Raw genomic sequence first — 270523 nt, forward strand, 5'->3', positions numbered from 1 at the left:
CTCTGGACGCTGTGGACTAACGTAACTCGAATTTCCAAGGCTGCTGCTGCTTTTCGCTGACATTTCCTGTTCGAGGGCTCCACCCAGACCCGGAAGTCACGCCCAAGAGGAATCGCCACATTTGGCCAACAAGCCATACTGCGCATGCGTGAATCTTGGACTCATTTTGTTGAATGAAAATGTTTTTAAAAAATACCCTTAATTCCAAACATTAAAAAAACAGCAAAAAAAAACAAAAAACTGACAATTGTCAGGTAATTTAAAATCACTATAAACGACTGATTTCTTAAGCACAGTACAGTAGCCATTTTTTGTTTCTTCTTCTGTGCTCACATCCTTATGATTATTAACGCAAAAATAATGATGAAATGTTTACTAATCTGTTTTTGTTATTGCCTCTTTCCTGCAATACATTACATAAATAAATAAAAATACATTTTTGTTTTTCATATTGGTTTCTAATTGTTCATACTTTCATATATTATTGGAAAAAATATGAAGTCAAATCTGTTTAATTTTAAATGAAACAGCATGTTTACAACAATACAGCAAGTTTTTTTATTTTCATTAAAAAAACAACAACATTCCTTCTGCATACATTCTTGTCCTTGTGGTTAATACAAAAACAATTCTAAACTGCTGCTTGAACATTTTCAAAAAAATAACCTCTTATTTGTGCATAAAGACGTAATTTGGTGAGGAAAATACATTCAGTGTGTCTATTGCACCACACAAACACACTAGCCACAGGTTTCCAAAACACAAGGTTTATATCACCCTTCTGTGTACCCTACTCACAAAAAAGGATATCCGGCTTTGGAGTGGCATTTCTGAATGAAACTTAAAAGCACCGAAAGTCACGGCATAACATCAGAAGGGTTGCAACAGAAATCACAAAAAGGCATAACAAATATGAACATTTTCATGGCTCAAACTGCTGCTCTTAATTTTGCCGTGGTGAAAAATATACTGAAAGATTGAACAATTTGACATGCGCATCAAAAGTTTTAGAGTTAAGTCCACCTTTTTAAGTTATATACTAGTCCCTTGTTTATATCCGTAGACAAAACTTTGCAAAGTAGCGCATGTGTTTATATTTCCAGTGAGATTGAAATGATTCATCCACTGCAAACGATGTATCGATTTATATTGCTATGATCCAACTACATCAATCGGCGCTCGGCAAGTTAGCCTTCCGGTCAAAATATATATATCGATCCGAAATCATTTTAAAGGGTAATAAATCGATTCACGTGGCTCGATTCGGTGCACTTTGAAGCCTTTCAAGTGAGCTTACCGTAGCTCGCTAGCTGCTAACATAGCGATGCGTTTGTGATCAGCATCAGCAGAGGTCAAGAAAAGTGTCGTTCTTATCACGTGAAATTTGGTAAAGTGGAAATGCTGAAAGCAACCACAGAAGCAAGATTTGCAGCTTTTGAAAGAACAATAGCAGACCTTGCTGAAAAAACAAAAAAACACTCCAGCATAGATTTGCAAATCGTTATCTTGCCCAAGGCACTAGCAGGCTGTAAAATCCAGCAATATATATTTTAAAAAAAACGTGATATAAAATTAGACATGTACACTTATCTTAGGCTCATTTTGTGGGTGATTTACTTGTTTTCCTACTTGAAGTGCTAAAAGGGAAATAAATACTTTTGTATAAACACAAAGAATATCCCAACATGTAAACAATCCCACCATCTAATTAATTCATGTAAATTGCACATGGCTTCTTCCTTTCATGGGCTAAAGTTTTAGCTCGGGCACACAAAAACCACATTGGCATACAATTATATATTTTTTTAAATCAATTTTGAGATAAAATACTCCTCACCTTTTGTGCGTTGTCATTCTGTCTAATATTGTGCAGGATTTGAATCAAATTGTTCATCGCGTCCTTGCCCTGCTCCTGCACAAACAGCCTCAGTAGCTGGAGCGTCTGCTCCCGGCTGTCATGCGGGTGGTTTAGTTTGCAACTGTCAACCGTGACAGGGTTCATCCCGCTCCGTATTGCCACGTTGGACATAGTCGTCCACCCCAGCTGTTCTGCGATAGCGGGCAGGTGTCGTGAAGGGTCCGTATATGGTACTAAAGTCAAAGATGAGGAAAATTACAATGGTTGAAGTACGCGATTGGTAGATTGGAGCAAATTTAATGTTACTTACTTGGCTCCATCTTCTGGGAGAGAAAAGGACAAAAAAAAAAAAAGAGTCAATGAAGTTGCTCCTTATCTCATTCACTGCCAGCCAGCAAAAATGAATCTTTGACGTCTATAGTCGTCAATGGCAGTGAATGTGTTATTGTGGAAATTATACATCAAAATGGTTAAAAACAATCAAAAAAAAAATCATGCAGACGAGCATAGTGACGGTTTGAGACAGCCAACCAACCTGCGCCTCCTATCAAAAGGGGAGCTAGCAGCAGTAAAAGACAAATCAGAACAATGCGTGAATGCTGCACATTGATTGAAATAGTCTTTGTTGCAGCTTGCTACAATGATCAAAGCAATAGCCTGACAAGACACAGAGATCCTTATTTTTGTTGAAATGCCGGAGTTCCCCAGGGATCCGTTTTAGCGCCACTACTACTATCTTGACACAAATACAAAAACATAATTGACAGTTCCAGAAGTACTTACTATATCAAATGTCGCCGGATTGTTCAAGCTCTGTTGGTTGCTCCGTCCTGATAAGTCAAATCATTCAAAAAACAAGACGCCATTATCAAGACGAGCAAACACAAACCTAGCTGTACACTACTAGGAATACTCACGCTGTTTCCTGTTCCTTCGGATGCATAAACAAATTACAATTGCTGCGGCAACTGCACAAACTACAACGACTACTGCACAGACGTGAGTTCTCTCTAAAGCAAATGCATTAAAAGATTTTATGTGACAATATCAACACACAAATTCATGACAGTGAAAATGTTTCAAACCATACCTTTTAAGTTGTCATTGCACACAGTGTCATTGGTGGATGTGCAGGCTACTTTGACGCCTTCTATTCCGCACCTGTTGCCAAAAAAAAACCAAAAGCAAATTTTAGACAGGGGATACAAACGTTATCTGATATACTGTATGTGATGATCAATTTACTCTGTACAAGAACTGCACAGTTTACAGTCTTGAGCCTTGGCACTAATGCAATAGTGATGCGCTTTGCACCGACACGTGGCGTCGCGGGCTCGGGTACACGCCGTCTCCTCCTCCAGATTGGCTACAAAGAAAGCAGGTTAAAAACTTCACATGAACTGAAGTAATATTTTTTTGCTGAATCATAAATACTATATATATATAAAAATATATAAAAAAATGTTAAGTATACCATTGCGGTGCGAGCAGGATGTGCAACCTTGGCAGTTCCTGTTCTGGTTTGGGTAGTTGTTGAACGTGCCTGGCTCACACAGCTCACATTGCGTATCTTGTGGATTGGAAGCAGTGCAGTGCTCCTTCAAGTGCTGACCTACGGGGAGAAACCATTTGTTGGCCATCAATTGACATTTTACAACAAGTAAAGGGAGTTCAAGTTGTCAGGGCCAACCAGTAATCCCTCACACTATCTACTTATTATTGTGGTTGAGAACTTCCACTCAAAGTTGTCAAATTTGGAATATGTCCGAAGATTTCAAACCCTTCGCAAAGTAAAATTAGAAATTGTGAAACTTGTAAAGAGCGTGTGGTACAAGTTTGCTGACCTATAGCACAGAAGCAACAGGTTATTGTGCCATGTTGGTACACTCCATCAGCACACTGGACATCTCTTTTCTTTCGCGGCTGCAATGACTCGTCGCCGCCCCTGTTGTGGGAAAAGTCTTTAAGTGAAACTAAGCAATGGACGTTTCCTGTGTTAAATACAACATAACACACGAAGGCGTGCTTCATAAAAACGTTTTTTTCCAATGCCTTAGCCACTCATGTCACCCGCTTAAACCGTAGTTTTAATACATATGTGGTTTTAATTTAACTAGCATTAGCGCAGGTCAAATCCGTGATCGCGTGCCTGGCACGTACAGCCACTAAATTAGCGCATTTCAAGCTTGTTAAAATATTTTACTTACAGCGACGAATAGGAACCGAACAAGACGAAGATGACAAAATACGTAAGAAAAAAAGAGGAGAAAGAATAAGTCGCCTTCATGTTTAAGTAATTAAAAGTGAAACTAGTATGACGGCTTCCGCGCATGCGCATAACTCCGACGATTTGGTTGCCTGATTCGTCACATTCGGACAATTTCTAGACAAAAATATTACAAAAAAAGTTATAATAAATTGTATGGGAAACCGTTGGGTGTCAAATCATGTCATGGAAAACCTCCAAAGAACCCAACACAATTTAAATGGTACGTGAAGTAAATTAAACTACATTAAACAAACTCATGAGAAAAACACATAACACAAATAAGTATATTTCTTAAGTGATATGTGGCTGTATTATTTATTTATCAATGCCATTCACAGTTTTATAATGTCTATTTATTCAAATAATCGTTGAAAAGTCTATATACATGTTATTCCACGTTCATACACTAGAGGGCGTAATTATACTTTGTACGGAGCGTAAGAATATGCAGCAAGGTCACAAAAAAAAAGTCATTTTTCTAAACCAATGTATCAGTTAAATGTTGCTAGACCAGCCTCAAGACGAGATAGGGGTAAAAAGTATTCACACTTTTCAAAATAGCAAATCAAAACGTAAATTGTTTTTCATGCATACCCACCCACACTCAGGCAAAAACAAAACTAAGCAAAACTGATTGTTCTTTCACCTAGAAAAAGTCACTCTTTTACATAAACACACACACTTCTCAAAAACTCACAGGAAAAAACTTTTATTCATCTTTTTTTTCATTTATAAGTTTGCTCACATTATTCAAAAATGCAAGAAAAGACCATGAGTGTCCTTATTGTAACATTTGAAGTCGTCATGACTTTTCCGGACAACACTTTTAAAAAAAGGCATACAAATCAAAAGAAAATTTTAAAAAACTAACTAATGAATTTTTTTTATTTTTTATAAACCTGCTCTGCAGTTGCCTATTTCTTAAAATTTTAATTTTTAGCATTCCAGCTCTTCTGTTGAGCCACATTCCCAACAGAAGCTCACATTTTTCAGCAATGCTCACCCTGCGAATGCAAAACTGTGACTGAGGCTTGATCGCGCACACAGAACAGGAAGTCAGGATTCGGGCCGCTCCTGCGCTACAGGAAATAACCTCAGCGCTCATGACGCGGGTCTCTGGGGGAAAGCTTAGCAACTTCCACTGATCCAACGCGGTTTTATGTTTGCTGCGGTCAAAGGCACTCTTAAGTCCTCGCTTGTACACATGCAGTAAATCTGTAAAGCTGCCACTAGGCCATGTGTATGGTAAGCATTTTTATTTATTTATTTATTTTGATATCCAGCTTAAGGTCCACGTACTAGTTTGCCCTTTGTCCTCACTAGTCACTAGTATGCTGACGTCTTACTTGTGAGAGTGTATTATGAACCTTAAGCTGGCTATCCAAACGGCTTTCCATAAATGTTTTTGAGCATTTGTGTAATGTCCTTGATGCACTAGTACGCTCTTTTTTTCTCACTAGTAGCACAATTTTTTTATACTAGCAGGACAACTAACAATCTTATGACCAGAGGTGGCAAATCCAGGTCCAGAAAGCTAATACACCGTCACAGTTTGGCCTTAGCCCCTGGTGCTTGCTTGCTAGCTAGCTAGCTTGTGGTGTGCGGGTAATAGTGAGTGAGTCTTTAACGTAAATTGATTTAAAGGAAAAACAAAAAGCAAACAACGTAAAAAAAACCATAATACAAAGTACATACCAAAAGTGAGAATAAACTTACGAGTATCAAACTAGCACAGGAGCTGGAAACCAAGTGCGACACAGACAATGACTCAACATTACTAGCAGGTAAACGAGCGCCATGGGAGCTAGCTAGCTAGCACCTGAGGCTAAAGCCAAACTGCGGCAGGGTTTTTACTTTCTGGACTTGGATTTGCCACCTCTGCTCATGACGGGAACATGTTTAGTATTACATGCTGCAATGCATCCTGGGAATCGAAGAGCATGCTGAAAAGTAAAAACAAAACAAAAACATATTGCTCTCAATAAATGAATTAATTGAATTGCCCTAGTCTACCACTAGTGTATATTTATTTCAAGTGAATTTCATAGAACAGTGGGCTCTTGCTAAAGGCCTAGCATGGTTTGTACCCTTCCACGTAAACAAGAAGATACTAGGGAAAGACCGATTATCGGCCGGGCAGATTATCGGCGCCGATATTCAGCATTTTGACCAATATCGGCATCGGCCATTTTGAAGAATCATATGGCCGATAATACATCCATTTGAAAAGTGTAAACTTCAGGGAACTGATTATTTCAATTTTCAGAGATGCCGATGACCCTGGGAATTCTCTGCACCTTCTGTTTTTGTTTGAAATTTAAACTAAGTAAAAATGTTATACTTCAGATATTTTGAAAATGTGAAATACTTTCACTGTAGAAAACAAATGTTTAAGTTTTTATTTAACTTTTGAAAACATGCTACTGCCTCAGGGAGATCCTGGAACTTTTTGTTAGATTTTTAAAACAAAGATGTCTATTGATTAAGACCATTCATGAATCTTTTCTAGCAATAAAGAGAATTTATTTGCACACATAAAAAGTTGTACCTTGGAAAACAAAAATAGCTCAAGCATAAGCTGTAAATCAAGGCTACGGAATAAACGCTTTCCGTCCGTCTGCGCGGAGAGATTCCCCCCTGCAGCAACACGTCCAGCGGTTTGCTTAATTGGAGCTTAGTGTATCTGCGTCCTGTACACGCAAATGGGATTTGAGGATGGCGGCGGGGGCATCCATTGGCAAGATAATGGAGAGGAGCGCCCATTGGCTGCAGGAAAGACAAGAATAAGGCCGGCCGGAATATCCCGTCGTGATGGATCTGTCGAGACTATTGATATTGGGGGGGGGGGGAATCCCGAGCGGGATTTAAAAGGCTAAGCCGAGCCTGTAGGCTGGGCCACGCTCGCTTAAACCCTGCTTGTCCCGTCCTTTACCTCTCCTCTGAGTGGCTCACTTTATTAGGTACACATGCCCATTGTGTAGGACGGCGGCATCATACCGAGAGCTGGTTAGAATGGTTTGGTCTAAAGAGAGGAAAATTACAATCACAGTAATATAAACTTACATTATCATATTGAATAATGAAAAATTAGCATTTCCGGCATTTCACAACAAAGTAATAAATTGAGTTTACGGAACCTTGCATTGAAGTCAAAACAGCTCTGCAAATTGATTTGGAGCTAACAACTTGCTAGCTTTGTTATGCTAACTTACATTATTGCCATAAATATCAATAATTTGTTAATAATTTAAAATCTTTCTAACCTAATTTACCTGAACTGTTTTATGCCAAGAGTTAATAGAAGTTGTTATTGTTTTTGTTTTTTTTACTGTATTGCCTGATAGTTTAGTTGCCTAAATCACATTAATTTACTGTGTGCTTACTAAAAATGTTTTTTTTCCCCCCGTTTTCTGAAAAGGTTCAAATATGACTTTAGCAACTATGCTATGTGGCTAAAAAAATATTGCTATATTCTGTTTATGTAGAGAATATCAATATATATGTAGCATTATCAACATGTTCATTTAAAAATATATATTTTGATTAATTATTGTACATATTGAGATCCTGGGTGATCAATTAGACAATGATGTCCAATATTTTTCAAGTTAATCATTAGTGACTGACTGCATGCTTTATTAGAGAAAATGTTTTACAATATGACTAACATTTTTCTCAATGATTTCAAAAAATATATATTTTAAATAAATTCTCTGTTGGAAAGAATGGGAGCTTTGCTGCTTTTTAACACACCCCCAAAAAAAATTAAAATTTTTATGCATTTACAAAATATGAGCGATTTTCTCGCTCTCAAAATAAATACATAAAATCCAAAATAAATAAATAAATACAAATAATTTTAAAAAATTGATGAATGGGAGCGTTGCAATTTTTTTTTTAATTACAGTATAATGTTTAATTTACAAAGCAGTATATGAGCAATATATTTACCTCCAGTATGACTTATACATTTAAAGATTTTAAGTGAGTTTCCTCACTAAGAGTAAAAAAAAAAAAAAAAAGTTAAATAAATACTAGATGAAATGTAATGTACAAATGAATTAACTGGACTGAAAGGAAGCTTTGCTGCCACTTAAATTTACCCCATTATGAAAAAAATGCATCTAAAAAGAAAATATTCACATGTCATGGCTTCCTTTCTAAACATTCTTTAATATATAAGCTAAACAAAACAATTAATTTGTATTTTATCATGACAAGTTTATGTGAAATGCTCTCAATTCACCCACACATATACTGTTTATCGCCCACCCCTTTTCCCCCCCTGCAATTAAAACACACATGCACGCACACACCACTCACACGCATGAACACACACACACCGAGCTATCACCTCCCACCCACCAGCCTGGAAAATATTAACCTCATGTCACCTTTTCATCTAATTTCATGCATCATCATGCTTGCAGGGCTCCGCACGCACGCCACATGTGCCCCCCCCCCCCCCCCCCCCACCAATTTTCTTTTTTGGTACTGCTCCTCCTGGTTCACACACACAAGAGAGTCACAAGGGACCTCTCGGCCAGAGGAAGGCCAGAGAATTCGGGGAGTGGAGGAGGAGGTTTGGTTGGAGAGGACCAAACGGCAGGAAATGAGAACGCTCCCCCGTGACTGGGCTGCATGTGCAATCGGAGGCCCAGATCAGTCGGAGGATTAAAAGGAAAAAACAGAGAAAGTTAGCAGTTAGGAGGAGGAGGAAATGTTTGAGCGGCCTATAAATAGACGACTCATGTCGGCGATGATTGCGAGAGGCATGCGAGCGAGCGTTCATTATTCAGCCTCGTTTTTGCCGACAGCTTTAAAAAAAAAGGGGCATTTTGTTTGTTTGCTACGATGCCAACTTTGCAGTCACGATATGAAATGTGTAACATTTTGTTGACATCAAAGAACGCAACTGCAGAGAAACTCCAGACTCAATAAACATTTAGAGTTGCTTGCCTTTGGTGTAGTACCACGTTGGGCCACAACATGCCAGGCAGCACTGAGGTCTACTGGGGAAAAAAAAATGCTGCGTAATTAAAAGCAAGAAGAAGCAACTATTAGCTTAAGTAAAAGTCGTCGTTCCCAAAGAGAGGAGAAAAAAAAAGTATGCCCGTGAGAATTGTTGTCATCTCTGCTTGTATGTGTTGCTATGTTATGGAGGACAAAAAGTGCTAAAATTAAAAATATACAAATAAATAAATGTCGACATAAATATGAAAATAAATATATAAATAGAAATAACTATCAATCAAAAAAATAAAAACACTGCTCTCACATTTATTTATTTCATGCTGCAGACGCTCTGTCAGGTCGAAATGTTCTTCAAATGAGGGGGCGGTCCTAAGCGTGTTTTGGGTTAGACTCCGCCATTGCAAACTGCCTTTCATCGGAGAGGTCCAGCAATGAACGACTATCTTGTCCAGTTTGCAGTTTGCATGGCAAAGCCCAACCCAAGACATGCTTAGGAACGCCCCCTCATTTGAATAACAATTTGACCTGACAGAGATAAGAAATAATAGACAATATATTTTATTTCCATTTATATGTAATTTTTGAATTGTATTTTTTTATATCCGTTTTTGTTTTCCCTTTTATTCATTCATTTATTTATTTAGTCATTTCTTTATTTTAAATTTTGGCAGTTTTGGTCCTCCATACTCTGTGTGTTAAAAGTAGCAGTTGTTTGACGGTTATGCTAACTATGTTGTTTTTGACATTATGCGGTTTGTTGGCTAAGTGGTATGTTAGCTATAGGTGGCCTTTGTTCGACGGCGTTACATTGTCTGGTTGAACATTTTGATTTTTGATTTTATTTGTCCTTTGTTTTATGTGTCAGGTTTATGGTAAAGTTCAAGTGGGCGTGACAAATACACACTTTGATATTAGCTTATCAAGCTAGCTGCCATGATTGCCATTTGTAATGTTACTGGTTTTATTTGAGTAGTTTTCTACTTCCTGTCGTTCCCTGTGAAGAAGAACCATTAAGTGAAGAACTCAGCCATTAGCATCTTATGCTAGCTGCCATGCATTTATCACTTAGGCAAGTGTTTTGTATTTTTATTGGTTTTATTTTTAGTATATTTCTACTTATTTAAGTTTAAGTGCCGTTTGACAAGGAGGAGCACCAAGTGAAGATGTACACTCCGATGTTAGCATCTCACGCTAGCTGGCCAGTTGCCATTATGTTAACAGACGAAAGAGTGTGTGGTTTTACCCCTCTCACGAGTTTATTTGAACACAGAATTGTTCAACCAAACCATAAAATGTAAGTTAGCTAATAGTAGCTAATACTAGCTAATAAAGTTAGCAAGTAAGTTAGACAGTTAGCTTAACAAAAACATAATGCGAAATGCTAAGATACCGTAAATTAGCATTAATGTTACAGTAGTCATCTTTTTATAACAATGTAGCTGAGGTCCAGTTTCATCCAATAGAACGTTTACCGAAACATATTGTGTTCGACCTTGGAGGTTCCGCTGTAGCCTACTAACTGACCACAAAGCACTTTAAAGCTGCCTTGGTGGTCTGGAGACGCCGCAGTAATTGTCTTCCACGCACACTCAAGAGCCATCTGCTTTGTTTGAGCATGTCCGCAGACACAAAGGGGATTTACGAAGGGCCCTCCAATAAGCCTCAAAGATGTTTTGGGAGCGAGGCGCGAGACCACCGCCGCCATCGCCCTTCCTACGAGTACAAGAAGAAGACGAAGGCTTTTTTTTTTTTTTTTACACATTGAGGGAGGCGCAGGAGGCCTCATTCATAATTCAGAGGTGTCGTCGCAGCGATACGAGAGAGCAGGACGCATCTGTCTGCATTATGCCAGCGTTGCCTCGCCGTTGCATCACCCAGTCGGCTCTCGTTTGCCTTCTTTTTTTTTTTTTCGAAAGAGTTTTAATGCGCCGCCTATCTGCGTCTGTCTAATTTCGGCCTCGGATAAGAGCCTTTATTTGTCACGCCGCCTCCGTTTTTTTTTGGGGCCGTTTCCTGAGCTCGGCTTGCCAAAACATGGACTGTACACGAGCTAGCGATAAAGAACACAGAGGCCAAGAAATGATGGGACTGATCATCTAATGGATGTTATGAGCCCGAACTGGAAGCCCATCCCCCCCCTTTCTCTATGCACACATGTATAGCCGTTCCCCCACACAAAGAGAGGCGCGTGTGCCTTATTACACACACGTACACGCACACAGCTGGCTGCTGGTCCGTCTGACCTAGTTTATTTCTGTAGGCCGCTCTTAATGGAGAGCCCGGCGTATTATTGTGCCGCTATTTGCATTTCTGCCCCGTCACGGACAGATGGCACCAGAGGTCGAGCTGCTCTGAGGCCCTCATGCGCACACGCTGGCAACACAATAAATCTACTCAAGCGCCTCACTATACACACACACACACACACACACACACACACACACACACACACACACACACACACACACACACACACACACACACACACACACACACACACACACACACACACACACACACACACACACACACAAATCGTACGTACACAAATCGGCGACATCAGAAAGGAGGCGCTCGTATCAGTGGCAAGCGTATTCAGCGTATACACTTTTAGACTGATCGATAATCAAATTAATTGATAATTATCTTTGATGATTGATGAGTCGTTTTGATATTTTTTCTTAACTCATTCACTGCCATTGACGGCTATAGACGTCAAAAATTAATTTGAACTATTTCTATTAGTTTAACATTTTTTTCCACTTTTTTTAACAAGAGTATGAAAACCTAGAAAAAAATATTTATTGTACATTTAGAACAGATATAAAAATTGTGATTAATCATGAGTTAACTTGAGAAGTCATGCGATTGACGCCCCTAATTTTTAATAATCTTTTGGGGGTTTAAAAAAAAAGAAGAAAAGATTAACAATAACAAAACATAATTCAAATTATAAAAAGGAGAAATTATTTTAAAAATATATAGTAATTTTTTTAAATAAAAGATTAAGAAATTAAAAAAATATATTCAAATTACATTTTTATTTAAAAAAAAAAAAGAAGATTATTAAAAATTAGGGACGTCAGGCGATTATTATTATTTTTTATCGTAATTGATCGCATGACTTTACTAGTTAACTCACGATTAATCACAAATTTTATCTGTTCTAAATGTACAATCATTTTTTTTCTAGGTTTTCATAAAAAAATGTTATATGAAATAGTTAAAAAAATATTTTTTTACGTTTATAGCCGTCAATAGCAGTGAATAATTTAATATAAAATGGTCTAAATGCTCAGAATTTCAGCTCCTCAAGAGTAGTAAATATTCTCCAACTTCTGTCGTGCTCCAGGATTATTTTTTTGATAAATGTTTTGCTATTTTCCTCACGTTATAGACCAAACCAATAACTGAATCCTAATTAACTCATTCACTCGGAGCCATTTTCACTCAAGCAACCCCCTTTGCTCCTGGCTGTTTTACTGGAGTTTGATTGGAAGTCGGAAGTCCCGCCTCCTTCGTGGCATACACCCCATTAGCAAGTTATTAACAGCCACGCTAGCAGTTAGCTATCAAATACTGATAACAAAGTGCAAACATCAGCCAAAAACGAACATATAAGAGACATTAACACTAATAGTTTCTTACTAAGGACAGATAAGAACGCATCAGCATGAATTTGAAATGGAACGAATCAGAATGGACACGAGCCGAAAGACTAACGGAGAACTGAAAACGGAAATTAAAAGCATACGTTGCAAACAAAACAACTTGAAGAATTCTTAAAGACTATTTTTGTAATAAATAAATAAAAATTACACCAATATCCACAGTTGATACTTGTAACTACGTCCCACTAGTGATGTTGTGCATCTTCTCCTGTGTTTGTGACCTGCCATGGATGTTTGTTTGGAGGTGGAAAGCATCGCCCCCCCCCCCCCCCCCCCCCCCCCCCGTCTCGCACGGGGTGTTAGCGAGCGGGGGTCATCTAAACCGGATCTGCGGCAGAGTCGCTTGAGAGGCAGCGGGCGTAATCTGGAGCTGGCTTTGTGCTGGCCAGATTAAAGTCATCATGTTTTAAAGCGTTCTCACGGCCACAATATGCCTCCCATTGCAGCTCTGATACTTCTCACTGTGTGTGTGTGTGAGTGTGGATCTCCTGTCACACACACACACACCGTGGCGGGTTCAAGAAAAGGACACCTTCCTCGCTATTTCAGAAAGCGGGATCTTGAGCACATTATCTGAGACGACTGGCGCATGTTCTATTCATCTATTAATTTGCCATCAGAGCTGATGTATCGTCGCCGCCGTTTGAGGGGAAACAGCTGCTAATCCTAATCCCGACGCCCCCCGCGCCCCCTCCAATCCTCATGCTATATGATGTCAAATCAGACACACAAAAAAAAGATCCACGAGGGCTGCGCTTTGAGTGGCGGGCTCCAAATGAGGATGGACTCGCTTACTGTACTGTATATGCGACATGCACTCTCGCATTCAAAATCGGAATTAGTTATTTTCCTAGACAGTCATATTACAAGCACATTTGTAATTTTATTTTATATAAAAACATAAAATATTACAAAAAGAAAGTGATACTTTTGTATATTTTTTAAAAAAGTATTTTTTGTATTTTAGATTTAAAATGACATTACAAAAATAATATGTTTAAAAAAATGTGTAATAAGGAATAAATCAGTTTGTTTTCAAGACAAACCCATTTTACAAGATGAAAGGCATTTTCTTTCGAATAAGGTCAAACAAAACTTGTGATTTATCGCCGCCCAAGTTTGTAATGAAACACACTAAACGCTCATTAATTTGACACTGGAAGCGCTTCCCTCCACAACAAAAGCTTTTTTCGTACACTACGATTCCATTTTGTCAGCGCATAGTTATTCATTTTGCCTGCGGGGGGCCTGGCGAACAACTGACATCACTGTCTGGTGAAAAAAAGAAATAATGCAAACAAGCTTCCTCTTGCTAAACACTGATGAAGTCACGACAGCCACCTATGAAAAAGGGCAGACCTCCGCCAAGGAATCCATTGAAGCCACTGAGAACTACACTGGGCTAACGCCTTTTTAAGTGAAATCCGCAAAACAGAAATATCCCCTCGGCACGTTTTTATAGCATTTACATACTTTTAGAATAAAATAAAACACATAATAAATTGAGAGAGCAAGAGCAATAGATGACAAAAAATATTGCACAGTGTACAGATTCATCTACATATTTAACTCATTTGCTCCCAAAAACGTATAAATACATTCTATTTTAAATATTACCATGGTCCCAAAAACGTATTTATAAATTGTTTTTAAATGTTTTTTTTTGCCAGCTAGAGCTAGCATAAGACTGATGCAGCCTCTGAACTGAAGAGAATGCTTAAAGCAAAGGTAGTTATTATAAAAACGGTCAGCAGGCGGCAGCAGAGTATAAGTGATCAACCAGCAAAAAAAAACTGCTTTCCCCTCTGTTTTAAACAGATTTGTGAATAATGATGAAACTATATTCTAATGCTAATTGCTGCAAAACGGAAACAGATAGAAATATATATTTTTTCCTGATGAAAGAAGAAACAAATCATTTTTTTGGTAGGGTCCATGTTTTTATAGCAAGAGAACACAATATTCTGTGGGCCTTGCAAAATCTGTCAAAATCCAGTAAAACAGCCGGGAGCAAAGGGGGTTGCTTCAGTGAAAATGGCTGAGAGTGAATGAGTTAAAATAAACAAATTCTGTCCCCACCCCACGGCCCCAAACTAGCAAATTTAACAGCAAAAACTTGGCTGAGCTTGAAATAAACCTACTTCCTGTTTTCATTTTTCTTTCAAATGTAGTGCTAAAGAAAATTGTGTTCCGCCATCTAGTGGTAGATAGTGGAATTACAGCAAAAATAAAGACGATGAAGAAGAACAAAACCGGGTTATCACAAGGAAAAATAAACAACCTGCAAACCCAGAATGGAGGGGTGATGATTGATAGTTTCAAAAGTTTTTCATTATAAAGAAATATTAGAATAATATAATAGAGACATTATTAAATTTGATTAATTGTTACTATCAAACTCATTTTGTTTAACTCAAAATTTTGGGGCAAAATTTGCAAATTTCCTGTAAAAACAATTATTCAAATAAAATTGTATTTTCTGTATAAATCACAAAAGGTACAAACGTCAACACGTCTTGTCATGTGATAAATGGCTGTCAGCTGGTTGGGGGGGGGGGTCACGGGGGTCATGTTTGTGGTGGGCACGAGGGTGTACGGCGTGGGTATCAGTTAGCGGCGTTGGGATTAGGGAGTGCCATCGTCATCATACGACTGAAGACTGATTCACATTAGCCTCCCGATGACACGAGAGAGGGGGGGTGGGGGATTACGCTCTCTCACTTCTGGATGGGAATCAGGTAGACAACAAAGCCTGCCAAAGTAACACTTTACTACCCAGGATAGAAGGGAGAGGGTGCATAGGAGTGGAAATTAAAAGTACACACCCCATACATGGTACCATCTGGCATTTGAAAAAGGGTGTGTAGACTTTTTATATATGCAGTGTTTATTCAATCTATCATTTGCAGTTGTTGTTATCATTTATCCAATTATGCCCATTGATTGATTTAAAATTAAAATAGTACCCTGCAAATGATATTAATGAAGCATTTCAGATGACCAAAATGAACATTAGTGTATTTAGATATACATTATAATTGACAAAAAATGTAGATTTACAAGGAATAGAGACGGACCGCGAATAGCTTAAATAATTGACTTTCATTAAAATCGCCATGTTAATAACTAAATATCTTTTTTCCCCCCCCTCACAATATATATGTATGCATGTATATCAGCTTCATGACACATTATAACGCCAGTTTATTTCTTTACAGTAATCTTTTGTTTTTATATTTATATTTGACAATAACCGTGCTACATTTCCTTCTACAAACGTCTGCGGTGCAATGGAGACCACCTGCAACGTACGGCGGGTGGTTACCGTGGCAACCAGGATGACCTTCAGCGTGATGCTAAAGTTTACCTTCATGTATGCTTAAAAGACACTTACAGTAAATGTCACGCTACATGTTAATACAGTAAGTGTACACTTTTGTATTATTTGGAAGGACAGATGGACGCACGTCATCACATTCGGATTAGAGGACACAGCTAACTTTCTATTTCTAAAACTTTTCATTGTATTTCATTTGAATGCTGCAGTACTTGATATTCAATAAAAAAAAACAGAGAAATACATTTGAGTGTGAACGTTTAAATTTGGCCCAAGAAACAAATAATAGTAATAAAATGAAATAAAAATCCCCAAGAACATTTCTAGATGACTCAAGTTTAACTGAAAATGAAAATTTTGTTTTGTTTTTAACACACACAAAAAATATGTTTTAAGTTTAATATTTTGGAGTTAACAAATAAAATGCATCTATTCAAATTAATGGTGTTGCTAGCATTGACTAAAATTAATACTTCATGTTTTGTATTTTTAAAAGTTGTATTAAAGACAATGCACGTGTACATTTTATTATTTTGAATTTAATCATACATTTTTTAAATCATTTTTAAATCTAAAAGGTTATAGATAGACCACTATTTTTTGTATTTATTTTAAAACCTGCTTCCTATATTATTTTTACTATATAGCGTACTATATTTTTTTTTACAATGTCAGTGTTATACAATATACTTAGTGAAAAAAATACTCAGACAAAAATATATTTAGATATATGTATGTAATATATGTATATCTAATTTATGTTACATAATTAGCAAATATAAAATGACATACTTTATATCAAATGGTGAATATTAAACGTAGTACAAGTACAAACTGCACAATAAAGAAGTATACACAAATGACAGAAAAATGCATTAAATATGAACTCATTTGCTGCCAATAAACGTATGAATACGTTCTATTTTAAATATTACCATGGTCCCAAAAACATTATTTATATGTTTTTATGTTGTTGTTTTTTAATGCTAGAGCGCACAGAAGGCTTTGATGCAGCCTCTGAATTGAAGAGAACGCTTGAAGCAATGGTAGTTATTACAAAACGGCCAGCAGGTGACAGTAGAGTATAAGAGAGCAACCAGGGCCATGTTGGAAAAAAAGCTATTTTCCTCACTGGTTTCAACAGATTTGTGAATAATGATGAAATTTAGCTATACTCTAATGCTAACTGCTGCAAAACGGAAACAGAACAGATAGAAATATACTTTTTTTTCCCGATGAAAGAAGAGACTCTAATCTTTCTTTTGATAGGTTCCATGTTTTTATAGCAATAGAACACAATATTCTGTGTGCCTTTGAAAAATCAGTCAAAATCCAGCAAAACAGCCGGGATCAAAGGGGGTTGCTTCAATGAAAATGGCAAAGTTAAGTAGACTTATTTAGAATTATACATCATTATATAATATTTACATATTGTTGCATTATTATTCCCATTTTCCATCAAATGTAAGTAAAATATTAAAGATTTCCTATATGGTAACATTTACCCAAGCAAATTTACAGAATATCTCTCAGATTTGGGTTAGGTATCAAATTTAAAACAAAAAATCTGTATTCATAAGCAATATATGCTGTGTTACCAAAAATGGCGCCGAGTGCAACATCAGTGCAGTGCGTTATGAAACTAAGCTGCGCTGCATTGTACACGGTGTGCTACATGTGGTCCATCTGTCCTCTAGTGTGCACATACACTTACATATATGTACAAGTATATACCGTACCATACAGTACTATGCGCACACCCTGCAGCAGCAGGACTTGCCATTGCTTTGAGTTCCAACCACTGAAAGCCAAGCTGAACATAACGCCAAGTTCCTGTTGCGGAGAGTGTGTGTGTATAAGTGTGTGTGTGTGTATCGTATGGTAATGCTGTGTTCTTTTGCTTCCGGCTATGCATAGGGATGAGTATCCAGCACAATGGATGCTATATATGCACCACATTGATCATACGTTACATGTGTGTGTGTGTGTGTGTGCGCGGAGAAGTGGAGGGGTCAGTGGCATTGACAGCAAAAAGTGCTTCCATGTGTTTCCGACGCTCACACATAAACTTCGATGAGAATATACACACGTGCGCACGGACAGAGCGAGTCATAAGGTGAGTGAGGTTTTGACAGTCAAGTGAAAGCACTCACAGTTTATCCATCAACATTCAGTCCAGCTTATAAAACCACAAATGTGCTTTAATTCACATGATTTCTTATCATTACATTAGTTAATTTGTTTTATTGTTCAGGCAAGTTTGAATTTTTAATTGCGCACCTTCAGTGTAGTACCACGTTGTGCCACAATATGCCAGGCAGCGCTGAGCTCTACGGAAAGTGATGCAGCATAAATTAAGAGAAAGAAGAAGAGGCCGATTTTCTGTTTTGCTGCGCTGTGTGTGTTAAAGTAGCATTTGTTTGAAGGTAAATAATTACTGTGACTTCTATGCTCATTTCCGTGAGCCTGTCTATGGTGTTTTACAATTATGTTAGCATTTAGCAAGCAGACTTATTGGAACATATACGCTTCCCACTTCTACTTCCTCTTTCGTATTTCCTGTGTGCCGTCGTTTTATCGTTTAGAGGAACTAATTGGCCTCTAACATTCAGTCAAGTGTATTGCGACTTGTTACTGGCTACTATAACACATACAAACAAGGTATATAGCAAATGAGAATCAAATGTATTTACACAGCAAATTGTTCAACCAAATCATGTAATTTTGTAACAAAAGTCCACTAGCTTAATGCTAACATAACTTAAAACACCATAGTTAAGGTAACAGATATTAGCAAGGATGTTAAGATAATTATCAACCTTCAAGTAAGTGTTCTTTAACCCACAGGAAGCAGAAATGCCTACAAATGAGAGAATACAACAGAATATTAACAAAATATTGTCTTAATACTAACATAATGCGAAACGCCATAGTCGAGCTAATGAAAATGAGCAAAGATGTTGAGGGAAATAACTTAAACCCACATGGAGCAGCGACGCATACAGAGCATAAAATTCTGCTAGCTTAATGCTAGCATATACCGCAAAACATTATAGTCGAGCTAATCAAAAGTAGCAAAGATCTTGCAGTAAAAAAAGCATTAAAATAACGGCTACTTTAACATACATTGAGCAGCAACACATACAAAGCATAAAACCGCTAGTTTAAGCTAACAATGCCAAACGCTATAGTCTAACTAATGGAAATTAGCATTGATGTAATCCTAATCAACAGTTTTCAAACAACTGCTACTTTAACACATGGAGCAGCAACACATAGCCTACAAGCAGAGCATACAACATAAGAGACTTTGGTTGAAAAGTTGACCAGAAGCCTGCTAGTCTAATGCTAACTACTACATGTGAAAAACCATCTTAAGATGCTACGGTAACTCTAAACCTTCAAACAACTGCTACTTCAACACATGGAGCAGCAACAATTACGACAAAAATTATACTAGCTAATTTATAACACAAAACACCATAGTCGTGCTAATAGGAATTAGCATCGTTTTGTTTAGCATTAATACAATGAGCATGAATAGGACTTTTTGCTTTGCATGCTTATTGGTTCCTGCCCTCTCTCCTCCTCCGCAGACCACCGTGAAGAAGAGGAGGAATGCATGTACACACACACACACACACCATATGTGAGAGCACCAGTGTGGGCACACTGCACTGATCCAATATTACGCCTGTGGTCCTCGCTGGCTTTATGGGGAGACAGTGGGAGGCTGGCTAGGACTTTGTACATTCTCCAGCATATTTATTATGTGTGTGCGCGTGTGTACTTTCCACAGGCCCCCTTCGCTGCACGGAGGGCCTGCGTGAGTGTGTGCGCGGCGCTCCATGTGTGTTTAAGCTTTTTTGTTTAATTTCTACTTCCTGTTTTATTCTCGGCCTAATCCAAACGCAACACAGCTGTGCGTGGAGAGAAACTGAGGGATGGGGAGATGGAGACGGAGGGAAAGGGGGTGAGGGGTTGGGTTGCCAGGTCCTGGCGAGTGCAGCCGTGCTACCAACAGATGGAAGGCAAATGGGGTTACCAGCTTGGGTTTATCTTCTTTGTAGGCCAGACTATAACAGACACCGCCCACCCCCTCGTTTGGGTCATAATACGACGTGCAAATCTGCATATTTGGATGTCAGCACCCAGTCAACCCTGCCTCCATGACCCACAAGACTTTTGGGTCTATGACAATTAAGCCACTGAGAACTAGAGTGGGTTAACGACATTTCTGAGGTTGGGTTAGAAATTAAGACGAAATGTAGACTGGTAGAAATAAATGTTCTGTTCCAATTTTGACATATAGGGGGAAGTCCATTATTGAGTTAAGCACATTTCATCTGTGCCAATGCTCATCAGAGGTGGCAAATCCAGGTCCAGAAAGTAAAAACCCTTCCACAGTTTGGCTTTAGCCATTGATGCTAGCTAGCTAGCTCCCCAGCAGGTAAACAAGCACCATGGGAGCTCGCCAGGGAGCTAGCTAGCTAGCACCAGGGGCTAAAGCCAAACTGTGGCAGGGTTTTTACTTTCAGGACCTGCATTTGCCACCAAAATACAAAAAACACAATATAACAGCATGCACTGGCAGAGGTGGCAAATCCAGGTTCTGAAAGTAAAAACCCTGTCACAGTTTGTCTTTAGCCCTTATCGCTAATTGTTTCAGTTGTCGTGCTAGCTAGCTAGCTCCCTAGCTAGCTCCCATGGTGCTTGTTTACCTGCTAGGGAGCTAGCTAGCTAGCACCAGGGGCTAAAGACAAACTGTGGCAGGGTCTTTACTTTCTGGACCTGGATTTGCCACCTCTGATGCTCATAAAATCAGGTTTGAAATTATGTTTCGAGCTGTGTTCAGAATTACGTTAAATTGAAATTTTGCTTTTTAGCAGAAGCCTGAAGGTTTTGTGCTAACTCTAACGCTACCCATGGTCTGATAATTTTATCGCAGTTTGAGACCCCCGTTTGCTAATCCCACCTCAACATGACCCAAATAAGAGGCCTCGCCCAGCATGGCGTTGTGACACGACCCCCTTTACCAGGTGGGCTTTCCCCAATCTGACAGATTATGTAAAACAGGATTTCCCAATCAGAAACCAACCCTGGGACCGGAATGTACTAAAATATATATTTTTTAAAATCTATGAGGCTGAAATTCTTGTGCCGACACTGATTGCAATTTTGAACTGTTTATAAATCCTTTGATGTAGAATCATTGGCATGGCGACCCCAGCTACAACCAGCCCTAGATTAAGAATGATCTCATCTCATTTACCGCATTTAGTTAAATAAAAAAGTAAACTACCTGAGTCTCACAGTGTGGCTTCTTTGCGGTCCAGCGTTACATTCACCCACTTGAAATGTGCCATCGAATTGGCGAGCTTTGATGTCTCAATCAAGCGTGTTGGAGCCGGGGGAACATCTTAATAGAGCAGAGGGGGGATTATGCGGATATATATGTTCATATAATCAGAAATTCATAGGTTATTATCAGGAGACTGGAGGGGGGTGCGCTTTAGTCGGGGTCTCGCCACTCTCTGCTATCACGAGAGACACGGACGCTAATCCTGTTACTCTTTCATCGCGGAGACGCCAAAGTGGAGCAGGCCTCTTCCTCCTCCTCTTATTTCAATGCGGACGATGGAAAACATTTACTTAACATCCTTGATATCTATGGCGGACCAAAACTGCCAAAATTCAAAATAAATAAATGTCTAAATAAATAAATAAATGACTAAAAGTGAAAATAAAAACGGATAAAAAATACATATAATTTGAAAATTAAATCCAAAAAAATAAATACAAATGGAAATAAAAACATGACACAAATATATATACATAAATACATGTGTATTAAATGTTTTAATTCTTTTTTTATATCCGTTTTTATTTTCACTTTTAGTCATTTATTTATTTAGAAATTGACCCCAGTCTCCACAAATATTGCATTATTATTAAATGTATTACTGCAAAATTTTGAGGTGGACGTGTGTCTGCTGAGTTGCGACTGGAATTCCCCCAGTACAGGCTTTCCAAGCAAGGTGCAGTCATTAATCGCGTGTTAAAAAAAATTGTGGCGTTAAAAGAACTACAAATTAACACACTAATTTTGACAGCCCTAGTAAAAAAAAAAAAAAAAAAAAAAAAAAATTTTTAATGCATGTATCAAACTAATGCATACGATAAACTACCACGTGTCAAAGAGATCACATGTCAAGGAAATGTAAACTTACCTGAAATTCAGAAAACTTGGGACAAGTCATAATAACCTTATCAAACAAATACAAACATATCAGAAATGAACGTGTCACAATTACGGACATTCCACATTCAGGTAACTATCCCGAATCAATGGCGCGATTAGTTAATAACCATGTGTCAAACAAATGCAAACATACCATGTGTCAATGACAAACAAATAGACATTCCCACGTGCCATCAAATTCATCTTTAACAGAAATTACCATGTGTCAAATTTACCATGTGTAAAGTGAAAAAAAAACAAAAAAGTAAACTTACCCAAAACTGAGATTCAGGTAATTTTATATCCCTGTGGGGCAATTAATGAGCATGATTCAAATAGCACTTACCAAAAATGATGATGTGTTTAACAAACGCAAAAGAACATCAATTGGTGGTAGGTCGAAAGAGGCACTACTAGTAGACAGTTATATTATTTTATCATGTGTCAAAGAAACAATGGTTTACCAGAATTTAGCATGTGTCAAACCTACCATAATCCGTTAACATATTTATTCCCACAGGGAAATTAATGACCACGTGTCAAACTAATGGAATGGATGGCTGACTTCAGCAGGCATTCACTCCATTGATATTTATTACCCGGTACATGAAATGCAACCATTGTTTTTAGTCCACTTTTGTTCATTTTCATTGCACACAAGAAACTTTTTTGTACGTACAACACGCATGCCTGTGGGGATTACCATGATAAGATGCGGTGTCTCAATTCACGTTTGTAGTTGAAATTTGACAAATAATAAAACTTCCGTTTCCCCCCACCCACGCCCACCATTTGTAGCTTTGACCTTTAAGCGCAGGAAGCTACATTAGAGCCACAAATACTGCTCTGCTGTACTTCTTAGAGGGAGTGCTGAGCTCGGGTACCTTTCACACACGACAACGAATAAAAATTACAAGTCACAATAACTTCAATTTGCAATTATTCTATGGTTATTGTTTGAGATTTTTCTAAAACATGGAACATTTCACTTGAAATTAAAAAAATCAGCATTTTTAAGAATGCCCATACATTATAACCAGTCTTTTGACCCTTACTGTTAATTTTCCATTCAGCCAAGAACACCCTATTTTTGTATCAAATTATTAAATACAGATCATTTTCAAATGTGTAAGTACCTGTCTGACAATAAAAAAATGATTATTAATACTTAATATTTTAGAGAGGTAGGAAAGTGTATTTCATAGGTGCCCTAGTTACTATCCCATAAAAATACATACATTTACAAATATGGATACAAAATTTCCATGATTTTCCTTGATTAAACACACACTTGTAAATCTGAAATTTATTTTGGACAAACTTTCAGGGCGAAAGAATGACTTCACAGTATTTATATATGGAGGACAAAAACTGCCAAAATTTAAAAATAAATAAATGACTAAAAGTGAAAATAAAAACGCATATAAAAAATATAATAAAAAATATTATAACAATAAAAAAATATTAATGAAAAAAAAAAACAGAACATACATACTCTGCTCTCACATTTATTTCATGCTGCACACGCTGTCAGGACGAAATGTTATTCAAATGAGGGGGCGGGGCGGACAAGATAGTCGTTCATTGCTGGACCTCTCCATGCAAGTTGGCGAGACTTCCTTGTTGTCTACCCGCTCACTCAACCAATGAATGGCAGTTTGCAATGGCTGAGTCTAACCCAAGATACGCTTAGGACCGCCCCTCATTTGAATAACATTTCGACCTGACAAGAGCGTCTGCAGCATAAAATTAATGTGAGAGCAGAGCGTTTTTATTTATTCATTTATAATTATATATTTATTTTGACATTTATTCAGTTTTTTTATGTCATTTTTTATTTCTGTATTTATTTTAACTTTTATTTATTTATGAATACGTATGTATTTTGTTGTTTTTATTTCCATTTATATTTATTTTTCGTATTACATTTTTGAATTATATTTTTTTATATCCATTTTTATTTTCACTTCTAGTCATTTTTAATTTTAGCAGTTTTGGTCCTCCATATTTATAATGTCATCAATTTGGACCCCAACAGCATGCAAGTGCGGACATGACTGCAAACACTGGTCTCCCCTGCTGTTTTTTGTGTATTATATTTTTATTATCTTAGGATAAAAAAAACATTAACAATTACATGGGATGCCTTGTTCTGCATAATTTAAACGTATACACAGTGGGAACAGGAATGGCAATGCTTTTAGACATCATCACAGCCTCTTCATAAACCCCACCCACACCCACCCCGGCCCTTGAACCCACCCTTGCCCACCCCGCCCCCCCCCCCCCCCCCCAAACCCGCGGCCCGCATGCAGTTTGCACTGCACAAAGGCCAAAAAAAGTCACGTGAGACAGCCTGCAAAGAGCACAAGAAGCATTCACAGTAAAGGAGGAGGAGGAGGAGTAAAAGATGAGGAGGAGGAAGGAGGGAGTGAAACAAAGTGACTGCAGCACTGGCCTTGGTTTGGACAGGAGAAGGAGCAGCATTGTCCCGAGTAGATCGTCCATGACTTCAACTCCCGTCTCTCCTGATTGTGGTACTCTCTTTCTTTCCATTGTCTTTGACACACACACACACAAAATCCTTTATATATGAATGTATATATATGTATATACATATACGAATGTATATAGATATAAACACATTTTTTCTTTTTTTCTTTTTTTAATAGCTACAGCACCTTTTTTCCATTGGGCAACAGTGTCAATACTTTGCACGTAGTTGATGGCCGTGCCAAAAGGGGAAAAAAACAAAAGAAAAGAAAAAAGAAAAAAAACAATATATTGGTCAGGATATTTATCTTTTTTCCCCCCTAAAATTGGCATTTGACATGATATTCTATTGCCATCTGGGTTGGGGGGGGGGGGGGGGGATACGGGACAAAAAGGTTCTTCTGTTAAGTTTATATTCAAGTTTTCTCCTTTTTTCTCTCTGCTGTATAATTTCATCTCTTGCTGTTTTTTATTTATTTTTTTATTTAAAAAGAGTTCACACTTTTGTGATTTGCGTGTGCTGCTCTTCGTCAAAAGGTTCATTTTCCGGATCAGAGTCAGTGGTGTCAGAGTATCGATAATGGTCTGGCTCATTGTCGCTGACGTCCGGCGTGACGGATGTCGAAGTGCTCGCTTCGGAATTCGAAGGCTCCTCCACGGTTTTAGTGAAATACAACTTCACCTAAGGGAAGGGGAAACAAAACAGACGATTCATCGATGAATCAGATTTCAACAAAAATGTGGTGCTTGCAAATGCCTTATTTTAATTGAACATAAATATAAACAGTCTGCATTCATGGAGAACTACAGAAAACTGAGAATAATTATTGTTGACAGGCTGAAATTCTCAAGATTTGTTTAAAGTTAAACTGTCTCCAAGTGATTAACCGATTATCAAAATAGTTGTTGATACATTTTACCATTAACTAAAAATTTACACCGGTTACCTTGAAGTTTGGCGAGAAATAACGGTTGGCTTTGTCCTTGTTCGCCTTGTCCAGGTCGTTTTTGGTCAGCGTCAGGATGAGGTAGTCCCTGTCGCCGCCGTCCCTGCAGCCGCCACCGCCACCGCCGCCACTTCCGTCCCTGCACTCGGCACTGTTCGGCGGCTGCAGCTGTTGTTGTTGTTGTTGTTGTTGTTGTTGTTGGACCTGGCCGCCGCTCCCGCCGCCCTGCTGGCTATCGGCGTTGTTCACCGCGCCATTCTCCAGCTTTTCCACGCCTTCCTCCGGCCCGGGGATGAAGAAGGTGTTCACCCAGAAGTGAAACATTTTGTCCTGGAACGGACAGGAGGAAATTCAGTCGTTCAAGCAAAGATGATACCACGAATCTGCTGAGATTTAAAAGAAGTGTTGAATAAAAACTATAGACCATATTGACAATATGGAGATAGACAAGACATTTTGAGATAAAAGATTAACTAGCTTGTGTAATTTCACACTTGATGGGTGGGCAGGCATTTCAGAGACCCTCCTCTTTGTACACAAGCCGTTAAAAAAGTCAATTTTCCATCAAATGCTCCCTTTATGTCTGTGTGAATAATAGCATCTATAAAACGATATCATTACTACCTGACAACATTTTCCTAACAGGAAAAAGGAGACATCTATTTGAGGGGGCCATTTATTTGTCTTCAAGGGGACATATAATGGAATATTGACTTTTTGATTGCTTTGTTTACAAATAGGTCTCTGGGTCTCCATGTTAACAAAAGGAGCACTCTGCATTGGCCCCACAGAAGTGGGGACGAGGGCTTTTCCAATCAGGCGCTCGAAAATGACCACTCCAGCCCCAAGTACGTTTTTTTTTTATGCTCCTCCTCGTTCTTCGGTCTTTCTCTGTGTGAGGTACGCGCAACTCACAGCTGACAAAACAGCTGGGACGGCATGGCTCAGTGGTAGAGTGGTCGTCTCCCGTCCGCGAGGTTGTGGGTACGATCCTCACCCATAGTGACCATGTCGACGTGTCCTTGAGCAAGACACTGAACCCTAGCGGTGCAACGGATTATCATTGATTCGTGGTCGGTTCGGATCAGGCCCCACGGTTCGGATCACGCCCGATCCACGGATTGGTTGGTGGCCATGTCAAGGACCAAGGCTACTTTGTAATTTACTCTCCGTGTTTAAAGGAAGGGAATGTGCCTTAAATTGCATGTTGAGGTCTTTTATTATAGAAAACAAACAAACAAACAGATAAATAGGACTATCTTCATTTATTTTAGAAATCACTTTTATAAAATAAATGAAGCTGAACCCTGATTTGCTCCCAGTGGACCTGGCAGCGCCCCGCATGGCAGAAGTTGACCACTATTGTGTGAATGTGTGCGTAAATGTAAGGCATTGTAAAGTGCTTTGAGCACCATTTGGTGTAGATACCATTTACCAACAAGGCACTCAGTGCCTTGCTCAAGGGCACCCAATATAATTTAAAAGGTGGAATTGTCTTACTGTTGTTCATTGACCAGTCTTGTGTGTAAATTTAAAAAAATAAAAATAAAAATAAAAAGTACCCAAGCATCCACTGACCTTTTTCATCATCTTGTTCTGCTTGTGGAAGAACTCCACCTTGATGTCGCCGCACACGGGCAGTGGCTGCGGGAACTCGAAGAACATGTGCTTGTCCTCGCGCCGGGTGTGGGTGGGGTTGGACGTGTGGATCTTCACTTTGAGCTGGTACACGACGAACTGGGGATCTGCAAGAGGCGGCGCGGCCAGGACACCACACATACGAGGCGTGATCGTGAGGAAGGAACTTTTAGCGCCCGAGACGAGCAAGGATGCCGATGTGTTATTACGTAAGTGAATGCATGCAAATGCACCGACATTCAAAAGGGAGAAAGCAACATGCTACACATGAAGAGACCCAAAACCAGAGATGCAGGACCCTATTCTGATAGCTTGGTCTCATCCTACCAGGCATATACATCTGCTACCTAAAGACTGGTCCTGCCTACGGATGCTGGATCTCTGGGGCCTGGTAAAAGAAAATGAATGGAATGGAAAAATGGATGAAAGGCTCATTTACCCCAATGCCAATTCCCTTTCTTGAAGCCCTGAGGGGTCGGCTCGCTCCTGTTTTTAACGGTACTGTCTCCTTAAGAGAGGGAAAAGAGGTAGATGGTGGTCACAAACGGCGCCCGACTGCATGGGGGGGGGGGGTGTTTCTCGAGAGCACAGCAGGGACAAACACAAGAGAGGTGGACACAAATATTTACAGATATATTTACACGGGGCGAGGGAACTCGCTTTCGACCAAAACACTTAAGGCAGGGGTGGGGAACCTGCAGCCTGTGGGCCATATACGGCCCACAAGAGCACACAAATAAAACTTCAAAAGAAACTGTTACAAAAAGTTGAAGGAAAAAAACAATATAAATGTTTGTATGGCAATATATAACAAAAATAATAATAATAATAATCAACATCAGATTCTTTTATCTCCGTGGACTTGGAACCTGGGGTGTGTATATCACTCAGAATAGGTCCTTTTATTTAAAGCTGGAAAAGGGAGGATTAGGAATCAAAAAGCAGAATCCATCCAGTTAAGAGTAAGGAAGGAAGCCACAGAAATCCTTCATAGACCATTTTTTGGACCACGGCATTCACATACAAGACAGAATTGGGTGAGTTACACATGTGCGAGTTAACAATAAAGGGTTATTTGTTTCCTTTTGCCACCATAAGCACGGCAGACAAATGCATGTACAGTTAAGCCCAAAATGTATAACTGTTAGGTGGAAATGACACAAATGTGTTTCTTCCTGTTACGTTTTTTAGTCACTCTCGTGTCAGAAGACAACCATTCAAGCAAATGGGGCACTTTCATTTAAAATTGAGCCAGAGTATATGACAATCTTGAGCTTAACTGTATATAGACTGCACAAAGACACAGCAACAATGTTGATTAATAAAACATATATTTTTCAAATTGAGTCTGTTCAGGAAATCAAAGCAACTGAATTAACAGTAAAGTAAAAGTGTTGTGTTACATTTGTGTGAACGTAAACTAGGGTTAGACCAATTATCGGCTGGGCCGATTATCGACACCGATATTCAGCATTTTGACGAATATCGGCATCGGTCATTTTGAAGAATCACATGGCCGATAATAGATCAACTAAAAAATATATATATTTAAATTGTCAGAGATGCTGATGTGCCTTGGAACTCTGCACCTTCTGTTTATTTAAAAAAATTAAAACTAAGAAATAAAATGTTAATAATTTAGATATTTTGAAAAACTTTATTTATTGTAAAAAACAATAGGGAGCTATCTACTTAAATTGTTATTGAACTTTTGAAGACATGCTACTGCCCCTGGGAGAACCCTGAACTTTTTGTTCGATTTTTAAAACAAAGATGTCTATTGACTAAGATTATTATTATTATTTTTTTTTTTAACTGTAATATTTAAAAAATCCCCCCCACCCCCCAAAATAAGAGTTGGAGTTTCTCTTTTTTATTTTTATTTTTCAATTATTGATGTCAATATTTCTCCTTTTCGGCCCTGACTATATTGGTCTATCTCTAACGTAAACCAATAAGTTAGTATTCCTGACGGTGTATTACAGTCTTTATAATATGTTAAGACAGCTCCTGTGAGCATGATTAATATTACGGGTCTGTCTACGATTTGGGAGCCTCCTGAGGTAGCCGCTTCTTCAGCGAGGGCTAATAATATCTAAAAAGCTTCATTATTTAAAGGTCAAGTCGACCTTGAAGAGGAGTAAAACCTCATCAATAAAAAGCAGACCGCGAATGCAGTGCTCCAATTCGCTTGCAAAAAGGACAAGAAGCTCCACTCCGGACCGAGCATGGCCTGCGGCTCTAAAAACGCAGCGTGGGTGAGCCTTACTATGCGAAATGTGTGTGCGCGCGCCTTCAAAAAGTTCAACATGAGCATATGTGCGCGTGTGACTCACTGCAGGTGCCCCCGCTGAACATGGGCAGCGTCTCGAACACCATTTTGTGGAAGAGCAGCGCCACCGGCTTGTACTCCAGCTGGTTCTTCAGTAGGTAGCTGTAGTAGTAGACGTAGCGGCGCTGGCTCGGGATGGTCACTCCCTGGCAAAAGCACAGCGACGACAGGTTCAGAGAGGACAAACACGCCAGGCACCTGTCGGCCACTTTGCTCTTTGTTATTGCACTGCAAATATTTACTGCTGAAAAAAGGAGGGGAGTAAGTGAAATGTACCTTGAATGTGTTTAAGCACCAGTCTTTTCCGTTTTAACCTGTATGTATTGAACGGACTGTGATCATGGGGGAAATGTTGCAGACCCGGTAGGGCTGTGCAATTAATTGAAATTATTACACTCCACAATTACAAAAATCTGCATAATTTTTTTTAAAAAATTAACCATTATTAATGCTAATTTTGAGTTGTTAAAATTTATATATTTGCACCTTTTTTATTTTTAAATAACAAATTTCATAAATCTTGTTTGGTCAAAAAAAGTTACTTGCATAATTATAATAGTGTTTCAAAGAAATTTATTTGACTTAATATTTTTTTACACATTTAAACATTTTCTTGTTTTGTACCAAAAAACAATGACAATTGTCCAAATTGATTGCAATTATTACAAAATTAATCATGGTTAATTAATTTGTTCCCAAAAACGTATAAGTATGTTCTATTTTAAATGTTTTGAGTGTCCCAAAGACGCATTTATACTTTTTTGTTTATGCTAGTGCATACAGAAGGAATTAATTACCCCTCCCACATATAAACACACAATTAAAATAGATACAATTAGAAAATATATACTTTTAAAACACATTGTGAACAAAGTGAGTGCTTAGCAGTGTGTGTGTGTTTGCTGTGTTTACTGCTGAAAAGCGTATCGGCAGCTCAAGAAAGACAAATAATTAAATTGACATCAGCAACAATGTTACGATGTATAACTTTTTTAGATTGTGTTGTCTGTGCTACACTCTCTGCCCGAGTGCCTCCTTGCCTCTCCTCCCTCACACACAAACACTAGCTAAGTGTGGCACACTTCTCCCACACTCACATTCACTCATCTGAGAGACCCAACAAGATGCATCTTTTTTTCTTTTTCTTTTTTTACTCATGGTAAGTTGTGACTTTGTAAAACAATGTAACACTACATTTTAGCCCCCTACGGCAATAATGTCCTTGAAGAAACACGTTAAGGCACGTCAGCGAGAGCATTTTTCCAAGCAAGTTTTAGAGAGGGTATGACATCATAATGGTTGCATGTTTGTGAAATAAACAAAACAGATTGGGGAAAATCGTAAAGTTGAATACTAAAGGACAAATTATTATAAAACAGTCAAATGTGTTCTGCCTGTAAATAATATATTTATTATTCTAAGTGTTAATGAACCCCCAAAAAATTATTTATTATATATTTTTTTAAATAATCTGCGAATTAATCTGTTATCTGAAGTTTTATTCTGACAAATATTGCAATCGGCTTTAAAAAAAAAAGTATCAGTTTGGTCCCATTTAAAACTTTGCATGTACAGTTAAAATCTTTTTGAAGGTCACAATTTGAGTGTGGAACAAATTTTTGCTTTTCGGAAACATGATTTTGACCAATGACTTCAAAGTCAACCAGCGTCAGTGAACCAACAGTGTTTGACTTTGGCGCTATTCCACATTTACAGTATCAAACTACTTTGTGGATCACACTTCAACTGGTGAAAATGCATTGCCAACCAGCAGAAATCGAAGCTAGAAGTGCGTTCTTGACTTGAATGTTTGAGTTCAGCCGGCCTACTGCGGTCAGGGCACTTGTTTGTGAAAGCGGACCTCACCTTCTTGTCCCTTGTCCTGACTTCGCCGTAAAAGTCGAGCGCCTCTTGGGCTTCCAGGAACTTGCCGCGGTGGAGGAGATAGGCGCAGATCATCACCCCGGTGCGGCCCTTGCCGGCCTTACAGTGGATGGCCGCCACGTGATTGTCGTCCTCGCTGAGCCACTGGTCCAGGTCTTCGCAGAACGGCTTGATCAGCTCCAGCTGAGGGGGGTTGTGATCTTCGAAGGGGTACTGTGCAACTGCGGGAGGCAGGGCGGACATTTTGGTGAGATTTTAACAAGCCTGAGTCATAGCATTGCAAACGGGTGGAACATTTTTTGTACATTTCCAAGGCATGTTAAGATGGGGAGTTTTGGTCATATTCAAAATTAAAAGCTTTCCAGATTTGCTGCATCCGACCGACAACTACTACTAAATTTTTGTCAAATTTATGTCCATATGCTGTTTTAAGATGATTCAGAAGTTACTCACCACTTACTCGGCACTCTAGCAATATATGGAGGACTACAGTTTCACTTTTTCTTAAATCCTATTCTGAAGTGTGCTTGAGAAATTCAGAATTAAAAATTCATTATTACTGCTGGATGTAATTATTATTATTTATTTTTTTAAGGGGAAGTCAACACCCTTGCAGCCCTACTAGTTTAAATACGATATTCTGGTTAATAATGCGTTGCAAGCTGCAGTTTTTATCAATATCACGGGGCGGCCATTTTGCCACTTGCTGTCGCGTGAAAAGGACATCACAGCTGCTCAGGTCTCAAGTAACAACCAATCACAGCTCAGCTTCAGATAACAGGTGAGCTGTGATTGGTCATTGCCTGAGCAACTGTGATGGCATCTTCAGCCAACAGCAAGTGGCAAAATGGCCGCCCCCTGAGATGGATAAAAACGGCTGGATTTTGCTTCATAACTCATATTTCACAAATGTAATATTAATCAGAATGTGATGTTTAGATTAGTAGGGTCACATAGAACATATTACTGTCGACATTTTCTACAACTCTACTTACATTCCTTATTAACTCTCATTCACTGCAATCGACGGCTATAGACGTAAAAAATTCATTAGAACAATTTCTATTAGTTTAACATTTTTCCTACTTTTGTTAACAAGAGTATGAATACCTAGATTTTTTTTTTGTATTAGAACAGATATAAAATTTGTGATTAATCATGAGTTAACTAGTGCAGTCATGCGATTAATTACGATTAAAAAAATTGTAATTGCCTGACGACCCTAATTTTTACTAATCTTTTCTTTTAAAAAAAAGAAAAGATTATTACAAATAAAAATTAAGAAAAGATTAGTAAAAAATTAGGGGCATCAGGTGATTAAAATTTGTAATCATAATTAATCGCATGACTTCACTCGTTAACTCACAATTAATCACAAATTGTATATCTGTTCTAAATGTACAAAAAAACACTAGGCTTTCATACTCTTGTTAACAAAAAATAAATAAAAATTACGAATAAAAATTGTTCAAATAAATTTTTGACGTCTATTGCGGTCAATGGCAGTGAATGAGTTAAGTAGCCTGCCTTTATTTTGGTTTATTCACATAAATTCCTGTTAATTCCCATGGAACGTTTCCTTCAAAAATTCCCATTATTTTGCAATCTGAGTTCATCATTAAGTGTTGTGGAAAGTGTAGGAAAATGGAATAAAATGGCGTGCGTACCTCTGCAGTTAAATTTGGCAGCGTCGTAGTGTCTTTCTGCGCAGCTGAAATGGGAACATCCAGTCAGAAATCAGGAATGAGTAAACTTAAGAAAGTGGAAATAAACTCTGAGGAACACTTACAGGTTGTAGATTTTGTAATGGTTTTTATGCTTTGAATCCAAAAACCTGTTTACAAAAGAGAGCAGGAAAGGAATACACAGTTAGGAAAGGAGATCAAGTCAGAGCAAACATTTTCCAGCAAGATTTCAGAAACTCACCGTACTACGTCGTCTATATTGTTTCTGTACACGCCTTCGAGTCGCTCTGCTGGAAAGCCCATGGCAATGATGTTTGGGTAGATATCTGTCCAGGGAAGGGTGGGGGGGTCAAGGAACAGTGCAGTCTCAGTGGGTATGAAGCCTTTTGAATGGCGCTTTTGGCCAGCGACGTAACACAATGAATTACTTGTTTCGCTATTTAACGAGACATTGCCATTGCTAGGAATTAGAGCACACGAGTACACCAACGCTGGCACGGGCAGCAGACCGTGACAAAGTTTTGAGCCGACGTCAATACCGCCGTGTCATTACAGTCGCGGCTAGATGAGAGCGCAGGAGCAACGCTGATCTGTGTGTGTGTGTGTGTGTTGCCGTGTTGTGACAGATGGCCTTGACGGTGAGGAGAAAGGACACGAAGAACTGCGCTCCTGCCCGAGCCCGGGCCAGGACCACATGTGGGCGCACGAGAGGAGAGTCTCCGCTCCGTGACCTGCGTGTATTTTTAGAGCGCAAACGTTATATCAGCAGGCCTGCAAAGCGAGAGTATCTCTCGCTGGAGTTCAGTTTGCACACATTTGGAACGCTTTACTAGGTACACCGGGTTCCTTGGGGCAAGTATCACATGCTAGACAGTTGAAGCAGTTAAGGTATGGTCGAGACGAGCCACTTGAAGTTCAAACTGAGTATAAGGAATGAGGACAGGTGACTTTAGGATGTTTTCACACCAATAGTTTCCTTCCGAATCGGTTGCACTTGGTCCCATTTTCCTTCTTTTGAAGCGAACCCAAATAATATGAGGTGTGGAGCATGGATGAGTAAAATGGCACTAATAAACTAGACAAAGTGCAATTTCTGCAGAAATTGCGTGGGAATGCTGAAAAGCTGAATGCTAAGATTTGAATGCATGTGCTTATGAAGATAAATTAACAAAGTACTAAAATGTGGTCCAAGCGGGGTTTGAACCCAGGTGGAAGGCAATTGCTCTAACCATTAAGTTGACTTATTTGAAATCATGGCTAATAGTGTATTTATTTTTGAAAAGTGTCATGTGATGTTGAAAGCTAACATGCATTTAATCATTTGGGTGAAATCATAATCTATTTCCTGATCTGATAGTCAGTTGGTATCGAACCATCGAATGTACTAAAATGTGGTCCAAGCGGGGTTTGAACCCAGGGTCTAACCACTGAGCTATTGTGACTTTTGAAATCATAGCTAATGGCATATTTATTTTGAAAACTCTCATCTGATGCTGAAAACGAACATGCATTTAATCATTTCAGTGAAATTATAATGCATTTCTTGATATGGTAGTCAGTTGGTATATGCATGCATTCTGCCATTACAACATCAAGCGTTGAGGATTTGGATTTTTTTGGGGGTGAAATTTCAGGAAGAACTGAAAATGTGCTATAACCTTTACAAGTGAACTTTATTTGACTTTTTCTAAACTTTCAAAAGCACTTGTCTAATGTTATTCCCCCAACTTGCTGTTCTTAACAGAAAGCAACAACAAAGGGACCACTTCCCTCTGACATGATCTTATTTGAAGTGTTGTTTAGAGTTGTCCTTTACTATAACTAGAAGGATAGATGACAAGACTAGAGTACAACAGCAGGAAAGTCTGCTGCAAGCTACCCCCGATGTGGTAAAAAGACGATTCCAAAACAATACACTAAGCCCCCCCCCCCACAAAAAGTCACCTGGTCAGGTCCAGATTAGGACATCTACTGTATGGTCAAATTGGACTATTTGTAACCCTCTTTCACCACAATTAAACCATAAGACATGAATGAAATTACTTATTCTATCGATTCCCATGTCAGAAAATGCACAAAAAGAATCCAATCAAAACATGCTAAAGGGTGACTTTGAATCTGGTACGTTTGATACGGTCTTGAGTATTTCCGTCGGTGCGTCTCTATTGGGACTTTGATGCACGACCGTCTCTGGGGTTTTACTGAAAATGGCGCTGGAAAAAAAAAATTCTAGTAAGAGGCTTGAGAGAAAATGGCTCGTTGGTGGCAGAGGTCAAAGAATTTCCTTTGAAATGACAGAAATAACCAGTCTTGATAAACGAGCTTTGGAGAAGAGCACCTCTGCAAAGTAAAAGCATGAAGAGAATGGACGTTGGCATCAGAGGGTCATTACCAGGTGCTTTTGTCATCAGCGTAAAACGAGAACAAAACACATAAAAATAAGTCTAAAATTTGATCAGGCCCACAAAAAATAGGGGACGATAACAATTGATGCTGGAAATTCAGGTTGAGCATGCAGCTATCCTACCTGCTATCTGGTCTGGTGGTTCGTTAAACCATAAGTAAATGTTCACCACCACAGCATACCGAGTAGTAAGTAGTAAAAGGGAAATTAAAAGAAATTCTGACACAGCTGGTCTTCGGTTTTAACTTGGTTTCCTTAACTAAGGTGGCGACGTCAGAACGTGCAGTACCACCCCACGCCAACGCAGTCGTTGAGTCATTATTTGAATGAAAAACACAGAAACGCAGAACAAAGAACAACCCTAAGTATGGCAAAAACTGAGCTTTTAGCACATGACAGTGAGTCTCCATCCAATAAAGAAAGCCAGTGTAATGGGACGCACATCTAACAAATACGTATCAATCAAATGTATGACACTATCACGTCCATTCATCTTCTGACAGCAATCTTGGGCTAGCAAGGTATACCTAATGCAGTGGCCAGAGTTAGATGAAGAAAGGGGCCCTGCCTGAGTGCGCATCTCCACTGCCTTTTTCCGAATGGCATGATGTCATCGAACAGGGCTGCAGCACAAGGAAAATAAATAAATAAAAAATTGCCGGGAAGCGTCAGGGCCAATTATACAGTGACACACATACGCTCTTAAAAGAGGAGCACATCAGTGTCAGGTTGCCGTGAAGAGAGAATAATCGAGTTGGCGTGAGCAACCGCCGCCGCCTACCTGAAAGTGAAGTCTGCTCACCGCAGTAAAGCCGAGGGATTTCACACTTTTAACCAGTGACTAAAGGGCAACCTTTTCTCACACTTCCTGTGTCCAAAATAGGGAAAGCGCAGTGTTTCTAATTGGATACGTCGTTTTGATGTTTAACTGCTTTTGATTCTTTTTTCCCCCCTCCTACCTGTATCGTTGTTGAGCCATGTTAGTGAATGTCAAGACCTTTGCTATGAAAGTAAAGCTGGAAACGCACGCTTCCATCTTTGCAAATTGTGCGCACAAACACAACTGGCTTAGCTTAACTGTAAGACATTTAAAGTGTTGTGAGGAGAAAAGAATACAATGCAGAGCATCTTGAGTGCCGTTTCTGCAACATAACCTGAATTTAACTCAAAGTCAAAGATGTTAAAACTACAATACTTGTATGCAAACCATCCATCCATCCACTTGAAGCCCATATATATATATATATAAATATATATATAAATTTAAAAAAATAAGTACGACGCTAACAGACCATTACGACAAAGTCTGACGTTGCCGCACAAACTACAACATTGCGCACCGTTCACAACCTGAAAACACAGGAAGCTGCGTGAAGGGTGTCCTAATGGAGTAGCGTTAGCATGACGACGAATCGCAAGGAAGAAAACCAGGCAGTGCTGTTAGCTGCTAGCGTTAGCCAACAGCAGACTAGGAGCTACTTGTTTTTTTTAACTCATTCACTCGCAGCCATTTTCACTGAAGCAACCCCCTTCACTCCCAGCTGTTTTATTGGATTTTGACTGATTTTGCAAGGCCCGGAATATTGTGCTATGTTCCTATAAAAACATGGAATCTACCAAATGAAAGATTATAGTCTCTTCTTTCATCAGAAAAAAGAAAAAAAAAAGAAAAAATAAAGAGTTGTTTCTATCTGTTTCCGTTTTGCAGCAATTAGCATTAGAATATAGCTAAATTTCATCATTAACAAATCTGTTTAAACCACTGGGGGAAAGAGCTTTTTGCAACATGGCCCTGGTTGATCTCTTATACTTGGCTGGCCGTTTTTGTAATAACTACCATTGCATATATATTATTATATTGCAATATTTAAAATACAAGTATTTATACGTTTTTGGGAGCAAATCAGGAGCAAATTATAATCCACTTTTAGATTCAACAGTGCCAGGAAACCTTACACATGAGCTGCTTGGGCCAGAACCGGTGGTCCAGGTGGTCGTTTTCTGCCAAATCAACTACTCATGATAATTTATAACACAGACAAGTGAAGCGCCAAGAAAACTTTCACACCACAATGAAGGGCACACATTCAGCCATGGAAACAAACAGATAAAATGTTAATTTTTATTTATTTATTTCCTGTGAGAAAATTGTCGACAATTGTCTTCACACTAAATAAGATGACCTAAATGTTTCAAGCAGCTTCAGTGGGCCACGACTGCATGGCCCCACCCCCCCGTAACAGTAGCTAGCATACATACGGCGCAATAATCTCAGCCATGCATCAACGCATTTATTAGAAGTCAAACACAGCGTTTCATAGCCTTCTATAACCCTTGGACCTACTGACAAAGTGATCCCAGTCGGACTATTTAAAGTGGTTTTTTTTCTTTTTTAAAGCTCCACAGCTCCTAGGAGAGCCTCAGCACAGGGCATGGTGGGAGGGAGGGGAGGTGGACTAGTGGATGGGGGGGGGGGGCTTGGGTTCTGAAGCTGGGAGGAAACGCACATGCAAGACCCACTGACGGAAGCTCGAAATAGGAGGGAAAAATGAAAGAAAAAAAAAATCTGCCATTTCAGGAACGCCTTCTTTTTTTAAAGCCAGTCCTCGCCTGGGTTCTATGCATACGCCAAATGTACAACAGAGCGAGGGAGAGTGGGAACTGGTGAGCGAGGAGGGGGAGGGAGGTGTGTCGGGGGGGAGGCAGGAAAGGAGGAGAGCAGAGGAAAAGGGGCAAGCTGAGAGGGAAATTACAGTGGGAGTAGTTATAAAAAAAAATAAAAAAACAAGAGCAAAGAGGAGTGAGGCGGTGGGCCGATACAAGATCACTGCTTAACTCCACTTTAACTGTGGATTACATAACTGCATATTGTTTCGGACGCCGCGCCAAAAAGCGATAACAGGGCCTGCATTGTAAAAACCAGAAATGCAGAAGCCCCCCAACCCCATTTTGAGGGACGTGCCTCCCTTCACCACAAGCTATATACAGACAACAATCACTTTAGCATGGAGTCATGATACATTTCATCAGATAACATCTGACTGAACTCTGCAAGGTACACGGTTCCGCAACAAAAAACACAGCCAACACATCAGATCGACTTCAGTTGTTCTTGCAACCATGTGAGCACACGATTGAGGCGTCTGACGATTTTTTTTCTTTCTGTTGTAAAGATAAACACATACAGGCCAAATCGTTGTAAAATAATTAAATGTTCTGCCTGCAATTCATATCTTTATAGCTGTAAGTGTTAAGACACCAAAAAAAGCCACTTTGTTGATCAAATATTTTCAAAAATTAATCCGTTATTGTCATTTTATTCTGCCAAATATTGGCATGGGACCTCCCCCCAAAAAATCAATATCTGCCGGGCCCTAGTAGCAAGGCTGCATACATCACACACTTTGCAAATTTAATATTCTATCTACTAGCCCATTGATAAACCCAGTAATTGGATTTAAAAAAAAATGGAACTACAATGACATAATGCATGTGGGGCACAGGTATTATTTTTGTCAACCAGGGTTTGCCATCTCAAGATACGATGCACTGCGTATAGTTCTAAAAGGTGGGGCCTCGCTTGGTGGTGAGTGATGTGGGCGTCAGCAAAGAAGCATGTAGCTTTGGCTGGCTATTAACTAGGTAACCCGTTAGCCAGTCTGTGTATTAAGTGACTCTGTGTGATTTACATGTTTGTCTCCTTACCGTCTCGTCTGTTCAACTGAATGCTGTTCAACGGAATTGTAGACATGCTGTAATGACACAAAAGTTAGTTATGCACACTGCACTCTATCTTCTTTTCAAACTAGTGTGAAGTGATACCACACTTTGGATATTGTGTTTTACGCACTCTTTCCTCATGGCTCGTCACCGTCGCACCAGCTTAACCCTACACGGAGTCGAGCTTCAACATTATAGGTAATCGAATTAGTTGCACTATTCAAATAATCATTTTAGCCCTACAAAATGACCAATCAAAAGCATATTTTTACCTTTGTTCAAACAAGTCAAATAGGGACATTCGACTACAGTTTAACTTTAACTCATTTGCTCCCAAATACGTATAAATAAGTTCTATTTTAAATATTACCATGCTCACAAAGACATATTTATATGTTTATGCTAGAGCATACAGAATGCTTTGATGCAGCCTCTGAACTGAAGAAAATGCTTGAAGCAATGGCAGTTATTAAAAAAACGGCCAGTAGGTGGGAGCAGAGTATAAGAGATCAACCAGGGCCATATTGCAAAAAACCCTTTTCCCCACTGTTTTAAACAGATTTGTGAATAATGATGAAACTTATCAATATTCTAATGCTAATTGCTGCAAAATGGAAACAGATTAAAGAAGAGACTCGAATATTTCTTTTGGTAGGTTTCATGTTTTTGTAGCAATACAACACAATATTCTGTGAGCCTTGTAAAATCAGTCAAAATCCAGTACAACAGCCGGGAGCAAAGGGGGTTGCTTCAGTGAAAATGGCTGGGAGTGAATGAGTGAAAAGTGTAGGGAGAAATGGGATGAGAGAATGCCTCTGAATGTAATGAACTCATGCTTTAATACCACTGTTCTCTAATACTGTTAGCCCCAGCCTATATGTAGCTCGTGTCATCTGTCATGTTTAACTTTTTAAGACAGAAAACTAGTTAAATATTCTGCGAGATGCATTTTAGTAGTCCAATCCAAATATCACAAGAGACCATTAATCAACAATACAATATCAATTAATCAATTGGTATGCCAAGCCTAGTCAGGACAACTATCCGAAAGTTTCCATTAAAATGTTCTAGCTAGCTCAGTATTATATGTACACCTTTGTCCAAAATGGACAAACTCAATTATCACGAGAAAACAATTACATTTAAAAATTCAAAAAAGAAAGTACTTAAGTTAGGATTTTGAATTCCTGCACCAAGTCACTTGGCAAAACCAAAGGGCCAAAACTGAGTATTTTCAGGCTTTTTAGGGACTAACACACCAATAGCACAAGTAAGACATCACAACTCGTTGATCATGGACTCTGTCACTCAACTTGACTTCATGACAACAACAAAATAAGTGAGAGTTGGAGGTTGGAACTACTGTGCCAAGTCACTGACAACCACCCATCCATTTTCTCTAGCTAGCGCTTGTCCTCATTAGACTTGTGGGTGAGCTGAGATATATCCCAGCTAACTTGGATTTGGAAGCAGAGTACACCCCGGAATTGGTCCCGGTCAATCACAACGCTTTGAACAACTGGGACATAAATGTGCCAATGCATGAATGTACAATTTACCTGGCGGCCATAACAAGGTATCTTCAGGCTTAAGGTAGTCGGATTTCAAGAGATTTCAGGGCCATATTAAGGCCACTTTGAAGGGATTTAAGACATTGCTTGTAATTGAACAAAAAAGATAACCACATTACAACTACTGGCAAAAAGCTCCCTTTTCAGCACAACTGAATGATATCGGATGGTTCCACCAATTCTGACCAAACAATAATGAGAAACTTGTCACGTTTGCCTACAAGGGAACAAATGCATGTGCAATTTCCTAGAACCCCGATACACAAGAACTCTGGAGTTTTAGCAAGACAAAAAAAAAAAGTTAGAAATTAATACAAATATTACTTGATGGCCAAATCAGGCCTAAATTTGACAATTTTAAGACTTCCAAGACAATTGTAAGGCCACTTTGAGGGATTTAAGACACTAGATTAACAATATAGTAAGCACGTTCAAATATCTGGCAAATATCTATTTTCTCGACACAACCAACAAAATGATTAGGTCAATTTTAATATTCACTACAAAGAAAATGGCAATTTTTGCAACCCTGACATTTTTTTTAGGCCCTTGTATGATGGATTTAAATTCCAAGTATCACCGTTAAGGATAAGCAAGGCCTTAATAAAGGGAAAACCAAAGCAATCAAATCAAATTTTAAGTGTAAGCTTACAAAAACCACATTGTCAATTTCCACTTGGCGTAGCATGTCTACAAGGTAACACGCATGGAAAATGATCCAGAACGCTAACATACTTATAGTCAAGACCAGTAAGACTCAAAAGAAATGCTAGAGGTAAGCGCAGCCTGGAGCCTATCCCAGCTGACTTTGGGTGAGAGGCGGGCACACACCTTGGATTGATTGGTCACCAGCCAATCAAAGCACTTGAAACCAGAGGTTTAAAAAAATGTGACATTGTGTTAATGGAGAAACTATTTTGCAGCCACTTTGAAGGAATTTAACCGTTGACCACTGTCGGGGATGACCAAAACCTCAATGTTCATTAGCACAAAAACATGCTAATAAAAATAGAAATTAGCTGGTCAAAACAGGCGAAAGGTAGTCCAATGAAAGACATTTGCAAAGATTTAAGCCCTTACACTGAAAGAGAAGCGACCGCGTTGAAAATAACTGCTAAATGTCTCCTTTCCCAACACAACTGAATGATTACGGATGATCCACCAAGTCTAAACAATTGCAAATGATAAATTAGTCACATTTGTGACAAACATTACATAAAAAGGTTTGAGTCTTGGGCAGTTTTGAGACCTTTGAAAGATTAAGGATTGTTGAGGATAACCAAGGCCTCAATATTGAAATCACCTGAAAACAAGATGGAAAAAAATAGCAAAAACACAATGTTACTTTTCCCTCATGTTACCATATCTACATGGGAACACATGCATGTATAACCCAGATATAGTTCCAGTATGGTTCTCAGACGACAAAATGCTCAAACGAGAAGCAGAGTCAGCCAGTTGCACAAAAATGTGCTAATGAATGTGGTAATTGCCAGATGGTCAAAACAGGGTATCTTCAGGATTAAGGTAGTCCAATTTAAGACTTTCTAGGACCACTTTGAAGGAATTTAAGGTCTTACATTAATAAAAGGGACCCCGAAACAAATTATCTCCTTATGGATAGTTCCACCACCTATTCAAATCAGTTGTAAATGAAAATGTCCCATTTTCACAGAAAACGGTCAGTTTCAGATGATTGAACAACTGATTTTAGACGTCAGTGTTCAAGATGACTATGCCTCAAATGAGGAAACATCTCATATAATTTGAAACCAATGAAAACCACATTGTTACTTGTGAATTCAATCAATTTCCACTCACTTTACCAGGACTACTAGAGAAAACATGCAAATACAAACCAGATACGGTTCTACTTCTCTCACATGGAACTAAAACTACGAATGCTCAAGCTAGAAGCAGAATCAGCCACTTACACAAAGATGTGTTAATGAATGTCACAACTATCAGACGGCCAGTTGAAAACATTTGAATTAAGACCAAAAATCTTCATAATGCAAATGTTTCTCTTTCTAGCCCACAACTGAATGATTATAGATGGCTCCACCGATTCTCATGTAACGTAAACAACAAATTGCTATTTGTAAGAGAGAGAAAAAAAATGGCCAGTTGGCAACTATTGACAATTTCTGGCACTTTTAAGGCATTTGAACGATAGACGCGAGGACCAAGAGTCAAGGAACCACTGGTAAAAAATTATGGAGATGTTTGCACATTCTGCATTTTTAAGCTGTTTATACAAACAGATATAAAAGGACCAAGCGTCTTCATTAAGATGCCCAAATAAGCGTACAAAGGGTTCAATATTCTGTGTGTTTTCTGATTCACAGCACCAGAACACCTCGGTTTACAAAAAAAAAAGAATTTATGAGCAACTTTTTAAAAGAAAATATGTCCTCGTTAAACATTATGTTCGGTTTATGAACAGTCAATGACATTGATCGTATCTGCGAAATAAAACATTACAGCACACACAATCATGCTCACTCCAGGGACATTCTGTGCTGCTATTGTTAATCCACAATTTCTCAATTGCAGCAGATATTCTGACCCCCCCCCCCCAATTATTTCCCAATATTTTACTATTATTATTATAATTGTATTGAATGTTTATCAGTGTTTTGGGGACATTTTTCAGCGGTTAATCATTGTTATTTATTTTCCCAATGCATTACAATGGTGTCAATTATGCGCAAATTCTGACTATTTGTGAATAGTGGAGGTTAATTTAAAGTAAAATATACAAGTTGTTCAAATAGATATATTGGGCCATCTTCTGATCTGATTGGGATCGGTATTGTGCTTTTTTTTTAAGGGGGGGTTGGCGGTTAGTTGCTGATTATCTCAACTTGAGGCAAGTCATTTGCCGATTGGAATTAATTATTTGCATTAATTTCAATGGGAAGCATTATCTTGGTTTTCAAACAAGTTCACATAAATTGAATTCTGAATCAGTGTTCCACTGTAATAGAATATTTATACAGGTAATGCGTTTCATGATCAGTAATTGCTAATAATAATCGTGATTACAATACTGGTTCAAAAATAATCGCGATTACCGTTTTGGCCATAATGGCGCATCATTTATGTGATAAATCTATGACTACAATAGTGCTGCTAAATTCAATTTCCACTCATTTTATGATGTCTGTTATGGATCACATGCATGTATAAACCAAATGTGGTTCTGATACTGTAAGAAAAAAAAACTAGTGCGCCTCCAAAATGCTAAAAGCTCGAGGCAGCACCAGCCGGTTAGTTACCTTGCATTTCATTACTTACACACACACACACAAGCACACTCGGTGTCCAGTAGGACGGGAATTTCCTGCTGCGATACGACGGTGACATGAGTGCACGCCGCTTTGACAGATCCACCATCTTTCAAACACGCTTGCTGACAGCCCGAGCTAGCCCCCCTGCTAGCTCCCCTCACATTTCTCATCATAAGATTAATCATAATCATCGATGCAGCCTTACGGATGAGTACAATAACCCAGTGGAGGAAAGGATACATGTTAAGTCCAGGTCGAAGCCGTCCTCCTGGTATCTCCTTTTGTTCCGGCTGACAATTTCTTTAATAATGGCAGTCATTGCAGCGGCTGACAGGAGTCTATTATGGGGAAATGATGAAAGCAGGCTTTTCGGAGGTTCGGTGGGACACGGCGGTTCCGCTCGGTAGGTCGCGGTTAGGGGGTGGGGGGGGTGGTCCTCCTCGGGGCTAGCCAGCCGAGCTCGTTGGGATTAGACAGGCTTCCTCTGGAACATAAAGACGGGCCTTGCTCGGCTTCTCCTCCGCGAAGGCCCGACTTTTCCAATCCCGCGGTCGCTCTTCCAAATACTCCCCAGCGAAATGCATGCAGTTGTCCACAAAATAAGACCCGGGTTCGGTCCGAAGTGAGAAGAACACTCACCGGTTACCCCCGAAGGGAGGAAGAGAGAAAAAAAAAAGCCCGTATCCAGTCAGTCGGACGGGGGGGTTGGAGCTAAGCTAGCTCGCTACGATCCAAAAAAGACCTCCTTAGCGATTCAACATTGTCACCGAGCGCTCGTCGAGAACATCGCGGGGAAGGAAAAAAAGTGACAGGCTCCACCTCAGATGTATACAGACTATACAAAAATCAGCAATATGCACAGATTGCTTTGACAGCTCCGTCCCGGAGAATCATCTTTCTTTTTTACTCGCTACAGCTGAACTCAGGCTCTCATCATGGCCTCCGCCGAGGAAAAAAGAAGGTAGAGCAGGCTGGGCTTTTAGTACACGTATCCCGCCGCCTTCGCCGTGTAGTCCCTTGGTTCAATTCAAACGGACCATTACAAGACTTTTCAACTAAACCTAAATCGTATAATTGGTTATTTGATCTTAACTGCGATATTACATTTTATTTGAAGAAAAAAGATGGGCACAATCTGTTAATATTTGATCGCGGCGGAAGGATACGAGAGGTACGCACGCGACGGCTCCCTTCTGTCAAAGTGATCACGTGTGACTATAATTAGGGAAGTTTCTCACATAAAATGTCACTTTTTTTTCGCGCTTTTTTCCTCGCTCACAACCGAGTTCCTTTATTTATTAAAATATGTGAAATTGTTAACTTTAATAATGAACTAATGGTCCATTCTCATGTAATATCATTGTTATTATTGTATTATTAATTATTAATTACATTAAATTATACCTAGAAATATTCGCTGGATGTCAATGCACCGCAGCATGTTTATGACAAGCAGATTCATCATTAAAAAGCTGCATTTTGACATCCGGAATTATCTTCATATTTGATGTCAACAGCGCCTTTTTGAGTACAGTAGTCATGATGAATTACTGTACAATGTTTATTTTAGTTGGAATTTTATTAAAGGTATATGTGACGTCATTGTTTCAAAACGACAGACAAAGAGCTGCAACGTCACTTCGACCATACAACAATGACGTCACTTTTGCCATGTATGTGTATGGGGATTCCATTTCATAACTCTATTTCGCCTTTTAAGACTGACTTTTTGCCATTCATTGACACGTACCTTAAAAATGACAAGCGAGAGCTAGCCCACTTTAGCTCTCAGTGGTTTAATTGACCTTAGGTGTACAACAAATAAATCAATTAGAAAATACTGCAACATAGGTTTTTTAACTAACTTTATTGATTGAATGATTGGAAAAAAGGGTTGATACGTCGATAAATAATAATGTTTCTAACCTACAAAAATATAACAATAATTTGCATAGTCTTGATTCAAATGATCGTATCAGGCCTCGGTTGATGACAAAAATGTGAAATATTTTGTTAAAATAATTGTCACTAAACTTTTAATGGCAACCATTGGGCTGCAGTCATAAAACTTTAAATCACTCTCGTGCAAATTGACAACATGGAGTTAGCCCATAGTTCCCTTTATGCTTTTTTTGCCAACTCAAACCCTTTTGGAACAGTATGATTCAAGCATCTTTGATGAAATATTGATAGACTGTATTGGATGGATGTTGGTTTTAAGACCACTACTGTACTAAACCTTTTACTATTCACCAGTTTGCTTCTTTTCTTTCAGGCAAACAAAGAAGACTGTCAACGTGTGATGTTCTACTATTTGTGTTCAAATATCCGTTCAGTAAAGCGTTGTAACACTTAAATCTATTGTACTGAATTTATAATCCTCCGAGGTTCAAAGAATTTCATGGCGGGCTAAAATTTCTCATCCACAATCTACCCAAAGAAGCATTTGATGATCAATCATAAACGCATGTAGAATCCACCAATCACATCTGGACACCGCCTGCATCTGGAACAATGAAAGCATCACAATACACACACACCATTTTTTTTTTATTATATAACTGTCATTATGGCTTATTTAACAGTCATCATTAGTGATCCTCAACATTCATGTTGAAAAACGTGAATGTGGATTGAATTAGGCTAAACTCAAGAATCTCACCTACAGGAAGTGTGTGCCATATTTGGAGAGATTTACTCCCAACAGCTGTCCTTGTCGTTCCTTTATAACACGACATGTCGTAGTTGGGAGATTTTATTAAGTCCCAGGTAGTGCAGCTCAGCAGATTTGAAAATTGGGTTGCCTGGCACATCACAGATTAAATGATCTGATCCCATGTAAAGCTAATTAAAAATGTGCTTCTTGCAGGAGAAGATGGTTGTGCTCATTAGGAGAATGCTCATCCTGCTTTAAGCCTGGCACGAGGCTTAATGACTGGCTGAATTAATCGTCAGTCATACAAATGTATCCAAACACCTCCTAAGTATCACTTGGAAGTAGCTCTTTAACCTATTAAGATGCCAGGGTGGCTGAGTGTGTTCAATGTGTGTGTTCAAACTTTTTCCTGCACTAAAGAAAATAGTTAGCTCTCCAAGTACCACCGACATGACTGTTCATCAAAAGCGAAAACCTGAAAATATTTGTAATATTATTGCAAGCCAAGCCAGTTCAACATTTACAATATATATATATATATATATATATATATATATATATATATATATATATATATAACTGCACATTAATTTTGAATAAAAATGGTGACAAATTAATTTGTTAAAACAAATGAAAATCTATTGAAACTAAACATGAAATACAACAGAATTGTACTAAAACAGATTATTTTGCATGCCACTAGAGGAAGCACTTTGAGAATCACTGTTTGAATGATTTAAAAAAATATACATTTAAAAAATGTATAATTTAAGACAATCCTTTAAATGACTAATGTATGTTGAACTGTTGTTGCGATTTATTTCTACTTTATAATTCTTGAAATACTTTCTGATAGCATATTTACTATAAAATTAATACAGTACACCTAAACAGTGAGGTTGTACTGTTTACAAGTAAGCATTTTACAATGATGACACACGAACTCGACATAAGAAAGGCTGAGTTGGAATTCGAAACCAGAACCTCATGTCGTGAGGCAGATGGTCAAACCACTAGTGCGCTGTGCTGCCTCTAATAGAGAAACATTTCCTTCTTTTTAAGGTATGTTAAGGTAAATTAATTCCACCTACTCCCGTAAAAAACCTGTCCTCGTGTTACGACGGCGGAGAACCGTACGTAAGTAGGAATGCAGCGTGTCTATCACTAGTCATACTTATAGTAAATATTTGGATTAAAAACAAACACTTCTTACCATTAACAGTGATGTATTTGTCGTGTGACAACATTTTGTTATGCCACTTGCTGTTCGTAACCACATCTTAAACGGAGGACCCCCTAAAGTCTCGATTTAACAGCATTTTTTTTTTTGCTGCGCCTGTAGCAGTTTGGGCCAACAGGGGGCGGTGTTGTGCTTCTACTTCTTTTTTTTCCCCAGTGAAATAAAACTCATATCTGATGCCAACATTCAAAAGCGACATTCATGCAGTATATTAGAAAGCACAATAGATTAGAAGTATGAAAGAATGATTCATAATAACAAATAGGTTTATTTTATTGATTTATTTTACTCCATTTTACATTCACGTGACATCTTCCTCCTCATATTGCAAGCGTTTGAATGCCCACTTTTAGCAAATCCCCAAAGACATTCTTAGTAATAGGATAGACCTTTTCATAATGTTTATAAACAATAGGTGCCAGGGTACTCCCAGCCAGGTGGCAGAGAAGCGAGTGCCTACCGCAAACAATTGACAAAAATGTGTTTTGGATGAATATTGAGTATATATCCTACATTATTGTATAGAGAAGATTGCAAGACTGACTTCAAGTGTTTTGTTTGTGCCATTAATCCAAACAACAGAAACAATTTTACAATTTAACAATTTTAACTACGCTTTGTCTGACTTTTCACCGCCTGTTACCTGTTGAAATGTAAATTACAGCCAGTGCTAATGACTTAACATCTTTTTGACTGACATGTCACACATCCAAATTATGGTGGAAGAAAAGAAGGTATAAAATCCTCATTTAAGCCATTTAGCCAGTTAACTCAAATCGCTTTGGGCTCGTTTACGCTGAGAATGCGTGACGACATTGTGAAAAGGCCTGTACACATAAAGTTGAGGGAAGAGGCACTTTCAAGCTGTATGCACGCTGTATTGTACTGAGACAGGAGACATTAGTGCTCGTGTAATATAAACTTTTGGCACTTTAGGTAGTGATGGTATTTCGTTGAATTAATACAAATAAACACGAGTCTTAAAAATGTGTTAAAATATGGAATCATGACATGAAGTTTTCCCATGCATCCTTCACTACATGACATATCATAGTGCTCAAAGTTAAAAATAGATTAGATTCTTACGTTATTTCTTCTGTATAAAAATACATAGCAATGAATTCATGACCACTTGCCACTCTATTAGGCTGACTAAATAATCTTCCGAGTGTGCTGAACCACTTCCAAATATTTTATCTTGAAAGAGTTGGGCTCAAGCGTAATAAATTGGCAAGGGAGTGAGCGCAATTGCACAATGGAATGATTAAGTCGGACAAGTTTAAAAGGAATGCGAGCCAACTTCTTAGAAAGTACTTTGATTTGGCAAAGAGATCCCCCAACACCCACGTGAGTTAAAATGTCTCAAGTTCTTATACTGGCCCTAAAAATTCAGCACACCATCTGAGAATAACCGTCATTGTCTTGCAGTAGTGCAACAGCGTCGTGCTGTTTACTGGTCCTTTTGCAACGAGTTGTAGTAGTCCACCAGCACCTTCCAGGCCTTGGGGGCCATGAAGCCGTCCGGTGGGTTCTCTCCACGGCGTGCCAAGTTTCTCATCTTGGTTCCGGAGATGAACTCAAAGTCGGCGTGACTAACAGGAAGAGAAACACGGAGGGGGGAGAGAGGCAAGGTCAGGTTACGGCGAGATTGGAGAGGAGATATGACGGTTATAAGTAGGAGTACGTCTGTAAAAATAACATGGTGCTACATAAGCAAAGTCGATCTATACACGGATCGTGTGTCCGTTGGTGGGCTAAGGAAAACAGTGGCTGAAATTGAGGACGTGTATGCGATTCAAAAATTAAAACATAAGCTCAAGTCAACAGGACATGACAGTATATACATTATAGCCACAGGGTTGGCCATGCAGTGGACAGATATTGAAATAGCAAGTAAAGTAAAAAAAAAGTGCCACAGTTTGGCTGTAGCCATTGATGCTTGATAGCTATCTAGCTAGCTAGCTCCCTAGCAGGTACACAAGCACCATGGGAGCTAGCCAGGGAGCTAGCTAGCTAGCATCTGGGGCTAAAGCCAAACTGTGGCAGGGTTTTTACTTTCTGGACCTGGATTTGCCGCCTCTGCGAAATACAAAAACACAATATAATAGCATGCATCGGCAGAAGTGGCAAATCCAGGTCCAGAAATTAAAATAACCTGCCACAGTTTCTCTTTAGCTCTTATAGCTAATTGTTTCAGTTGTCGTGCTAGCTCCCATGCTGCTCGTTTATCTAGCTAGCTATCTAGCTAGCTCCCTAGCAGATAAACGAGCAGCATGGGAGCTATCTAGCTAGCACCATGGGCTAAAGTCAAACTGTGGCAAGGTTTTTACTTTCTGGACCTGGATTTGCCACTTCTGTACCAGTACCACATATTGTACATCATCTGGAGAAAAACAATTCTGCTGTGATCGTGGGCCAGCTAGCTGACTCTGTCAGGCGAAACTGAAATCGAACTGGTCACGTTACTAATAGTTTAAGTTTATGATATCTTCCAGCATGACTAATTCTGAAGGCCCAGGGCGGATTAGATTAACATGGCAACACGTGGAGGATGAAATCTGATTGGACAAAAAATAAATAAATCTATCATCCATAAACTCTACTAGTACGACTAGATGTTAACTAGTAGATTTTTGTTGCCAAAGTTGTCCTACTAGTGAGGACAAAGTGTGCACTAGTACACGGATATATTGAATAGATGCTCTAACTGCTTTCCACACTCGACAGGTCATTTCTTGGCTCACCGCTCTGGGTCGAAAAAGTCCATGGCCTTCTTGGACTTGTTGTAAGCAGCCACCCTGAAGGGGATGATCTCCACCGAGGTGAGGCCCGGCGCCATGGTGAGCACCTTGCCGCCGTGCGTGGGTTCGTAAAGGTCCTTCTTGGTCTCTGGGTGGGGCATCCCCGCGGGGTCCCGGCCGACGATGTAGAAGTTGGCTCCTGCGATCATGCGGGCCCTGCAGTGCCACTGCACCTAATATTCACGTTAATATTCAGTGACATTTTGACAGTAATATGGCCTTAAAATGTGAAAATTAGAGAGTTAAATTTTTTGAAAAACAGTCACAAAAAGGTTGGAAAAGTCATTAATTATGGAGCTGTCATTAATGAATCATTTTAGAAGCAGTTAACCATTAATAATTGAGTAATCAGATGGATTTGCACTCCCCACCACTAGAGGGTGCTAATATTCAGTGAAACAGTCACAAGTACAGTAGTTTGACTACAGTACAAAGGAGTTGTATACAAGTTGACATTTCCTTGCCTCTGTAGGTCCGGCATACATCATAGGCGAGGGGAAGATAGCCACAACGGTGCTGGCCGGGTCCAGGATGCCGTCCTCCAACACGGCGGCGTGCTGCTTCATGCGCCAGGGCAGGGGCACGTCGTCGTCTTTGGTCCAGCCGCCGAGCGGGTGCAGCAGGAGGACGGGGTTCTTGTAGCCGCGCTCCAGCAGACGCCGCTTGGTGTCCTGCATCAGCAGAGCGTGGCCGTTGTGGACTGGGTTGCGCAGCTGAAATGCAAATACCGCGTCTGAAGGGAGACAAAACAACAACATGTGGTTGGTGATTGAGGGCTCGATTATGCTGTACTAGAGAGTGTATGGAAAGCAGTTTGAGAATTTATTTAAGATCCTTGAAATACGTCTATAGGTTAATGTGCTTGTAGGTAGGACATTCCAGCGTGCTTGTAGAATACTAGTACAATGACTTCCACTAATTTATGACATTTCTGCACATTCGTAGGACAAATTTGGCTTACTAGCAGGACAGCTACATGCTACTAGTGAGGCAAAACTACTAGTGGGCATTTGGGTGCCACTAGTTGGTTTCAGGAGGCTACTAGTGCATAAAACATGCCTACTAGTTTGGCCTTATGGTTTAATTGAAGACTAGTATTATTATTATTTTTTGTCTTTAGCCCCAGGTGCTAGCTAGCTAGCTCCCACTGTGCTCGTTTTCCTGCTAGGGAGCTAGCTAGCTAGCTAGCTATCATCAATGGCTAAAGCCAAACTGTGGCAGGGTTTTTACTTTCCGGACCTGGATTTGCCACCTCTGACTAGTACACATTTTTGCATCACTAGTAACATGTAGTTGTAAAGTGTGCATACTAGTACATTGAACAAGGAAATGAGTAATTGCTAAATAAAGCCTTTTTAAGTGGAAGTCAACCTTAAGCATTTCTTAACAGTAATATATGTGACTTCACTAGTCTAAACATGACATTCTGATTAATATTACATTTGTGGGATGATAGTTATAAAGCAAAATCCAGCTATTTTTAGCCATCTCAGTGGGCGGCCATTTCGCCACATTATCTCAACTAAAGATGATGTCACAGTTACTCAGAGCTCAAGCAATGACCAATTACAGCTTGCCTGTTTTCGGAAGATGAGCTGTGATTGGTTGTTACCTGAGACCTGAGCAACTGTGGCAAAATGGCCGCCCCCTGAGATGGATAAAAACGGCTGGATTTTGCTGCTTAACTCATATTAACCAGAATACCATATTTAGACCAGTGGGGCTGCATAGAACATATTGTAATTATTTGGGGGGGGGGGGGGGTGACTCTTTCAAAATTCTACAAGTGCACTTAATTTTCTTACTTGTGAGGACAAAGATAGTACTAGCACATGAGACCTTAAGCTGGATATGAAGGATATCGAATAAATATTCAAATGGTTTTCCATATTGTGCTTACGCATGGATTTGATTTGAACCAATCACGCTTGCACTGCAAACATCTTAAACAGTCGAAGTGAGTGACAGCTGGTGATCATTAGCTAGTTCAAACACAGCCACGTTCTCAATTGACCAATTCATATTCTCATCTGCTCCATTGCTACAGTATGTTCTTCTGAAAGAAAAACGGCTTGTTCGAAAATGCCTCAGAGTTGACTTCTTCAATGACAACAAGTCATATGTTGTATATTGGACCTGCTTTCATATCTTTGAACTTCTGCTTGAGCTGCCTCGGAGTAAAGCGGTACTGGTCCAGTCCGTCATTCCATTTGATGGGTTCGAGTAGCTCCAGGTCACCGCCGGCCAGCCAGTCGCCGCCCTCCATAACCATCTGCACACAAGTTAGTTTGCTGTAAGTAATCATCGGGTCCTCTTCATTTTTTTTTCATGGGAAATGTGGAATTGTGGTGAAAATTGAAATTGCGTATGTGTATAAAAATATCTCTTAAGAGAAGACACCTTGATGTAAGGGTGTTGTGGACACGTGGTTCCCCACTGTCGAGCGCAGCGCTCCTCCTTGCGGTGTTCATAGAACTCCGGGTTCCGCAAAATGGCCACCCGGGTGCCCCCGTACTCCAGCGCGATGGCCGCGCAGCCGTCCAGGTCCTGCTTGGTCTCGGTGCTGACTGGCAACGCGATGGGGATGGACATGTTGATGGCGCCACCTGAGATGGAATGCGGATTAAGTGATATCAAACCTTCAAGGAAATGCAACTCGAATCTGCTACTACAGATATTAGTGAACAATTATTGTTGCTATGCTGAAATCAGAAAATTCTCCAGAACAAAAAAAAGGGGGAAAAAAAAGAAGAAAAAAAGGAAGAAAAAAGGAAGAAAAAAAGAAAATTTTGACTATTTTAAATAAAAAATGGCTCTAAACGATTACTCGATTATTAACTCATTCAAACCCAAAAATGGTGAAATATTTTTTTAATACTTTGTCCTGCACTCCCAAAATCGTATTTATACGTTTTTTAATGTTTTTTTTATTTTATGTTAGAGCATACAGAAAGCTTTGATGTAGCTCCTGAACTGAAGAGATCACTTAAGGCCATGGGAGTTAATACAAAAAAACGGCCAGCAGGTGGCAGTATACGAGATCAGCCAGGGCCATGTTGCAACAAGTTCTTTTTGCCAGTGTTTTCAAAAGGTTTGTAAATAATGATGAAACTTAGCTATATTCTAATTATAATTGCTGCAAAACGGAAACAGATACAAATATACTTTTTTTCCCTGATGAAAGAAGAGACTCTAATCTTTCTTTTGGTAGCTTCCATGTTTTGATTGCAATCGAACACAATATTCTGTGGGCCTTGCAAAATCAGTCAAACAGCCGGGAGCAAAGGGGGTTGCTTCAGTGAAAATGGCTGGGAGTGAATGAGTTAAAATAGTTGTCGATTAATTTGATCATCGATAAATTTTCGATTAATCAATTAATTTTGACTGCTCTCGTTACGAGCAAAAGAGTCATTCTAAGAGTAGAGTACGGCCAAGTTTTACCACTACTGAGAACAAAGTCTATTCGTACCTGGACCTTAAGCTGGATATTACGGATATCGAATAAATGATCCAACCTTTTGCCACATGTAATGTCCCAACAGGATCCAAATAGAGAGGACATGACAGTGTAGATTCTCACCATCCAAGAGGCTGCCAAAGTGCAAGACCTGAAGGAACTCTCGCTCTCTCATGAAGCCCTTTAGGGGACTGGCCCAGCCCTCGGCCAAAACCTGAACCCACTGCAAGTCCAACTGTCATCAAAGATTAAAAAAAAAAAGGAAAATGATAAAGATGAAATCAGATTACACTCACCATATTGTCATATAATTGTCCCAACATTTAGATTGTTATCATTTTGTAACTAGCAGATTGTTAGGCAAGTCATAACTCAAAGACCATTTGAAATCGCTACAAACATTCTGCCCCAAATGACCAGCGATTCCTCTTGCGTTGGGAGGCCTTGTGGAAAAAAAACACGACACGACCACATTTCATCCATAGAAAACCTTGACTGAGCGTGAGAAAGCCCGTCAGAACGAGACTGTCTGGAAAGGAATGTCCCGGCCTCCGAACATCGTGTAGCCTTAATTTGAATTTCAAGCAACGGTGAACGCTTCAGGGACCGTCAAAACATGTCCGCTATCACGACCCTGTGTCCCTCTGCTGTGCGGCGCGATGAATAAGGCCAAAAGAGACGGCGGGTTACCTTGGTGATGCTTATGGTAGGCAGCGTGCTTGCATCGGCCACAGCCATATTCAGCTTGTTCTCCGGAACAAATAGTTCATTGGCCTCCTCCATGATCTCGCCCGGCACGATGTTCTACACGAAAGGACGGGGATAAATGTTAAGAGACATTGAATGGATCATAATTTTCTTTTTAAAACTCAGTAAACATTCCGTTTTGAACAAAATAAGCATCCGTTCAGAGTTCGTCGCCATGGCTACCGCGGTCTTATTATTATGTATCCTGAGAGACGCTTTCAGGTTGAACCTAAAATGCATTTAATTTGACCTTCTCTAACATGCAGCTGAGCGGCAAAAGGTGTTGGATCCATCAATCGGCCATTACATTTTCTAGTTCAATTAGAATTGGTATTTGAACAACATCACGATGTTCACATTTTGACACCGTGCTGCCGTTAGCAGGTTGCAACAAAGATAGAGTGACTGGAAGAGTCACTGAAAGGTATCTAAATGGACCTATTCGGAAACTTTCGCCTGAAGTAAATGATTATTTTCCTTCTGTTCAGCACCTTGTTAGAGAAGGTTAAACTTCTATCGCCTAAAAAAATATATATTATATTTTCAGTTAATGCCCAAAAAGCCAAATATCCCAAACATTTCATAAACAATATATATTGGGACGATGAATGCACCGTAATTTGTGTTCACCATTGTAAAAGAATGTCAGAGCCTGATTCTTCGAATGGCCAGCAGGTGTCTCTCTAACAGTTTTTTTTTTTTTTGCTCATCATGGAACAGTGTAACTTGTATAAATAATACCGTTCTTGAGCTTTTGGACATGTGACAGATATGACAAAGCAAACTGGAAACTGTATTATTATGTGGGGGAAAAAATGCATAGAATAGAAAAAAAAGTGACATTTGGCCTTTTGTATGACTCCTTAAAATTTTCAGACTCAGGATAATGCTACCATGGGCTGAACGATTTTGAAAACTAATCTAATTAGGAGACTTCTTTATGTTTGTGTGTGTGTGTGTTCTTTTTTTTTTTTTTTAAACAAACACAAATTATAAATAAACCTGTATTACCGGTACAATACCGGTACACAGCTTAAAAAAAAAATCTATCTATTTTAAGCTTTCATTACAACTTCACAAAATTCTATTAACTCATTTACTCCCAGCCATTTTCACTGAAGCAACTCCCTTTGCTGTTATACTAGATTTTGACTGATTTTGCAAGGCCCTCAGAATATTGTGTTCTATTGCTATAAAAACAGGGAACCTACCAAAAGAAAGATTAGAGTCTCCTCTTCCATTAGGAAAAAAAAAAAGTTAAAAAGTATATTTCTATCTGTTTCCGTTATGCAGCAATTAGCATTAGAATATAGCTAAGTTTCATCATTATTCACAAATCTGTTGAAAACATGGCCCTGGTTGATCTCTTATACTCTGCTGCCACCTGCTGGACATTCTCTTCAGTTCAGAGGCTGCATCAAAGCCTTCTGTATGTTCTAGCATTTAAAAACAAACAAACATGGAAAACGTATAAATACGTCTTTGGGAGTAGGGTAATATTTAAAATAGACCGCATTTATGCGTTTTGGGGAGCAAATGAGTTAAACATGTAGACTGCGCTGAACTTATCTAGACACTATATACATAAATTAAAGAACCCATACATAAAAAAACCAACCAATCGCAATGAAGTAGAGGATCCCTCCCAAACCACCCCACAAAAAAATTGGAGCCGATGTGGTTTAAAATTGCACTCTTACTTCAAATTTGATTTGAATTGTTCAGCCCTCCAACCAAATAACGTGTTATAATTCAAACTCCCCACTGGTGGACAACAAAAGCAGTTAGAAACATTACAAGCAACTTAAAAAGGCCTCTTTTCTTTTTTCATGCGTTAACATTGAAAAGGACACCAAAATATCCACAGAGATGCATTGGCATGTGAGCGGATGATTTACTGTGAAGATGTATAATTGCACAGTAAGCCACAAAACCACATCAGATATGTTGCAACAACTTCTTGGAAACTGGCCTGTGACACGCGATGGATGATGTAGTCCTGGGGGGGGAGGTTTATTTACGCAATAATGTCGCTTAGTCCGTATGGCTCTGTGCGTTTACCGCAGTCGGATGCAGGATATTTGCACACGCATGACATATTTGTCAAACCATTGCGCTACAGCTGTTCCATTGCTACAGTGGACAGATGCATCCTCGTAAATGTACCGTGACAAATATGAGAGCGTGAAGACCGGGTCACACCCACCCGCTCGCGAAGCATCTCCAGCACTTGTTCGAGGCACTCGTTGACTGACAGCTCTCCGGTTTTCAGCACCAACTCGGACGCCTCGGGGCGCTCGTAGTCAGAGTCGATCCCTGTGAAGCCTGCCAATAAAGTAGCGGAAAACAAAATACTGTTTGCGCTCGTTTATTCGTCTTGAATGACGATTGAGAACAGGGTGGGGACATGTGCAGCGCAAGTAGTTAAACAGCTTCAAACAAAACCTTTAATCTCGCCAGCTCGGGCCTTCTTGTAGAGTCCTTTCACGTCTCGGCTCTCGCACACTTCCAAGGGAGCGTGGATGAACACCTCGAAAAAGGGGAGCCCGGCGCTTGCGTGGATTTTTCTGGCCTCGTTACGATCCTGTGGGGTTGATAGCGACGCGTTTGCTTAAGGAAATGATGCTAGGTCAAAAAACGTGTCATACTGGATTGGCTCTTTTAGTGGCACGGGGTGAGAGAATGTGTCTGTATAAGGGGGTAAGGCCTTTATTTGGAAACATGACTTTTTAGAACACGGAATGAATTATGCACATACACGATAATATTCAATATTGTATGACAAGCTTCTTTTAATTACTGAATTCATCAGGTTAGTAATCTTAGCTCCAGCATGCTCTCTTTAAATTCCATCGTTAATGTTAGCTTTACGGATATCCAAAACCGGGACACGGATGTCATGACACTGCTCAAAACTATTAAATAATATTTATTCCTGATTTTCCTAAGTAGTCCATGCAAATGACAGTCGGTGTAATTTTTAATCCTCAACCAATAGAGTATAATTTAGGGATGTAACAATAACGGCAATATCATGATCTTGCGATATTAAAACTGCCTCTGTACATCATCGTCGTCATGTCCCGATATTAAAAGCAGCACATCTGCTCAAAAAGTCAGGTTGACTTCCATTGGTGCAGTTCTAGCACCCTCTGGTGGCTACTTTTTTTTTTTTTTTAGTGCCGTTTAATTTTCACAAGGCATGTTTTGGCCCTTCTATGTTTAAAATCCACGCTAATGGTCAGATGAAGGGGAACAATATTGTGACCTTTTTTTGTATCGCCAACCTCCCCACAATATCGTGATAATTAACGTACTGTGACCTTCATATTGTGGTAATATTGTATCGTGATGTTTGGATATCGTTACATCCATAGTATAATTCAAGTTTTTTTTTAAACAAACTTACCAATGATGATAACAGTAATCAAAAACAAAATCAGTAAACATTAACACTAAATACAACAAACGCCTATTTTCATTTTTTTTTTTACATTTGTAGTTATAAGGTATAGTTATTTGGATCAGTCTTTATTTTTTTTTATTTGTTGGGGAAAAAAACACTTATTATTGGGAGGTTTGTTCAAAAACATTCAAATTATACTCAAATTGTTGGTAATTTAAAAATAATTTACATTGATAACTTAGGAAAATCAGAAGAATATAATTTGCAAAATAATTTGGAATGCAGTGTATTTAGGTGTGGTGTTTATTTAGTCAAAAATATATATAATTAAATTCAATTAGAGCAGAAAATATTATTTAAGGATATGATAATTTGAGAGGGATAGACCACCGATATTGGGCATTTTGACGAATATCGGTATCGGCCTTTTTTTAAAATCTGACGGCCAATAAAAGGTCAATCTAAAACCATTTTAATCTCAGGGTACTATTTATTTACATTTTCAGTCAACTTTATAAGAGATGCTGCTGACCCTGTGAACCTTCTGAACCTTTTGTTTTCGTTCAACATTAAAACAAAGTCATGTGAAAGTTTAACATTTCAGGCATTTTTACATTTTGAGGGGAACATATTTACTGTATGAAACTATAGAGATATGGATTTACTTGTTTAAGTTTCCATTTAACTTTTTAAGACGTACTGATTACCTGGGGAGCTTTTGTTAGAAATTTAAAAGGATTGTCTATGTTCTAAGATAAAAAAAAAAAAATCAATATTTTGAAAAGTCTGAAAGTTTGTTTTTATTTTATTGTATTTAAAACAAATTTTGACGCCAATACTTTGCCCCCTTTTTACTGAAAATGAATATCGCCTCCAAATATCGGTTATCGGCCTTCTTGACTACTAATAATCGGCATCGGTATCGGCCATGAGAAAACTATATCGGCCTATGTATAACATTTGATGTCACAAATAGTTGATAGGAGAATTTATATACTGAGCTACGGGTAAAAAACAAACAGGTATCAAGATAACCTCGCACATACCGATTAACTGAGCACAATGATTATTATTAGAATAGAAGCCACTATCGGAGAAAATGGCGTCCAACATTATCTGACCTTGGCAAAAGGGGAGATGAAACTGGTGATGCAAACAAGTCCGGCGTCGGCAAACAGTCGGGCCACCTCAGCGATGCGACGGATGTTCTCCTCGCGGTCCACGACTGAAAAGCCCAAATTCTTGTTCAGGCCGTGACGAATGTTATCGCCGTCCAGGGAGTAGCAAGGGATGGCATGCGATACCAGGAACTCTTCCAGGGCAAAACTGATGGTAGTTTTTCCGGCCCCAGACAAACCTGGGAGGAGGAAGATGAAATGTCAAATAATGGATCCCACAACTTTGGATGTTATGTTTTTCCCTAGATCTTTTTACCATGACGTCACACGTTGGTGCTGGTGTTTTGGTGACTCGTTTTGGGTACCAGAACTCTTAAATGCCCTACTCATGAAAATTAGAATAGCTAATTCTGTAAAAAAAAAAATGTTTCAATCTTGACTTAACATTTATTTCTATATTCTTGCAGTTGATTAACCTACAACTAGTATGCAAATCATCTCTTGTCCCACCTCACCTCCTGACATCTGTATTTTTGCCTGTTTTACTGCTGCTTCTCTCATTGCTCTCTACAAAAAGTGCGGGTAATTCCAAGCGAGATGGAACGCTGGCTGTTGAACTGGTAAGTAGAATAAAAATGTACACGGTGAAAATTCAGACACATTGATTATTGAGAAACTAAATAACTTTTCACTTGATCGGATTAATGGCATGGACGTGCTGTTTTGACGGTGAAATGGATAGTGCCCTCTAGAGCTGACGTTACCTAGCAGGCAGAGGTGGCAAATCCAGGTCCAGAAAGCAAAAACCCTGCTACAGTTTGTCTTTAGCCCCTGATGCTAGCTGGCGAGCTTTCTAGCAGGTAAACGAGCACTATGGGAGCTAGCTAGGGAGCTAGCTAACTAGCACCTGAAAGTAAAAACCCTGCCACAATTTGGCTTTAGCCCCTGATGCTAGCTAGCTAGCTAGCTCCCTCGCAGGTAAGCGAGCACCATGGGAGCTAGCTAGCTAGCTAGCACCTGGGGCTAAAGCCAATCTGTGGCAGATTTTTTGCTTCCTGGACTTAGATTGGCTATTTCTGCTAACAGGCTAGCCATTATGTTTTGCTAAATTACTCAAAGGGTATGTGACGAAACATTTTGTATATACTTCAGGGAAAATGTCTTCCACAAACCAAATGATGGGGGTAAAGCTGGGGTACAACCTTAAACACAACATTGTTTTCATTTCAAGTCAGCGGCAGTCCATCACATTCTGCCACCCAGCTAGCTAGCCTATTGTTTACAACCGTTAAAAAAACGATACGGTATGATTTACCTGTGAGCCAGATGGTGCACCCTCTGAACCCTCCTCTGGTGCCCACAACCTGCCCCCTCTTGCTGCGGCTGACATGGTGGGCCTGGTAGACCACATTGGTAGACCTGTTGAGGTTCTGTAACAGAAGACGAGAAAATGCAAGTCACCTCAAGTCGTTTTTACTTCCTGTCCAAGATAGAATTGCGCAATTTGACTGAGGCATTTCATGTATCTTGATACATCTTGATAGCATCTAATCCTCAGTGAATTCCACGCAAGGACATTGACATACAGGCAGACAACGTTGACGGCAAAAAAGACTATGCAAACTATCATGTCCTGGTCCACCTTCTTTGCATTGTCATAATTCTGTTGACATAACATGTGGCTTTACATTGATTGATGGATGTCTCATGAGGTATCTTTGGTTTGTCCAGCGCACACAGTCGGGTTGAACATACAGTAGCAGAGACATTAAAATATAATAGAGCAGATCACGTCAAATGAAACCATGTGTGATGAATATGTAGCTTGACTTTAATGCTGTCAGTATCGAAGATTTTTAGAATCGATTTATCGGATTCGTTTACATTTTTTATTAAAGTGTATTACAAAAGCATTTTTTGCCATGATTATTGTTTATAACTAGTAATTGGTGTTTATTTTGTATTTATATAGTGATTTTTTTTAAGGGGGGGGGCAGTAAAAAACGACTGTTGATATGCTGAAATCAGAGGATTTGGACAATTTTAAATAAAAAAAATGGCTCCAAATGATTACTCGATTATCAAAATACTTGTCGATTAATTTTGAAATCTCTACTTGACTTTATAATGCAGGCGAGGAACCTTTTTTTATATTTGACCTCCTAAAAGGCTCATTATAAATATGCAAACTAAAACATGACATAACAATTGAACAAATATTGAGAAATTGGGGGTTGGCTGTTCTGGGACGTTTTTGAAAAGTTCATTTGATTAATTCTATTATTTGAGTTATCCTCAGGCACTCCCTAATGTTTGGCCTTGGAGTAGCTGCACTTGGCTGTTGCATCATTTCTTCTTCTTTCTTTTTTTTTTTTTTTTAAGAGAACGGATTTGACTCAAATGTGTCATTCCCAAGACATGATGCAAAGGTTTTTTCCCTCCCCAATACCTACGGAAAACAACCAATCACAGTCTTAAACGGCAGCTCATTCGAACCGCATCGCTCTGACTCATGTCATATCTTCCACTCTTGGATATCCAGTCACAATTTCATCATGGTCAAATTGATACTTTGCTTTTTGGTTCTCCCTGCACTCAAATACGTGGATCCGCCCATCCCAACGTTGTAATATTCTAAACCTTTTTTTTCCCACTCTGCAATAGCTTTGAAAAATGCATCACTTTTTTTTTTTTTTTCTCCCCCAGTTGAGATGACAGAGTGGGTCAAAGTAGCGCGCTCGGGTCCCAAGTGCCCACACGGACCGACCAGGATATTTTATGAAAGGAGCTGTATTGACTTGCTGAGGGGAGGTGGTGAGTGCGAGAGGCATGGAAGGAATGGTGGCGGTGGAGGTGGGTAGACAGACTTGTACAATGTGTCCAGTGTGCTGCCTTGCAAGGCCACAGATGATGTGGCGGCAATCGGGTCCACATGTCGCCTTCTTGTAGCCACTCTTAACCAATCCTAACCTTCCGCCCCTCCCCTGGATTCTGTAAATGTGCACTAGTGTACGGAACGCTTGACTGTGGCGCTCTTTGTCGCTTCTCAAGGTGCTCCGTAATTACATCAACCGAGTAGACTGCCAGTGTTACTGTGGTCTCTACTAGATCCTTGAAAAGCAGAATTTTATCTCCATGTCGAGTTACGCGAGGGAAGTATTGCTTCTGGTGTGCTGTTAAAAAGCGCGGATCAAATAAACTCATAAAGATAATTGTAATTGCATTTTGGGTCACAGTTAAATAAAATAAAAAACATCTTCCCTTTTTCCTCATAACAAAAACATTTTGTCATTTTGGAGACAGTACATTCGATTTACAGTCGGGCCTCAGTTTACGACGGTCCCCGCATACAATGTTTTGAATTTCCATTGAATTCAATTCCAAATTTTCAATTTTATTCTTTAAAAAATAAAATAAATGAAAGGGGACAGAAAGAAGTCAAACTTATGATCTGCTGCTAATCGACACACAAAAATAATCAACACGAAATAAATGACAGCAAGCAGTCAAGACGCTTTCAATGTAACAATTAAACAAAAAGAGTTCAACAGCATGACCTTGTGTGATATATATTTTTCCAGTAATTGTGATTTTATACATTTTTTGAAAATACAAATTGATGGAGATGATCTCCACAAACTGACACCTTGAGTTGAAATACATCGTTCTTTTTGTTTTGTTCTGTATTTGGGTTTGGGAAAAATGATCTGTTCCTCTTAATTTGTGCTCACTTTCCCTTTCTTTCTTTTTTTTTGATTTGCATGTTAATTACTAAAAGTTCATGATGGGCTTTTTACATTATTTTAAGGCGGTTAAACTCCATCAATTCATTAAATTTTAAAGTTCTTAGTTGTATATTTGATTAGTCTGATCATTGTGTCCACATCCGAAAACGACACGGGTAGCATGTTTCTGTAAAAGTAAGATGCTAGCTAAAATGAGCTAAAACATGTTATGGGTATTCATCAGAATATTTGTATTCTGACTTTTTCTAATATGTTTGTTATTCAAAAATCAACCAAATACAATTCAAACACAATTTGCTGATTTTTGGATACAAAAACTAAGATAACTTTTACTTTATTTCTATCTAAAAAGAGAAAAATACTTACATAGATGACATTTAATATTTCTTTACATCTTTTAAGATCTTTAAACACTACTGATTTTAATTTTTCTCATAATCGTTAATTGACATGTCTGCTTTTGACTTGTGAAATTAAATCCATCTAGCTGTCAAATTTATTACAGCATAGTCGTCTTTGGTGATATCTTCCACCGTTTTCTCCGAAACTGTCAGGAGCAGCGTCTGATGCCCGGGTGTGCTCAACAGTGGCCTCTTTCTCATCCCATCTTATGAATAGGGCATATTGACATGAATTCATGGCAGCAACAACTAGCCCATTCAGAGACCACATAGGCGCTCAACATCACACCTGATAGTACAGAGGATGACAGTGTTCAATAAAATATGACTTTAATGTACTTAGATCAAATTAAATGACACTTTTTTTTTCACTGTCTTTAGTTGGGGTTTACTTACTAGTCACATAGGTGCACTTGGCAAATGTAATGAGAGCAAAAAAAAAAAAGGTTTTATTTAGCTTTAATGGTTCAACTGTGATATAATAATATGCTCATATTGTCGTTGTGTTATATTTATTACACTGCATCAAACATGTAGAGGTTTCTCATCGTCAACTATAACCACAATAATGAATAGACTGCTATATTAAGACATCAATGGAGCCATCATCATAAATCTCTTATACTGTATCTCGTTTGCAGGTGTACCTAATGAAGTGTCTGGTGGGTGTTTATAAGAATAAACTTTGAACAAAGTTATACCGCTTTAAAGTCAAGTCGACGTGCTTTTTCTTTTTTCTTTTTTAAACCTCCTCGGCGAATTGGATGACAACTTGCGGGTGACTCGCTCTGTCTCTTACCGTACGGGGCTTCTTCACTCCGGACATTTCTGACGAGGGCGACGCCGCCGATGGGCTGCTGGACACCGGGCTGGCTGCGCTTGGCTCACGGGGTCTGGGATGGTGCTGCAGTCGGTCGTCGTGAACCTTTTTTTTTTTTTTTTTTTTGGCTCCGGTCACCAAAGGCGACGAAGGGGGCTTTAAAAAGGGCCTCCAAGACACGTAGCATTCCGCTGGCTGGCCCAGCCTCCAGCCTGCCTTCCTCCTCCTCCTCCTCCTCTCGCATCCACACATAAATTAGCCCAAGTTAGTTGGCCAATGCCAGAGCGTAACGACACAACTGGGCCGGCGAAACCCCCTTGAACCCGGCAGAATCCCAGCCGGCCACTACGGTGTCCACAATGTTGGGGTAGAACATTTTTTTAAACGCCTCTTTCGGTACTCAAGATGGTTTAACGTCTCATGGCGGAACTTTAACTCGCTCCCGAGCGAGTATTTTAGAAAGAGCTTTTTTTTTTTTTTAGTAGTTCGCCGCCACGGGCAGTAACATTTACTTCCATGCTTGCTTGGTTAGCTTGATTATTAGCATCTATATCTAGCTAACTTTGGAGTCTCAGTGGTTATCTTCTCAAAAGCCACTTGTTAAATCTGCCTCAGTATTAAATATCTTGTGTGTGCATTTTATTAACTTTTCCAGTCTTGTGTTTGTATCTTTATATGGTGATTCCAGTGATGTACTGTAGCAATATGTCTACATTTTATTGGATTTTCTACTCTTGCGCTCATCAGAAAATTTCAAAATTTTATTCGTCGATCTAACAGTCTTTTTGTATTTATACGTAAATTAAAAAAATGAATACTACATACACTTTGACTGGCTCACTTTCTCTCATCACACATTTGAGCTTATATGTTGCTGACATGTGAAGTACTGTATCATCTCCACGGTTGTCTTGAAAGCACCAAGATCATTTTGCATCGGTTCATTTATTTATTTATTTATAATAAAACACTAATACACAATTCACATAAACCCTAGCACACGTTATACAGTACATACTTCCAATTTTGTGTTGTGAAATGTCTCAGAACATATTTAAAAACATCATCCCTGCATAATAATGGAAACATGTAGACACAAGCAATGATAATTCTAGGGTAGGGTAATGTTTTCTCTTGTATCCCCTTTTGGAAACTCTTGTTTATTCTTCATAAACTAAAACTACAGTGACGCTTTAAGATATGAGTGATCACACTTTCAAGGTTTTCGAGACTCGTCATTTGGCAATTTATAATTTTTTTGCTTTGACTTGTGAGCGGAAACTGACCTACCAGTAAATTGAATTCACCTCATGATTAGTGGCACTCTGGCCATTTGATAAATATTGAACAATTTATCAAAAAATAGGCTTCAGGCTGTTGGATGCCATTACCAATTCAAAGTTACAGTTAAAACTAAATATAGTAGATAATTTGTTACACATTATGTATTTAAAACAACCACACCTTCCATTGCTTTAGGAAAGTCTGCTTAGCTTAATGATTACAACACAAAACACCCGTGACATGCTCGTAGTTAGCATCGATAGTTGTGGTTTTACAGGCATACGTGAACACAAACAGTTGAGTGACATGAGATAATATAACAATACAGGCATCTATTCTTTATCCACTCTGAAAAAAAATAATATTACAGTATCTTATTCTTCATTTTTGTCTGTGTGACTGTAGTATTATACTGCCTTCCAGTGGCAGCGGCAGGCACAGCAGGAGCAGCGCAATGAATTGTTTGCAGCATTAAATCATGATACACAAATTATTCACATAATACATAGCCTACCTTCACATTCTATTAATTTATGTCACTACTGTGTGTTTTTATCAAGTACATGACAGAGTGATATGGAACGAATTAAACTCATATCTCAAGGCACAACTGCATTGGTAGAGGTAATAAGATTTGCTCCCTTGGGATGTATATAATGTGATTCCCATTACTGTTCAGTTATTTTATACATATATTTTTTAAATTACAACTTCTTTCAAAAACATTTGTGTTGACACACTTGTTACTTTAATGTTCTTTTCTTTTCTTGTCTCTGTACTTGTTTTATTTCCATACATGTTGCTATCTTCGCTAGGTTTTAGCATCTACAAGGCCTCCTTAATTGAAAATTGATTAGGCCTACTGAACAGTTCACACTCCGCCTCAAAGTCACAGCCTTGGATCAGTTCCTTGTAGTGTTCTTTGACGTCCTTATACAGAGGCACGGATGCCTGCTGACTCGCAGTCAAACCAGGAAAGCTCGCTGGCTTCTCGTTTATGAGCGGCTGCAACCTCAAGCCTCCTTCCCCGCAGTCGTACAACGCCAGTAGCAGGTTAGCCGTGTATGGTAGCACAAAGCTGGGGCGGAAAGAGCGTTGCTGATGCGAGGCGTAGTTTGACGACGTCAGGGGTTCGTTGTCCTTGAAGAAGCCCAGGAGGGTGTACAGCGGAAGGAGGGTCTCTCCGTGGCCAACTTGGATCGTCACTGCTTCGGACACCTGCCGACCGAACCTAAATTGTTTGAAAGACGTTGCATCTGTAAATCGAGGCATCGCTGTACAGCGAAGAGACTCGTGTCGACTTTGACATTTTACTTACTTGATTTCGCTAGCCGCTTTGTCCAGACGACTAAAGACATCATGGAAAAGAATACAGCTGGACTTCCTGTTAATATCGTGACCGTAGCTTCTCTTCCAGAATTGCCTCAAGTCATTGGCATACTCCACTATCTGTTGACCCCCCAAAAATATGTAAGGCAAGGTGGTCTTCGCGTCAAGTCTTCTACTACGCTAGGTAACGTTTCAGGCTACCTGAGATGGAGGTCAGCTCGGAAACAAAACGTCTTTTGTGATGTGAATAATGGCGGCCTGTTTGTAAAGGACTAACCACTTTGACAAAGCTGATAATGAAATGCATTGTGGGTTTGGTGGGCCAATGACTTAACCGTGTACAGTTAAACGCTCATCAGTCGTACAACTCTAATCTCACAAATGACTGCCATTTCGTCTAGCATCATTTTTATGCCTACACATTCTGACATGTTTGAGCAGTGAAAATACAGTATACATACTTAAAGTCTATGGTGCCTGGAATATACTGTATTTCACACCTTCAACAAACAGATCCCGACAAAGTTGCGTTAGCCGCTAGCTAGCTAGCTTTCATGCGAATAGCTTTCTCAGACTCCTTTTGTCCAGTGGATGGGACAGACACCAAGCTGTTTAGTAAATTGTGACATCCAGGGAAGATGACTTTTCAGGTTGTAGGCATAGTTAGCTAGTTAGCTAGCGAGCTAACTGCACACTGCAGTGGTAGAAATGAAGAGTCGAGGTAACTTGGAATTGTGAGAACAATGCTGTAAGCAGCCCCTGACAGATGCCCAAGTGTGTCACTGGGTCGCATTTTAGCCATGACCAAAAAACAAACAAACAGGAAAACTGAAGTGTGGAACTGACACCATAGGGATAAGGGTTGGAGTCACGCGTCATAGCACAATTGAGTACTGCACACAGTAGTTCTCACGCTTTCCACATTTTCAGCAATTATCTTCAGTTCAAACATGTAGAATGCAATTAGAAACACATATCTGAATTATTATTACAGGGTCTTTTTAAAAGACCATAAGAATATATGTCGACAGATGGCTAACTCACATAGAATCTCAAAGCCTTATTTAAGCCATTGCTTGGACAGGTAATAGATGTTTCCAGTTTGGCCCTGGACTACATTATTTATTTACATTAGTTCCTAGGGAAAATTTGTGTTGCATTAAAGGACTCCAACCTCTAAAATGGTGCAACTGTAAAGTAATCACAAGGTCACCTTATCAACACGTTCTTGTTTCTTGCCCAAATTTCAACATTTTTGCTTTATCTGAGAGCACCGGAGACCGATAGTGACGCCATGACATAGTGTTTTAGCTGCTTATCTGTTTCCTTGCAGACTTGCCGAAAATCTCTTTTGCAAAGATGCACTTTGGAATAGCAAATAAGTACTCTGATTTTGATTGACTTTGTGTTATAAGACCGCCGTGACGTGAAAACCTAAAACGGTGGCCCCCCCCGTACCTTAGCGTCAACCTCATCCAGGCTCTGACACCAAGGAGAGTTAACACTCTTGATGGCCAACTCGTAAGCACATAAGTTCATTGCAGCGTCAGCCATGTCTGTGGAGAAATGAGAAAGAAAAAAAAAACATTGTGTGAACTAACTGAATTGGTTTGTAAAAAATTCAAACGCCCTGGCTTGAAGTTTGATTACATTATCCCCTTCTGGCCTGTGGCACAAATTGTGCTTTTCGTGAGTACTAAAAATCTCTCCAAAGGAAATGATCTGTTATGTAAAAAAGAGCTCAGTGTGCATACTTCCAAGACATTGTGATCACTGTTTTGAATAGAAACGTCAGAGTCTAAGAACATTCGAACATCTTCTAAATGTAATCAAACCACTGACCGGCTGTGATGTTCTTGTTGGTGACTCCTAGTTGGTTTGCTATCTTCTCACGTACCCCTCTCATCTCTGGTCCCTCTTTGAACTTGTCCACCTCCGACAGGGCTGAGGGGTTCCTGACAACGTCTTCCAAAAACTTGGTGCAGTAGACAAAATACTTCATGAGAGCGTCGTTCACCTCGTAGTCAAATGTCTGATCTAGTTTGGTTACAGGGAAGCGAGCAGTTACTGCGTTAGCATAAACTTGCTGGTCATAGCATCAGAAGGGATCAATGAAAGAGTTGATCACAAATCACATTAAAAAAAATTTTTTTTGCACTTTTTCTTTCACTTTTTTTGTGACATTCATTCCAAAAGGATTACTGGATACATTTTTATTTTTATTAATTTTTTTTTTTTATCATGCGGGTGCTCACTTGCTATTCATTAATGTTCCGGTTAGTTTTCTTGTTTTTATGATTTACAGTGGAAAATGAATTTTTACACTTGTGTGTCTGAGAATGTTGTATGCATAGCTAGCTAGCTAACTGCACACTGTCGACATAGCTTTTTCTTCCCCCCACCCCTGTTTTTATATTTAAATTGCTTGCGACCATTTCTTACTACCGAGTTTCTTTATATATTTGTACGATATTTTCGGTTCCATGAATTTATGACAAAGCTCCATTCCTATGGTGATAATAAACCTAAATTTATGCATACATCGGAAGGCGTACTCTCATAGATGTAGTAAGTCATTATTAAAGTCAATATTTGTATGAAAACACTTCTAGGCCATACATTTGTAGTAATCAAATAAAAAATATAAGCATGTCAGTTATCTTAATTTGGAATTTCCCACCCTTTTTTTCCAAGAAATAAAGCTGAGTTGAGTACCTTGAATGTCCCACATCTCTGTCAGTCCCGCCATGAAGGACAAAGTGCTGTTGATGCACCTGTGCTTGGAGCTGCTTATAAACTTCACAAATCCTCCTCGAAGGTTCTCCTCAGAAAGCAGCGTTGGGAAGAGCTTGGACAGCCTGACCGCCAGATGTTTGTTATCGTCCACGCCTTTCCCGACTAACCGACCGTCCGTGTCCTCGGGATACCACATCTTCCACTGGGTCTGGATTTCACATACCCAGCTCTCTTTGCCGGGTGTGGCATTTTTTACCGCTTGGTACAGCTTTTGCATGTGTTTAAAAATGCCGCTCGTCGGGTATCTCGTGCCGTGTCTTATAATAGCGGTCAGATGAATGGGACGGCATTGTGGAGACGGAGGCCGCAGGATGGATGTGTTGACAGCCAGGATGTCCTCTAAAAGATAGGGGTTCACTTCCTCATAGCGTCCTTTTGTGCCAAAGTATTTGGCAATCCTTGGTATACTTGGCCTGGCTTTGATGAGAAAACAGCTGGAATAGCCAAGAGTGCCTAACAAGTAAACAATGAGGATCCTCCAAATGTTGATCTGCATGATTCGGCCTTGTTCAAAAACAGCGCTGTCCTGTTCAAGAGTTTGTTTAAAAAGACAAAAAAAAAAAGGTTACCCTGAAGAGTTGCGCAATATCCTGATGTGAACTTTGGATACCTTATAGGTCACGCCCTAGTAACAGAGGCTTTATCTGTGGTGCAAGTACTCTGTCATGTGACCATGTGGTCCAGTGGTCACGTCAAAATGTTTAATCTGTAAAAAAAAGAAAGAAAAGTATTTCAAGTTGAACATTAATTTGTTTTTTATTACACAGTGTGAGGCTAAATTAGATTATAATTTCAAATTCTCATTAGCTTCAATAGTTTTTATATGGATTTCATTATATATATATTAACTCATTCATTGCCAAAAATTCATCTGAACTATTTTTATTAGTTTTACATTTTTTTCCACTTTTGTTAACAAGAGTAAGACAATCTAGATTTTTTTTAATTGTACATTTAGAACAGATGTAAAATTTGTGATTAATCGTGAGTTAACTAGTAAAGTCATGCGATTAATTACAATAAAAAAAATCGCCTGACGTGATTAAAAAAAAAGATTATTAAAAATTAGGGGCGTCAGTCAAATAAAATTTGTAATCGTAATTAATCACACAACTTTACTAGTTAACTCACGATTAATCACAAATTTTATATCTGTTCTAAATGTACAATAAAAAAATCTAGGTTTTCATTCTCTTGTTAACAAAAATAGAAAAAATGTTAAACGAATAGAAATAGTTCAAATGAATTTCTGGCAGTGAATGAGTTAAAAAAAAACTCCACAAAATTTCTGCTAGATAATGTACATTTTTGTTGTTTTCTTCAAGCTATATAGGTTCTTTTTTTTTTGGTCAAATCTTGTGACACCAATGTACAGTACATTTTTGGCCAACAGATGGCTGCAAGAATCCTCAAAGCTGACAACTACAGCTCTGCATTCCCTGCGTGGTTCGCACTATTGCTGTGTTCACTTGCGTCATACGGGATCCGAATTTTGAGAATTCCTGTGCCAAATGCCTCGTGGCGCTGTCAATTTTATCAAAACAAACACTGATCTCTATTAAAGTTCTCATTTAAGAAGCCGCGCGTGTTTAAAACACTTGAAATAGCAGGGAATACCATGTTATTCATTGAGGAGCGGAGTGGGTTACAAAAAACACCCACTCTCCGAGATCACGCGAATGCAGCACGTGTGACGACACGTTAAGGACTCCCTACTTCTTCTCCGTACTGTTGTTAAGCGCCTACTCAGGAGTACTAACCAACGCCAGCCCAGTCGGATTTAACGGTGTGACGGGCACCGTTATCAGTAGTCAACGCGACACCTTGAAGAGGACTATTTCAAAGGTGAAACGGCAAGGTAATAACACGTTTATTATGTAGAATTACGACGTTTTTAAACGTCGAAACCCAGTTTTGAGGAAATCGTCTCACCCATGTGTGGTCTCGTCGGTGGGTCAACAGCGAGCCAATGTGGCTCCGGTGTAATTGTTCCCCCCCACCACACAAACTCTTTGGCAAATCTGCGCCGCTGTCGTTAATGTGTCATCCACGCGTTCGCCCCCGGGGACTGTCCAGATGCGGCTAACTAATGTTGCTCCCTGGCCTAGTGAAGTAACCTAACATTGTTGTAGTCACTTGGCGCCGCGTACAGACGATGCCGCCGACGTCGAGTGACCCTGTGCCGTATTCCGTTTTAATGTTCAACCGTAGAAATACTTCGCCAGTAAGCGTTTTAAATGGTAGTTTAGCACTTTCGCCAATGTAGTCTAGTGCGGGTTCGAGCCAGCTAACAGTTCCGAGGCGAGTGTCTCGTGTGTTTTTTGGCTAACTCAGCGAGCTAGCTAAAATAGCCAAGCTTTTGCTAATCTATTTTAGGGTTTCTAAGCTCTTAAACCCAACAGCACATCGTCACCGTTTGCTCCAAACCTTTGCCGCGTGTCTTTTTTTTATTAGCTTGTTTAAATTAACCTACCGTGTGGACGAATGCCTATTGTCACAGGTGTGTCGGCCACACCGAGCCTCGCCTCTTGGTAAATATTAACGTCAAAGAGTAATACTAATAGTAACACCAAGCCGTATTTTCACTGTGGTAGGGGGTTTATGCAGTACTAGTAATGGTGGAACAGGGCGGGATCAACGGAACGTTTCCTCCCCATTGACTTGTATTGCTAGGTTCCATCCAATTTTGGACAATTATTATGGGTCACGCGTGATTCGCAATGGACTGACAATATGTAGGTATGCGTATTGCATTCATCAGGGGGAAAATAAAATGATATTCTAAAAACAAGAGATTAAAAAAAAAAAAGCTCAGAAAAACAGAAAAAAATATTGAGAAAAACGGGGTAAAAATATTCAGGAAAAACTGAGCACCAGGGGGGGGGGTATTTCAAGTTATCATATGAAATATTCAAAATGTGGTCACCAAGATCAGATGACTGGGACATTATGCAAATATGACCACAATGTCCTTGTTTATCCTTCTAAATGGTAACCAGTCTAAAGTTGATGTGGGTGCCCGTATGGCAACATTTATTTTGCAGCATATGTGTACAGTTCAGAATATAAAGCATATCTTCTTGGTCGATGTTCTAGATAGGACTGACCTGACTGGTTCCATTTCGTCGAGCAGCAAGATAAAAAACAAACAAACCACTAACTCAGGATAGTTGATGACGGATGGTGCATCGTGGCTCTGTTAGTTTATTTTCTTTTGTTTTTATTGCATTTTGTTTAGGGAAATCCTGTGTGGTCCTTTTTTCCCACTCTGTAAAATCATCTGTTAAACTAACGATCACATGAAACTACTGTTATTCGAATAGTCCAAATGTACATTAATTTGTTTTTTTTTTATTACACAGTGTGAGGCTAAATTAGATTATAATTTCAAATTGTCATTAGCTTCAATAGTTTTTATATGGATTTCATTATTTTATATATATATATATATATATATATATATATATATATATATATATAAAAACTCCACAACATTTTCTTTTCAAATGAATGCAATATGCTTCCATAGAATCCCACTCTCTACGTTAGATTCTTTTAATAACTACAAATTCTTAGCAACAACCTATATGCTCTGATGGTTATGGTTAGAGCTAGGAATGCCGATAGCACCCCATCTTCGGTGGCAAAACAAAATTAAAACTTTGTGAAAAGACACAGAAAGGGTGAAGCGAGGCGGGAAACGCGCCCAATGCATGACTCGGTCCAGCGATTAACCAGTCGGAGCCAAAATAGCGCTGGCAGGAGAGTTGCCGGTCACGGCAAAATCTTTATCACTCAAAATGCAGAGGAAAAAAAACGAGTCAAGAATGAACAATCATTCCAGTTGTTAAAATACATAGTAAGAAATATATTGGTGAAATTATCGTAGGAAGCGGCAGAAAATTTGAGCCATCACGGCAGGTTGCAGTAACATCACTAGAGGACTTGGTCAGTGGTGGGCCCAAAAGCACGTCTGACAATCGAGCAGTTTACATCCAAATTGGTAGTCACAGAAAAATATGTAATACGGATTATTGTATGTATTTGGCTGATATGTAAGAATTTGCTCGCATATAAACTCAGGTGACATTCCCATACTAATTCGTACATTGGTCCACCCTTTGCAGCTATGAGGTGTGTCACTAAAGATATATTTCAAATCCAAGCTATGACTTTTCCCTTCACTATGGGCAAGGCGATTTAACCAGCGCGTCTACAAGACAGAGATCTTGTGCAGTTTGCTTCATTCCGTGCATCAAACAAATAATCAATGATTAAAGGGATTTTTTATTTTATTTTTAGGTGAGAATTGAGAAAGAAGCTTTTCTCAGACACTCTCTAACAGTGCCCTGCAGTCAGTGTTAAGTTTGGGGGCAAAACGTGGAAGTTGAGTCAAAGGGGTTTATTGTTGCCAGGATGTGTCACTGCCAAAGCAAAGAATATCCGACTGTCCGCAATGCACACTGTTTCCTCCCCACTCTGGTGGAAACAATGACTTTTCTGTCGGGATGTTTGATGATTCAGCAGCGTGTATACAAATCTTAACTTGCATCACTGGCAAACAGTCATTGGCATACTTCATCAACGCCCTTTGGCATGGAAGAATATTTTCTGTCCGAGATAATCTGTGTTTTGTTTCCTGATAATGTCCAGTGCTGTGTTTCACGCTCAAATAGTCTCTGCATCAGTCAGTACAACGAGTGAGCGAGACGAATCTCTGCTGTAAATTGGCCGATTGTAAAACAAGATGCCCAAAAAATATACGATTAGTCGACTTAAAGCTTTTAAACTCGGTGTAGAATATTGTGTAAATTGACTTGTCGACTATTCGGTTCGACCCCTCATGTGTATCTCGCTTTAGAAGAAGTCATGCGACACTATCAGAAAAGTCTCAAATGTATCCCCCCCCCTTTTTTTTTTATTACCTTGAATTTGAATGCATTCAAATGCCGTCCCTTCCAATGTTTTCCTTTCTAGGTTGGTTCCACTTGACTCAACTGTCATAACAGAAAAAACGTCTTCTAAATTCAGAGGAGAGAGTTGTCGTATTGTATCAACCATACATTTCAGGTGGTTGGGAAAGTAGACTAGTCAATAAAATATTGCTATTGACTAGAATTTCTGTGGTCAAACATCATTCATCCTGGGAGTCTGTTTGACTTCTGATTTGTTTGTTTTCATAGAAAATAGTTTTGACGGGCCAAGATTGTGAGATTTGCTAACGTCTTGTGACGGTAGCACGTCTCTTGTCATGCAAGGTAGGACGATGGTTTTCTGTTCTTTTCCAAATTGAGACTTTCTGTTCTGCTTTTAATGCAAATACTTGGCAGTTCAGTTTACTTTATTGGATGCTCGTGGATTCGGGGGTTTACAATGTTGGCTATTTGATATTTTCGTGACGGTGGCGTAAAAGTCAACTATGAATAGCCTTTGCTTATCTCAGTGGCGACTTCCTCTTCCTTTTGTGTGTTATTGTTTATCTTCTAACTGACAGCTTTAGACGCAAAAAAATGGCGGCAAAGTTGAAACCACCCCAAACGGTCACGCACAACTTGTGTGCAAACGCAGATTAAAAAAAATGCCGGTGATGTTACGATTAGTGCGACGTGACCTCGCGCTGACAATTTTGCTTTTCACATAGATTGATTTCATCTCTAAAGCCGAACCTTTGCACAATCTTTTTCTCAAACTGCATTTTTGAATAACCAATGGGAAAAAACCAGTGCACACATTGCAGCCTTGACTTGAAAGACGTTACATGCTTGTATCTTCTCAACTCCGGCACGTTATCGGAAGACATCAACCACAGCCTCTGTAGAGTGCGGTTAACAGGATCGCTTTTGGCCTGTCATTGATCACACTAAATGATCCTACTTAGGATTTGTTGTTAGAGATTGATAATTGTTTTCCGTCATAGCTTTCCCAACACAAACCGGCCTTTTATTTTTTTATTTTGCCATAATTAGAAACACATGAAGTTTTACTCCCACTCACATGATGTCCTAGTTTCCTGTGGCCTACAACTGCATTTTGGAATTCTGGGTTAGTACTGCTGGCTGGAATCTACTTTTTTGTACTTGAGGAAAAACACAAGACCACGATGGAATAATGTCAGTCGACACGGAGACGCGGTTGCCGAGTGGATTTCACGAAAGAAATTGCGAGCAACACTGCTGTCCTGAGCTGAGGGATCCTCCTGTTCCGACTTGTTGTCGTATGTTTACAGTGTTCTTTCTTCTCTCCTTTTGTCACCCCTACATTCCACCGCGTCTCAAATTTCCCCCAGTTTGTTTGATTTGTGCTGAATTTATTGTCAGGCCGTAATTACTGTTTGTCTAAGTGTAGTGTCTCATCGCCGCCTTTCTCGCATTGTCCCACTTTTGAAATTGAACACAATCCAAAATGTGAGTAGATGAAAATCATACTGGTGTGCTGTTCTTTTTCTCTCCCTCTCCTACAATTGTCCAACATTGTGCACCCATCTGTTACACGTTAGCCCAAGAACATCTTGATGCCAGTTGTTTATACCTTTTCCATGCAAACATAGGCACTTTCTAAAATCGGGATTAGACCATTTGTCGGTCCCATCCATAAAACGCCATCAGGTTTTGTTTTATGATCTACTGTAAAAGACCTTCGCTTGCCCTTAAGTGCTTTTGGCTTATCAGGCTGAGTTTCACAAACTACAAATCTGCTTCTTCTACGGGACCTAAACTTGTACATGTATTGCTGTTTTCATCAACAACAACAACAAAAATAAGTATATAAATGGACATTGCGTGTGTTTAGCGTGTATCAATGTAAGACATGGAAAGGTAGGCCTTTTCTGATGTTCATCATTTGAAAAGCTATCAACATTCTATTTCCTTGTTAATATGAATAATTCAAGAGTGTAAAGTGTTGATAATAAGTATAATTGCCTACTTTTAAGCAGCCACACAGTCATTCCCAGTGTAAATACAAAGATGGGCTAAATGCACTCTAATGGCTTCCTGTTGACAACAAGTCCCACAGTGTGGTGTGTGCAGGACATGCAATCGAACGGAGACAATATGCATCTTGTGCTGCTTCCCCAAGGCCATACGGGCCTGACATCCTAATCAGGGGCTTATAAAAAAACCCACAGGAGGCTTTTTCATTAGCAGATAGCAACTAGCACTGGTTGCTTCTCTGCTCCCCAGAGGCTTCCGCTGGAGTCGCTGTCACTGTCTCTCGTCTTTATGGCCTTTTCATTTAAGTTGTTGCTGTCATGGTACGGTTGCTAAGCTCTGGAAGATGACGTGTATTTGCCTATTTGTTAGGGATGATTGGACCCAGGCCTAGTTAGCAAATATTCAAGTTTAGACTCCCAGTTAGTGCTGGTAGTAGTCATTGTACATGGTAGGGGCGTGCCCAACAAAAAAAATCGATTTTCATTTAGTATGAGTCAGAATCCATTTTAAATGTTCAAAAATCAAATTTTATTACAATTATTTTATCCTGTCTTGCCTTTGTCTGTGTGTGCCTTTTTATTGGGAGCATTAGCGAGTCAGACTGGAGTAGATCATTACAATTCCTTGCACATCTATAGATTGAAGCAAAAATCATTGTCAATCAAATCATTTTGAATAAAAAAATCAGTCTTAATCGATTCTGAATCGAATCGCAGCACCAAAAATCGGAATTGACTAGAATCGTGAGACATTAAAGAATTCCCACCCCTAGTACATAGTGATATGATATCTAGTGAATCCGTTTAGCGCGGGGCTTCAAGACCCGGCCTTGTATTTTGCACCTCCCGCACACTTTAAATACATTTTTAAACTCATGATCATTCATTAAAACACACTTTTAAAGTATTCCTGAGCACCTGTTCTCACTTTCTCGCCATCGACAAATGGGTGACTTGACCATCACAGTTCTCCAAATAAGAGGTCAAGTGTGTTTGCTTCAAGCAGTTTGTTCGTCACTCGCTGTTTAAGTTTATTGGAAACATGGGAGGTGGTTAGGTTGCTGCTTTTAATAACAAATGATTGTTGTACTAAACCGCTCATAAATCATGCCCAGACACTTGTCTGCCCATCGTAAGTTCGCAACATATGCTATGTTGTTGTTTAGAATGGCTACAACCAAATGCTTAAAGATTTCTGCGGACTTTAATCAGGCGGCAGTGATCGCTTATTTTCTTTATTGAGTTTGGGCAGTCATTTGCCCACAAGCATCAATAGAAAGGGCCTCGTGTGGCTAAATATAGCATCCTGGAGAGCACCTTGTCCTCCTTTAACAGCAGGGTTGGGAGCAATGTTGTCAGCAACATCACATTGGCTACTAAATCTTTGCCCACTTCTGTCGTCACACTTTGTTTAAATGCCATGCTCCAAATATAAGCAATCGACCTGCTGACATTACTGGAAGTAAGATTGCTAATGAATGTGTGGTAATATTTCGATTAGGTACGGTTTAAAATCAATTGTTTACTAAAACATCCCATCGTCAGTGATGTGAATTTGATACCTTGTTTGATTGGTCATGTTGTAGGCCACTATATTGACCGTTTGATAACCCATTATAGAAAAAAAAAATCTCAAGAAAAACTGCAGAATTTCACAGCCCTGAGAGTCCTACATCACAGTATTAAAATTATAGCTCTAAAATGACTTGAAAAATATTTAGGTCAATAAGAATTTTTTTCTCCCCTATTTAATATTTTTTTCTTTTTATTCAACCAGGTATATTTAAAAAAAGCATGCATCACATTTCTTACTAATAAGTAACTCAAGCCCTAAGTCATGAAGGGACGTCCAAGTATGAAAATGAACACTATTGTATCTATCTATTTTCTTTTCCTTAGTAGCTCAAAACTGAAATCTCCAACGTCACACACAGTTGCATATTACCAGGTATAGTTGCCATTGTGTGATATTGAACGAGTTGAGTATCTGCGCCAAGTGTAAAGGGATACAGGTGAGAGTCAACATTTATCCCGCAAGGTAAATAGCCTGTAACAGGATACCATTCTTTAGAGGAAAAACATTTCCAATCACAGATCCACACCCTTTGTACAGTGAATAACAAAACACTCCATTTTAAAGTGGTCTCTCTCTCTCTCTCTCTCTCTCTCTCTCTCTCTCTCTCTCTCTCTCTCTCTCTCTCTCTCTCTCTCTCTCTCTCTCTCTCTCTCTCTCTCTCTCTCTCTCTCTCTCTCTCTCTCTCTTTTAAACAGCGTTTGCTGTAACTAATTTTCAATACAAACATTCAGAGATTTTTAGGTAAAGAAAAGTAATTATATTTGTTCCCCCCTCCTTGCTGCCCATTGACATAATTTTGCTCTATGTGACATACTAGCATTGAACAATCTTGAAGCATTCTACACTGACGGGACACCATTTAGCTGTCAAATCCCAAAATCCGGTGGTTTTTGTCTTTACTGGCTCCCATATCACAACATGCTTTTTTTTTTTTTTTAAGACAGGAAGAGAAACAAAACGGACTGTGACGTGCGATGGGAAGCAACTGTTGAGCCCCAAAGTGGGAGCGGCTACAAGCATCGGTGCTGGCTCCTGATCACACGAGCTAGGAGGAGGAGACAAGAGGAAAAAGCGGAAAAAGGCAAGGAAAAAAAAAAGCATTTACAAGTTTGTGACACAGTTGGCGAAGCCTTCGAGGCCAATGCCGTTGAGCTGTCGAGAGCAGAAAGGATAAAAGGGGTTGTTTTCAAAACAATGTCACATCGAACATGATCCTTACGGGGATGTTTTGTTCAGTTTTCTGAAGAATTCCCTCATGGGAAGTAATGGAAATTGTTACATCACGTACCACCTAAAATTAAAATACTTAGCTCTTTAAGTACCAGATCCTTTATGCTCTCAGAACTTGCTTGCTAATGTGCGACTACTGCTCTTATCTTTAAAACAAAAAAAACAAAAAAAAACTCGTAAGTATGGTCACTCTTAAGTTGAGAGAACTTTTGTGTGACTTTCTTTTTCTGAACATGTCTGATTTAGGCATTTTGCCATTTTGCTTTCCACTCGCCCATCAGTAAATAAATCAAAACCAGGGCACGTCATTACATAGCATATCCAAAGTACACAATGCGCGAGTAGCAAACCATACTTGGCGGTCACAAAGTATCCATAATTCGAGCTCAACAAATTTCTATCAGACAAAAACACAAAAGATGCTCAATGTGTGTTTGGACTCTGCCGTATTTTATTTCCATGACACAAAAGACGAGTCTCCTCTCCCCTGCCAAGACCTTTTCAAAGCAGCCCCCAAATGACTTATTTGCTTCCACTCCGGGCTTCATAAAGATGAGCCGCGGATGGCGTGTTTATGTTTGTGTCAGCTTGATGTATTGTCCTCCTGGGTGGGATCTTTTCTGGTCGCGTCACGTGGACTGCCCTGTGATTCCCCCGTCAGCCTCTCTCTCTCTCTCTCTCTCTCAACTCGGCCCCGCTGCGTTTTCAAAGTGGAAAAATGTAACACATGCAGGGCAAGTGCTCTTTTTTTGTTTTTGAGTCGCAGATGTTCGGTAAATACCACAGCTGGTGTTCGCCTACATCCTTGCCAATGTTTTTGAAAAACTGATGCCACTTTTAATCTGAGCAGTGCATACATGTAGATTAATTAATTAGTCATTTTTAAATGTTATAATCTCTTGGTGAGAGAAAATTGATCTTAAAGTACAAAATGACAATGCCAAATGAAAGCGAAAGTAGAATTACTGTTGGTTTGCTTTGGTCACTATTATTGTGCTGTGGGGGAATCTGGCAAAAACCGAATCCTGAATGAAATCGGATTGACCCATCTAAATGTAGGATTATGAAATAAAGAGCAGGTAAACCTTGCCAAACCATGTTTTCTATCACGTTTCCTTTTATCATGTCCAGTCGCCGATAACAATGTGTTGCTCTGTGAGCTCTATTACGACTCAAAGTTCACCTTGTTGTAACTGTTGCTCTTTATAAACACTGTTTGTTCATGAGCTGTCACCGGTTTAATGCTTTGTGGCCAGAAATATTAATAACAATACAAGAACAGGCTGAAAACGTTCTCTAGACACTTGACCTGAGGTGACTGAAACTGAATGTTGTCAGTGGTGGATGGCTTGCCTTGAGTAAACATACAGTAACTGCATGAACAGTGTCATATTTGAGAAATGTTCAATCTACCGTTTTCAGTTTGTGTCAGGGTGGAACATTTCTTGGTTTTTGGTTCTTTGCAATTGAATGATATTTGATTTGGAGTCTTAGTACCTATTGTTTGAAAATTAATTAGTGTGTTAATTTAAAGTTCCTTTTAATGCCTACATTTTTATTAATGACCACCGGCCCTTACTTGGAAAGGCTGTATTGGGGGAATTCCAGTCGCAATTTAGCAGTAATGAATTTAATAATAATGCATATATTTGTGGAGACTGGGGTCAAGTTGTATTTCACAATTTAAAAAATGTGCAGAATTTCACAAGTTACGTCATGTCAAAGATTAGATAGCACTGAGCTGTCACCAATGTCTTACAAATGCAATGATGCCATCTAGTGGCAGAAAAATGACCAACACAAATCAATATCAGACTTTTTTTTTCACAGTTCAGTACATCTTTTTAATTTTAACTCAATTTTATGAATTATTACGAAATCACTGTATCAATGATTAAAAGATGCAGACATATTTCTATTAGATTAACATTTTTTCTAATTTTATGTTAAGAGTATGAAACTTAGAAAAAAATATTTTATTAAACAATTAGAACACATACAAATTTTCAATTAATCATTGAAGTCATGCGATAAATTACGATTTAAAAAATAAATAAATAATCGCCTGACACCCCTAGTTTTGATGCAATGATATACTCACTTTTTGCACACACAGCGCAAAGTCAAGCAGTTCGAAGCCGATCGGGCAATGTGAACTGTGTTTGCAGGACGGCTTACCTTAAAAGTATCTCCACATGGCTGACGTGGTTCCTTGCTTGGCACTTTTACGAGTATGTGTATTATAGACATCGCTAGTTTTTCGAATCCACACATTGACTCGTTCGTACATGTGCAGCTCCAGTGAGGTTCTTCTTTAGCTTTGTGGCACCGTCTTGGATAATCAGTGTCATGGTGCGTTTGTTTTCCATTTGGGCTCAAGTGTTTTCATTCCCATTCCTTATTGTTACTGTGAAAGTAAGGTCAAATGTGCCACCTTTTTTGTGGCACTCCAAAAAGGTGTTCAAGTGCTTGTCACTTTTGTGTTCTCGTTAAGATTCTGCAACCAACGAAAATGACTTCACTTTCACAGTAATGCTTGATGTGACTGCACAAACATGTTTCAGATTTCTGGACCAGACCCCCCCATCCGTTAAGGATTATAGTGCATTTCCTGTCGCCAGTACAGTTGAGGTGAGCTTATTTTCTCAACTCGCGAGCTGTAAGCCGATTCACAGACCAAAGGTCCTCGGCACACCGCTGAGTCATTGACAGCTAATCTCAGATTGGTCTAAGTGCTCTATGTCTCCCGTTCTTTATCTCTGCAAAGTAATGTTCTCCCGCGCGGCCTGCTACAAAGCTGGCTTGTCACACGGCCAGGTCGTTTGTATGCGATCCATATGTTGTTTAGACCTTGCCTCCTTTAGGAGATTTAACTACGCATCTAAGTCACGCACATAGTTTTGTTTTGTTTCTCGGTTGAAGTGTGATGACAGGCGTCCCCTTCCACCTGTCGCTTGTTCAGTTCTGCAGCCACCGAGGTTGTGTTGTGTTGGGCCGACACTCGTCATGAGGTACTAACTGATCCCTCAGTGGCCGCTGTCTGCTCTGAGCTGAGCTAAAGCAGCCTCTACAAGGGGTGGGGCTGCCTCAGCGTCGACCTTCCCTTTTGATTTATGGGTTCCTCCCTCTCCCCTACCCGTCCTCTCATTTCCCTCCTGTCTGACCAGCCGCCATCTCTACCCCCGCGGCCTCTAGCAGAACCGCCCTGTGTCCATCACGGATGTCTGGCCCTGTAAACAAACGCTTGCTATCATGAAAATGCAAGGTTACGTTCATTTCAGTACTCTGTGTAGCCCACAGTATTTTATAATCAGATTTATCATGGGGGGTCATTTAAAAATGTTTTTGGGAGTTTTGAAATATTTGATGTTTGTTTGTCACATGTTTTCCTGCCAGCCCTGCATTTTTTTTGGGGGGGGGGGGGGGGGTACAGAGGATTATATTATTTTCCCCATAAGAAACAATGGAAATAAAGTGTAATGTATGCATGTGCCACTTTTGTGATGTCATGTCAGTATACAATTCTAAAAATATTAGATGCAACCTGATGCATATGGCATTGTACATCCCTTGGGTTAGTCTAAACAAATGGAAAACAAAAAAGACTTCCATGACGCCATAGCGTCATAATTTCCCCTAATTCTTGCCCCTCAGGGACCTTCGAAAGGAGCAGTTCCGCTGTTCATGTTTTCCTCTTCCCATCATAACATCTGTGGCATGTAGTTAACCTCGCATCAGCTGACAATTTTTTATGACTCTTTAGACAACATACCCGTTGCTGAGCGTATTTGTTTGTTTTCTTCATGGTTACTATATCGACTTAGCCACGTGGATATGCAACAACAACAAAAAGTAACGGGTGGAATAGCAGTAATACATGAGGCATTGTACTCTTGTGGTCAGGAGTTTTCTAAAACTCGAAAAAGAAGAAAAGAAGTTGCAGATTAAAAGTGGTTGCGTGCCAAGTGATCAAAGGAAGAGATTACAAATAAATGTAGTAAAAAAGAGGATGGCCAAGGGCTGCTTTTGTTTAAAAGGCTACTTTGCTGTAACCTTGCGAGCAAGATGAAATGTCTCGTTATTTGTGAGTTCACAAACTCCGGAGAATACATCTTGCACCGTTCCAGCTGATACGTTTGCAGCCGACCTTTTTTAGGTCAGACCAATCAGGCGTTGTTTAGGCAGGACGAAACCAATAAGCGCTGATGGCAAACAAACCCAACGTAGGCGTTTTGTGCATTTTTATCTGCTGAGACGTTTTCATCCGTTGCCTTGATTGGTCAAAACAAATGTGCAAAGATGCCGCATAGTCCAATCAGCTCGAAGTATTGTACAGCAAGTCCCGCCTTTCCCGAACGGGTCTGCCCAGTGAAGTCCCAGATTGATAATGTGAAGAACTCCCTTGGAGTGAATCACAATTATCAATCTGGCTTGCGAGGTTAACTTTGCTGATGCATGAATGTTTTTTTTCTACAGTTAGAATCTAAATGCTATGTGATATATTGATCAAATGTATTTTCTTCTACAGGTGTGCGGCAAGAAAAATAACCTACAAAGGACTTGTACCTGCTGTCAACAAGGGGTCCCTCCGGGTGCCCCCCCCCCACCACCTACCATTCGATGCTCCATAAACACAATGCACCGGAGCTGGTGTGGACTTAGAACTGCCCTTTAAGACCGCCAAACCTCTCGCGCCCCTTCAGCCGCCATTGGAGCAACGCGCCCACCGGCCGAGATGACCAAGGTAGCGGCGTGGTCCGCCGAGGACGTCGCCGACTGGCTGAGCAAAGAGGGCATGCCGGAGTACATCGACGCCCTCCGCCGGACAGACGGCGCCGCCTTGCTGCGGCTCACCCGGGCCGACTTCCGCACGCCGCCACTCCTGCTGGTGTCGTCGGACGGCGGGCAGCAGCTGCTGGAGCGTCTGGAGACGCTGCGCATCGAGACCCACATCGAGGCGCACAAGAACGGCCACGCCAACGGGCACGCCGGCGGGCTGCCCAACGGAACGGTTAAGCCGCAGAGGAACGGCATGTTGCGGACGGCGGACATGGTGCACATTCCCATCCCTCCGATGGAGGCCTTGCGCACCTCCTTCCCGCCCGAGTGGGGCAAGACGGGCGTGGCGTTCTTCTACGCGGTGGTGTGCTTCGTCACCACCACCATCGTCATATCGGTGGTCCACGAGAGGGTGCCGCCCAAAGAGCACACCCCGCCGCTGCCCGACAAGTTTTTTGACCTGTTCAACAGGAGAGAATGGGCCTTCTCCATCTGCGAGATTAACGGCATGCTGCTGGTGGCGCTTTGGCTCGTACAGTGGGCTGTCCTCAAGCACAGGTACTCATTTTACTATTCCATAGCGGAGAGGGACAAAGCCATTATTGATCTTTTTAGCTAATAGGGGTCAATGTAGATAAAACAACGCAGAGGTAACAGGTCATTTTGCAGGATTCAATATGTAATTTAGCGCAATGTTTTGTTTTTTATTTCATCAGTTAATTTGCGTTTTTTTTCCCTTCTAACCAAATACTTATTTAAGTTTTTTTTTTTTCTTGCAGCTTCTGTAGTTTTTTTTTAAATTGTATTTGCGTCTTGGCAGCAAGACAATTCTTCCAAGAGGAAACACTTATTTTCACATTGAACATTTATTTCTAAATGCAAAAAAAACCAAAAAACTTCCCAGCTTGTTCGGCATCGGGAGAAATCTATCCCCAAAGCAAAACTTTGGATTTCATAAGCGGGAAAAATTATTAACATTGGATATTGGATTTTTGGGATTGAATACTTGGCATTGTCCAGACTAGGGGTGCAAATGACCTAGTACCTGACGATTCATAGGTCACGATTCCATTCAATACCGATACGAATCTGTCAGTCGATTTTTACTCAAATTTAGACAATACTAATCAGTAAACTTACTGTACACTTTAAGATTTGTATGAAAATGTATTTATTTATCTGAAACTGTGAGCCACTGTATTTAACAAACGGGTTGCAATCTATTTCATATTTGAACAGCATTGAGGCTTATAGCAACACCAAGGAACTTTCAGTTGATGTTGATTTTGGCAACGCCATAAGGACAAAAGCGGTATTGTTATGTCTGAAGGAAGACCAGATTTTCTAGCGAGTAAAATCCGGGCCAGTGTTGATCCTTGACCGTTCTTTCATCCGGGGTAGCTTTTGACGAATGCCATAAAGCAGTCAGCACATTTGTAGTTTTTTGTGTGGCAGTGTTCCTACCAATGTTGCTTAGTGCCAGTAAAAATTATACTGACCCCCTCAGGCCATGGCAAAGGTACCATTCAACTAGTTTTAAGTCGATGTTTCATCAGAAGAGTTATGAAAATATGTTATAAAAGTTGAAAAATTCCTTAGTGCTACTTTAATGTTCCATTACTATAACATTCTTTCATGCTTAAAGTGTGAACCCTAAGGAAGACGCTTTGTTGAATATTTCCATAAATTATTTATGTTTAAACATCGATTCGGCCGCATATTGAATCGATACGAAAATTTAGATTTTTTTTTTTTTTAACACCCTGAATCCACACTGAATTTATTTACTCAAACAATTACCATCCCTGTAATATACAGATTAAATGCCATGCCCCAATTAATCACCTGGTATGCCATCTACTTAAATCAAACTCCTCCCAAAATGGCGAGTGACTAATTGTATTTATTTATTTATTTTATTGAACCAGGCAAAACAGATTAAGAACAAATTCTTATTTGCAACTGTGGCCTGACAAGAGGCAAAACGTCCCGACGGGGAGGAAAAAATTTAAATGACAAATAAAAACAGACAAGCAAATGGATAGACTATACAAATTGTTTCTATAGTCTTTTAATGTTTATCATCTCATTTAATAAATAAGATAATAAACATTCCAAGATGGCTCAAAACATACACACGCGAATCATGTCGAGGAGTGAAGAAACCAATTTTGCTAACCTCGGAAAACATCTGCACTTTTCCTCGAGCCAAGTCCACGGTCGGGCTTTAAAGGCCGACTTGCAGAGCAGGTATTGTAGTTTTAATGATTTCTGCAATTCATTCCAGGTTGTGGCTAGATCAGCATGAAATGCAGACAGACCCAGTGCAGAGGATGTTTTAGGGCCATCCAAAACAATCCGGTTAGCTGAGCAAGTGTTGTAAGCAGGTGATGAGCTATGCAGCAATTGACACAGGTAGGGTGGCGATAGACTAAGGCGTGATTTAGAGATTAACATAAAGCAGTGAGTGTTTCGACGCGTCAATGAAGGGCAATTTATAGATGAAGCCGTATTGACCAAACTACTGTGTGGTGACGTTAAAGTTCCAGTAACCTCTGACGTGAATGCTCCAGTGTTGTCTGTTTATGTTCTGTGGTGAAATTCAACATATTTTTTTTCCAGCCAGTTTGAATCGGATCTTGCTGCATTTTGTTTTCATCTCCAAGAAATAAAGGCTTTCCCGGCTAACAGATACAAATAATGTACTATTTTGTGCAAATATTTCATTTAGGAAGAATGTCTAACCACAAATATAAATTGCTAAAGGTGTCGTGATCACAATTTGGAATGAACCTTGGTTTTAAGGTCATGGTTTGTTTCAGTAAGGGAACCTATTGGAACAAACGGCTCCTATTTTTGACATTTGAAAATGTCATGTCAGCTTAGTTTGGCAACTGGCTGTGACGTCTGTTAGCGCAGCAGCTGAGCTGCACTGTGTTTGTTGTGCGGAACAGATGTGTGGCTAGAATGTGAGGCAGTTCCATTTCTTGTCCTTCACCTCTTATAGAATATGATTGACCCGGCATTTGATTATTGTCATTTTTAAAGGGTGAACTTTGGCAAACTTTCACCGGCCACATAAAAAGTTATATAAAAATCTGACCCATGGACCTTTGGTTTAACACTTATCATATATAGTAGGGATGTAACGATAACGGCAATATCGGGATCTCGCGATATTAAAACTGCCACTATATATTGTCATTGTCATATTAAAAGCAGCACACCTGTTAAAAAAAGTCGGGTTGATTTTTATTTGTGCAGTTCTAGCACCCTCTGATGATAAGTTGGTTTTTTTTTTTTGGTGCAGTTTAATTTTCACAAGGTATGTTTTGGCCCTTTTATGTTTCAATATACAGGCATGTGATTTTTCCGCTAATTCGCGGAATTCCGCTTTTTTTTATCTCCCCCCAAAAAAAAAATCCGATTTCGTCTCTCGACAGCATTCCGTTTTAGTGTTTCCGCAACTGAAATGAAACCGATCTTGCGATTGCCGGAAGTCTCCGTGTTGACCAATAAGAGCGCTTGTTATAAAGGCATAGGCGTATGCCATTGTTTGTTGACCAATAAACGCGCTTGTTATAAAGGCATTGGAGTATGCCATTGTTCATTTCTCAGACGTTTTTGCCGGGTGTTTAAAGAAAGATGTCCGTGATCGAACGCAAAGATGCTCCGCGAGTTAAGGAAATTGACAAGATCGTAAAAAACAAGTTTCGATGGGACTGGTTAGAGAAGGATATATCTACAAATGTTGGAAAGAAGACTGTGACGAATTTGTTCAGTGACTTTATTCGGAAGATCGATCGTGCCGGGAAAGCGCTTTGCATTTGGTGCCGTGATACCGTTGACTATGGTGGGAGAGGTTTCAAAGCTCTTGAAAGTCACGCAAAGAGCAAAAAACACGTGAAAGAACTCCAGTCAAGAACAACAAATTATTCCATCGCTGGAAGTTTCGGTGCCCAAACGAAAACTCCAAAACTTTACGGCCTCCATCCCTTATTGACATCACAATCGGAAGCGGTAATAGAGAGACGTGATCCACCCCAACAACCTGTACCAGTTGCTGACAGAGTCGTGAATTTTGAGGTCGGTGGTAAACGTTTCAAATTAATCGAAATCAAATTTTCGAAAATATTATAACGTAATAAAAATGGCCATAAATATTTAACATGGTTAATCATTGACACAAACTCAAATGAATGCTGCATTGTTTGCACTTTTCAGGTTTCAATATGTTGACTGTCTTGATGTATGCAGTTACAGAGATGGTCTTAGTCAATCCGAATGCATGATTGTGTTTTTACCAGAGCTTGCTGCATGAGGTATTTTATGTTTTTGTTATGCATTATGTATTAAATTAAGAATGATTGATTAAATGATTTATTGCATGGTAAATATATATGATGATATTCTCAGTGATAGTTTTTAAAAGCAAAGGCAGTCACTCAATGTTTTGAATGTGACTGATTTTGAGTTGACTAAAACTGCAATTTTATATGGGATAGTTCAATATACATTGAAAATTTATGCTGTTGTTTTGTCTATTTCTTTGTCATCTGAGTGCATTGAAAGTACTCAAAAACACGGAAAACCCATGAGCTCTGGACCTAGCTGAGTGCCCGCGGCCCTCAGACCCCCGGCTAAATTTTCAGATAATTTCACTTTGGTCAAATCACATGCCTGAATATATTTGCATATCGTTTTTGGGGGGAGGTGAATGGCCGCCGTACCCGTGAGAAGCCTTTTTATTTTCCCACTCTTAAGCGCGGTGTTAATGTTTAAACGAATCAAAATGTTATACTGTAGTGGATTACAAAAATAACAACTTTTTTAGGAACTGAACGTCTGCCTTGTTTTTTTTACGAAGCCTACTACTATCATTATGCTGTTAATTGCATAGCTAAGAATTCCTATAGGTCCTACTTGTTTTGAAATACTTGAGAACCACTGTTATATGTCGTTTTATTTTAATATATATTTTAACAAAACAACTATTGCTTTGTTTTGTTTTTCCCAGATCAATCGTAGGCCGGCGCTTCTTTTTCATTGTGGGTACACTGTATTTGTATCGGTGTATCACCATGTACATCACCACTCTGCCTGTCCCCGGGATGCACTTCAAATGCTCGCCGAAGGTACGATACACACCAACTACATCCTTAATTGACCTTACGGGATTAATAAAGCCTCTCCGTCTGTCTGCAAAATCATGCCCGAATATCTGTTGCGACGATTAAGTGTGCGCGCACCCGCGCTGCTTTCAGCTTCTCGGCGACTGGGAAGCGCAGATGAGGAGAGTGATGAAGATGATTGCCGGCGGGGGCCTCTCCATCACGGGCGCCCACACCATGTGCGGAGATTACCTGTACAGCGGCCACACGGTCATGCTTACGCTAACATACCTCTTCATCAAGGAGTGTAAGTCAAGATGCTCGAGCTTAAAAAATGGTCAATGGTGAAATTCAAATGGGTGACTGAAAGTCAAAAAAGAAACACTTCTCTAAAGTGAGTCATAAACGGAGCCGCACAGGAAACTGACTGCACATATTTGAGTAACTGCGAACATGCCACATGTTAGTTTCATATCAAGGCTGCACTGTTGCGCAACACTGTTGGCCCTCTTCGATTTGGAATGCTAGTCTCAGCAGGCATTTTGAGAGCAACAAGGTCTACTTGTGCAAGTTTTTATGAGCTGATATTTTTGTTATCTTCCTGGCCAGTTGAGGGAGATTTCCTGACTGATGCGATAGTGACCTCTGGTGGCGAAAATAAGTACTGGATCTTTTCACGCTATCTTGGCTTGTAAAAATTGTTCTGGAACCAAACTAATTTTATAGGCATGGCAAATCACTCGTTTCCATTGAAATGAAGTGAAATATCATTCAAAAACCAATTTTTTTTAATATATATTTTTTTAAATATTAAAAGTTGAAAGAAAAAACTGGCTAAAGTGTAATTTCTGTTGGCGTAAGAGCATCTCTGTGCGAGTTGTGGGTACAAAAGCAACTTTGCCTACCATAGCTGATTATTTCACAAGTGGGGAATTATTTTTGGCTGTTTGTTTTTAGTTATGAGGGGCGGAAGTGCAGAACAGCTCATTCAGACACTTTCGAAAATAGGGCGCGAATAAAAGTTTTAATTTCACACTTCATGGGTGGCCTACAAATTTTGTTAACAACATGTTTGCTGTGCAGATTCCCCCAGACGGTTCTGGTGGTACCACTGGTTCTGCTGGACCTTGAGCGCCGTGGGAGTCTTCTGCATCCTGCTGGCGCACGACCACTACACTGTGGATGTGGTGGTGGCCTACTTTATCACTACACGCCTCTTTTGGTGGTACCACACGATGGCCAACCAGCAGGTACCCGGCGGGATTTCCGGTCCCATTTCTGAAAAAATTTTGTCATGAGGCAATATTATGCTTGCTTCTGCCTTAAAGTGGAAGTCAACCTTCAACATTTCTTGACATTAACTCATTCATTGCCATTGAAAAATTCATTTGAACTATTTCTATGAAAACCTAGACATTTTTAAAAACAATTTTTTTATTTTTTAAGAAAAGAATATTCAAAATTAGGCGCATCAGGTGATTACAATTTGTAATTGTAATTAATCGCATGACTTCAATAGTTAACTCCCGATTAATCACAAATTTTATATCGTTCTAAATGTACAATAATTTTCTTTTAAGTTTTCATACTCTTGTTATCAAAAGGGATTTTTTTTTTTTAACTAATAGAAATAGTTCTAATGATTTTTTTACGTCTATAGCCGTCAATGGCAGTGAATGAGTTAATGTTATAGGTGACCTCCCCAGTTCCATCTCATCTTATCCATCTCGGGGGGCGGCCATTTTGCCACTTGATGTCGACTGAAGATGACATCATTGGTGCTCAGGCAACGACCAATCACAGCTCACCTGTTTTCTGAAGCTGAGCTGTGATTGGTTGTCACCTGAGACCTGAGCACCAATGATGTCCTCTTCAGGCGACAGCAAGTGGCAAAATGGCCGCCCCTTGAGATGGATAAAAATGGCTGGATTTTTCTGCTTAACTCATATTCCACTCATGCAATATTAACCAGAATACCATATTATTGTAAAAAAATAAATACAAATCTTAACTTGTACCTGTACACTAACTTGCAACATGTCTTGCGTGTTTCGTGGTGGCCAGTCGTTGAAAGAGACGTCGCAGAGTAACCCTTTCTCGCGGGTGTGGTGGTACCGGCCCTTCCAGTACTTGGAGGAGAACGTCTGCGGCATCGTGCCCCGCGCCTACCAGCTGCCGCCGTGGGTGCGAACCGTGCAGTGGAACCGCGGCGTCATGTACAGCCGACTGGACGTCCAGTGACGCTTGACGGCAGACAGGACTGTCAATTCCAAAAGTGCTGTTTTGTTTTTTTAAAAGGAAGAAGGCACTGTTTTGATGTAGCGCTGTCCTTTCCCTCCTTCTAAAAGCAGGTGATCCCTTTATCTCTCATTTCCCCTCCTTTGTTTGTATTTTTGTTCTCTGTCTTTGCAGGTAGTATCTAATATTTCTTTATTTGTATCGGTATGTCGTTCTCTTTGTGTGTCATTTTAGAGTTTTAAGCATCTAAAAAAAAAAAATAGCCTCCTTAATGTTAATTTGTCTAACGAGCAGATTTTCCCCTTAGCACAAAGTCATACTTTACGTCTTCATGCTTTTCCCTCTCCCAATCATATCTGTCCAAAAAACAAACAAAACACATCCATCTCTTCATTTTTAATACAAAGAAACATTTTTGTTTCTGATTGATAAATTTGCGAATATTTTTTGTTGGACAGCGACCATATTTTATTTAAAAAATCTCACCTGCATTTTCTTTTCCCTCAAAGTAATTTACGTTTTTGTAATCTAAACTTTCTCAAATGAGTCAAAGGTGCAAATAACTATTTTTTTAAGCATGTTTATTTTTCAAGAAAAACAAAAAACAAAGTCCGCCAAAAGTAAAAAAAAAAAAAAAAAGAAGGAAAGATTTTTACCTTTTTCAAGAAATTGTAAGAATCTATAAGAAAATATCACAGTGCCTTCTCTTGCTTGATTGTGAAACAACTTCAAGTACTGCGTGTCTTGCTTCCTTCGGGCTACCGTGCAGTCCCAAGAGTCCGGTTTTGTCTCCATGAATGTAAACTCCCATCCCACTACCAAAAAAAAAAAACCCCCCCAACAAAACTAAAAACAAATGCCAGCTTTACTGCAAGATAGGTCTTCCCCAAATTAGTGTGAAATATGTCCCGCTTGTGTATTTATTGATGCTTTATGACGTCCTTTTATGATTGAATGACAGGAAATATGACTGTTAATTATGTTTTTTTTTTTTGTTTTTTTTTCTGTCCGTTTCATTTCATTCATAGTTAAGTCGTGAAGCAGCGCTAAAGCGGGGTACACGCTTACCGGTTTTGAACATCTTAACCTTTTTTTATTTAAATATACCATAGCATAAAAAGTGTAGTCGGTCACATTATTATTTTTTTTCTTTTTTCTTTTATGCAGTAATACCTACTAGTAACTATATTTTCATACATACCCGAGTTGCTTTTGCTTGCGTCAGTCTGCGTGCGGCGGGCTTTACTAGTAACTAGTACAATTTTAAAAAGTTACTAGTAGCACGTAGCTTTCTACTCGTGCAGTCTGCCTCATGAATAATAATAATACAAGGACCTAAAGTATTGAGAAGTGCTCAAACGGTGAAAGGTCAATTGAGTACATTTGACTCTTAACAGTCTATTTGGTCCCACTCTAAACAGTCAAAATTACCCTAGGAAGAGAGTAAAAAATTCAGAGTCAAATTTTGTAAAAAACAAAAAAAAAACTATTTTTCACTTAAGTAAATTTTGCAAGGAGAGATTTTGACTGAATTTAACTCCCGGCAGTTTATTAAAAGAAAACAAAGTTATACAAGAGTTGAAGAATGAACTCATGACCTTCAACATGGGGGACCTGAGTTATGCCACTCCTACTGTTTGCTTTTATCCAAAAGGTTGTGAGTTTGTTCCTGCGTGGAGTGACTTAGAAAAAATATTTTACTCTTCCAAGTGTACATTTTACTCTGTTTAGAGTGGGAGCACATAGACTCTGTTTCGAGGAAAATTTACTTAACATTATTTACTGTTTAGTAGGACAAAAGTGTTCTAGTACGTGAACCTCAAAGATATTTGATTCATGATTTCCATAAACGGGGTCAACAATCACCAAAGTCCGAATAATCTTTCCGATATCAGACCTTCCTCATGCCATGCTCAAATTTGGCCTAAGAATCGGTCTGCGTGTACCCCTCGATAAGCATCACTTCCTGGTTAGAGAATGTTCATTGAAGGTTCTAGTCGGGTGTTGAAATAGTTTACAGAGTGAAACGGTAGTTTAAGGCGTGACTGAAATGATTCTGAATGTGCTCGCATGGCTGGGAAAATGACAGAAGAGCATCTCCTAGAAAATACTCACAAAAAGTTAGGGCTCTTTGGCTTTTTAGGTTCATCCTGAAATTGCATCAGCAGACACTTTTCCCTGAATTTTTGTGAGCAGTATAGTTCCCCACACCTGTCCTCCACATTTCAATTTGGGGACGATGTATCGTTTCTTCACTGGTCTTCCCAAAAAAAATACTGACAAAACAATCCATGCGTGAAAGGGGCACCAAGATGGTGGTGCGAAAGTGGGAATGGCCTCGTTTTTCCATGAATGTTGAAAAATGTCCTGGGTTAATGATCCCTTGACAGTCACAGGCTGAAAACCTGACATTTTAATTTCAAGTTCAAAACCTTTGTTCTAGGGTTTTCTTCCTCTGTCGAGCATTTCAAAGGGAGAAGGTTAGGGACTTTTTTTTTTGTGACTTTGCACACAGTTCAAAAAGCTTAGCAGTGTTTTTATAGACGTTGTCCAATCATTTCTTTATTTTCCACCAGAGCACAGCAACATGTTCCTCATGTGCAGCCATGTAGTGATTAGGTTGAACTAATTGTCCAAATTGGACTGTAATAATGTTTGATGAAAGGCAAAGAAGACATTTGTCTCTTTGGTTTGCCAATCAAACTGTTTTATTTGTTCTTCGTGTTTTTTTTTGTTTTGTTTTTTAATGATCCTGTATGTATGTTCAGCTGTACACACCGTTTGTCCCATTTTGTGCATATACCATATGTTTGTAAGATATGATAAAGGAATCTTCATGGGACACCCTTGAATAAAAAGATTTTACTATACAGCATCAGATTCTCCGTGGAGTCTTTTTTTTTAAAAAATTTATTATATTTGTTGAACATAGAAGAATACGAATATCAGACAATCCAATTTACATGAATCTCACAATAAAATTAAATGCAAATTAGACATAGCGAAAAAAATAACATTCACGTATTTTCAAGAGTTTTTTTTTTTTTTTAAATAACCCTGCATGGATATTAATTATCAAATAACATTTCTTGTTCACTACAAATTCAAGAGACTTAAAATAGTCAATTTCAATCAAAAATAATTTAAATAAAGGTTTCAAGTTTAGAAATTTACATTTATGAATATATAATTTTCACAATAAAACACAAATTAACCAACGTGGACATTTTTTTGTTCTTAGATTTAAAAAAAGGGTAAAAATGTTTTGTTTTTTTACTATCCAATATAATCTTGTGTTTTGTTTCACACAATAATTTTCAATATCCTTCCAAAAACGGCACTAATGGGACAACTTTCCAGTACAAATTTACTAAAAGAACATTTGTCATCAATATTTACTAAACGCGAAACATACATGTTTGTTAGGTAAATATTGTGCAATATTTTTAAATGTCGTTTTCTCCGTGGAGTCATTCCGGAGTTGGAGTTGAGAGAATGACGTCATGGCAGTTCCACAAGTAGCCAGCAAGTGGACACATTGAGTCGCAGCAGGTCAGGTTAAGCTACAATTTGTTGTCTGCATTTATTTTTAGTTATTGAAATGTTGCTCTGGTAATTCAGCTGGCACATCTGAAGTCATGTTTGTATGGTAAAATAGAAAGTGCGTGGGTGTGGGGCCAAAGACGGTGGCTTAGCAACAGGAGCAAACACGCCAGGAAACTTGATGACGTGTTTAAGTTTGTTGTGATTTAACTCGTTTTGCTTCTATGTTTTGTTTTAGGTGGATGTTCAAATAATGATTTTTTTTTTTGCACTTTAGCAAGATCTGTGAGGCAAACCGATGTTTATCTTCAAATATATATTTTTTATATATATATTTTTACAGCGCTTATCATTAAGAATAAGATAAGGGGTGCTTGAGCTGGTGTCGACCCCATCTGAGGTGGTGAGAACAGCGTGGTCCAACCTGATGACGCATTCACACCGCTGGATAATTTAGTCTGCACGGGCCTCGCATGTTGTTGGAATGTGGGAGAAAGAGCGTGTAAACTTCAGCTTCCCTCATGTATGCGGAATATTCCCACAGTGAGAGAGGCAAGAATGATTCCATCAAATTGCTTCCTGTCTGGCATTTTGTCATTCAAAACTCCAGCCAACTTACTTTGCTAGTTTACATGCGTAATAAAAGTTTTATTTTTTTTCCGGCGGGAACACATGAATGTTTCAATGAATTTTGATGGTGTAAAATACTTTGATACAGAATGGCCACCACTATTTGCGTGATAGAGACCAACGTATAATCAACGACGGTCATTATAAATGCAAAATGATCCCCAAAAATTCTGGAATAAGCAAGGATAAAGTAAACCTCCAAAAAGCGATTTTTGTCAAAAACGGGACAGCTTCTAAAATAATTACATTAAATACAATAACAAAAATAAATCAACTAAAAAATAATCTGTGAACAGTAAACCCGCAAATGTAATCCGTCCTGTATGTGTCATGGTTTTGGTTGGGTCTTCCATTTCCTTCTGTTATGTTTTGGGTTTCGTTTGAGTTTATTTTCGCTTAGTTTCAGTCATGATCTGTGTTTTATGTTGTCCTTGTCTTCCTCCCTCGTCTCGTCATGTCCACCTGTGTTTGCCTGTCCTTCCTCATGTGTCAACCAATCAGCACCCTCTGCCACTTGTATCCTGCCCAGGTGTATCGAGTTGTGTCAATTAGTGTGTGTGTGTGTGTGTGTGTGTATTTAGTCTCTTGTCTCCCTTAATCTGTGTCGATTCATTGTTGTTTTCCTCCCGTCATGCTGCCAGTTATTTTTTTTTTTAAATTTGCCTTGTTGTCCGCTCCACTGTGTTTCGCATTTAATAATTTCACACTTAACAAGCTTCCCCCCCCCACAGTGCCATCTGGTGGCTGTGGTGAAGTACAACAACGACTGAGGTACCGTACCACTACTGATTACTTCCATGTTGCATGCCCACACACGTCTCACTCAGATATGTTTACGAAGAACATGACACACTTTCTTTTCTTTTCTCTCTCTCTCTCTCTCTCGCATCAACACGCTTAACACTAATAGAGGAACCCCCCCCTCTCCCTCTCTCCCCCCCTCTCTCTCGGCCCCCTCCTTAAGGATGCTGGGCCAAGACAAACGGCAATCTTGATTCATGGCTTCACAAGCAAATTCTATTCTCAGCGGCACGGCGGCCTCTCGCTGTAATACCATACTTAGTTCGTGGAGATAATATTGTTGTTGTAGAGCAAATTGACTTTTCTTTTAATGGATGGCTCAGGAAAACAGGGCGGGCGGGGGAGGGGGGGGGGTTGATTTGGCAATAAAACAGCTACACTGTATACAAGCACAAACAGCGTATGCGGTTATCTGACGTCTACAAAGACACATTTACATATCAGCACTAACGCCGTCTGCTTGGATTTATGTGCGATAGGGAGGAAAAGCAGACAAGAAGAGATCTGGAACAAGTGACTGAACCCTCACTTCGAGCTTTTTCTGCTATCGTTCATCACATTACAGTTGTGAACACAGGACGACATCAAAGACTTGATTTGCAAGTTGAAAGCTAATCGGTGAGGAGTTATGATCCGTGTGGAGTGTGGAAAAGCAGCCTGGACAGATGTGGCGGCACTGGGGCCAAATCCGACGTGGTGCCAATGTCATCAAATAATTTTGTATTTATTTTTTGGCTGAATTCTTTCCACACTCACACACTTTATGTGACGGAGCATGTGTTTTTCAATATTCACCCTCCTAGTGAGCCGATTATAATAACATACTCCTCATGCACTTTATTCAATCTAATAAGATCCAAAATAAACATGATCAATATTTCCTGCCTCTGTGATAAAATGTAGAATAATAAAAAACATATTTATCATAAAAAATAATTAAATTAAATTAAATTAAATTAAACAAATAAAATAAAATAAAATGATAATAATAAATAAATAAATTGTATACATTGTTTAAAAAATATAATTCTCATATTGATACTCCAAAATGATATACAAAACATATGGTACTCGTAATATTTAATAACAAATTTATCTGTATATATTAAATTTGTTTATATTACTATTATTAGTAAAAGTTACAATTATACAATTATTAATTTTTAATAAATATAAATAATAAAATTACAAAATTCTATAATTCAAATATAATGTATTATTGTAAATAATAATATTGCAAAATTTTATATTTGTTTGGTAGCATTTTTAATTAATAATGTTAATATTATTTCTATTTGAAATGGCTTTGAAGCAAGAATGGCCTAAAATAAAATTAATAAAAAAAAGACAAAGATCTGCTGTTTTAGGCCAAAGCCCTGTATAATGGAAAAAGTAGTGCTTTGGCACAATTTTACAGCAACTACAGCTGCAGCTACTAATAGTCTGCGTATTCTACTTTGCGGTTTAAAACTTACACATTATTTTGTGTAAGTGCTAAAGGTAGGTTCAATGACTTGTATTGTTCGTGTGAAATGCTCGTGCGCATATTTTTTTTGCCCATCGGTGATGTCATGATATGTTATTTAGGCTACTATGCTAGCTAATACTATTGATTGTTCTGAATAACGTAACCACCGAATACAATCATTCATGTACAATGCGTTCATGATTGTGCGCATGCTCGCTGTATGGCGTTGATGCTTTACGATCCGCTCAGTTTTAAGTGCTTTGCTGCCATCTTGTGGCGTCCATACATAATTACAAATCCACAATGATGACGCTCATGAACGTTACTGCCGAAAAATGTAATGTCAGCCCCTCGGTTTATGCGCGCGCGTCCCAAGAGGACATGAAATGAGTTGCCCACGCACGCTAACTCGCTCAACTTCATCCGGTCCAACATTCGCCTGCCGCCTCTCTGACCGTTTGCAATGTGAGTGCAGTTTGGGTCCATTTGGAACGCGCCGCTGCTGATGCGCCTCACTCGGCGCCCGTCAACGGCCGACGTGACACTGCGACCCTTTCTCGCTCGAGTGCAAGATGCTGATGATGAGTGACACTCGTCAAGAGAGGACACTTGGGACACTTGTGTCCTTTTGGCGTCTGTTTCTTGTGAAAACTCCGGCCAGGACACTAATTGGCTTGGTGATGAAGTGCTGCATCCACCAGGGAAAATGGAATCGATGCTTTCCCGTCTTGGTGAGGGATTAGTTGCTTTTTAGACTCGGTGGCTCAACAAGTCCTAGTCGTCATAGCAACGATTGTCATTGATTGGGTGGCATGAGCACTAAGCAGTGGCTGAAACTGTTGCTAGTGAAGCAAAATTGTGCGCTAGGTGACAACTGTGTGCTACTAGTGACATAATGTTAACATCTAGCAGGTCACTAGTCGTACTAGTAGTGCAAGGATGTCAACTAGTGCACAGTTTAGCCTCACTAGTAACATGTAGCTGTCTTACCAGTGAGGACAAAAAGCATACTAGTATATGTACACTGTAAACAAAAAAAAATGATAATAATAATAAAAAAAATTAAAAGTAATTAATAAATACATAATAATAAAACATAGAATAAAAATATTTTTTTGTCATTACAATTTCCTCCCCCATTCCAAACGTGTACGTTTGGTTAATTGAGGACCTTAGATTGTTTTTAAAAGCAAGATTATTGTAATTAATGAAAATTAACAAACGAAAAAACAAAACAGTCATTTTTGTGAACAAAATAAAAATGCTTTAAAAAATGTCAAAAAATACATCTCATGTTTATAAAACTCTAACGATAGCGAAAATGTAAAATAAAAATAAATAAATAAAAGTGTGTTTTTCTCACTCAGAAATTCAAAGTAAATTTTACAAGGATAGTTTTGAGTACAGTTTACCAGTATCAAAAATAAACAACTCGAGCGTTGAGGAACCAACTCGTGACCTTCAACTTGGGAGACAACCACTCTACCACCTCAGCCATGCCACTCTTGCTGTTTGCCATTATGCTGCATTGCTGGTGTCCAAAATGAGACCAAAAAGTGGTCGCTTGGAGGACGGGTACAAGGTTTATGCCTGACACCATCAATAAGCACAACACACTGCAGGAGCGGCAAGGCTCCTGTAGGTTGGGGGTTTGTTCCTCAACCCTTGTATAGCTTTAAAAATAATAATAATAATAAATAATTAGAAATTTAAAAAACTGGTAAAATGTAGTCAAAACTCTCCTTGTAAAATGTACTTAGAATTTTTAAGTGGAAAAAAAAACGTCCTTTTTATTTTTAATTTTTAAGTACAGTTTACTAGTACATTATTTAGGTTTCATTGTGTACTGGTAGATATAAAAAAATTGTTTTTATGTCAAGAGCCCCTAATTATATATTTTTTTAAAGAATTGATGGCAGTGAATGAGTTAATCAAATATCAAATAAATGCTCAAATGGCTTTCTATAGAACTTAATGATAAAGTGATTGTCAAATATAAGCACATGAAAAAAAACCTAGTTTTTGTTTTGTTTTTTGGCCTATGCATTTATCCTTCCATAATTAAGACTGTCAGAGTCAAGGAATGTCCAGAGGAGACTTTCGAGATCATGTCATGGTATAGCGAGTGCTGGCGGCCGCCCAGCATGCATAACAAAAACCTCCGAGCCTCGCACGATACTCCTCCATGAAGACGACATACAAACCGTAATATCACACGCTTAAAATGGTCTCAAACGTCCAACCGGAGAGGCTAATTTCTCCTGTCGAATTGTACAATAGCAGAGTAGTGATTGCTTGTTGTCACAGCGTTCTCGTAATGGAGGCTCGCACGGCTGAATTTAGTGCACCAACAAGCCAAATGAAGAGCCATCACGCCGCCAGCACGCAACGCTCGCTGGACTGTTTCCCGGCAGCCGTGCCGGACTTTGCTTCCAAATATCTGCAAGCGTTCCCTGAGGCTGATTCATGCACCAGTTGGACAGTTTTAGACGGACGGTATATATATATATATATATATATATATATATATATATATATGTATATATATATACTGTATAATAGCCGTCCATCCGGAAAGTATACCGCCACAGTTTCACAGTGTGGATCAAGCCATGCAGGCAATGGATTTAACATTCAGAATTAGAAATGATCATCTTTCTCATTCACTCGCAGCCATTTTCACCGAAGCAACCCCCTTCGCTCCTGTCTGTTTTACTAGATTTTGACTCATTTCATCATGCAAGGTCCACAGAATATTGTGTTCTATTGCTATAATAACATGGGACCTACCAAAAGAAAGATTAGAATCTCTTCTTTCATCAGGAAAAAATAATAATATAAATATAATATATTCTTATATATTTCTGTTTTGCAGCAGTTAGCATTAGAATATAGCTAAGTTTCATCATTATTCACAAACCTGTTCAAAACACTGGCAAAAAGAGTTTGTTGCAACATGGCCCTGGTTGAGCTCTTATACTCTGCTGCCACCTGCTGGCTGTTTTTTTTTGTGTGGTATTAACTACCATTGCGTTACGCGACATTTTCAAATCACAAGCTGCATTAAAGCCTTCTGTATGCTCTAGCATAAAAAAAAACATTAAAATGTGTAAATACATTTTTGGGGAGTGGAGGACAAACTATTAAAAACATATTTATACGTTTTTTGGTTTGAATGAGATAAAAACAAAAAAAAGTAAATAATTTTTATTTTTTATTTTTACTTGAAGTCTAAAGATAGCATTCCGATTTCTGATTCCACTAATGTGGAACTGTAGAATATGAATTAAGCAGCAAAATGTACCTGTTTTTGTCCATCTCAGGGTGCGGCCATTTTGTCTTGTACTGCCACTTGTTGTCTATTGAAAATGACATCACAGTGGCTCAGGCAACGACCAATCACGGCTCACTGGTTTTCTGGGTTTGGTCATGTGATGTTTGCAAGCTGAAAATGACATAGTTAAAAAATGATAAGTTAACAACTCTAATTGGAGAAAGTAAGCTAGCTGTCTTTTATTAACATTTTGTTAGCATCCTTTTACGAGAATGATCATAGTAAATTGACTAAAACGTTCATAATTTGCAAGACAGTCAAAATATTTATTCGAATAAAGTTTTGATTACCAGAAGTGTCAAATTCATGTGAAACAATGTCATCATTTTATTTTATATAAATGTATTTGCCTTCATTTTAGCATAAGTAAGTCTACTGTAAAAAGCAACGTAGGCCTATAATTATGTATAATAAATCTGGTATTTGTTCAGTTATTGCGTAGTTGTAAAAACAATACAAATAAAAATTCGCATATGAATTGCAATCACAATATCGAGAGGAAAAAAAAATCACAATTACAATATTTTTCCAAATTGTTGGGCCCAACTTTTAACAGGTTTTATTGCTGCAGTCGTATTGCATCATACTACGGTTATCAAGCGAAATCGTCCAAACGCCTCTGACGCAACATCATCACTACATTTTGGACACGTCTCCAGATTGTGCAAGTCTACCTAATATTTTGCACAGCAGATTTATTATGGATGCAATATTGCAGTCTCTCACGCTCCATCACGAAGACACGTCCGCGATATTACATTAGTGAGCTCTTGCCCTCCGGAGTACAGTCTTATTCCCGCCGAGCCCCTCCGGCGGATTAGATGCGAACAACGCGTCGTTGGCTACCAGGCAACTGCATCCCGTTATAATATAGCGGCGGCGGCGGCCATGCAAAAAAGGGGGCCGCCCATGATGACAACTCGCAATATCGGCCGGCGTTGTCTTTGTCATGCAAATGTACAAAATTGCATTTGCGTGTCACAAACTCCTTGGCTGAAGGACGCTGTTTCTTGAATGGAACATCAAAGCCGCACGGGTACTTAAAGGACGATAATGAATCCATCAGAGGACAACATTCTTAATGGCGTCTACTCAAGAGGAGGATACACAAATAAGAGCAACAATGGTGGGGGCGGGGGGGGGGGGGGGGGTCGAGGCTGAGAGATGTTGTGTGCTCCTTTTTAGGGCCTGACTGATATAAAATTTTTATTATGATTATTTTTGGCTGATTACGATATTTGGCAGCGTAATATTCCGATAACCGATGAATTGGCAGAATTTCACAAGTTACTCCATGTTAAAGATGAGATGGCTCTTAATATGAAAAGAAAAATGCACTTATGCCATCCAGTGGCAGAAAAATGACCACAAAACAAATCAATATCACACTCGTATTTCAACAGTTAAGTACAGCTTTTTAATTTGAATGCAATTTAATGAATTATTATGAAATTACTGTATCAATGACTAAAAGATGCACATTTCTATTAGATTAACATTTTTTCCACTTTTATGTTAACAAGAGTATGAAAACCTAGAAAAAAAATATTTTATTGTACATTTTCTCGTTTTTCTTATAACTTAACTGATTCTAAAGGCTTTGGGCAGATTAGATTGACATGGCAACATACAAAGGCTTAACCTGATTGGACCACCAAAATTAAAAAAAATAAAATAAAAATCAAATACGCACTGGAAGCAGCGTTGGGAATAAATGATTACACTTTCATGGAAGAAATATTAGAAGTCAGGTTGTAAATATAGGTCAGCATGGCCCAACACTGACAGGTTGAGACTTGACAATTGAGACGAGACACCCCCACGGTTAGGACACCCCACCACGAATCAATGTCAATCAAAGATGGCAGCCTTCCGCTTTGTCCTCTGTGTCTTTTTTCAATCATCTTTTCAAAGTGACAAAACACTCATTTGGAGTTGCCAAGCCATCATGTCGGACTTCATTTTAACATGGATCAACTTGTGACATCTCATTTCTCACTCTTTTAAGACTTTGGTATATAGCTAGTCTCACTTAATAATTTTTTTTCCTCCAGCGTCTTATTGTGGTAATTTATTATTCTCATGGTCTTTGTTTTTGTATGAGTTTTTACTATTAAGCAAAAAATAAAATAAAAAATCTCTCTTGATCTCATTTATTGATTTATTTTTCCCTTTATAACCCCATTTGAACCCATAGATGATTGCAATGGACATGACATATTGTCTAAAAAAAAAAAAAAAAACATAATTTGGATGACGTCAACATGATGTGTGGAAAAAGTCAAAATCAGTAAAAATAAGTAAATAAATAATTGGCCAGCAAAAAAAATGTGCGTCTGAAGGGGTGTGTAGACTTTTTATAGCCACTTCCGGACATTTTCTGGTAAACCGATTTTATTTATTTTTGTTTTTCATTTTTGGCCATTCCCCTTAGGCCTACTGTCTGCCAATGTTATCTGACCCTTGTTGGCTGATGTCGTTAAGCTCAGGACACGTTGTCCCGTGTGACGTTGTTCTAGTTTTATCTGCGGCCGTCCAGTAGGAAAGTCCTCTTCTGGGACACTTTTACTAGCACTCCCAGCCCGAGTGACGGGAACTGAACCTGGCGCGCAAGTGGGGTGGGGGTTTTACAGTGCGTAGTGGCGGTCTGCGCCTGTTGACATCCTGCAGGTGGCGGCCTGTTGAACGTCCAGCCCGGCCGGGCAGGAATGCGACGGGGCCTTTGGGGGCGCTTGTATTTTTAGCAAAAGATAACTCAAAAATGTGCGGTCATTGTTTGGCAACAAGTCGTTTTTATAATGAGAGGGGCCGGCTTGGGTTCCACGTGGAAGATCGGCTTAATGACAGCGGGTCAGGCCTTTCTAGTCGGAACCCCGGGGTTCCTCCCGCCGATTTATGACCGTCAGTCGTGTCTATCTTTAGCGGCGGCGGCTTTTTTTTATGTGGTGCTTGCTGTGCCACTGTTATCAGAGCCGGCTGCCGACTGTCGGGTCTTCCACTCGCCTCTGCGTGCTCACATGTTCAGATAGGTATGCGGCAGAGTTTTTTGTTTTTGTTTTAAGCCAACAGCAACTGCCACACCAGATTAAACCAAACAATGCAGTTAGCTCATGATGCAATGATTAGCATCACTTGTCATAAAAAATCTATTTGAGGATCGTCTCTCGCCGTCGAGTCGGTCGGCTGTGATTTTATATTTTAATATATTGAGAGAGAGCAATAGCAATGGATAAAACAAAACTACTGTATAAATAGTGTAACATTGAATTTCTTTACAGTCAATGCACTTTAAGGCTGAAGGGTGATTATTGGAAAAAATAGTCATGATTAATCTTGATTGATGGTGAAATCACGGTTAAGAAACACATTCATTGATTACAAAACGTTGTATTAATTCATTACTAAAACTCAACATGAAATATAATTTGTAGCAAACTAAACTAATAAAAATAAAATTAAATACTGTTCCTGCTGTGCACACTTTGGCCTCTTGGGGCAGTATGTACACACTTTTATTGAGTAAAGAAGAATAAAAGAAGTTTGCAATTGAGCTTTATTAAAATGATTAAATTGAGTATAATTTCATTATGTACTCTTATAGTGTTTATGTAAATATTTAAATTCCCAGATCTTGCTGCTAATTTTCTATTAACTTGTCAATAGGATTTTACATTGACTGTTAGCATTTGTACTAGCGTGGTTTCTAAAATCAAGTATGTCATATTTAAATATACAATGTATGTAATTATTTTTGTTGTACATTTAGTTCTGCCATCAGTTTTTCTCGGGTTGTTTTTTATGCTCATGAGAAGCCCGAATTAAAACCATGATTAAATGTCGATTGCTGAGCCCTAATGTACATTACATATCGAACCTCGGGCCGTTGCTTTCTGTAGGTGTAAAAATCAGGTTGGCAAAACTTGTAATCTCTTCAGCAAAAATGAGGCTGATCTTGAAATACTTCCTGTTTTCACTCTTCTTTCAAATGTACACAGAATTAAAAAACAATAGTGTGCCTCCACCTAGTGTTGAAAAGTGGACGTACACCGGATGCCAACAACCAAAACGTATCACATAAATAACATTATATTAGCATTATAAAGGTAGAATTTTTGATCCGTGGATAACAAATGTAGTTTCCATTACAATTCAAATGAAGTGCAAATAAGTGCATGCCTTTTAAACAATGAGATCTTACCAAAGCGCTGGTGTTAAATTCAAATTCCTTCCATAATTATTCTGCGTTGAATGAAGCGGAATGCGCTTCATTGCGCTCATTTGTAGTCAACCACAAACTCCAGCGGCCTTCGTTCTTTTGTTTACTTTCTGCATACTTTCCCTTCTCATAACAGTCACCCCACAAGCTGAATGGTGTCTTGTAAAATAGCTGAACTGCCACTTCTTGGAACGCGCCCTTATTTGGGGAGTCAGCCAGTGTACCCCACATTTGTATGGCTTCCATATGGTACGCTTTTTGTCGGGAAGGCTGCGCCGTAGAGGCATTCGTGTCCCCGGTGGCCCGACTGCCCGCCCGCTCCACTCGCCTCCTCTCTCGTCACGTACGAGTGTTTACGTGTTTTTGTCTTAACGGTATGTGTGGACAGAACTTGACAGATTTCACACACCTACGAGACCGGAGGGAGATAACCACACACAAACTCTCACTTATACTCTCACTCTCTCACGCACGCGCACGCGCACGCGCACGCACAAACATGCTCTCGCACTCTCGCTCTCTCACACTTTAACACAGTCTCTCTCTCTCTCACTCACTCACTCACTGTCTCACTCTCTCACTCTCACTCACTAACTCACTCACACTCACTCACACTTTAACACCGTCTCTCTCTTGCTCTCTCTCTTGCTCTCTCTCTTGCTCTCTCTCTTGCTCTCTCTCTTGCTCTCTCTCTTGCTCTCTCTCTTGCTCTCTCACGCACGCACTCACACTTTAACACAGTCTCTCTCTCTCTTTCTCTCTCTCTCTCTCTCTCTCTCTATATATATATATATATATATATATATATATATATATATATATATATATATATATATATGTACACACTCACACAATTAGGAATTGTCGCTCACACAACCACAACACACTCTCACGTGCACGCACACTGAAATATTCTCACACGTAGACTCAGACACATGCACACACTCATCGGCTCACACACTCAAGGACTCACATGCGCACACAAACGCACACAGACACATGCACTCTCTCACGCACCTAATCTCACAGGGCACACACGCACACACTCATACATGAACTATGCCCTCCATCATTATTGGCATCTCTGGAGAAGATATTTTTTAGCTTATAATAAATTTGAAAGTTAAAATAAGTTTCCTAAATAATATAGGACTTTCTTTAAGAGGAACATTTAATTCAAGTGCATTTATTGCAGTACAAATGGAATTTATTTAAAGTCTTTTAACACATCTTTACCTGGGGTGCCAATAGTCGCGGAGGGCAATGTAACGCCACGGTCGCACGTGTCATACAGTAGGCGTCGACCTCCTCCAGCGCACAGACGTGAGACAGAGGCGGAGGTGACAAGAACACTTGTATGAGGCTCCAAGGCTGCAGACACCGGCCTACAAATAAGCAGTAACAGTTGGAGGTCGAGGCAAACTCTGCGCTACCACCGCACCAGGTGGCTAGCTAGCTAGCTAGCTAGCAACGAGCTCCTCCTGGTTAATTGGTGTGGCTAAACTCATTGACTGCTCGCCAAGGCAGTTATCATCACCCCCATGGAAGCGACTAAGACACTTCTGGCAAAATTCATTCTCACAAAGAAACGACATGGAAGGATGAGAGAAGTCAGGCTAATTGCTAAGCTAACCTAAAACTGACTCATAGTGGAACAGTGTAGTCAAAAGAAACACTATAAAATGAGGAGAATAGACTGTTGGCAATAATTTTATACTATTTCATGGGACAAATATTACAATTTAGATCGTTAATGTTGGTCAGTGCTTTTGATCGTGGTTATATCTCCAGACGATTAACCCCTCCCACCTGGAATACGACAGGAACGGCGCATTCCAGATGCTGAACCTTGACCTCTTCACCACATCTGATGCATGTTGTTCTCTCGGTAAACGCTCGGGGCCAATTTAATAACAAAAAAACAAAATTATTATTCCCCACCCAAAAAAAAATCAAAGTCCGCGACGTCCATGCGAGCCACGCAGGAAGGAAGTATCATTACTGCATTTGCTAAGTCAATTTCCTGCGCTCTGCCTCAATCCGTCTCCAGTGCCACGCTGCCGATCAATCAGCAGGCCACGATGTGATATCATGTTACGGCGTGAGACCTGCTCGTGTCGAATCACCCCCCCCCCCCCCTCCCCCAACCCTCCCTCCCTCGGCTCGCAAACTGAAAAGAAGGAAAAGTTCCCAAAGGCTCCCGAACGAAAGATGTCTCCCATGTTTCAGTCTCACCTCTCCTGGGAAGGCAGGTCCAGACAGGCAAGCCATCTGGTGCGGTCTCAGCGGGACCAGCTGGAAACAGTGAAAAAGACGCACCGCACCACATTTATCGAGACACATGGACGTGGAAATGGAAGAAAAATAACAAGAGTCCTTATGAAGCTGGAGTTTTTGCCCGGCCAACTTCGAGGTCACAAATACTGGATTCAAGTAGAACTTTGAGATTCAGTTTTGGGTCAACCCAGGACCTTCGACTGAAGTTTTTTTTACACCGGGCATCGCATTTCTCTCTAGATTACCTTTTGATAGTCTTGAGATTTCGTTGTATCCTGCGCAGATTCAAAACATCCTGTGCCAGATGTAGCAAAGCGACCCCAGAATATAACTGAGCCTCTTCCATATTTCACGGGAGGGACAGTGTTCTTTTTTTGGTATTTTTCAAAAGTTGTACTTTTATTTCGTCTCATTCTCCCAGAAGCTTTGCGGCTCATCTATGGACAAACGGGACAAAACTGGAACGTTTTGGAAAGACAAACGCTATAAAAATGACGAGCCTATTTGAATAAACTAACGAGTAGAGAGTAAGTTTATCTGTATTCTGATTACAAATGTAGACAGCAAAAGTTAAAAACCTGTCATCAAAATAAATACTCAAGCACAGATAGCGGAAAATTCTACTTTGGTAAATTTCTGTAGTCAATTTCTGAAGTATTTGTATAACGGATTACTTTCCATCACTGCAACTCAGTGACTCACCGGTTGTAAGTGGTGCCACAATGGGTCATAGGTTTGAATCCCCGGTGGCGCCCGGGTACTCCGGTTTCACCTACAATAAAAAAAAAATTCAAAAAGTCTGTTACAATCGTTTCATTGACTAAAGTCCTCGCCCACTGCTCTATGGAAACACATTAAATGCAAAAAGAGCACATTTCACTTCACAGTAATTTGCACATGGGGTCGGGCCTCAGTCATTTAAATTGTATAAAAAAAATAATAATAAAAAAGACAGAGTAGTGTGCAAGTATAACTTACCAGTAATACATTCAGATATTTTGGTGAGGTATTTTCTTTTGTCTAATAAAAATTACATAAATGTAAATATGTGATTTTGTGTATTGAAAAATTATATTGATTTATTTTCTCAGTTTAATATATCAGGTACACCTGTTCTCGTCATTTTATTTGACCATAAAATACACTCATTTTATTCATATTTTTTTGGGGTGTATTAAAAATTTAAATAAAATGATTACAATTAATTTACAAAATGAGAATGATTTGTAGTTGATCTGTTTGTCCGTCTGTCCGTCTATCATCCATCCATCCATCCATATATATATATATATATATAGTGTATTAAAAAATGTAATTGTTGTTGAAAATGTTCCTAGATTAAATGTATTTATTTTTTCTTGACATCTTTTTTGTTGTTGATTTTTTTGGTTAAAAAAAAATATGAATACAATTAGTGTATTTTATGGTAAAATAAAATGACTAGAACAGGTGTACCTGATATATTAAATTATTTGACCTTTATTTTTAATTGATATATAAAAATAAAATAGGTTCCTAGATTTTAATGTATTTTTCTTTTATTAAAATTTTATATTAAAAATACTATACGTATACAGTATATTTATTTATATTTTTTGCATTAAATATATAAATAAACTATAAATATAACTTGTATTTTATGAACGATGCTGGTTTTTCATGAATGCTTCTGATATTGCTCCAGTGTGGCCGATGAACCAACCGCCCATCTCCCCTCCCACTTTGTGTCTTTACAGGAAAACGGTGACTTCATGTCTGCCCTCTCGCTTTCCGTAAGATGATCCTTTGAGGACGTCGGAAGGGCCTTCGCGTGAACTCTGTGAGACCCGCGGGTGCAGAAAGAGTGAACGAGGTCAACGCCCTTTCCTATGTTTGCGACGTGACCCGTGTACCGCTCAAACTGGCGGTGCGGCATTTCTAGCCTCGTGCAAATAAACTCACTTGGCGGACACAGATATGGTCAAAACCACTGCTCGTCTTTTTGTCCCCATGCATGGATGAATGGCCTTTTCTTGAATAGGATGGCGCCTTCTTATGCATGTGGTGGACACACTCAGAGGTCAAGCAAGGTGACTCATAATTTACCACCGTCATTAGGAGCACAGACGCATGCATAATTCATCGATTATTTGTTTTTTCTCGTCTTTGAATGGTGGAATATCTGGGACCAAAAAAGAAAATGCACATCCTTTTTTGCGGCAACTGGCCATGAGACTAGCAAACGGAAAACAGGGACGTCTGGAGTTTCTGCTTGACTTTTTGATTTCCAATCGTACATTACAAAAAATAAAACTTCAAACTGATAACATTTAAGTGCTATATTTACAAACAACGCAAGCTGCAAACGCAGTAGCCGTGCCAACTGTCAGCTTGTTCACAGTGCTAATGCTAGCTTACTATTGCTATACTATAGCGCTGCTATTTTGTTGAAGCAGTCAGTGTGAGTTCTCTGTGACTATTTACTGTATCACGACTACGCACTTTCATAATCGCATGCCATATTACAGTAAATAGCCATCGTTGAAAATTGTTTATTAGTTAGAAGCGTGGCTTTAGTTTTTATCCTGCTAGCAGTTTTAACACTTCAAATTCCTCAAGATCAATAAGCAACAAGTTTATTTCGTTTATTTAAAAAAAAAAAAAAAAAGTGTGTTCAATCAGTTATCTGGCTCCGCCGACATAAATAGTTCCACAAACAGTGACTTTAGCTGTTAGCGCAACATGCTAGCTAGCTAGCTAGCATACAATGACCTCCAGTTCTCTGTCTTATTATTCTCTTTATGTTATTTGTATATGTATATTTGACCATAAAGTGCTATCTGAACTAAAATGTTTGCCAAAAAATGGTGATGTACATTTATGCATTCTTCAGTCATAAACCTCTGAGTAAAGACAAAGACAGTGGCCTGTGATGAAAATGAGTTTGACCCCCTTGACCTCTCAAACCTTCCGCTAAGTACCACTTAAAAACATACTTGGCTTCCCAAGTAACACCATTATAACCAACGTTAATTACTATATTTAATATTAATGTAATCATTATGCACAATTAAAACATCCACACCGCACTTAAATATAGGGGAGGGGGGGGGGGTAAAAAATAATTTTATATATATCACTCAAATGTTAAACAAATTATTCTCAAAGGTTATAAGCAAGCGAAAGACAAGGCAGCTACGATGGTAGCATGGCTCATTCATGTTTGAAAGTTGCTAAACATGAAATGTTACCGGTTTGTCGTATTGTTTGGAATGTACAGTCACTTAAAAAGAGAGGTGATCAATTTACCTGATGATGATCGCAATTAGGGGGAAACTGTCCAAATATGGTTTTACTTTCAGTATGAGTGTATCCTACTTTACTGATTTATTTTCCTCATCAACATATCAGTTAAGATGTTAAAAATGACTTTGTGTGTACCCGACTTCAGCTAAGCACTCTAATGCCCGCAGAGGCCTAAAAAAAAAGGTAAGCCGGGAGATGTGGAGGGGCAAGTGGCAAACTTCAGGGCGAGACACGATAAATTACAGCAGCTAACAGGAAAACGTGCATTCTATTTTTAACCCTGAATCCTAATGAACACCCCCCCCCAATCCCCCTTCCCCTCCCCTCCATTTCCACACACTCCACCATCACCCCTCAAACAGATTTAGACAGTGAAGTGAAATAAAAAATGAAGCCCAGAAATGACTCTTTCCGGTCGTGGAGATTAATCAGCGCCAGCAAGACGAGTGAGACGTGGTCGGTAGTGAACTCTGCGCGCTGATGCGAGTGATGCTTGGCAAACGAAATAATTACTGCTTATGCTAATCAGACAGATAAAACTGTGCAAATCCGTTGGCTCGTTAGTGTGGCGCTCTGGTGGGTGACACTGAATCATAAATGATGTCATCCATGCATTGACAATATACAGTATGTACAGCACACCACATGCTCGCTTATGTCAGATGGTAAAACCTTCGGATATTGCATTTCAGTTTTCGCCGACCCGCTATATATCGTCTTTACTTTTTCACTTGTTACTCTATTTTTTTTGTTTTTGAAATACTGCTTGCGTCCAAAATTATCACTTTTCAGGAGAACCACAAAACAGCATGTTTCTTCAACCATGCATCATCACAGAACGGAAGCCATTTTCGACACTTTAGACTGACCAATAGTATAGACTTGTGAAAAAATATTAAATTTACCAAATTGTGACATAGGAGGTTTTGGTCTGACGCCTGTGATATGTACAGTACGTATCTATATGCAGGGGGAGACTAGGGCTAGTTGTATTATGGGTAAGTTGTCACATTGCAATTTTCTTCGCCACCAGGGGGCGTAATGAAAAAGTGGGGGAAAAAAATAAAAAACAGGAGTTGCAAAATTTCTTGCAAAATCCAGTGTGACATCTTACCCCATATAGTGTGACAACTTACCCAGCTAGCGTGCACTGCACGCACAGGCAAAAACAATGGTTTGTGCCTGTTTATTTCAGCCTGAAGACATCGAATGAATATTGCAGCAACCAGAAGACTGCATTCAATAATGTTAAAAAGATTTGCAACTGCTCAAAAAGTCCAAGCATTAACCTGTTTGGAAGCCATTGTTGTCCTCTTTTCATCGATAATGGCAGCTGTTTTCCCAGGGTGGCGGTTTGCGCAGCTGCACATTGATGACAACGATTTGTTGGTGGAGACGGGGGCTTTTGTAGAGTAGAGTAGAGTAGAGTAGAGTAGAGTAGAGTAGAGTAGAGTAGAGTAGAGTAGAGTAGAGTAGAGTAGAGTAGATAAATACCGGTGATGGAAACAAGGCTATGTAATCTTTGGCGGCCCTGTTTAAACTGCAACGATTCATTTTGCTTTGATTTAATGCAGTCTTATCTTTTAAATTGAAAAAAAAATGTTTTTGGTCACACCCCTAATATATATGTATATGTATATAAATAAAATAAATACTCATTTCAAGTGTATTTATTTACACAATTTATTGTTATTTTAATAATTTTATTTGCTTAAAAAAAAAAATATATATATATATTCTGGTGAAGGCTACTCAAAATGCTTGATTTATTATTTGTATTTTTCCCCATTTGATTTCCATCAAGTCAGATGACTCTTGCTTTGAAATAGTAAAAGAATGTTCACATTATGAAACATTTCTAACCGTGCAAAGCAAACAAAACCGACTTGTAAATGCACTGCATTGAAGTGCAACATGTTATCTCCGCGTGCGTGTGCTGTTTAAAGAAGCGCAAATATTTGTTTACGTCCTCTTTTTTTTTTTTTTTTTTTTTCAGGGCGAATGAGGAAGGGGAGGGGGGGGGGGCTAGTGCGTGGCCGCGAGTCCACGAAGAGCTGCTGTCATTGGTTTTCTCAATGAGAAATCAGCCCCCTCCCTCCCAAGAAAAGAAGAGAAGCCCAGCGAAGAGAGGCTTCCGCGGGCTAACGTCGCTCCATCCGGCCGCTTCACGCCACGCTTTTGCTCGGCTCATCCCAACAAGTGGAGCCGGAGGTGGGAGGGAGGGAGGGGGCGAGGAATCGAGAAACGGACGTTTGTTCACGGAGTCGACTTATTTTTCTTTCTTTCTTTCTTTCTTTTTTTGGCGGCGGCGGCAGGGGTGGTAAAACTTGTCGCCGCAAGCATGAGCGACCTGGACGAGGACTTTGCCAAGATCCTGCTGCTGAAGGAGGAGAGGATCCGCGAGCTGGAGCGGCGTCTGCTGGACCGCGAGGACGAGGTGCAAGAGCTGAAGAGGAAGCTGCACAAGTGCCAGTCGGTTCTGCCCAGCGCGCAACTTCTGGGCCCGAGGACCCGGCGCGCGCAGGGCATCTCGGCCGAGCCGCAGACCCATCAGGACGTGTCCAGGCACGCCTTCCGCAAATACGCCAAAACCGACTGGTAAGTAAGCATTCGCACCTCCAACTTTCTCATGAATGGGGTGAGGTTGTCGGGTTGCTTGGGGTGGGGGGTGGTGGGGGGTGGGGGGTCGGTGGGGGATGACGCAGCCTCTGTAAAAGAGCTCCTAATTGATCAGATCCATCACGCGCGGTCCCCCGAGGGGGCGTCCGGAGGAAGTGTGATGCATTATTGGCTTTTAGTAGCCGAAGTGCATGTCTGAGGATATTTAATACTCCATTAGAAGAAGACACGGAGCACCGCGCTGGACCATATGCTTCCTGTCCTACTGGGAAAGACGCTCGAACATTTTTGTCCATATTTCGCACATCCAGTTTAAGGCGCATGTACTTGTCATAAGCTACTAGTGTCACTGTTGGTCTCCGGCATTGAGATGGAAACCAAGCATGTCGAAAAAGCTTTGTAATCTGTTTGAGCATTTACTTGACTTGACACTTTTGGCATATAGTTTATATATCCAGTTTAAGGTCCATGTACTAGTACGCTCTTTGTTCTCACTAGTAAGATGATTCAGCGCACTAGTGGAATGACCAGGGCACCACCGTGTTTTACTAGTAACGTTATTTCCTCTAGTCGTTCCACGTCTGGCCTACTAGTATGACTTTCACAGCCATATATCCTTTATATCCAGTTTAAGGTCCATGTACTAGTATGACTATTCAGCGCACTAGTAGAATGACTATAATCAATACAGTGATGGAGCGTACTAGTAATGTCATTCTTGTCCTTCCACTCTTAGACTACTAGTACAACTCTTGAAATCCATTAAGGCATTTATTTGATGTCCTCGATCCAGCTTAAGGTTTATGTACTAGTATGCTGTTTGTACTCACTTGTAAGGCAGTACTAGTAGAATAATGGCCTCACTAGCAACATTTCCCGCTACTAGCAGTGCCACTAGTACGACTACATAAATCTCCTTGAACATTTAATCAATATCCATAGTCTATAGATAGTCCATGATGTACTAGTATGCTCTTTGTTCTCACTAGTCACTAGTAAGACAATTCCACTCATGACTTTGTCCTATTAATAGCATTTACTTTTGGCCGACGAGTATGACTATGAAAATCCAGCTATACCCAGCTGAAGGTCCAAACACTAGTACCCCTCACTAGTAAGACAACTCAGTGCACTAGTAGCACGGCTGCGTCGTCTCGTAGGACAACTTTGACATACTAGTAGACAACGACATGCTACTCGTGAGGCAAAACTTCTAGTGGATATTTTTGTGCTAATAATAGGCTCCAGAAAGCTACTAGTGTGTGACACATGCCTACTAGTACTAGACTAGTGTTTCTAGTGCAGTACAGTATTTTACTAGTTAGGTCCAATTACAAACTCGTTGATCAAAAGTGGCACTAGTAGTGAAAACCCCCCCCAAGACTACTGAATTGTGCTACTAGTGAGGACAGATCATACTAGGAGCTATAGTATGCCAAAGTTGGTTCACTAGTGTGCAAAAATGTCATGTCATGGTGGGAGACAGAAATAAAAAACAGACAAACATCCACATTCATAAGAAAGTCGTTCTACTAGTGTGCTGAATTGTCATACTAAATCACCTCTGCATACATTCCATAGTGGCCAGACCCCCCGCCTGCATTTCATGTGGCCTTACGGCTTGTTTGCCCCCCCCCCCCCCCCCCATGGGTGGCTTGACTCGTCACTTATCACCCACTAAGCATCAGAAATGGGCTTTAAATAGACCCAGTGCAGGATTTGCAGCCCATTAAGTTTGGACAAATCATTAGGTACACCCAAACAATCCAATGCAGCGTTTCTCCTTTGAGCCGAGGCACACATTTGATGTTCTAAAAAAAATCAAATCAAATCTTATGGCGCACTACTAAAGTGGCAGCACAGTTTAATTGTGTACCTTCTGCCATCTAGTGGAAGAGCACTACATTGCTCTGCTCGTCACTATACATCACCAGCATAGATAGTTGAATGAAGATATTTATAGTAAATAAATAAATTTCTTGAATGAACGCATTTCAGAAGTTGAAATGACCTCCACCAAGGTTTTGCTTAGAGCTATATTAGAGGTGAGACGAAATATCGTCAAAAATAACCCAATTTGGGGTAAAAATGGACCGATCCACTACTTGGGCCAAATTCAGCCAACTAGGACTATTTTTGATCCAACTGTTTTTGGAATGAACTTGCATTATGGGTTGTAGTGTGTGATTCTCATCTCTACTTCACACTAGGACTCGGTGAAAATATCAATATTACAATATATCGTTTCTTTTTATGATACAGAATCGATTACCCAAGAAAAGATACAGATACGCTCACTGTGAGAAACATTATGAACTCCTCCTCACATCTAGTTGTAATTTTTTTTGTATATATGAATTATTCACTGCTAAATTCTAGTTTTATAAATTATTTTAAAAATACATAATAGACGTTAACATTTAAATAAGTTCAAATATATTGTTAACAATATTTTAGGACAAATAGTGAAATCCAACTAACTAACTAACTAGAACAGGAGCTAGTCCATGTTTTTGTTTAAATTTGGAGTGAACCTTTTTATGAACTAACCAACTAACTAACTAACTAACGATACCTAGTAGTCTGCAACATTTTGTAGAAATGGGAAGTAAACCTGTTTATGAACTAACTAACTAACTAACTAACTAAGATGAAAACATTATCTCCTTAGTAGAATAAATTTTGCTAAAACAATAACTCAAAATTTTAGCTTAACGCTAACGCACAATGCAAAAACCCATAGACAGGCTAACAAGAACGAGCAATGACGTTACAGTTTATAAACCTTTAAACAACCTCTATTTTTCTTCTAAATTCTAGTTTTATAAATGATTAAAACATATATAGATTGTTAACATTGAAAGACGTTAAAATATATTGTTGAAAATATTTTAGGACAAGTAGCGAAATCCGACGAATTAATAATTAACTGAGATGAAATCATAATCACCTTGGTGGAACTGATTTCGCTAAAACAAAACTCAAATTTTTTTCGAAAGTCCACTAGCTTAATGCTAATTCACGATGCAACCCCTCCAACCCCCAACTACCATTAATGTCACAGTTTATAAACTGTTAAACAACTTCTTTTTGAACGCATGCAATAGCAACACACGCAGACAATGCATACAACAATACTCACGGGTATATATTATTTATCCTCTGCAAAGAATGACCAAGGGAACTTGGTTACAACATCTTTGTTTTTTGTTAAAAAATTTTTTTTTAAGGGTGCTGACAATCAACTTTTAAATGCCTACCTCTCTGATATTGTTTAAAAAAAAAAGTGCGCACTTATTGTTTCATCCAGCTCTCTAATGTACGTCATGAAGACTGAGCAGGTGTACCTAATATTGCGACCGCTGTGTGTGCCTGAGCCACATTTGCGCCGCCAACTGGCAGACAGCGCGCCTTGAATGTGTCACATGAATGAATTTCAATCGAGACAAAAAGGGACGTGCGGGGCAGGTCCTCATTTGCAAACTTTAATTGACGCTTGGACTGCGAGCAGCGGCAGAAAAAAAAAAAAAAAACTCCCCGGAGGCTTCTGGAAGCACACGAACGTGCTGGTTTGCACACCAGGACAAAATGTCTTGCGCGCCTCGAAAACATGTCACGAGGCCCCCGCGTGTAATCCTACGTGTCCATATGCCGCGGAAGCACAAACAAGCGCCGGTGACGTCACGTGTTTTCTCACTGCGGGCACCTGTGACATACATGTTTAACATGATGTGACCCCCCCCCCCCCACCCCCTTCCCCATCTTCCCATATTCTAACCTCGGAGCATTGGAGTCAGGCGGTGGCACCAGCCGTCATCGGATTACCGCGGATCCTCTTTCTATTGATCTTGCATAGGAAAAAGGGCTGAGCCGGGATGGTTGCGGAGGTGAAATTGAAAGCTCAGAGGTGCTTTGAAGGACAGTGAGTGGGCTTCTCTTTTTCTTTTTTTTTCATCGTGCCAGGAGGTGCCGAGTGTGCGTGCGCGCGCGCGCGCCGAGAGTAGGGAGGGTCACAGTTTGAGTCTATTGAGTACCTGCTGAGTTCAACTTTTGTTTAATCGTTGTGCTGCCCTCTGTTAGGAAGTAGTTGCTTCATTTCAAAGTGACTGCGAGTGTAGTGGTTCACATGGTCGGGTGAGGTTAATTGGGCACTGGCGGTGGGGGCCGAGGTTGTTAGAGTTAACAAAAAGTAAAATTACCGAATGAACAATACGGAGCTCTTTAAAGAAAATTAAAAAAAATAGTTTTTTTTAGTCACAAAACTGCTACAATTGAAAAATAAACTAGGGATGTCAGGCGATTATTATTTTTTATTGTTACTCTTGTTAACATAAATGTGGAAAAAAATGTTAAACTAATAGAAATATGGCTGCAACTTTTAATCATTGATGCAGTGATTTTGTAATAATTCATAAAATTGAGTTAAAATTAAAAAGATGTACTGAACTATAAAAAAAAGTGTGATATTGATTTGTGTTAGTCATTTTTCTGCCACTAGATGGCATAATTGCATTTGTAAGACATTGGTGACAGCTCAGTGCATTGATACACTATTTTCATAATCATTCATAAAAATTTGTTAAAATTAAAATGATGTATTGTACTGTAAAAAAAACCAAGTGTGATATTGATTTTTGTTGAAGTCATTTTTTTTGCATTGAAGGAACTTTAAATCAACTTAAAATTAACGCACTAATTTTGACACCCCTAAAAAAATATATATATTAATGAAATCAAATAAAAATGAAAACAATAAAAAAAAACGGATTCTATATCTTACGGTTGTCAAACTAACTATTAATAAATACTGTATTTCATCGCTGCTATGTGAAACACACCTATTTCCTTTATTTTATGTTTTTATCTGTACATTTTTATGTTTTTGGAATGACACTGGATGCAGACAACCCACATTTTTTTAGATACATAGATATCAATATTTGAGCCGATATTAATTTTCAGTAAATGGAAAACTTTTTTTTTTAAATACAAATTCCAACAACTTTGTTAAAAAGTCTTAAAGCATTACTGAACAAGTTTCACATTTGCAAAATGTCTTTTAAAAAAAATAAAATCTTAGACAATAGACACCTTTGTTTTTAAATTCTAAAAAAAAAAAAAAAAGTTCAGGGAGCTCCGAGGGTCATCAGCTGTTTAATGAAAACTAAAACAAGTAAATAGCTTCCTATAGTTTTCGACAGTAAATATTTTTCCACATTTTTTTTAAAATTTCAAACATTATCAAAAGTAAGCTCCAGCGACCCTTGTGAGGACAAGCGGTTAAGAAAATTTATGGATGGATGATCAAAAGTTGCAGAGAGTTCCAAAGAGTTCCAAGTTAACATAACAAACATTAGCCAGATGCTACGTAGCAAGTATACCACAGACTTCATTTTCTCACTGCCATCTGTTTGGCCAAAATTTGGTCTCCCGACGGAGAAGAAAATTCTGGAGTTTGTTGTTGTTTTTGTGTTCACTGTGGAGTGGTTTTCACAGTCCAATATAGTTTAGAAGTGAAAAAACAAAACTAAAGGTATATTTCGATGTCATAATTTTTACAAAGGTGAAAGTATGTATGGTTCAATTTCAATATCCAGACATGGTCAACCATTTGTGCGGCAACAAAAGACAAGCCGTTTTTCTGTACTCGTAATCACTTCAGAAATATTTTGTCTCCAATTTTTCGTTTCTTAGTGTCCCCATTCTTACTGATGCATTCATGCCTGCGTGGTTTTTGTAGTTTTTCTACCATTTTGAAGAACCAACCAAGCAAGGTTTTACTTTTTGTCCGACGTGTAAAGTTCTGGCCTATTTCATTTTTTTTTTTTTCTTTTTTTTTCTTTTTTTTATAGAGCTCAGTATTGTTCATTCGGAAATGTCATCATCATTGCTCTTTTTTTTTTTTTTTTTAAATATATATATATATATATATATACACATATATACATACATATATACATATATACATACATACATACATACTTTTTTTTTTTTTTTTTTTTGTGTGGGTGAGTATGTGTGTGTGCGTGCGTGCGTGCGTGCGTGCGTGTGTTTGTTAGCTCACCAGAAAACCTATTAGAAAAAAAAAAACTCATACCGTTCACCTAAATCGAACACCAGGAGACCCGAGGGGACCGAAGAAAACCAAGGAAGGTGAAATCCAGCACCGACCAGACACCCCCCACCAGAACTCCTCCCCAGCCCAAGAAACATCCAGACCCCAACAAATCCAAAAAACATAAAATCAGGGAGGCCTCAAGAGACCAACGGAGAGACCGAGAAAAGGAAGGAAGGACAGACGAAGCCGCGTGAGATCCGAGACACCAGCCTCCACCGATTCAATAACCTGAGGAGGAAACAGATTGTGTCTGAGTTTCGGTAGATGCTGGTGTGGTGGATCTGGCATGCATGAAAATCTCCACCAAAGAGGGGAGCCGTCGACCCCCGCCGGAACAGAGCAAGCGCAACACCTCAGGGCCCCTCAGGCCGCGGCAGCGCCAAAGGACGACCCCCGGGCCCCACCAGGGCCACCGGCCGGAGAGCAAACCCAGGAGCAGGAGCGCCCCCCGCCCCAACCCGGCCCGCGCCCCCGGCCCAACGCAGCAGGACGGGGCACTGCAGGCCCACCAGGCACCCCACCGGCCCCCAACCCCCGCCCCCCCCACAACCCCCCGCCCCCCATCCACCCCCGCCACCCACCCCAACCCAGCCCCAGCCGCCCCCATGCCCCCAATCCCCCAGACACCCCCCACCCCCAGCACCCCCCCACCCCGCAACCCCCACCACCGCCCCCCCCCCCAACAAAGCCGCCCCCCCCCGACCCCACCCCGACCAACCGGCAGCCCCCCAACCCCCGACCCCCAGCCCCCGGGGACCACCCGCACCCAGGCACCGGCGCCGAAGAGGGGCCGGGCAGCGGAGCGGAGAGGGCAGCCGCGCCCACCCCACCCCCCGCCGTGTGGAAGGACGGAACACCGGGGGCAGAAGGGGGAGATGGGGGCACCGGAGGGCGGCCGACACCCCCGAACCCCAGGCCCAGCGGGGGAAGGCCCCGGTCGTCACCCCAGCGTTCTTTGTGAAAATTAACCCCTGTTACTGAGTCCGCCAGCTCGCGGACTGGCGAACTCTACCCCTAAACCGTGAATGTGACCCCACCCAGTGTATATACAAGTGTGTGTGTGTGGTGCATTAAAATTAGGAGCAGGTGAACCGGAGCCGATGGAAATGATATTCCCACGCTCCGATCCACCCGCCACCCAAGCATGTTGCTGAGTGTATGTGGTGCATTAAAAAAAAATAGATAGGGCGGGGGGGGGGGGGGGCGGGTGGCGACACGGACAGGGGACCGCAGCACTGCTCTATACTGCGGCCCCCAACCGATGGCACCCCCACAAGCCCCCCCCCCCCCCACCCACAAGTTGTGTGGTGTATTAAAATTGGAGGGGAGTTGTAGGGTGAAGACGGTGTTTCCACCCTACCCCACCCCCCAAAGTGTGTTATGTGCCCTATATGTCTATAAAAGTGTATTGTGCAAACCTAGTGTAGTGAGTTAAGAGGTGTGACCAGCGGGGCCCCCCCCAACCGGGCGGGGGCAGGAGGCGCACCGGCCCACCAAGCCCCCACCCACCCCACCAGGACCCCGGCGGGCATATGGGACCCGTCCGGCGGGGCGATAGGGCTCGCCCCCCGGATACTGGGTCCCGCCCGAGGTGTCAGGACGCCCACCGGAGCGGGGCGGGCACGACACCAAACCCCAGCCACCCCCGCCGGCCCCCATAGCACCGAGACCCGGGCCATGGATGGAGCCCCCGGCCCAGGGGAGGGGAAGGAAGGCGTACCGGGGAAGGGGAAGGGAGGAGGGAAGGGGACGACAAGAAGGGCAGGGGGCAGCGGCAGGGACGCAAGGAGAGGGGGAGAGGAGGAGGAAGGGCGACGAGGGAGAGGGGACAGGGAGGCGGAGGACGGGCGGGGAGAGGCGAGGAGGGAGAGGCAGCAAGGGGGAGGAAGGGGGAGGGGAGAGGGAACCACCGGGCACCCCGGCGGCCCACAGGCCCCGAACCGCGTCGCCGGGCCCAGAGCGACGGACCGCGCCGGAACGGCGCCGCCCCCGACACCAGGGAAAGCCCCGCAACGCAGCACCCCCCAAGAGACCCAGGGAACGGCCAAGACGCAGCCGCCACCCAGCAGCCAACAGAGGGGCAGACCCGCCCACTCCCCGCCAGGGGGGACAGCACCCACAGAATTAACCCACTGGCATGCCGTGAATCCGAATATCAACCCCTGGTGCCCATCGGAGGTGAATCCGCTCGATCCCGCTGGCAGCAGCCGGGTTCCTGACTATGGAAACACAACCATTAGTTACAAATTGCCTAATACAGAAACATCAATGCCAGTTATAACGCTGCTGTGGCTCTCGCTAACAGGCAGAATTAAAATCCAAGTTTAGGTTAAAAAGTTCTGGCCTATTTCAGATTCTAGTCGGATTGCAGTGACCATTGGACATCACATATGTCCATTGTATGAATTATTATTATTATTTTTTAAATAAAAACAGTTTGGTCAAAAGTAGGCCAAATATGGATAAAAAATGGACCGACCCACTTTATGGGTCAATTTGACCCAACTTTCTGGGTTTTATACAAAATGACCCAATTTTTCGACCCAAGTAAAGGATCTGACCAATATTTATGAGTTGTTTTACACTAAAAGCTCCATTTCTTGACTCAAAGTTGGATCAAATTGACCCAAGTAGAAGATAGGTTTGCTGTTTTTTAGAGTGTACAGTCACAATTTAAATGAATAAACACGATAGATATAGCTCATTATGTCAATTTTATTGATCTCAATGGCCTCCACATTTAAAATAAAATAGCTAAATGATCAGTGGTTGCTCTCTGAACATTTTCCAGATGCAGAAATTTATTATTTTTCAGATTGTACCTGTATACAGTTTAAGTTATATGAGGTGGCAAGTACAGATATTTGTATTAAAAAAAAGGAGGACTGATCTGTTATATACTCAAGTAAAGTACAGATAGTGGAAAATCTGTAATTTATACACTCACTTAAACTAGTTACCCCCAAAGTGTGTATAACAAAAATGGTTGCTGAGGAGAAAGTTTCCCCAAATGTGTTGCAAATGAATTCAAAGTCAAGGACATTTTGTTGGCAAATAGTTGCATTCCAGTTGCTTTTGTGCAAATGAGGTCTGCTTTTTTTTGTTTTTTTCATATTTGCTTGGATCAAATCCCTCCCACTTTTTTTTTGCATCTTTTGTGTTTGCTCACACAACCTACTTCCCAAATTGTCCTCCTAAGCCATCACGTGGTGCTTGCATGACAAGAGGCATGCCATCATCTCCTATTGTTGTCGCTGGGATGAGCCAACATTTTTTTTTTTTAATCCTTTAATCCAACACTAGAGGGCAGCTGTGCTCTTCACTTAGCCCCATCTTAATAGTTCATCTTGTCTTTGGACATGTTTCACCCTGCTTTTCCTTTTAGCAACAAAAACAAACAAACAGTTTATCCTCCTCGCCGGCCGGCATGTTGCCTCCCGTTCTCGCCTGTGTAATTGCGATTTTATTTTAAACCCCGCTAAGTCTCCATCTCGTCTGATTGGCCTTGACAGTTTATTCCTCGGCGGCATTTGCACGGGAGATGACTTTGGAGATGTGCACATGAGGCTCAAGATGAGGCCAGGGGATGTTTTCTGCTGCCGTAGATGATTGTTGTTGTTTATCTGAAAGGCCTCGATGAGAACGAGATGCTCTTTGTTAGTGTTAGACGTCGGCTTGATGCAAATTCTGAGATTTTTACAAAGATAAAAATTAAAATTTTTAATGTCTTTCACTCATTCATCCTTCTTTTTTTTAAACTCCCTTTTGCTGTCTGTTGTCTTTGGGTACACCCTGGACTGGTTGCAGGACACATACAGTGGGAATAAAAAGTCTACACACCCCTGTTCAAATGCCAGCTTTTGTGATCTAAAGAAATGAGACCAACGTAAATCATGTCAAAACTTTTTCCATTATTAATCGGACCTACAATCTGTACACTATTGATATATATATATATATATATATATATATATATATATATATATTTTTTTTACTTTTCAAGAGGAGAATTCAAAACAATTAACTGACAACTTTTCCTACATGAAATGGGAAATTTTGTTTCGGTCTGATGAGACAAAGGTTGAGCTTTTTGGCTGTAATTCCTTGAACAGTTCAAAATAGAAACTTGCGAGAAAGCAAACACGAAAATGTCAGGAAAAGCCTACTAGAACAACTGAAAGGGTGTGTGTTTATGCAGAGGCACTTTACAAGAGTTTGATTGTGATTGATTACTTTTGAACATAACCACATCCCCCATTTATGAGAGGGTGTGCACACTTATGCAACCCAGTGTTTTAGTTGTTTATTTTTACTTCTCTTTAAAATACTCCCCCTCCAATTGAGTCGTACAGGTTTTACGTGAAAAACATTTAGAAAGATATTTGGTCAATTTTTTTTCTGATATGTCATGGCATTTGGCCAAAGTACCCGGAAATGCAAAACTCACATAAAGAGATCATACAAACTCCACATAGGAAGATCAGAGCCAAGATTCGAACCCAGAACCATGGAACATGTCTAAAATCCCTTTTGCTCATTTCCAGCCGCCCGTGATATCACTAAGGTCGCGAATGTTCGAAGTGGCTTTCAATATGATTCAGTGCAGTTCTAAGCACTTTTAATAAACATATGATTAAATACTTCTCTGACAGTAAACAATATGACCTTGTGAGTTGTTGCATTATGTCACTGGATTGTAGGACAGCAGCGAGATCGGTCAGCACGTCTGCCTCACTGTGGCTTTGAATCAGTGTTCAGACTGCATAATGTTGCAGTGGCTTACAGTCAAATGAAAAATACATTTCATGACTCTGAATCTTCGGATTGTTGTTGTTGTTGTTGCACTTATCTGCATCCTTAATTTCTTAAAAAAAGAAGACAAACCATTGATGTTGCGCTTTTAGCCCGTTTGTTTTTGTTTTAATTGGTTGGTTAATATGACAGTTGGTTGATTAGTTTGCTATTTGGTCTGTTCATATGTTAGATCGTCTGGTTAAAATATGCAGTGGCTCAGGTCACATTAGTTAGATTGTTGGCTGGTTAGTTGGTAAGGTCATATGTTGATTCATCGACTGGTTAGCAGGTTGGTTTCTCTGATAATTGCAAGTTGAATGTGTCTGTAGTTAGGTTGGTATTTGTTCTGTGTTGGTTAGTTGATTACCGGTCCTTACTAAGTTAAGTATTTAATTTCTTGGTTAAGATGCTGTTTTTGCTTGATTGATATGTCACCTGGTTAGCCAGTTAACTAGTTAGTTAGTTGGTTGTTACTAGTAGTTGGTAGTTACTTTTAGTTGATTTGTTGGTTGTCACTGAAGTTATTTAGCAGGTTAGTTAAATAGTAAACTGGGTTATTGTCTAGCCGTTGAATACTGGAATACTTAATTTGGAATATTTCTTGGTTAATTTGTCAGTTGGTTGTCTGGTTAGTTAGCTGGTTGGTTGGTTATATTGACAGCTGATGTAGTAATTGGTTGGTTGTCACCAAAGCTATTTAAACGGTTGCTAGTTTTTAACTGGTTAGTCGTCTGTTAAGGTAGTTTGTTGACTGATTGCCTATTAAGTTAGGTAGTTTATATTATTGTTAATTGATTCATGTTTTGTTTGTTTCAGGGATTAAGGTTGGGACATAGTTTGTTTAATAATGAATTAGTTGTTTGGTGGGTAAGTCAGGTAGGTTTTTAGAGTTAGTTACTGTTGATTGCTTGATTAGATTGTTTGTTGACATGATGATTTATTTGTCTGGTTAGTTACTAGATTTGATGTTTTGTTGTCATCGATTTGTTAATTAGCTGGTTGGTGGGTTGGTCAGTTGCTATGTGGTCAGTTGTCTGATTGGTTCCTTTATTGTTGAGGTAGGTTATTCCTTGGTGAGATGTTCGGTACATTTGTTGCTTGATTGAAAATTTAGCAAAGCCGTTCCGCCATGGTCCGTGCTATTAAAAAAAACATGGACGGATGGATCTCTTGTTTTGGTTTTCTTGTATTGGCTTGTGCAGGTGAATTCGGCAATGGCGTCTTGGCACTGTAATTGAAATCAGCAGCGTCTTCATCTGCATTCATTGACAATGACAAACCAATGCTGCACCGCCCCTCCGGTTCCTGTAGGCGCCCTTCTCCCCATGCGGCTGTCAGCCTGACGTGCACCGAAGACGACGAGGAGGCAGAGGAGGAGGGAGAGAAAGAGGAAAGAGAGAGAGAGAGAGCGTGAGGGAGGGAGGGAGGGAGAGACCGGAGCAAACTTTGCGCGGTTGGGACCAAGCCCAGCATGTCAGCCGCGGGATCCAGCGCGCGTAGCAGCACCGCGTAAACGGACTTTCGGAGGGGTGTTCGGGAAAAAAAAGAAGACGAAAAAGAGGGACGGGAGGCGCAGGCTGTTGATGCCGGATAAAGTTTGCGCGCGGCTTGGCAGAGCAGAGGAGCGAGGACACCCGCGCGAGTGCAAACTTGACGCCGTCATGGGCACCCTGCGCGATCTGCAGTACGCGCTCCAGGAGAAGATCGAGGAGCTGCGCCAGCGGGACGCGCTGATCGACGAGCTGGAGCTGGAGCTCGACCAGAAGGACGAGCTGATCCAGAAGCTGCAGAACGAGCTGGATAAGTACCGCTCGGTCATCAAGCCGGCGACGCAGCAGGTCCACAAGCAGAGCGAGCTGCACTCGGAGCATCAGCGCACCAAGAGGCAGGCCATCTCGGCCGAGCCCACCGCCTTCGACATCCACGATCTCAGCCACGTCACGCTGCCTTTCTACCCCAAGAGCCCACAGTAGGTACCCCCCCCCCCCCCACACCCGCCCCCCGCCCTTCCCTTCTTCCCACGCGCACTACCTGTTGTCTGACTTTGCGCTGGCTGTTGCACTCGACGTGCTTGGTGCGTAATGCTGCGGGAGGCGCAGCAGGTGGAGCACCTGTAGGACGAGCATGCCTTTAAAAGTCTCCTTTGATAAAAAAATAAATAAAAAAAAAATACATATTTTTAGAGCAGCCATGTTACAAAGCAATTTTATTTCACATCACGTGCCAACAATAAGACGGCTCATTCTTTATGGCTGTCATGAGTAATTAAGGCACAAATCATTGTTGAATGGTTGGTTTGTTTGACGAGTTAAAAGGTTGGGGAATTGGTTGATTGAGAGTGTAGACTGTGATGGAATCCATCCATCCATCCATCCATCCATCCATCCATCCATCCATCCATCCATCCATCATCCGTCCATCACAGGTGACTTTTTGGGCAAACGGCATACTACACCCCGGACTTGTCACCAGTCACTCCCAGGGTGCAAATAGAGACAGACAGACAGTCACGCTCACATTCACACACTGAACCCGCGGTGTCTGCACCAAAGTCAGGTGAACGTACCATGCCGCCAGTAGGAAGTGAGAAAGTACAAATACTTTATTATTGCACTTTCCTAAAAGGAAGACAATTGATGTTGCACTTTCCTAAAACGTTGGCAAATCATTTTTGCACTTTTTTCAAACAAGAAAAAACATGGCCATTGCACTTTTCTAAAAAGAAAACAAAGACACATTGTTGCACTTTCCTTAAAAGAAGACAGACCATGTATGTTGTGTTTTTCTAAGAATAAGTCAAATCTGTTGCACTTCCCAAAAAAGAAGAAAAAGGATGGATGGGACTTTTGTTCGTACAAAAAGAAGACAAACCAGACACATTGCACTTTACTAAGAAGAAGACAAACACGGTTTCTGCCCTTTCCTAAAAAGAAGACAAACATTGATGTTATTCTTTCCCCAAAAGACAAAATTCAGACATGATCCGCTTTCCTAAAAAAACAAACAAAAAAACATGTATGCTGGACTTTTCTAATAAGACAAACCATGCATGTTGTTCTTTCCCAAAAAGAAGACAACCAGAAAATTGATCTTTTCCTAAGAAATCTTGTCCTTTCCTAAAAAGAGGACACGCCATTGATGTTATTCTTTCGAAAAAGAAGACAAATCATGCATGTCACACTTTTTTAAAAAGAAGACAAACCATGGATGTTGACCTTTACTACAAAGACGGCAAACCAGATATGTTGCTTTTTCCTAAAAAGAAAACAAACCATGGATGCTGCACACAAGAAGACAAACCACACATCTTCCACTTTCCTAAAAAGAAGACAAGTAAAAACAAAACAAAACATGTATCTTGTCCCCCCCACCCCCCAAAAGCTGAAAACCAGACATGTTGCATTTTTCTAAAAAGAAGATAAACCAGAAATGTTCCAAAAAAGAAAACAAATAATAGATGCTGTTATATATGTTGCCCTTTCCTGAAAAGAAAACTCAAATGTATGTTGTTTCTCCAAAAGATGACAGCTAGGGATGTTGCACTTTCATTTCATCCAGGCAAGTTGTTCAAGGGTCATTCAGTGGGAATCGAACCAGGGATCTGTGGGTGACAGGTCACATAATTGACCACTCAACCACATCTGTCCAAAAATATGTCTATTTTGGTAGCGCGTGGCGGCGTAAGGTGAAAGGTGAAAGAGGAATCTTACGGGAAGCAGACAAAGGCAGTCTGATTCAGCGCGGGAGAATTTTCCACATGCTGGCAGCAGATTTAGTGGAGAGCTTTTTTGGAAGGGCTCAAGTGTGCCAAAGCGCGTTTAAACAAACTGCCAGTACGTTGACGAAGAGTTCTCGCAGGCCCCGTGCGTGTTTACCTTGAGATTTGACTATCTCTCCTCCTTTTAGACTCACTCCTTTTTTTATGCTCATTCACTTTGGCTTCTTGAATCAGCAAAACATTCAAAAGGTTTGGGTTTTCCTTGCGTTGGTATACTGGTGAAAAGAAAATCCCATTTACCAAATTGATTAATTACCCAGTTCAACTGGTGAATTCATTTGTTAGTTGGTCAGTTCATTAATTGGTTCGCTGTTTGCAAAAATGTTTTTGTTACACTGTCAATTGATCGATTAATTGTTGCACCAACTAGTTAGTTGGTTGATCAAGTGAATTAGTTGGTAACTATTTACTTTGTGCTGCTTAGTTAATTGTGTGGTTAAAGGGTTGTCTGGTTAGTTGTCTAGTTTTTGTAGACCATTACTTTATTGGTTAATTTGTTGGCTAGTTGGTTGTTGATTGGTTGGTTGTATGATTTGTAATCTAGTAAATTACTTTGCCTCTTAGTTTACTGATCGGGTAATTCATTGGTTGATGGGTTGTTACTTAATTGTTTGTTGTCCTCTTAGTTTATTGTTTCGTTAGGTATTTGCCAACTGCTTCATTGATTGATTGTTTAGTTGGTTTATGAAGTAGTTAGTTGGTTGTCTGGTTAATGAGTTGGTTGGTTGGTTAGTTTGTTGGTTGGCTTATTGGTTAGTTAATTGTGTGGTTAGATGTTTGTCTGGTTAGTTTTTTGGGTTGGTAGGTTAATAATTGGGTTGTTTTTGTTTATTGGTTAAATAATTGGTTGTTTAGCTGATTAATCAACTGAGCTGTTAAGTGTTTGTTTGATGGGTTAACAAGTAGAATGTTACATTGCTCATTAGTTAGCTGTTTATTGAATACTTTTTTTCTTGACAAGTTGGACGATCAATTAGTTGATTGAGTGTCTTGATCTTTTTAGTTATGTTGTTCTTTGATTTGTTAGTTGGTAGTTACTTTGTTTATTAATCAACTGGTTAATCAATATGTTGGTTGAGTACTCAACTGACTGGTTAGTCGGTCAATTTGTTAATGAGTTGCTTGTTAATGTCTGCTTAATTTGTTATTTGGTGGCTTCCTAATTTAGGTATTTTGTCTGCCCAGTGGTTCATTGAATGATTGGTAGTTGGCTGATGAAGTAGTAATTAGTTGGTTGCCTTGTTAACTAGTTAGCTGGTAACTGGTTAGATAATTGCTTGGATAGCTGGTTGATTGTTTGGCTAAATGGATGGTAGTCTGGTTATTTAGTTTGCTGTTTGGTTGGATTGTGGGTTAGATAACTGCTTGTTTAGCTAGTTGACAGTTTGGTTGCTATGTGGTTAGTTAATGAGTTGGTTGGTGGTCCAAGTTGGAGAGTTTTGATTCACCGAATGAATTTTAAACGTTTAAAGAAGCCTAAAGAGGTTCTATTTAAAGAAGTGACAGGAAGTCCCCCCATAGACACTTAACATAGGAGCGCTTACACAACCGCTCTCCACTGTTAACCGTGCTAGTGCATCAATAGCAGGACAGTCGCTAAGAGACACATCCTTGCAGAGGTTTGAATAATTTTTACAAGCGAATACAAAAGTAAAGTAGATCTGCTGTACTCCCCAAAATTGAATGTTTTTCTTCCTTCCTGCTACTTCGGCGCGGAGCAAAAGAATAGAACACAAACACTAAGAGGAGATGCCTCATCTAAAAACATGGCAACAGGCAAAAAAGCAAAGCAAGCTTCAAGAACGTCATTAAAAGTGAAGTTGCTCATTGTGTCGAGCAACTAAAAGGTCACTAGTGAGTCTGCGTTGGAACTCTTTACCCCTCCCGTTTATCTTTAAGCGCTTTATTTGGCTTTAAACTTTTATAAATAAATGCAAGAGTTTGGACGCGGCCTCAGAATGTGAGATAAGGACAACTCGCTCCAATGAAAATTTCATTACAATAATCATTGCCGCACTAAACCTTTTATCATGTGTGCCTTTACTATTAAGAGACGTCCCACTCAGGCTTTTAGTGGCGTCCTGATGGAATATTTCTCAATATTAATGATTCCCTCTCTCTTCTAAATTCTGGATTGTTTTGTGGGGGTGAAGTCTTAGTTGAGCTGTGGCATTTTTGCAACAGTCTTCATTGAGCAGCTTCCCTTGGAAGCCCTTTAAGGCGAGGAGCCATATTTGGTAACTTAAGTGGAAAATGGTTGCCACTCATGATAAGGCAGAAGAAACATGGGATGTCTTGCAGCCAATCAGCAAAGAGGATTAAATTAGATATAAGGACTGATATGTCATTGTTAATTTCCCCAAAACAACATTGTCTTCCCTAGGTGGCGAATTTTTATCAAATCATAAAACTTTTACATACTTCACAGATACATTTTAATCATAGTTTATTGTAGTGCAGGTGGAAAAAAAATTCTCATCAGGCTTTTGCCGCCACCGGTAAAAAAAAAAGAAGAAAAATGAAAAGGCAATTTTGGGATCAGTCCTTCATAATAATAAAATTAAAATAATTAATAATCTGTATTTAAAAAAAATCAAAAAGCTAAATTGTAAAAACATACTCTAACTGTTAAAACCTATTATTTATTATTTATTTTAATAGTTAGCTAAAAATATAAATAATAAAATAAACGTAATTATTAAAATAAAATAAAAGTAAAAATATTATACCAAGTGTGTGCTTTTTAAATAAAGAAAACAGTTTTTTAATAATGCTATACTTTATAAAAAACATTATTGACATTAGGGATGGGCAAATCAGCCTTATTTTAAGGTATCGATACTCGCGTCGATGGCCGATACCAGTATCAGCCGCCTTCTTGTTGCAGTTTTACAATCAAGAACTAGGAATGCCAAATTGTAAGGATATGAAATTGCCATCATTTCATGCAATTTAAAGGAAACATTCTCTATTGGGATATATAGATCTTTAAAATATATCTTTCATTGTTTTAGGAGATAATTTTACGGACTGGTGGTATCAGTGTTTGGTATTGGTGACTACTCAAGAGTTGAGTATTCATACTATAGTATCGGCCTAAAAAAAGTGGTATCGAACATCTTTGATTAACATAAAAGAGAATGTTTGAACATTTTTTTGCCCCATTTTCTGCTTCAATTCAATTTAATGGTGGCAAAGCTACAGATATACATGGAGACGGTCACAACGGCTCAGTAAGCTGCAGCAATAAGAATCATCCATTCATCTTCGTTTGCTTATTAGGGGTCTGGTTTGGGGGTGGGGGGGTTGTTAGTTATTTGCTAAACATGCTCTTATTCACTAAGAAGTATTCAATTTGTCTCCAACCATGTTTATTTTAAGCATTTATATAAAAACCATCACCATTGTTGCATTTGGCTGAGTGTTGCTGTTTTGCTTTTATTGGCTTCACACCCACTCCATCTTTGTTACAAGGCCCACAGAGATGAGAGCGGCTCATGCATCCGTCGTCTGCCTTCGACTGGCGCTTTATTCCTCCGAGCCTCCCCCACTTTTAACACCAACCCTCTAATGCCCCCCCCCCCCTTTTAAAATAGCATAGTTTGCCCTTTTAAGGAAAGCCACTCTTGCTCGGCCCTAAACATTACCGTGCAGTGGACTACATCACCCTCCCTCAAAAAGCGAAAGGCTGCTTTAAAAAAAATTTTGGGAGTCTGCTCGGTGTCGCCCCAAGAGGCTAAGCATATAAATGTGAAGAGGCGACAAAGCTCCCGAGTGTAACAAGGGTAATGAGGCACATTTCCACAGGCTCTTGAAGCAGAAAATAATAGATTTCCAATGTTTTCCCTGTTAGTCTTTCACATTCCGCCTTCCCTCACCATGTCCTCTTTAATAAGCTTGTCAGCATCAAATCCTTTCAACGAGTCCCCGTGCCCTGCTGAGAAAAAAAAAAAAAAAAAAAAAGCTACTTTAAAATAAAAATAGAAGCAACGCCCGCTTGTGCAGAAATCTCCCAGGAGGAGCTTCGGTATCGTTCTCAGGAGCCTTAAACGCCCACCACGAGGACATTAGTAAGCTTTTAGAGCGTTGGCGAGGGTGTCAAAAGCTTTGCAGGTGACAACGCGCCAAACATGATCTATAGACTGATACATCTCGCCTGCCCGTTCACTCGCTAACATGACGCGGCCAGACGAGGCCAGACGAGACATGAGATAAGCTGGAGTGAAATGAAATGAAATGAGATGAAACAAAGTTAAGATCAAATGGAGGGGACATAAAATGTGGGGTCAAATGAAATCAGTTAAGATACGAGGAAGAAGATACCGTGTCGCATCGGGTGAGTTTGGGAATGGCAAAAAGAGACGCGGGGAGAGAGAGAGGTGAGATCATGTCCGAGATGAGCTTGTGCACTCGAGGATGGGGCCAAGGCCTGAAAGTAGTAATTGGTGTCAAGGAAGTCTGTTCAAGTGATACATCTTGACTGAGGCTATGAAAGAAAATAGATGAATGTGATCTAATCTCATTTCTTTTCATCCTTTGAGAATGGCTTGAGATTGAGTAGGATATGAGGGGGATTAAAAAAATATTGTCAGAGCTTCATTAAGACAAAAATAGTGCCGTTGTCTCCTTCTTATTGGTGCCAATAAACTATGTTGAAGTGAGTTGAGGAGCTTCATTTAGACAAAATACTGCCTTATCAACAACACCTTGTAGCATGCTGATGTCAAGAAACGATGCTAAAGTGAGTTGAAGAACTCCAATTAGACAAAAGTAGTGCTTTGTCACCACCTTGTAGCATGCTAATGCTGAGGGAGTGTGCTAAAGTGAATTGAGGAGCTATATTTAGAGAAAAGTTGTGCTTTGGTGCCATCCTGTGGCATATTTGGTGCCAAGGAACTCTGTTGAAGTGAGTTGAGGAGCTTCATTTGGACAAAAGTAGTACTTTGTCACCACCCTGTAGCATGCTAATGCGAAGGGACTATGCTAAAGTGAATTGAGGAGCTTTATTTAGAGAAAAGTTGTGCTTTGGTGCCATCTTGTGGCATCTTGGTGCCAAGGAACTCTGTTGACGTGAGTTGAGGAGCTTTATTTAGACAAAAGTAGTGCTTCTTCATCCTATTATGACATCTTGGTGTCAAGGAGCTATGTTGAAGTGAATTAAGGATCTTCAATTGGACAAAAGCTGTTCTTTGGTGCCATCTTGTGGCATCTTGGTGCCAAGGAAATCTGTTGAAGTGAGTTGATGAGCTTCATTTAAACAAAAGTAGTACTCTGCTGTGATCCTGTGACATTTACAGGCAGTGAACAGGGAACACGTGTCGTGGTATTCAATAAAAGTAGCTTAATCCTCACGTGTACATTTGCATGAAAACATTTGCATTGATTGTGTCACAGTGAGAAAAGTATTGCTAAGACGATGCACGTAATACATTAATCTGTGCAAGTTATTCGTAATGTTTGAATCAAACCCCTATTTACAAGTTCTAATATTTTGTCAGTGCTTTTTAAAATCGGTACTGCAAGAGGGCGTGTGTCGGAGCGCTACAGGCTTGTACTTTGGCAGAGGTGTTTGTATATACAGTTTTTTTTTTTTGGGGGGGGGCAAGAAAAATACAAATCTATTTGTGCTGTTGTATTTAAGCGCCTGCGGTGATCCACGTCCTCAACGCTGAAAGAAATGTGCTGCTACAAAGGCCAATGAGAACAAAGCAAGTCGGAGGAAGGTCATGAATAAATGTATCAAAGGCTCGCTTCTTCTTGGCGGAGGTGGACTACTTTTCTTTTTTTTTTTTTTGGTCGCTAGATTAACCTCGATGCATATCATTAACCCGGCCGGTCCCGCGGAAAACAAAGCTGACACGCTCCAACGAACGAGCGCCTTTGATGACTATTCAGGATGTGGTCAAACTTCTCCGCTTCTTGTTTGGGGAAAGATCAAGTCGCCCCTGCGCGGCGCTCAAATGACTTGACGGGCTTCTCGTTCGTGCTGTCCGACTCCATCTTGGCATTGGGCGCTTTCATTGTCCGCACAGCTGCACCTTGACAACGCCTTGCAATTGATTGTTTGGTACGCACTTGCAGCAGCGTGTCCTCGTTTCGCGCTTCGGTGCACCCTTGAATGGAAGCAATTAGCTTGCGTTCGATATTTTGCCGTTGATTGACTTTTTTCGCATGCTGCATTCGGGAGCGGCACAAGCGAATCACCGGGAGGATACCGTTTAGCTCAATGCTAACAATCGACGTAAAATGCCATAGAGTGGCTAACGGATAGCATAGGAGTGCGTAGCATGAGAGAGTGCTATTTTTTATTTTATGGTCAGATTTACAAATGCCATGTCTGCTGTGCAGGGCGAGTGTATTGTGGTAATGACGTCACAACAGCCACTGCCTGTTATTGGTAGCGTCAAAAATAAGCCAACTATGGGTCAAAAATGGACCGATCGATCCTCTACTTGGGTCAATTTGACCCAACTTTGAGTCAAGACCATTTCAGAGTGGGTCTTTCAGCGTAAAACAACCCTATAAATATTAGTCAGATCCTTTACGTGGGTCAAAATTTTTTGGATCATTTTGTATAAAACAATCCAGAAAGTTGGGTCAAAATGACCCATAAAGTGGATGGGTCCATTTTTGATCCATAATTGGGTTGCTTTTGACCCAACTGTTTTTAGACTGAATTGTTTTGTTCTTGTAGGGTAAAAAAAAAGTTAGGTTTTATTTGAGGCGAGACGTTTATTTTTTCAAGTTGGTGATATTAAAAAATACTTTTGCTCTGGAATGCTGGCCAAAATTTGTGATTTACAGACGCCACATCCAAGTAAATTAGTCACAAAGTTTCCTTGTTCTTTCGCTAGGCGTCTATTTGCAGTGAGGCGTTTATTGAAGTCAATGACAAATGCTTTGCAGCTTTTGATTGGGAATTTTTTTTTTAAACTTCAGTTTGACAGACGCTGACACATGGCGGGGGATCAATGATTGTAAAGCTAATCACAGCCGTTGTCTATGACGTGTATTTGAGGTGAGGCATTTATTTATTTTTTTATTCCATGATCGGACATCTGCCGTATTAGAGTAGCGGCCACTATTTGAGGAAATACAATCAAATCTCTGTTTTAAAGAATTCTTTTGCTGGTCAACACCCAACCCCGTAGATCTTCCACAGCTGACATTTGCGCTGGGCCACTCTTGCACTCTATTTCAACCCGTAACACACGAGCGGTGACATTTCTAAGTCTGATCTCGTCACCTTCTGTTTCCTCCCCTTTCGACTGCAAGGTCTAAAGATCTGATCAAAGAGGCCATCCTGGACAACGACTTCATGAAGAACCTGGAGCTGTCGCAGATCCAAGAGATCGTGGACTGCATGTATCCGGTGGAGTACGGAAAGGACAGTTGCATCATCAAGGAGGGCGACGTGGGTTCGCTGGTGTACGTCATGGAAGGTACGAGCGCACGGAAAACAGAAAAGTGCATGCAAATTGCGAGTCTCCGTGTTTGTTTGTTTTGAAACGATAATGACTGCTGCTCCTGCAGTCATGTGAAAGTCTGCTGCACTGCTCGTCTGGATCTACGAACAATTATTTTGCTACAATAAAATATGATCAAGTGCTCCGATAAATCCTTTTATGAATCACTGTAGAGAAGAGCACACAGAATATACTGCGGCAATATCTGTGGCACATTCAATGTAATAATTCATTGCTGACTACGAGCGGGTATACTTATATTTATGTATTTTTTAACTGCTAAAAATGTAGTTAATCAAATATGATTGTACAGTGAACTACTGTTTACTGCAGGGATACGTTTCAGACCAACCTGCAATGTAGAGAACTTTTATTAGTGTTTAGTTTGTCCCAAAATGCTTTGTTTCACTTTAAATTAGTTAAAAAAATAATAATTTTGGACAATAATATGTGCTTTGCAGCCCGCTAGTTTTGTTTCTGGTTATTATTGTGTTTGTGGAATATGAGTTAAGCAGGAAAATCCATCAGTTCCATCAGAAGGCGGCCATTTTGCCACTTGCTGTCAAGTGAAAATGACATCACAGTTGCCCAGGTTTTAGGTAACAACCAATCACAGCGCAGCTCTAGAAAACAGGTGAGCTGTGATTGGTCGTTGCCTGAGCCCTGAGCAACTGTGATGTCATCCTCAGTCGACAGCAAGTGGCAAAATGGCCGCCCCTGGGCTGGATAAAAACAGCAGTTTTTTTGCTTCATAACTCATATTCCACAAGTAATATTAATCAGAATGTCATATTTAGACTAGTGAGGTCACTTACATATCACATATTATTGTCAAGAAATGTTTAAGGTTGACTTCCTCTTTAAGTATAGGGTATTTCTTGGGTGCGCGATTAAAACTCAATAAAAGATAACCAGCGTCAGTACGTCTGTAAACAGGGGTGGCAAATCCAGGTCCAGAAAGTAAAAACACTGCCACAGTTGGTGCTAGCTAGCTAGCTAGCTCCCTAGCAGGCAAATGAGCACCATGGGAGTTAGCTAGGGAGCTAGTTAGCTTGCATGACAACTGAAACAATTAGCGATTAGGGCTAGCTAGCATCAATTGCTAAAGTCAAACTGTGGCATGGTTTTTACTTTCTGGAACTGGATTTGCCACCTCTATCTGTAAAGTACAGTTGTTGTAAAACCGGCAGAGCAGATATAAATACATTTAAAATGAAAAACATTAATTGACAAAGATTTTAGTTTTGTCAGCGTAAAATGTAGTTCCAGTTGGTCACCGTTTTTTCTTTTTTAATACACTTTCTTTATTTTGTCAACAAAAATGCTTTATCAATTTTAGTTGTAGTTATTTTGTTTCTTTCCGTTAACGATAATAACCTTTGTCTGAGTACATGCATTGGCCTGGTGGAAAAGAAAAGAATCTTTAAGGCTCATCAATTAGAGATGTCCGATAGTCGGGCTCAAACTCGGCCCGTTTGTCGGTATGCGTCTCGTCCGCTTCAGCGTCTTTCATTGCTGACTTAATGTCTCAGCTAAAGATTTACAATCGACCCTCGTGGACAGTCTTTTGCTCACAAGTTTCAAAGCAAGATGCAAGAAGCCGGCATCTTGTGAAATGATATTACACTGAAAGGTCAATGACATACTTTGGAGAATGCCGATATTGATCTTTTCATCTCACCCACATTTCCTGGAGGTTCGATTTGTCCTGGCGGTGGGTTGAGCGGATCTATTGGAAAAGAGAATCAGATACAGCTATTTGAACTTTTTTATTTTTTTTTTTCATTTTTTTTTAATACCTACACAGCGCTTTATTTGTGTGCATGTCCTGCGTAACTGCGTAATGGGGAGCCAGCAGATAACGAGCATTGTGATGACAGCAGGAATGTTAAATGCTGCTTTTGTTCTTCATCTAATCTCCTGAGTCATTGAGGGGCGACTTCCAAAAACGTTTTGTGAAGGGCAAAGTCAATTTGGCTTCAAAACAGGATTACATTAGGGATGCCAATCCTTCATATCCGACAAAGTTGTAGCATTTGCATTAGCGTCATTGAGAACTTTTCTTTGAGCTCAGACTGGTTGTGATGCTTTTGTGTTCCTTGTTAGCAACCAAGTACATTTTTTTTCAATAAGCTTTACTTCAATTTTTGAAGGATTGTTGCTATGATAGCCATCGCTAGCTTTTCAATAGGTTGATGCAGCGCCTTCTGTTGTTTCCTTCTTATTCAATCTTCATTTTGAGTGAAGATGAAACGAAAATTGTTCGGTTGAACAGCTCATGGCTAAAATATGCAATGTTTAATTGTCTTTAGTTTTATTTGTCAGTTTTACAGTGCAACTGGAAGTAATAAAAAAAACAGCTTGAGGGAGGCACGTTTGGCCAATTTCTTGGAGAACTGTGCGAGAGAGAGAGAGAGAGAGAGAGAGAGAGAGAGAGAGAGAGAGAGAGAGAGAGAGAGAGAGAGAGAGAGAGAGAGAGAGAGAGAGAGAGAGAGAGAGAGAGAGAGAGAGAACAGGCAGGATTCTCAGGATTTTTTAAATATATATACTTTTTATAAATTTTTACAAGTTAAATGTACGATGGCGTATTAGGGCCACGTATAAATATTGTTTTAGAGGGTAGTGGCAATAATCCGAGAAAAAAAATCGGAAATTTGCGAGTTTATAAAGTGGCAAATTTGCGAGAAAAAAACTCAGAAACTTACGAGAAATACACGTAGCGTAGCTATAGTCTAATGTGAAGGATTCGTTGGTGGTTTAACGGGACACCGTTTATAAATTGAAAAGGCAGGATGGAGATCATTCGTAATTTAAACTTTATTCGTCATACACGGCAGCTATAGTCACAACACTTCCTGATTCCCTGTCAGCTGACTTAACACTAACCAATCAGAAGCTAGCATACTTTAGGTAAATGCAAGTGAATAACAAAGAGCAGCAGATTCGACACATCAACTTAGATACTTGTACAAAAAAATACCTAAATGTGTAAATAATAATTCTGGAAACATAAATGTACAAGTAAATATTTATTTTAACAATATAACTTTAAATGCTTGATCCTCAGGGTGTGGACCTTCGCAAAGCGAGGCGTCTTTGTCGCTGTGCCGTACCCAACGCTTCAAAGTACGAATGCCTAACCTATTTGAAAACCCGACCGGAAAGTATTGGCACAAGCATGCGAGTAGTACGCTACGTGTATCTTTCGTAGGTTTCAGAGGTTTTTTTTTCTCGCAAATTTGCCACTTTATAAACTAGCAAATTCTCCACTTCATAAAGTGGCAAATTTACGAGTTCTTTTTCTATGATGATTGCCCCCGCCCTCTAAAAAAATCTATATTTATACGTGGCCCTAATACGCCGTCGTATAAATGTGCTTAAATCATGTGGCAGGGGTCGAACTCCATTGAGCAAAAGTAAGGCAACGCATTTGAAGAGACCGGTCATTGTGCTGTGCAGATGTTTGGCCTCTTATCAGAACTCAGCGATTTTACTATTCTGCTCCATTTTCGTGATGACTGAGTGATTTTGATGATCACACCAAAGGCGCTTTATAGTGACTTTGACCCATTCCAAAAATTAATGTTCCTGACAAATGTGGCACCATTTAAAAGGGTAATAAACAGACTTTCCAACGGTAAGATATTTTGCCAAGAAGCGTTGTTATAAGGAAAAATGTCTTTACTTTTTGTCCTTCATTATTTAAAAAAAGGTTCTTTATTATCTTACCCCGCAATAGCCTATAATGCAGATTTTGAAGTACTGCAGGTAGGTCACTGTATTTACTTTACAAATTGGCATCAATGTTGACCCGAGTTCAATACGGTTCCTTACCATATAAAGAGGCTACAGCGACACCGAGGTGCCGATTAAACACTCAAGCAACGCGGCGCCACTGCAAAAATGCTCGAATGACGACCGTAAACATCGCCTTCGTGTGTTCTGCATTGTCCCGGCGTCGCAAGAATGACATCACTCGCTTATCTGCAACACGCAGACGTGGATGCGAGCCATCGAACGTGTCATCATCAAGCAGATAAAATGCAAAATATGCGCCCACCGCTGATGAGACGCTACAAGCAAATCGGGGATTATATCTTTGATTATAATTACGGAACGCATTTGCTTATGGCGAGCATTGTGATGACAGAAACAATACGCCTGTAGATGTTGAGCTGGAAAACTAAATCTGGTGTCTATTGTATATATATATATATATATATTTTTTTTTTTTTTATCCCCATAGTGTTTTGGTAATGAGGGTTGATCGTGGCTGTAAGAAGATGAACATCTCGTCACTTTTGGGGTCTCCAATGAGCCAATGGTGTCACGATGTGATGTGAAGAAAAGACACATCTGCACAAGACTTAATTGTGAAGGGACTTTGCGATTTGAAGCGTATTGGAAATGTGTCAACTCGACTGCTATATTACTTTTTTTGTGGGACCCTTTGAGTGAGTTCGTGTAGATTTACATTTCACTCACTTATGATTTAGTGCACTTGTGAGAGATGCTCTGTGAATGTTTATAGCTAGCTTCCATTGTTAGCTGCCTCGCTGTTGGTCGGCTAACACCGTGCTAGCAACAAACAAAATGGATTTTTAAACTTGGATGCTGGACTTGAGAGATTAACTATTTTAGCGCTAGCTAGGATGGGGCTAGTAGCAACCAGGGTTATTATTAACTTTCATTTTAGTTAGTTTATATATATATTTTTTTTTTCAGGGTTCTGTTAGTTTTGATTAGTTTTAGTTAATTCAAATGCTTAGTTTGAGTTCAGTTTGAGTTAGTTTACGTATTAGTTTTAGTTGTTTTTTTAAAGTGTATTACTTGTGCGCAATGTTGAATACACACCATGGTAAAGTAAAAAAGGTAACTAATTTCTTACCTAGTAAGTAGGCGAGCCAAGCCATTGGAGCCGAAAGTCAAGCATGCAAAATGGTTGCCTAAAAGCTACGTCATCTGAAGGTGCTTTTCTATTGGCTGTTGCTAGATGACGTCACTTCTGCGTGACACACTTTCAAACATCCTGATTCCGGTTCAATAAATATACTTAAAATCACATTTAAAATCACCCCCAAAAGCTCATGCATTAAATTAATTAAAGATTAAAATGAAGGACATTTCCGCTATAATTATAGTTAGCTTTGTAAATGATTTTAATTTCGTTAACGAAATTGCTTTTTGAATTTTAGTTTTAGTTTTTTGTTGTTAGTTATCGTTAAAATAACCTTGGTAGCAAAGTAGTAACAAAGTCCAACTCTGTCCCAGGCCTCACCTTTGTTTACATAAAAACAACAAAAAAAAGGTGTCAGACCACAGGCTGCACACTACGCTTTGTCAAAAGGTCTGTTTTGGAGCTGCGTGACTTTTGAACCCACGCTGACTGCTGGGTCGTCTGTCGCGCGATGTCAGATGCTGTCATCATTGTCGCAGCAAATGAAGTGCCGCTCGCTCGCTCATCGTTAGCTATCGGGCGGTGAGAGGATGTCTGTCACGCATGGCGTCGCGAGGCAACGGTGAACAAATTGTGTTTGTCGAGCGGTGTTAGTGTGTTTTCATGACAATTTAGTGGGATTTTATAGGAAAAAATACATCTGCAGTCTGGCCAGCATTATTTTTTTTTTAATTGTTTTATTTTTATGCAGCGTCATGAGGGTGCCTATTCATTGAATTAATTTAAAGTTCTTTTAATGCCACCATTTTTTTTTAATGATCGCCGCTTAGTTGGAAAGTTTGTACTGGGGTAATTCCAATCGCTATGCGGCAGACACGCCCACGTCAAAATTTACCAGCAATAAATGTAATCATAATGCATACATTTGTTGAGACTGGGGTCAAGTTGTATTTTATGATTTTAAAAATGTGCAGAATTTCACAAGTTATTTCATGTTTAAGATTAGCTCGTTCTTAAGGTGAATAGAAAAATGCACTGAGCTGTCCAACGTCTTACAAATGCAATTATGCCATCTAGTGGCAGAAAAATGACTTCAACATAAATCAATATCACTCTCATTTTTTGTAGTACAGTAAATCTTAATTAATCTTAATTTTAACTCAATTTTATTAGTCATTATGAAATTATTGTATCAATGATTAAAAGATACAGCCATATTTCTATTAGTTTAACTTTAATGTTAACAAGATAATGAAACTTAGAAAACATTTTTTTTTATTGTATATTTAGAACAGATTTAAAATTTGCGATTAATCCTGAGTTAAAAGTCATGCAATTAATTACGACTAAAAAATGTTGTTGCCTGACACCCCTAATAAGAATATATGAATATATGAAATATATATTATAATAATAAAATATCTGCGATTGGCTGGCAACCAGTTCAGGGTGTACCCCGCCTCCTGCCCGAAGCCAGCTGGGATAGGCTCCAGCGCCCCCTATGACCCTTGTGAGGACAAGTGGTTAAGAAAATGGATGGATGGAAAATAAATGAAGGATAATCAATAAAATGTAATATATAATTCCATTTTTATAATCATTTGAATCCAGTCAGAATTATGCAATTGAGAATTCTCATAAGTACAGAACTGACATTCTTTGGAATTTCATTTGGGAAATTTTCGGAGGCACATGTTGATGAAAAATATTCCAGTTCTACCTTTTAGTGCCTAACCTTTTGTACAATTTCCGACTTAATTCTCCTGAGAAAAGCGTGATCTTTTTCCTCCCTGATTGCCTCGGTAGTTTGCATGAATCATCGTGCGAGATCAGACGAGCCAGAAAGGGACGCTGGCTCGCCGCTTTGATGAGGCGCGCCATAATGAACTTTTGTTGTATCATTATTTTGTTTGCCCACATGGATCCTGTTTGAAAAACAGACCCTAACTCAACACAAAAAGTGTTTCTATGGCGACGGGAGCCACAAGCAAGCCGGGACAGGTGGCTAATGATGATAAGTAATAGAGTACTGTATTGACAATAAAACAGCCAGACCGTCACCATTAAACATAATCAAATGCAAGCGCGTAGTATGCAAATAGACCCGAAAACCAAATTACACCTGTACTCCGGTACCATGTCGCAGCTGACAGTGCGAACAGTAACGCGTGAACTGGCGGACGCTAATCCAGAGCACTGGGAAAAGAGATTTAAGGATTTGTTTGGATGGCGTAAATACAGCGCAAGGCTGGGCACGGGCCAAACATTTGCAAAGTGAACACGATGGGTTCAATTGCTGCAGCTGGGGATTTTGTTTGGCAAAGGACTCGTCGAGAAAAAAAAAAGAAAAAAGGGCAGAATAATGAGCTTCCATGGCAAGTTGAAACTAAGCAAAGAGACAAATTGTAAACACACAGAAATGTTCTCATAAACAGCGACTATAACGAGGCATTGTAGCGAAAAAAACTTTGCTCATTTGTTGTCTGCGTGAATGAAAGTTTTCTCAAATGGACACGACAACTTAAATCTAATGTTTGTTTTGTGTAACTGTAAACAGATTTGTTATATTATTTTATATTTATGGCCTAGAAATGTTTTTTTTTTTTTTAAATATTAATATTATCTGTAGATGAAAACCATGACACGTTCCAACTTGTGTAAAACTTCTGGGTATGTAGCCACACATAATTGTAACCTGCCTCTAAAAATACAAACGAGTATTTAAGAAATCTTAGAATTGAGAATACGTTTGTAATTCTGCAAGTAAATAATCATATTTTGCTTGCTTAAAAATCACTTTGACTGCACTGATCCCTTTATTGTGAAACGTCAATTTGGGGTAAAAGTCGCATGGAAATATGATTATTGTATGTATGACATCAGTGGTAATAAACTATTATTATGTTTGATTTATTGATGAGTCTAAAATAATTCTGGGGACGGGGATCAATAAGCCATGGCTTCAAGCCGTCAGCCCTTCTTTCGGATGTTGTTGTTGTTGCAAATGTTGTGATTGGTGAAATCTGTTGTAATAATATCCGAATGGAAAAAATAAAAACAAAACAAACAAACACATTCATTTTTACGATTGTTCAACTACTAAGCATGTTTATTAAAATGTTACAGTTTTTAAAGGTTTTATGATGACAACAGATTACAGTTTGGGCTGGATTTTGATTCTAATTTCTTCAATTGATTCGATTTCGATTCACTTTACTTCAATCCGATATTGATTCATTGTGGAACATCAAGTCTTAAATATCAAGGACGTGACAAAAATGCCACAAACATTAAATTCCAAATTTAATTTTGTGGTGGAAGTAACAGGTTGAATGATTCAAATTTAATAATTGTAAATATAAATTAAAAATAGTCTGAATTGTCTTTAACTCGCTTGCTCCCAAGAACGTATAAATATGTTCTATTTTAAATGTTCCAAAGACGTATTTATCCGTTTTTTAAAATGTTTTTTTTTTTTATGCTAAAGCATACAGAATTATTTGATGCAGCCTCTCAACTCCAGAGAACGGTATAAGAAATGGTAGTTATTACACAAACGGCCAGCAGGTGGCAGCAGAGCATAGGAAATGAACCAGGGCCATGTTGAAAAAACCCTCAATTAATCAGAATTCTGAATAGATTTGTGAATAATGATGAAACTTAGCTATATTCTAATGCTAATTGCTACATAACGGAAACGGATAGAAATATACTATTTTTTCTTGATGAAAGAAGAGACTTTAACCTTTCTTTTGATAGGTTCTATTTTTTTTTTATTGTTTATAGCAATAGAACACAATATTCTGTGGACCTTGCAAAATTAGCCAAAATCCAGTAAAACAGCCGGGAGTGAAGGGGATTGTTTTAGTGAAAATGGCTGGAAGTGAATGAGTTAAGTACAATAAGTCAGGTCTGTCATAATTTTATGTTTTTTTTATTCATTTGAACAGTAAAAATAAAAATAAAAATAAATATGGGAAAAAGAGATATTAAAATAATCGATTTTTGTTTTTATGAATCGATATCAGGCTTGAAAAGGAAAATCGATTCGATATCGATTATTTGATTATTATTTTTTTAAACCCAGCCCTAATTTACAGTATTTCCAAAAAATAGTGGCTGCCTGTGAAAATAAATGCCTTCCCCAAATATCTTTTTTTGTTTTTCATATTACAAAGAAAACAAACGCACAGACGCTATTGTTCACACATTGACGTTTGGGACCTATTGGAACTCATTTGCTAACCAAATCAGCAGCACCAAAGCATGCTGTTCATATGAGGTTTGGAGTCTTAGCTACTGCATGTCGTAAATGAGTATTATGAATCATCTTTTGTAATGTGGAGACAAATGACGTCATCCCTCCACATTCTATAAACGTCCCCGTTCATTGAAGATTCTTCAATTGTTAGTCTATACGTCTCCTGTGATTGACTGGCAACCGGTCCAGGGTTTACGCTGCCTCTCACCCAAAGTCATCTGGGATAGGCTTTAGTTCACACCCGTGACCGAATGAAGACAAGTGCTATAGAAAATAGATCATTGAAATAACCATTCCAATCAGAGGCGATTCAAATCTTAGACCAAGCTAATCCTTTTATCTCCACAGGCACAAAGAACTGATTTACAACTTCACTTTGTGTTTTAGTTTTAGTTACTCACCCTTAAAAAGTTTTCAAGCTAAAGAGTAGTATTAGTTTTGGGGATTTATGTTGCACCGTAAGAATAAAACAAATACATTCCATTGTCAAAGGTGTCTGCAGTCATACCGCCGATACTGAATTATGCATGTTGTCTTTTAGAGAGCTGGCTGGCGGCTTGCCCTCGCGCGCATCTTACTAGCTGGAGTAAGTGAGGAGGCGGGGGGGGGGGGGGGGGGGATTGCAGAGAGCCGAGTGTGTACAATTGGAGAGCCGGAGTGCTCACTGTACATTGACAGTTTCTATGCCGAGCTTCCATATTCAATGCGGTCATTGATGCTCAGAGCACTTTCTTATTCAGCAACAAGTGTTTCGGGGATTTGGGAAAACCTTCCGAGTTTGACAGGTTTTCACTACAAATTACCAATTATTTTTATTTCTTTGACATACCTTCTGTAAAGGTAGCAATCTGACAGACTGCTAGAAGTGTGGGTTGACTTGAAAAGTTGCAAGGGTATCATTTAGAGGTGTCAGTTGAATTTTTTTTTTAATGGTAATTAATCACATGACTTTGCACATTTTATATCGCAATTTATATCTAAATTTACAATAATTTAAATATTGTTGCATTTTTTAAAGTCATTGATACAGTAATTTCATAACAATTTTTTAAATGTTAAATATGTACTGTCAAAAAACGAGTGTGACTGATTTGTGTTGGTCATTTTTCTGTCACGACATATCATAATTGCATTTGTAACTTGTGAAATTATGCACATTTTGAAAAACTTCAAAATACAACTTGACCCCAGTACACAAATATATGCATTGTTATTTAATTTATTACTGTTAAATTGTGTTACACTGTACTCCTTTGCACAACGTTGAATGCTTTTATTTTGTTAAGTTCAATACGGATGCAAATTTGTAAATAAATGACACAACTTTACTACAAAGGGGCCAGGAACGATAGACGTGTTTTTTTCCATATTAAGAGCAATCTAATTTACACAAGAAGTAACGTGCAAAATTCTGCATATTTTAAAATTTTAAATACGACTTGATGCCAGTCCCCACAAATATATGCAGTATAATTTTATTTATTATAGCTAAATTGTGTTATAGTGACTCCGGGATAAGTATTTTCATTTTTACATTAATTAATAATTTTTTACGTCTTAGTTTTGGATCAAATTGAATTCAAAAGCAGCACTGTAAATATTCTCAAATCTTAGTAGACTAATTGTACTTTGACTGTTCTCGGTTTCAAAGTGTAAAGTTTCAGGTGGGTTTAAAAATCAAAATATTTCATTTGGACCAGTAAGAGTGGAACTCACAGTTTCATAAGGTATTTTGAAATCTTGTAAGCAAAAACGGCATCAAACTTGAATGAGTCCTCTATTTTACATATTGTGTCCAAAGTTTCAGATTTGAAAGATTTAAAGTAAACAAACACATTCGTATAATTTCCTCCCCTCACCCGACGAGAATGGGTAGGAGAATCGATAAGGAATCGCTAAATTATCGTCAATTCCCATCCAGCGCATTGATGTTCTTTTCAGTCAGGCACTGTCAGATGCTCAGGGCATTTTTAGCAGGTGTCATAGTAAAGCAGCCATGAGTTGTCCTGCCGCAACTCTCCCGTCTTCTTGCGCGCTAAATGAAGGCAGGATCTCTTTGTAAACGGACTGGTATGATTGTTTGGCTCATGGGAAGTCTCGTTGGTTTGGGTTTGAAATCAATCTTTTGTGACAGGACTTTCAGGATTTTCTGACACAGCTCTTACAAAACAGATGAATGGATGATTGAATGCGTGCGGTTTCCTGGGATGTGCCGGTGAATAACAATGAGTTTAATACCTCTTTATATCGCGACACTCAAACAGCTGGTCGACATTATTGTGTGCATCTTTAACTCATTCACTGCCATTGACGGCTATAGACGTCCAAAATTCATTTGAACTATTTCAATTAGTTTAAATTCCACCCCCCCACACACTTTTGTTAACAAGAGTATGAAAACCTAGTGTTTTTTTTATATTGTATTAGAACAGATATAAAAAATTATGATTAATCGTGAAGTCATGCGATTAATTACGATTAAAAATAGTACTCGCCTGACGCCCCTAATTTTTAATAATCTTTCCTTAAAAAAAAGATTATTATAAAATAAAAATAAAAATAAAAATCAGGCGATTACAATTTGTAATCGTAATTATTCGCATGACTTCACTAATTAACTCTTGATTAATCACAAATTTGATCTGTTCTAAATGTACCAAAAAAAAATCTAGGTTTTCATACTCTTGTTAACAAAAATGAAAAAAATTAACTAATAGAAATAGATCAAATGAAATGTTGACGTCTAAAGCTGTCAATGGCAGTGAATGAATTAATCAGGTTCAAACAACATCTGGCAATTGAAAATCCCGAGTGTGTGTCGGCATTTTTCCTCATCTGTATATTTTGTCATAGGATCGTTCCTTTTGGCTTCCTCCCGCACCTTATCACATCTGTCACCTTGCACTCCAGCCTACGGGCTGAAAAGCAGACGTGGAAATTTATCTGTAATGACTTTAAGCGCTCATCATTTGCTGCGCTTGTAAACGTCTTTGTGTCTACGAGTCTTAACAATCGTGATCATAATTCGAGGCAGGGAAAGGATGGCTGCCTTTGAACTTGTTGTCATTTCAGGGATTTTGCTCTCGGGCTTACTTTTTAGATTTGTGGTAGAGTTTGACCGGAAACGCTGACCCAAAAGCTGAGGACAAATATCCGTTTTGTGTTGGCATCAAATAATAGATTTTTTTGAAAAATGAATAATTTTTTTAACACACGATTAATGACCGTCCCTTACTTGGAAAGTCTGTACTGTGGGAATTCCAGTCGCAACGCAGCAGACACGTCCACGTAAAAATTTAGCAGTAATACATTTAATAATAATGCATATATTTGTGGAGACTGGGGTCAAGTTGGAATTTACAATTTTAAAAATGTGCAGAATTTCACAAGTTACTTCATGTTAACGATTAGATAGCTCTTAATATGAAAAGAAAAAAGTACTGAGCTGTCACCAATGTCTTACAAATGCAATTATGCCATCTAGTGACAGAAAAATGGCATAAACACAAATCAATGTCACACTTGTTTTTTTATTTGAACTCGATTGTATGAATTATTATGAAATTACTGCATCAATGAGTACAAGATGCAGCAATATTTCTATTAAAAAATTTTTTCCCCACTTTTATGTGAACAAGAGTATGAAAAAAAAAAAAAGAGAGAACATATAAAATTTACGATTAATCGTGAGTTAACTTTTGGAGTCATGCGATTAATTACGATTAAAAGTTTTAATCGCCTGACACCCCTAATACATATACAAAATGGATGAATTGATGGCTTGGTCAAATTTGATTGAGATGGTCGTAAAAAAAAAAAGAAGTCTTAAGTTGGACTTCCTTAAACCTTCTTAAATGTCTCCGAAAAGATTTCTTCCAAGGCTTCAGATGGGTCCTCTGTAATCTGTTACAAACCTTAGACGCAATCAGCGGCGCCACTCGAGTGCGACTTGCGTGTCACGCAAGTGTGAAAAGGACACAATCTGTGAAGCAAATTAGAAGGATCACCTTTGGTTACCCCAACTACCGGCACTCTGCCGTTATTATCACTCTGTTCACGCACTAATGATAAGGATCCCCCACCTCCGGATCCCCCATCTCTTCGCGCGCTGATAAGCAGTATGAAAATAGCAAATGCTTGGGATTGCAGAAAGACAAGTGCACACGCACACAAAGCCCATTGCACTGTCACGGTTGCCTGGCAACTTAAGCGAAGCAGACCTTAAAAGTGTTGCGAGTGTTGCCTGCGCATTTTGGGGAAAGCTTCTCAAAGCCAAGTAAGACTGACACACTTTGCTTTGATGGTCACCACGGAACGCCACTTCAAGTATTTGACTGTCAAAACCATTGGAGTGTCGTGTCCTGACATTACTTTATATATATATATAAAAAAAATTTTTTGGGGTGTGCGATTCGATTCAGAATCGATTTTCAATTAAGAACGATTTTTGCTTCAGAATGATTTGATTGACAATGATTTTTGCTTCAATTTATAGATGTTCAAGGAATCGTAATGATCTACTCCAGTCTGAGTCGCTAATGCTTATTAGTGCTCTACTCGCGGCACTTTTATCACTCAAAAGAACGGCTCCACGCTGCAAAAAAACAACTTTTATTAGGATAACTTGATCGTGACTTTTTCCTTCTACTCTCTAATGTGGCTGCAACTTAGCAGTGTATCGGACCGCGTGGAACCACACTGCCCCTAAGTGGCCAAATCGGGTACAGCATGAACAGCGCTCCCAATAAAGGCACACACAAACAGAGAGGGAAGACAGTATAAAATGATTTAAAGAAAATCGATTTTGGGATATTTAAAATAGATTCTGAATCGCACTAAATGAGAATCGCGATTCTTATGAGAATTAAAAAAATTGGCACACCCCTAATATATATATATATATATATATATATATATATATGTGTATATATATATATATATATATATATATATATATATATATATATATATATATATATATATATATATATATAGGTTTATCAGGATTCCATCATGGAAAAGGGGGATGGGTGTGGAGGGTCTGGAATTGGAATGACACTCACCTGGTTATATTGGCTTTGGGGTTTAACCCCCCCCCAAAAAAAAAAAACACGCCATGCTGACTGCTGTGCATGTCCACTTCAATTGCTGGCAAAAGCCAAGGCACATTCTGGCAAAGAAACAAGAGCCGCGTGTTATTAAATCCCAAGTTTGTTATTAAATAAAGCACACGTGGAATTAGACTTCACTTCCAGTTCTGCGTGAACTGAACTGATTGTGTTTTGCTTCTCCGCTTGACCGACTGTTGATGCAATATTCTGCCTTTAAGAATGTATGTACTTTACTGCAGTGTTTGCTAACCTTAAAGATATAACGCTGATCTATTATCAATTTAGTCACAAATGTGTTTACGTAATGTGGCACGTGGGCCTCATTAGAGCAACACAAAGCTGTTACAGGTGGATTCATAGGTTAATTGTACCTGCGGCCATTAAGAGGAAGAACATTTAACTGACTGTCACTATATACTGCTGACATAGATAGATGACCAAATATGCATGATTTGATTTTTGCAGTAACTAAATAATCACTTCCACTTTCAATTAAGTGAAATTGGATAATCTACCCCACAGCGCTCCCGATGATCACTCACAGCACACAAATGTGCCGCAACACAGTGGTAGGGAATCACTAAAATGCTACTACAAAAAAAGGATCACATCAATTAATATTATAGTGACATTAAGCACTTTTTCAATGGCGCCCAATCTCATTATTTTCCATTCCAAAGGCAACCTGCCCCACCCTAATCATTTCAATTGCTTTGGTGATCCATTCTTTATGGGTCGCTGGCTTTTCAGCAATCCAGTTATTCATGAGCATCTCTTGTGCGACCAAGAGAGAAAGATATTTTTTGCTTCTGGGAGGTACACTGCAATTAGGCGGATCTCCCGGGATACATGTTTGTGGCGTGAATGGAATGGCCGTATTAGCGCTAATCATTACTTGCTTTGTTATGCCCAACGTCTTCTATCTTTGATTTTATTGCAGCTCCACAAAATGGAAGTATAGTTCCTTCACCAGTACCTCATTTAATTTATTTATCGCTATCCGGCTAGCTCATTTTGATGAGCTTTGATAGTGTAACACAATCTGTTAAGGATCTTAAATTGCCCACGTTTTTTTTGTACAATGGTGGGCCCGCTTTGCATTTTTCCATATTTATTTCTAAGAAATATCTTCCTCTTGCTTATGTAGGTCGCGAAAATTTCACGCACAAATTTTTAATGAATCATTGTCGCTTTTATTCATTTAGGTGTAGAAGTTATTTGAAGAACATTTTAACTCATTCACTGCCATTGACGGCTATAGACGTCAAAAATTCATTTGAACTATTTCAATTAGTATGAAAACCTTTTTTTTTTTTTATTGTATTATAACAGATATAAAATCTGTGATTAATCATGAGATAACTAGTAAAGTCATGCGATTAATTACGATTAAAAATTGTAATCGCCTGAAGCCCCTAATTTTTAATGATATTTTCCTTATATATAAAAAAAAGATTATTAAAAATTTTAAAAAAATATTTAAAATTGTATTTATTATTATCATTATTATTTATTTATTTTGGTATGTGGGTGAGTATGTGTATGTGTGTGTGCATGCATGCGAGTGTGTGTGTATTCGTTAGTTCACCAAAAACCTATAAAAAAAAATCCCATACCGTTCACCTAAACCGAACACCGCCGTCAGGAGACCCGAGGAAGGACCAAAGAAAACAAAGGAAAGTGAAATCCAGCACCGACCAGACACCACCCACCGGGCCACCAACCAGAGTTCTTCACCAACCCCAGAAACATCTAAATTCCAACAAATCCCCCCAATTTTTTTTATTTAAATATATATATATATATATATATTTTTTTTTTTTTAAGAAAAATTAGGGGCATTAGGCAATTAAAATTTGTAATCGTAATTAATCGCATGATTTCACTAGTTAACTCACGATTAATCACAAATTGTATATCTGTTCTAAATGTACAAAAAAAATCTAGGTTTTCATACTCTTGTTAACAAAAATGGAAAAATATGTTAAACTAATAAGAAATAGTTCAAATGAATTTTTGACCTCTATAGCTGTCAATGGCAGTGAATGAGTTAACAGTTTTTTTTCAACACTAGTAGTTAAATAGCAGATTTTTAAATGTGTGTATTATTAATTTTATTTTATAGTAAAAACATTTTTAAATGATTGTCAACTCATTCAAAGGTTTAAAACGGCTACTGAAGGAAGTATGGCTGAGCTTTGTCATTCAATTTATATCCATTAATTCCAGTTTATGTCTTTCTATATTTGTTTCATTTTAATCTTACCATAGCAAGTGATTTATTGAAGCATAAATTAGGATTAAACATAGCAAAAAACTAAAAACAACAACAGGAGGAGCTAAATTAACAATATAATCAAAATCAATCAGACACATTTCCAAAAAATGAAAAATCGAATCATCATTGTGGCAAAGATTATTGTTTATGTTGCCATAGCAACAGTTGTTGACAGTTAGCGTTCTAGTCTCCTTCACTTTAGCCAGTATGTTGTCTCTAGCGTCCTACAGTATATAATTCAATAAAGGGTTTTTCTATGGATATTCAAGAATTTTTTTGGGGGGGTTACTTTTTGGTTGAGTCAAGTAGCCTCCATCTTCTCAGGATGTCAGATGGAAACTGCTCACTTATGGCGAAGTTGGATTTTATTAGTTTCTGGACCTTGAATATCTTCCACCTCATGCTACTCCGTCTTCAGGGTGTCTTTCATGATGGTAAGTTTCCTTCTTTCTGTATTGCATATCTACAATGTCTTCTTCCATTTCATAATTTTTTTTCTTGGAATTTTGAGAAGATCGTGAACGATGCATTGTCTTCCTTTAAGACTTGAACTGAGTTTTGACAGCTATACTTTTCTGGTTGTTATTGACTTACAGTTCATATTTCTTGGTTTTGTGTGGCATTTTATAGTAATACGACTCTGGCTATTTTTCTGTAGCTGGAACTAGGATCTTAGTCAAGCCAGTCATTGTTCACGCTTTTACACATCCTTTCTTAAAAATATAGAATTTTAAAAATTGGGTTGCACAGGTTGTAAAAGGTGTAAAAGGGTTTGAATTTGTTATTTATTTATAAAAGACAAAAACTTGTCATGTGACCAGGGTTATGTAAACCTTTTATATCCACTGGAGGTGTCGATAAAAGACTCCAGCTCTTCTATAGATTCATCCACAGACTATTTACAGTCAACATATACTGACTGTACTTACATGTTCACAGACCATCTTGCTAGGAGCTAATGTTAGCAAGCAACATGACATGGTAAAAAAAAGAAAAGAGCATTCTTTCAAGTTCTAACAAGTGGTATGTGTGAGTTTTTGTTAGCCTCCCAGATAGCAAGAATATTGCTAGCCTGCTAGGTTAACTAGCACTCTGCTTTCTGAACTTCAAATAATGAAATGTTAGTTTTGGGGGGAGTATAATGTCAAAAACTGGCTTAAGTACTCACTCACTCACTCACTCACTCACTCACTCACTCACTCACTCACTCACTCACTCACTCACTCACTCACTCACTCACTCACTCACTCACTCACTCACTTCCTTGCTTGACAGTTGTTGATGCAAGCTTGAATGATGAAAAAGGCATGTAAGTGTAGTTTCGGAACTGTAGTTCCTTGTGTATGTGTTTACAAGGCACTTAGAAAGTATGAAAAGTCATTGTTTAAAATAGGGATGAACACATTTTCATGTGAGCGTGTGAAAATTACCGTAAGGGTATTAAAAATGTTTTGTAGCAATGTTTTGGTGAATCTGGTGTTGCTGCTAGCGTGTAAAAAAGCAACAATATTGACTCAGGACAAGCTAGCCACCTAGGATAACTAACCCAATGCTTTCTGAACTTGAAATAATATCAAAATGCCTATTTTCTTGTTCAATAAATGCAAAATTAGCTTGAATACTTACGTATAGTATGGCCTTGCTTGACTGCGTGGTGAATCTGCTGTTGGTGTTAGCTTCTAAGCTAGCAACAATATTGAGCCAAGTAGTAACTTGGAGAAAGTAGCTCTGCTTTCTAAACTTGAAACAATTAATTCCTTCGAAAAACATATAAAAGCATGTAAAAGAAAATAATGAATTATTTTCCACATTGATGCAGATTTTTCAGATACTTTAGCCCCATGCTAATATTTGAATGCTGAACTAGCAGGCCAAAACTGGACGTCAACAAGCTGCTTTTTCATTTTGCCTCGTCATGTTCTTGTCACTTTACTCTCACAAACTCAAACAGGTACTTTGTTTTTTAAATTCCAACTTCTCAAACGCCGTGAGACAGACACATTTCCCTCCATTTCACTCCGCCTTACATTTTCTACCCGCGTTGACCTCAATCTGTCCTCCTGTCACTCGCGTCCTCCACTCGCTCATCGCCCTGTCTTCTATTTTTTTTTTTCCTTCCCGTCCTCCGTCCAGCAATCTCGGGCTCATTTCCATCCTACTGTCCTCCGTCTTTGTTTGTCTCTCATTTTCTCCCGTCAGATAAAGGCCGAGGTGGCCTTTGTGTCAGCCGGGATGCCCATTTTTAGCTCCTGAGAGGCCGATGAATGGACCTCAGTGAAAGACGTAATTAGTAATGATCCCCGTGCTCTGATACGCTTTGAGAGTTCTTCAACTTCACACAGGGTAAATGTTTGCAGTTTTAGCATGCTTGAAGGGGACATGTGATGGATTTTTTTCACATATCAAAAGGTGTCCTCGTAGCATTTTTTTTGACATGCTTTCAATTCGTTTGAAGTCTTACAATTAGATTTTTGTTATCCTGGCCCTCGCATTGTATATTAGCATCAAGTTAGCTGACTTTTGTTTGACGAATTGATATTGTTTGGTTGAACATTTTGGTGTAGGTGTAGGCTGCTTTTATTTTATGTGTGAATTTTCATTATCCTGATAACTGATCTCTCACTGTCACTTGGAAAAGACTGATCTTTTCCAGTCGAGCTGCCAAGTCATGGGCAAAGTACTACTCAGTGTGGGGACAGTATTATGTAAATTAGCTCCACTGTTACGTTAAAACCCATCAACATTTTCCAAGTATTCGCAGTAACATTTTCAGCAATGGCAGCTCAGAAAAGCTTTACTGGGTTATTTAATTTAACATTTTAATGGTGGACAGGCAATCCAGAGACCAACTATTTGTATAAAAGTGATCAGTGGTGTAGTCCAGGGACTACGCGTGTACGTGTGTATATACCCACTTCTTTTTCAGTCAGTTTGCGTCTACCCTCTTTTAAATCCGCAATTTTGCGTCTACCCACTTCTGAATCCTCCTGGATGCGCTGTTTTTGTGCACCATTCAGCCACGGCCACTGATCTGTATATATTACTGGATGTGCTCGACCATAGCCGGGCTCTGCTATCGGCTAAACAGTAGTATATACAGATCAGTGGGCATGACCCACCTTCCGCTGCCTCTAACTGACTGGCCCGCACTCGCTGTCTTATTGGTTAATTAAAGGCATGAGAATTGATGCCCCAATCAGAAAATGAGTAAGGCGGGTCATGCCGAGAACTTTATTTCTAACGCGTGGGTGTTAATGCCACTCCAGTTGATTGACAGGTAGCTCTGTCTCCTGCGTGAGGCAGAAATAAATAAACGTCTTTCCAGTGAGTGACGGCATGCAGGCTATCCGGACATACAGTGTAAATACAATGAAAACATCATTCATGGGTAAGTTTTAAAGTTGTTTCCAAATAAATCATTGTTTTAACGTAGAAATATCACTGTACAGAGGAGTTTTTTTTGTCGCCAATATATTGTAGTTAAACTGCGTTTTGGCTAGTCGAATGTTATGAAATGTTATCCTAACGTTAGCAACTTAGCCCTAAACTAGCTAGATTAGGATCATGTAGGGCAGTGGTAAATGAATAATTGTGCAATAATTATCAACATAACAAGTCCTCCTTGGGGATCATGGTAGTAGTTGGTTTTCAAAACAAATAATTTAGTTAACTTTAAATAAAGCAGAAACTGAAAAAAGCCAAGATAGTTTCTTGCATGTATGCTAGTTTTTATATATTTTTTAAAATATATTTTAAAATCCCATGTGTCCCCTGATGTGTTTTCACATACCCTGATTTGAGAACCACTGATGTAGGGAACCCCTGTAATTGTTTCAGTAATTGTATAATTAATTTGCAAAGATTGTTATGCCAGACTGAAATGTTAGATGAATGAAACTAATAAATGCCAGGACCAGAGATTATCTCAGTGTCTATGAAGCCTTACCTTATTTATTTATTTTATTGTAAGTAACGTTAAGCAAGTTATTGTATACAATAACTTAAAGTAATATATCTCTAACTAACTTATATGATGTAGTTACATTTTATAGTAGATAATATATTATTCATATAGGAATTTTAAATTAACTCAAAATTAACACACCCATTTTGACACCCCTATTTTAATTATTCATTCATATATTAATTTGCTTCTTAACTCATTCACTGCCATTGACGGCAACAGGACTTCAAAATTTCATTGGAATTATTTCTATTAGTTTAACCCCCCCCCCCAATTATGTTAACTAGAGTATGAAAACCTAGAAAAAAATATTGTACATTTAGAACAGATATAAAATTTGTGATTAATCGTGAGTTAACTATTGAAGTCATGCAATTAATTACAATTAAAAATTTCAATAAAAAAAGAAAAGATTATTAAAATTTAGGGCCGCTGTCGATTTAATTTTTAAATCGTAATTAATTGCATGACTTCACTAGTTAACTCACGATTAATTGCAAATTTATCTGTTCTAAATGTACAATAAAAAAAATTCTAGGTTTTCATACTCTTGTTAACAAAAGTGGATTATTTTTTTTAACTAATAGAAATAGTAAAAATTATTTTTTGACGTCTATAGCCGTCAATGGCAGTGAATGAGGTTTTCTGCCACTCGGATTATTGAAGCAAAGTAAGAAGTGACATCTCTTGTCTTCATCATTTCTGCTCATCTGACGTGTGGAGAATACTTCGACTTACACCGTCACAAAAAGTCCAAAATCATCATGAAGTCAATATCATAATTTCGACTGCTGACACTTGCAAGAGTCGACCGGCAGTCTGTGTCACTCGGGTTGGTTTCACCTTTTTGCATCATTCTTTGGGATTTGTGAAACCACTCCAATTCCGACATTTACAGCTTTGAGTTCCAACGTCTGTGTTTTGCCACATTACGGTGCCGGGAGAGTTGGAAAAGCATCCAATGTCACTTAATTGCCCCCAAATTTTTGTTTATTCACTAGAATTAATTAATTTTTGTTCTTCTATCAATGCTGATACACTGAGTTGATTAGCTCACTTTTTCTCTTAGCCGCATCCTGGATTGCTGTATGCAGGGTTTTGTTTTCAGGGACAAAGGGCCATTTTGTTTGGAAGCAGCACCTTTTATTCATGACGTGTTCAGTGACAGTTTTCTTGTAAGGGTATATAATATAAAGTAAGAGAATATAATTTTTAAAATCTTTATTCAACTGTATTAAGGCTACTTTCTCTTAGTTTTAACAAATGTCATTGTAATTCGTCTTTTCTCTTTAGTGAAGGGTAAAAACAATTTAGTTGTGAACATCGAAATATTAAAGTGAAACCACTGAAATTCTGATTAAACTTTCCGAAGGAATTAAGTTGATTAATTAATATTAAATTAGCCCGATATCGATTCATAAAACCATGAATAGATTGTTCACCAACATTTACTAAAGACCAGACTTATTGCACTTTAAAACAATTAAAAATCACTTTAATTTGTATTTCGCTGGTGTCGGGCCAATAACTTTTTACCTGCAAAATTGTCACTTTTCAGGAGACTCCAAAAACATCATATTTCATCACAAAGAGCAAGCCATTTTCAGCACTTAAGATCGGTCAGAAATTCGTAAAAAAGTATAGATTTTTTTTTTAAATATGAAATTTGCCAAATTGTGGTTTGGTTTCGGCCCGACGAAATCAGGAAATGAGTGTCGATACCCAACCCTATTTGTAAATCGTTGGGGATACCTTGTGGATTCAAAATCTAACTCTCTTAACACCACCTCACGTTACACAACTGCAGTGCAATATTTATTCGTACAAGTCGCCCTCTACGACCGAGTAACAAATGGCGACAGCCCGCAATCTGTTTGGAGACCTCTGGTCAAGAGCACCTCTGTGTTTCCATTGAAGTAACACATCGGAATCAGTGTCGCCCTGCAACTCCCTCCATTCATTATCTTCACGTCACGGCTCCTTTGTGTTGACAAGCTGATTGATAGCCCGAGCGGGAGTGCAAGCAAAAAACACACTGTCATATCCACAACGCGTAATTAGCGGTTAAGGGACCGCGTCACGCGCACGTACTGTTTCTTTCACACCGACCGGACTCAATTAGACAATAGTCGAATGCAGATGAATGGCGCGCCGAGCCTGCTGCCATCGTGGGCCGCTTTCATTTCCGCAGCCTGCTTTCATTCGGGGCAAGCAGCTGCATCAGCCCGGATGCGAGGGGCGAGAATGATGTCGAAGGAGCAGGCCGAGCATTTGCCGCTTTTCACAGTCGCGTTCCAACGTCGGGAGTTTGGGAACGGACCACTTCCTGGACGAGGGAAGTGTTTTTGTCTAATTTGTACATTTAGTTCGACGCCATCTACTTTTATGGCTTCCCTCTGCTTCAGAAATTTGCTTTGACAAGAAAATGAGTGAATTAGTATGTGCATACTAATGAAACTAATTTAGGAGGACTGCCATCGTCAACTGCTAACACATACCAAAGCAGTACGCTTTTTTTGTTTTAGCGTTACAAGACAGGGAACTGTATCCTAATAACAAAAGTTGGTTTAATTTGTTACTGAGATTAAATTTAGAGTAAACTAAAAAATAGATAAATCCTTGTCTCAAAGTTAGCTTAACATGAATGCCCAACATGGCTGACATGGTTGTCAATGATGACATGATCACGACTAGGGTGCAACCGATTCATCAGATGACTGATTTAATCAGCTGGTTTCGGCTCTTTTAAAATCAGCAAAAAATTACCATTTTTTTCCATTTAATCCTCCAGCCTAAATTCTTTCCGCCTACATAAAGTGAGACACAACAACGAGCAGTATTCTTGTCATTTCCAGCACCGGCTTCTCCCCAGCTCATTAATATGACATCATTCACTGCGGCTTATATCCGTAATTCTAAGAACATGGCACTTCTTTGATCAGAAGGAATGACACATCCTAAAGTTGCGGTTCGTGTCATAACTTCGTCTGAAAACTTTTGACTCATTGGTTCTTCCGTAAGAATATAATTTCACTTGAGCCGATGCGGCTATAAATATTTTTGTGTCTGTTTATTTTGTTTTAGAAGGATCTAATGGTTGTTCACGGTGTTGATACTGGGGTCTGTTTGCGGTTTCTTAAAGCAACAATCTGTTGCAGCATCTTGTTGCTACGGCAACCACAGATAATCTGCTTTTATCAGCTCTGAAGTCTGTGTTGTTACTAACAATGTCATAAGTGCATTGCTTAAAATTTTGCTTTTACTGTCATGCTGTAGCCTGGTAGCGATTTACTTGATTGACTGCAGGGAAAGTAATTTATATATATATATATATATATATATATATATATATATATATATATATATATATATATATATATATATATATAAATCTTTAGTGTTCTGAACTCCTATTTCCATGCCAGTAGGTCTGCATGATGCATCTGGCCTCTAATGCGGCAAAACAAGCGCAGTCAGACAGATTTTTAACTAATTTTCTCCCCAAAACGTATAAATACGTTCTATTTTAAATATTACCATGCTCCCGTTTTTTTTTAATGCTAGAGCATACAGGAGGCTTTGATGCAACCTCTGAACTGAAGAGGGACGCTTGAAAAAGGGTAGTTATTACAAAAAAGGCCAGCAGGTGGCAGCAGAGTATAAGAGATGCAAAGACTTTTAAACTGATTTGTGAATAATGATGAAACTTAGCTTTATTCTAATGCTAATTGCTGCAAAACGGAAACAGATTTAGTAGGTTTCATGTTTTCGTAGCAATAGAACACAATTTTCTGTGGGCCTTGCAAAATCAGTCAAAATCCAGTAAAACAGCCAGGTGCAAAGGGGGTTGAATGAGTTAACAATCTATTTTTACAGAATAGAATTTTTCCTAGCCTTTATTAACTCGTCTAAAAAGTCCATTATTGTCGACAAGCCCTCAAGCAAATAAAACAGCGTTTTTCTTTAAATAGTTATTTTTCCACACCCCATCTTTTTTTCATGTTTTAAGATTTCATCATTTTCTATAAAGGTGAAAACAAATCAATCCTTTGATTTTCAGCTTTAAAACGAGACGGCGTCTTTAAGAAGCGAGCGCTTACTTTCATGCATGTGAATAAACAGCAATTTCTATGATCTTTCATCTATCAAAGACAGCAGATGGGGATTCCTCTGAAGCCTTTTCAGCTTCTGCTGAATAGAGCCCGCGTCTGACCCAAAGAGATTGCAATGCTCGCCGTTCGGCTCATTTTAGGAAACCCTTCAAACTGTCGCAAAGAAAGTGATTTAAGGTGATTCCGTGAGGTCACCAACTTGAGGTGCATTGTGCCACACACGTATAGTGAGCCACGGGCCATTCATCACCAGGACAAAAACAATGTTGTACATGGTATGCTATCAGTTCCTTTGTGACTGCGCTCGATGGGGATAAGATTGGCTGATCCGGGTGGCGACGGAAGGTCCAGCAGGGATCACGTGTCAGCATGTGCACTCCATTATCCTCCGTGGGATTTCAATTCCCCAGCATCCTGTTTCATGATGTTCACGAGCACCCCCATAGCCAAACAACAGTGGGAGGGGGAGAAAATTCTGACCCGCCAATGTTACGGCCTCGGTGTGAATGACTCCTGGTGAGTTTGATGCACTTTTCTCACGGCTTATTTTACTGCTTAATAAGTAGATGGAATTTAAATTGGGGTACAAATTACATGTGAGATAGAAGCGCCAATCTTTCATCCATCCGTCCATCCATCCATTTCTTTATAGCGCTTATCAAAGTAAAATTGTAAATTTATTTAAATTTTGAGTTACAGTAATTTTCACTGGGCGGTGTGAATTTTTGAAGCAAGTTGAAAGTACCCTCCATTCATTTAGATGGAAAAGTGGAACAAATGATATCCAATGGAAAAATGCAAAAAAATTAACAAATAAAACCAATAACCAATTCTAAAAAATATTGACAGCCCTGTGATATATCATTCAATACATAATAGTGTTACATTATGTTCTTTGTAGTAAATTAATCAGACTCGAGTAAATCATCTCATCAAAGCGACAATTGTAGTCACAAAACATCTTCACCTGGCTTCATTTCCTAAAGTACCATCCAAATGAAGGAGCAAGCAGTCGCTCGTGTTGCTTATACTGCGAGATATTTTTAGCGCCAGCGAGAGATAAAGTCAACCCAAAAGACAGCGGCTCTCTGGAAGGCCTCCACAATCCCATGTGATCTTGATACAGGAGTGGGGGTGGGGTGGGGGGGGGGGGGAGTAGTTTCAGTGGTGTGTCCCGATGTCCCGCCATGTGGAGCGGCATGCTGCGCGCATTCAAATGATCCGCCGAAGGCAAAACTCTGCATCCTCAGGGTGGGGTCGAAAGATGGCATGCTGAGACACATCCAGCGTGGGAACAAAAAAAAATAAATCTAATGTTGTTCATTATACATGCAGAATTTTATGCCTTTTTAATTCCACGCCTCCACATTCCATCATCCTGCTCCATATTTGACTTTTGTCCACAGCTGTGGGGTTACTCGAGCCAGTGGATGTGTTTATTTGCCTGTGGTGCTATTTGCATAGGATTTGAATAACTCTTTCCGACGACAGGTGAGCTGGAAGCTTCTGCACCCAACGCTGTCATAAAGCAAGCCTTATTGAGATGCTAAAAAAAGAGAGACATAAGAGCCAAACCTTCCTGCATTTAACGAACTCGTTCTCTTTAGAAGAGCAACATTCATCAAATTCAATGCGGCCATTCACTGAAAGCATTCCGGCGAGGTCCAAAACTGGCATCCTCCTCTGACTTCAATAATTAATGACATGCTTCTACACAGGAAATTAATAGTTTTGTGCATGACAACTTGAAAATACCGTAGCGTTTATTCTCGCACAGATCCAGTCTCGTCCATGTTGTCATTACAGCCTTGCTTGCTTGAGTCGTGTCCTTTTCAAAAGGTCGACAATTAGCCGACGATGCCGAGGATCCATTCTTGTTGAAGCAAATTTTGACAAATGTTTTCTCTTCCTGTCACTTGAACACCGTGCTCAAATGTTTACCTGACACTGACATGAAAAGTGGTACAATAAGAGCTTTCCCAGTGAATTGCCACAGACGTAAAGGTAGGATGAAAATGTATTGGCCTGTCCTTTTAAGCTAAAACTCATCATTGGGGTATGATTGCCAAAGATTGCTTGAGTAGTCAGTGACAAAGGGGTGGAAGCTACAATTCATACCCTACACGCTAATAATCATTTGAATAATCGTGATTATTATTGTTTGCCATAATCGAGCAGCCCTACACCTGATGAAGTCCTTTGTGTGTTTTTGGGACATTATCTTGTTGCTTGATAAAGCTTCTCCCAATTATCCCAATCCCAATTTGGATGCATTTTTCTCTAAATTGCCAGACAAAATGGTTTTGTTAACTTCAAAAGTCATTCTGCTGCGGCAATCGGTTCTACGATAATCAGTCTGCTTTGGTAGAGGACTACAGAAATCGGAGAAGATTTACTGTTGAGAAGCTGCAATTCCGATTGTTTGAACAGTTGGAAATTAAAAGAGGATTCTAAACTTTTGCAATAGAAGCAGCTGTAGTTAGTTGGCAGCCCCTGTGGTTGTCATGGTAACCAAAGCCAGATACGCCATTGGCCCAGCAGTGTATGGGAGGCAGTGTACAATTGCTCACTTGCATGAGACAGGAACAGTTAGTTCAAATGGGCTAATTTCAGAAAGACAAGAAATAGGTTGTCTTGTTTTAAATCCTAAAAAACGTGTTAACTCATTTACTGCCATTGATGGCTATAGACGTCAAAAATTCATTTGAACTATTTCTATTAGTTTAAACATAAATAATTGTACATTTAGAACAGATATAAAATTTGTGATTTAATTGAGAGTTAACTAGTGAAGTCATGTGATTAATTACAGTTTTTTTTTTTATCCCCTGACGCTCCTAATTCTTAATCTTTTCTTAAAAAATTTTAATTTAAAATTTTAAGAAAAGATTATTAAAAATTTGGGACGTTGGGCATAATTAATTGCATGACTTCACTAGTTAACCCAATCAATCACTTTATTTCATACATTTTTAAAAGAAAAAAGACAATAAAAAGCAAAATTCAAATTCCAAGTAAAGCAAAAGAATGAAATGGGACAGAAAGAAGTAAAACTGGTTTTGTCTGCCCCTGATCAACTAAAAACAAAACAAACAAAAAACTTAGGATTAATCACAAATTTTATATCTGTTCTAAATGTACAATTAACATTTTTTTTTCTAGGTGTTCATACTCTTGTTAACAAAAGTGGGAAAAAATGTTAAACTAATAGAAATAGTTCAACATTTTGACGTCTACAGCCATCAATGGCAGTGAATGAGTTATTGTCTTCTTTATAAAGAAAATTGCCAAGGGTACAAAGGCAAGCACTTAAGTACCCCTGAAGGTACAATTATGCCATTTATTTTTGGCAGTGTAAGAAGCTGCGACAATGATTTGTTCAAAGTAGAGAAGAAGCCTTTTTACTTTTACTTTCACACCATTAAAGCATCGCCTGGGCTGCAATTCAGTCAAATTGTTGACTTTCAACACAAAACCGGAGCACTAGCGTCTACATAATTAAATCTGCAAGAATGCCGACAAATCGTTCGGAATGCGTCAAATCAACCCGAGTTGAAAACGGCGGCGCTTCAAAGAAGTGGTGAAATCCAGCAAGACGGCGTTAACATCCTCGCCCCCGTGGCCAAGTGCCGCTAAGCGAGCGCGTTCTGCAGGGCAGACCGTAAAGCCAATAGGCCGAAAAGCCACGACTCCCTCAGCTGCAGGCTCCGCTCATGTTTGTTGTATCCCCGCGGACATTTCTTTTAGAGCCCCATTAAACTAATCTCGGTGCTGAAACTCCCAGATCTTGGGAAGGATATCAATCATGTTTCCTTAGAGACAAGCGCAACAATGTTCTCACACCATCCATCATTTTGTTTGACAGACCAAACCATCATGGATGACAAAAAATTGAAATAAAGATAAAAAGCAAATAAATGACTTACAGCAAACTGCCCAACAACTTGGCCTCATTGGTCGCAGCATTTTGATGTTTTTTTTTATTTTCCTGCCCATTTCCATTAAATTGGAGCGTGACAACTCATTTTCCCATTTCTATTCATCACATGACCTAACTCTTCTCCATCCCTTTGGGCATAAACAGCTGAGTCTATCACATGCTTAAAGCTCAATCGATTCTCAAAGGCTGACCTCGAAAAATTAAACCTCTCAATGAGTTTTCTTTTTATTCTTTTCTGTGAAATAACGTCAGCCACTTGCTCAGGGGGGACCGCATGAATGCTTTCAGTATCTCCTGTAAGAAACGCTGTGTGAAATCATCTCTATAATACTTGACTAAAACGTGTTGAGAGGGGGCCCAAGGCAGGTTACAAGCCGTCATTGCCATATTTGTGGACGTGAGTGTGTAGCAAATGTGTCACTTTACTGATTTACTTGATTTAAAGACGAACTACTGTAAGTTCAAACAGAAGTTACTTTATTACTTACTTTCAGCAGATGCCGACGACCTCGCTTAACATAAAAATACTTTACTGGAAGTGCATTTTATGAATACAGTTTTTATTAAATAAATAAAAGCAGCCCAAATGTTTCTTCAAATTTGATGTATTTTTAGTAATCGTTACTCGAAATTGCGGTCATTATTGACTAACAGCACTAAGTAACGCATTACATACATCAGTGGTCAGCAAAAGCAAAAAAAAAAATACTCTGTTGTCTTGCATTTGGCTCGACAGGACTGAAATTAAGATACATTGGTTTGCCTGTTGTGTTGATTATTTTACATTAAAACTCCTTCAGTGAATAGTCAAGCTCATAAAAGATTTATTAGAACAGTGCTGAAGGCCGTTTTTATAGCATACCTGCTGCTACATGAGTGGAAAAGATGTATTTTATTTTGTTCTGTATGACTTGGGCACAAAATAGAAGATAAATGAGTGCAATTAAAACAGCAGGGGGGTAGACCAAAATATAGTTACACATTCAAAGAGGTGACAATTGCCTCTCCTGTGTACCGCAACATGGAATGATGCACACAAAGAAAGAAAAAAAAAGAAGCTTTTTTTCTCTCCAGTTTTTCTAACAAGAACAAGCAATCAAAACTCTTTCCCGCAGAGGTTGCCTAGAAATGTTTTCTTCGAGTTTGCGCTTTGTGAATCATTGCAGTCATTTGAATTCCCGCTAGTACACTGTGTTTCCCATGAAAGGGTGCATCCTCTGTGAGCCCTGTCTAAAGGCGGAGGAAAAGTGTGTGGATCAAGTGTTTCTTCGTGAGCTTTTAGTGTCGGGGCCCCGTGGTAATTGGAGTATATTACTTTTAATGAGCACTTGCTCGCCAATGACTGTCAAGAGATGAGCGTCTTGAATAAGAATACTCAGCGTAAACATATGGTAATTGCTCAAGCAAGTGGTAATATTATCTTATTGAGGCGTTTTACATTTACTAAGTCATTAAGTACAAGCCGCAAAAGACTAATTATCAGTGGCAGTAATTGGCGTCATGATCCTTTTTTTTTTTAACTCCAGTCGTCTTCCCCAGGCAAACGAAGACATTGCATAAAAGTTTTACAAAGAGCGGGAATTGAACCCGGGACCCCATGCTTGTTCAAATATGTCAGCTGTGTCCTTGACATCACCTCCAGTGTTGAAGGTTGAAAAAAATTGAAACAAGAAAGCCCCTTTTAGACAGGCATCAATGACCTGGTTGTTTGTTTGTTTCAAACTAGTTGTTAGCATCTTCTGCTACACATAAAACTGATATAGGTTTATTTTATTTTTTTATTTATTTTTTACATTTTATTATCCAAATCCAATAAAGCGGTGACACAACTCACAGGCTTTAACTCATTTCTGATGCATGACCATATAACTTCCTTGAATTATGTTCTCTGTCAGTGTTCATTAAACATGCATTAAATTTTAGTCTCTACTGTAAACTCAGTGCTAATCTTTTACATAATTTTTTTTTAGTTTGTAACCATTACATCAGTTTTGAGATCTAAAACAAAGTCTGCGTTAATTTAACAATGCAGCGGGTGACCTGACTCACACGTTTTTTCAAGATATGAGACATTGGACAATTTTTTGCTTTAACTTGCTGGCAAACGTGTGATGCGCTCTATGGTATGGCGGCAGTAAACTCAACTCAGCTCACTTCACAACAAGCAGCATAGTGATCAAATCTTCTTAAAGAGCCTTCGAGCTGTTTAATGCCACTCCTAGTTAAGTTAACTTTCAAACTTAATATAAAATAAAGACAATTAAAGACAAATTAAAGTCTGCTAGCTTAATGCTAACTCATTTAGCTAGCATCTACAGTATGTGGCGCTGTTAGAACACTAAGGAACGGATATATCAAGGCAACACCGTATGTGTATCACTGTGCTTTTATTAGAAACAGCTTTCAGTGCAGTTCTGCTCCACTGCGAACTGCAACAGCCATAACATACCGCCAAATGATTACTTCTGTGACAGTGTCAGTCAAGCAGTATGGAGCAGTATGGCGTGTGTCGTTGGGTATTGCTGCCAGCTTTTTGACTTGGTAGTAGCTTAGCGGCAGCCCACACTGGAAGGCCCACACCACAAAATAATCTTCTTTTTCTAGCTCAGTGAGCCAAGAGCCTTCTGGCTGGATGCCCTCAAAAATGAAGTACAAGGCCTCGCACAGCGATCGTTGGTCCACACACACGCACACACACACATGCAAAAACACACTTGCACACAGTCAGTTCCATCAGTACGACTTTGCCGCTCACTCGGTGAGCGCGGCACACCTGGGCTGAAATGTGCAATTCAAAATAGCGGTGAGCCCTCACCGCCGCTTCTCTCATGTTTTGCAGATGGGAAGGTGGAGGTGACAAAGGAGAGCTTGAAGTTGTGCACCATGGGCCCTGGGAAGGTGTTTGGAGAGCTGGCCATTCTCTACAACTGCACCAGGACCGCCACTGTCAAAAGTGAGTCTCTGTAGACAACTGGATGGGAAACAAAACATCCTCAGTGCTGGGATGTACAAGATGTCCTTGTGGTTTGACAGATAAACTGGAAAACAATTGCCAGGCAGACAAAAGCACTCAAGAAATTCACTATAGTCCACATGAGCTGTTATTAAAAAAAAAAAAAAAAAGTGCTTTGAACATACTGTAGAACTACAGATGCCTTTGCCTCGGTTAAAGCCGGATTTACTCTGCATGGTTCAAGTGCCACAATTCCGGAGATTTTCTCTCCATCGGCACAGTTGGGATATGAGTCATGGCAGCGTAAATAGACAAAAAGAACACATGGAATGGTTATCTTCAGATCAAAATCAGGACTCTTCCAGAAAAATCTGAGGCACAGCAATTGGAAATCTGTCAAGGCGAGTTGAGCCGAAACGCACAGATCTGAAAATACGTTACAGGCCCATCCATCCGCAAAATTTGTGATATCCAGAGACCATTTAAAAACTTTTTTTTTTCCCATAAGTCTTACCCATTCAAATAGATAACGGAAAACCTATACTTATCAAAATACACTTTTTTAAGTATTCCCGAGTACCTGTTCTCATTGTCACTTGCGTAGTTTTCCAAATCAGAAGAGTGTTTGCTTAAAGTTATTCGCCAATCCCGGTTGAGGTTTACTGTTAAACCGACACATAAAACAAAAGAGAATCAATCACTGTATGTTTAAACATCAAAACGTTAAAACAAAACCACATAATTTAACCTAATGAAATTCTGCTATCTTAATGCTAACATATTATGTGAAACGTCACAGACATGCTAATGTATGTTAGCATAGATGTCACGGTAATTATAAAGCTTCTCGCTGCTATTTGAAGTCCATTTTTGTCATTTTTTACATTTTTATGTTTTGGGGATTAAACTGAATGCAGACGTAAATGTAAAAATAAAAAAATGGACATAAGTGTTTTTCACATAGCAGCGACAAAATGCGGCTTCAACATACACAGACCAGCAACACAAAACAAACAGCATACAACAATACTCACAAGCATACTGTATATTGGACGGTGTAAATTCAGCCATTGTCGTGCATTTGTGCGATCACGTTGCAAGGAAGGGAGTTAATCAGACACACTTCCAACTTCCCTGTCGGCCAGTGATAAAATTTGCATGTGTCACTCACTCCCACTGAGCTGTTTGAATGGCAAATTAGAGGCTTACTGTGCTGAGCCCCTGGACAGAGAGATGAAAGCAACAGGGAGTCATACAGATGGAAATGAGTAAAAAAAAGAAAAAGAAAAGAGTACTGTAAGGACTTCTATATGGATTACTAGATGAATCTGTTGATCACCCTAATTTTTTTTGTTTCATCTACTATAGTTTTAAGTTGTAATAACGCCACTCCCCAATATATGGCAGATGTTGCTTACCACATAATTTCAGACTATAAATTACAAATTAAAGCCACTAGGACCCAAAATCGCTAAAAAGGTAGAATCCTGGTCGATTATTTTGTCTTTTGGTGCTGTAAATGAAGCAGCATGCTAAACTAGCGATACGTCACACATTACTTGCCATGAATACTTCTTCTTCTTTGATTTCTTGTACTTTCTTTTTATGTATTATGGCTACCTTCTTTAGCATGCGGCATCTGCCACAGCAAGGATCCGAGGTGGCAAAATCCAGGTCCAGAAAGTAAAAACCCTGCCACAGTTTGGCTTTAGCCTCTGATGCTAGCTTGCTAGCTCCCATGGTGCTCGTTTACCTGCTAGGTAGCTAGCTAGCTAGTATCAGGGGCTAAAGCCAAACTGTGGCAGGGTTTTTACTTTCTGGACCTGGATTTGCCACCTCTGGCAAGGATTTAGTATTTACAACACCAAAAAGCACAATAACCGACCGTGATTGTACGTTTGGCCACAACGTGACACAGGATTCTAAATATGGTAAGACATTTTAAACAAAAGAAAAACTTTTATGTAGCTAGAAACGGAAGTTAGGGGACGGGAATTTTGAGTTCTTGGTTTCCTTTTTACACGTGGATCTCATACCCAATGCTGCCATCTGCTGGCCTTATTTATTCATTTATTTGTCTGTCTATCTATCTATCTATCTATCTATCTATCTATCTATCTATCTATCTATCTATCTATCTATCTATCTATCTATATCTATATATCTATATCTATCTATCTATCTACCTATCTATCTGTCCCATTTTAACTCATTCCCTCCCAGCCATTTTCACTGAAGCAACCCCCTTTGCTCCCGGCTGTTTTTCTTGATTTTGACTGATTTTGCAAGGTCCACAGAATATTCTGTTCTATTGCTATAAAAACATAGAACCTACCAAAAGAAAGATTAGAGTCACTTCTTTCATCAGGAAAAAATGTATATTTGTATCTCTTTCCTTTTTGCAGCATAGCTAAGTTTAATCAATATTCATATTCCTGGTGAAAACAATGGCAAAAGGAGCTTTTTTGCAACATGGGCCCGGCTGATCTCTTATACTCTGCTGCTACCTGCTGGCCGTTTTTTGTAATAACTACCATTGCTTTAAGCGACCTCTTCATTTCAGAAGTCGTATCAAAGCCTTCTGTATGCTCTAGCATTAAAAAAAAACATAAATACGTTTTGGGGAGTGTAGGACAAAGCATTAAAAAAATTTGGGGGTTTAATGAGTTAATTAATGATCAAACCCAAGCTGGCCAAGACTTTTGAAAAAAGACACAAAACCTCCCCAAAATTGTCCATAGGTGTGAATGTGAGTCTGAATGTTTGTTTTATTACCTCTGGCGACCAGTCCAGGGTACCCAAAGTCAGCTGGGATCGGCTTCAGCTCGCCCACTCCCCTAATAAAAACAAACACTGTAGGATATCTGGAAGTTTTTCATGGCTGTATAATCACAATAGTCTTCGTTGGCATGATGCCACACGATCCACAAGTTTTCCACATTCTTTGTGTGAGACGCCCATTTTGGAACCCACCGCTCTCCCCAGTTCCAGCGCCACAGCATGCATGACAGCGAGTAGGTGGTCTGCCAGACGAGCCATTTGAATATTTAGTGACGGGAGTGCGGAGTGAGCACAGATGGCTGAGTACAAGTGTGTTATAAGAGTGTGTCAGAATGAGGAATACGTGTTTATGGGAGGCAGGAAACGGGGAAATGGCTGGAAATGCGTTCCTGGACTCGGTATAATAAATCCACCAAAGATGATATAAGGTCCGCTGGCTTCAAGCGCACACCCAGAATAGACTGGATGACGACACACTCACGGCTGTGTAATTGCTGCGCTGCCAGGGAATGACGGCAGAATTCCTTAATACCTTAATAAATCAACGGCGGGCGCGTGTGTGGGAATCACTTCATAATTGGATCCTGTGGGATCTGATGGCGTTAAAACGAGGGATTTCTTTCCACTTAGATCATCATTATTAATCAAATCCCGCCCTAAGCCTCCTGAGTAAATATTTTGACTCTATAAAGCAAATAGATAATATGTTTATCCTTCCCTTTGGTCATGTGTAAGACTGTTGTGATGTGATTGTATAAGGTACTATAAATATACTGTATATACAAAGCCATTTATAGTAGTTCTTGCCTCTTCTGTGCCATTATTGGACTCTCGGTTGAGCAACTTTTATGGTTCATATACAACATCATAAATAACCAGGGAATGCCCGGTGGGAAACATAAGTCAACCACCACAGATTTTTTTTATATTGTTGAGACTCTTGGCTGTTAAATTGCAAAGTATTTTAATGATATGAATTCAATTCAATTAAGTACACACAGTTTTATTAAAGTTCATAGTTTTTCATATTTTAATAATAGAGAAGCGTGTGACCTCTTCGCTGTGACTGGAAGCAATTACCCCTTCTGTTTTAGCTGACCTTATTAGAGGAGCCTGATTGTTTTGCCATTGTGGACCTTAGTAGAATGGATTATGGGTTAGAATAGCAGTTCAGTTGTCACCATGCAACACCGATATGAAGCAGCCCTCAGTAACAGGGCTTATACAACTAAACATTAGTTCAGTGACTTTAGGAACTAAATAAGAGACAACAATTATGGAATGTCCTCCAGTTGTCGACTCATTGTAACTCAGTGCAACACAAATGTGAAGCAGCTCTCAGAAACAGTGCTTGTATGACTAAATATCTGTTTGGTGACTTCACGAGATGAGGAAAAAATGTAGACTATAGTAAAGTCCTTGACTTCATGCAACACAGATGTGAAGCAGATGAGATAAACAGTGCTTAATATGACTAGATACAGCATGTGTCTTTTCAAGAAATGAGGAAAGAAGAAAATTTGTTAAGTAGTCCACTCCTTGACAGCATGAGGCACATGTGTGAAGGACTTCTGCAAAACAGTGCTAATTCATCTTAATAATATTTTCGTTGAATTCATGCAACACAAATGTGAAGCAATTCTCGACAAAATGCTTGTACAGCTAAATATTAGTGTGGTGACGTCATGAAATGAAGAAGAGAGCAAAATTGTCCAATGTATTCCAGTTTTCATCTCCATGCAACACGGATGTGAAGCAGTTCTCAGAAACAGTGCTTGTATGGCTAAATATGAATTCAGTGGGTGAATCAACAGCACCTTTTGTAGTGTTCTCCAAGACACCATCACTTTGCATTCCCCTCTCCTCAGAAAAAACAAACAATTCAAGCTACATTTACTGGAAATCGATGTGCAACCTCCACCAAGTATGAACTAATACATGAGGGTCGGCTGAGTGATTGGGTGGGGGGAGGGCTTCCCGGGGGGGGCTTCCCGAGACCAAAGAGGGTCGAGTGGAGGTGTGATGGCATCCACTTGATGGAGGCATCAAGGTTGCGAGCTCTTTGCTGACCCCTTTCAAATCGCATGATCCAATGCGCTGCCCAGCCAACCTGACGCTGCTGCTCCTCTTTGCTCCCGCTGCTATGGCAACAGGTACCCATATGGGGGTGGGGGGAGGTGGCGGGGGGTAGTGTGGGTCTTACTCTTCCCATTCAAGTTCCCACGGGGGATACAGAGGCTTTTCTTTTAGCGCCTTTGAGGTCCCAATCGATGAGTTACTGAGGGTCTCAGATGAGGGGGGTTGCTGGAACGTACTAAGACATTTATTTGGGTTATTGGAATGAAAATTTCATTTGTGTGTGTGTGTGTGTGGGGGGGGGGTTGTGTGTTGGGGGGGAATTTGCCCTATAAAACACTTAAATTGGATCTTAGGTGGAATTTTAATTCCCACATACAAGCATCATAGCTTCCCGTAACAACGAAGAGACGATATGAATCTCTTCTATTAAAATGTGAAAATTGACTTATTAACGCTAGCGAGGTTGCGTGGAAAACAATTAAGTGGGGAAAAAACCCTGAAGCTTCTTGTGTGAAAACAAAACTAGGGCAGCGTAGTGAATGAGTGGTTAGCACATCTACCTCACAGTTGTTTTGTATTCTGGCATTTACATTATCTCCGCGTGCTTGTGTGTGTTTTCTGCGGTTATTCCGGCTCCCTACACGCTTAAAAAGGGAATTGTTGAACCAATTTCAGATTACAAATTGAATTGTTGAACCAATTTCAGATAACAAATTGAATTGTTGACCTTTTTAAATAAATCGCTTCAGTTGGCAACACGCTATTGAATTAAGTTATTCCAAAGTGAATATATTAAATTTAATGAATTATGAGTTCATTAAACTTAATATATTCACCTGAATTAAGTTCATCCAAAGCGACTCCAATCTAAAGTATTAAGTGTCATGAACTCATGATTAATTAAATTTAATATATTCACTTTGAACTAACTTAATTCAATTGTTTGTTACCAATTGAAGGGATTTTACCAAATTCCTAAAACATACAAAGAGGAAAATTGGCCAAAAAGTATGGATTGTTCGTGAATGGTTGATTGAATGAAAAAAAGTTCACTTGGCTGCCGTGTTTACTAAAGAAAAATACAAAATATTCTACAATTTTTTAGGGCTGGGTTTAAAAAATCTAATAATCGATATCAAATCGATTTTACTTTTTGAGCCTGATTCATAAAATCATGAATCGGTTATTTTAAGATATTTTTCCCATAAATTCATTAGAGAAGATAATTTATTTGTATCTTATTGTTTTTTTAAAATTTACTGTTCAAATGAATTTAAAAGTATTTTCTTACATCTATGAAAGACCTTCTTATTGCACTTTAAGTTACGTTTTCAAGTAGTCAAATTGTGTTCTTCATTTGTTGGACAAGGTATTTTGATTCTGATTCAGAAGTCATTTGTTGCTGTCAACATGAATAACAAATCTAGATTTAGAGGGCGAATTTGAACCGCTACTAAAAAACAATTATGCTAGGAGTCCGGATATCCATGTTTGAATCTCCATTGGAACATCTCTGTGCATGAGAATTAACCCCTATGAATTGTTTGTGGGAGTATGAATGTTTGCTTGTCTCGATGTCCTCTACGATTGACGGGCTAGCAGTCCAGGTTTTACCCTACCTGTCGTTGAATGTGACTTTTGAGACACTTTGCAAAGTTGACGGCTCGCCTCGAAGAATTGACCGCCAATTCGGCCAATTGATGCCCATTGAGAGCTTCAGTGAAAGGCTCGAGGCTGACTGAAATGAAATTATTGTCAGCCTGGTCCCAAAACAACTGTTATCTTGGACCCTTATCGCCTGGGTGGTGATGCTGCCAGACGCTGGGGCTTCTCCTATCTCCTTTACCCTCCTCATTCTTCTTTGCTTGGTGTAACTGTTCAGGACTCAGTGAGGTCGTCTGCCTGGTGACTAAGACGATGTGTTTTGGCGTGCCTGCTGGACGTACGCACACGCACTCACATGATCATACAAACGCAATACACAACTCTATTAACAATGTTGAGCAGAGGTGGCAAATCCAAGTCCAGAAAGTAAAAACCCTGCCACAGTTTGGCTTTAGCCCCAAGTGCTAGCTTGCTAGCTCCCTAGCTAGGTCCCATGAAGCTTGTTTACCTGCTGGGGAGCTAGCTAGCTAGCTAGCTAGCTACCATCAGGGGTTAAATCCAAATATGGCAGGGTTTTTAATTTCAGATGCTAGCTAGCTCGATTCCATTCAAATTTGATTCCACTCACTCATGTTAGGATCGGCTCCAGCGCACCTATGACTCTAACAATGATAAGCAACAACAGTTCATTGTAATAATTTTTGTGTGCACAAATCTATCATTAATTGAATTATTTCTTTTTTTTAGTAGTTGCTTTTTATTTCCAAAAATGTAAAGAGATGAATGAAGTGAGTTTCCAAACTTTAATAAATCAGACAATGATGGCACAACACTTTATTATAAGTCTATTCTCTTTGTTACCCAAAAATGCTTTGCGCTTGTTAGGGAGTGCTTGGCTGAAAAAATATTTCACAAGGGGTACATACTGTAAATGAAAAAAGGTTGAGAGTCACTGGTCTAGATGAAAAGCATCTATTAAATACATTTTTGCCAGAATAAAACCCACTTGTAATGTCACCGCTCGGCTCCTCGGTTTTGAAAAGCATCACAACCATCACATAGAAGCTAATACCTTGTCTTTAAAGATACTTAAAAATCAATTTTTCTTTACATGTAAGAAATTGAAACCCATTTATCAAACGCGTCTCTTCCAGCTTCCGGGCGTCATTTAAAAACAAAGCAACAATGAGAAAAAAAAAACTTGTTATTTTTCACCTCCGAACATTATGAACATCATCGCGATTGTACTGTCATCAGTCACCGTCAGCAATGTGCCTGCAGGCTGTCCACATCAATCACTCTCAACTAATGTATGCGCAGTAAGAAATGGATAGATTTAACCCTCATCTAATCATTCGTTCGACACGAACAGTACAATGCGAACAAAACAAAAAAAAAGTTTCATTGTGTTTCGTATTTCTACTCAGGCTTTGTATTGGATCATTTACACCCATCACTAGATGGCATATGAATGTATTGTAAGGGATTAGAAGCAGCCTTGCGAGGGATATGGGGGATTATCTGCAGTCTTACAATTTCTCCCATTTGAACGATAAAAAATCATGAGAGCCTGTGACGAACGGAAGCTGCGGAGATGGAGCGTGCCTGTTGCCATAGCAGCAGTTTTATCGGAACTGGCCATCGTTTTTTTCAGAGAGCAAAAAAAAAAAAATAGAACAAGTGAGGCTCCGATTGGTCCACAGTGGACATGATAGAAAGAATGTGTAGCCAATTACCTATACAAAGCTTTAATTTTCAAAATGTTTGTCAAATCTTTCCCAGCAACAAACAAACCATCTGACGTCTCAGGTTAGCTTCTAATCCATGGCAGATTTATATAACAACATCACAAATGGTCTACAAACAGTAGTTTAACTGCATGATTTTCATTACACATAAACACCAATTTCCAATTTCCATTGCTAAAATATGTTTATTTTTATCCGTGACTTTTCAAAGTTTCAGCCTTAAAGAAAAATGAGTAAAAATGTCAAGCACATGATTATTTCTTCATTTAAACGTCCTATTATTGTTATTTACTTGCAGAGCTGAAGAGAAAAATGCCCTATTACTTTTCAAAATGATAAAACATGAGTCCGCATTTAAAGCACTTAATGATGCTGGCTGGTCTCTTCTCGTTTTTTAACGAGAGGTGGCCTAATAAATGTGTGTATAATCTTTCAAAGTGCAGTTAATCACTTGATTTTTATCAGGTCCACTTGCGAATGAGTCATGGCGCTTTTATCTTTGCAACGAATCATGAAGCAGGAAATTGATCAAAAAAGATTGATGACTGCAATGGAGTGTGACTTGACTTCTCTTTTTAAAATTTACCAAACATGTTAAAGTATGCATACTGCAAGCTAACATGACAATCAAATATGCGAAGAATAAAAAAACATTTAATCAGTGGTTAAAATGTTAAAATGTTTTATTACATTTAGGTTATAAATCGATAGACTGTAATGATGCACTGAAGACTAATAAATCAAAATTTGCAACTTTTTATCCATTATTATTATAAACATAATCATTTTACCACACTGTTTATATCGGACAATTCGCATTATCCATCCAGTCCATAAAAAAAAGAAAAAAAAGAAGAGAGATAAACGATGGAAAATTAACCTATGTTTAATCAGTGATTAAAATGTAAATTATTGAATTACACTGATGTTATATGCATACAATTCTATGAGATACTACAGTTTAATATCTGTATGTATCTGTCAGTAGTTGTAACTCCTAATTGACATTTCCATTTCCCTATGTTCCCATTAATTAACATTTACACTCCCAGCTAATGTCGACTAGCTAAAACCGAAAGATGAACGGCCCCTAATGAATGTGCAGAACCATTTTAATTTGCCGGCGCTGGCAGCAGCTGAAGCCATGACTAAATATGTCCTTTAAGATGAAGAGTTGTACGTTTACAAGGCGGCGTAATGGTGGGACATCGCGACGCGCCACTGGACTCAAGTTTAATAACATCATCATCAGCCACAGACTGAAACTGACGGTCCCGTAGCGCTTAGCCTGCTGTATTTGAATAAGCCTGGTTTGTTCAAAATGGATTAGGAACTGAACCTGCGTCAGGGTGTCAGCGTCAATGGTAAGTGCCTACCGGGCACTAGCAGCTAGCTGCTAGCCACTAGCCGCTAACGCTAAAGAAAAAACAAAACAGTTTTGACATATTGGGTTTTTGTTCCCCCTTAAGTCTTTAAAACACAAAATAATTATCAAAAAATTAGATGACCCACCCCAAACACAAATAAAAGTCATTTATCTTAAAAAATTTTTTTTTAAATCTGGTTTAGAAAATTAAAACTCAAATTTTGAGTGTTGAGTCTGAAATTAATTGTATGCTTCACCACATGAAAAATAACAAGGGAATGGATTTTAATTAGCCAAAAGTTGCCACAATAGAGTAAAAAGGTGCAATTTGATGTAAACAGAGTTGATATATTTAAAGAACTGAAGCTGGAAATTGGGAGTTTCATTACATTTGCATGAAAACACCTCAAATGGCTCAAGAAAAGGAAACAAGGTGGACAAAAATGGCCAACATTTAGCCCTGAGCATTATTTAATAAAATTATTTATTTATTTTGCCTTATTTGGCTCATATAAACATACAGGGTACTCAAAAGTCAGACCCTGGTATCAAGAACAGTGGCATTTTCACCAGGCAACAAAGTGTTGTGGAAGCCTTCCTTCCGTAAGGACCAAACCAAAGGATCGTCGCTGTCACCCGTCTTGCGAGGGCTGACATGCAAGTGCTTGCGTGCAGATGACGCCTGCTCAGTGTCATGGATCTTCTCCCGGCAGTCGCAGAGAATAGGGCCTTGAGTTTATGACGAAGCGGGTTGTGTTTACGTCGTAAAACATCCTGCTGGTACGCCTGTCACTCTGTGTCGTGTTTTATTTCCTTTATTTAATCCCTTATTTTACAAGGACGTGTTCCATTGCGACATAGCATTTCCTCTTCAAAGGAGATACGTTTTGACACAAGATGAAATTTAGAGAGCACACTAAATCTTTGAGCAGACGTAAGGGGAACAATGGCTAAAAGGGTGTATGGATAGATTAAATAAGTGAAAGATGTTTGATTTGTTGCTGGTGGCTTTTTAAAAAGAGAGGTTTAGAAGGCGCTAAATTTAGCACAAAAAAAAGTTGCTAAGTCGGCACACTGGAACTAGTGGTGTAATGGCTCCTATATTCATAATCAGATTTTTCGCTACTTAAACTTTGATATGTACAGAGGCATTATCATCTATAATTAGGTCTATAAAATGTATGTTTTTAAAGGACCAAAAGTAATGGGAAAAATGAACAATGCTGAATGAAACTTGTACCTTTTCATACTTGCTTGCAATTTTTTTGCCTGAAGGCTGAAGTCTGGAACGCACAGACATCACCAGATGCTGGATTTTCATCTCTGGCCTTTATTGCAACTGTCTTCAGTTTCTGTTTGTTTTTGCGATGGACAATTTCCCTTCTGTTTGGTTTTCAGCAAGTGCAATGCATGCTCACTCAGATTCAGGTCAGGTGATTGATTGATTTACAATTGCAAGACATTCCACTTCTTTGAATTCAAAAACTCATTGGTTCCTTTCGCTGTATGCTTTGTTCGGGTCATTGTCCACCTGCACTGTGAAGCTCCATCCAATAAGTTCTGAAGTAATGTGAGCAGATAATAATGCCCAAAACACTTCATTTGTCAGCTATCGCATCATCAATAAATACATGGGAACCTGTTGCATTGGCAGCACACATGCGCTACCACCATCCCGCTTCACTGATCACATGGTAGCCAGGTCAATAAATAAATAGGTAAATAATAAATATTGGGAAATAAACAGTACAATTGTCATATTTTTGGAGCTAAACACCACCACAATGGATTTGAAATTAAACTTAAGGATATTTATATCCAAATCAGGTGAACGATGTATGAATAATAACAGTTTTTCTATATTACTCTTATTAAAAGACAAAAAGTAAGAAAAAATGGCTGCTCAGTTGCCCCATGTTTTTTTTTTACCCTTCTCTTTATAATAATAATAATAATAATAATAATTGTTGTTATTATTACGGTTGTTATTATTAATATTCCTTGGAACAATTTGACATGCAACATAACAGGGGTGGTGAAAGAAATTTGCAAGCTAATGACATATACAAGTTAGCAATAGTGTTATTAAACACATTCAATATATATTTTTAAAGAAAACAAAACAAATAAGACCAGCAGAATATGTTTCGACCTTTGTTTTGACTTATTATTCCCAGTGGCAATTTGACCTGTAACATAACAGGGGAAAGAAATGAGATCCATTGTTAGCAAGCTAATGACGTACATGGGTTAGCATTGGCTGTTGTAGCTGGGGACAATTATTAAACACATTCAAAATATATATATATATTGTAAGAAAAGAAAACAACAAGACTAGCAGAATATGCTTCAACCTTTGTTTTGAATTATTATTCCTAGGGACAATTTGACCTGTAACATAACAGAAGAAAGAAATGAGAGTCATTGTTAGCAAGCTAATGACATACACGGGTTAGCATGGGCTGCTAGGGTTGGAGACAATATATAAAAAAAAAATAATAATAATTAAAGGAAAGACAACAATAACACTAGCAGAATAGGTTTCAACCCTTATTTTGAATCATTATTCCTAGGGTCAATTTGACCTGTAACATACCAGGAGAAAGAAATTAGATCCATTGTTTAGAAGCCAAGGACGTACACGTTCTAGCAATGCAGCTTCTGATTATATTCTTAACAAGGCGCCACCTACTGCGTTCCACCACCTACTGCGTTCCGCTGTATAACCGACCTTAGTTACACTTCAGGAATGAGAAGCCATATAAAAAAGGCAAATTAGCTACAGAAACAATGAGCGCAAGTGGCAGATTTATTGACACGCTACCTTTCCGCTATTAGTATGCGGCCGGCAGAGAATGAGTTACACTCACACTTTAATGATTGTTGACAAATTAAGCTCATTAGCCTCTGGCCAAGTCATGAGACGGACTCCTTGCTAATGAGGTGGAGGTGTTTTCAGATGAGGCATCTCCACCAAATATGCAAAATACAAGCGACGACAGGGGACGGAAATAACAAGACGGACCAAGAATGGCTTTGAGGAGCTAAAAAATCCAATGGGATGAAAATCTTCTGTTTTCCCACCGCTGCCATGGCAACGCTGCTACCAATGGCGTGGCGAGATATGTGAAGGCGCGACAGTAATGGTGTCAGGGTAGCCGCCATCGCACTGTTTGGAGTCACCTTTGTTGTGTGTAACTTGACAAAGGGGGCGAGATGCAAGAAGAGTTTGGGGCCTTGCTGCGCTTTGCTGTGCACAAATGTGTGTGTGTGTTTGGCTGCTGTTGTCATCCTCATCTCAGCGGGAGCGCAGGTGTTCCGAAGCTAGAGGTTGTCGCAAATCTCTGGGTCTTTTCAGAGGTTAGCTTTCCTTCACTATCTTGCAGGTGTAAAAAGCCAGAGTAGGGGCTTTATATGCAAATTCGTTTTAATTAATTTGAAATTTCCTTTTTTTTTTTTTTTTGGTACATTCAGCAAAGTGTTGGACATCCGAGGACAACGCGCTACATTTAAAAAAAAAAATACTTTTTACAGCAACACCTTGATGTAGTTATTTACATTATTTACATTCTATTTAATGGTATCATTACTGTATGTTTTTATGAAATACACGAGTATAGAATGCTACTTTTTTGTCCAAAACACATTTTTATGTTTTTTTTTGTGTGGGGAGAGTGGAACAGGATAATGGCATTTTCATTCATTTTAATGGGGAAAGATGATTTGAGTGTTTTCATGAGCGTGGTCAGGCAAACGAATTGAACTTGTATCTCAAGGCGCCATTTTATATTTATGGTCTAGAAATATTTTAGGGCTTCATACAAATATTTACTATATTTTTGACACTCCTCTTGTGTTAGCATAGGTTAGAGTATGCCGGTCAGGGTTATAATAATTTTAGATTTTTCATTATAGTAAGTTTTTATTTCATTTAGACTGTTATTTTAATTAGATTAGAGCGTGTTTGTTAGTTTTTATTAGTTCTTTTTTTTGGTGTGAAAATGATGTGCTTTAATTTTATTTCTATTAGTTTTAGTATTAGTTTCCCACTCACAAATTCAGGTTACATTGTAACCATAGGAACGGAACTCTGTCGTATTAGTTTGTTCACGATGTCTGCTTCAGATGAAGCTGTAAATGTTGTTTATCTATATATATTTTTATTTTTTTTATTACTTCCCACGGCAACTTTATTGACATTAAGACTATTTCCCTAATTCCCATAACAGGTTTTGAGAAATTTACATGTATGTTGCGGGAGAACTTTTATTGAACCTGTTGCCGTTCCACCAATTCAGGTATTTACGACAACATCAATACACAAAGTTTCCAGGTCACAATTGACACTCAGTGAACCAGTTTTAGCAGCCATAACACAGCACAAGAAGACACTCTGTTCTTATTGATAATTTGTATCAGTTAATAATTCACATATTGACATTTTAATAATTTCGTACCAAACCAGATTGTTGCCGCCATGTAAACGGAACTCTGTTATAAACCAAGGACAGTATCTAGACTGAATAGGCAGCCAGTCTACTCACTGGCTTCATGCCAACCATCTATTGTGTTATCTAAAAATAACCACAAAGTGCTAGTGTCTTAAATAACGTGTGTTAGGAGTAAATAAAAGCGGAGCCGTATTGATCGAGAGCCTCGTATGAGCAAAACCTGCGACTGGAGCACGCACAGTATGACTCGCGATCTGGCTGATTCCATTGACAAATTGACTCCCATCGTATAGATCCATCAATTTAGTAGGGATTTTGTCGGGAAGCTAGTTCCTGGAAAAGAATGTGTCACCTTGACGGTCGCAAAGTTGACGAGTGGATTACTGATTCTAATTTCCCTGCGGAAGGAAGGCAATAAGGTTGCCAAACTATGAGCCGCAGCTGCTGAGAAAATTTGCTACTATTCGTGTGAGGGGCGATGCAATGTGCCAATATCCATCCGATGGGGGTAGCAATATGCTATGATCAATCCAAAAGGGAAGGCAAAGCGCTGTTATGTATTCTAGACAGTAGGACGTCTCTTGTGCCACTGACCTTATTTCTTGGATAAGTTGATTTAATGACCAATTTCTCCATTAATGACACACTCATCGCGTCGAGTGTGCCCCCCGTAGCGTGAAGAACTCGTGAGAATAATCAATGTTCCTCACACGCACTTCTGCACTGATTAGCGTGCATTTTCGCAGAAGAAGCTCCTGACTTGACTGACGCTGAGGCTTTTAAAACAATGAGTCATACTTTCCTGAGTGGGGGGGAAAAAAAGTCTGAACAGTGAGTTGACACTACACTCACCCAGCGGGACGTTATCTTCACACGTTATTGTTCACATCTAGCTGACAATGTACGATAGAAAACGTAACACGGTTCTCACGAAATCCAGATAAATCATACCGGGGGTAATGGATGACAGCTGCCATGACCTGGCATTACCTCCACCAGGGAGCTAAAAATAGCATCAGGTGCTGATAAATAGCAAACAAACGTCATTTCCTTCCATTTGACTTTCTGCAGCTTGGCACCCACACACACACACACACACACACACTTACACACATGCAAACTTATCAGGTTAGTCAAACACATTTCCTCTACGCCTAATTGTTTTTGCCTGGGGCAACAAACAATTAGAAAATTATCTCACAAACCAACCACAGAGCAATTTAATGCGAATGGGTCATTTGTTGTTGGCCCAAGGAAAAGCGGCCCCCGTTCCCTGTGTTTAGTCAGGATTTTGTTCAGAACAAAGGGGCCATTATTATTATACAACATATTATTTATGAACACATTTTAAAAAAAAGTAAAAAATTGGGGGCGGAGGGGGGGGGGCATTCCTTTAAATCATGCTAAAGAACTAGCTAAATAAGAAAAAAAGTAAGTTGAGCTGCAGCTTTTGCCTAATACAACTAACAGATGAATACATGATGATGAAGACCGCTGTAGGATTGGAACTAAACCAAGTCACCTACTGACAAAATAACTATGTAGCTAGGTGGCTAAGTATAGCTAGGCTATTCTCACTCCTCTCCAAAGAACTAACTAGCTAGCTAGATAGCTAATACACCACTCCAATACAAATAGTTGTTGTTGTTTTTTTAAATATCAGTCTCTAGTTCCATAATACTGCTAGCTAGCTATAAGCTACAAACTAGCGATTTCGAGGTCTGCCATTTTCCCTCACTACTGATCAGTATTTGCTCAATGATGACGGCACAGTTCTTGCTGGCCTTTTGGCCTTTTCATTCATCATTGATCATTAGAGAAACATGAAGGCTTTGTGTGGAACAGAGCACCATCATTGCACTATTACTCTTGCAATGACTCCCACAAGTGTGGCTGTTTGTTTTGAATTTTAATGTTGGTTGGACATTGCTTGAGAGAGATCCATCCATCCAGGAATAGAAACATGTACCATGTAACAATATCGCTCTCTGTTCTCCTCTGGAATATACAAGCCTTCTGAACTCTATACATAGCAGGGATGACGGCAGGTGGGCTGCCACACGGCAGAATATTGCTCTGGCAGCTGCTGCTCCGACTTTGAGTGTTCCGGAGGAGAATATTGGCATCTGGAGTCTGCTGCTGATTAAAACAAATAGTTGTCTGTGTTGCAATTTGCAGATATGTGAAAGCTGTCAAAAGGTGTTACGCTTTGATGCAGGAGTTTTAGAAAATGTGCTCTAATAACAGAACATTTGTTGGTCCAAGAAAACCTTCAGAATAACAAGTTGCAACAAATTTAGGGTCAACTGTTAACAATTTTAAAAAATTGGTTTTGCGTAAAACTGCTGATGAATACATTAACCAATCAAACAACTGATGTGCTAGCCCATGAACCACTTCTATCAAAGATTTTGTAGATATTGGTTATGCAGTTTTGTCAAGTCAAGTCAAGTTTATTTATATAGCCCTTAATCACACGAGAGTTTCAAAGGGCTTCACATGCCCTCAGTTGTCAAATATCAACGACATCCACTAATTGAACCAAAAGAGGGCAAGAAAAAAAAAACATCAGGTGAAAAATGAGAAACCTTGAAAAGAGAGCGCAAATGTGGTCCTCCCCCTTTTGTGCCTAACTAACTAACTAACTAACTAACTAACTAACTAACTAACTAACTAACTAACTAACTAACTAACTAACTAACTAACTAACTGACTGACTAACTAACTAACTAACTATACCTAGTCTTCTGCAACATTTTGTAGAAATTGGAAGTAAACCTGTTTATGAACCAACTAACTAATTAACTAGAGCAGGAGCTAGTCCAAGTAAACTTGTTTATGAGCTACTGTGACTAACTCGCTAACTAACTAGAGCAGGAGCTCGTCCAAGTTTTTGTAGATATTGAAATAAACTTGTTTGTGAGCTACACTAACTAATTAACTAACTAACTAACTAATTACAATCTGTCTCTCACTCACTCACTCACGACAGTAGCTTAATCCAACAGATTAATGAACAAACAAGATAACTAACCAACCAGCTAACTAACTAGAAAGCCCATGAACCCTCTACAAACGTTAATAAAAATTGATTGCCATTTTTGCGTAATCTGTCTAACTCCGTCATCCATCCATCCATCCATCGTATCAGAACTTTTTATTGAAATCTGTATCACATTTGAAGTTCTTAGTTGCACTTTAATGCTCGCTAGCAACGCAAACATGGGCTGCTATGTGGAGATTATAAACATGCAGGGAATTCCTGATGTATTTACCTGCAGCTCTGTGACCAAACGTGGCATCTAATGACCCGTCGTACTTTCTCACGCTCCGTTTCCATCAATCCGACCTAACTTGATGCTTTTAATGACTTTAGGGAAATAGAGCCTGCACTGTTCCAGCGTGCTGCCATGACAGCCCCTGCACTTCTTCCGTACTTTGCACCCGCGCGGGTGTGTGTGTGTGGGGAAGTTGCAAAAAGCAGGCGCGTCACATTTTGACGAGCAGGAACAATTCAAACGCCTTCTCTGATTATAATAATACACCCGAGTGAGAGCTCTCGCTCATTAGTTTGGAGATCCAGCTCCTTGCTAAACATCGCCAAGTGCTGAAATCAGCACCTGCGGGCAAGAGCATCTGAATAAACAACACAGCACATTTGATTATTATTATTTCACACATTTTTCTTTGCCGCATCACAAGGTTTTGATGATGAGCGTGCTGAAGTGCGAGGGAGAAAGTGAAGAGTCTGCCAGGATTCTGTCAGTCTCATCATCTGTCGTCCAAATCTTTTTTTTCCCCAGTTTATTTCTTCTTGAGTGTCCACGTCCACGCGGTACATTTCTGTGCATTTCCGGACTCTCATCCACATGCAGCTTTCATTTTAGCTTAGTGAAAACAAACCCCATGCATGCCAAAGTTAGTATTTCCCATTTTTTGGTGTTTGAATGTACAGTCAACCTCACGTGCATGTACGCTCATTTGTCATTTTTATTCAGGAGTAATTGCAATATAAATATGAATTACATGAGTACATTTTTATTTATTTATGTTTTAGCCATAGTTTTTTGTCTTTTATTTTTTACCCAGCCTCTCATCTGGTCAACTTGGATAGGCTCCATGAGTTTAAATAAAATGATGAATGGATTTTATTTTGTTAAGAAATATTTTCAACATCATTCCATACCTTTTATAACCATCTATTATTGGTCTGTTTTTGCCTTTCCCAGGAGTGATTTCTTTTTTTATTTTATTTTTATTTTTTAAAGTGATTTCTGACTAAAATGGGCTTATAACAGCACTTGTTGCTTGGGCATATAGGCTACTTATGTGTATTTTATTTTATTTTTTAGCCCAGACAGAGAAGCTAAAAAAAAAACATTTTGTTGGAAGAGACTCTTCTTTTGGCAACCTTTTTGTCACCAGTGACGTATTTACCCAGCTGGGAGCTTTTATTTGTATTGTTGATGCTACAATGCTGACAAACGCACGTCTTGTTTTTAAATCTCAGCTCACTGCTTCCGACTGCTCTAATCTGTATTTAAGCACATTGTGGATAAGCCTGCCGAGTTTTGGGATAGGATTTCCTGCGGTGAAAACGCACTTCAGCGAAATCATTTTCCACCTTGTACAAATGCACTGAGCTCGAGGTAAAAAATAGTCAAATACAACAACAGAACGTAAAGTGCCATGACTGAGTGCAATGAAAATAGGTTTTATCATTTAGTGTCACAATTCAATAGGCAACAAAGTGGATTATAAGACTAGCACATATTCTATTTTGCATAATGCCCGGAGGCTGAAATCCAGTTACACTGAGTTGTAACAAGGGCAAACAAATAGATGTCCGCACAATTTCATGAGATTGTTTTCCTTCATTGTTGTTCGCATGTCTCGTTTAGAATGATGCGTACAATGTCACCTGCGATACTATTGTGTGAGTGTGAGCTGTGGCTCACAGCAGCTCCTGCATGAGTGTTGGAAGTATGTCAATGGTTTCCTCCTGTAAAAGTAGTGTTATGCTGCCAAATTGTTGTCACGTCGGTGCCAAGGAATTGTGTCGAAGTGGGTTGATGGGCTTCATTTGGACAAAAGTAGGGCTTTGCCACCATTTTGTGGCATCTTGGTGCTAATGAACTACGTTTAAGTGAGTCGAGGAATTTCATTTAGACAAAAAGTAGCGCTTTGCCGATATCTTTTGACATTTAAAAGCAATTATAAACCTTTGTAAGGAGCTTACAGATTTTTGCTATTTGCGACAGATCACTATTTGACTTGGTCACTATTTTGTAACAACACATACAAAAAAAAATGCAGAGACAAATAGTGCCCTGCCACCATCTTTTCATTCACTGCCATTGACGACTATAGACGTCAACAATTCATGTGAACTACTTGTATTAGTTTAACAATTTTTTAATTTCATTTCATTTTTTATGAAAACTTATATTATTTTTATTGTACATTAATAACAGCTATACAATTATCATGCGATTAATTACGATTAAACGGCCATTATTTTTAATGATTTCTTTTTTAAATTAGGCCCGTCAGGCGATACATTTTTTAAACTGTAATTAATCACATGACTTCACTAGTTAACTAACGTGTAATCACAAATTTGATATCTGTTCTAAATTTACAAATTAAATTTGTTCTAGGTTTTCAAAAGGTTAGGTTAGCAAAAGTTGAAATTTTTTTAACTAATAGAAATAGTTTAAATGAATTTTTGACGTCTATAGCCGTCAATGGCAGTGAATGAGTTAAAGGCAATAAAAACTTTTTGGGCTGTATCTGCTATTCGTGGCAGAGCTCAGTCAATTTAAAAAAAAATCTGGAGCGCTGTGTTGAGCGATATCAGTGGCTCAGGCTGGAGGTAAATTTTGTACACGGGAAAAACCCTGTTAAATGTAACAGCACATAAAAGCAAAATATTAGCTGTAAAAACTGTGACGTCACTAATGATGAAGCGGATTTAGAGGGCAAACTCTAGCGGCATTCGATCCAGACCCTGCGGTATCCCATTCTCCACTTTGCTTACAGCCACATCCATGAATTGGCCTCCGTCATGGTGCGACTCTCCAAAAATTCATTAATCCTCCTGCCACGCTCCCCAAAATTCCTTCAAACCTTTCATTTCCCCCCCTCTCAGCCCCGGGAAGCTAATTGGCAACCCGTGAGCATTACAACATTCATCAGCGTCCTCGCTAGCAGATAACTCGTTCCCCGGGTCTCAGCGCAATTTACAAGCGCCTGAGAGTAAAACGCTTAGCGACCGCGCTAGGCTGCAGGCTGGCCGCACATCTTATTTCCCAGCGCCTCTTCTCTTGCTTCCTCCCTGCCTGGCTTAGTGGCCAATGATGTTCCACCTCCCACTCATGTGACCGCAGGGTCAAATTAGAAGACGACCCTAATCAATTTTTTCCCCACCTCCTCCACATGTATCCATTTTTCTTTTGGAGTTCTGGACACTTTTGACGATGCAAGCAGGTGTCACACGACACGTTTGTGTGACATGTCTTTGTTCTCGCTTGATTTCTGATATTGTGTCTCTTGTAGTGGAGCTATAAAGGATGTCAGGCTGTGTAATGAGGGCACCTCCCCCGCTGAGCGGTCCTATTTATAAAGTTGTCTGCAGAGGGATGGAAAACATGAGAAAGTTCATTTATTTTGAATGTACAGTTAAGCTCAAAATGATTCATACTCTGGCTGAATTTTGAGATACAGTGATTTTATTGGCTTGGAAAGGATATTTATGAACAAATCAGTCTTTTAATATTCTTTGTAATACCTTCTGTCAGTCCATTTTCTGCCGTTTATCGTTTTTTTTTATGTTGGCCATGTGTGTCTTAGCTTTATTTTTTTAGCAATGATCATGCAAATATAATAAAAAGGAAAAATCCCTCTCATCACTTTCAAGTTATTTCCATGAGTTTTTCTTTCTTTACAAAGAAAAGAACACAGAACCTACTGTCCTGTGCTGTGCACTTTCATCAGGCTCGCTAAGTTTTGTTCCGGGGCTGCTTTGCCACATCAGGCGTAGGGTGTCCTGGATCTACGTAAGGTGTAGTGAAATCTCAAGACTTATCAAGGCAATCTGGAGAGAAATGTTCTGCATACGTGGTTCAGGAAATAGATGGATGGATAGTGTCCGAAAAACTTGGTCTCGCTTGCAGGTTATGGATCTTCCAAAAGGGTAATGACGCAAAGCACACAGCTAAAAACAACCAAGAATAGCTAAGACTAATGTATTGGATCTTGTGTCACTTTTTACGGCTTCATTGCATTGCAGATTAATAAAAAAATAATAATAATAATAATTTTTATACACTATTATACAATAGAATTGTATGTTCCACCTTCTCGTGTCATTTCCAGCAACATTTGCTCCACAGTCTTTTACAAAAATAATAAAGCACTTTCAACAGGCTTCCCTTTGTGGTTATAGTTTACAGTGGTGTGGCTTGGGCTGGCAACTTTAGTGATCCCAAAGGAAATCGTGCTATCCAGAAGCAGCAATAACAATAGGAAAGAAAAATGGAATCACATCTCGTATCAGCAATTATTAAGTCACGGGTCAGGTGAGTGGTAAACGCAAGTGTGAGGTAATGCTAAGAAAGGATAAGCTGATTTAAAAAAAAAAAAGTAAATAAAAGATAATTATATAGCGCTATAGATCATTTGGAGTGGTGTTTTTAACATTTTTAGTAGCACCTCTCAGGCACAACTGTAATAAGGTGGAGTACGCACAAACTAACAATCCGGCCTAATTTGAGTATTTTTCAGCAAAGGCCAAATGTCTCCACAACATTATCCTGATCTATTATCCTGTGGTGTGTGTTAAAAGGAATCGTACCTCCTCCACCTGCTCAGAAAACGGTCGGACCGACTATTTGAGATTTTAACACTGTCCAATACAGTAAGGAACTGGTTCCTTATGTGAATAGCGACTAATTGATGCCTCAAAAATGTTTGTAAATGCCTACAAGATAGCACCAAAGCACTACTTTTAGGGCTGTGCTTACATCTCTCACTGTAAATATTAAGAAAGCATGCACTGAAATTAGTTTGAACTTAACCTGATATTGAAAAGCAAAATCCAAAAATTATTGACACTCATGCATAAACCTTTGTAATTGCCTATGAATGCCACATGATGGCGACAAAGGACTTATTTTTTTCTGCTTGAAAAGGCAATAATTAAAAGCCTGATTAAAATCCCACATAATGGTGCCAAGATAATATTTGTTATATTGCTGTCAGAGGTGGCAACTTGTTTACCTGCCAGGGAGCTAGCTAGCTAGCTAGCACAAGGGGCTAAAGCCAAACTCTGGCAGGGTTTTTACTTTCTAGACCTAGATTTGCCATCTGTTAATATGGTTTTTGACTGAGCATAAAAGCAGCAAATAAGGGAATTTTTCAGCAATTGACAAATCTGCGACTAGCAGAATTCGCAGATGCTGAACCGCAAATATTCAATATGTTGTATATATTTCATAACTTGCCAACTTTTGTCTACCAGTCGCTAAACAGTTGCAAGAAATCTCCAGAACCAGGCAAGTACTGACAAAATACAAAGACAGCAAGGTATTATGATCTCCCCCACACCACCTCCGAAATCCTCCTCCACCAAAGCCGAATAATAACGAGCCGTTATGATAGAAAATAACGATTCCCAAGTTAACTGGGAATAATGAGGTAAATAAAGCCATTAGGAAAATAGAGGAGAGGATGGTCAGAGCCACTGTACGTGGATGACTCACCCACGTTGAAATGTAGAACGAGTTTTGGGGCCCCGCCGAGGACGATGAAACACACTTTTAATGGGGGGACTTTAACGACGCGCCAGCGCTCTCATGAAGCCAACCAGTCAGCTCCACACATAAACGAAAGACAAAACTCAACTCAGTGACACAATTAGGCTGTGATAAACAGTACATTGTATATTGGTTCTGTGGACGTAAACATACAAAAATCTCATCTAATATATTTCATAGATGAGATTTTCTAAATTAAATTTGGTTTCTTATGAGTATAATTTGGATTCAAAACTTTCCCATACTTTATAGTGGTGCCTTGATATAAGAATGACCTAACTTCAAGTTTATCAAGATGGCTGATTCTTTTTTTTTTGCCCCTCCCAGTTCAAGTTTACTGGCAAACTAATCATAAAACAGAGAATGACACGTGGTTTATTCAAATCAGCCATATAACTTTGCCTAACCAAAGTCCTTTAGCATAATGCTAACAAACTATGCTAAACGCCGCAGACAGGCTAACAAACAAGCAGCACACACCAGAAGGAGCAGCACAATGTGGCACCAACTGTTATTTGCATTCTATTTGAATGTCATTACTGCATTAAAAAAAAAATCTAATAAAGTATAACACAGAGTGCTACTTTTCTTATTAGGACCCCTGTAGATGTAAATAGTCAGTCTAAACAATTAGATTCAGGCAGTAAATGGGAATGGAGCATTTAAAAGGAAGACTCGCAGTGTATCTAGCCTTAATGTTGGCGAGATGTGACAGCCATAGCTAAAAGCTATAATGATCACAAATAGCTATTAAAAAAAAAAAAGCAATAGCGCGGAGTGTTTTATAGCTAAAAGAACTGTCTAGTTATATAGCATATGGCCACATCATTGTGCATCAGGCAGGGGTCGGCCTGATGCCTTCAGGCAAGCACAAATTGAATTCAGTGGTGGGAAAAGAAGAGTCGAACTATTGCAGCATGTTGGCAAAAAACAATAAGAGATTTTGACGACCCAAGCATGCAGTGTGAAGCCCTGCTTTAAATTACTTCATTTGTTTGTCATTATAATTCTTAGGCTACACTCACTATATTTTCACTCCACTGTTGTTATCCTGGTGAACTTACTTTGAGCTTAGTTTTACTGTTTTGAAATTTCAGCCCCCAAAGCCTTTTTGACTGAGTAGCATGGAATGCAGCTTGCTAGCTATTGAAACCATCCTAAATTCTCTGTTTATTAGCCAATATATACTATATATATATTAATACTCGTGCATAGTTTTTAAATATTACTTGTACATGTTTGTACTCTAATGATGAATATTTCCCAAATTCCATTGGTAAACTTCCCATGGGAGGTTTTTAGAAATGAAAGCAAGATTAACATAGATGTTAGCGTAGCGTTAGTTTTAGAGGAATGAAACGGCGTGTGATGAACAATTTTGCAGTTATCGCCGTATGTACTATTTTATTTTGTTTAATATTCACAGCCTAGAGGTGTCATTAATACCAAAATTTACTGTAATTCTGATTTTACTGCTGCTTTAACATAAAATAGTGATAGACTACGGAGGGTTCTGACATACATACAAACTCAGTTTATGTCACCGGTGTAGGAACAGAACTCGATTGTAAACCAAGAATCTCCTTTCTCTGATTTCCTTTCGACTCTGTATGCTCGCCTCAGTACTCCCCCGCCACATTTCCCTTCTCTCGCACGCCCACGATAGGCGCAGGAGTGCGAGGGCCCGTTCATCTCTGCACACATCTTTAATTTGTTTTTGTTTTTTGGGAGCAGTCACAATCAGGAAGACGGGGGGAAAAGCTATTAAAAAAAACACACACACACAGTCTTGACCTTCATTAGGATGCCATCGGGTGACTTAGAGCAAGTCATGCATGCAAGGAATTCAAAAAATACCCGTAAACAGCAAGCACCAGTCTAAGATATGCAACTTCTCTGTTTGCATTTTGAGAAAATGTAGCCTGATTCTGGCTGCATATCAACTTCAATTTCAGCTGCTTAAGACGGGATATTCGCCTTATGCCTGATCTGCATACGCAACATTTGAAGCCGCAAATGCGTGGGCTGATACTGTATTTTATTCAGTTTGCAGGATGATTTTTAAAGAAGTGCCTGTGTTTGTATTCTCATTTCCAGCGCTGACAAACGTTAAGCTGTGGGCAATCGATCGGCAATGTTTCCAGACCATCATGATGCGGACGGGTCTCATCAAGCACACCGAGTATATGGAGTTTTTGAAAAGGTAAAGAAGTCGCCTGGATAGCCTGATATGCAATAACAAAAGGAATGAAGGCCTATACAGTGATGTGAAGAAGTATTGACCCCTTTCTTGATTCTGGTTACTTTTTCACATTTGCCCAAAAATAACTTGAAGACTTTTAGGTACATTTTCTGTTGACTGACGAGAGAAAAGTTGAACTTTTTGAAAGTTGAGTGGCCCGTTAGGCCGACAGTACATCTGGTGTAAAAATAATAGAATTTACCAATACCATAGTGGTGACAATGTGAAGGTCTGGGGCTGCTTTATAACTTCAGGACCTGGATGACTTGGGATGAATTTTGCTGTCTATCAGAAAATCTTGCAAGTGAATGTCCGGTTGTCAGTTTCGTTTGTCAGTTTGCCTTCAAGCTCAAGTGCTCTTGATTTATGCGGCAGGACAACAACCTGAAACATTACACCAAGTAGTAATGAAAAGGTCACCTCTAAATTACCTTTAATTTAAAGAGTAACCAAAAAAAATATTGTTAACAATAATATGTTCTGTGCGACCCTACTAATCTAAATATGGTATTCTGGTTAATATTGCGTTAGTGGAATATGAGTTATGAAGCAAAATCCAGCTGTTTTTTTCCCATCACAGGGGGCGGCCATTTTGCTACTTGCTGTCGACTAAAGATTACATCAATGTTGCTCAGGTCTAAAGTAACCACCAATCACAGCTCAGCTTAAAAAAAAAGAAGGTGAGTTGTGATTGGTCGTTGCCCGATCCCTGAGCAACATTGATTTTAAATGCTTTAAGTGTCCCAAAGATGTATTCATACGTTTTTTGTTTTTTTTCCTTTTTATGCAGTGGTTCTCAACCGCGGTCCTCGAGTACCCCTATCCAGCCTCTTTTCCATGTCTCCCACAAGCAACACAGGTGTTGCAAACAATCAGCTCATCAGCAAGCTCTGCATGAAGCCTGATAACGATCCTCAGCTGTGTTGGCTGGGGAGTCATGGAAAACAGGTTGGATAAGGGTACTCGAGGACCGGGGCTGAGAACCGGTGTGCTAGAGCATACAGAAGGCTTTGATGCAGCCTCATAATTGAAGAGAATGCTTGAAGCAGTAGTAATGTAGTAATGCTAGTTATTACAAAACGGCCAGCAGGTGGCAGCAGAGTATAAGAGATCAACCAGGGCCATGTCGCAAACGAGCTTATTTGCCCACAGTTCTAAACAGATTTGTGAATACTGATGGGAGCAAAGGGGGTTGCTTCTGTGAAAATGGCTGGGAGTGAATGAGTTAAGTGGGACCTTGTGGTAAAACTTTTTGAACTTTTTACTTTTTTACCTGGGGTCAGATAAGTTTGGATTATTTTCCCATCTTTTCAAAAATACTTTTTATATTTACTTGGGATGTCTTTTTTACTTTTTCATGGAACTGGATGTGCCAGCCACCACTCACCGGGGTCCTCGCTTAAATAAGTTATTCAAGTCACTGATGTGATTCATCTTTATATTTATTCTCAATAGGGAAGCCCATTATCACTTTAAAGGCCCACTGACTGTTTTATGCGCGTGCATGCATGCGCTATATAGGATGAAAGACTGATCAAAGGACACGGAAAGTGTCGATAAAGATGAATGAGAACCGGTTCGGTGTTAGAATTCCACACGTTACCGTCCACCACTGTGGTCATGACAAAAACGAAATGTGATGCCTCCCACTGCGTTTACATGCAAACACTCCACTTTCGCTCCTTTCCCAGGATCCCTTCCACTGCACCAAAGCGAATGAATCACAGTGATAGAGATCAGAAGCTGTCACTTTTTTACAGAGTTATTTCATGGCAGGCAGATGGATGCAGCAAGTCATCAGAACCTCCCAATAAAATAATGTTTGGCCACAGGTGCAATGTAGTGGAAATGTCAAAACAAGCTGGAACAAAAGTCGACTGAAATTTGCCTCAAAGCGCAACAGAGTAGTCGTGCAGGCATTAAATGATTAACTCTGCGTGTGTTTTGCTTTTTGTACTATAATGACTTCAGATTGTTTTTAAGTCAATGAGAAGGTGATTATGTTAAGTAGACTTCGAGTAATCAATCTGACTTTCGCATCCAATCACATTCAGATGCCTTCATGGCCTCAACGGCGTGGTCGCTACCATTTTTTTTGGGCTATAATTTTAAAATAAGTAAATGTTTTATTTCTCGTTTGAATAATACTTACAACTATAAACCTACTGTAGAATCCTCTCCTAACCTACCTTGTCATGAGTTCAAAATGTTTTCTCCCTGTAATAGGGCTGCTCGATTATGGAAAAAATAATAATCACGATTATTTTGGCAATAATTGAAATCAAACAATTCAAACGATTATTTATTTTTTGAGACAAAACAAGAAAATAAAAATATTAAGACCAATAAAATAAAAATAGAAACACTATAATTATGTTGCTTTTGGAGCAAACATAATTCATAATAATAATATTTATTTATTTAGACAAAAACTATTTTTGGGTACAAAACAAGAAAATGTTTACACATTTAAAAACATTAAGACCAATTAAAAAATAATAAAAACACTATAATTATGTAAGTTCCTTTTGGACCAAAAATTATTTAGAATAATATATATTTATGTTAATATTTATTTATTTATTTATGTTGGCAAAAACATGAAGTTGGAGTGCAGCATGTGCACTGTGCAGTTGGATACTTATTTTAAAATGTAAAAAAGAAAAAAGTGCAAATGTATTAATGTAAACAATTCAAAATTAGTATTGATAATGTCAAAAATTAATATTCATCTTTTTTTATGATTATGCTGATTTTGTAATTTGGAATGTAATAATTGAAATTGAAATTGAATTTTGATTAATTGCACAGCCCTACCCTGTAATAGTGACTGCATGAAGGTGACAAATCTGGACTTACCTCTCAGGAGCACATTTTCCCATTAGCCTATCCAAGAAACAAGCCAAACGGTTGAAAATATTCATGAAGCAAAAAGAGAAAAGATTCCAATTGCATTAATGTCGGTCTCGACAGAGCCAGACGTCGCCGTGCGAGATAGGGATCACCTTCCTCTGTATGATTGTATTATTTAATAGTCGCCGCGTAGCCAGACGCTCATATACAGGATCCTCGAAAAGGTCAAAGTCGTATCATAAGCCGCATGATCATTAGCGCAACTTGATTTTCGCCCGTGGTGGGTGACTTATGCATTATGATTTGGACCGCCAGCTGTTAAGTAATCAAATATGACTTCAAAGCGCACGACCTGTTGAGACTTAGAATCATTTTTTGGACTTTGGAGTGATTTGTGGTAACGTGGCTGTACAGAGACTTCCATTGTTAAAATGTTCGGCTTCATATTTTTAAATACAATAAGTTCCTGATTTCCTCACAATTACACTTTGATTAGAATTTATAACATTTTTTATTTTTTTTTAAATAAAAAGTTTTTTTTTTTTTAAACCAGCCAGAACTACTGTACAGTGACTGTAAAGGGTCAAAAAACTCAGCACTGAATACCAAAATACTCAACTTGCCTCAGGCCTTGTCAACCCACGCGACGCCGCTGCATCTGATCACTGCGTTGTTGCCTCACCCCCATTGAGGAAGCTCGGAGCGGAATAAAGATCAGCAGCGATGAGATGATTCCGATTACTATAATACAACATGGAAAATGGGCTGGGCGGCGGGGATGGAGTGAGACGGTACGGCGAGATAAGCTCTTTGTTCGCCAATGCGGGATGTTTCCCTTTCGTTCTTGATAAACATTGTCTGACTTTTATTTAGTCGGCTCAATAACATTCAATGGAACTGCTAGAAAGCAAAAACGGCTACATTAGAGCCTCTTTGTGGCGCTTTCAACCTCCTCCACACTGTGGGCCGCTGTGCAACCCGACCCTTTTCTCATGTAATGCTTAAATATTAATACGCACATGATGTACCATAGCACAAGACGGCACCGATAGCATTATAACCATCTCCCCCCCATCGCCTCTTTTCATGCATTTTTAATGAGCACTGTATGGATGACACCAAAGAGTAGGATCCTCTATTGAAAAGTGCTTCCTGTTCTTGTGCTTGCAGCGTGCCCACCTTCCACAGCCTGCAGGAGGACATTCTGAGCAAGCTCGCTGACGTCCTTGAGGAGGTGAGAGCGCTCTTATTCACAAGACGCTTACACCAATGTATGCAAAGTGCAATTCTATATGTTCCGGTCACAGTGAAAGGAGGGTTCCAGATGTTTGGATGATGCTGCACTTTTCACGCAGAGAACATCTAAATCAGGGGTTAGATCATAAATATGTATATATGAACAGTGCCTTGCAAAAGTATTAGCCCCCTTTGAACTTTTTGACCTTTTGCCACCTTGCAGGCTTCAAACATTACAATATATATATATATATATATATATATATATATATATATATATATATATTTTTTTTTTTTTGAATCAATACCAAATGGTATACAATCGCTAAGTGGAATATAATTTATACAATATATATACATATATATATATCTTTTTTTTTATATAACTGAAAAGTAGAATATACGAAATTATTCACCCCCTTTTCTCTCAGTGCAGCCAACTGGCTCCAGAAGTTTAAAACAATTTTAAAATGTAACAATTCGATTCAGTCCAATTCAGTGGGATTACGATTTGATTTGATATGGTACGGTTGTAGCTTTTGTCAACAACATGTAAACGCTATTCAATTCAAAAGAAATAGGGTGTACGTCTCTCATCCAAGAATATTCAATAAATACCTCGATACATACAATTCAAGGACAAAACAATTTTAAAATGTCATGATTCAGTTTGGTTCATCAAATAAATTTGTCAATAATAAAAATATAATTTCTAGTACATCATAATTTTAATTGGGAATTGCTTCACACTAAATTGTATGCTAGCTTTAATAATAAATGCTAGTTTTGATTTAATATGCAATAATATAAATGCATATACAAATGCAATTATGCCATTTAGTGGCAGAAAAACGACCAACACATCAATATCACGCTTGCTTTTTACAGTACATCTTTTTAATTTTAACTCAATTTTATGAATTATTATGAAATTACTGTATCAATGACAAAAAGATGCAGCCACTTTTTATGTTAACAAGAGTATGAAAACTTTAAAATGAAAAATATTTGATTGTACATTGTATTCTACATTTAGAACAGATATAAAATATGCGATTAATCGTGAGAACTATTGAAGTCATGGGATTAATTACCATTTAAAAAATGAATCGCTTGACACCCTTAATATAATGATATAGTATTGAAAGCAAATTTTCCTGGCACCCATAGCAATCTCTTATATTGCGTAAAGGATGAGCCATCTTTGGATGATGTCAATTCTCAGTGGTCTGGATTAAACGGTAGCGGCATGTCGCCCACGGGCCGTACTTTGCCCACCCCCGATTTCAATCTTGTTGCAGTTGTATTTACATACAGACAACACGGGACTGTTGATTTCATGAACCATTAAATCAACTAATGGAAGCCTTTCACACCAGCCCGAGCATAAATGAATCAATTTACCTAATGTAGTGCATAACTGTAAGTGCACGCTGATTTGAAATTTTTTCGCCATCAGCGGAACAAAAATGAATATTTTGGCATATTTCTACCTTTGTGTTTGTGTTGTCAATTAATAGAAAGCATTCGCCCAAATGCAGTCACAGAATGTTTTTCTTGCCGGAAGATGTCTCTCTTGTTTAAGTTGAATTTACCTCAGTCGCTGTCGTGAATACAAATGGACGGCGGTAAAAGGGCAATTTGTTAAGCAGCAAAAATATGTTGCAAAGATAAAGAAGAAGGCAAGCGAGAGAATGTTTGGGGAGACGATAAAAAGACACGTGATTTCTTTTCGAAACAGATTAGTTAGGGAAATCTGCTACTGATTTCCATGAAAAACTGCTTTTTGTCATCTTTTGACACATCAGTCAGTTTCGGATTGTGGGGCTTGGCGGAGGTCTATGCTCCATGCGATCCTTTCAACACTTCACTACAAATTCCTCGGATTCAGTGCACATGTGAAGCACAAGGATGAGCATGTGGTTATGATCCCTCTTATGAATTTTTGTCAACGGGTGGCTGGGGGAAATCGAAGACCTGTGTGGTCGAGATGCCCATTGAATTTTTTTGTCAGCCCTCAGGTGGATGCTCGGGGCTATTGCCACCCCGTTGGCCCCGCTCTTTGTACGCCACTTGTCTGAGTGAGAGAGAAAAAAACATCTTTATCTTGTTACTTTTGGCATTTAGCCTGAAAATACAATTTTTCTAAAAACTATCCTCGTTGACTTTAAAATGCAATTTGCTTGTAACCCAAAGGCCAAATTGCACACAAAAAAGTCATAAAAAAAATTGGGTCGTTTTGTATAAAACAACCCAGAAAGTTGGGTCAAATTGACCCATAAAGTGGATCGGTCCATATTTGATCCATAATTGAGTCACTTTTACCCCAAATGTTTTTAGAGTGTACAGAATTTACGGTGTAGTTTTCATGGGTAATACCTAAACCTCCAGTGGTATTTATTGTTTCAATACAAATTACAGTTTGGAAACTGGAAACCTGAGTGGCCAGAAAATTAAATTACAATTGAATAATAATTAATAATTTTTAGAACATGTGTAAATTAATGTAAAAGCTTACTTCTATTTGACCCAAAAGTGGTGCTATCAATCCCTCCCCAACATTATAAAGTTTTTTTTTTTTTTTTTTTACCAATGCCAATTCTTCTTCACGACTTATTATTAGTATTAGCTGCGGCTAATATTTCAGCAATGGTTAAGAATGTATTTGATATCTTCTCTTCACGTTGGTTACACCTCAAACTAAATGTACATCTAAAACCGACATAATCAAAACCTCACTGATTATTCGGCGTCCATTTAAAGCACTAGATTGGTTGATCAATCTGCACCACTAACAAGACATAAAAACAACTCATTGTTTTACATCCCCAATTTCAGCCTCGTTAACGGCAAAGTTTGCGCCGAGGGAGGCAAAAAGAACGACAGCACGTACCTGAAAGTCTCTCTCGCCTTTTTCTTGTCAGACCCATTACGAGGACGGCGAGTACATCATCAGACAGGGGGCCCGAGGAGACACCTTCTTCATCATCAGTAAAGGAAAGGTGAGTGCAGGCAGACGACGGGTTTGGGGATGCGGCTCGGAATCCGTCGGCACGTCTCGCCGAGGAGGGAGAGTCGCTTGCAGTCCTGTCATCCAAGTTTTTAGCACCAACTTGTCTCATCCTTGTCCCATCTCGTGACACCCTCCCCATCGCCGTTATGTTCTTGTCAATCAAAATGTCCTCAATAAGGACACGAGAAATGCCCAAAGTGCAATAAAAATGGGATAGTGGGGTGTGATGAAATGTTCTGTTGCAATTTGCCTTTACACACACACTTGACCTTTTTCCACATGGCTATTTCCCCTCCATGGAGACAACATAGTGGTGAACTTTCTGCAGAGGACACATGATTATATCTTGCATCCTGCCACACACACAAACACAAACACACACAGTTTTGAAAAGTTTACTTTTAGCCGTACTACAGCAAAGACTATTGATTTGGAATGACATCAGACCCAAAATGAATGCCATGTTAAAGGTCGGGCTGTGCAATTAATCGAAATTCAATTAAATATTACACTCCACAATTACAATAATACATCATCGTAAAAAATTAAGATTATTAATACTAAATTTAAGTTGTTTGAGTTGTTCAAATTTATACACTTTAAAAATATTTGGGTCAAAAGCAACACGATTATGGATTTAAAAAAATGGACAGACCCACCTACTTGAGTTTTTTTTTTCGTGGCAAATGTATATTGAATGTTTATCAACATTAACTCATTCACTGGCATTGACGGCTATAGACGTCAAAAATTTTAACTATTTTAACATTTAAACTATTTCTATTAGTTTAACATAATTTCCCACTTTTTTGAGAAAACTTAGAATTGTTGTTTTTTATTGTACATTTAGAACATGTATAAAATTGGTTAATAATCGCGAGTTAACTAGTGAAGTCATGCGATTAATTATGATAAAAAATTAATCGCCTGATGCCCCTAATTTTTAATGATAATTTCTTTGTTAAAAAATAAAAGAAATTACTGAATTACTTTTTTTTAATTAATAAAAAAAAAAAGAAGAAAAGATTATTAAAAATTAGGGGCGTCAGATGATTACAACTTTTCGTAATTAATCGCATGACTTCACCAGTTAACTCACAATTAATCACAAATTTTATATATGTTCTAAATGTACATTTATTTATTTTTTTAGGTTTTCATACTTTTGTTAACAAAAGTGGAAAAAAATGTTAAACATAAATAGTTCAAATGAATTTTTTACGTCTATAGCCGTCTTATGGCAGTGAATGAGTTAATTTGAAGAATAATTATTTTTTGATTTATTACCCCCATCCACGCAGTTATACGCAGAATTGATTTTCACTAGTTGGAGGCTGGGGAGTCACCGGCATATGTTTTTGGAATGAACGTATGTTATGTCGTACTTAGTATAAAAGGTTTGACTAGGATGCCTTTATGTGAATATGTGCAAAAAGTGGAATGAACAGCTTCTTCCACTTCCTGTAAAAATGGAGTGATCGGGCATCATTCCCTCTGACAAGTGAACTTCCTGAAGTGCACTGCAACCATGACTCACACATCTTACCTCTAACGAAATGTCCCCGTGTCCACTTCTCACCTATACGTGATGCGTACTGCAACGTGTGCGGGTGAGAGATGTCCCAGCGCGATTTACTTTTGATTGACGGACGCGTGACATCTCAACACGTCTCTCTCGCCAGGTCAATGTGACCCGGGAGGACTCGCCCAACGGGGAGCCCGTCTACCTGCGCAGCCTGGGCAAGGGCGACTGGTTCGGAGAAAAGGCGCTGCAAGGGTACGTTGATGCCTAACGACGCTGCCTCTTCCCATTTAGATCCTCTCGCCGCTTCTATTTCTATCACTGTCAGGCTCTTTCTCTCCCATTGCCTGGCACATCCTGCATTTATCCTCTCTAATTTGCTATCCATCTTCCGCCTGTCTCTTACGGTAACCTTCTTCTATTTATTTTTTTCTTGCCAATGCTCACTCCGCTTGACAGGTGCGAATGTTTTCAAATGCGACGCGTGGGGCGTTTGCTGATGGTGTTGAAGTCGGAACGCATGCTGGATGATGACGGCAACGTAGCCTAGCGCGGTGTTTACAAATCGTTATTGGACCTAGATCAAGGATGGGTGACCACAATTTTTCATCTGTGCTACTGGAGGGGCCACATGGGAGGTGTATAATATCACAATATACTCCCATTTCCTGTTTTATGGTTGTCGTCATATATTTTTTAAATCACCTACAATGATATCTATCACCATAAAAATAAACATTAGGAGTGTCAGGCGATTCCAATTTTTAATTGTAATTAATCGCCTAACTTCAATAGATTAATCGCAAATCTTCATACTGTGGAAAAAAATGTTAAATAGAAATATGTATTTCAATCATTGATACAGTCATTTCATAATAATTAAAAAAATGTTAGTTAAGTGAGTTAAAATTACAAATATATACTGTAAAAAATGAGCGTGATATGGATTTGTGTGTTGAGGTAATTTTTCTGCCACTAGATGGCATAATTGCATTTGTAAGATATCGGTAACAGTTCAGTTAATTTTTTTATAGCTATCTAATCTTTAACATGAAATAACTTGTGAAATTCTACGCATTGTTAAAATTGTAAAATACAACTTGACCCCAGTCTCCACAAATATATGCAATATTATAAAATGTATTACTGCTAAATTTTGACGGTCATTAAAAAAAAATTGTGGCATTACATTAAAGGAACTTGAAGTTAACTCAAAATGAATGCACTAATTTTGACACCCCTAATTAACATAAACGCTTACATGTCGAAACAATCACAACAAAGCCAACGATACATCTCTTGAAAAGTATGCAAAAATCTCAATTACTTGTAATTGGAGTAGGCACGCGTACGCACGCGTACGCACGCGCGCACACAGACTTATACGCAGATGCTCACACACACACACGCACGCACAGCAAAGAGCCAGATTGTGTCTACTTGAAGCCCGGAGTGCTCCACGGCCACTGCAAACACTCTGAGTCATATCACAAACACTTTTGTCTTGAAGAACACTTAAGTACAATAAATAAAATATTGTGTCTGGCGCAGACGAGTGCAGCCCCGATAGCTATTTATACTCGGCCGCCTCTTTTGCCTTGACGGGGAAGTTAAGTTGAAACTAAAGGGAGAGGGATGGAGAAGCACATTTGGGAGGAGAGGAGTGAGGCCTTAAGTGGCAAGTTGTAAAAAGAGGATGTTGCCATCTTGTGGTCAGGCATGTAACTGCGGAAAGAAGCTCACATGGGCATCAAATAATCACGCTGAAGAGTAGACCATATTGAAAATGGATTTTACACTGTAAAAACAACAAAGTTGATATGTTATAGCGGGGAAACACTTTATTGTTGTGAAAATGTTCAACTAAGTTGGGGTGGGGGTTGTTTATGTTTGCCAAAATATTAACAACATTTCTCTTCATAACTTTTTTCACAAGCAAAAATGATTTGCTCCACTTTATGTGAACATATTACATCAATGATACTTTAAAACCCTATTTTGACACCATTACCCTTCTTTAAAACCCAAACCATAGTTTGAAACCCTGCCTTCAAAACCTCAGTAACACTAACCATAGTTTGAAACCCCCAATTTGAACTCTACTTTGAAAACCAGAAGTCACATATTGTGATGGTTGCATTTATCACTGAAAACCCAAATCACTGTTGAATATTGGGGCCCATGTTTAAAACCCTACTTTGAAACCCTAAAACCCTAATTTAAAACCCTACGTCGAAACCCTAACTTGAAACCAGGAAACCATAGCCCTAATTTAAAACCCTACTTTGAAACCCTGGCACCAGTTTAAAATCCTAATTTGAAACATAGCCCAAGATTAAAACCCTAATTTGAAATCCTAACCCTAATTGAAAACCCCAATTTGAAACCTTAACTAATTTAAACCATAATCCTATTTTAGAACCCTACTTTGAAACCCTAACTCTCGCACATTCGGACTGTTGCACCCATCAGCTAATCACCGTCAAAAATTGTGACCCTACTTAACCCTACTTTTAAAAGCCTAACACAAAAACCCCACGTGAATGCGGCGGGTCACAGTTTCCCCAGCTGGATCACCTAAATACACAATTGGGTGCTGTGCTGTGGATACACGGATGTCTGGTTGTATTTGTATTGCATGTTTGTTTTGTTTTACTTCCGACGGTAGGATGTGTGTCATGTCGTGAAATCCCGATCATTACCATTTGCGTTAAAAATCCACTTTCCAGTTGCTGCGTGTGTGATCTTCTGCTGATTGCTCTTTAAAGCGTTTCGCTTCAGCAAATTGAAGTACCATTCTTTGCTGACTAATTCTCGCCACTTTAGTATCTCAGTGATTGGAATAAGTAACTTTAATCGGATATTTAAATTTTGGAATAATTGCGGGTTAGATCACTTGTTACTGAAAAATGTGGTCATATCACAAATATTATAAACATGTAACTGGCATTACAGCATATAATTGATGATAAAAAAAAAATGTGCGTGTTTATTGAGTACAGACTTCAGACTACATTTCAGGACCATATTTCCAACAGGTTAATCCATGGTTGCGTACGAGACAGCTGGTGTGGCGCAGATGTCCTGACTTTGGCCATATGTTACTGACTAATGACTGCACGCTATGAAAGATGACGCGCACAACATGCGCGGCACGGAGAGGTCGAATCTTCAGATCCAAATTGAAATCCGACCCCACAAGTGATGTGAATGAGAGCCTGATGGCATACACTTGATATTAGATCCGACAGCTGTGACACCATTGGAAAAAAAAAAAGATGTGATGACATCATCTAGTAACAGTCTTGGGCAATCACTAGTTGTCTTATGTAATGGCCTTTTTTTTGTGACATAGTAAAGAAACAGCAAGTCTTCCATTTTGGTTGGAATTGTATTGGGTCATTGTGACCATTTCCAGGTGTTTGTCAAAAACGAACTGTCCTTGTCCTAGTTTCAATATAATTATTGTGCACTGGGAGAATAATAAACACAATGAGCACACAGCTCACACCCAGCGGTCTAAAAACAGTTTGGTCAAAAATAATCCAGTTTGGGTCAACAATGGGCTGATCTACTATTTAGGTCAACTTGACCCAATTTTTTCAAAATAACTCCCAAAAAGGTGTCATATTGAATAAAACGACTCAAACAATAGGATTGTTTTGTATAAGACAACCCCAAAAAATTGAGAAGGAAAGTAGTGGATTGGTTATTTATTTATTTATTTATTTATTTTTAACCCAAATTGGGTTTGTTCTATATGAACACAAATAGTAAAGAAAAACTGTTGAGTCTAAAATAACCCAATTATGGGTCAACAATGGGATGTTCTGCTATTTAAGTTAATTTTTATTTATTTTTTTCAACAAAATAACCCAATTTTATCAGTTACAGCTCATTCCCATCACTCTAAAAGCATAGTAATAAAATAACCCAGTTTGGGTCGACAACAGGCTGATCTACTATTTAGGTAAATTTTTGGGGTTGTTTTGTGCAAAATAACTCAAAAAATGGTGCTATTTTGAATAAAACGACTCAAACAGTAGGATCGTTTTGTATAAGACAACCCAAAAAATTGAGAAAGAAAGTAGTGAATCAGCCCATTTATTTTTTACCCAAATTGGGTATGGCATATGTGAACACAAATATCAAACTGTAATTACAGTTGAGTCAAAAATAACCCAATTATGGGTCACTAATGGGATGATCTACTACATTTAATTTGACTTCCCCCCCCCCTTTTTTTTTTTTTTTACAAAATAACCCAAGCTCAAGCCCATCACTCTAAAAAAAAAAGGGTAAAAAACAACCCAGTTTGTGTCAACAACAGACTGATCTACTATTTAGGTCAATTTTACCCAATTTGTGTTTTTTTTTGTACAGAATAACCCAAAAAATGGGTCATTTTGTACAGAACAACCCCTTAAATTGGGTCATTCTGTATAAGACAATCCCAGAAATTGAAAAAGAAAGTTTGGTCAAATTAACCAAAGTTGAGGTTCGTTCTTTTATTTTATTTTATTTTATTATTTTATTTTATTTAACCCAAATTAGGTTTGTTATACATGAGCACAAATAGCAAATTGTAAAAAAAACTGTTGGGTCAAAAATAACTCAATTATGGGTCAAAAAGGAAATGACCACTACTTAGGTCAATTTTACCCAACTTTGGTAAATGGATAAAATTTACCCAACTTTGGTAAAAGGGTCAAATCGGCCCAAGTAGCGGTTGGTCTCTTTTTGACCCATAAATGAGCTATTTTTGACCCAGCTGCTTTCAGAGGGGCGCATTTACAATGTGTTCAAAAATGTGTTTTAACAAGTTTGAAAGCATTTAAAGAGTTTGGGAGTGATACAAATCTGAAACGTTTTCATTATATGGTCTCTGCAGGTGAGTCAGAAACGTATCCCCGAGATGAAAACTAAAAAGCAGTGTTCTTGCACTATAAATAGAAAATGATATTTGAAGTTGTTTTCCCAGACTGCGATTTCAAGCAGGTCCATACTGAAAAGATCATCTCACCATTTGTTTATTCACACAACTTCATCTCCATTCCACAATAAGGACGCCGGTTATTATCATATTTTATTGTGCAGTGCGCCTTTTGTCGTCTTGAGCCGGCCCGGCTTTGATGACTGCGTCTCGCCCAAATGTAAATGACGGCGGATAGCGGCCATCTTGCAAGGCGGCCTTTTGATCAGAGGACCCGGCGAATATCCGCTTTCCACCCTCCGCCGCTCTAATTAGAAAGTTAACTATGCGTTCGTGTATGAACGCCAACAGCCCCCCTCAAAGCTTTCTCTTGTCTTTACCGGCAATGCCGGCCTTTCATCTGTGAAGAGAACATGTTTACAAATCAAAGCGAGTTCTCCTGCTAATGACGACAGAATGTTTGTGTGTGCGCTTTTAAGCTGCACGATTAGGTTACATGATTTTTTTTTTTTTGAAAGGGCTTTCGTATAGAATGGCAGGAATGCCGAATGGATGTCATCTCTATAGGTTCTGACTGTTGTTTGGATGTCGCTAACAACATGTCATGATGTGTGAACTTCTTGAGATGAGGTGGCTACCCATCAACAGCATGCAAAGAGTTGACCCTGACCTCTGGCTGTGCTGTTGTGTGTGTGTGTATTTATCTGAGTATATGTGTCGTGAATCCTTGCCCAACACAAGCAATAACAAATCCAAGTGTTATACTTTATCGGTGACAACTGAAATGACGACACTGTCGTGTGTATTTCACTGTATTCCTATTTCTATTAGAATTAGAAAGCCGAACAAAGTGCATTTCAACCAGCAGGTGTTCGACCTTAGAGGCTTCCACTGTATTTCTACATGAACATTCAAGCCCAAGCCTGAAGCTTGCCTGAGGACATTTTTCAACAATAATCCCACGTTGCTTCGTTTGTAATTCGCAAACATACAGATTTGGCAACACCAGTGTGAAAGCAACAGCATGTCAGTGTTACCCATGGGCACGTGTTATATTTTTGGATTGGAGTGGGTGATGGAAGGAGAGATGAAGCCCGGGGTTAGGCGCTAACTCCGTCGAGAATTTCAAGTCAGCTAAGGCTTTGTCGCCAAATTCTCAACATAGGCAACATCCTCGTAAGCATCTGTCGGCCGGCCGAGCTGTCAACTGCGTGTCTGACTTTTGACATCAGGGAGGAATAAAAGAACACTGAAATGAATTCTGTCCATTCTCAGGCTTTTATTGCTGCATCCTTTTACTGTTTTCTTTGCTGTCTGTCTTTTAAGACCACTCAACAGTTGCGTACAATTTCACCTTTAAAGAGACTGAAAGCCTAATAACTGAATCACTCCTTTTCCATTTGGCTTTTCCCTTGAGGGGTCGCCACAGCGAATTAGTTGCCTCCATCTCAAGAGCAAATATTGCCTATATATAGCTGTCAAGATATCTAGCTAGCTAGCTGTCTAGCTAGCAATCTAGTGCTCTAGCTAGCTATACAGCTAGCCATCTAATGATGTAGCTAGCTATCTCGCTATCTTGCTGTCTAGCTAGCCAGCTGGCAATCTAGCTATCTATCTAGCAAGCTATTTAGCTAGCCACCTAGCTATATAGCTAGCGATTTAGGGATGTAGCTAGCTATCTTGCTATCTGTCTCGCTAGTCATCTAGTGCTCTAGCTAGCTATCCAGCTAGCCATCTAGCTAGCCATCTAATGATGTAGCTAGCTATCTCGCTATCTTGCTGTCTAGCTAGCCAGCTGGCAATCTAACTATCTATCTTTCAAGCTGTCTAGCTAGCCATCTAACTATGTAGCTAGCCATCTCGTGATGTAGCTATCTATCTAGCTGTCTAGCTAGCCATCTAGTGATGTAGTTACCTAGCTAGCCAGCTAGCGATCTAGCTACCTACTTAGCTAGCTATCTGTCCGTTTCTCCATAGGAAGAACGGAGAGTGCAGTCTTGTGAATTCGCCAAGAATGGTCTTCCTGAGAATGCACACGATAACGTTTTTCACAGTGCGAGTCTCTTTGTAAATTAAAATGGCTGTGTACTCCCCCCTCCCCCTGACTCTGACATGTTTCCTTGATAACATTATGAAATGCATCTTGGGATACTTTACTAGCCAAGCCTTCACAAGGATCCTTGGTTTTCGCTAGCTGACAAGAACAACATCCGGGTGTCCCCTGTGTGCTTGGTTTATTCCTACTCTCAATTGGAACAGTACTTGGGCCACGACTGATGACGTGTCACAAGATCACAAGGTACAATGTAAGAACGGACAATAATGCAAATTGAGAACGGGTTTCTATCTAACTAGCTTTTTAGCTAACTAGCTATCCACCTCCCATGATGCACCTCCTTCACACAGTGTTTGCTCATTGGTCCATTCGTGAAACCTTTTGACATTGCTCACAGGGAACAGACATCGCTCGGCTTAACATGTTCTTCAAAACGAAGACAAAGAAAGAAAGTAAAGAAATCGAAGTTTTCGTCGCAAAATGCGCCAGGGTGTTTTTTTGTAGACGGACACGCAACTCAGGAGTCTAAACAATTTAGGACCATGTCATGTCCCTTGGTCATCAAGGGTACATCGCAAATAATCGGACAATGGCGACGGGTTTTAATACAGCCACCTCTTCTTTCTCATGTGACAGAGAAGACTCGGTTTGACAACTGACAACTGTTCCTGAAACACATGCATTCTTTGAGGATATGTGAGTGAGTAATGTGTTTTCAATTTAAAACTTTGGAAAATTTTAAACTGCAAAGCATGTTTGAGTTCTTTTCAAAAGCACTTTATAAATACAATTTTATTATTATTATTATTATTATTATTATTATTATTATTATTATTATTATTATTATTATTATTATTATTATTATTATTATCTGCGATTGGCTGGCAACCAGTTCAGGGTGTACTACTGCCCGAAGCCAGCTGGGATGGGCTCCAGCAACCCAGCGACCCTTGTGAGGACTAAGCGGTTAAGAAAATGGATGGATGGATGGATGTATTATTATTATTATTATTATCATCATCAATAATGAACAAGCATTGCGTTCACTAATTATAAGGTGGAGAATGGAAGTTTTTGCTGAAATAATCAAATAAACGCGATATAGCTCATCCAAAATAAATGCTAGCTAATGGTGTGTTTACAAACTGCCACAAGCAAGCTTTCAGACTGGACTTTCCAAGTTAGTGAGAAAGCTATATTAGTCTTGACATGAGTCAATGTGTGTTTCATCCATGGTGGATGAGGTGAAAGGCGTTCTAAAAGTACGAAAGTAACTCAAGCAGGGCTGATTTGAATTTGAATTGCGTTTCCTTTATGGCTGGTTTGTGTCATTGCACAAAAAGGTAAATACATGTATATTTATTTATGCATTTGTGATATCTTTTACATAAAGTCTAGTAATGGGATAAAGTCGTCTTGGGTAACTCTTGAAGACATTTTATGTCAAACAAAAGACATTGAAGATGTTTATCCATCCATCCATCCATCCAAAAGGTCCTGATGATATAAATCCTATGAAAGGTCCAAAACATCCCCAGTATTTGGCAGCGAAGCGGAGTACAAATCACTTGTTACATGCTCATGTTGCCGTTTGGCCTGTGCAGCGAGGCTGCGTGCTTGTATATTATTTTTATAACCCTTTTCCCAGGACACTAGATCGCTGTCAAATTACCAGGTTAATTCCTGCCCTCTGCGTCAGTAATCAACACCGCCGGCGAATCCAAAAGAACATTCTTCTCTGCTTTTAGTGTCTGAGCTAGTATATACTGTACGTGCATTCAGGACGGGGTGTTTGTTCTGGCCTAATTAAAAAGGACCTTGTCTGTTTTCGGAGGTTTAGTGGCTGACTTAAGCCTCCGAAGTGTGCAAATGACAGATATGGTTGCAGACCTTGTCAACGCAATGGCACACTATGTTGTGTGTGTGTGTGTGTGTGTGGGGGGGGGGGGGGGGGGGGGTTAGGGGTAACAAGACGCAAGTAACCCTTGAGGTCACTTAAATGGGATTCATCCTTATGTAACCATTATTTTGATACATGCATTTCCAGGCCTTGTTGTGCGTCGTCGTCATGGCGAGTAAGTGACACAGACGTGGAGTACTTCCTTGTTGGGGGGGCTAATGAGCTCATGTAACAGATCGTGGATGTCATTAACTGGCGCTCATCTGCGGAGAGAAACAAAACGATGCTCGGCACATCTGCAGGCCTGGTTTGACGTATTTGCATCGTTAGGAAAATGAGGTGTCATGAGGTCATCTGCTTACGGTTTGCATTGAAGCGACATTATGTAAGAGTTTAATCCAAAATCCATTTGATTTTACATGCAGCTGACACTTCATTAGCCCCAAAAATTTTTTAACTGACTTTACTTGATTAGCACTTTCAGAGATAATCATCATTTAAAATTATAATTATGTGCAGTATTTAACACAATTGTTAGTTTTATATGATTTTTATGACCTAATTTAGTTTAAATGGAATCTTAGTCTTTAAAAATAGTAATTAAATATACAATAGTGAAGGTACAAAAATAGTTATAAGCATTCCTTTCTAAAAATAAATACTTAATTTAATATATACAATCACATTTGTCCTTTAAAATTAACAATAAATTATAACACTTGTTATTACAGAACATAAATAAATAGTATTTTATCTAATTAAAATTCATAACGTTCAAAATGTAATAACATTTTATCTTTAAAATCATTGAAAAAATCAACAAAAATAAATGAATAAATAATACAATAATAAATAAATAAATATTTTATTGAATGAATTAAAAACTTAAGTACATTTTAGTAAAATCTAAAATGCATTTATTCATATGATTTGAATAATTTGAAATGAATAGTAAAATGTAATAATAATAATAATAGTTTCCAATAATAATCATAATAATAATATTAATAATATAACAAAAATACAATTAAAGCCTTTAAATTGAATAATAAAATGGACTACAATAATAATGGTAACAGTAATCATCATCATTTTGCCCACTTATTGACTGTTTGAATGTAAGTATGAATGGTTGTCTGTTTGTAAGAGATAACTGGGATTCACTGGCGACCAGGCTATACTGCCTTTTGCCCAAAGCCATTTACAAGAGGACAAGTGGTATTGAAATGAGATGAATGTATGGAATTTTAGCCTTAAAGATAAAAATAAGGAATTCTTCTCAAGTATTTTCAATAAAATCTGAGAAATTTTATTTCTGTTCGCTTTTTGATGAGAATGTCTGCTGGGCATGTAAGGGCAGCTTTCTTGTTGTGTCCTTGCTTGGCACATATGTGGCATGAATTAAAAATGAGCCCGCTCCAGTTGTAGAGGGGGACGCGCATTATTTAATTTTTTTTACTTCTTTCTTTGTGTGAAGTCGAGCCACAACTTGCAGCAGTCGTGTCAAATCACAGCTGGTGCGTTACAAAAACTTTGATAAGTTCAGTACTTGTATTTGAATAAATCATTTTGACCTTAGCCTTTCGAATGAAATCAATGTCATTGAAATACAGTATTAGCTTTGGATGCTGATATTTAGACATATCATAGATTTTATTTATTTTTTATAACAACTGGTCTCATTCTCCTATATTTTGTACATTTATGCAGTATGAATGCCAGAATCCAGAAGATCCCAGACTTCATTCCCAAAAGTCACGATTGACTCCGTTCCTTCATTTTTTTTGTAAGACATTTCCTCCCGAATGTAGTTTGCGGACAACAAAAGTTCCGCTATCCAAGAAAAAATTCTCAAAACATAGAATCTGTTCTCAACAAATCTCCCACCGATGAAAACTTCGAGAGCTTGCGTTTGCACAAAGCAAATCAAAAGTCAATCTGTTGCGTTGCACTGAACTCAACATCAACAAAAGCGCAATTCAGTGGATGCTTCAAATTGTGATAAAGCTTTACCCGTATTAATTTAACGTTCTTCAAAAAGCTGAATGATATGATGCTCAACAGCTTGAGGCATAAATTATACTTCATGTTCGAGCCGCGTGATGACCATAAAGCTTCTCAAGCTGCAATTGAACGTCAGTTTGGGACAGAAAATCTTGCCAGTGTCAATTTTGCAAGCAAAGCTGCCAAGCGTCAGCTGTCAAATGATGATGGCCTCACATCTGTCTGAATGATCCCTTCAACGAAATGGAAATAGGGAGAAAAAAAAGAAGGACCCGACCGATATGGGTTTTTTTGAGGCCAATGCTGACTCTGATATTTGGCAGAATAAAATTCCGATAACCAATTAATCGGCCGATTATAATGAAAATGTCGTCAATAAATACTGTATATGAATTACAGGCAGAACATTTGACAGTTTTTAAATAATTTTGCGCATTCTGTCTTATGTTATAATGTTAATGTATTAAAAAATAAATAAAAATTGAATAGTTTATACTGACTTAAGGGACACTCTGTATTGTGGTCATCTATAACCATGCATCTATAGTTAATTTTAGTAGTAAGCAGTATCAGTACAGCTGTCGTTTTGTTTTTTTGCATTGTTTTATAATCCCGCCCATATAAATCCAACCCAACTCAACACCGAGAAGAACTTTTTCCACTGACATGTTCCACTGACCAATCACAGCTCAGCTTCAGAAAACAGGTGAGCTATGATTGGTCACTGCCTGAGCCCTGAGCAACTGTGATGTCATCTTCAGTCGACAGTGACAAAATGGCCGCCCCCTGAGATGGCTAAAAACAGCTGGATTTTGCTGCTTAACTCATATTCCACTAACACAATATTAACCAGAATATCATATTTAGACTAGTGGGGCTGCATAGAACATACTATTGTAAAAAATAAAAAAAATTGGGGGGGAGTTGACTTACAAATGGTCTCCCACTAGCCCAGAGGGCCCCCGATCCATTAACTGTTAATACCTCCGCCGGCCTTGACAAACACCTCCTTCCTCCTCTCAGCTCTCCTACGCAGCGTTCGGCTATCAAAACGCACCAGCTGTGACCTTTATTCGTAGCGTATGGGAACGCGGGGGGTAAAGGCGGGTTCACACGAGAGTGCGCCAGGAAGAGGAGAAGGAGGAGGGAAGTCGGAGGGAGTTGAAATAGGCTGTCATGAGTTGAGCAGAGACACAGTGAGTGATGGAGCGCACGCACTGGAGCGGAGCTGAACCCCTTCAAGTGTCCAAATAATCTCCTGACGGGATGGGATGTCGGTCCGACAGTTTGCATGTCTTTTTGGCGGCACGTTTTAGTTTGTGTTTTTATCGGAGGACTTGGGAGCTCGTTAACGATGGATTCTTGGAACACAGACTCCGAGGATTCGTGCAACTGGAGTAACTCGTCGGATGAAGAATGCCCATCAGATGATGAATTGGACTTGAAATATGATAAAGTGTAATGTCCAACATTTACAGATTATGCGTCACACGATTCCGCATCTGATGAGGCTTTTAAATGGAAAGTGAAAGTTCTTACATGTGTTATGTGGCTAATTGTGTTTGTTTGTTTTCCCCTATAGGGAGGACATCAGGACTGCCAATGTTATTGCAGCAGAGGCGGTTACCTGCCTCGTCATTGATCGAGAGTGAGTATCTATCAGCTTCTATTATAAATAATGATTCTTTGATTTGTTGGTTTTAACCGTTTTATTGAAGTGGAAGCCAACCTTAAACCTTTCCTGACTATAATATGTTATATGTGACCTCACTAGTCAAAACATGACTTTCTGATTAATAAGAGTTATGAAGCAAAATACAGCCGTTTTTATCCATCTCAGGGGGCGGCCATTTTGCCACTTGCTGTCGACTGAAAATGACATCAAAGTTGCTCAGGTATCAACCAATCACAGCTCAGCTTCAGAAAACAGGTGAGCTGTGATTGGTTGCCTGAGCCCTGAGCAACATTGATGTCATCTTCAGTTGACAGCAAGTAGCAAAATGGCCGCCCCCTGAGATGCCTCCCTGAGGTGTGGAGCTAGAAGAGGTGGTGACCAGGATGTGGAGGGTCTGAGAGAATTTAGCCTGCCCTTGTCTTGTTGGGTGGGGCGTACCAATGTTTTTTTTTCGGGACAGTGCTGCAGGATTTTGTCCTTATTAGTGTCGTTAAACCGCTGGTTTCAAGACAGAGAGACAGACACACAACTGGTACGCCTATATAAGGACTTCCTGTTTACCCGTGTCTCATTTTCATACTAGGCAGGACTACTTTTATGTCTTGCGTCATTAAACACTTTTTTTTAGATTTTATTTTGTAGTAACAAGTGACAGTTAAGTAAAAGTGACCGTTGCTAGAAATATACGTTTTTACCCAGTTCCATAAAAGATGTGATCAGATGTGTGTGACGACAGAACATTGAGATGACACTCAATCTCCTGAAACACGTTCGTGTCATTTTCGCTAAACGCGCCGTCACCTGCCGTCCGCCAACTTGCTTTTGTGCTCAGCTCATTTGCATGTAAATGTTTTTCTAGACGCTACAGGGAGAGAGAAAAAAATAATCGCTTTGCTTTGAGGAGCCGTGCCAAGAGGACAGGTGTAGGAATTCCGAATACGGGAATAACTGAGCAGCCGGGCTGTTTGTTGTTGTGATTGCCAGGGAGCATAACCGTATTCTTTGTGTTTATTGACCCTGAAAGAAGCCCGAGATCAGAGGGAACAGTTTATCCGAGGAGTGTTAAGTCTTGTGGTGGGAATAAATGAAGTGGACGAGGTTCGGGGGCGGGGGGGTATCGTCTTACCCAGGGCCCAGCTGTGGTCTTCCTCGGAACTAACAGAGGGGATAATGAAAGAGTCATCTAGCGCAGGTGGCGACCATCGCCTGTCATTCAAACTCGTGTCCGATGGTGTCGTAACCTGTGGAGGGAGCTCCATGTGAGTGAATGCGTATCGTCTTTTTGTCTGTGTGCATTTATTGACGCGCTACACTGTGAATGCAAACAAGCAGTGGGCCATTAATGGCAAGGCAAACACCACAACTCAAAACAGAATGCGCTCAACAGATGTATTGCAATTTTGGTGTGACAGCTTAACGAGGCCTGAGTGGAAGTGTGTTTTTTCCTGAGATATTTTCTGCTATTTTTGAATTGTTTGAACAGAAAGCGGATATATATTGGTATGGTTGCATAGACCGTACAGAAAGGTTGTCCGACGTTGTTAGTTTCAACATAGTAGTGCTAATTCGTAGAGAAAAAATCATTGCCTCTAGATGCCACAAAATGGCGGAATTAATTCACCTAAAACCTATTAAAAATCCCACACCGTTCACCTAAACCGAATACTTCAGAATCCAGCTCGAGTCGTGAAGTTGTCAGGAGACCCGAGGAAGGATCAAAGAAAATAAAATAAAAATGTAATCCAGCACCGACCAACACCTACTACCCACCGGATACTACTTTTGTCTAAGTGAAACTCCTCTACTCACTTCAACATGGCTGCTTAGCACCAAGATGCCACAAAATGGCGTCAGTGGAATAATTCTGTTATTGTTTTGGCCTGGGCACAAAAGCAGTGAATGGAGGACAGATTCATAATCACCAAGATGTAAATCTCGTGGTGTGTATCGCTCCAATTAAAGATGATTTGATATGTATCTTAATCCATGGGGTGCGATATAATTCATAATTTCAAAGTGGAACGATTTGATTCCATTTGATTCAATTGGATGCACTCACATGTTTTAAATCGATTTTCATTACACCCCCTATTGCAACCATAAAACTTGACATCAACCCTCCTGACAATGAATCAACAATGGAATTTGCCCTCTCTAGTATCTCAATTATTTGCATAAAATTGCCCCCACAGTACAATATGACTAATGTTTGTCAATGTCAACCCAAAAATACAATTATTGACAATAATATGTTCTATGCAGCCCCACTAGTCTCAATACGGTTTTCTGGTTAATATTAAGTTATTGTCCCATCTCAGGGGGCGGCCATTTTGCTACTTGTTGTCGACTGAAGTTGACATCAATGCTGCTTAGGTCTCAGATAACAAGCAATAACAGCTCAAATTCAGAAAACAGGTCAACCCTGATTGGTCGTTGCTTGATCCCTGAGCAACATTGATGTCATAAGGCAAAATGGCCGCCTCCTGAGATGGATAAAAACGGCTGGCTTTTGCTTCATAACTCATACTCCACAAATTGTCAATACAAACACAATATTATTGTGTTCCATGTTTAATATCTATGACAGAATAGACTCTTTCCTTTTTCTTTTATAATCAACAGTAGAAAAAAAAGGTAGGTTGCACAAAATGCAGCCATTTCTCCCACGGACTCTCAAACTGTGTTGATCTCGCATCTAAAATGGGGCAATGATGTCATCTACTGGTGGTTTTGCTTCATTCACTAAGGTTGTTTCCAAGTTTGAAATTTACAATGGAGCAGAATCAGATATGCTTCCCCAACCAAAAAAAAACGTCATTTACAAGTATACTTGTAATTTGTCATACGGTCAAAATTTGCAGCAGGTTCAATGTCCCTGGCTAATGGCCCGAGCACCAAATCATTTCAAATGAGTTCTAATCAGGTCACCTTGCACACACGTCACAGCTTTGTCATAAAGTTTTACAGTAATAGCAACTCCCAACTCCGGCGCGCTCGCTTTTATGGCCTTTCCGATTAGCACCGTCTTCGCCGACTTTTTACAGTCTCGCCCACTGAATATTTTATTATAACTGGCAGCATTTGTTATGACAGTCTGGTCCGGTTTTGCATCAGCCTTTCATGCACAAAAAGTGTGTTGACGCCAGCTCTTCCTTTATTGCAGTTCATTTAAGCATCTGATAGGAGGCTTGGAGGACGTGTCCAACAAAGGCCACGAGGATGTCGACGCCAAAGCCAAGTAAGACGCCGTTATTCATATGAATATGAGGTGTTTTATATTTCATTTTAAACACTCTTATCATCCAGTCACAGAGCACTTTCAACAAATAGCAGCAGTTTGTGGCCGAGCATTTGGTTAGAAACCCCATCAAAAACTGTCCAACTGCTGAATGTGGATAAAAGCGACGTCGAAAGGCTCAAGGGTGAAACTGAGCACAAATTCGGGCATGTGGCGCGTTGCGCTTGGCCGGGGGCGTTAATGGCCCATTGGAATCAAAAAATAAAAAAAGGTTCACACGCGCTAGTATAAGACATAAACTGCACCTTTAGGTCTGCTGCATAACAACAGATGGTTGAAAATTGAAGTGACGACCTGCGACTCAGTTTTACCGTCGCCATGGAAACAAGAGAATACCAATGCAGAAGTCATAAGGCACTCTCAGCTATGAGTTTACTCTTAGTTTTTTTTTTTAATTGACACTAACATTGAAATATGAATATGCTACATATTATGAGGTGTGCACAATATTTTGCACCTTTTATGTCACCAAAATATAAATAATAACTAAATGGTCTTCGGTGGGGTCTGTAAGGCAGATGTGCTAACCACTTTTTCATTATGCTGACCACTGTCAACACCTCAAAAGTTATAATTCTGAGTAAAGATGATTGATTTTGAAAAATAATCACATTTTTGTGATTGCAATTTAATATGCAATTATTTTTTCTGACAAGTACAAACAGTAAATTAATCTGTATTACAATAGGCAATATCATATTTATTTAAATAAAAAAAATGAGCATATACAAATATGATTTATTTTTCTACCTGAATTAAAATTACCATATTTTCCAGACTACAAGTCACACTTTTTTTTTTTATAGGTTGGTTGCGGATCTAGACTTATACCAAATGGTCCAGTGCGACTTATGTATATATATTTTTTTGCCTAGTGCGACTTATACTCCGGAGCGACCTATAATACGGAAAATACGGTAACTTCTTTTAAGTCTTTTAAGCATGCACTACGTCAACTAGACAAAATTCTACCAAACAACAATAACACAAACAAATGTGTCTCTTGTTTCATGAAACAGTCATGTTAACACGTGGACTGCACTTCTTAATCACTGAACTTATCTAGACACTATATAAATAAATACATACATACATAAATAAAGAAACAGTACATATATAAACAAAATGAAGCATTTTTTTTCTTCCAAATTGTAGTCTTTTCAATTTGAAAAGAATCCATTTGAATTCGATTCATTCTTCAGCCCTACATCAGAAATTCCTCCCCGAAGTTCCACCAGCGCCATTTTTAGCTCGAGTTTCCCGTGCCGCGCGTGCGTCACTTTGTTGGAAGTTCCCAACCTAGCCTAACAAGGCTGCGCTGCGCGGCAAGAAAAGCCTGAGTCAGCATTCCGCGGCGATGATCCTTTGGTTGCATTGCTGTCAGGATGCAGCTGCTCCCCGCTGTTAGCAGCGCTTTCCTTCAAAGAATATCAACGTTGGTTTTGATCAAGCCGCTCGTTCACTCAGCGGGAGTCTGCGATTACCTGAAATAGAATAGATGCATTATTCTGCATGTTTTTTGTTTTTGTTGTTGTTTTTTTTAAGCGCAGTGCCGCATTTAGATACTCTGTAACTTTTCACAAACAGTTTTTGGGCTTTAGGATAACATTTCACAATGAACCTAAAATGCGATATAGCTTACATGTGAACTTTAATTTGACCTTCTCTAAACTTTGACACATCCAACTGCTCAATGTTTCACACATACTTCAAATGTTGCCATTCTGTGCCCTGTGAGACAACAGCAAGTCACAAAGTCAAATTCAAGTTCATCTGGAAAGGTCATATCGCATTTTCGATACATCCTGAGAGAAAACCAAAGCAGACTGCAGTGCACAAACTAACTCCGTCCCAAACTCAGAGCGATTGTATTATTTCTATGACCTCATCAGTCCTCCACCGTTTTATCACCCACTGGGGTGCGACTCCATCTGTAGAGGACCATTTTGCCATGCAGCGCTTTTAAAAGATTTGCCGTAGAACGACGTAGCCTTCTACCTGCAAATGTGCAATTGTAGACAGCCGGGGGCTAGTTAAGGCACCTTGAATTGACATTTCGTGCTTGGCTAAAAACTGAGCAGTGGTGAAGTGAAAGCCAATATTTCACCAGGAAGCTGCATAACTGTTACCATGGTAACTCCCAATATTGGGCTATCATTAGATTCAAGTGCTAACTTTTGACATTTAGTCTGGCTTTGGTTTAAATCAGGTATTATAGTTACAGTTTGGGTTTGCGTACACCATATTTGGTAAGATTTAGAATGAACGGTTTGGGGTTTTACTAAGGTTAAATTCAGGGTGAGATTTTGTTTTTTTTGTTAGTGTTAGGCTTTGATTTCAGTTAGAGTTAGTGTTATCATTAGGTTTTTGATTAAAGTTTGATTTCTAGTGTAGCCCAGAGTTCAAAGCAAACATGGTGGTGAAGCAGCATTTAGCTGTTATGCTGCACACCGATGGAATAAACTGCCAACCGAAGTGAATTCTGAAGTCTGATGGTTTTTAAGTCGGGTTAAAATTTTTAATTTTTTCCATGTTTATTATTGAGGCAAAGCAAGTTTTATTTATATAGCACATTTTTTAGCACAGTGCAACTCAATGTGCTTAACACAAGCAAATAACCTACAAGCATCAACAAACACGCAACAGTTTACGACATTAAGTAGCAAAGAAGAAAAAACTAAAGTAGCGTACAAAAATTACTAAAATAACATAAATTGACAATGTTAATACACATTAACGGAAATATTAAAGAGGAAAATTAAAAAAACATTAAAATAAATAGTTAATAATAGTTTTCTAAAATAATTTAAAAAAAAAACATGATTGGATTTAAAAGCATTTACTCTCGGGGCTGACTTCACTTCTGTTGGCAGCCTATTCCATTAGTGTGCAGCATAACAGATGAATGCAGCTTCGCCATGTTTACTTTTGGCTCTTTTTATAGATTTCAATCAGCAGTTAAAAAAAAATATCCAGGATTTGCCCTATAATACTTGCCAAGCCTATAAACACTGGAAGAAACATTGAAATCTTTTTCTGCACTATACATTCTTTTTTGTTTAGTTTAGTTTAGTTCTCTGTGTTCAAATGTACTTTTAATCATGTATTGAGTTACCCTGTGGATAAAATGTGCTTTATAAATAAAGCTGCATTGCCTTGCCTTAAAACCTTGGGAAACTGTCCCTGGAAGGGGCATGGACAAAATGTACAATTACAAAAATAAAAAGATCATTACAGAAAATGTCTTGGTCAAAAACTGAATTAAACAACAAGGTGTTCATGAATTAGGGGCAATAGCACTGATCTGAACCTGAAGCCAGTCTAGCACGCGTGTAGTGGGAAAAGTGTGTGATGGATGCAGTCCAGCTTTGTTTCAAGGTCAGGCTTATCTGTTTAAGGTTTGACGTATGGCTTGTAGTCATTGTGGATCGAGCGGACAATCTCCTATTGTTCCCTTTCACCACTGAGTGCTTCCGCTATGGAATAACAACAAGTGCTTTTTCCCTGATGGAAAAAAAATCCACATAAGTGTAAGAATGCACTTTTAAGTCTGCCCAAAACATCATCGGCTGCTCTTGTGAGTCTATTTCAGACATTCATGACAAACGAATGCAGCATTCTAACAGGGCAATTCTGCCATCTGCTGGCTACTTGTGGAAATACATTTGCTATTTGTGGGCAAGCTTGGCCTTGAAATATGAGCATTTGTCTTTTCTGTTGACTGCGAATGTAATTGGGCACGCCGTCAATCTTTCTGACACTTCATAATGACAGAAAATAGCCTCTTTTTCTGAAGGATTTGAATGATGTGTTTTTCTGGGCATCCCTCCAGATAATGAATAAAAAAATCAAAAGCTCACGTGTGAATAATCCTTTAAATTCGTTACCGGGTCTACGCACATAAATAAACAAAGCCTGCCTAGGTTACCTCTCTTTGTTTGTAATAAACACTGAGCTGAAATTCAACCTCCAATTTTTGCTTTAAAGGGATACTTGACTCATTGAGCCATTTTCAGGAGTAAAAAGTTCATATTTTGTCCAGAATGAATTTGATAACTTCATTATTTTTTATTTACAATTAATATCTTTAAAAAATAAATGTTCCACTTGCTGTTGACTGAAGATGACATCACCTGCGCCGAGGAAGTAGGTAACGACCAATCATGGATCAGTTTGCTGACCAAACCCAGAAAACAGGTGAGCCATGATTGGTCGTTACCTACTTCCTCGGCACAAGTGATGTCATCTTCAGTCGACCTCAAGTGGAAATATCTGTTTGTAAAGGTATTAATTGTACGAAAAATAATGAAGTTATCAAATTATTAACATTGACAAAATATTAACTTTTTGCTGCTGAAAGTAGATCAATGAGTCAAGTATCCCTTAAAACTTTGAGTCGCGCGAGCAACTGACCGGCTGGTTTCAAATATTCCGAGTGACCCACAAAGAGCCCGAGGAATACTAAGACCGCTGATCCAGATCCTGATCTGACGAAACTCGATCCGGATCAAACAGTAACCGGAAAACACGGGCGGCGTGATGGGATCAGAGATGAACACGTGGAAACAATTTCTGCACGGGGTGGACAGATGTCCGCTGTCGTCTAATGGGTGCAGGCTGAGGACACTTGAGTCTCTTTCCGAGGGAAGCTTTTTGTGATTCATACACTCGGCATCCTTGGGGACATCCCCGATAGATTACTGCGAGGTAATCCGCTGAGATTTGCAAACAAATGAACACAAAGACAAAGTTGAGGGTGGATTATCTTGTTGTCTTTCATCATCCGTTTAATGTCTAATCCCATTCCTTGTCTCGGCTTTTCTCTCCTCCTCCCTCCTCCTCCTTCAAACGAACCGCAGGTACGAAGCCGAGAATGCTTTTTTCTTCAATCTCAATCTGGCTGATTTCAACATCATCGACACTCTGGGGGTTGGCGGCTTTGGTCGTGTGGAGCTGGTAAGGAGAAGGGAAGGTGTGACTCTTCCATGGGAATATGAATGACGGCAATCCAATCGGCCGCGCATGCTAATTCTCTTTATTTCCTTCTTTCGTCATCTCGCTTAAGGTTCAGCTCAAGAGCGACGAGAACAAAACCTTCGCCATGAAGATCCTCAAGAAGCGGCACATCGTCGACACCAGGCAGCAGGAGCACATTCGCTCGGAGAAACTCATCATGCAGGAGGCACACTCGGATTTTATTGTTCGGTATGTAATATGGCTTTTGTACGGATTAGGATTAGGGCCAGAGAAGGGGGGGGGGGGTTGGCAGGATTCTGACTTTAATCTCAGAATTCTGATTCTGACTTTAATCTCAGAATCGGACTTTAATCTCAGAATTCGGACTTTAAAGTGAGACTTCTCACTTTATTCTCAGAATTCGGACTTTAAAGTGAGATTTCTGATTTTAATCTCAGAATTCGGACTTCAATCTCAGAATTCGGACTTTAATCTCAGAATTCGGACTTTAAAGTGAGACTTCTGATTTTAATCTCAGAATTCTGATTTTAATCTCAGAATTCGGACTTTAATCTCAGAATTCGGACTTTAAAGTGAGACTTCTTACTTTATCCTCAGAATTCTCACTTTAAAGTCAGAAATCTGACTACGGTGTGTTTCCCAGACTCTATAGGACATTCAAGGACAGCAAGTACCTCTACATGCTGATGGAAGCCTGTTTAGGAGGAGAACTGTGGACCATTCTCCGAGACCGGTATGCTCTACGAAATTACATGTGTTTAAAATGTCTTTTTACAGTTGAAATATGATTGCCGGTCATGTTAGTTAAAGTTTACTGTCAAACTAAACAAAAAAAGAGACTAGTAAAAAAAGAAGAAAAATATTCTTAAAATTTAAGGGGAAAAAAATCTGCAAATAGCTGATTCCATAAGTGCCGTACAGCGAGTATACTCGGGTCGGTTTTGCTATTCATTTGAAAACGGAAAAAAGATTTGCGATACAAAGTCATCTTGAATCACAGGACACCGCTGTTCAGTAAATGTGAATTGTCTGAAATGTTCTCTTGCTGTTCCCAGAGGTTCATTCGAGGACTCGACCACCAGGTTTTACACAGGCTGCGTGGTGGAGGCCTTCGCTTACCTACATTCCAAAGGCATCATCTACAGAGACCTCAAACCTGAGAACCTTATACTGGATCACAGGGGTTATGCCAAACTGGTAGGAGCGCCTAGAATCTTATCTCAGTCCAGATGTTCCTTCCATAAACTTCAAACTGTCTTCTCGCTAGGTGGACTTTGGTTTTGCCAAGAAGATTGGCTTTGGGAAGAAAACGTGGACTTTCTGCGGGACGCCCGAGTACGTAGCGCCGGAGATCATCCTGAACAAAGGTCACGACATCTCCGCCGATTACTGGTCACTGGGCATCCTCATGTTTGAGCTCCTGACCGGCAGGTACCAGCAGCCCGGGAACATGCTTGCTATGTTATCTCCATGGGAGCCAAATCTCATCTGATTTATTCCTAGCCCTCCATTCTCTGGCCCCGATCCAATGAAGACCTACAACATCATCCTGAGAGGCATCGACATGATTGAATTCCCAAAGAAAATTACCAAAAATGCTGCCAACTTAATCAAAAAGCTATGCAGGTGAGTGCTTTGTGGTTTTTGACCTGGCGTTTATTTCATTGGCGTGGCAACTAACGCATTGCCTTTGCAGGGATAATCCTTCTGAACGACTGGGAAACTTGAAAAATGGTGTCAAAGACATCCAAAAGCACAAGTAAGCAAACTCATTCATGACTGAGATGACATGTGGATGACATCGTTATTTCAGTTTTGCTCATAATGGCATCCATCAAATACAATAGAATGCTGCCTGTCAGTGCAATTCACTTCATATGTGCAGTGTAATTAAATAAGGTTAGCAGTTGTTAGCTAAATACAATTGAAAAAAATAATAATAATAATTGAAGATGTTTAAAATATCATTACATAACAAATATAGTCCCCTCAACAGTATCCTTTTAGCATGTCAGAAAATAAAATCCATTTTTGTTTTTAAGCATACTTTTTTTCTTCTTTTTTTTTTAAACCATCATATTGGCAGTTTTGTCATCTTCAAGTCAAAGTGTACTTTGTATGCAGTAGTTCTCAAATTACAATGAAAAGATGCATATGATCAGAAAAAGAAAGATATCTGAAAATTAATAGAAATGTAAACTTTTCAAAAATGTACATATAGAAAATAAAATACGGTACATATTTAAAAATAAAAATTGATTCATTTACACAAAAAAGTCACCTTTTTAAAAATGTTAAGGTTACCTATCCTCCCATTTTTTTTACCTGTTTTTTGTCAGAATTTTTTTCACAGGTTTTAATCTCATTGCACGTGTTATTATGATATAAAAATGTCTTCTATTTTTGCTATTCACTATCTGGCTCTGTCCCTCCTTCCTGTGAATAGCAGGGTTCCAATTTAGAATGGTTTATTTAAATAAATAAAAATCCACTGCGTTTTCTTTACGTGAGACTTTACAAAAAGGCAAAGAAAAGGTCTGCTTATATGTCAACTCTTTCTTTAATTTTTTTTTTAATTTAATCTCTAAGAACCGTGTATTTCTAAACATGGTCTTTGTTGTCTTTTTAGGTTTTATTTAATTTATTTATTTTATAAATATTTATAATATATTTATTTTATTTGTAATTATTTTAATGTACTCTTTTTTTAATTTTATTTTACCTATTGTATTTTACTATTCTACTGACAGTTTTTATTTTTGTAGTTGGTTTTATTGGATTTTATGTGTACGATAGTGTTGCGGATCTTAATGTGCAGCACTTTGCAAACGCTTGTTTATAAAATGTGCCTATAAAGAAATAAAGTGGATTGGAATGGATAAATATTTATTTTATAGACAATGTTGATTTAACTTTTAAGTGTGACACATTTGAATTGAATCATTAAATAAGTATGTTTCTTTCACCTCCGAATACAGTATTTAAAAAGTGTGAGATCGACGGCGCTCTTTTTGTTCGTAGGTGGTTTGAGGGCTTTAACTGGGAGGGCTTGAAGAAGGGGACACTGACGCCTCCGATCATCCCCAACGTAAGTGGATTTAGTGCTTTTTTGTTCTGCGTCTGCGCAGAAGTTTTTAACAAAGGCGCTTGTTCCCGGTCAGGTCACATCAGCAGTTGACACGAGTAACTTCGACAGCTTCCCCGAAGACAACGAGGACCCGCCGCCTGACGACAACTCCGGCTGGGACGTTGATTTCTGAAGTTCTCCTTCAAGCTCGCCGCGGAACCAAAAGAAACTTCTTTTGTTGATAACGAAGGCCACGCAGAGGACGTGGCTACGTGGTCAAAGAAAAAAAAAAAAAGGAAAAAAAGCAAAAGAAGTCGATTTTAACGGATGGATGGCACGCCCGACTTGGGTCACCGATATGCCTTTATTTCACTGTGGCCCCGGATCAAGCATTTATAGCGGGACAGCTGTAGCACACGTTCGGTGTTGTCTTACACTCGGCTCTAAGGCGGAGAAAGTGCAGGGATACACGCGCGCGCACACACAAACATGGCCGGCGACGGATGGCCGACGTTCCCACGTGACGGGCTGCCGGCCGATGTTTCTGCTTTTTTGTTGGTGTTTCTTTTTCGGATAAATAAGCGTGTGAAAATGTGAAATGTTGTGCTCCGATCATCGCTTCTCCCGTTGTACAACAAGTGCTCTCGACTAACCTGAATGTCACCGATTGCCGCATTACATACTGTAGTCTTGAACATTTTAAAGGAGACATATTATGCAAGATTTGTTATCTTTAATTTAACTCCCAAAAACGTATACAAATGTTCTATTTTGAATATTGCCATGGTCCCAAAAACGTATATATACGTTTTTTATTTGTTTGTTTTTTATGCTAAAGCATAAAGCTTTGATAGAGCTTCTGACATGAAGAGGTCGCATAAAGCAATGGTAGTTATTACAAAATAATTACAGCAGGTGGCAGCAAAGTATAAGAGATAAACAATTGCCATGTTGCAACAAGCTTTTTTCCCCAGTGTTTTCAACAGGTTTGTGAATAATGATGAAACTTAGCTCTATTCTAATGCTAAATGCTGCAAAACGGAAACAGATATAAATATACTTCTTTTTCCTGATGAAAGAAGAGACTCTAATCTTTCTTTTGGTAGGTTCCATGTTTTTATAGCAATAGAACACAATATGGCTGGGAGTGAATGAGTTAAAAAGTTCCCAGGTGTCTTAAAAAAAATAATAATAATTACAGCACACTTGATATCCATTTGGCACAGCTTGTTTAAAAAAACATTCAGTTTTGGGTTATGGGTGTTTGGCTTCCGTTACTAGGGCGACCAGGGTCAGAGTTAGGGCGTTCTGGCAAAGCTAGCGATGCTCAGTGTTGCCACCTTCCAAACTTATCACCATATTGTGCGACTTTTCTGAACTCTCAAAACAAATGTATAATTTTTTGTGGCTTTTTAGAGATTTATGAGACTCAATCGATGGAGTTCACCTCGTCATGTCCAGACTGCCACGTTTAGCTAATTCAGTTTAATTGTCAGTTTTTTCTTCTTTTAAAAAAAAAAAGGGGGGGGGGGGGCGGACCGTGTGTATTAATTAACATTTTGATAAATGTAAAGGTCATATCCCCACCATAAAAAGTGACTCCATAAAAATCTGATTATATTTTCACTGGTGGGAGCAGCACTTCATCACCATACCACTGAATTACACTTTATCCATTTGTGTAGTAGAACCTCACCCCTGATACTTTCAGTTTCCAGAACCTTCTCGCTGGTAACTCTAATGCTAATCTATTCTGTGCTAACAGTGCAGCTCTGCTTACCTTTTGCCTTTGACATGCTGCGTAGTCCTGTCAGAGTCTACTTGGCAATGGGGCCCTAATTTAAAGAGCATCGGAGTCCGTTTAGTGAAATGACGCCTCTGGGGAAGTGTGGAGGTCGGAATGAGGAGAAGTGGCAGTAAAATAGGCCAAATTGCAGTTGCAGGACATGAGATTGGTGGTTTAACCAAAAGCGAGAGTGTCGAAATAAAGTCTCAAAGCCACTCGAATTTAATGAATACGCCCATTTGTGGTTGTACTTTATTTGTATGCAGACAATGGAAAAGTCCAATTTCCATAATACGTCCCCTTTAAGGTACATTGCGAACACATAAAAAGCACAAAATTGTGTGCAGTTAAAGAAAGGAGACTTTCCAAGTGCCCTGTTTCAGATGTCAAACCATCACACAGCTGACACATGTGAAATGACAACATTTCCATGAGGTAATGTGTCGTCCATTATGCACTCATAGCACATTTATTTTTCCGGCTCCCCCCGTTAGACAAATCATGAAATATTGTTTGGACCGCCATCGCGCCTGTACAGCTCCAACTGTGAACACGGTGTCAATTGTCTTTGGTGCTGCTCTTGATTTATGACCACAGCGAAGAGATGGTGACATGACAGTACTGTTTGCTTTTAATTTTTTTTATAATTTTTTTGTACAGTGATTTCTTATCTTTTCCTGTGCTTGGTTTTCTTAATTGAATATTAATGACGCTGTCTATTTTGTGGATTTTGTTTTGTATTGTATCACATGTGCATGAGGTTAAAAGCGATCTTGAAGGCATCACACCTGTCACTTCTCACGTCTCAACAATCAAGAGCATAAAATGTAAGTGCCTTAAATCAACGGCATAAAAATCATCATCATCGTCGCAAGGCCTTTTTGATGCTGCATGGACACACACAACTGAAAAGTACACCTCGTCCGTAAAATGATTTCATATAAATCCATCACATATGAACGACTGCAATGACATGCTTGTGTCACATCGTTATGAAATCGCACACACGTCATGGAAGCAGGAATGATTTGCAGTTGTACATTTTTCTTTCGATATTTGGGTCATGTGGCATACGGTTCAGACATGAGACCACGTTGAGGGAAGAAATCAAATGGCGGATTGAAATCGGCACAAGTATTATGATTATGAAGATGGGGTTCTGTTATTCATGCGTTGAGAGATGGCGTGTTAAAATGATCAAGTGGAATACAACAGCCGTGCCATTTGATCCCAAAATAGATGAAGATGTTTATTTATTTGTGCTTATTTTAAGTTATATACCAAAAGACAATTTTATTTTATTTTTATTTTTTATTATCAATGCAGGTTTATCTAAAATATTGAAAAGTGAGTGGATTCATGTTTGGACCATTTTCATGTTGACGGATATTTGCCTTGTGTTTTTGTTTGGTTTCGTTGCTGTAAATTAATTTTGCAAAGTGCCATGTGTATGAATTTTTGAATTATAGAGTTAAAAAAAAAAAGAAGTGTGTTGGTGTTTTTATAATAATATAACCCATTTTCCCAGATAAAATGCCAGTAATTTAAACAAGTGACTAAACATTTTTATATTGAGACAATCAACTTTTATACTGTACTGGGGAGCACAGTTGTCTGCCTCACAGTTTTGAATTTCAAAAACATGTCTGGTTCATTGAACAGTATGAACACTAAATTGTCATTGTTCGTCTATCCGTGCGGTCTTGGTCAACTTATTTCATTATGAATATATGTATTGCATGCATTGAAAATATTTGTTATTTACATGGTGCATCTAATATCTAATTTAGGCGTATGGTTTTGGTAGGGAATTACACAATTAAGAGTAATAAAATATATTTAAGTTTGTGTGTTTTTTTATTAATGAAATTAAACACCATTGTTTAACAAGATGTATTTTTGAAATACGTTGATAATTAAAAATAATAATAATAATGTCAATGACACAAGATTATTTTTAATGAGACTGTACCAGTCTCACTTGCTTGTGGTGTCAAAATATAATTTAAAACCAAAAAAACTTGATAAAAATATTCGAATATAGTAAGTTCAATATTTGAAATATATTTTTGATAAGTTTAGTTTGTGATGGTGAGTGTCCACATGAGGGCGCTGCAGGTAAGTGAGCCCTTTCCCACCGTTGGGACTTCTTCACTGAATGAGAATAAACACATGCACGACCCGACTAATGTCTTCCCAGCAAAAATCTACTGTGAGTGACTTATTGGTAAGTTTATAAGTCAAATTCCTCGAGTTAAGGTATTATTCCTTTGAATAGTGTAATTTTTGTGGAGGTGACAACAGGTTGACGCGTCATGGAGATCAAAGGGCAAAGATGGCGCTTCAAAGGGGGCTGACTACGTTCAAAAAAGCGCAGATAAAAGCGTCACTTCAAAAGCCTTGCTGCAATTAAACTGCACCAAAGAGCCTCCGTGAAGCTTTGTCAAGTGTTAAGAACTCACTTAGCGCTCATCTTCGTGTTTATCGGCCGCCTCAACGACATCGCACCGTACCAACATGGCGTCATGTTACACGTATTGACACACACGAAGAAGAACCAGTTAAAGATAAGCGCTCCGTGTAAACAAGTCTGGCTGGAGAATTCCCCGTCAAATACACACATTTTGAAGCCTTTAAGGACAGCTCGGACTCGGGTTCGACAAGCCAGAACGCAAACGGGGGTCCCTTGAGGGTCGAGGGGTGTCCTTTCATCTCCGAAGTGCCAGTCAAGCCTGAGAGGACTCGCCACGGAAGCCTATTAATTCGGTCAACTTTTCACACCCCTTAATGGTCTTCTTGCATATCCTACACATTCATGTCCGCCCCTTGGTGTCATCGGGGGAGGGGGGGGGGGGCATAATTGCCCCCCCGCCACTTGAGCCCTCCCTTTGGCAAACAAGGGGATCAAATGAAGAGTTAATCGACGCGAGTGACTTCAATCGGCCTCAGAAGACGCTTGAATGTCAAAGAACATGATGGAATTAGCTCTGACAAAGACGCCAAACATTTGTTTAGCTCCACATAAGATGAAGTCAAATGAATAATTTTGTGGCAAAGTTGTAAGGATGACCGCAAAACACACGTAACTCTTAAGAAAAAGAAGGGAAAAAAAAGATATCGAAACGCGCAATATTTATTATATGATGTCATCAGACGAGTGAGTTCTTAATTTTTATTGGTAAAAACAAAGCAAAAAAAGCTGAGGCAACACTTACAGATTTTATTCCTTAAAATTGTTGTAAACCTGTGTAACATTATTTTGTTTCAACAGTTAAATGATTAGATTAAAATATTTTGCTCATAAAAGTACACATTTAACAATGAAAATGATCTTAAATGTGTAAAAATGAATAGTTACAAATCTTGTACAGTATTTGGACCACTGAACTGTATTTGGGGGGTGGGGGGGGGGGGGTGGGGGGAATCCTGAAAAAGGATATTTAAAAAAGCAAGATTGAATGCAAATCTATTGTACTGCATGTTGTTTAATACAACTGAGCTGTACTTTAAAATGTGCCATTTTTAAAAGTAAAAGAAAAAAAAAGTATTGTACTGTATTTTAACCAAAAACGTGTACATAAATTACAAGAATCCCCCCTCCAATATGTTTGCTTTTATTTCATGTTTATTTTTTAATTCAGTGCTTCTTCTGACTACCACTAGAGGGAGCCTGTATAGCCTACCACTTGTACTCATTGCACACTTTGAGAATCACTTGTTTTGACTTGTTTGGTGTGTGTGATCATTTTATCATCACATATAGACCTAATTGCCTCGAGTTTTCCAGTGACCTCACACATTTTTCTTCTTCCTCATTTTAACATGTTAATAATGTAATATAATCAAATAAGGTTTAGAAAAATGTGATCTAACTTTTACTTTATCACAAAAAAAACCTTCATTTCTTTTAAAAATATTATTTTTATTGTGTATATGGTCTTTTATCTTACAAAAAAAAAGAGGCAAAATACTAGATGATTGTGTCATGTGTAAAAAATGAACAAAAGCATTCTGGAAATAAAAATGGGCAATATTGTGATGTAACCAGATTCAATTAAGTGTGTCTTAACTATTTATTTTGTCATCTTGACAAACTTGTGCTATGTTTGTCTTTGTGGGCCTGAAAGTGATCATTTGGGGGACAAGAAAATATGAGACAACAAATAGGACCTTAGGGGGAATGAAGAAATGATTTATTGAGCTTTACTAAATGATTATTATTATTATTTTTTAATATTATGCTTAAAGATGTTTTTGGGGAAATATTTTTCATATTATTTAAGGAAAACGGGATTTTTTTTTATTTTTAATCTGGAATTCATGCTTGTTAGTATTATTACGATTAAAAGAATGAATGAATGAAAGATCAACTGAGATAAATCATTTATTTTGTACAATGTATGTTTAAATATGACATCAAAATTTAACATTTAAAATGATGAAAAAGAAGACAAAAGTGGTTGAATATTGTTTTATGGTCAAGTGTGGTAAAAAAAAAAAAAAAAAGAACGAAAGAAAACTGTCCGTCCGTCCGTCCATCAAATGATTTCTTCTGCCCACCGTTGCCATGTGAAGCATCTCGCCCGACTTGTCTGTCTGCCGTTTGGAGCCCATTTTCAAAAACGCCATCTTCCCTTAATCCTTATTTGCGCAGCGGTCCCCCTCCGCGCAATCAGACAGACTTTAACAGGTCGTTATCGTGACTCTCAAACAGATGAGCGTTTTCCGTGCACTCTTTGAAATTCCAGCCCTTCGCCTTTGTTGTGCTCTGCGAGGGGGCGGGAAGACAAACAGGTCCGCGCGTATAAAAGCACCAAGCCGGCACTCGGGGCGACACTGGAGACGCGCCTGCACACCAGACACAAACAACTCTCTCTTCTGGAAAACTTTGGAGAAGGAATTCCTTGGGACGTCTTGTTTTTGCTCTCGCGAACCACCACCAAAAAAAAAAAAGAAAAGAAAAGGATCCCCGTCATGCTGCTGCGATGCGCCGCGCGTTGCTTCCTGCCTGTGTGGCTCTCGCTGCTTGGATACGTTGACACGGGTCCGATTCTGCTCAACTCCAACGCCATCAAGAACTTCGACCCGGTCAGCCCAAGTCCGCGCACCTCATCGCCGGGCAGCGTGGGACACAAATCTCCCGTGGACGCCTTGCAGGTACGCTCCCTGAGTCTCTTTTCCTTGCGTCAAAGTTAGCGCGCGTAAACGTCAGCGTACGTAAATGCGTCCAAGTTAGCGCGCGTAAACGTCAGCGTACGTAAATGCGTCCAAGTTAGCGTGCGTAAAACGTCCATGTGCGTACAAGGAATATCGTTTGTCTTGTAATTTAACGGCTGCCCCCGTTATCCCCCCCCCCCCCACTCCCCCCCAGCAGTCAGGTGTGTGCGCGGACGACGACGACTGCGGCGGGGATGAATACTGCAACGACGTCCGAAGTGCGTGTCTGCCGTGCCGCAAGAACCGGAAGCGTTGCGCACGGGACTCCATGTGTTGCGCCGGAAGCCGCTGCAGCAACGGTAAGAGAGCAAGTAAACAAAACAAAAAAGCCAAATCCAAGTCAACGTAATACTCTTCTTGTTTCCACAAGTGTCAATTCATATTCCAACCTGTTGTTGCTCAGGCGTGTGCCAGACGAACGACATCGAAAGCCCCGGCTGGCATTTATACAACAACACGATGGAGCATCATGCCAAGAGGCCGCTCGCTGTCGTCGAAGCTCACAATGTGAAAGGTAATTATATCATTTACGAAAGAAAATACTAGGCGACGTCCATGTTTTTATAAGTGCTATTGTAGCCCCATGTCTACTTTGTTACACGTGGATTTACTTGGTAGCGCATTTCTTCAGAATCTTTTGACTGTTTTCTGAAACAGGCCATCAACCTGTCTAATACTGTATATAAGTAGTGCTTTGGCACCATCAACCTTTTTTTGCGGGGGTGTAAGATTTTTGCAGATTTTTGGTATTTGTGGCAGGGCTCATTCCACTTCCCTTGCTAATACTGTAGGTCGAATAAAGTAAACCCTTCATATTAGCAGTTAAGCATTCACATATTTGTGGATTTTACTTTGGAATTTAGCCTCCGTAACTTTTGGAAAAACTCACCTATTTGCTGTTTTTTGGGCTCAGGCCAGCTAACAACAAGAACAGTATTGCTTTGGCACTGTTTGTAGCATCACATCTGTATATTCATAGTTTAGTATTCACATATTTAGCAACATGCAGATGTTTTTTTGAATTTATCCACTAAAAAAAAATCAGCTATTTTTGTGCACGGACCGTAGACGTGTCGCTTTGGCACCATGTTTCCAAGGAATTATGTAAATCTAAAGTTGAGAGCTTCGTTTAGAGAAAAGTAGTATTTTGAGGTGTCAGGTGTCAATCAGTCGTGGATTTTCAAAATCTGCGGCCAAATTTATGGCAAATGATTTTGATACCTTTTTTTAATATATACAATTCTCAGAATTTCAGTTTCTCGCCAGCAAATGTGCTCCGATTTCTGTAGTCCTCCATGAAAGCAGATTTATCATCTTTGCGTCGCATCAAAATAAAACATTTGCTTTCACTTTGGAAAATAATCCCCAAAAAATCTTCTTTTCTGACATTTTACAGACCAAACCAGTAATTGTTTTTGAATGAAGGGATGACAGAACAATCAACAGATCAATCATTTATTTAAATAATCGTTTGTTGCAGCCCTAATACATTTACAAATGTGTGTGTATTTGCAGGTTGACATTCACAAATTCACAGATTATTTTTTTTATAACCCATTCCTCCGTTATTCGCTGATGCTCTCTAATGTAAAATGTTAAATTATTTGCTTTGTCAATGAACTCTGTTGGAGTCAGTGGAGGAGCTTCATTTAAATATAAGAAGTCCTTTGCCGCCATCTTGTGGCCTGTGTAGCTAATTACAAATAATTTTAGTGGGTATCAATGTCTTTTGCTGTTTTTGTGCTCACGCCAAAACCCTGTCTAATATAAAAGTATTGCTTTGGCGCGCCATCTTGCACCATCTCAATTCTAAACTTTTACGCGCGGCTTGTCAATTACGTATTCATCATCTGCCACGTTTTGTTTCTGCATCCAAGGTCAGGAAGGCGACACGTGCCTGCGCTCGGCCGACTGCTCGGCGGGCCTTTGCTGCGCCCGCCACTTCTGGTCTCGCATCTGCAAGCCGGTGCTGAGCGAGGGCCAGGTGTGCACGCGCCACCGCCGCAAGGGCACCCACGGCCTGGAGCTCTTCCAGCGCTGCGACTGCGGCGACGGCCTGGCGTGCAGGCCCGAGAGGGGCGACGCCGTCAGCAGGACGTCGGCCCGGAACCTGCACACCTGTCAGAGACGCTGACGCGCCGGCGCGCGCGCGCACACACACACGGGTCACAGACACTGACACGCACACACGTATGCCAACACCCAAGACGTTCTTTCCTGCCAACGCTGCTGACACCGAGACAGCGCCAGGAAGCAAAGACGCGCTTCCTGGGAAAAGTGATACACCCGCAGAGATGATGGACTTGCCTGTGAATGGATGAGAGGGGATGTAGAAGGGGAGGGAGGGGGTAGTGGGGGGAGGGGAAGGGGGGGGGGTCAATTGTCCACGGCGGTTAATGGCAGAGCTGTTTTTTTGTTTCTGTTTTTATGGAACTTGAAGCCTCGGTTATTGCAGTAAATTACTGTATTGTGAATGACGGCTGGGGAACCTACCAGAGAGTTTAATTACGTTTAACCCGCAAATGTTCATAATATATAATAAAACAGTATCCAGACTTATCTGAAATAGGTGAAAATCCACCACATGTACAGACCGTATCATTTTTGTAGTCGTAGATCGACCCCTGCCGACATGATTTAAACACATTTGAACGTATTAAAACAGATTTCAACGTGTCCCTTAGCACCTGTTTTCACACTTACTGCTTATCGTCTTAATATCACTTGGAGGAAAATAGACCCCAAGATAAATTGCAAAGTGTGCTTGCTTTAAGCTGTTTATTTGTCATTCCCAGTTGAAGTTTATTAAAAAAATGTTACAAAACAAGATCATTAAACATTGTATATTAATTAGGGATGTTCAATACCACTTTTGCGTAGTTCACTGACTGATAGCAGGAGTACTTTTCAGACATAAAATTCCCCCCCCCCCCCAAAAAACAATGTCCAAAATGTTTTCCTTAAAATTCCATAAAACTAATGGCAATATTCTATTCTTCAAATTGATCATTTCTAGTATTGCTACTCTTTACTTTAAACAGAAAACCATTCCTGCAAGTTAGCCTAATGCTAACATTTAATGCAAATCAGCATAGACGGGCTAATGAAATTAGCACCAAAGTTATGAAACTTTCAAACTTTTCTACAGCTACTTTGACAGACTTTGTTTGATTGCTTCAAAATCTGTGAGTTGGCACAGGAGGGGAAACACTGTAACGTTCGACCATGACATGTTTTCATAAGTTCTGCGTGGCCCCTCGGATCGATATCGCAAAAAAGGTTCCTCAGCCTTGTTGTAAAAAAGTACGCTGGGGGGTGGCACTTGATTGCGCTATGGAGTCAACACCAGTATTATCTCAACACGTTGCTGCATGCAGTGTAAAAATGTGTTACATATTGTTTTATAAGAAAACGTTATCTATATTGAGAATGTGAATGTTTTATTAAACACTACTCTTAATAACCTCACTTGTCGCTGACCTATTTATTGCCATAGTTTGAGGCGCCAACATTTTTCAGAAGGGTGGTGTGGAGTTAGGGGGGGGGGGGGGGCGGTGGTGGTGGTGGTGGGGGGGGACCAATTACCAGCGTTGTTTAACACGTCGCGCCATTTCTCACAAATCAGCGGGTTGGGAGCGAGCGCATGGTTGGAATACTTTGGCCGCGTGCGCCGCACCAACTCATTACCCACAAATGACTGAGATATGCACACACAGAAAAAAAAAATGCTACTTTTAATGAGGCATTACTGGAGCAGCCCCCAGACAGCGTGCCACATCCTGCTATGGAGGAGGGGGAGGGGGGGGGGTTGGGAGGGAGGAGGGCATGTCATTAGATGAACATTAAAAACAAGACAGGGTGCTGACATATCAAATGGTAAGAGCAGAGAGGTAATAACAAAGTATCGGCCGTGTCTTGGTGAGCGCAAGTCTTTGCTGTCGCCGGCGAGTTTTGTAATTAGAAGCTCCCCTTCGAACCGTCACGCGGTGCACAAAGATCCAGCAAATTGTGTGATTTTGTTGTTGTTTTGAAAGTCATTTGCCGTGTTGCAGCTTCCCAGCACGAGCCCTTCCCAAATACACCTCGGCGCCTGTAATTAGAAGCGTTTCCATTAGAAGATGGGCCGGGAAATTGCTGTGCTTTTTTTTTTCTTCTCAAGTCACATGATAAAAAAAGAGGCAAAGACATTAAAGCGTCTTCATCGGGTTACGTCCTCTTGAAGTGGCGTCGTGTCGATGAACGCTTTGATACTTCGCAGTGCATGCGGCAACTGTGACGAGGACGGAAATTAGTCACAGTTTGATGCTATTTGAACCTTTTCATGTAAAGCGCCCGATCAGTGCATCGGTCATTGTTTCATGGACGAGATACATTATTTATTTATTTGTACTCATTCCTACTTCCTTTTTTTTTCTTACTTCCGTTACTTGTCTCTATATAAGGTCGACAGAAACAGTTGATCGATCAATAAAACAATCAATCTGACCAGCAATCTCAATCAATAATAATATTTAGATTAAAGCTGTCATGATGGAACATGAGTTGGTTGGAGGGAAAAACAAGAATCAAGTGCAATTTGTGCTACTTAAATTTACCACAGGTGAGCAGACAACCGCGACTTGATGGGAAGTGACTGGATTAGTCACCACGACTGGACAGGACATGAGCAGACTGGTCGCCATGACTGGGACGGACGTGACGTGACGTGACCGGACCTGATTGGCCTTGACTTGACTTGCTATGGAGTGGCTATGACTTGCTAACTTGAGCTCACAACAGCCGCCAACTCTACTCAACTACATTCATTCGCAGACACCCACGTCACTCACCAGGCTAGGCTCCGCCTTTTAAAAAGCATAATTTCACAGACAATACAGCCGATATTGTCTGTGAACAACAATACATTTATGACTCAGATGCACGTTTTGCTGTTCAGTAATACAAAATAATTTTTTTATCCGATGACTCGATTAGTCGATGGTGAAATACTGGATTACTATCTAAACGTGCTTGTAAGTAAGTGTGTGCCAATATATGGAGAGGCAGGCAGACACAAGCAAAAGACACCCTCCATTTTAAACAATTTCTGCTGAGTAATTAAGAGTAATGGGGAGCATTGTCAGCATTACAATATACCCCCGCAGCCCCCGGGGCCAAGTCATGTTTGTGGGGGTCCTGGAAGCTATGTGTGTGGTGTGTGTGTGTGTGCGTGTGTGTGCGTGTGTGTGAGTGTGTGTCATCATTACACCAACCTCAGACTAGCACAAGCCACAGGCATGCAGGCCAAGCCAAAAAAGCAGAGTGTGTTTTAGTGTGTGTGTGTGTGTGAGATGCTGCGTTTAGTGGGAGAGTCAACAGTAAAAAAAAAAAAAAAGAACAACAATCATGTGCCCGCTGCTCGTTACTACACATTTAAACACGGTCACGCTCCAATCATGGGGGAGAGGGGAATGCATCGGACGCTCGCGTTGGCCAAGCGAAGGTGTCACACCACAGGCATGACTCGGCAAACATTACGGCGAACATGCCCGTCGTTCTCATGCCACAGTCGACCGATGGTATTGACGTCTGCGGGTTCGCCTCCCCTCTAAGGCGAGAAGTGGGCCCGCACCTTGACAAGATGCATCGTTCCTTGTTGCAAAAGAAAGCCCTGGCACGAGAAATGGGCTCGCTGCAGCGCATTGCTAAGTGCAGTGTGAAAAAGGCATCTTTTACCAGTGAGAGCCGTGTGTTGAAAGAAAAATTGCCTTTGCTGCGCTGATATTACCACGTATCTAATTATGGCAGCTGTGTACATTGCTAGCGTCCTGTTTTAGGGAAGTTTTGTCTGTAAGGATAAATCAATCAATGAATCCAATGGCAGTTTACCATGAAAGTGGAATTACAGTACACTGGAGTAAAAGACAGATTAGGATTTTTTTTTCTGAATGTTTCAGGTAACACGGCTCGATCGAGGAAGGACATGCGAAATGTGCTTATGAAGAATATAAGTAACTATACGATATCACATTCAAGGTAACGTTCATATATTACGATAACGCTGTCTTGAATATTCACAACCAGATATGAGAGTTAGCTTGTCTACAATCAGTGAAATCAACACTAGTATAGCAGATAGCTAGCTAACTAGCATTTGCTAACATTAGCTTGCGTGCGCTCTGACGTTACTTCACAAAGTGGGGAAGAGCGTAGAACTACTCATTTTCTGAAAAACAAGTACTTTTACAGATATTCTACACTTTTATTTTATTTAGAAAAGCTTTATTGTTTGTTTACTTTCGTGTACAACATTGCAGCATTACCGAACACAAAGAATGGCATCACTTGATTCAAACTGGACACCACAGTGAGAGATTCTTGGTTTGAATCTCGGCATAATCATGCATGTTAGGCTAACATGCAGGATTATGGAATGAACAGCTGGAAAAATGAAGCTTCATGAAGCTTCGTGAAGCATTTGTGATATTTTTGACTCCTCTAGATGGCACTCTTGGTTTAAAGATGCAGTGGAAACGTAATCAATGTCCATTGCACTCGCCTTCATATTTAAATTAAATACACCATCTAGAGGAGTAAATAAAATATATATATATTATTTTTTTAATAATCTCCATTTTCCCATCACTAATGTTAGGTCCACTGATGTTTTCTTGTCTATACTGTATGTGTCCGAAGCCATCTGGGATTGGCTCCACCCTAATGAGGACGAGCGCTATAGAAAATGCATGGCTGGTTTATTCAAAATGCTACTAAAGCGAGATTGAAAACACAATAGCGCACAGAATTCCCACAACGATCCCACATAAAAACCTGTCCCTAATCATGCATTTTATTTGCTTACGATGATTAAGACCTGTCTGCTTGATGCGGTGTATAATATACCGCGATAACAATTAATTGGGCGATAAAAGTCCACTCCTGCTGGAGTGGCTGGAATATCTGCCATTGTTATCGCAAGCCAAGCGTCCCGACGGACATCCTTGAAATGCGAACAAACCCACGGAGGCCGCGTGTGTCGTTGCGTCACATGAAAGGAGTTCAGGCGGCACTTGCGAATGTAAAAAGCCAGCCAGCCAGCTCTTGTGTAAACAAACATTGACGAGGAGGTGTCAAACGTTCCGGCCGCTGGCATCAATCTCCTCAGCACAATGCCGGCTATTCATCTTTGTGAGAGGAGGAGGACAATCTACCTGATTGAGCAACACTCGGATAATTAGACAAAAGCGCGGCTCGTTCAGCACAATGAGGCGAGCGCGTGAGTGTGTGTCGGGTGGCTTTTGTGATGCAAGAGGGGCGTGAAAGAAGAAGAAAAGACGAAGGTTGGTGACAAGTTGGAGCTCAAAATTTGAGTGAAGTTCGCAAAGGGTGGGGGTGGTGGGGGGTGGCGATAACGACTGTTGCTGCATGTGATCCGATACCGCCTTTGTCTTTGTGGCATGAGCACATGATCATGATTTGTGGGAATAAAGTATTCCCACATATGTTATTATGATTTTTATTTTCTACACTTTTTTTGCCGTGAAACAACTGTCGTGAAAATCTTAGCGTTCAGATTTTCAGCATTCCCACATGCAATTTCTGCAGAAATTGCACTTTGTCTAGTTCCACTTGATGACGTCATTACTGTACGGTTAAGTACAATAATGTAGACTGCTATTTTTAATTTTACAAAGCAAATCACAACATTTTTGTTGGTGCTTTTTGGTACACTGGAACGGATTATTAGCCTTTCCATTCATTTGAATGGGGAAAGATGCTTTGAGTGTTTTGAGTTAAGATCACGTTCATGGAATAAATTCTCCTTGTAAGTCAATGCACCACTCTACCACTCTGTGATTAGCAATAAAGATTAAGAGAAAACCTGCGAGTGATTAAGGCAATCTTTAAAAACATTGTTATTGCCTATTGATGCCACAAGAGGGCAGCAACGGGTTATTTCTCTCAATATTTTCCTCAACTTACTTCAACATAGTTCATTAACAGGTAGATGCAGCGAGATGGTTGGCAAAGCACTACTTTTGTCTAAGTGAAGCTCCTCAACTCACTTCGATGTAGTTCCATAGCACCAAGATGGCGGTAAAGCACTACTTTTGTCGACATGCAGCGCCTCAACTCAGTGCAACGTAGTTCCTAAGCACCAACATGCCACAGCAAAGTCATACTAGTCTTCTTGCTTTGGCCTGTGCGCAAGTAAAATCAACAATATAATCAATGTACACTAATATGTAATATAGAAATCATCAATATATTTTCATAATGATGCTCCATGTGACATCCACAAGTCGGCCCGGCTGACTGGTTTGATGCACGGCGGCGTTCCTTCCAGCCACGGCCATGTGGTCTCCACGCCCTCGGCGATGATGTCATACCCTATTGGAGTCCCCATCAACCCCCGGAGACCACATGAAGAAGCTCGCTCTGACTTCACCGGAGCGGCGACCGCGTCGGGCCTAAAAGAGAGACAAGTGTCGTATTATGTTGTGTCGCCTGCCCGTTACAGTAATACGACATGAAAGTCGGAGTATGGCGCCACGCCGCAGAACACGTGCTGTTTTGAAACGCTCGGGACTCGTGTTTATTCGGCAAAGCCAAACCCGAGCTGGTACTCACAGGCTGTAGGGAAGTAGACGTAAAGATACTTGCGTGGAAAAATAAAGCAGAAGAACAGACTCTGCAATGAACTTTAGTACAAAACTAGTAAAAAAAAAAACAGCAAATTCTAACTTGGCACTTTACTTCTCTTTCTAGACCGTTCAGCATCTCTTCTGTCAAAAGCGATGCAGCGGATCCTGGGACAAATTGAGTAGATGTAAATAGTGCAGAGAAGATGACAAGACAGCCTGGTGGCAGAGTCGCCACTTCAAAGGGGACAGATTGGGAACCAAACCGCCATATACAGGTATGTAGAAAATGTTTCATTTTAGGGCTGGCTTTCAGTAAATTAGCAAAACATAGTGTTTTACTGTCAAAACAGCATATCCGAGCAACAGAAAGGTCAGTTTACTCGCCCGTCCCTCAATGATCACGAATTTCCACCATGACTTATTTTTCAATCATCTCACCTATTCAAATTTAATTTATAGCAGCTGCGTCCAACCACTTTGCCCCAATGTGACATCTTCTTTTTGACTGACAAGAGTTTACAGAACTAACTTTTCATTGTACTGCCCCACAACTTAAAGATAGAAGTTAAAAAAAACTCAGAAGCTAAAAACCTGCTTTCTTTATTGTGCTAACTAACATTGTTGCCATCAATAATTTAGGTTTTAAAGTTGTTCCAACTTTAATTTAATTTTTAAACTCTAAGGAGAAAAGGCAGACAAAGTCGAGGAACTGACACCACACATGCACATTTTTATGAATTAGGGTTAACCTTTTATCCCTTCCTTTCAGGTCCATAAAAATCACGTGGTGTCCCCCAGGGTTCAAGTTTAGACCCAGTGCTTTTTAACCTTGATATTGTTGCTGCTTTGTGAAAAAGACTTGTCAATTTTTGTTATTTTTAAAAAAACAAACATTTTTATGTTTATGGGATGAAACCCTAGTTTGAAACCCTAACCCTAGTTTGAAACCCTAGTTTGAAACCCTAACCCTAGTTTGAAACCCTAGTTTGAAACCCTAGTTTGAAACCCTAGTTTGAAACCCTAACCCTAGTTTGAAACCCTAACCCTAGTTTGAAACCCTAGTTTGAAACCCTAACCCTAGTTTGAAACCCTAGTTTGAAACCCTAACCCTAGTTTGAAACCCTAGTTTGAAACCCTAACCCTAGTTTGAAACCCTAGTTTGAAACCCTAACCCTAGTTTGAAACCCTAGTTTGAAACCCTAACCCTAGTTTGAAACCCTAGTTTGAAACCCTAACCCTAGTTTGAAACCCTAACCCTAGTTTGAAATCCTAGTTTGAAACCCTAACCCTAGTTTGAAACCCTAACCCTAGTTTAAAACCCTAATTTGAAACCCTAACCCTAGTTTGAAACCCTAGTTTGAAACCCTAACCCTAGTTTGAAACCCTAGTTTGAAACCCTAACCCTAGTTTAAAACCCTAGTTTGAACCCCTAACCCTAGTTTGAAACCCTAGTTTGAAACCCTAACCCTAGTTTAAAACACTAGTTTGAAACCCTAACCCTAGTTTGAAACCCTAGTTTGAAACCCTAACCCTAGTTTGAAACCCTATTTTGAAACCCTAACCCTAGTTTGAAACCCTAACCCTAGTTTGAAACCCTAACCCTAGTTTGAAACCCTAGTTTGAAACCCTAGTTTGAAACCCTAACCCTAGTTTGAAACCCTAACCCTAGTTTGAAACCCTAACCCTAGTTTGAAACCCTAGTTTGAAACCCTAGTTTGAAACTCTAACCCTAGTTTGAAACACTAGTTTGAAACCCTAACCCTAGTTTGAAACCCTAACCCTAGTTTGAAACTCTAGTTTGAAACCCTAACCCTAGTTTGAAACCCTAGTTTGAAACCCTAACCCTAGTTTGAAACCCTAATTTGAAACCCTAACCCTAGTTTGAAACCCTAGTTTGAAACCCTAACCCTAGTTTGAAACCCTAACCCTAGTTTAAAACCCTAGTTTGAAACCCTAGTTTGAAACCCTAACCCTAGTTTGAAACCCTAACCCTAGTTTGAAACCCTAGTTTGAAACCCTAACCCTAGTTTGAAACCCTAACCCTAGTTTGAAACCCTTACCCTAGTTTGAAACCCTAACCCTAGTTTGAAACCCTAACCCTAGTTTGAAACCCTAGTTTGAAACCCTAGTTTGAAACCCTAGTTTGAAACCCTAACCCTAGTTTGAAACCCTAGTTTGAAACCCTAACCCTAGTTTGAAACCCTAACCCTAGTTTGAAACCCTAACCCTAGTTTGAAACCCTAACCCTAGTTTGAAACCCTAGTTTGAAACCCTAGTTTGAAACCCTAGTTTGAAACCCTAACCCTAGTTTGAAACCCTAGTTTGAAACCCTAACCCTAGTTTGAAACCCTAACCCTAGTTTGAAACCCTAGTTTGAAACCCTAACCCTAGTTTGAAACCCTAGTTTGAAACCCTAACCCTAGTTTGAAACCCTAGTTTGAAACCCTAACCCTAGTTTGAAACCCTAGTTTGAAACCCTAGTTTGAAACCCTAACCCTAGTTTGAAACCCTAGTTTGAAACCCTAACCCTAGTTTGAAACCCTAACCCTAGTTTGAAACCCTAGTTTGAAACCCTAACCCTAGTTTGAAACCCTAACCCTAGTTTGAAACCCTAACCCTAGTTTGAAACCCTAGTTAGGAAACCCTAGTTTGAAACCCTAACCCTAGTTTGAAACCCTAGTTTGAAACCCTAACCCTAGTTTGAAACCCTAGTTTGAAACCCTAACCCTAGTTTGAAACCCTAGTTTGAAACCCTAACCCTAGTTTGAAACCCTAGTTTGAAACCCTAACCCTAGTTTGAAACCCTAACCCTAGTTTGAAACCCTAGTTTGAAACCCTAACCCTAGTTTGAAATCCTAGTTTGAAACCCTAACCCTAGTTTGAAACCCTAACCCTAGTTTGAAACCCTAACCCTAGTTTGAAACCCTAGTTTGAAACCCTAACCCTAGTTTAAAACCCTAATTTGAAACCCTAACCCTAGTTTGAAACCCTAGTTTGAAACCCTAACCCTAGTTTGAAACCCTAGTTTGAAACCCTAACCCTAGTTTAAAACCGTAGTTTGAACCCCTAACCCTAGTTTGAAACCCTAGTTTGAAACCCTAACCCTAGTTTAAAACACTAGTTTGAAACCCTAACCCTAGTTTGAAACCCTAGTTTGAAACCCTAACCCTAGTTTGAAACCCTAGTTTGAAACCCTAGTTTGAAACCCTAACCCTAGTTTGAAACCCTAGTTTGAAACCCTACCCTAGTTTGAAACCCTAACCCTAGTTTGAAACCCTAACCCTAGTTTGAAACCCTAGTTTGAAACCCTAGTTTGAAACCCTAACCCTAGTTTGAAACCCTAACCCTAGTTTGAAACCCTAGTTTGAAACCCTAACCCTAGTTTGAAACCCTAACCCTAGTTTGAAACCCTAGTTTGAAACCCTAACCCTAGTTTGAAACCCTAGTTTGAAACCCTAACCCTAGTTTGAAACTCTAACCCTAGTTTGAAACACTAGTTTGAAACCCTAACCCTAGTTTGAAACCCTAACCCTAGTTTGAAACTCTAGTTTGAAACCCTAACCCTAGTTTGAAACCCTAGTTTGAAACCCTAACCCTAGTTTGAAACCCTAATTTGAAACCCTAACCCTAGTTTGAAACCCTAGTTTGAAACCCTAACCCTAGTTTGAAACCCTAGTTTGAAACCCTAACCCTAGTTTAAAACCCTAGTTTGAAACCCTAGTTTGAAACCCTAACCCTAGTTTGAAACCCTAACCCTAGTTTGAAACCCTAACCCTAGTTTGAAACCCTAGTTTGAAACCCTAACCCTAGTTTGAAACCCTAACCCTAGTTTGAAACCCTTACCCTAGTTTGAAACCCTAACCCTAGTTTGAAACCCTAGTTTGAAACCCTAACCCTAGTTTGAAACCCTAGTTTGAAACCCTAACCCTAGTTTGAAACCCTAGTTTGAAACCCTAGTTTGAAACCCTAACCCTAGTTTGAAACCCTAACCCTAGTTTGAAACCCTAGTTTGAAACCCTAACCCTAGTTTGAAACCCTAACCCTAGTTTGAAACCCTAACCCTAGTTTGAAACCCTAACCCTAGTTTGAAACCCTAACCCTAGTTTGAAACCCTAACCCTAGTTTGAAACCCTAGTTAGGAAACCCTAGTTTGAAACCCTAACCCTAGTTTGAAACCCTAGTTTGAAACCCTAACCCTAGTTTGAAACCCTAGTTTGAAACCTTAACCCTAGTTTGAAACTCTAACCCTAGTTTGAAACACTAGTTTGAAACCCTAACCCTAGTTTGAAACCCTAACCCTAGTTTGAAACTCTAGTTTGAAACCCTAACCCTAGTTTGAAACCCTAGTTTGAAACCCTAACCCTAGTTTGAAACCCTAATTTGAAACCCTAACCCTAGTTTGAAACCCTAGTTTGAAACCCTAACCCTAGTTTGAAACCCTAGTTTGAAACCCTAACCCTAGTTTAAAACCCTAGTTTGAAACCCTAGTTTGAAACCCTAACCCTAGTTTGAAACCCTAACCCTAGTTTGAAACCCTAGCCCTAGTTTGAAACCCTAGTTTGAAACCCTAACCCTAGTTTGAAACCCTAGTTTGAAACCCTAGTTTGAAACCCTAACCCTAGTTTGAAACCCTAGCCCTAGTTTGAAACCCTAACCCTAGTTTGAAACCCTAACCCTAGTTTGAAACCCTAACCCTAGTTTAAAATCCTAACCCTAGTTTAAAACCCTAACCCTAGTTTGAAACCCTAGTTTGAAACCCTAACCCTAGTTTGAAACCCTAGTTTGAAACCCTAACCCTAGTTTAAAACCCTAACCCTAGTTTGAAACCCTAACCCTAGTTTGAAACCCTAACCCTAGTTTGAAACCCTAGTTTGAAACCCTAACCCTAGTTTGAAACCCTAGTTTGAAACCCTAACCCTAGTTTGAAACCCTAGTTTGAAACCCTAACCCTAGTTTGAAACCCTAGTTTGAAACCCTAACCCTAGTTTGAAACCCTAGTTTGAAACCCTAACCCTAGTTTGAAACCCTAGCCCTAGTTTGAAACCCTAGTTTGAAACCCTAACCCTAGTTTGAAACCCTAGTTTGAAACCCTAGTTTGAAACCCTAACCCTAGTTTGAAACCCTAGCCCTAGTTTGAAACCCTAACCCTAGTTTGAAACCCTAACCCTAGTTTGAAACCCTAACCCTAGTTTAAAATCCTAACCCTAGTTTAAAACCCTAACCCTAGTTTGAAACCCTAGTTTGAAACCCTAACCCTAGTTTGAAACCCTAGTTTGAAACCCTAACCCTAGTTTAAAACCCTAACCCTAGTTTGAAACCCTAACCCTAGTTTGAAACCCTAACCCTAGTTTGAAACCCTAGTTTAAAACCCTAACCCTAGTTTAAAACCCTAACCCTAGTTTAAAACCCTAACCCTAGTTTAAAACCCTAACCCTAGTTTGAAACCCAAAAATGTAAAAAAAAAAATATATATATATTTTTTTAAATGGACGTTAAGTGTTTTTCACACAACAGCGACGATATGCTCCCTCTTGGTGAAGTCATCAGGAGGTTCTCGCACTTTTCAGCTGTACTTTGATGTCAAATCCAGAAGACTTTCTCCATCTTAACCGGGACAAAACTAAAGTTATCATCATCTGTCCTGACCTAAACCACAGTTGCTGTCTTTTAATTGTACAAAAACACAGCCGCCATGTCTTCATACATACTTGGTCTACTTCCCAGCACTGTTCCAGCCCCTTCGACACCTGCGCCCTTCAGGTGCATTAGCCACTTTATGCTCCATGCTTTCCCACAGCTGCCCAAATAATAACAATATGCCCATTGTTTATCCAAAATCATCCCAATATACGACACCAGACGGGGCAGGGAGTGCACAGATTCACCGGGTGGAGCAGAGTTACAGCTGGGGGGGGGGGGGGGGGTGGTATGAGGGGGGGTGGGGGTGATGAGAAAAAAAAATGCCTACGCTTCATTATGGCAGGTCGGGGAGCCGGCTGCTGGCGGCCCGCGGGGGCTCGGACAGCGGCCAGAGCTGGCTCAGCTCCTGGCTGCTGTGTAAAGTCTGCCTCGGCCGCAACCACATTGCGCAAAGCCGCTTGACACATATAATTTACTCATTATTTACAAAGTTCTCAAAAGAGCAAAATAAACGGTGGAAAGGGAACACGGACTGTGAGCGACTATTCAGTCATGTTATATGCGGTTATATAACATAGAGACGTGCCATGAAGTCACCGTGGGCGAGGAACAGCTGTTTGAGAGGAGAAGTGCCGGCGCGCGCCGCTGGCGTCGCTGGATACGAGATTCCATCAAGCATTGTCAGAGCGGCAGGAAATAATAATAAGCCCGCCGATGATTTTTCAAAGGAATCCTGCACAGGAGATGAGTCTGGCGTTCCTCCCGCGAGACATGAACAAATATCTCCTGGTGGGGGGTTGGGGGGGGGGGGGGGGGCATCCGTTGACCAAGTACGATAAACCCGTCGAACGTTGGCGGTTTGCTAGTCATAGTCCTGGTTTTCGTGCCAAAAAAGCCATGTTTAAACAGTAGACGCAAAATAAAAAAAAATGCTGGGTTGTTTTCCTCATCCGCTCGCTGAGCAGATTGTTACTTTGACCCAGGGTTGGGTTCATTATTTTTGACCCAGTTAAGATTGGATTTGGGCAGGCTGAAGAATTGAAGCTGGTTGTCAATTTTGTGGTGTTGTGACGTTAAAGTCAATTTGATGTCAAATCGTTCAAAAACATGGCCGACGGATGACTCAGTGGGCAACACAACTTGGCAGGAGGGAGTTGAAAGTTTGTACAAAATGTTTGCAATAAAATGAGCGCACTAAAATAACCCAGTTTTGCTCAAAAAGGGACTGACCTACTTGGATCAACTAAAAATTTTGTCATTTTGGACCCATTTTTTCCCTTTATTGGGTTATTTCTGACCCAATTGTTTTTAGAGTACCGTATATTATTTTTTAACCACAACATACAGATAACCCAATTGTTGGTATCTTTAACTTAGTATGGGTCGTTTTACCCCTTTTTAGATCTTAAATCTTGACCCAACATGCTGAATCGAATCCTTAACCCAATACCTTAGGTATAAATAACCCAGCATTGGCTCGGTCCCTTTTGAACCCAGTGCGTTGGCTATTTCACCCAATTTTGGTAACTTTTGGCCAAGTTTTAAGAGCGCAGCACTTGAACCAAGGAAGGAATTTTGTGTGTTGGTGAGGAGCTAAGTTTAGCTTGCGTTGTCATCAATAAGCCATTTATTTTAAGGGTAATGTCAGATGACTTTGAAATGATATTGAACAGTTTTGGGATCAAACAAGTCGTTAATGCTCCCTACTTTTGTCGTGTAGGAGTGCGCAAAATTTTGTGCACAATAGCCACATCTAATTTTGAAAACGGGCTTTGCAAAATGATGTTATTTATCTCTGTTTCTGTTCCACCTCCAGAAAGAGAGACTTGAGATTGCGCAATTCCTTCAATGATCGGTGTCTCCATTGTCCCGGTCCCCAGACTCCTTTTCCACCTCCTTTCACCCCCCCCCCCCCGCGCCATTTCACCCCCTCCAGTCCAGCGCTTCTCCTTCATCACCCAAAACTCTTTAATGTCTCCACTTGTGTTGTCCCTCCTTTCAAAAACACTTTAACCCCACCAAAGGAAAATGGCCTCCAATCTCATTTGCGCACGGAGACTTTTGGCAAAGGTGGGGTCTCTTTTGCTAGAATGACAAGGAGGTGGTCCTCACCTTTGATCTCCCCTGGGGGGCAAATGGCTTTGGGATTGTCTTGCCCCCGCCGGCGGGGCTTAAGCCGGGGACGGTGCGAGTCGCGGGGGGTCATATCAAAGGTGCTTTATCTTCAGAGGCACATTAGTACACTATCTAAATGTTGATTTGTTCACGCCGACATCTGAGGAGCTCCTAAATGAGGCGACAAAAGGAAACACCCGCGGATGCAAACGGACGCAGCGGTCAAGTTCATTTCTCTTTAAAGCCGATAGATGGAATAACAAGTGTCCCTTTTTTGTTTTGTTTCTTTTGCAACCCCCGTTGTGAAGAGTCATTCACTTTAAAGCCAATGTTGTAAATACAAATTAACAGCACTAAAAGACCTTTGGTGGCAATTTGACGAGGTCAAGGGAGTGAGACGATCGCACGACGATTTAGTATGAATTTAAAAACATTTTCTTCTGTTTTTATTTTATTTTTTTCATTTTTGGAAATATTGGAAAATTATCTAGAATAACTCTTTGGAAATTTCACGTGAAATATCAAAGAAAAAGTATGATAAAAATGTTAATAGTCAACATTTTATTACCATTTTAACACTTATACAATTGTGAAATCTGTAAAGATAAAAAGTCTTAACTTCAGAAGCATATTGTGAAGGCGAGTTATTCTTATGCTTCACTCAGCTCACCTTTTAAAATTTGTCTTTAAAATTGTCACGCGTGTTAAAAGAACAAAAAAAAAATGGTTTAAAAAGCATCAAACCTGGAAAGGAAAAAAATATATAAATAAAATCTATTTTAATATAATTTGATCAAATTTTGGGAAATTTCTTTATAAGACATGCTTTGATTAATGTTATATTTAAAAAAGGAAAAACTTGGGGAAATTGTGAACATGAATAAAAAAACAAGGACTTTTTATTTTATCTTAAATAATTAATTTAAATAATTACAATTAAAAGAGAAAATTGATTAAATCAATCAATACAATTTGGTAAAAAGACATGTCGTTTTATGCTATTACCATATTATATTATTAAATGGGAAAAGAGAAAATAGGGGGAAACAAACACAAATTGGGAAAAAGGTGAAGGAAAAAAAAAGGATCATTTTGGTTTCATCTAAAATAAAACCAATCAAGAATTTAGACAATTTAATTAAAAAAAAGACAGTAAAGTTGTCTCATTAATAACTTTACACTTTTGACATAACATTAAAAAACAAGACGAGAAAAAAAAGAAAATTGGTTTGGTCTTGTTCGTTTTTTTTGTCAGCAATATTTTATTCTATTAAAAAAGGAGGGAAATGAGTGAAAGTGTCATCTGTCAGTCCGTCCACTGATCTGTCTCTCTCGCTGTCTATCAGTCTGTCTGTCTGCTTGCTACCTTGCTACTCTATCTAGCTACCTAGCGAACTAGATAGTTATTAACTAGCTATGTTGCTATCTAGACCGACAGACAGACCAATGATTCCAAAAGTGTGTATAGGCTCTTGTTGTCAAATCAAAACGTTACCCGTTTTTCAGCTTCTTTTGAATGCCAAAGAAAGCAGCGCTCGCAACCGACGTGACGTTTCCGAGCCACCTCCCCCAAAAAAACACGCTGAAAAGTTGTTGCGTTATTAGTAAACGACCAAACGAGCGCAATTTACAACCTGGATCCCGTCTCTGTTTCTTCCCAACTGCCAGAAGAGGAGACGCAACAGCTCGGCGCGCTCTGGCCGCCTGTGTTGTGGCGAGGCCGATGATTGGAAACACCCAATAGCCGCAGAAGCGGGAGAAAAAAAAAAGCCTCTGTTGAGGTTTACGCGCGCTGTGTGTGTTCCTCCGACGTTGTGGGTGGGAAACGTCGGATTACCGAGTTTATCCCCGGCTGACGCGGAGACAAAAAGGTATAAATCTCAAACGTTGGGCCGCGTGTCCTCAAAAGTCAAAGTGCAAAATAATCACATTGATTCATTACTTGATTTAGTGTGACATCACAGTTATTGTACGATATTAGTTGTCCAACCCAACACATTCCACGTTGACTCTTGATTTAGTGTTCAAAAAAACTGCATGGGAACTTTCAGCTGTTTATTAAACGGGACAGACAATCAAACACACGAATACGAAATGGAAAACACCCGAAAGGAGCTTGGAGGAGACGCTGACAATGAGCAATTAAGGTAACCTTGATGCCCTCCCATGTGGGCAAGGAGAGCCACAGACACACACACACACTTTCAGCGTGTATTCAACGGGACAAACAATCAAACATGAAATTAGAAACCTTGCAAGGTACTCCTGTAGGCAGACATGCAGACTAACCAGCCAACCAGAATCCACCTTTCCATTAGGCCACGCCCATTTAAAGGCACACATCCAATAAACATTATCACTTTACACTTTATCAAACCAGTTTGCCCCACAACTTAAAGATAGAGGTTAAAAACAACTCAGAAGCTAACAAACCTGCTTTCTTTATTGTGCTAACTAACATTGTTGCCATCAATAATTTAGGTTTTAAAGTTGTTCCAACTTTAATTACTGTTTTTGTTGTTTTTTTAAACTCTAAGGAGAAAAAGGCAGACAAAGTAGAGGAACTGACACCACACATACAAATTTTTATTGAATTAGGGTTAATCTTTTATCCCTTCCTTTCAGGTACATAAAAATCACGTGGTGTCCCCCAGGGTTCAATTTTAGACCCAGTGCTTTTTAACCTTGATATTGTTGCTGCCTTGTGAAAAAGACTTGTCAATTTTTGTTCTTTTTTTTTTTTTTAAACATTTTTATGTTTATGGGATGAAACTGAATGCAATCATCCCAAAAATGTAAAAAAAAAAAAGGAAAAAAAAGAGTTGCTTATTTTGTGATCTGTTATGTTTTTAAAGTGATATTTATTTTTTTAAATCAAAAATCCATTCGTAGCATGAATTAGTTACTAGTAAGCCAAAAGTGGCATCAGTCGTGGAAAAAACAAGACCCGGTCATTCTACTAGTGCGCTGAATTGAGTGCACTAGTACTACAAGTCCTCTGGCCTCTGTTTTGCATTGAATTGCTCGCATCCCAGTCGAAAGTGACCACATGGCGTCATTTGGCGATGTCGGGCAAGCGCTGGCTCCCGTACAAGCCTGATTAGCATTCCTTCCAGATAAAACAAGCGCCGCTTAAATGCGCGCGAGCTAAGCCAGCAGGAAGTGATCACAAGAGCCGATAGGAGCCCCGTGATTACCCGGCGAGAGACTCGGGGTCCTCGGTGCGTGCGGAGTGGCTTTAATCCGACATAAACCCGCCCCCCCCCCACGTCCCGTACGGTCTCATCGCTAATCTTGTTTTAAGTTATCTTCAAACTCGCGCTTGGGCCTGGCGGACACGGACGACGGGCCTTATCATTTATTGATTATGTCTCTCAGATGAAAGGACGAGCTTTCATTTCCACAAGAATGTGCCGCCCTCTCTTTGTGTCCATATGGAAGCGTTTGCCGGACAGATGGGGCTATTTTTTATTTTTTTTAAACCGCTGCTTGACAAGGTCCCGCTGGTCATGGAGTCAAAGCCATCTGGTGCCGGCGATAGACAAGTGCTGCTTACCATTCACACAAACAACACGTAAATAGTTTGAGAAATGTCTTAAATAGGGAACGATTCCTTAAAAAGACGTTTCAAGCTGTTTAACGCCACTCCCGGGTGAAGTTTACAGTCAAACTAAACCGAAAGCAAAGAGAGTCACACGTTCCGCTAGCTTAATGCTAATGCTAACATATTTGGGAAATGCATGAATAACACTTTAAGCAAACAGAAGCCATGCAGAAACACATTTAGACATTCAGTAGTACTCACCGTCATATGGATTTAATTAGTACTTGGAGTGCTATATTTCTCATTAAGAAAAAAAAACAATTTCAATTATTGTATTTTTTTTGGGTGTGAGCTTGGAACGGATTAATGGCATTTCTATTCATTTCAATGGAGAAAGGTGATTTAAGATATGAGTGATAGCGTGATCATGGAAAAAATGTAACTCCTCAAGGCACCACAGTAATCCAGAAAAAAATATTAAAATTAAAGTAGACCATTTAATGCAACAATTCAGTCTATAATATTGCTGGACTAGACTTTCATGTTTCATGACGTTTTAATCTCATGAGTCAGTGAATATGTCACTCTCAGGCATAAAATGAACCCACAAAGTCAGATGCAAAACAAAAACAAACTAAAAATGACAGTAAAAAAATGAAAAACTAAACTTAACATTAAAAAATCTCTATGTAACAATACGATGTGCAAAATTGCTCGACCATGAATTTTCTAGTGTTCCTTGTGGCCGCACTGCTTCCAGTACGTGTATCTGAAGGTTAGATTTCTCGTCCAATCAGATTTCAGCCTCTTTGTGTTGCTATGTCCATCTAATCTGCCCAAGGCTTTTAAAATCAGTTTTGGGCTTATGTCATTTACGGCAATGGACTGTTTTGTTTAACCAATTCGATTTCAAATTTGTCTTCACGATGAGCTGGCTCTTGATGATGTCACCATTTTTCGATTCATTGTTTCGAAAAAAATTCACAACCCACTGTATTTTTATGACATTCGTTAGCATTAGCATGTACGCTAGAAAGGATTCTTACGGTTTTTTTTCTAGCCTCACAAAAACATTTTCACCGGTTCACAGCTTGGAATCGATCGACTCCCGCTTTATTCCCGAAAGCTTTTTTTTTTTTTTCTCGTCATCCTCGCAGACGACCCGCGGGCCGGCGTTTCATTCCGTTGCGCCGAGAAGCCCCAATTGCCTGCGAAAGTGTCTCCCCACACAAAATGATGGACATTTTGTCTTGGGATAATGACTAATATGCTCGCGTTGTTGTTGCCCAGGCTGCTTTTTTGGCGGCGGCGCGTGCGGTTTTCGCAGGAGCCTAATCACAAAGCCACAAGCATCTCAGACATTTTGATAGCAGCCAAAATGGCGCTGGCTTTGCCAGTCGGACGTATGCGCACGGCGCAGTCGGCTTTCTGCCGAGTCAGCGGAGCCGGCCCGGCCCGGTCGCAACGGGCCGCATGTTGACAAATTGAAAATAGTGCAAATAAAATGGAAATAAATGGCAGGCGCTAGTAAAAGGTTATGGATTGTGAATCTAATGAGCAGGGCTGCGGTTTTTTGCTAGCGCGGGGATGGAACAAATCAGGACTACTACCCACTCTCGTTGCTCTGGCGTGTTTTTATTTCTGGTCTTCTTGAAGATAAAGAATCATGAGCATCTGGAGACATTTTCCAGATGCTTTGGGAAAGGAGGACGAGTGAGGAAGGAGAAGGAGAGAAGATGAACGAGGAGGAGAAAGAAGAAGATGAAGAATGATGGCCTGGGATCCGGGTCAAGGCTTCAATCAATATTTCCCAGCACAGGTGCATGGAAAGACCTTTTAGCATTTATTCCATATCCAGCTTACTAGTACACTCGTCATCCTCACTAGTAATACAATACAGTGCACTAGTAGAGTTACTAGGGCTCTTTCCCCCCCGGCTACTTGTGTATGACATTTCTGCATACTACACGTTACTAGTGAGGCACAACTGTGCCCATGTTTACATCTGCGTGCTACTAGTGCTACTAGCAGAATTATAAACGTTGTCCAATTATAGTGAAAACGTACTGATAAAGGGTAGCAAAGAAATGCTTCATCTTGAGGTCCATGCACTAGTATGCACTGTCGTTTAGAGTAAAACCATCCAGCACACTAGTAAAATGACTAGACAAACTAGTGTCTTACTAGTAATGTTTTTACACTGCTGCTTCCCACAGTAGGATAACATTGACTTGTAGAAGTACCTGTTAGTGATGCAAGACTGGTATGAGTGCTACTAGTTAAACACAAGATGTTAACTAGTAGACTTTTGTAGTGTCACGAGTACTACTAGTAGCGTAAACCTGTCAACTAGTACACATTTTTTTACCACACTTATGGTCCAAGTACTAGTACACTCTTAGTACTTTCTTGTAAGACAATTTAGCGCAACAGTAGCATGAACAACTAGTAGAATGACTTGTGTCTTACTAGCAATGGGTTTTTTTTAAACACTACTGCCTTCAACTACTGTATGATGTCTGCATACTAGTAGGACAATTACTAAATTAGTAGCACTAGTACTATATGTTATAAGTGAGGCAAAACTGTGCACTAGTTGATATAAGTGTGCTACTAGTACTACTTGTGAAGTATTAGATGTTAACTTATAGATTTAGTAGTACTAGTAGCGCAAAGTTGTCAACTAGTACACTTTTTTAACCACACTTAAGGTCCAAGTACTAGTACACTCTTAGTACTTTCTTGTAAGACAATTTAGCGCACTAGTAGCATGAACAACTAGTAGATTGACTTGTGTCTTACTAGTAATGTTTTTATTTATTTTTTATTTACTGCCTTCAACTACTGTATGATGTCTGTATACTAGTAGGACAATGACTAAATTAGTAGCACTAGTACTACATGTTTTAAGTGAGGCAAAACTGTGCACTAGTTATAAGTGCGCTACTTGTACTACTTGTGAAGTATTAGATGTTAACTTATATTTTTTTTTTATTGGCACTAGTATTACAATTGTCATTTCATCATCATTAAGACCATTCTGCTCACGAGTAAAAAATTTCCACTACTAGTGCCACCTTTTGCCTACTAGTATGCAATTAAACATTACTGTGTGCGCACTAGTAACCCTACTAGTCCCAACGAGTAGGGTTGTGTCATGCACTAGTAGCCCCCCTGACCTCTACTCGTAGCACTAAAATGGCCACTAGTCATTTTGCCTCACTAGTAACATGTTGTTATACTTCTAGTGTGTCAACGTTGTCTTAATTGTGTTCATACATGTCACAAAGCAGTGGAAGAAAAAAAAAAAGTTGTTAATAACACACGTGTTCTACAAGCAAGCTGAATTGTCTTACTGGCTACTAGTTTTCCATACAGGTGTTTGTAATCCCTTTCCAAACGAGGGTGTTTACAAAACAAGCATTCCCGAAGTTGGTTGCAATTAACGCCGATGTTAGCGAGCGGCCTGGCTAATAGCTTGAGGCCCGCAGCCCACTTTTCTTTTTTTATTGAGCGTCCCGACGGCCAGCAGTTGCCACAAGGGAACATTTGAAACATCTTTTTCTTTTCTTTCCCCCCCCCCCTCCCTCGCTGTTGCGCACGCAATTTACGGTCAACTCGAGCAAAACGTAGCTCCCGTAGTGCAATGGCATGAGCGCGCCTCATTTTCTTGGCGCGCTGAACTCGTTTTGGAACGGCGGGCGGCGTTGGATTTTTTTTTTTCCCACAGGGAGGCGAATTTAGCAAATGAATATAGTCATCTTTTTTTTATTTTTATGATTCATGTTATTAATGTGGGACTGCAGTTATATGACAGGTGCTGTAAAAGTTTGAGGACGATGACTATTTATATTTATGGTGCCGCAATCCCAAGATCCACTCTGCCGTTCCAAGTCTCACGCTCCTCCTTTGAGAGGCATGCGTCGGGTGCGTCGGTTCGGTGCGTCGGTTCGCCCCAGTGCTTGTTTTGCAAAGCATGTCAATTAGTGGCGTATTATATTGGCCGACCTGCCGGGACACCTCCCGCGGCGCTGCTAATTTTACGGCCATCGAGCAATTATTCTTCCTTACCGCCAGTCATGAGTCATTGGAAATCGGTTCCCACACCGACATGAGTCGGGTGAAAACAAAAATGGCAGTTCGAGTACAATGTGAAACAATTGGACACGAATATGCGGCGACAATTTTGACGAAATACTTTTGCGTCGTATATTATACATATTTACGTACATATTTTTCACAATGCATCTTTGAAACTGTGAAAGTATTTATATCTCATGTTTACCTCATATAGTCACGACAGTGCATGATATGCTGTTCTCCTAAACTTGCTCTTAACTTATGCCATCGCCTTTATATACATTTTACTAGTTTCTTTTCTTTCCATGGAAGTACTTTAGTCTCCTTTTTGCATTACAAAGTCGCTCCGGCAATAATTAGTTCTCTTCTTTGTAGTCATGACAGTGCATTATAGGCTACTATTCTAAACCTGCACAGATATATGTTGTCATTTTTTCAAAGTTCCCTCCACTAAAATAGTTTTTTTTTTTTTATTCTGTTTAAGTACTTTGTCTAATTTTTGAACCAACAGTCACACTAGTGCATGATATGCTGCTATCCGAAACTTGCTCTGACATATATAGTTTTTGATACTATTGAAATACTTTTGCCAGATTTTTGCATCGCATACTATCGTCACGAGCGTGCATGATATGTATACGAAATCTGTTTCGACAAATATTGTCACTTTATCCATTTTTTTTCACAATGCAGTAGTTTTTTTTGAAAGTGTGAAAGTACTTTTTTTTCATTTTTTTTTCAAAAATAGCTCAGTATTGTTCATTCGGTAATGTCATCATCATTGCTCTTTTTTTTTTCTTTTTTTTTGGTATCTACTTTTGTTTCATGTTGACTTCATATAGTCACAACAGTGCATGATATGCTATTCTCCTAAACCCGCTGTTGACTTATGCCATCGCTTTACATACATTTTCCTGGTTTCTCCTCTCTCACTTTTTTGCATACTTTTTTTTGCATACAGTCATAAAAGTGCATGCTATGCTTTTCTCCTAAACTTGTTCTCGCAGTGCAATAAATGATCTTCTGTGTACGGTTTGTAGTCATGACAGTGCATTATAGGCTACCATTCGAAACCGGCATAGATATATGTTGTGTCATTTTATTCAAAGTTCTCTCCACTAAAATAATAATAATAATAAATAAAAAAATCTGTTAAAGTACTTTTTGTTTCACGCCAGTGCTGAAATCTGCTCTGACGTGCTTTATTCACATTTTCCTCAAGTATCAGGTCACCTCCGATTTTTGATACACGAAAACTATTTTCATCTCATTTTTGCATCGCTTAGTTACAACAGTGCATGGTAGGCTGCAATCCCAAAAACCTGCTCTGAGATACTTTGTTCACATTTTCCTTAGGTACCATGTTAAAAAAAAAAAAAATTCTAGCACTATAAAAGTAATTTGATCTCATCAATGCGTTATATAATCACAGCAGGGCATGATATGCTGCCATTTGCACTTTATTTTGTATTTTCCTCTAGTACAAAAGCATTTTTTGTCACATTTTTTGCATCGTATAGCCACGACAGTGCATGATATGCTGTCGTCTAGTACAATATAGCATTCTTATTTTTTCTTTTTGTGCTTTTTCTTGGTTTTCGCATTGCATCTTTTCACTCAATATAAAAATGTGGCCATGATGCGACGGCATCGCCAGAAGCGCATACTTTTCCACATTAGCATGCTATCTGGCTATTAGCAAGATATGTTGTGTCTGTGCCTCAGCTATGATTATTTTTGGCATTTTTGCACATCATTTTTGAGGCGACTCTAATTTCTAGTTTCACTTTACAACTCCCGAGTCGCTTTCTCTCTTTTCCACTCCAATTTCCTGAAGCCCGAAACGCGCGCGCTCGCACGCAAGCGCTCCACAACACATGCACCAAAAAAAAGCTCATCCCTGCTCCTCTTGAGATCTGAGGACAGCAGTGAGGAATGTGCGTCCTTCCTGACATTACAACGCTCTTTATCAACTAACAAGAGGAGTAGGAGGGGACGTTGCGGAGGATGTTGAGATGTTAGGAAGACTTTGGGGGGAAAGGAGAAGGGGGAAAAGGGGGGGGGTAAGAGGGCTCTTTTGTGGCTCCTTATCTGACAGGATATGAAGCAACTCAATGAGTTTGGCAAAATAGCTTCCTTCAATGGTCATTGAGCAACAAGAGGCACCCCCCCCCCCCCCCCCCCTCCCTGACATGAGGCCACAAGGCAGGCGGAGGAAGCCAGCAGGCAGCCCGGGGGTGTTTGTGGAAGTTCCGAACGCTCCCTAATTGCGCCTCGATAAGACACAGCAGCAGTTTGCGCCGTTAGTTTGCGATGGCTATCGGCGAAAAAACGGCCGCAATGCCACAGATGTGGTCGGAGCTTTGAAACGCGTCAGTCGGCGGCCGCCTTTGACAAATGGCCGCACTTTGGAGCGGAACCAAATATAACCGGCCCAAACAGACACACACGGCACAGTTCGTTTTTTTTTTTTTTTTTTTTTTTTTTTGTTAATGGGATCTAAGGAGACATCGCGTTCCTGATGTGGTGCCATTGAAGCTGCTGTATTAAAGGCTTGTGTTCCTCTCCTGCCGCTCAGACACAAACTGCATCCCAGTTATTAAGGCAGGAAGTCCCCACTGTACACTCTAATGAGAGAGGCCCGCATGGCTTTTATTTTTTGATTTTATTTTTAATTTAACTGCACTTTGAACTGCGCTGTGCAAAAAAATGTTGTTGCAAAAATATTGGGTGCACCTGCACAAGATGTATTACATTTAAAACAAAGTAAATAGTAAAAACAGTACTGCAAAAATTTATGTTTGGAACTATTGCACTATTTTCCATTAAAAAATATATTGTTTTGATTTGTACTTTCATCAAAGGGTTAATTTATATCCAACTGGAAAGCATGTATCTTCAAAATGAGAGATTTTGAAACAATTTTAAGCAATTCATTGTCTTCTTTTCTCGGACAAACAACAAAACATATTTTGTTTACATTCATAAAAAAAACAAAAAACATTTAACATATTTGCTGTTTTTTAGCCATATATTTAAAAATGAATAATTGTTTGGATCAATATTGTCTTGAGTTATTTTATTTTTCCATGGCGGTGTAAATGTAAAAAAAAAAAAAGTATCTCCAAAATATGTATTTTTTTAAAAATAATTAAAAATAAATAATTAAACATATTCATTTATGAAAAAGAATGAATGTGTTATTAATTTAAACAAGTTAACTTTTCTTTTTTTTTTTTATGAAAAAAAACCCACAATATTTTTAAAAAAAATAAAAAAATAAAAAATTCAACATGCAGGGCTGGACTGGCACAAAAATAATCGACCCGGCCCGGCCGAGCCCTACTCATGCCTAACATGTAGTTCTCTCTCTCTCTCTCTCTCTCTCTCTCTCTCTCTCTCTCTCTCTCTCTCTCTCTCTCTCTCTCTCTCTCTCTCTCTCTCTCTCTCTCTCTCTCTCTCTCTCTCTCTCTCGACAAAAATCTATATTTAAAATGACAGTGTTGCTGGTCACCCCACTCCAAAGACAATACGCCTTCTTCTGGCTACACAACAGCTCCTTTTCTTTCAACAATTGAACCCTAATGCGTCCTAATGGGATTGAATTACAAGCCGATGTGGCCTGAGGGCACTTTCTGACAGCGTCTCTTTTTCCTCCTTCACACTCAAACATCCCATAATGCACCTTTTCATTCACAGGCTGACACTGACTCTCCTTTGTGCACCTTTCGCAAGAATGTCGCGCGGGCGTTTGGATGTACAGTCGCAACGGAGGGTGGTCTTTATCACCCCCCCCCCCCCCCCCGCCGCCGCTCGCGTCCCACCGACTCGCCTGCTCTGCGTTAAGCGAGCGCTTTAATTGCAAGCAGACCCGAAAGAAAATGGATATTGGGGATCACGCCGAGTAAAAAATATGGCTCCATCTGGATTCCATGAGTCTATAAATGAATGCCATGTGATGCTGATTTTACACTTTAGGCTTCAAACAATGATATTAATCCGCAGCCGGAATAAAAAACAAGGTGCCCACTTATCGTCGTAAACATGTTTGACAATGGAGAAAACTTCACAGCTCGACGGTCGCACAGCAGGGACAAGGATTTGAGCTTTTCCGCTTTTGTAGGAATAAAGAACACAACGTTGGGATGCGTCCAAATCCAAGCAGGAGCTCACAACATACTGTATGTGTCAAAACAGGCAGGGAAGGAAGCAGGAGCGTATAATTATAAAGAAGGTGCGCTTATAAATGCTTGCGCATCGAACGCAGGTGTAATTTGGAAGCTGCCACTAACGTGCAGGGGAGGAGTTAAATAAAGCTCAGACTGCTAATTAGCGAGGTGGGGCTTGTTAATTAGTCACGCCTTCCTTTTGCAATAAAGGGGGGGGGGGCGCGATCAGTTCGGCAGCTTTGTGGGTTAGTGCTGCAGCAGCATTGTGGTTTGGATGATTGCGGTGACCTCCTCCAAGGAAGGTCATGTTTTGTTACTCAGGGTCTTAGCACGATTACGCTGGTCCCGCCACCCAAAAACATTTGGATTTTTTTTTTTTAAATCAGAAAAATAGTGCCATACAGTATTTTATAATAAAGTAATTTAGTAATAAAAAAAATACATGTAAATAATTAATCAGTTGTGCATCATGATTTCAGACATTACAGTAATTCATTGGGCATTTCGGCCTTGACCAACAGAGGGCAGTGTATTACATACAAACTTACCACACATCAATTTATAGCTCTTTGTTGTTTTGTGCAGAGGATAAAGAATATATGCCTCTTAGTATTGTATGTTTTGTCTTAATGTGCTACTCGTATTCAAATAGAAGTTCTGTAAAGTTTTCATGTCCCTCAACATCAATGCTAGGCCCATTAGCCTACGTTTCACGCGTTGTATTGTGTGTTAGCATTTAACTAGCGGACTTTTGTTAATTAATAAAAAGTTATGTGGTTTAGTTAAATACAAAACATGCAATTATCTTGATGTATATTTATGTTTAATTTAGAAGGAAACTTCAACCAGACAATATAGTGAAAAGTTTGACGCAAGTATTCGGCCTAACTTTTCAAAACGTGTTACTAGCCTGCCTGACTTTTAAGAAACAGAAAGTGCATTTCTTTACAAACATTTGTTTCGGGCTTAAAACTAAATCTACTGTATTGTAAAAGAGGGTGAAACAATAACATTTCGGGTACAATTTCGGGCTCGTCTCAAATCTGCATTTGACAGAAATCGACTTTCTGTCTGAGGTACGAAGAAGTTGTGGAGGAGACGCAGGTCAGTGACGTCACATTGCGGGAACTGAACCGGGCAAAAACAAAGCCTGCCTTCATCTGTGATGCTTTCACATGTGTCAAAACAAGCAAACGATTAGCTCTGTGGCAACCCGCTGCCCCCAACCCCTCGCTCCCCCCCCACCCCCCTTTGTGCCTTCGCGTTGGGCTCAGCGGTGCCGCTCGACTTGCGCATGGAAACAACTGCGGCTGGCTGTGTTTGCTTCTGATGGAGGCCACATGACAAGGAGGTCAGGAGCGTCGAGAGGCAGAAGGCGCCGTGTGTGATCTCGCCACACTCCTTAATGCATTTTTGATGTGCAACACCCCCACCCCCACCCCCCCAATTCCCACCTTTAACTTATTTCAAAAGAACCCTACTCTCACTCGCGACTTGGTCGCCACGCTCGGGCTTCAATGAATGACTTCGGCCGACACTTTCTTGGATCATAAAACATCAAATAATGGCGGCGGAGAACCTGCAATTTTTTTGAAAAAAATAAAAAAAATTGATCAATGTGGACTTCCTGCACTCTCTTGGAAGAGAGGAAAAGTGCGGCGGGGAAACAGGATGGGGGAGAGATGTGTGAAAAGAGGGGAAGCGAGGGGGGTGAAATATGAGCCCGGAGCCTGTGTCGCATTAGCCTTCACAGGCGCTGTGGCAGACGCGCTGGCACCATAGAGCGAAGAAGAAGACAACGGCGGCGATGGCTAAATAAGGCGGTGGGACGAATATCCTACTATGAAAGATGGCACACAAAAAGACATAAGAACCTTTGTCTTAAAATAAACAGGAAGTCACACTTTTTGGTTTGAAGACTTTTATCCTGATGAAAATGGAAGAATTTTAAAGGACCCGAACACGATCCCAGTGGCACTCCGGATAGGAAGGAAAAGCTAAGGCAACGACCAGTCACAGCTCACCTGTTTACTGTATCTGAGCTGTGATTGGTTGTTACCTGAGCACCTGAGCACCTGAGCACCTGAGCACCTGTGATGTCATTTTCAGTCGACAGCAAATGGCAAAATGGCCGCCTTGTGATATTGCTCAAAACTGCTGGATTTTGATTAACTCATATTCCAATGACGCAATATTAACCACAATACCGTATTCAGACTAGTGAGGCTGCATATAAAGATATTATTGTCAAGAATTTTTTGGGGTGTTGGGACTTCCACTTTAACTCTTTGACTGCCATAAACGTTATAAAACGTTTAGCATAAACCTAGGGAAGGGCGCCGAGGACGTTAAAAGACGTCCCCTATGTTTTTTTTTTTTTTTTTCAAAAACGGGTGCAGGAAAGCCTTGGGCAGCTGTGCTGAAAGTGTCAGGCAGATCTGATTAGTCAAAGACTCGTTTTGGCCCCTAGAGGGCAGCGATGACTCTCTTTGCACAAGGTTGGATGGGCCGCCCACCGTGGGCGTCAGTAGAAGACGTGAGGCGGAGCTAGAGTGTTGAGGAGACAATGGCTGATGAAGCCACAATGGCTGACCAAGCAACCGGTTACAAGCAGCTCACGCTTGAGCATTTTTTTCAAAGACGGAAAGCATCAATCAATACTAAAAAGCGCATTGATGTCAACGATGATGATGACAACGAGCTCTACGCCAAAGTTGGAAGCTTTGGCGTGACTGTTATGAACACGTAGTAAGCCTCACCGGTAAGCGCGGCTAGCGCGGCTAGCGCTGCTAAGGCCGGAAAACGCGCACAATAGCCGGCCGGGTACTTCTACACAATCGGACATTCGATCGGGCGATGGAGAGTTGGCATCGACCAATGCAGATTGATGATGATGATGATGAGGACTCCGAGCTCTACGCCAAAGTTGGAAGCTTTGGCGTGACTGTTATGAACACGTAGTAAGCCTCACCGGCTTAGCGCGGCTAGCGCTGCTAAGGCCGGAAAACGCGGAGCTGCACAAGCGGACATTCGATCGGACAATGAAGAGTACCCCGAGTCCAATGCATATTCATCGGAGGAGCGGGTACAGTCTGATCACGGAGAAGACACTGTTTCTGGACTACGATGCCACCATGAATGGAGTGGATAAAATGGATCAGAACATCTCCTACCACCCGGTATAGCAACTGAAGGACACGGGGAAGCGAGACGTAACGAAACCGTAACGTAACCGTAGCATGATCCTGATATTAGACTTGATGACACACTGCAGTATATACTTGCTATTCCCCGGAAAAAAACGGCCGGCAAGAAAGTGGCGCACGCGAAGAGGCAATCTGTTGTGCAAATGCTGTTGCGTCTCTTTGCACGCAGGAGAGTGTTACAAAAAGAAAAACTGTCGTTGAAACATCCACATATTTGTAAATAGCACCACAGTTGCACACATTTGTAAATAGTTTGCCAAATTGTTGTCAAATTGTTACACTGTTGAATGTAAATAAACGTATTTTGCTATCAAAAAACACTTTTTCATTCTTGGTGGTAGTGTTTTATAGAAGTAAAGCACTATTTAGGTGTTTGTGGCATCATTCATGGACAAAAAGAAGTGTCAAATTCACTAGAATGCATGAAATAATATCGTTTCACTAAAAGCTTGATTTCTCCGTATTTTGGTCCAACACAGGCGAAATTGGGTCAAACTAACCATTTTCTATTGTTGATTACTAAAGAACGGAATAAGGTAGAAACAAACTCTTTTTTTCTGATGAAAGATGAAAGTCCAATCTTTCATTTGGTAGTACGTGTGTTTCCATAGTCCAAACAGAACATTTTCTGTGGACCTTGAAAATCAGTCAAAATGCTTAAATCGGCTGGCACTGACGGCATCCCTTTTCTGAAAACGTCTGGCAGTCAAAGAGTTAAGGAAAATTACGTATTTTAGGAGTCCCAAACTTGACCCCTGTGGCACTCCATGAAAGGTCAGGAAAAAAAATTGCCCCGATAAACCTGCTCCTAAAAAAAAAGGCTCATGAACACGTTTAGTTTGAAGTGATAAATCCTATTTTAACAACAAAAGTATGCGCAGGAATGCCGACGTACGCTCGGCCCCGCCCTCCACGTCTGCGTCTGAGTCACCTTTGTACCTGCGCCTCACACATCATCACACACGTGGCCTCTCGGCTTGTCATCCCGCAGGGTCACGGTCAAGCCGGCGCTCTCTGGTCTGTGTCATGTTGTCTCCATCCTGCTCTGTAATTTCCTTTTTTTCTTCTTCCCTCCCCTTCGCGTCTTTTCCCGTAAAGAATGCGTCTCCTGTCGCTGCACCAACAACACCGTCAGGAGGCCAAACAGCCCATTTTGCCGTCTGACTCAGTTGTGGAGCGCCCAAAGCATTCCAAGTATTTTGCACCCGCAACCGTGACGCCACCTTAGGGAATGCCATGGATAAACATCATGGCGCGCTTCCTGTGCTCACGTTCAGACAACCCAAGATCCATTTTGGTTAGCCTGAAGTGCTGCCTCCACAAGTGAAAATAGTTTCATTTTGCTTTCATGCTCTCAAAGAAAACGCATGATTATTACACTCTAAAAACAGTTGGGTCAAAAGTAACTCAATTATGGATAAAAAAAATGGTCCGATCCACTTTATGGGTCAATTTGACTAAATTTTCTGACCCAAGTAAAGAATCTGACCAATATTCATAAGTTGTTTTACACTAAAAGGCCCATTTATTGGCTTAAAGTTGGGTCCCAAGTAAAGGATCGGTCCATTGTTGACCCATATTTGGGTTATTTTTGACCCAACTCTTTTTAGAGTGTACAAGTTTGAAGTCCCGAGATGGAAATGTGGAATATGTGAGCATATGCGAGACCACGGAAGAACTCGCCTTTATGACAGGAGCAGGCAAAGAGGAGAGACGAAGCGTTGAGGAGTGGAGGGAGTAATGAGTAGGTCTGCTCAGGACAGAGAAGGCGACACAGGGAAGAGGGATGGGGGGTTGGGGGGGCGAGGGGGGGTTGAGCGTCTCCAATCGTCTCCGCCGTGGCTCCTCTTTGGCGTCTGTGATCCTCGGACCCTTCACGCAATCTCCCTTATTACAAGGCATCCCCGTTTGGCGCGGGCACCACTACAGGAAAAAAATTAAATGGAGCAATTACATTTAATTAGGTTGCAAAGAGCCTATAGGGCGAGCCTGGCCCATCCTAAAAAAAAAAAAAAAAACGAAAAAAAACCTCAAGAGAAGGGCAGACTCCAGGTAACGCGACGGGGGGAACTTCAAAGGCGCGCGTGGAAATTACTGCGCCATTAGTGGAGTCACCACAGAAGCGCTGCGAGGACGCCGCGTCATCGCCAAGGAGAGGGAGACGTCAATTTGGAGAGACGAAAACAGACAGCGCCTCTTTAAACATTGTTTGTGCGGCACGGGGAGCTTTGAGATATTAATTGAGTCACCGCTGGCCTCAACATGCCCAAAGGTTCACCAAATTTTGTATCTAGGTGAAAAGGTACTTTGTTACTTAGAGGGTCCCGAACATGAGCCTTGTGGCACACCCGTGGAAAAGTAAACACATTTTGGGCCAAATCAACAATTGTTGGAAATGTACTGTGTACCAGTATAAAAAGTCTCAAGAATGAATGCCTTAAAATTTATCAGAAGTTGGACTTTTTTCTTTTTTGAAGCAATTTACAAGTTTTGGAGTGGTCTTGAACTCGAGTCCTAAATGAAATTTAAAAGATATAACATCCGAAAATGAACGGGAAGTTGGCATACCTCGGATTGTATTGAGTCCCAAATCCAAGCCACCACCTGGCGAGTCGGAAACAAAATGGGTCCAATTAATACAGAATTTGGTGGACACATGTACCATGAAAGGATGTCTCAAGAAAACATGACTTACAATGAAAAGGAAGACGGCCATTTTGGTTTCAAGAAACATATCCCATTGTGTTTATTTAAGAGGTCCTGAACCTGACCCCTGTAACATCACAAAAAATAAAAAAGTGTCCAATCAACACAAAAGTCAGTGAATTCCTACAGTAAAAGAATATACAAAAACAAGTCTTTAAGAAGCCATGTTTGAAAATGAACAGGAAATCTGCGATTTAAGGATGAGTTTTATTTTAGGGGCCCTAAACACGATCTCAGTGGCACTCCCTACAGAAATTGTAATAAATAAATACATAAAAAGGGTAAATGCCTGGATTAACATGCAATTTGGTGAATTTACACCGCAAAGGAAGCCATGCAAATTGAACAATGTTGAAAACTTTAGGGCCCTCGAACCCAAACTCCAGTGGCACACCTTGGATTGTTAAATTGGTCCACATGTCCATCTGAAAAGACACGCAAAAATACAGGTCCTCATAAGAGAGTCAGACTATCCAAGAATATTTGAGTATTTCTAGATTCTGTAGAATTCTGCCACATGATTTCTCGAGTACGACGGTGTATTAGTGCCACATGCAAATATATATTGACGGCAATATTCTGAGAAAAAAACTCGTAAATTTGCCACTTTATAAAGTGGCAAATTTGCGAGAAAAAAACGTTGTAAATTTGCGAGTTTGTAAAGCTGCAAATGTGCAACTTTATAAAATCGCAAATGTTCCTATTTATAAAGTCGCAAAAATTGCGTGAAAAAAAACTTGTAAATTTGCGACTTTAGAAAGTGGCAAATTTGTTACTTTATAAACTTGAAAATTTGCCATTTTATAAAGTCTGGGACTGAGAGTAAGGACTTTGAATGTTGGAACTATGACAGGAAAAGGTAGCGAGCTGGTTGACATGATGCAGAGGAGGAAGGTGGACATAATGCTGCTGACTCATCCTAACTGGAGTGGAACATTTTCCCCCTTTTAATGCTATTAGATGAGACATAGTGACTCCACACAGGTGAGCAACGCCTCATTATTCACAGTGTTGCAATGTGACTTTCAACACTTTCGATATGTGTACATGTGTGCATATACGCGTATATGCGTATACTGAAAAATGTGATGTTATTGGGGGGGCTGGAACAAATTAATAGCATTTCAATTCATTTTAATGGAGGATTTTGACTTGCGACACGACAAAATTGATATTGAGGGCATACTTGAGATGATTAGCATTGTTATTAGCATTTGTCACTTGTCACTTGACGTTCCAAAGCGTCTAGCACTCAGACAGAACTGGCCTGTGCGCTAACGCGTCTTTTCTAGTTAAGCGTGGCTCCATCCAGCAAGGCCCGGGTCCATTTTTTTTTTCCTTTCTTTCCGCACCACAAATTGGTTTCATGCTGCGTCATGATTTACTGTCTCCGTTACGGTAATCACTACCAGATCCGCGCTCACCGTGGACGACACCAGCGGCTGCTGGAAACTTTGACAGACGGTCGTGTCGCGTTGGGGCTCGGCCCGGCCCGGCCCGGCTGTTGTCGCCTGTGTCACCAGCGGCGGGAAGGGCCCACCTCAAGATCCTCGTCAGGCTGAAAGAAATCCAGTGCGCTGGATTAAGCGTTTCCCTCTGTTTGTGCGGTTAACAAAAAATTTGTATAACATTGAATTTAGCAAGGGGATTATAATAAAACACTGTAAATACAGTTTAATAAAAAGTCTACACACCCTGTGCAAATGCCAGGATTTTGCTACAATAAAAAAAAAAAATTGAGACCAAGATAAATCCTTATTAAAACTTTTTCTGCTTCTTTAACTTTTACCAAGTTCATTTTTTTGAGAAGGGAAGTAAAAATAAGCAACTGAAATAATGTGGTTGCATAAGTATGCACACCCTCTTATAACTAGCATGTGGCTGTCTTCAGGATGACCAATCACCTTTAAATTCATGTTAAATGGAAATCAGTACCTCTAAAGTATTTTAGACTTGAATCTTTCTTTCGGTAGGTTCCATGTTTCTATAGCAATAGAACAAAATATTCTGCGGGCCTTGCAAAATCCGTCGAAATCCAGTAAAACAGCCGGGAGTGAAGGGGATTGCTTCTGTGAAAATGGCTGTCAAAGGGCATATGTCAATTTTTGTGTACACTGCAGCCTGCTACAAGGTGTCAATAAGGTCCCAAACGGCATGTCGTCAACATTTCTGACATTTCCCTCCAATAAGAGAAGAAAGCAATGTCACATGGTTTTGGTTTGCTGGGAATTTTTTCCCCGTACTTTAGTAATTTATGGACACATTAACTGAATGGGACCAGAAAGAGTGAACGATTGGTGTGAAAAAAAAATCGTCATCTTCCCTGTTTTTGACAGCTGAGAGCATGCGGCGCTAAATTATCTAGTCAAGCGTTTCTATTGGTCACACTCGGGGGAGGTGTGAGGCAGAACCGCAAATCTCTTATTGGACTGATTTATGTGTGTCACATAAATATGATGCACTTCCTTCCCAAAAAGGAAATGCACAAGCATATACTTTTGTGGGCCTCAGAATTGGGGAAAAGTGTTAAGTGTTTGATCCTAGCCATGAAAATGTGACGCGTGGCTATAAATGACACTTTACTGTGCGTCTTTGAGGATGTCGATTTCCTTTCATGTCAATCCAGACCTGTCAGTCATGATAAGAGCTCAACCATGCAGAGCAATTTTCAAACACTGACTAAAAGTAACAAAAGAGAAAATAAAAACTGCGTTCAACACAATTACATTGTCATATAATATCTTAAACTAGTTTCAAAATATGTTTAATAATACAAGACTATAGTTTTTTTATTAGAATAAAAGTGAAAACATTAAAGATTTTAATTAAAAAAGTTAAAATAATTAATTGATTTGAAATACAGTATCACAAAAAAATAAAAGTAATTGTAATAAGTAAAAAAGTAACTTAAAATCAAATAAAATGTAACACTAATAAATAATAAATTATTTCCATGTTTTATTTTTAATGGTAAATAATACATAATATTTGTATTTATTTAATTTTGTATTAATAAATGACATACAAATGCAACACAAATGAATCCATTTTAATTAAATTTATTAGATTTTTTTAATTTAACAGCAATACATAAAAACACATTACTAATTTAATACATTTATTTAGTACATAGGAATAAAAACAATATTTATAATGATCTACTTTAATTCACTGTAAAATGATGTACTGTACACAAATTTATAAATAATACAAAATGATACAATGATGTAAAATAAAACAAATAATACATATAATTTAATATATTTTTTAAAACAAATGTAACAGCACTGAATAAATAATAATTTTATTAATGAATAAATAATATTTTTGGAAACATATATAGAAATTCAACACTAGTAAATGATAAATGTGCTTTAAACAAATATATTTATTTATTTTAACAGTAATTAATTTTCACTTATTGTAAAATTATACAGAAAATTAAATGATAAATATATTGAATCTTTTGAATTTTATGTATTTTGACGAACAAAAAGAAGTTTTTTATTTGTACTTCTGTCTTCTTGTAAACTTAATTTTATTAACATGATTGTATATTTTACAAATTGGAAACAACTGTGGAAGTGTGGGCTTCCCAAGCTCAGTCTACCCCCCCACCCCCCCTCAACCCCACCCAACAAAATGACTTGATGATGTATGGATATCCATTTAATAATTCAAATGACACCTCATGTATCGTGGCGAAGCAAATTGTCTTCAACTGGAAGCAATTTCAACCCTGGCATGCTTTCCAAAACATCTTGCGCGTAGGATGCGAGTGGGAGTGGCTGCAAAAGTGCATCTCGCCATTCCCCGGCTGATAGCTCAAATGTACGCACGGGCAGCACAAGCCCCCGCCGCATCATGGGGACCACCGTGCTAACCCAACACACGAGGTTTCGATTTTTGGCCCGCGAGGCGTGTGAATCATTTGCGCAAGCAGACCCAGACAATGAAAGTGCTGATGTCACTCGCATATTTTTTAC

General features: G+C 39.5%; 8 protein-coding genes across 14 annotated transcripts in view; 3 read left to right on the top strand and 5 right to left on the bottom strand.

Moving 5' to 3' along the window:
* The window catches only part of itprip (inositol 1,4,5-trisphosphate receptor interacting protein), a 4121-nt gene extending 4009 nt beyond the window's left edge, over positions 1–112 (bottom strand). Inside the window, exon 1 of the mRNA XM_086093271.1 lies at positions 1–112. This exon is cut by the window's left edge and continues 57 nt beyond it. The gene's annotated coding sequence lies outside the window, so the exon portion shown is untranslated.
* Positions 113–534: 422 nt separating this feature from the next.
* Positions 535–4196, bottom strand: fas (Fas cell surface death receptor). The gene is made up of 8 exons (XM_086093206.1): positions 4066–4196; positions 3703–3803; positions 3333–3470; positions 3104–3224; positions 2949–3019; positions 2776–2868; positions 2638–2688; positions 535–2091 (listed from the first exon to the last, which is right to left on the bottom strand). The coding sequence occupies exons 1-8, from the start codon at positions 4194–4196 to the stop codon at positions 1811–1813; spliced, it is 987 nt and encodes a 328-aa protein (XP_085949332.1). The 3' UTR covers positions 535–1810.
* Positions 4197–24642: 20446 nt separating this feature from the next.
* ptena (phosphatase and tensin homolog A) lies at positions 24643–45285 on the bottom strand. 2 transcript variants are annotated; one of them, XM_086093355.1, is made up of 10 exons: positions 44558–45285; positions 33571–33655; positions 33434–33478; positions 33312–33355; positions 31627–31865; positions 29765–29906; positions 27868–27936; positions 27369–27535; positions 25791–26120; positions 24644–25525 (listed from the first exon to the last, which is right to left on the bottom strand). In XM_086093355.1, exons 1-10 carry the CDS (start codon positions 44634–44636, stop codon positions 25340–25342), a joined length of 1386 nt encoding a protein of 461 aa, XP_085949481.1. In that variant the 5' UTR covers positions 44637–45285; the 3' UTR covers positions 24644–25339. The 2 variants fall into 2 exon arrangements, with proteins under 2 accessions (XP_085949483.1, XP_085949481.1); XM_086093357.1 differs by lacking the exon at positions 27868–27936 and having other exon boundaries at positions 24643–25525.
* Positions 45286–48468: 3183 nt separating this feature from the next.
* On the bottom strand, positions 48469–64932 carry LOC147163572 (bifunctional 3'-phosphoadenosine 5'-phosphosulfate synthase 2-like). The gene is made up of 12 exons (XM_086093634.1): positions 64689–64932; positions 61058–61172; positions 59746–59981; positions 57664–57802; positions 57425–57543; positions 55162–55275; positions 54595–54706; positions 53415–53620; positions 53151–53286; positions 51479–51747; positions 50958–51187; positions 48469–49805 (listed from the first exon to the last, which is right to left on the bottom strand). Exons 1-12 carry the CDS (start codon positions 64713–64715, stop codon positions 49664–49666), a joined length of 1845 nt encoding a protein of 614 aa, XP_085949760.1. The 5' UTR covers positions 64716–64932; the 3' UTR covers positions 48469–49663.
* A 703-nt stretch (positions 64933–65635) lies between these two features.
* LOC147163573 (multiple inositol polyphosphate phosphatase 1-like) lies at positions 65636–72741 on the bottom strand. The gene is made up of 7 exons (XM_086092953.1): positions 72592–72741; positions 70729–70824; positions 70038–70644; positions 69165–69359; positions 68781–68878; positions 67312–67442; positions 65636–67224 (listed from the first exon to the last, which is right to left on the bottom strand). Exons 3-7 carry the CDS (start codon positions 70612–70614, stop codon positions 66819–66821), a joined length of 1407 nt encoding a protein of 468 aa, XP_085949079.1. The 5' UTR covers positions 70615–70644; positions 70729–70824; positions 72592–72741; the 3' UTR covers positions 65636–66818.
* LOC147163574 (phosphatidylcholine:ceramide cholinephosphotransferase 1-like) lies at positions 71830–94858 on the top strand. Of its 2 annotated transcripts, none has more exons than XM_086092955.1 (7): positions 71830–71976; positions 79566–79706; positions 84384–85192; positions 89652–89769; positions 89899–90052; positions 90829–90995; positions 91810–94858. In XM_086092955.1, exons 3-7 carry the CDS (start codon positions 84591–84593, stop codon positions 91984–91986), a joined length of 1218 nt encoding a protein of 405 aa, XP_085949081.1. In that variant the 5' UTR covers positions 71830–71976; positions 79566–79706; positions 84384–84590; the 3' UTR covers positions 91987–94858. The 2 variants fall into 2 exon arrangements, with proteins under 2 accessions (XP_085949081.1, XP_085949082.1); XM_086092956.1 differs by having other exon boundaries at positions 71838–71976; positions 79570–79706.
* An 18769-nt stretch (positions 94859–113627) lies between these two features.
* On the top strand, positions 113628–229084 carry LOC147163575 (cGMP-dependent protein kinase 1). 3 transcript variants are annotated; one of them, XM_086093160.1, is made up of 19 exons: positions 113628–113748; positions 113853–114135; positions 136122–136288; positions 167715–167828; positions 192772–192877; positions 196940–197003; positions 199930–200007; positions 201701–201795; positions 214016–214081; positions 217272–217346; positions 222266–222362; positions 222472–222611; positions 223027–223116; positions 223439–223580; positions 223651–223814; positions 223887–224009; positions 224080–224142; positions 225405–225471; positions 225545–229084. In XM_086093160.1, exons 2-19 carry the CDS (start codon positions 113879–113881, stop codon positions 225641–225643), a joined length of 2007 nt encoding a protein of 668 aa, XP_085949286.1. In that variant the 5' UTR covers positions 113628–113748; positions 113853–113878; the 3' UTR covers positions 225644–229084. The 3 variants fall into 3 exon arrangements, with proteins under 3 accessions (XP_085949286.1, XP_085949285.1, XP_085949284.1); XM_086093159.1 differs by lacking the exon at positions 113628–113748 and having other exon boundaries at positions 113783–114135; XM_086093158.1 differs by lacking the exons at positions 113628–113748; positions 113853–114135 and adding an exon at positions 126207–127037.
* Positions 229085–229397: 313 nt separating this feature from the next.
* LOC147163576 (dickkopf-related protein 1-like) lies at positions 229398–234741 on the top strand. 3 transcript variants are annotated; one of them, XM_086093217.1, is made up of 5 exons: positions 229398–229463; positions 231985–232393; positions 232608–232752; positions 232857–232967; positions 234331–234741. In XM_086093217.1, the coding sequence occupies exons 2-5, from the start codon at positions 232211–232213 to the stop codon at positions 234585–234587; spliced, it is 696 nt and encodes a 231-aa protein (XP_085949343.1). In that variant the 5' UTR covers positions 229398–229463; positions 231985–232210; the 3' UTR covers positions 234588–234741. The 3 variants fall into 3 exon arrangements, with proteins under 3 accessions (XP_085949343.1, XP_085949346.1, XP_085949344.1); XM_086093220.1 differs by having other exon boundaries at positions 232611–232752; XM_086093218.1 differs by lacking the exon at positions 229398–229463 and having other exon boundaries at positions 231568–232393.
* Positions 234742–270523: the final 35782 nt, after the last annotated feature.

The sequence above is a fragment of the Leptonotus elevatus genome, chromosome 13, assembly GCF_054856555.1.
Source record: "Leptonotus elevatus isolate MCC_2025b chromosome 13, RoL_Lele_1.0, whole genome shotgun sequence".
In the NCBI taxonomy this organism is placed as follows: Eukaryota; Metazoa; Chordata; class Actinopteri; order Syngnathiformes; family Syngnathidae; genus Leptonotus; species Leptonotus elevatus.

Bases quoted from the DNA above. Each gene is read 5' to 3' on its own strand.
- LOC147163573 (XM_086092953.1), bottom strand. From the start codon at position 70,614: ATGCAGATCAACATTTGGAGGATCCTCATTGTTTACTTGTTAGGCACT. The intron at 69,360-70,037 runs GTACTCAACTCA...TAACCAAACTAG, and splicing joins AGAGATGTGGGACATTCAAG to ATCAGACATTTGACTACGAG. The intron at 68,879-69,164 runs GTCAGTGGTTTG...ATTTCTCCACAG, and splicing joins CAACAAGAACATCACAGCCG to ACATGGCTGACGCTGCAATG.
- LOC147163572 (XM_086093634.1), bottom strand. From the start codon at position 64,715: ATGTCCGGAGTGAAGAAGCCCCGTACG. The intron at 55,276-57,424 runs GTGGGTGTGACC...CCTTTCGTGTAG, and splicing joins TGGAGATGCTTCGCGAGCGG to AACATCGTGCCGGGCGAGAT. The intron at 49,806-50,957 runs GTGAGCCAAGAA...TCTTCCTGTTAG, and splicing joins GACTTTTTCGACCCAGAGCG to TCACGCCGACTTTGAGTTCA.
- LOC147163576 (XM_086093217.1), top strand. From the start codon at position 232,211: ATGCTGCTGCGATGCGCCGCGCGTTGCTTCCTGCCTGTGTGGCTCTCG. The intron at 232,394-232,607 runs GTACGCTCCCTG...ACTCCCCCCCAG, and splicing joins CTCCCGTGGACGCCTTGCAG to CAGTCAGGTGTGTGCGCGGA. The intron at 232,753-232,856 runs GTAAGAGAGCAA...GTTGTTGCTCAG, and splicing joins CGGAAGCCGCTGCAGCAACG to GCGTGTGCCAGACGAACGAC.
- fas (XM_086093206.1), bottom strand. From the start codon at position 4,196: ATGCGCATGCGCGGAAGCCGTCATACTAGTTTCACTTTTAATTACTTA. The intron at 2,869-2,948 runs GTATGGTTTGAA...CATTTGCTTTAG, and splicing joins GTGCAATGACAACTTAAAAG to AGAGAACTCACGTCTGTGCA. The intron at 2,092-2,637 runs GTACTTCTGGAA...CTTTGACTTTAG, and splicing joins GGCGACATTTGATATAGTAA to TACCATATACGGACCCTTCA.
- LOC147163574 (XM_086092955.1), top strand. From the start codon at position 84,591: ATGACCAAGGTAGCGGCGTGGTCCGCCGAGGACGTCGCCGACTGGCTG. The intron at 90,053-90,828 runs GTAAGTCAAGAT...TTTGCTGTGCAG, and splicing joins ATACCTCTTCATCAAGGAGT to ATTCCCCCAGACGGTTCTGG. The intron at 90,996-91,809 runs GTACCCGGCGGG...CGTGGTGGCCAG, and splicing joins ACACGATGGCCAACCAGCAG to TCGTTGAAAGAGACGTCGCA.
- LOC147163575 (XM_086093158.1), top strand. From the start codon at position 126,652: ATGCCGGATAAAGTTTGCGCGCGGCTTGGCAGAGCAGAGGAGCGAGGA. The intron at 223,815-223,886 runs GTACCAGCAGCC...ATTTATTCCTAG, and splicing joins TTTGAGCTCCTGACCGGCAG to CCCTCCATTCTCTGGCCCCG. The intron at 224,143-225,404 runs GTAAGCAAACTC...TTTTGTTCGTAG, and splicing joins AAAGACATCCAAAAGCACAA to GTGGTTTGAGGGCTTTAACT.
- ptena (XM_086093355.1), bottom strand. From the start codon at position 44,636: ATGACTGCCATTATTAAAGAAATTGTCAGCCGGAACAAAAGGAGATAC. The intron at 27,937-29,764 runs GTGAGTCACACG...CCCTCTCTTAAG, and splicing joins GTTCAGCGGGGGCACCTGCA to GAGACAGTACCGTTAAAAAC. The intron at 26,121-27,368 runs GTCAGTGGATGC...TGTCCGTTCCAG, and splicing joins AGAACAAGATGATGAAAAAG to GACAAAATGTTTCACTTCTG.